The 283,200-nt window shown below is 39.7% G+C and overlaps 11 protein-coding genes and 2 long non-coding RNA genes across 26 annotated transcripts; 3 read left to right on the top strand and 10 right to left on the bottom strand.

The window, feature by feature from the left end:
• Positions 1-2,101: 2,101 nt before the first annotated feature.
• rbp3 (retinol binding protein 3) lies at positions 2,102-6,570 on the bottom strand. Its single transcript, XM_032573489.1, has 4 exons — positions 3,807-6,570; positions 3,354-3,544; positions 2,993-3,135; positions 2,102-2,892 (listed from the first exon to the last, which is right to left on the bottom strand). Exons 1-4 carry the CDS (start codon positions 4,998-5,000, stop codon positions 2,567-2,569), a joined length of 1,854 nt encoding a protein of 617 aa, XP_032429380.1. The 5' UTR covers positions 5,001-6,570; the 3' UTR covers positions 2,102-2,566.
• Positions 6,571-11,892: 5,322 nt separating this feature from the next.
• gdf2 (growth differentiation factor 2) lies at positions 11,893-16,347 on the bottom strand. Its single transcript, XM_032573479.1, has 2 exons — positions 15,085-16,347; positions 11,893-14,101 (listed from the first exon to the last, which is right to left on the bottom strand). Exons 1-2 carry the CDS (start codon positions 15,428-15,430, stop codon positions 13,200-13,202), a joined length of 1,248 nt encoding a protein of 415 aa, XP_032429370.1. The 5' UTR covers positions 15,431-16,347; the 3' UTR covers positions 11,893-13,199.
• A 2,190-nt stretch (positions 16,348-18,537) lies between these two features.
• gdf10b (growth differentiation factor 10b) lies at positions 18,538-25,690 on the bottom strand. The gene is made up of 3 exons (XM_032575026.1): positions 25,306-25,690; positions 20,753-21,642; positions 18,538-20,454 (listed from the first exon to the last, which is right to left on the bottom strand). The coding sequence occupies exons 1-3, from the start codon at positions 25,541-25,543 to the stop codon at positions 20,263-20,265; spliced, it is 1,320 nt and encodes a 439-aa protein (XP_032430917.1). The 5' UTR covers positions 25,544-25,690; the 3' UTR covers positions 18,538-20,262.
• Positions 25,691-67,855: 42,165 nt separating this feature from the next.
• On the bottom strand, positions 67,856-96,308 carry frmpd2 (FERM and PDZ domain containing 2). Its single transcript, XM_032574846.1, has 29 exons — positions 96,045-96,308; positions 90,011-90,146; positions 89,559-89,722; positions 88,635-88,700; positions 88,370-88,549; positions 88,202-88,277; positions 85,068-85,155; positions 83,424-83,580; positions 83,242-83,313; positions 82,983-83,157; positions 82,740-82,875; positions 82,321-82,459; positions 81,364-81,516; positions 81,096-81,281; positions 80,794-81,010; positions 80,527-80,690; positions 79,390-79,732; positions 78,566-78,673; positions 78,206-78,322; positions 76,766-76,947; positions 75,629-75,727; positions 74,918-75,011; positions 74,735-74,820; positions 73,489-73,684; positions 70,509-70,723; positions 69,580-69,646; positions 69,336-69,512; positions 68,284-68,388; positions 67,856-68,010 (listed from the first exon to the last, which is right to left on the bottom strand). Exons 2-27 carry the CDS (start codon positions 90,141-90,143, stop codon positions 69,475-69,477), a joined length of 3,651 nt encoding a protein of 1,216 aa, XP_032430737.1. The 5' UTR covers positions 90,144-90,146; positions 96,045-96,308; the 3' UTR covers positions 67,856-68,010; positions 68,284-68,388; positions 69,336-69,474.
• Positions 96,309-97,841: 1,533 nt separating this feature from the next.
• On the top strand, positions 97,842-122,073 carry mapk8b (mitogen-activated protein kinase 8b). Of its 5 annotated transcripts, XM_032573865.1 has the most exons (13): positions 97,843-98,161; positions 100,441-100,614; positions 107,763-107,943; positions 108,673-108,802; positions 109,471-109,529; positions 111,077-111,215; positions 111,708-111,873; positions 114,780-114,851; positions 116,490-116,672; positions 117,143-117,267; positions 119,730-119,793; positions 120,560-120,637; positions 121,785-122,073. In XM_032573865.1, exons 3-13 carry the CDS (start codon positions 107,822-107,824, stop codon positions 121,964-121,966), a joined length of 1,320 nt encoding a protein of 439 aa, XP_032429756.1. In that variant the 5' UTR covers positions 97,843-98,161; positions 100,441-100,614; positions 107,763-107,821; the 3' UTR covers positions 121,967-122,073. The 5 variants fall into 5 exon arrangements, with proteins under 5 accessions (XP_032429755.1, XP_032429756.1, XP_032429754.1 ...); XM_032573864.1 differs by lacking the exons at positions 100,441-100,614; positions 114,780-114,851 and adding an exon at positions 112,756-112,827 and having other exon boundaries at positions 97,842-98,161; XM_032573863.1 differs by lacking the exon at positions 100,441-100,614.
• A 7,388-nt stretch (positions 122,074-129,461) lies between these two features.
• On the bottom strand, positions 129,462-164,551 carry arhgap22b (Rho GTPase activating protein 22b). 2 transcript variants are annotated; one of them, XM_032574771.1, is made up of 10 exons: positions 164,371-164,551; positions 152,927-153,126; positions 149,791-149,878; positions 139,929-140,057; positions 136,843-137,050; positions 136,610-136,742; positions 136,461-136,534; positions 136,255-136,376; positions 134,843-135,842; positions 129,462-134,224 (listed from the first exon to the last, which is right to left on the bottom strand). In XM_032574771.1, exons 1-10 carry the CDS (start codon positions 164,411-164,413, stop codon positions 134,002-134,004), a joined length of 2,220 nt encoding a protein of 739 aa, XP_032430662.1. In that variant the 5' UTR covers positions 164,414-164,551; the 3' UTR covers positions 129,462-134,001. The 2 variants fall into 2 exon arrangements, with proteins under 2 accessions (XP_032430662.1, XP_032430663.1); XM_032574772.1 differs by lacking the exons at positions 149,791-149,878; positions 152,927-153,126; positions 164,371-164,551 and adding an exon at positions 145,877-146,276.
• Positions 164,552-165,207: 656 nt separating this feature from the next.
• On the bottom strand, positions 165,208-174,144 carry lrrc18b (leucine rich repeat containing 18b). 3 transcript variants are annotated; one of them, XR_004340628.1, is made up of 4 exons: positions 173,818-174,144; positions 173,395-173,653; positions 172,673-173,167; positions 165,208-165,619 (listed from the first exon to the last, which is right to left on the bottom strand). XR_004340628.1 is itself a non-coding variant. In XM_032573388.1 (3 exons), the coding sequence occupies exons 2-3, from the start codon at positions 173,647-173,649 to the stop codon at positions 172,742-172,744; spliced, it is 681 nt and encodes a 226-aa protein (XP_032429279.1). In that variant the 5' UTR covers positions 173,650-173,653; positions 173,818-174,143; the 3' UTR covers positions 165,629-172,741. The 3 variants fall into 3 exon arrangements, 1 of the variants encoding a protein (XP_032429279.1); XR_004340627.1 differs by lacking the exon at positions 165,208-165,619 and adding an exon at positions 165,629-167,718; XM_032573388.1 differs by lacking the exon at positions 165,208-165,619 and having other exon boundaries at positions 165,629-173,167; positions 173,818-174,143.
• A 4,045-nt stretch (positions 174,145-178,189) lies between these two features.
• vstm4b (V-set and transmembrane domain containing 4b) lies at positions 178,190-196,082 on the bottom strand. Its single transcript, XM_032575297.1, has 8 exons — positions 195,854-196,082; positions 193,333-193,740; positions 182,896-182,949; positions 182,603-182,710; positions 182,065-182,098; positions 181,838-181,962; positions 181,394-181,458; positions 178,190-180,911 (listed from the first exon to the last, which is right to left on the bottom strand). Exons 1-8 carry the CDS (start codon positions 195,903-195,905, stop codon positions 180,786-180,788), a joined length of 972 nt encoding a protein of 323 aa, XP_032431188.1. The 5' UTR covers positions 195,906-196,082; the 3' UTR covers positions 178,190-180,785.
• A 4,154-nt stretch (positions 196,083-200,236) lies between these two features.
• LOC116726684 (transmembrane protein 273) lies at positions 200,237-208,660 on the bottom strand. Of its 4 annotated transcripts, none has more exons than XM_032573511.1 (5): positions 208,553-208,660; positions 204,263-204,316; positions 202,442-202,570; positions 202,325-202,350; positions 200,237-200,503 (listed from the first exon to the last, which is right to left on the bottom strand). In XM_032573511.1, exons 1-5 carry the CDS (start codon positions 208,611-208,613, stop codon positions 200,447-200,449), a joined length of 327 nt encoding a protein of 108 aa, XP_032429402.1. In that variant the 5' UTR covers positions 208,614-208,660; the 3' UTR covers positions 200,237-200,446. The 4 variants fall into 4 exon arrangements, with proteins under 4 accessions (XP_032429402.1, XP_032429403.1, XP_032429404.1 ...); XM_032573512.1 differs by having other exon boundaries at positions 202,325-202,371; positions 202,463-202,570; XM_032573513.1 differs by having other exon boundaries at positions 202,463-202,570.
• Positions 208,661-211,255: 2,595 nt separating this feature from the next.
• Positions 211,256-222,055, top strand: LOC116727633 (uncharacterized). The gene is made up of 3 exons (XM_032575165.1): positions 211,256-211,544; positions 211,634-211,735; positions 214,796-222,055. Exon 3 carries the CDS (start codon positions 214,906-214,908, stop codon positions 221,011-221,013), a length of 6,108 nt encoding a protein of 2,035 aa, XP_032431056.1. The 5' UTR covers positions 211,256-211,544; positions 211,634-211,735; positions 214,796-214,905; the 3' UTR covers positions 221,014-222,055.
• A 147-nt stretch (positions 222,056-222,202) lies between these two features.
• On the bottom strand, positions 222,203-226,013 carry LOC116726834 (bone morphogenetic protein 2-B). The gene is given in 5 exon segments (XM_032573709.1): positions 222,203-223,726; positions 223,729-223,936; positions 224,519-224,635; positions 225,273-225,397; positions 225,620-226,013. Coding segments are annotated over 5 exon segments (1,143 nt in total). The 5' UTR covers positions 225,876-226,013; the 3' UTR covers positions 222,203-223,289.
• A 19,666-nt stretch (positions 226,014-245,679) lies between these two features.
• On the top strand, positions 245,680-247,805 carry LOC116726658 (uncharacterized). Of its 4 annotated transcripts, XR_004340639.1 has the most exons (5): positions 245,685-245,775; positions 246,129-246,209; positions 246,390-246,604; positions 246,774-246,841; positions 246,988-247,805. It is a non-coding gene; the product is annotated as an uncharacterized LOC116726658 (long non-coding RNA). The 4 variants fall into 4 exon arrangements; XR_004340637.1 differs by having other exon boundaries at positions 245,684-245,775; positions 246,390-246,841; XR_004340638.1 differs by lacking the exon at positions 246,390-246,604 and having other exon boundaries at positions 245,686-245,775.
• An 8,006-nt stretch (positions 247,806-255,811) lies between these two features.
• On the bottom strand, positions 255,812-256,721 carry LOC116726807 (uncharacterized). Its single transcript, XR_004340672.1, has 3 exons — positions 256,564-256,721; positions 256,220-256,322; positions 255,812-255,858 (listed from the first exon to the last, which is right to left on the bottom strand). It is a non-coding gene; the product is annotated as an uncharacterized LOC116726807 (long non-coding RNA).
• Between the last annotated feature and the right edge of the window lie 26,479 nt (positions 256,722-283,200).

Genomic DNA, 283,200 nt, shown 5'->3' with positions numbered 1-283,200 from the left:
GTGCAATAAGACAACAAGGTAACTTTTCCGCAAGATATAGGAGCTTGTTGTTGGCTAAAAGAATTTTAAGGCAATCAGAAAATTAATGCATGTACATAAATAAATGTTTAATTTTGTCCTGGTAGAAAGTGAAGCTTTGTCCCATTGGTGGGCACTGCCGCTAAATAAAAAGTTAGTTCTCCCAACCCCAAAGCACTTAGACTATTGTACTACACCAACACTGTGTTTAGAGGAAGCTAATGTTAAAGTGCTAAAGAGCTAACGTCAATTAAAATGGTCTTTTCCCTGGTCTTGAAAGACAACAAGCATCAATGTAATTTTGGAATTGCAACTGACATGTTCTATAATGCACTGAGATATTGTGTTTATATTCTGCTTTCTACTCTCCATATTTCATTTTGTTCCTGTAGGTTTCTTGTTTGAAATTCAGTTATTGCAAAAAATAAAAATAATAATAATAAGTGAGGGAAAACATGAGAAGAAGAAACAAAACTTGAATAGAGCACGAATATAAATGTCTAAGTACTTAACAGTCAATAACCAAACCCTCAACACAGACGTCGAACTTTATTCAGTTAAATGTTTACAAAACAGCCAAGTAAATTAGAATTCATCTGGAAAAAATGCATTCAGTGGAAGCTAAGCGCGCTAAATGGTTTCAAAGTTAGCATAATGCTAAGGAAGCTAAGAATGCTAAGTACACTAAATATTTTCAAAGTTAGCAAAGCCCTGAAATGCTGAATAAAACATTGGTTAAACTATTAGCAGGTTAGCTTAAGTGCGCCCAGAACGGCTCTGTTCCAATCTGCAGCTAACAGTATTTTTTTTTTAGGATTTCCTTCTGTTAACCTCTAACCATCTTCAAGCTTTCTTGACCCTGTTATAAAAAGCATCACCATAGCCTGATTCTGCCTCTGCCGTGTCTCATGCCTCGGACAGTGTGTTCAGATCAGAACGCTGAGCTTTGGTTCCATCTGATCAGAGCTCCTTTTACATGTGGCTTTTCATCTGGCGACTCTTCAATACCAGGCAAATGTGTGAAAGAGGCTAAACATTAAGCATTGGCTGTCTCAAATCTTTTCTCCACTTAAATAAAAACAAGACTGAATGGATTTTGTTTGACTCTTCAAGTATTTCATATAGTATTTCTCAATGTTTCGGTCTTTTGTACCTGCTCTCCAACCAGGTGGTAAAATAAATCTAAGACTCAACCTTGACTGTAGCTTAGAACTCCATAAACAGTTTGATTCTGTTGCTAAAACAAGCTACTTTCAGCTCTCCCTGCTTTCTAAAGTACAGACACTCCTGGTAGTGATCTGGAGAAGGCCTGAAATGCCTTGTTAGCTCTTGGCTTGGTTACTGTAATGTTTTATAAGTCACCATCAATCAGTCTGTCATTTTTTATCTGTATTTTTTTCCAATTCTTTTTACCTTCTCTTCTCATGGTTTTATTTTTAACTGGCGCTCATTCTGTTTTATTGTGCCCTGCAATTATTTATTTTGTAAAACGCTTTGCTCAACGTAAGACACTGCTAGAAGGTGATGCATAAATAAAGTTTATTATTTTTAATTGTCATCTCCAATAAACCTGGCATGCATGTTTTGGACTGTAGCTGGGAACTGGTGTATTGGAAGAAATGAAATTTTGTTATCGCCTGATTTATTTTCTGTCGACAGTTAATTTCTTTTTCTTTTTCTTCTGAGAAATATTTGCTTGTAATGGACCTTTAATCTGCTCCTGTTTAAGTCTTCACACAGACAATCTCATGAAGTCGACTTCATATCCAACATCATCGCCACCACAGTCATCAACTCTTTGTCCCTTATTTTACTAATTTATTGTTTACTCTTGAACCCAAGCTTAACGTTGCTTAAACCTATATAAGTTTAATTTTAAGACAAATGTAACATTTTTACTGTAAAGCACCTCCAATTCCTTTTGTGCATTAGTGGTAATGTACAAATGATTTTTTGTGTTTAGTGCCAAGGGGTGCAAGAGTCTAGGAAATGTTTTGGACTCAATTAACTCCAAGTTGCATTTCGAACACGTTTTTTGAAAGGAACCTTTTGTTTCCTCTTCACATTAAATTAAAATGAGGCGCACACTTATGAAGCATTTTTATTGGGTCTCACCCCTGGAATTGATACAACCCAAGTAGGTCCACATGACGTGAAATTTAGGACAAACATCATTCTACAGCCACAGTTACGACTTCACATGTGGAGACATTGGATATTTAAAGTGATTATTTTTCAAACCTGGCATACCAAGCGCACAGCATAGCAAAGGAAAAGCTAATGTTGAAGGCATATTACATCCACTTACTCAGTCACACATGCAGTAAGACTCACGTTTACACAAGAATTACAATAGTTTTTCCACTTCCATTCATTTTGTGGAAGTAGCCGTCATTACCCTACGTACAACCGAACCTCTGCATTGCAAAAAACAACAAGGTTTAAGTGTTTTGAGAATTAGGAACAGCATACTCTGACCTACATTGTTCTCACAAACAAGCCCAGAATTCATTGCCAAGGCGAAACAGAGATCTCAACAGCACGCTGTTTACTGCTGGCCTCCAATATGCTTGTTGAAGATGCCCTTGGCCACCTCAAGGGCAGCGTCAGCCGCGGCGGGGATGTGGGGTGTGACACCCACTCCCTCCCAGGCTGGCCCGGCTGAAGTCTCGGAGTGGACCGTGGGGATGCTGAGGAAGATGTTGCTCTCACCAACAGGAAAGACCTTTGGTGGGTGGGAACCCCCGGCAGTGGTCTCGCCGATAACCATGGCGCGGCCTAGCTTTTTCATGATGTAAACAAACTCCTCCGCGGCACCCGCCGTAGCCTTGCTGGTCAAGATGATGAGGCTTTTCTTGGAGCCATACCTTACACCTGAAAGAGAGGTTGAAATCAAGTTGGATAACTCTTAGTCGACTTCCTTTACTGTAGCAAAGGTCTTTTTTTACAATAATTCTGATTGTCTTTTTATTACCACTAAGTTCGTCCAGAGTTCGCAGCTCAGTTGTGGTTCCAGATGGTCTGTCGTAGAGTTTGTCCAGAAGAATCTCCTTGTCCCCATCGAAGAAGTAAGAGCAGAAACCCGCTATGGCTGTTGTCGATCCACCAAGGTTGTTCCTGCAAATCAAAGAATAAAACAAAAACAGAAAATTTCCAAACCTTTACATTTTTACGCATTCGAGAAAGGCAGGGTCCCACAGAAACTCAGAGAATAAGCTAAGTTCAATTGTCTTTGTTGAGATGCCAAGGATTTATAAGCAAAGATAGCAGTATACATCATTAGCTACTACAGTATTTACACAGGAGCTAAAAGAAAGGCAGAAAAGAAAACCCACCTGAGGTCAATGATCATAGCTTTTGTGTTCACAACTTTGTTCCAGATGTGCTCCACAATAATCTGGGCAATCGGCTTGACTTCTTCAAAGTCTCCAAACATGTCAAATCGGAGATATCCGATGTTGTTTTCGAACACATCAGTGTGGAAGGAGATTTTGATCAGCTCAATGTACATCTCTGGAGAATATTCCTGCAAAACGATCACAGACAGAATTTGCAACACAAAATACATCTCACATTGAAATATTTTTGAACTTACTTTGTGATGCTTCCAGATTGAAGCATCTGAAAGCATTTGTACAACTTAATGTACTTTAATGTAATTTAAAGAAAGTTCTCTTTCAGCCATCTTAAGTTGGAGATTACCCAAATGTTTTTAAACTTATGCTGTCTACCTTAAAAGAACCTTTGACAACATATCAGTCAAACAATGAAAGAAAAAATCTATTTACCAATGGTGGTAGGGCTGGGGTGTTGGTGGTGGTTTTCAGACTCTTGTCGCCGGAAAGGGTCTTGAGGTCAGCTGACAGCTTTGTCTCCAGACATTTTTTACAAACAACTCTACTGAATTCTCCATTTGCCAGAAGCTCTCTCAGCTTCTCTGCAACATCTGCTCCAACACTCTCAAAGGCGTAATTGTTGGCAATCAAGCTGGCTGATTCCTCAATGATGCCTGGAACTTGAGCTTGGAGGTTGATAATCCTGATTGCAGTAGCAAGGGCATCTTCTGCACCGACTTCCACATCTGGGGTCACACCTGTCAGCTCCCAGGTTGAACCTGTAATGGGGTTGATGGACTTTGCGGTAGGCAGCTTAACGTAGAAGTCGGTGTCGCCCACTTTTAATTTATCGACTTTCACTGAGCCCCCAGCGGTCTTCTCACCGACAATGGTGGCTCTCTTCAGGCTCTGGAGGCAATAGGCAACATCTTCAGAGATGCCCTTTGTGTTTTTGCTAGTGAGTACAATCAGAGGCTTGGTCACACTGTATCTGTCTCCCAACAGTGTGGACATAGACATCAGCTTAGTGGTGGTGTTTGAGGGTCGGTCATATATGCTGTCAATGTGAATCACAGGCTCGGCTTCGGTAAGGTAAGAGACTATGTAAGGGATGCCAGAGATGTCCCCGCTACCAGTGTAGCGTAGGTCAAAGATCAGAGCTGAGGTGGGCAAGATTTTATTCCAGACAAGGTCTACAAGCAAAGGACCAACCTTCTCAGCAACCTCCTCCCCAAGGATGTGATCAATTCTCAGGTAGCCAATGTTACCTTCCAGGATGTCTAGCTTGATGGATGTCTGGAGAATAGTAACAAGTTGCTCAGGGGGCAACGGAGGCATCTCCTGGTGAACCGCAGGAATATAGTTTGGCTCATAGGAGACCGTCAGCCGTGGATCGCTCAGTGTGGTTTGGACTCCATTGCTTAGGACGTCGGCCAGTAATTCGCCGTCTGGGATGTCGAGTACTTCAGTGTTGCTTGTGGCTGCTGCAATGTCCTCCTTCATCCCCACCAGCTTCTCTGGTGAGCAGTAGTTGTTCATGACGATTTTTGCCAAGTCTTCAATAAGGCTGGGTGGAAATGAGGCATGCAGAAAAGAAACATTCCCCAAAAGCAGCAAAGATGCCACCAGAAAAAGAGTCTTTGCCATTTTTTTTGTCTGAGAAAGAGTGAGGGTATAGGAAGTGGAAGTTTGAAACTGAACCTCCGTCTCAAGTTTGGTCCTTTGACAAGTGGCACCGGTTTGGCTGTAAGGTTTCTGATAACACCTTTATAAGAGGATTTACTCCGCAATAAACTTCTAATCGCATTATCCCGAGTGTTTGCGGAAGAGAATAACAAACAAGCTATGTATGTGTAGTAACAAGGTGTTGGCAGGGATCTTGGTCTTTGCACAATGTAGTCTGGACAGTTATTTAAAGCTGTCTGTGCCAGGTAATCATTGTTTTATAACAGAAACATCTAGAAGGGTTCTAAGCGTGCCATAAACACTCATTGTTCCTTGGTAAGTCGTTTGAGTGCCAAAATGCAATTTGAAATCGGCTGTAATTTTCACCTATTAATGCGGTGAATGAGTTTTATTGCATGTTTAATTTGAAAGCGGAAGAAGAAAAAAACAACTAAACTTCAGGTATTGCAAAAACAATACCTGTAAGAAACAGGCAGCTAATCTGTGCCGTACTTCTAAATAACTAAAACAATTATTTCAGAAACATAACAATTACTGTTTGATTCATTTTACACATTTATTTGCAGTAAAGTAGTTGAGTTGAGGTGAACAGGAACCACAGGTTTGCTTGGTAAGAGCTCCCTCTTCTGGGCATTAGAGCGCAAAAGAACTCTCCCTGAACAGAAGTAAAAACATTAACTTAACCAAGTTAACTCAGGAAATTACATTTAGCCAGTGAAGCACTGGAGGCCCAACCACAGGCACTAAGAACTAGAGTAATTCACATAACAAAAAGTAGATGAGCAAAAGTAAAAGGGAAAGCCTCCGAAAAACCAGATTAAAATGTCACTCTAACTAAATTATCACTAATATTAATTAGTAAAAAATCTGTCATTAGTAGTTTTACATGTCAAATAAAATCAAACTAATTCATTTATATGTATATATAATACATGATATTTCCCTTTGTGAACCAATGCTTTTTTCTGTAACTGACGATGAAACCACTTTTCTTTTATTCATTTACTTTGGAATAATGTGGAACATTTCAATTTGGCCAAAAGTTGACACAAAGTGATGATTGCCACTGAAAATATAATAAGCATATATGAACTGAAAAACAAACCAATAACTCACATAACCAGACTCCTTAATGTGGATGGGCAAATTTCACATACGAAGATGAAAATTCTTCTAGTTTAACCACAATCTCAATCATAAAAAAATCTTTTCAGAAGGACTCAAAACACAGATGCCATAAACCTCACGATAAGTAACCAAAATTATTATTTTCCTATGGTTTTAAGCCAACTACCTCTTCTTATGTGCTTTATATTGCTGGAATTTAGGCTCTTCTTTTCTTTTTGTGTTCTTTTATTTTACATACACGTCTTCAAGTATGTAATGTCATCTGATAGGACATAATTGTCAATTTACAGTGCTATTGGTCTGTGTTACTTATGCTTTATAACTGAATATTACAATAAAGTTATATAAACAATAGAATCACAAAGTCTATTGATCTGATCTGGTCTCAACATGACCAGATCAGATCAAAGAACAATCAGTTTCCAATATTTGACATTTATGATGCTGCCATAAACAAATGCTTTGAAAACATTATCTGATGACTCACAATAATTCTTGATATGAGGACATAACAATACAGTAGTATTGTTAAGCATCATCCTTTGTCAATTATTTTAGCAATAATCTACAGGAAATGCTTTCAAAATTAAAACTTCTGTCTATGTGTAATAAACGTCTTCTAAAAGTGGATACCTTTTTCATTGCTCTTGCTCTTTCTTCTTGAGCCTTGCTGCTATAATCGTCTGTGCTACTGAAAGAGCTTTAGTAACCTGAGTGGAAACATGTGGCTCCACCCCCCAAAAGCTCCACACTTTCCCAGTTGTAGGACTTAAAATAATCTGGTTGGGAATGGAGGCGTACAGAATACTGTCCCTAATCTGATAGGTCCCACTGGACAAAGACCCGCCGGTTGTCGGCTCCCCAATAACCGTAGCTCGATTAAGGTCACTCATGGTGCGAGCAAATAATTCAGCTGGTGAGCCCGTCATATGACTTATCAGGATGAAAAGGTCCTTTGAGGATCCATATCTTTGACCCCTAATGTGAGAAAATGTCATGACTTTAGTGAAGGTGTTGGTTGCACGGTCATAAATGGTGTAGAGATGTTGTGGTGGTTCAGCATCAAAGAAATACGTGCAGAAGAGGGGAACCGCTGAGGAGTACCCACCGGTGTTGTACCTCATATCAATTATGAGAGCTTCGGTGTTCACTATCTTCTTCCACACTGAATGTAGGAGCTGTGGTCCAACTCCTTTTACCACTTCTATGTCCAGCATCATGTCAAAGCGCAGATAGCCAATGTTACCTGGCAACACCTCAGTTTTAAACAAAGATTCAGCTATGTATCCAAACTCTTCTGGTGAGGGCATCTTCGGGATGTCATGAGGTGACTCAGGTTCAACATCGCAGTGGAAGACGTGAATGCGGTGATCGCCTGAGCTTTCCTGGAGATCCATTGTCAGTTGCGACGCCAAAGATTCAAAGTCAACCACTGGTCGATACAGCCCCTCCCTCCATTTAGTTAACAGCACCTGGCTTACGTTTATTGCTACTTCTTCAATTGCATAGTGTTGCTCCAACAGTTCCCCAACTCCTTCAAGAAGGGTCCTGAGTCCCTTGTGAAACTCCATAACTTCATAAACACGGTCCAAAGCTTCCTCTGCCAGTACAATGGCGTCAGGGACAACACCACCTCCCAGCCAGTATTCCCCATTGTTGTCTATAAAGTTTATAAAAGGGACAGTTATGGCAATGTCTGTCCCTTCTATCTCAAATGTCTTTGAGTGCATGAGGTTGCCAGATGTAATTTCCCCAACGACTGTGCCACAGCTTAAGGACTGTATTAGGTAAGCAAGCTCTTCCCCAGTGCTTGCAGTGTGGTAACTTGTTAGCACATAAACTCCATGTTTGGAGTTGTAAACTGGCCCTGTAGTTTTTGAAAGAGGTTTGTGTTCTGTTGTTGTGTTCTTAATTCGGTCATTTATTGTGAAGAAGTTCTGTTTCTGGGAGCAGTCGCACAGGTAGGACAGTATAAGTGTCAAAGAATTAGAGGATCCACGTGTGTTATATCGTAGATCAATGATCAAGTTATCAGTGTCCTTGAGGAGTTCCCATATCTTTTGAGCCATGAGCTTTTCCAGTTCAGGTACAGCAGAAGTCTCTGCTAACTCATCAAAACGAAGATGCCCAGTATTACCCGGAAGAACTTCCACTTTAAACACTCTGTTAACGTATCCCTTTAATAATTCCGTATTATCTGGTATTGTATAAAGCTCATGGTCCTGTTCTATACCAGCATCATCATCTTGCATGTATCTGATAATTAATCGAGGATCTTCAGACACAGTCTGAAGGTTCTGGTTGAGTCTAACAGCTAAGTCCTTCTCTGATCCAACAGATAATAAGTCTGTTGACTGCAAATGTTGCAGAAGTGTTGAAACTCTGTCACTGAAAGCATATGTATCTCTCATTATGTCCGAGATCATTTGCACAACCTTTGGAATGGCATACCTCAGAGTCAGAAGGGATTTGGCCTTTGAGACAGCTTCCTTTGCCATTACATTGATTGTTGGCGAAACGCCACTCACTTCCCAGCTCTGGCCTGTGATTGGATTAATGGATCTTGCCACTGGAACTGTTATGTAGAAGTCTGACTGAGCAATTCTGATCTTTTGGACTTTTACTGACCCACCAGCTGATCGTTCTCCCACTATAATGGCTCGCTTAAGTTTCTTTAGCGTGTATGCCACAGCCTCAGCAGCCCCCATTGTGCGCCTGCTTGTCAAAATGATTATGTCCTTCTTCTTACCATATCGTTTCCCTGGTATTGATGACATGGTCCACAACTCTTTGGTTGTATTTGAAGGCCTGTCATATATTGTGTCAATATGAATGGGAGGCTCTGGATCTGAAAAATATGAGATTATCACCGGAACCCCAGAAAGTTCTCCACCTGTGTTGTACCTCAGATCAAAGATTAGCGAGGAAGTCTGAGCCACCTTGTTCCAGACGTTGTCCCACAGTTGAGAGCCAGCCTTTGCTACTGTCTCTTGATCAATGATCTGATCTATGCGTAAATAGCCAGTGTTGTTTTCCAGAATATCCACCTTAAAAGAGTTTCTCACCAGCCGCCTCAGTTGATCTTTAGAGAGTGACTGCAGTACTGGCGGCACAACAGGAACAGGATTAGCCTCATATGACACCGTCAGTCGTGGATCACTCAGGGCTCCTTGAACTCCAGCTGTGAGCAAACTTGCGAGGGTCTTCTTGTCTGAAATCTGCAGGATTTCTCCACTGGTGATAACTTGTTGGATGGCTTCCTGCATCCCAAAAAGCTTCTCTGGAAGACAATAGTTCTCCATAAGAATATTGGCAATCTCTAATACGAGAGCTGGCTGGAACGATGAGGTAGAAGGTAGAGCTGATAGAAGCAGTATCCACAACAGGGGTGATGTCCGTTGGTTTGTCATGACTGAAGTCTCACGAGGATAAAAGATCTCAACCGTCCTGTCAAGTGAGCTCTGTTAGTCTGTGTCCAGAGATAAAGTATTTTTTTGTGTGTTTTTTTCCACAAAAACATACAGCATAAGAGGCTTTAGTCTCAAATAAACCCTTGATCGCATTATCTTTTCTGATTCAGTCAGCACGCAAGAGCTGGCAGAATGGAAATTTTGTCTGAGTCATTCTATGGCTGACATAATTACACAATCTCTAAAAAAACGCCACAAAATTTGATTTGGATGGGGGTAAAAAACACCAGCCAACCTGGCATGGCAGCTGATATTAGTACAAGACCTTGATCATGCAACATTTTCAGCTTAGACAAAATGCATCTATGTGGATCTTGTTTTCCAACACCACATGGTGCTCAGTTATTTTAATCGTCTTAACTTTTAAATGCCCTTTACATAATACAAGCCTGTTTGTGCCAACACCTTGGATGCTAATCATGACTCTAAATTTTGTCAAATATTCTTTTGTGTGGACTTGGATTTGGGTTCATCATCTGAACAAGTAAGAGGATATACTGTATACGTTATCAGACTCAAGGGGCTTAACAATAGAGATAAAGCAAGAAGTCCTACATCAAGAAATCAGTGTTCAAGAATAAAAACGAAAAAGGGATGTTCCAATCTGGATGCCACATTTATTTTTTTTTGTCTTTAAAGCAGTTTTAATCTATGCATGGATTATCTAAAGAGGTCACTGCAGCTCAGAGATATTTTTTTTGGCTCTTCTGTCTTGAATCGTTTGTCTGAGATTAGAATTATTTAAGTAGACTTGCATGACCTAAAACACTTGTCTGCCTCTTTATTTTCATAAAAGAGACTAGAAAATTAGCAAAGTGGTGAACCCCAAAACATATTTAACTGCTCTGGTCACTTCACAAGATCCTTGAAGGACATTTAAATCTAACCAAAAATAACCTCCTTACTAATTCATGAGATTTCTTGGAGCCATGTGTGTGAGTTTTTTGTTTTTTTTACATTGATCTTGAGATGCTAAGAGTCTGATCTGAATTTCTTGTCAATATTCTTCAATTATACATAACTATTTTTTTGGTGCAAATTCTGATATTCAAACAAATTTGAAATGATCCATCAATAATTTTTCATTTCTTTAAAATCAGATTTGTTTACACCATAACTGTGGACATGTATTCTTATAGAATATCAATAGGATGCTTAAAACCTTCAGTATGAGAACAGCTTAATGAAGACAGACGGTAGATGTGTTTCCATTACCAATGTGTGCTAAACTTTGTCAATATTCTTCTACTGTCGAAAAAACACAATTTTGCAAATGTGGTGTGTCCGTTAGATAACAAATGCAAATAAAATCACATTTGAATAAGTTAGTTCACACATTAAGTCATTAAAAAACATGTCATGACATCATCCTCCAACTACTTCCTGGTGTCTTCTTCTGGCAACATCCATTTATGTGATGCGGAAAAAAAGTGTTTGTGTAGCAAATTTGCAGAATAAACCAATTTTGATACTGCTCAAAAAACCACCTCAGCGCCAAAACGTTTTATTGAAAAAGAAGAGTTTTTTTTTAAATTGCCATGTTTCCATTATGCAAATGTATTTTTTAAAGGGAAACGCAACTATTGGCATTTTGGGGGTTTTCTCTGGCGCTAAGAATGAGGTAGGAATAAAATGTTGCCTGGACTCCATGCCTCCTTGTATGGGGAGTGTGACTTAAACCACATATTTCGTGAAGCCTGCTTCTGATTGGCCAGTTTGCACCTGGTGATGATTCTTTCCCTCAAAGCTTCTGATTCAGAACTTCGACTGATCGCTTTGTTTCGACGAGTAAAATGGCTTGGTTTGCATCTTACACCCAGTATGAAAATCACATTTCTGTGTGGAGGGCCTCCATGACTTTTAATTTTGATTTCATGGAATGTGTTCTTGGTCTTGGTGCTTTGCAGACATTTAAATGGCGTTGGCCTGGGTTCTGATGCTATTCATAGACTAGATTAATTATGGGACACAAATACAGGATGTCCAAGTGTTTGCACAATCATGTCCCCTTTCCACTTCTGATAAGCCGGTGTCACTGACTTCAAATGTTTACAAATCTAACAGTATGTGCAATAAAAACTGAAACAGAAACATTGGTGAAGGGCCACCCTTTGGAAATGACTCCAAGACAACAGTGGGAAATCCTACAGGAGGTCATAGAAGAACATCCAAAGTACCTCCAGGAAACGAATCATAGTCAAACACGGGGTGGTGTAATTTTTTTAATGTTATTTACATTACCTTTTTTGTTGTTGTTGTAAAAGTCATGACATGTGAAGCAGAAAATGAGGTTGAAGACTCAATACAAATTTAGGGGAATTTTGCAGCAAAACTGTATAATTTTATTGATATAATCGATTAGAGACAAGCATCCATCGTCCATGTATAGCATAACTTATTCAAATACGTGGAAGCTGTTATTTACAGGCTATTGATAAAGTACATATTACTATTAAACACGTTTTTATTTACCAGTTAATGTACAAATTGAGCCATTATGATGCCTAAAAATCAGTTATTCAGTATTTATCCTTTCACTTTATTATTGCTACTATAAGCTTTTACTAGAAGATGGTAAAAAAAAAAAGGATTCTTGTCAGATTTGAACTACAACCTCAGATTAAACCCTACAAATGAGAACATATTCATACCTCTGGAAACTTTTCACATTTTGACACATCAAAGCCACAAACTTTAATGTATTTTGAGATTTTTATGCTATGGACCACCATAAACTACCTATTTAGTAAATGGAGTCCACCTGTGTGTGATTTAATCTCCGTGAAAATCCATTTCTGTTTCTGGCCTCAGTGGTTTGTTAGAGAACAAACGGCATCAAGGACAGGGAGGAAGCTCAGGTTCAAAACTTAAGGGTTAGGTTCCAGATTAAAGTCCTGAACTGTGAACATTGTGACCACTGTTCAATGTAGATATACAATGTTCTACCTAAATCTATGGTCCATGTGTGGGGTAAAAACTTTACACAGAATCCTGGAAAAACATCACCTGCTCAGTGAAACATGGTTACTGGCATAATCATCCTCTGGGGATGATTTTTTTGTCAACAGGCATGAGGACAATATTGTTATACACAATTGACAAGTCTGAGGTACTTCATGCAAAAAGTGTCTGTATTTTGGTTTCCTGCAAGTTGGTGTCATTTCAAATGCCAGAAAAATAATTACTTACCAACAATAATTCTTTATTTGAATTTAACAATAAGGTAATGGCGACGCTGAAAGTGCAATCCCTTAATTAAAGGAGTGTTGAAGACATTACAGTGGAAACCCATCTGTTTGTGGTTCAGTATTTCTGGATATTTTTGTAGAGAAAATCAAAAATATTCAAAAGAAAATGCAGCTTGAGAGGCTGATAAAGCCACATGTCTACTATTTCAATGCTACTTTACATGTTATTGTGTTGATAGAGAATACTTTAACATGCCTCTTAGGGTAAGCACAAGTCAACAGCTGCTTAACCTTTAACCTTTCTGGCATAAACTGTGTTTAAAACACAAAAACAATTCACCTCTTCCACCTGCTTTACCCCGACTCTTTTCCGACTACCTGCAACCGCACTCCGCCACCTTCATTTCCTCATAAAGGTATCTGATAGTGATGCGCCCGTTCTCCTTGTACATGACCGTTATGGGGTCCAGTTTTATGGGCACGCAGCAGGCCATGTTGGCCTTCTTGGGGTCCCTGAGGTTCAGCAGCGTCTGGATGATGGCGTGCCTCGACGGGGTGGACTCGTCCGTCAGCGGGTAGGAACACATCCCACGGCACTCGAAGGCGTCGTACTCCGGGGGCGCCACGATCCAGCTGTTCCAGCCGATGTCTTTGAAGCTGACCCTGAGCGAGGTTCTGCGGCAGTACTCCCCGTCCGCCTTGCGTTTTGTTCGCCGCGGGCGCCGAACGCGGGGGGTCTCGCGCGGCGCCCGACGGCCTCTGTCCCAGTCGGCCCCCGTGTGAAGGAAAGGGTCTTCCTCGCGGAGGGCCATCTCTCTGAGCTCTCTCTTTCTCTCCGTCCTCCTGCTGTTAAAGTCGTCCGAGAAGATTATTAAAGCGGCTGCGGAATCGTCGCCGACAGACGCGCTCATGTTCAGACAGCCCGCTCCCTCCTCTGCTCCGTCGCAGTCCTCCCTGTCCACCGCCACGTCGAGCGCTGTGGCGCCCCGGCCCGACCCAATCCCGCTCCGAATGGCTGCCGTCACATCGAACGTGGCCCATGTGCTCTGCGAGGCCGACACGCCTGCGCTGTCCAGCGGGCGCGAAGGCGAGGTGGAGTTGTCGCCGTTCGCTTCGTAGACTTTGACTGCGGTTTTGAAACTCTGCGACGTGACATTTGACCCGGTATGTGGGAAGAAGAAGAGCTGCAGCTCAGCGGTGATGATCTGCTCGTGGTTCGGGATGCTGACGTTGAACTGCAGCCGGAACCTTGACTTTGGGCCGATTGTCATGACATCTATTAAAGATAACAGGGAAAAAAAGGATCAGTTAGTTTATTTATTTAGCCTGTAGAAAACATACTAAATCACATTGTGCATTTATTTTATTTACCAAACACATTTATTTACGTATTTAGATTTTTTTTTTAATAAAGAAACGCATATAATAAAATGAACAAATTAATCTCTTTTTAAATAGATAAAAATAGTAATAAGCAAGACCCTCTGAAAATATTTATACATTTGTAGGTTGAGCATGATAATAAACTAAGTCAACAAATATGTCAGTTTTTATGTGGAATGTTTTTTTTTTCTTCAATAATTTTATGTCAAATTTTTATTTTATTTGAATTACTAAATGAGTAAATTAAGAAGGAATTGATGCCAAAGTATGAAATCGAATAAACTCTTAAGTAAATATTTACTCTTTTTTTTTTGCGTGTTTACAGCATTCCAAACACAAACATATACGTATTTAATTTTTTCTAAATAACCCATCTTCAGAAATCCAGAAATACTTAATTATTTGTATTAGAAACAAGTAAGTAAATACATATTCATTCAATTTGTATTTATTTTGTGCTCTTTGTATCTTTACCGTCTTAAATTTGTTTTAGGCAAGGCTTCTGACTTTTTTTTTTAGCAAAGTTTATATCTATTGAGATTTGGTTCTAAAACATTTCTTGAATGAAAAACATAAAAAAACACTCCCAGCTCAATCCCGCTCTCCAGTATAACAGCTTGTCAGTTTGCAGCTTCGGTTGCCCCTTCACCTTTCACCCCCACTTATCCTTTTTTAACCTTACTTCTCAATTTACTTTCATTAATTTAACAAACCCCTTCCATGACAGTGTTTTCTCAGAGCAAATAATATTCTCCTAACTGTGTCAAGCAACAAAACCCCCCCAAAAAACAACAACAATGGTGACAATTAACCACATCTCCATTTCTACAGTCTTGTTTGCATCAGAGACGCAGAAGGCATCATCACTGTCGGTACCTTGGACGGCGAAGCTTCGTATGACATCAAACTGAGGGACCGCCGACCGGTTTGAGGAGTACTTGTTGTACAGCTCCACCATGAACTGAGAGGGCGAGATCTTGCGATCCTCCTGTGGAACGTCCGAAAGGTTGAGTTGCCTCAGGAAACCTTCCTTCATGCTTTCCAAAAAGTCCATTTGTGACTCCTTGTCTTCTTTCTCCAACACGTCCTCCGACAGCTCCAAGTAGAGCCTCTCCAGATCTTCGCTTTGGGAGTTGTTACTGAGAGGCTTGCAGGTGCAGGAGGCGATGGAGACCACCAGAGTCGCGTACGTCTGGAGCAGGAAGGTCCCGGATATCTTCATTTTGATAAAAGAGTCTTAGCGGGCGACGACTTTAGCCTCTGAAATGAGAGTTTGCGGTTGGAAAGGTTGAAAACGGCGTTCCCCGGCGCAAGAATGACGGTCTTGTTATCCGCTCCCATGCTCCAAGAGTAAACAGAGGGACTGGCGTCAACCGAAAAAAAAAGTAGCTTGGCCTGCTTATCACCATCATTGATGCCCTTTTAAAGCTCCGTTATCATCTGGAGGCTGTCGGCTAATGAAGACACTGTAAACACTCCACAGCGATAATGAGGGAAGCGCTGGAAAATGTGAGGTTTTTGACAAGCGGACATTTCCACAAAGTGCCTTTTTCCCAGCTTCATATTCACATCAACCAGAGAGGAACAGCTGGAGAAACATGGCACCTCGTAGCAAGTTCCAACTTCTTCTTCTTCTGAAAAGTGTGTTGAAACACAGCAGAGAGATCAGGGATTGAGTGGACGAGAAGATTAAAACAGTTCAGGTTATAAACCGGCACCTTGAGCCTCACAGACCAGAGTCTAAAAATGAAAAGAGTTCGACAGACCAACTAACCAACACACGGCTTTCCAGCTAGACTGACAGGCTGACAGTGAATAAATTAAGGGAAACACACCAATTTTGCTTTTCAATAAAATGTTCTGGTGCTCACACTACGATGAGGTGTTTGGTTTTGTTGGGGGGCCAAATCGTAATTGGTGAATTTAGCAAAACTGCTATGGAAACACTTTTTCCCACGTCACACGGGTCACATGATTTAACAACCAGACGACAGGAAGTAATTGGAGGATCAAGTTTCTTTAAGATCGTGTAGTCTGCGCTGGGCTTTACACTAAGTAAAATGAGGAAGGGAGGAGTCAGTGGAGAGCACCGGAGTTGAGCCTTTTTTCATTCGGTGTCATTAACAGAAAGAGAAAAAGGCCGGAAGAGACGATAATGCCAATAATTAAAATGACGTCGATAGTTTTAATTTATCGTACGATTAATTGATTTACCGTTTATCGCGACAGGCCTATGAACAGCAGTGTTCAAGTCTTGCCACAGATTCTTGATTGGATTTAGGTCTGGTCTTTGATTAGGCCACTGAAAAACATGACTATGCTTTGATCAAAACCATTTACTGTGTGTCTTAGGTCACAGTCCAATAAAAGGCAAACCTACTCCTTGTTCTTTTTTAGCTCTGGGTTTTCTTCCAGGGTTATGGTGCAGTTTCAGTGCCAAAATTAAGACCATAGTGCACCCAGCAGGGACTGCTTCCTTGTCGCAGGGGGTTATATCCATTCCAGAGCTGGCTACTGACCTGATTAATGATAAGGCCGACACCGGTAACTGAGCAGCTGGTGCTGGCAAATGAAAAGGAGACTACTTACTTACATTAGCTTTGAAGCTTTGACTAGCATGCCGAGGCTGGTCACCTTCTAGATTGCCTTGTTCCTCTGCTGGTCATTAGCATGGATAGACTAGCGTTAGCATAGGAGTTGCTGGGGTTAACCTTTGTAAGGCTGGTAACTAGCATGCCTGGTCACCCAGGACTAGTATTTTCTTCCTTAATGACTTATTGCGTGAACGAACTTAATTACATTTCTTATTTACACGCCCCAACTGCAAAATGTTTTGTTTTGTTTTACGTTAGCGTCACATTGACAACGTTTTTGCGCACGTATTTAATGAAAACGCTGCTGTAGAACACGTTCGTTTTAACATCTGATAATAGGAGAAATGTACGCTACGGCTAAAAACCTCATAAAACATGGGCACCCAGAGAAACTGAGAGCTCATTTCAGAGAAGAAACCGAAAGACTCAATTATAATTCATCAGAGCAGAAACATGGGAAAATGGGCAAAAGTTTACGGCGCAGGAGCAGTGCAAAACACTGTTGATCCCAATACACATGTATGATTCAGATTGAATTATTGAAATGATTTATTCATTCTGATCAGATGAGGCTATGACAAAACTGTTTGGCCTACATTTGTTTGACAGGCAAAACTAACTGCACCTCACTTTGAAGACAACAACCTCAGTGTTATCAGCAGGTATGGACTGTTGCACTGTCCGCACATAGGATGGGTTTTGTGAAGGACGCCCTCCCCTCTGAGAGTTAAAGTCTTTTACTCTCGTTGTCACTTAGTACTTGGTTCACGCTGAGCTTTTTAAAAAATGCTCTCAATGGGGCCTTTTCAAGATTTTTGTAAGTTCCCCTCTATGGAGTTATTCATTCGTGAAAGGAGACAACGAAATGCATGGGCACAAGTACAGCAATCACTGCAGGCATGGAGGGAAATTCAAGTGAAAAGAAAAACCATGAGAAATGTGGGTATAGTGTCATATGTCAACACCTCGGTGAAGTCGGCCCCCCTACCTTCTTCAAATCCGACATTATTGGTGTCAGTCAACTCGACTACGTTTGTGCAGCAAACATTTTTTATTTGTGCTGCTTTGGCTTTGAAGATATTAATGAAAGTTTAAAGGTCAACCAGCCTCTCCCCCCCCCCCACACACACTTTCACTAAATTAAAATGACCTTTAATCTTTCATTAATATCTTCAAAGCCAAATCAGCACAAATAAAACTTTTTGCTGCACAAACCAGCACAACCATTTGACACCAATTTTGTCTGATTTGAAGAAGGTGGGGGACCAACTTCACTGAGGCTTCACTGTAGCAAGATTTGATTTTGTCTCCAGTAATTGTTGTGTATTAGGAGATTTTTATTGCAGTGAATATATTTAAATAAATGAACCTACAAATATTCAGATTTTTTTAAAATTTAAAACAGACCCTTGTTTTATGTTTTTAATCTACAATGATTTACAGATTATTTCCATTTAGAATTGAGGCTGCTACACTTCATGAAAAATATTTTGCATTTATTGTTTTTGCATTTGGATGCAAACGAACCACAAAAGATTAAATTTTGTGTTTGCCCGTGGCAAAACGTTTGAACACCCCTGGAGTAATTATTGTGATTATTTATTCCCACACTATGCTGTGCTGTCTCTGTACTAATAAAGATTCACTCAACTCAGCATGCAGGGTGCTTAAAGCTAAACCTGAGTTTGACTTAGTTTTGATTTCTTAGTTAATAATTACCTGACCAACTCGAGTGTTCATAGACAATTCAGTTTAATTCTGGGATGCTAGAGAAGATCCTCAAATATATTAAATAATGACAATAATGGTAAAGGAAGACAGTTATGTATTGGGAAAAGAAGTGATACAGCAAAACACTGAATTTCACACCCTTGATTCCAAAACTAATGAACTATTCAGAGTGGAAGCACATCAAAAGCAATATGCACATTGAAAAAAAATTGCAGGAATTGATGTTCCACAAAATCCAATTAATTTTCCACCTGTAGACTCACATAGCACAAGCTGTTTTATTTATTTTTATTTTGTTCCGTCTATTATATAAAAAGCAATAGTGTGACCGGAGCTTCATGCTTTCTTTCATTGAATGGGTTTCAAGTTGTGTAATTTGGGTTTATGATTTTTTTTTTAAAATATAGTTTTAACAGATCTAAATTAACAAAAATATTTATATTTTCAAAAATCCCTAAAAGATATAGATAGGAATAAACTGCACATGCTTTGTTTCCAGATTCACACTGTAGTTTCATACAGATTTGTTCAAATGAAAAACACAATCCTCACTTAATTCATAATACTGTATTTTAAAAAAAAGATATTAGAATTATTAGCTTTACAGTCATCGATTTTATATAAAGTCAACAGTTACCATTGACTGTATATACAAGTCAACTTTTTCTTCCATAAACTTACCATATAATCTGTTCAAGTATACACACTACTGTAATACAATTTAATTACACTTTATAGTCACATACTTGTGAATACATAAATTGGACATTTTAGTTATTGTTTAAAATCCATTATTATTTTACACATCAGTACCTGTACAAGTTTGTTTATGGGCTACATTTGTAAGGAAATCCAGAACAGCTGCACCAAGTTTTTCATTCCTCAGTTCATCAGCTTGCACAGCAGAGGGCAGCATCACACCGTTTTTCACTCTAGGACTCAGAAGGTGCAACCACACAAACATTAACATGCCATGCTTGAACAGTCAATGGAAGACCAATAAAACCTTTAAATGAAAAACACAGAAACAATGCTATTGGAACTGGTTTTAAGGAGATTATGATGCATTATTCATGATAAAACGTCACCACACCACAGAAATGACAACAGATGGTTAAACGTGACACGAGTTGAACATTCTGCAGTTTCGGTTTCTGATGCTCTCCGCAAGGTTGCAGCTTGTCAGCTTGACTAAAAGTTGAGTTTTTAAAATGAAAGCCAAGAGTGGAAAGCTGCTGAAACCCAGCTCGTCTTCAACCACACACAAATGGCTAACAGCGGAGTTTCCTGCACAGGGTCGTTCCCAAAGAGTCTGAGGTGACCCTACAAAAACCAGGTCCGCTTGAGTTAAGGCCTAAAGTTTGAGCTAAGACAAAATCATTTTGGATATTTTGTCCAAAAAAAGAATCCTCATCAACATCCAGGAAGCCAACAAAAAAGATTTTAACATGTTTTCTTAAGGGAACCGCCTCAGCCTTTCTTTAAGGAATGTATAGAAATAAGTGAAAACAGAATACGTGATAAACATTAGCTTTAAAAACTGTTAATAGAGCAGCATGCTTTACGGCAACGTTCAGTCAGTTCAGAAAACAAACAAGAACAAGTATGAATAAAAAAAGGCCATTTCTCAGTTCTTCCCTCTGACGTGGTTTCCTGCACATTCGGCGTCAACAGTACAGTCTTTTTCTCTGTTTTTCAATCATCACACTTCTTGGAGGAATGGGTGGTCCTATCGACAGCCGCACGTATCCACGGACATTCCTGGGTAGACCTTCAGAACCATGTTTTTATCCGGGTCCAGGAAGAGGACACTGAGGGAATTCATCTTGTCTGGAACGCAACATGGTTCCGGGATTCCTGGGACGATTCCGACAGCTCGGACGATACTCTGGATGGTGGCATGATTAGATGGATGTGCCAACTAAAGAAATCAAGTGTAGAAAAAAAAGCAACAATTAGCACTGAGGACTAACTGAGCAGCACAGAATTCCCAAAATAAGCATCTAAAATACTTTATCACAGCCAGGGGCAAATCAAGGATCTATCTTCTTCCTGAGTTCAGAAACAGGTCAACTCTTAGACTCAACTGGCCTTACAAGAAGTTCTTAAGCCTTAAATGCTTCCTGTTGATATAATCATTGCCACCCTGCCACCCAACAGATAATTGCTAAAATAATAAACCTCTAGAGAGACTTTATCTTAAAGTTCCCATGACTTACTTTAGGTATAGGGAATCCACATGTCCCGGCACAGTAGTAGGCATCAAAAGACTTTGGTGCCAACACCCATTCACTCCAGCCAATGTCAGCGAAGTCCACTCTGAGGTAGCGTCTGGAGCAAACCCTGGGCTCGCTCCACTGTCTCCTTCTCGCCTTTTTCATTGTCCGTTCATCAAAATTTAAAACCTGGGGCTCACTGCTCACCTGCCCGTGCTTTCTCCCATTTGTGACTTCAGCTTTTGCTTTAGCTGGGAAGTACGTGTTTTGCCAGAGTTCATGGTTTTTCAAGGTGCTGAAATGAACCTCTGGGATGTCATTGGTTTCAATCTGGAGATGTAGCTCTCTCCGGATCCTTGAAGCCGAAGTGGAGGCGGCTGCGTCATCCCCGACAGGAAAAGGCCCATACCTCTGAAGTGACAAGGCGACACTGTTTGGCTCGTCTATAGCTTGATCGTCAGCATACACCAGAATGTACGGCTGGTTGGCCGGAGACAGATGCTCATGGCTGAGTGGGCCTCTCTGTTGAATCCTTGCTGCCTGAAACCCCACATCAACCTCCACAGTGATCACAAGCTCATTGACATCCCTAGCCTGTCTCACCACTGTGGTCACATCTCTGGTTTGCCAAGAGCCTTTCTTTAGAGACATGAGACTAATGTTTCCAAGAGGTATTGCAAAACCCGAATTTGAGGAAGATCTATAGAAGAGGAGCCGCGAGGAGGGCAAATGCCGGACTCCAATGGCTAAGTGGCGAGGCTTTCTCAAATGCCATGGCCTCTGATAGTGACGGGGCCGCTTGTTAAGGAAGTGAAAAGAGGCAGAAAGGATGATCTCTGAGTTTTGAATTGAAGACAGATTGAACTGGAGCAACTCTTTGCCGTGTAAAACTCCTGAAAGAAATGAAAAAGCAAATCAGCAGGGTGGAAAGAAAATTCTCATCAACTTGAAAATCGCATGTGACAGCTAGTGTTGGATTGATTACTGGTGTCAAAGTATAAAAGGTAATGCTTTCAAAATTACTACATTTTTCTGTAGTACCATTCATATGGTTTAAATACTTCTTAACGACCTGCCAGAAAAAGTCCCAGACTGACAGCTGTAGTGAGTTAGAGTAAGTGCAAGGGATTGACTCACAAAGCGCTGCTATTCTCCCACCTGTTACTTAGCACTGCCACCCAGCTAGCTAAAAAGACTAATCGACTTTTCCCTTACTTCCAGAAAGAGATATTTGGCACTCTGGAGAAATTCCACCCCACAAAAAAAAAAAAGAGTCATGGTGCATAAAATAAAGGAGCATCCTCCATCCCTCTGAAATCAAGACTAAGAGCACGTGTTTTTAGAGCTGCTTTTCAAGCATAATAAATAGAACATTGACCAACATATTTCCTGTGTGCTGATGATTTTAACGATGGCACTCGACAAGATTCAGTGTCTGTTAATGATATTCACAATTGTTGGATGTATTGTGTGTTTATGATGTTTTTATGTTTTTGTGATGTAAAGCACTTTGAACTGCCGTGTTGCTGAAATGTGCTGTACAAATAAACTTGATTGAGTGATGCAGGTTACATTTTATTATTTAAGCAGCAGCAGGAATAACTGTTACTGTTTAAAAATCTGATAAATATATATATTTTTTGGTTTTTACGTTACTGCTGTAATTGTAATAGTCGTATTTTTTGCTTAAAGCTTATCATAAGGTGAGAATCTAATACGGACCCATAGCTCATGACAGCTGATGCTGCTCTTTCTTAGCTGATTTTTCATTTGAGACAAAGAAACACAATCAAAAATCTCCTTTCACCTCAAACGGATACGCTCTTAAACAGATGCGAAACCTAAAACAAGCGCTTCCTGGAACCTGTTATCTGTTTTATCTCGTCCTTTGTCATCTCTTCTGACAGGTTTGAGGTAAATGAGAAACAGTAACCAGAGAAAAAAACCCCACTCACCACAACATGTTTCTCAACACATCTGAGCGGAGCGGCATGGAAAATATTAAGCGCTGCACGGTTAAGTGCTTGCCTTATGCATGACCAAAAACCTCATCCCTGATAGCTATACTCTTGAAGTTCAGCCTCGTCTCCCGCACTTCCACCACAGTCTGAAAGACAAACATTGGACCAGTCCAGTAGGTCTCTCGCAGGCATATGGAAGTGCTTATTGAAGAAAAAGTTACTCCCGAGGCTTTACTCTTTTTTTTTTTTTTTTTTTTTTTTGGTGTGCAGCCGGTGTCTGGCTGTGATAATAGGCGCTTGTCTAACACCTCGGCTGCTACATCTACTGAGGAGGCAACAGCATTTGACTCTTTAAGTCACTCTGTTCAGTAAATCATAACGCAGTCGGAGCACTGAGGTGAAGACATGTAGCCTGAAGGGAGGCTGGCTACTGCTGTGAGATGGACGGTACATCAACACTCGGTGTTCACGGCCATAAAATACAACAACAAAAAATAAAAAAACACAACTAACCTTTCCACAAAGCATTTTTGATTGAACCTTTAAAGTCTAACTTGACCCTTTAGGTTGATACTTTTATCCTTTAAAAGTGACAGAAATGTGTGATGACAATGTAAAACATGCTTAACGCACCTTTTAATTTAAAAACTAAAGCCCCTTAATTCTCCATCTATGCTATTAAAAGCATAGTTTAGAATAGATGCTTGAAAATATATATTTCACTTATTTCTGGAATCTTTTTAGTGTGTATATAAATGATTTGCAGCTATTTTTTTCCTGGGTGTGATGAATGGTCAGATTCAAAAGACTTTTGTCATTAAACTTCAATCAGTGTACTTTGACGAAATCTTATACCACAAACACAAAGTAGTGCAAAAATTGTGAAGTGGAAGGAAAACAGTGCTTGGTTTTAAAACAGCTTTTACAAATAAAAAACTGGAAAGTGTGAATTTTTATTATTTCCCCCCATAAACCAACACTTTCTGGCACTTTGAGATGACGCGTGTTGTGAATTGGTGCCGCATGAACTAAACTAAATTGGTGCAAATACAGCTGCCAGTCATTTAGGACTACGCCTTTACCTGCTCTGCACATCAGGAGACTGAAACTAAGTCAGGTTGAAAAACGAGTATCCGTAAGCAGCAATTTTAACATTTTGCCACAGATTCTTACTAGGATGTAAATCTAGATTTTGACTAGGCCATTGCAACACATACTCTTGGGCTAAACCACTTCGCTGTTGTATGTTTAGGGTCACTGCCCTGTTGAAAGGCGAACCTCCGCCCCAGTTTCAAGCGTTTTGAAGGATCCACAATATTTTCATGCATTCAGCTCTATCCAACGTCCCCACAGCGAGCTGCCACAGGTGATGTCAGGTCAGGATTTACATGTAGGCCAAAACTATCAAACTTTCTGTGTGGGATTATTGATGGCACTTGACTTAATGTCGTGTTTTGTTTGTTGATTCTATGTTGCATTGTGTTTCTGTGTTTGATATGATGTAAAGCACTTTGAAATGCCTTGCTGCTGAAATGTGCTATACAAATAAAATTTGACTGATTGCAGAGATCTGGACAACTACTACTGGTGCTCTAAGCAAACCTGGTCTTTATAGAATCAATCAGTTTCTCTAAAATTACCATATGCATCTAGTCTGCTTTTATTTAATTTATTTATTTCTTTTTGATTGATGCCTGGTCTGTCAGTCAGTTCAATGCTAATTGTGCTATTTTCCATTTTTCAGATAATAAATTGAAAGTAGTTAGTTTGCACTACCTGCCACTTTTGCCTGTTTTCCCTGTCTAAATATTTTTTTAAATGCATTTTTAGTTACCAAGACTTCGCAATCCATCGTAGCTATTGTTGTTTCTGTTGTTTTGTTTCTTTATTTCTTGATATTGAAAATGTTTGCCAGATCCGCTGTTATACTTGTTGAAAATGGTCTCGAAATGACAATATTAAAAGTTTCTTGCAATAATTTCTGGGACAGTTTATCGTCCAGTAAAATGTGTTCTTGCAGCAGGCCTGTCTGTGAAATGTTCAAAGCTTGGGATATTATTTGCATTAATCTGCTTTACATTTCTCCCTGGTGTGTCTGCCTTGTTTGGTCTTCATGATGCTGGTTTTGCTCTAACGCGGTTTCTATAGCCATCACAGAGCCAATGGATGGATAAATAACACACACACTGACTCTATTTACTAATTAATTGGCTTCTGGAAGCAGTTTGCTGCATTCAATTTAGGAACGTCAGAATAAAGGAGGTTGGCAACTAATGCACACCAGATTTTTATTAGTAAATAAAATGTGAACAATCATTTTCCTATTCCTAACATAGCGTGTTGTGTCATTTTTGTGTTGTTTCTATCACTTAAAACCTCATAAAATACGTTAGTTTGCGTCTGTAAGGTGAGACAGGTTGAACGGGAGTGAATACTTAAGGAAGGCTCTGTAAACAATACATATTGACATCTTCAGTGCTTTGAAGACACAAATGTTGTCTCACAAAATCCAATTAATCCAATTCACAAAATGAACAGAGATAGGTTGGATCAGGAGTTCACCGACAGAAATGAATGCGCGGATCAGCGACTCACTCGGGACAGCTTTGAAGCTCCTCACGGTGTTTCCCGCCGCGTGGCTCCGCGGCTCCTCGCTGTACCTCTCGTGCAGCTTGAACATGTTGACGGAGACCGCGTCCCGGCTCGCGCTCTCCTGAGCAGAGACGCGCTCATCCACCTCCGGCCGCGCGCGGGCAACTTGACGCGCGAGGTGAGCCCCGCCGGGCGCGAGGATCACCAACAAACTCCAGATGTGAAAAAGCCAAGTCGCCATAAGTGACAATCTGAGGGATGAATGCAGTTGAAGTAAGGAGAGCGAAGCACGGAAGCCGCGTGTTTTCAGCCAGACGTCCAGTCGGTTTTACAGATAATAAAGCCCTCCGCGGCTGTCTCTGCTGTGGGAGGAGAGCCTGGCCCCGGAACCGGCCGGGCCCGGCCCAGGCGCGTGCATGAGGCGATGCTGCTGGATGACAGGCGGTGACGTCTCCTGAGCGCACAACCAACAAGAACCAGGCACCCCATCAGGTAAACTAATGCAAAGTTTAGAGCTCCCAGTGGGCTCCTGTCATTAGCTGCTTTTCATTAACCATAGCAATGCGCAAACTGAAATTACGAAAATTATTTAGCTTAATGGAAACACGTCAATTATGATAAACCCCACTTTTTTTCGACAGAGTGAAGGTGGTTTGTCCACCACATTGAAAGAAATGTACTTAGCAAAACAGCAACGGAAACACTTTTTCCCCCGCGTCACACAAGTCACGTGATCAACAACTAGACGTTACTACCGGCGAAAACAACAAAGAAGATGAGTGCCAGCTCGCCGCGGCAGATTTCTGAATATAATTTATGTAACATTTACATAAATTGCCATGATTTTTCATACTGCATGAACGGGCTTATTTACGTGTAACTCCAGTTTCAGTTCTTATTTAATGGAAGAACCGCAACTGCCAAATTGTGTTTTTTTTTGACATTAGCAGAATAGAGTCAAAAAAATTTGCGCACACTTACCATGGTAACACAGCTATTGACCACTTTGGTTGGACATAATTATTGTCCATCTTCACTTAATAGTCATTGCTATTTGACTCTTATTTTTGAAATGTGACACAACATTGAGGAAAGTGTTAGCCTGATAAAACCTTGTGCTATTTGCTTTGTACTAAAGGTCTGGACTCATGGCTATTGAGAAACGATCTCTTACACAGTAACAGGTTTGCTGCTGCTGCATCATTTAATTCCATTACCAAATCTTAATATATAAAAGTATTACAGGTTACATATTCATGAAAGCCAAATAGTTTTCGTAGCTTTAAAGGGAAACTTTTCTCTACTGTGATTGAAGTCTCTTACTGGTAAACTGAGATGAATTCGACTTTTTTTTTCTGCTTAAAAGAGAGAGCAAACAAGCCAAAACTAACTGGAGAAACGTCTCTGTCCTGTCAGTTTCCACAAGGATATTTTACACTACATCAATTTTAATTTTTCCTAAAAGTTTACAACTGGGTATTGGATTTCATCACGACAACGTTGACTCCATGTCATTTTACACTTTCCGCTTAGCTAGCCGCAGTTTATGTAACTTCTAAGAGTTGTAAAAATATGAGATCTTTGCATGTAGTTTCATTGCTGGTTCCAGACTTCAGAATCAGTCCAGTTTATGAGCAAAGCTTCAGCTGGAGGAGAAAAGACGATGGACGCAACCTGGAAACGTGTTCTTAGCTTACAGTGGGTCAGATCAACATGATTTTTTTCTGAGTAGAAAACCAACAACAGGTTTGGACAAAACTTGTTCAGGTATTATTTAGACTTACCTTATATACATTTCTCATTCTAATAGCTGGATTCTTTATTTTTACAATAAGACATTACACTGCTCTCATTTAAAACTGTGCCCTCTACCTGAAAATGAGGTTGTTTCTCAAAGAATATCTCTGCATCCTCACAAAACTGTTTCTGCTGTAATGTTTCCTGACAAATAGTCCTCCATTGTTTCCAAACGTTCCTTCTCGTATGGATTTAGCTTCCTGAAACTATCGGTGTAAATGTTTTGAGTGCACTTTTTCGTTGGGGGGAGGGGAAATATACCTTTTACTTTTTAAGTTGATGGAGGAACTTTTGATTTGTAAACTTATCAGTTTTTGTGGCAATCTAGAGCGTAAATGTGGGAAGACACAACGGCTAATATGACCTGAGGGTTTCAAAATGGCACAGCCATTAGCTAAATGTCTCTATGGGAAAGGTAAGAGAATATTCTGTTCGAGAAAAGACGTGAGCTAGCATGCTAGCGCGGACATGGCAGCAAGAAAATAGCCTCGTCCTTAAGCAGTTCAAAATAAGTGGAACTGACAAATATTAAAACCCAACTTTATCTCGCCAAGTTATGAAGCTCTAACCAGAAAACTGCAGCAAATGTTTTTCATGTGAGCTCATGCTACTGTAAATTAAAAAAAGAGGAATTTATTTAAAGCTTTTACGCATCGTTACTGTGGATTTTAATAAATATCAAAGATGCTGTGTTAAGACATTGTTAGCCATTTTTTTTATTTTTTAAATTTGCAGCAGAAAAGCAACAGGTCGACTTGCGGTTTCTGATGCAGCACAACGGTTTCCCTGTGACAGATGTGGCAGCATGTTACTGCCAGCGCAGGTCGGACGGCCATTAAAATACCTCCTACTGCTCCAGAGGGGGGGATCACAAGGCGCTCTTTGACACCACTGTGTCCCACATCAGAGATAAAGGACTGAGTTGAGACCGGTGTCCCCCCCGACCACTATTTGGTGAAAAGAACGACTTGTCATGCCGTTGCAGCAAAAAGAGCGCGATAGCATCGGTCTCCTCCCAAGGAGTAATCAGAAGCTGTTATCACTCAGCGTCTAATTGATTTTAATGGGACAGGAAAAACAAATGTTGTTCTTGTGAGTTTCCTTTTGATGCCTGTTTCCCCCTCGCCCTCTTTGTGGCCTACAAGAAAATCGACGAGGAGTCAGGGAGGCTTTGTTGTGCCAAAAATAACTATCAATCAGGGGTTGTTTTTTTTTTTTTTCTTGCGTAGCAGAAAACAACAAAAGGCATTAATCATTAGATCAACCACTTTAAACACAAACCAAAGTCCTGTGGTCATGTGAGCAAAGAGTCCTTCCTGCTGGAAGCTAATCTGACAGTAGGGCGAGGCTGGATTACCAATCAGCCCCCCAGGATTTGGCGCTTTGAACATCGCTTGATGTTATTAAGGTGCCGAGAAACGTCTGACAGAGGAGGTCAACGAAGATGAATGCAGGGGGGACAAAGTGCAGAGCTCTGATATCGGAGAGCGTGCTTCACATCCAGTCTGTGGTTTTCTCTAATCACGTCCCGATCTTAACTCTTAACCTGGCAGCTTTCCTGGAGCTAAACGAGCCCAAAAGGACAAAAACGTCTCAGTCCACCTCTGGTAGAAGAAGTCAAATCTCACACGGAACACGTTGTGTTCCTGTTTTGCAGTGTAAACCACTTCAACAAATCCATGAACACAACTACAAATGTAAAAACACAGCAACATATTCAAAAACACGATACTCAATTACAAATTAGAGGGGCTGTACTATGTGTTTCCAGCCACACATGATCATTTTATAGCAAAATCAAGTAACTATGTCATCTTAATTTGTTAACAAAAATTGCTGTATTTCAAATATGTCTTAAAAGAAATTTGAACTTGTAATTTAACACCTTGAAATTGGGCCTCTGTCTCTTTAAAAACTCCTACTCTTTCTGAAGCTCCTCCTTCAGGAAGTCATCACAGCATGGCTCCTCTGTTTACCCTGCACTTCACTGAGAAGTAGCTCCTATAATGAACTCAGCTGATGTGCAGTTCCACCAGGTGTTTGCTAATTGCTGCTGGCTAGTCTGCAGGAGTAAAGTGGGGGGATTAATGGGGCAATGCTGCTCTGTGAGGCGGAAGTTTGGAAACAGTTCTGAGGAGGAGCTTTATCTCACTGGCGGAGCTACGTCCGTCCAAGCGTTCTGCACAGCTGAACAGTTGCTCAATAAAATATAATACTGTCACTTTAAGAAAACACAACATTAACAAAACAGAAGACTTAGGTCCCAGTGGGAAATGTGAGACATCACTGATTGGATGACACCGTTTTTCACTTTAGAACCGGAAATCATTCTGGCATTCACACTCTCATTGTTTAGACAGGCGAGAAGACAGTCACTGCTCTACATGTTGCCCAAACTGTGAAAAAGAACAAACCTGAACTTCTTAGAGTTTCCCAACTCAGAAATATTCCTTCACAGCGGTAGCTACGCTTCCCTCACCGCTAACATTCATATTTTCGACAAACGAGCTAAAGCCAGAATAATTTCTGGCTCTAAGGCCAAAAGTGGTATCATCCAATCAGTGAAGTCTTAGGTTTCCCACTGAGACATACCGCTTCTGCCTCGTTAGTGTCATTTTGTATTCTTAATTTGCAATTGTGCTTTGTGTTTAGTAATTTGTTGACGTGGTTTGAACTTCAGGGAAACCAAACTATTTAGATGTGTTGCAGAAGCTCTTTTTTTTTTTTTTGGTAAAATTTGTTGTTAATGTTCAGCATTAACGGCAGCTAAAAGGAACCGGACTCTGTGTCAGCTGTCACTGAGCCGGCGGCGCTTCACTGTGGTGATCAGCCACCACATCAGGGGTAATTTAACCCCTCTGGAGTATTTGTGAGACCCTCCCTACTCTACCCTTCCCTGTACGCCACCAAACGCTGTCAGACCCCTCCAGGTTTCGCCTGGCGTAGTGGCTGAAGTAAACCACAGCTATTTAGAAACCATTTAAAAGGCATTTAGATGGACGTGGCTGATCATTTCTAGGATTGAAGATTGTTACATCCAGTGAGCATAAATTCGAAATGACCATAAAGCCGCCTCATTACCGGGAATTTGCTTCCAGAGATCAGAAGACCGTGTCCGGACTGTCTGTCCCACACCTCGTCTCTTCAGCTCATTTATCCGTGCGTTATTATCAAATGCCTGCAGAACCGCGGCTCCATAATGATGCTGTTTATTTTTTACTTTTTATACGCAGACGTATTTTACGAATCAGCAATGTTGCTGCAGGACATGCTAGTGTTTTTTAAACAAAATTATTAAAAAAGACATGTATAAAGTGCAAGCATTTTCATATTTCTGATCGGATTTTATGATAAACCAACACAAAGCTGTACCTGGTTATAAAGTGGAAGGAAAGTTATGCATGGTCTTCCTTTCTTTTTTTGTTTGTTTTTAAAGAAATATATAAAAATTGTGACTTGCACTTCATTCCACTGTCGTTACTGAACTACTTCGGGTTGTTTTAATCAATTCTCTGATTTTTATTTTTTAATCATCAAAACTGTTTTGTAGAACAAATAAAGCAGATCCCCCTGCATTAATCTAGTATGTCGGAAGCTATAGAGTGTGTTACTTCTTGACCTGCAGTCGTCTTCCAAACGGAATTTTGCTTAATAAATTAAGCATAATTTTAGTTTTCTAATCTCTGAAACAATCACAGTAACTGGTTTTTATTGATCGCCCACTGACAAAGAAAGAAAGCATCAGACTGATAATTATGCTCCTGTCCTCAGTAACACATAAACACTAATTTATCATTTTACACTTGGATGACATCATCGATGAGTCACCTCTCTGCTACCTCCTCTGCTGCAGGGAGAAATTAAAATGTAGCTCCCCAAAACTGTTCTCATTCATAGAATATTTGCCCGGGGTCTTCGTGGGGACATGGGGAGCAGGAGAGAAGAGCCGACCGTGTTTTTTTTGGCATCAGACCCCATCTTTCACCCCCATCACCCCCAACCCCACACCCCTGTTTTCCCTCTTTTGACTTGTTTTCATACTTCTGGCTTCAGCTGAATGACCATTCATGCTCACTGATGCTGGATGTGGATGTGTGTATTCGAGTGTGCGACTGCCTCAGGCTTCTTCTCATTCTCTTCTGCCAAGGTCTCGCTTTCTCTCTCACACACGCATGCACACACACACACAAACACGCACTCTCAAGCAAATACAATATGAACTTTCTCGATTTTGGATGGTATGCCTGTGCCACTTTAGCTTAAAATGGCACATTCCATGTTTTCCAGTAACATGGTATCATTTCATAGCACAATCAATGGACCATTTTATAAAAATGCTATATGTATCAAACATGATTTAAAAACAATTTGACTTCATAATTTAACGCCTAAAAATTGGGCCTCTGTCTCTTTAAGAAACTCCTGCTTTTTTAAAACTCCGCCTTCAGGAAGTCATCACAACAAGGCTCCTCTATTAACCCTTTAACAAAGTTTTTTTTCCCAGAGTTTCACTGAGAAGTAGCAGATGTGCAGTTCCACCAGGTGTTTGCTAATTGCTACTGGCTAGTCTGAAGGAGCTGAGTGGGAGAATGGGAGGGGAGAGGCTCTGTGAGCTTGGAAACTGCACCCCTTCTCTGCCAGTCTCCCACTCAGCTCCTTCAGACTAGCCAGCAGCAATTAGCAAACACCTGGTGAATCAGAAGAGCTCATTATAGGAGCTGCTTCTCAGAACAACGCCGGTAAGAATGTTGTGAAAGGTTTAATAGAGGAGCCATGTTGTGAAGAGCAGGACTTTCTTAAAGAGACAGACGCTCAATTTCAAAGTTGTAAAATTACCAAGTCATATTTCATATATGCAGCATTTTTATAGCCACTGAAGGTAACATAGCTACTTAATTGTGCTATAAAATGATACTTTGTGGCTGGAAATACATAATACTGTCCCTTTAGACACAACTAGCTGATGGAGAAGTCCTCAATTAAAGCATATTTCTCTGAATGCCCTCACAGGTTCTTCGACGCATGGTTGATTTCTTTTTTTCCCCACATCTTGGTGGCACACTACAGCATTACCCTCTGCCAAAGAAGTGTCAGATCCACACATGACAACCTGCTCATTAATCATCCAACTGCAGACAACAAGGCCGATGACTAACCCACCGCAACGAGTTGTTCTCCGCTATGCGTTGGCCGCTCTCTTGAGATCCAACTGGCATGTGTGGAGCAGAAAACCGCAAGATCCCCAGCAGAACCACACGCAGCACCCCTCCCAGTACAACCCATGTGGCCGACAGCAGACGGGGCCAGCAATCAGCGTGATGGATTTTAGTCGTGACGCGCCCTTCCTCAAGCGAGCCAATTAGGGAAACACTTTTGTAGAGTTGAGTTTCCATTCTCTGACAAAGTGAAGTTCTTGTCGGGTCTGACGCCGTATGACACTGAGGCCGATGTTGTTCACCTAGACCAAGAAGATGACCGTAAGGTGTATGTATCAGGGATAAACAGGTGCAAAAAAGGAACTTACAACAGGAATCTGGAGAGAATTGGTCTCACTACGATTATGACTCAAGTCTTTTCAGTGGGGCACAAACCTTAGAGTCACTGTATACTTACTGTCAGGCTGAAAAGCTGTCTGAATGTCTCCCATGTCAACAAAGTTTATTAGTAAATGATGTTCAGAAAAGAGTATAAAATCATGTGTGAGGTACTATGCATGCTAACATGTGAAGGGAACGTAGAAGCATTAGTTTCCCTAACACACAAACGTGTTTCTGGACTCTGGAACAAGTCAAAAAAGAACAAACGAGATCCAAACTTGAGATGATTATGTGAAGTTCAAGAGCATCGGTCCATCAGCTTTTTGTACTTACAAGCTCCCACATTACTGCAGTCACATTCTCTGAACAGGTACAGCAAATGTTGATGTTTCAGAAGAAATGTATACACTTTTGTTGGGCTGGACTTTGTATTGTAAAGAAAAGCTCCCTTTTAACGTAGAAAGACCCCCGTGTTGTTTATTTCTGTGATGGGTTTGGGAAAAGGGAGCGCTGCCTTCGATCCGCCATACATCACTTCAAGTACCAACCTACAGGAAGAGGCCATTTTCCCATCAGCTGTCTGTCAGGGAGCCCATTACTTTCCACATTAATGGACCAAAAGGACTGACGACTGGCAGCAGCCCCTCCTCCCCCTCTTTACTTTATTAATCTTTCTTTGTAAGCTTTTTTTTTTTCTTCTTCCCCCTCTCGCTCTCGTCTTTCGGCGTTTTCGCTCGGTTGTCCGTGAGTCGCTTGTCATGTCACAGCGATGCACTCTGGACCCTGCTGGGGTCGCCTGCAGTGTGATTTAGCCTCCGGTTGCTTTTCGTGCAGAGTGATACTCGGTATGTCAGCGCCTCTGTCAGTTGCGCGGGAGTGGGACACAGTGAGTTATGCAGGGAAGCTCGGAACTTTTTATTCTCTTTTCATGCGAGAGAAAGGAATTAAGTCGGCGCATTACTGACTGCGGTTTTTCTGGCCAGGCACGATGTTGTCTTTGGCCGCCGCACTTAAAGTCTGTTGAAACAGGCCCTTTTTCTCATGCCTATAAATGGACTTCTTTCATAAATCCATGAGGGGATGCTTGCTCTTTTGAAAGGGGTTTAGGAGGATCCTTCACCCTACACAGTCACAGATTTGTGGTCCGCGTTCACACACTCCATCATGTTAGCGCTAATACGTTATGGCGGGCTCACTGCGTATGAATTGTCATGGTCTTTAAGAAAATGACCTGGCAAACAACTGGAGTGGCGATGAAAGGGGTTAGTGAATTGTTTCCTGTCTCTGAAATCAGAAGGAAGGCGGCAGCAGGCGCCCAGAGGAGAGATGAGATGGAATTATGGAGACTAGAGGAGTGATGGAAGGAGACACAAGGCAATGCTATCTGTCATAGCAGAGAAAGCATGCTATGTCTGCAATACCAGTCACAGATAAATGGAGTGAATTCCCTTTCTTGTTTCTGTGTCGGCATTAACAGTTCTACTGTGACAAAGTGTTTGCCCCATTCCTGATTTTCTTTTTTTTTTGTGCATGTTTGTCACATTATAGTGTTTCTGTACATCAAACCAACATGAATATTAATCAAGCATAACACAAGCAAAAAATATCGTTTTTAAATGAGGGTGTTTATTATTAAGAAAGAGACAAAATCGAAACCTACGTGACCCTGTGCGAGAAAAAAATGTGCCAGTGGCAACATTCAGTTGTTGATCATGTGACTTGTGTGATGCAAATAAACTGTTTCCATTGCAGTTTAACGACTTAAACCAATTTTGATACGGCCAACAAAAAAAAAAAAACCCACCTCACCTTGTGCCAAAACTTTTTATTAAAAAACAAGTCTCATTTTCATAATTGACATTTCCATCAAGCGAATTTATTTTTGAAATGTCAAATTGTGATAAAAATTGTCAAATTGCCCATCGACCATCTATGGTCAACGGATGTTGCCAGTGACGTAAACCAAGATGTCGACAGGAAGTAGTAGGAGGATGATTTTATGGAAATGCCGCAATTGCAAACTTTTGTTTTTTATTTTTCACATCAGCTGAAAATCGACAATGTTTTGCTCACATTTTTAATGGAGACTAAACTTTAGAAAGTCTTTTTTCCTCCGACGCTGATTCTAATGAACTCATAGCTTTGCTTCTGACCGAATGTTAAGGGAAACAGAATGAAAACACACACAAACACCCACACACCCACGCACACACACACACATAGCCCTGTCACTGAGCCAGCTCTGACTCCAGTTAAGCCAATTTCTGCTTCCAAACTCAATTGTTTCCGTAATCACAATCTTCCACCGCACGCTTTTGCTACACTCTCTATCGGGTTGCCGTTCGCGGCCACTTGACCCGGTCCTGAACCTGCTGACTTCCTCTCCTCTAAATGCAGTGTGACCGGATTCCAAAAACCTGAGTGCTGTGTTTATCAAACCCCCGGTGAACTCCACATCTGTCTGTTTTCTCTCTCTCTCGACCTCCACTTTAATTGTCTCTCCCGTTTCCTCTCGCTCCGTCTGTTTGTCTGTGTGTCAGGTGTGTTTAAGTAGAAGGTTAGTCGGTTACTTTCTGTCAAGAGCTTCTAATTATGACATAAAAAAGTAAAAGATATTTGGGTTGTTATGCCATTTCATGATAATAAGCATACATCATGACACTGCCTGTGAGTTAAAAAATAAAAAACAATTTAGTAGGGCTGTAATAAGGGCTTATAATATAAAAATGCCATCGTATTTCACGTCAATAAGAAGTCTGTCTCCTCAAAGTGTCATTAGCACTGAACTGGGCACTCCTTACAAAAAGGAGGCGTTGACAGACTATCAGAATACAAATGATTTGCAAATGCAGTGCAGTGAATGGTTAACCGTTAGCATTGTTAACATTAGGATCTACAGTACTTTGGAGTTTCCTTATACTGTTAAATTAAGGATGAATTTTAAGTTTATTCTAAAATATTGCAAATAAGTTTTTTTCTTGTGAGTTTTCCATGATGTTTTTTCTTGTAAGCTGAATTTATCAGAATGTCCTCGAGCTTTAATATTCAAGCGTATTCCTCACACTATGATATTTAGTTGACTGACTTCACAAAAATACATTTTAGACCTTTAGAAAAAAGGTAACATATTTTTGGAGAAGCAACACAATATCCATAGTACAAAGAGCAAACTCACCTATTAAAATAATGAATATTGGTATGGGTTGAAAATTAATTCCAATTGATCTTAAACAGTCCATCCATGCTGGAAAACCCTCCAGTGAGGCAAAATTGGAATATTCTGCAGAATCAAAATATGTTCAAATTAGCATTAAAAAAATTCACCGCACATTATGACAAGCAGTAGATGGCATGTAGAGAGGCACTCTGGGTTTTTGGGGGCAACAACTTTTCCCTCAATAGATGAAATCCTATGAACTTTACATTTTGTATTACAGATATTATGGCTAAAGGACACTAGTGGGGAAAACCCGAGGACTGAGGCAAAACCCTTCACCAGATTTTCAAAAACCCAACATCAGAGAGAGCAGGTCAGTAGCCGCATTTCCATTGACAATATAATTGCACAATTTGACATTTCAGAAATAAATTTGCTTAATGGAAACACAGCAATTTCGAAAAAACTCATTTTTGCCGCCAGGATGAAGTTGTTTTTTTGGCCGTACCAAAATTGGTTTGCAATGGAGACACTTTTTCTCACATCACACGAGTCACATGGTCAACAGCCGGATGTTGCCATCACGAAGAGTCTTTACTTCTGTGGTAGCTGCTCCGCCGACCCCCTGAGACCGACTCATTGAACCCCTAGGGTTTGATAGAACCCAGGTTAAGAACCAGTGAGTTAGAGGATGATGGGATAGCATGTTCTTTGATGACTTAATCACGTGAACCAACATATTCACATGTGATTTTAACGGTGTTTCTTATTTAATGGAAACGCTGCAAGTGCGACACTTTTTTTCCTGACATTTGCAGAATATCAACACAATTTTGCACACATTTGTAACGGTGCAAATGTGTAAAGCTTCTGCATGGTGGATTGTGAAGAGTAATGGAACAGGTAAGAGGACTGATTGGGATTTGCCAACAAGATTGATTTCAGGAATGGGTGCCAGTTCAAAAAAAGAAAAAAAGAATCTGGTTAATGAGTTTTAATGAAGGAGAATAAAATTATAGTAGAGAAAGAAAAGGCAATCCAGAATCAGTGGAGGGGAAACGGGAGGGGGAGGCAGAGAAGAAGACAGATGCAGGCAAAGACAGAAAACGACAGACGTCCTGCTCTACCTCAGCTCGTCAGCGAGGGGTTCATGAGTGATAGCAGCCAAAGGCAAAGGATCGGCTCATTGCTGCTACTGCTGCCCGCCCCTCTGCTTTATTTAACCATCAAGTTTTTTTGCATGGAAAAATAACAAGGCACACAGCCAAGCAGCGCAACAGCCGAAAGAAAAGCAAGAAAGGAAAAGAAAATCCGAGCTTTGTCAGACAAAAGGCTTCTGTTGTTTCTAAATCAATGTTAATTTTTAAGTTGGCGGACCCCTGCCTCGAGGAAGGTTGTGGTGAAGAAACGAAAATGAGTCAGGCAATTTCTTCTTCTTTTTTTTTTTTTTTAACAATCCCCATCTGAGGTCTGAGGTTGTTTTTTATGCAAACCTTGTGGTAAAGTTTTGGATTTCACCTCAACCCTTAAGCTCCCCTCCAAATAATAAGGACTTTTGGGCCCATGGGAAATGAGCATAGTGATAGCAATGAATCAGAGCACAAACCTCAACCAGGGACTTAACCCTTTTTCAGTCCCCTTTGTCCTGCATTTGTCCTCTTGTTAATTGGCTTCGCTGCGTTGTAAAAAGTGACGAAACCAGTGAATCTCACAAGTGCAATTGTTGAGTAAAAGGCAGGATTTGTTCAGTGACAGAACATTAAACCTAATGGCTCCCTGTGGCTTTCACAGCAGCAAGAATAACAGAAGATTGGGTTGAAGAAGACACGAGTAATGAAAGTAAATTATGAAATGTAAAGCATACTGTGTATATAAAGTATGCCTTACATACATGTGGCTTTGTATTTTTTTTTTCATGTTAATATTTCATGTCATCAGAACTTCCACCTAAACAGTTGGAGGGATTTGAACATCTCCTGTGATCCTAGGGAGGATGTTTTTCTGAGTTTTGTCTCCCGATGGGGTTCTTAAGGGCCAGTTAGTCTTATGGAACAAGTCAGATTAAAGATAAATCACAAAACTTGATGAAGGATGACCATAGCAAAGTACATACCTTTTCCAGACCAGGGCATTCTCCTGGAGCCAGGCCTGGGAGTGAAATTAGCCAGAAAGCACCTGGTGGTGGAGCTAGGGGCCAGGTAACAGGAATCCAAACCCACAACCCAACCTTGTCCACCGAGTGGAACCACTACCTGCAGGAAGGAACACTGATATTGACCACCTTTGCTCTGAAACATCACATTTCAAGCCAAGGCAATTTCAAATTGTGGCTTGAAACTGCAAGAGGAAAGGTTCCAGAAAGAGATGAGAAAACCAAAAGAAATGCATGATATAGAGATACTGAAGGATCACTGGTGGGCAAAACCCAATGGCTGAGGCATAACCCTTCATCGGATCTTCAAAAACCCAACATCAGAGAGAGCCTGTCAGTAGCTGCATTTCCGTAGGCAGTATAATGCAAATAAATTTGCTTACTGGAAACAAGTCAATTTTGAACAAAATCTAGTTTTTGATGAAAACTTTGGGCGATAAGAATGATGCGTTTTTTTTCCCCATCATATCAAAATTAGTTTATTTTGCAAAACTTTCAATAGAAGCACTTTTTTTCCCCGCATCACACGAGTCATGTGATCAACAACCGGATGTTACCACTGGCACAAACCATGAAGAAAACAACAGCATCTCAGACTTTGTTTTTCTCCGTCTGTCCTGCCATATTAAATTGAAAAATTATTTTGTTTTTTTTAGACGGGTGGCGATTTGAAGACATTCACTGTAAAATTACAAGGAGGAGGAAAATGTTTTTTAATGACTAATTGCCTGAACAAAGTTAATCACGTGTGATTTTAATTGCTTTTCTTAGTCAATAGAAACGCCACAATTGTGAAATTGTGTTTTGTTTTTTACATTAGTAGAATATTGACAAAGTTTTGTGCACATTTGTAATGGATTCTGTGTTTGAACATGAGGGCACTAAAGTTCACCCACCTCTGAAGGAAACTGATATAGGTCAAGTTAAGTCATGACCCAGGGACAAGAACTTGATTGGTGGGTTGTGAACGACCAATGGGGCCATTAATACGGGTTTGACTGTCATCTAAAAGGTCTTAAATACCTTGTAACGTGACGTATGAATACTCTATCAAAGACAGAAACCACAGGAGCACCACAGGGGACTGTACTCTCACCATTCATTTTCACTCTGTACACTTCAGACTTCCAGCACAAGTTTGACTCCTGTCATCTATGGAAATACTCAGATGACTGCAGTTCCCAGGGGTAACATTGATCCTCTTCACAGAAAACCAGAGTGTCTTCAGTCTTCAGGCTTCTTCAAAATTGCTGTAACACTAATGGTAACAGGAGGTCTTTCCTGCCTACATCCATCACCATCTACCATACCCCTTTAATTAAATGAGTAACAACAGCGTTTAATTTCCCTTTGGGATCAGTGAAATATTTTTGAACTGAATTTGTGTGAATATTCTATCAAAGACCGAAACCAGCAACAACTGATGGTGTTTTGGCTTCCTGATGTTCTGTCCCATTTCTGGGGGGAACATTTGACCTCCTTCCTCACATGACTTGAAAAGAATGCCGACCCTCAAAGTCTTGGGTTCGGGGAAACAGGTTTCAGGCTGAGCGATGACAGGTAGAATGGATTCAAGCTCATCTTGTTGTTTTCTGTTGACAGGCCGCTCTCATATCACTGCCAGCATGAATAAAACCTTTGCAGCTTGCACTTAGTCATGCCGTTAAATTCTGTGAAAAAGGAAAAGAACGTATGAAAGATAAACAGACACTGTGCTGTGAACAAGTATTTGCCCTCTTGCGGATTGGTTTTTACGTTTTTGTCAAGTGTTTAAAAATCTAAGATGAAACTGTCAGGTAGTGGGATTTGGATTTAAAAGACCCGCCCACCTGTTCTCTGCTCAGACAGTTTTGCTTTCGTGTCATGAGTTCCGATGATCTGTGATCGTCAGCCTTACTTCACCTTGGGCACAAAGAGTTCCGTCTCCCATTTCTCTATGCCATCACGCTTATATCCCAGGTGTATTTGTAACACTGATTCCTTTACAAGAAAGAAGCCATAAAAAGAGCTACAGCACTGCAAGTGACATGTGCATCAGTTAAGGACAGTGTTGATGATCCAGGAACAAGAAAGACCAGAACAATCATCTTGATGATCCCTGAGACATTAGGGAAAATATTCTGTGTATCTTTGGGGGAAAATGTGACCTTTTTGTGAGTTATATGTCTCGTAACATCTGATCTAAAGCTAGGAAAATATACTCAGTTAAGCATGGGAGTGGTTTAACTCGGTATAAGCCACTATACTGTCTTATACCGAGTAAAGCAACAATGACTCTTGTCTGTAGGTCACTGTTATGACCTAGTGACCAAAAAGGTCGTAACAGAAGAAATCTGTCTAGAGGCAAATACTTTTTCACAACACATCAGTCAGAGCAAATGTTTCTGCCAACAAAGGAAACAGATACAACTCTGTACAATGTTTCCATCCACAGAGATCCAGGAAGAGAGGGATAAAAGACAGCTTCAAAGATATAGATGGCAAATATTAAAACTACGTTCTTCTCAACAACGACCAGCTGAAAACACTTTTCGAATATTCTCTCAGCTGCAAAATTGAACGATTCCATCCGTTGCGGACATTGAAAACCAATGTTTCAGAAAAACCGGGAGACTTCGCTGCTTTGCGTTCGTCTTGCTCGGACTGAGCCCATTAGAGAAGCAACCGGGTTGGATGGTCAGAGTCCATCCAGATCAGAAACAGGTGGAGAGCTCTCTCTCTGTTTTATAGCTTCTGGACATTGAGATAAATCCGACTTTAACTGTGAATGACAAAGACAGAGCACTGACTTCATGCGCCTGCGCTAAGCGGCCGGTAGTTTCATGTGCGAGCCATCGATCTCCACCTACAGAGCCAGTGCGTACATGAAAGCCAGGTCTGGACTTGATGGGAGGTGGGGGGAAGTTGAGCGCGAGGCAGCCAATTTGTCATCATTTGGGTGACAACTTGTGTGACTGACACGCTGCCTCAATGACCTCTCTGTGTGCTTTGAACCGATAACCAAACTGGATGTGTGTAACTGCATGCGAGAAGAGGGAGGGAAGGAGGCTGGGGGGTTTGAGAAAAATGACAACCAGGAGGGAACAGGAGACGTTAAAGAGAAAAGCAGGGGGCTCCGGGTTCAGTGATACCGTCTCTAGCTTTTCCAGATCTCCACGACATGAATTCTTCTCAGGACTTCGATATTTCGAAGGATCCGGGTTGATTGCCATGTCACAGACTCACTTTAACGGTTGCGGTTACTTTTGACGGATAAAGATAGAAAAGTGAGATAATTTTGAGTTCAAAAACCAGATTTAGTCTGCGTCCTTCAGCTGAACAATGTTTCAGTACCTTTCCAGAGTTGTCAGGCCTTAATCTCTGGAGGCTGAACAGTTTGATTGATTAATTCCGGGATATATCAGATCTGGAAGCAGCCCTGTGGCTGTTTGACCCAACCTGAAATAATAGTAACTTTGTTAAGAAGGCAGAACGTTTTCAATTATGCTTAAGTAACGTAATGCCAAGGCCAAAAAAATAAAAAATCTTTTATTTGCTGTTATTTAAAACACAGTTTAGAGTTTAAAGTGTGTTTGCATAGAGTGCATTGTGAATTGTAATAAATGACTGTGCCTTGATTTAAACCTTTCCACTGTAGCTTTGGCTGTATGTTTAAATATTACATCTGAAACATTTTCAAAACAACAGAAGTCAACCTGGAGCAGATTTATGGCTGTTAAAATAAATGTTCAATGATTAAGAGATACAGTAACTGTTAATGAATACCCAAAGACTAAGAGATTATTATTAACTGTTCTCTGTCAATAGCTAACTTCTCATCAGAGCGAACAGAAGTCACATGCAGAGTCCCTCAAGGTTCAATCCTGGGTCCCCTTCTATTATTTCACATATATACATGGAGGTGTCATGAGGTGGTGTGTTGAGGTGGTGAGGCAGACGCAGCGGACCCAGGTATGATGAAAATGTTGATTTAATGTCGAAAACACAGTCCAAAACAACAGGCAGCTCGCACAGAGACACACCGACGACGAATAGACTAGACATAGACGAGGACCCGACGAGGAACAAGGAACACAGGTGGAGTTAAATACATGGGAGGGTAATCACAGAACGAGACACACCTGGGAACAATCAAGGGGAGGACAGGACAACGAAGAGACTCAAGGACACAAAAAACTCTAAATGAACACAGAAAACACAGATCCTGACAGGAGGAGCGCCATTCAGCTTCTCTGCACCACAAATCTGAAATAAACTCCCAGAAAACTGAAAAACAGCCAAAACATTGAGTTCCATTAAATCTAGACTAAAACCCTCCACATGTTAAGAGTCGCTTTTAATCTCTAAACATGGAGATTAGAGATTAAATCTCTATGTATATTAATTAAGTGGAATATATTTATTATGCTCCACTTAATTAATAAGTGGAACAATGATCAATTCTAGACTTCAACCCAATAGTTGATAATAATGATACTTGAAGGTTTCATGATGATGATGAAGACGATTTTGATTATGTCATTTGAGAAAATGCAATGTTTTAAAATTTTATTTTTTTTACTCTTTTGCTGTTTTATGTTCTCAACATAATTTATTGTGTTACGTTTTTATCATGTCATTCACTTCGAACTGCCTCGTTGTTAATATGTGCTATAGAAATAAACCCGACTTAACTGACCCTCAACGTCCTGAAACGTGACTTGGACTTGTAAGGATGACTTGTGAACTTCTCTGAGATCCAAACACATCCTTCACATTTCTGTTGCAGCACAATCCTTTTCACGGAATGAAAATGTGCGACATTTTAGGTCATGTAACTGAGTCGGATGTTACACGAATGTGTACTTGGAGACAAGTTGCGACTTGTAAAATGTTCAAACCTTTTTCCATCGGAAATCTGAAGGAGTTTGAACTCGGTGTTACAGAATATCTCGGATAAAAGTGACACCTGGTGCAGCTGGCAGGTGAACCAAGTGGTAGGAAAGAACCGCAGCTTGTGTGATGGCAGAAGCAAAATGTCAAGAACTGTGTTAAACATTTTCTTCTTCAGTCTTTGTTTGACAACTTTATTCTAGAAAAAGTACTGTCATCAAAGTGCTTAATCACTTGGATGTGTTTGATACTCATGTACATCTATTTTCAACAAATTCAGGACATGGTACGGAAACGATTAGCTGACATAACAAGACATGTAACGCAGGGATCCTTCCGGAAAAGACTCTGACAATTCTTTGTATATGAAGACGATTGCAGTTTATAATTTAGTTTAAGGAACTTCAGTCCAGCTTCTTTGAGTTTGTAACATCGTGTTATTGGTTTCTGATTTCAGGTCTTGTCTACAGCTATTTTTTTTACTGCCAGCGATTAAATAAACCGAGTACTGAGGCCCCGCGATTTTACTCACGTTGTAATATTTCTGCACCATCAGCAGAAATATCAGAAGGAAATCAGAAGAAAATAAAACCTACTGCTCGTGTTGCTGAGAAAAGCGTTTGCTGTGGGCGGAGAAAACAAATCTGATCTTGATTATGAGCCATAACGAGTTCTGTGGGTTCTTTTTTTTTATTATTATTATTATTATTTTACAAGCAATTGGTAGCTGCCTGGGGAGCCAGCCAGGTACACAGGGAGGCTGGGAGGCACGCATTGTGAAGACTGAAAAATTCCGTGTCCGGGAATGGTTTTTGGCTTAAAGCATGGAATGGAAGATTAGCCCCCCAGAGAGACGGCTTAAAAAAATCCAACCTCTCTTATGGGGTTGGCTTTAGAACCACTGCTGAGGCAAACAAGATGTAAGAAAAAAAAGCTTCTTTCTTTGGAGTTCAAACTGTTTGTTCCCCCCCTGTAGATGAATAAATAGAGACAAAATATAAACAAGAACCATGACGGTGGCTGCGCTTCTCTTGACTTTAGGTAGCTTCACAGGTTGCTGGATGTTGCTTCAGACTAAGGAGAAGAAGAAGAAAACTGGTGGCAAAGGTCACGTTTGGGTTTGTTGTGTTTGTGACCACAGCAAGATGCACTTTTTCAGACTTCTGTTTTGTTAATTCACATTTTTGTCACTTTGTAATTGCAAACTTCGATATATTTTACGTGTTGGGTCAGCAGAAAGCAGATCATTATTGAGAAGTGGAATGTAAATTATATAGAATTTTTTTCCAAATTAAAAAAAAAAAAAAATCAATATTAAAAGTCTGGTGAGCAATTGTACTCAGAAGTATCAAAGGAGTATGAAGAGAGCGGGGAGGAAACTGGTTCAAGTGGAAAAGTAGAGGAGATGAGTGGACTGGCGTTGGGGAAAAACCAAGCCAGTGCAAGAGAAAGGAGAAAGCAGATTCTAATGAAGGGAGAACAGAAAGTGAGGAAGAGAATAAAAGAGAAGCTATCCCAAATATTGTGATATGGTTTGAAGGTGAGAAACTAATTCCCTTGAAACTTACAGAAATCATATGTGTTCGTAAGGGTTATGTTAGAGTTCTTAGAGATGGAAATTTGCTGATTTGGTGCAGTAGTGATGAACAGATTGCAAAAGCAACTAATTTGATCATGTAAAGGTGAGTAAAGTTGCAAAGGTAGGAGACAGGTCTGGCCTCAAGGCAGGAATGGAGATGAAGGAGCTTGTTTTGAACTTACAGGTATGAGATAAAACAGTCCAAAGTGCTAAAAAATTGATCATGGGCTGAGAAAAAGGACTCTGAATCTGTGTTGATTGAGTCTGCAAGCAAGAAGATCCCTGAAGAGTTGTTTTTATATTATTATTTGTAAAGTAAATTATTATTGTATATTGGTATGTATAAGGGAATACATACCAAAAACCATGAGATGTTGCAGGTGTCAGAAATTAGGATGTTTAGCAAAAGATTGAAAAGAGATAAAGAAGTGCGCAAGGTGTGTTGGTGATCCCGAGTATGGTAAGTGTGGACAGGGAGTACAGCCACAGTGTTGTAACTGTGGAGGAAATCCCAGTGTGGCCTATTGGGGATGTGACGTTATGAAAAGAGAGACTGTTGTGCAGCAGACAAACATTAAGAAGAAATTTTCTTATGCTGCGATACAGGAAATTAGAGAAACAGGAACGAAGCGAAAAGAGCATGCTGCAGTCATTAATGCCACTTCTAATGTTACATCCAAAACCAAGAGGATACAAATAAATTAGGCAGAAGTACAATATCTTTATATTTTAGGACTTAAGAGGGAAGAAATAAGAGATATTCTTAACGTGAAGGCAAAGCAGGAACCATGCATTGAGAGATAGTACGTTTTTCTTCTCCGTCATGTAGTCCACATGACGGACAACATTACAACCAGTTGGTGGCGGTAATGCTCATATGCTTGTTAGCCAAACGCTAACAAAACAGAAGAAGAGGAAGTAAAAACTAGTTGCTATGGCGCCGGTTACCACTCGTTACGGCCTTGAAGTAATTGTGTAACGCCGTCTGGCTCCCGCTGCGTGGCCCAACTCGCTGGTGGTGTCACAGGAACATTTACGAGGCTTTCTGTCTGCAGCCCGGCAGAGTGGAGCCACCGAGCCGCCCAACTTTCTCCAGGTGACGTTTCAACACAAAGTTAAAGTCTAACTGAGTTCGCAGTGAAGGAAATGTCTGCCAGACAATGTCTGCCGGAAGGTGACGGACTGTCGCTGTTTAATTTATCCATTAATCGCTTGGCGACAATGACTCAGTCAAGCCTGATTTGAGAGAGCGTTAGCATATTTTCCTTGTTAGCTTTGCTAACAACAAACACGAGAGCAGTTTGAATAGATTAAATATGAAAAATGTTAAGGGTTTGCTGTTTGAGGGGTTGGCATTTCAAAGACGTCATTAGATAGAAAATAACATTAAAACAACAAAGCTTGTGTATGAAAAAGAGGCATCACTTTGATGTAAACTGTGCACTTTTGGTTAAAACATGTTCAGGGAAGTTACTCGCTGTGGGTAGAGTAGCTAGAAATTTAGAGTAGCGATACTTAATGATATTACTGAAGTAAAAGTAAAAAAAAATACGGTGCAGTAAAACTTCTTAATTTTTTTTTTTTTACGTTACTCAAAGCTAGCTTTTTTCAAAAAGGAAATCACTGCTCCTCAAATCTTTTCCGTTTTAACAGTAATTGCACCAATTTTGAAATATCAAAGACATTTTTAACCAGCATATGAATATTGTTTGCAAAGAATTATGTATTATTACAGCAAATCGGTGGGCTGGTGAAACATATCCCGCTCAAAGTTGACAGCAGAGAGATGGTAGTTTGTTCAGCATCCCGTAAACATCGTGGGGCAGCTATTAACACCGCACATGAACAATACAATTCTGAGGCAGGAAACACAGAAAAGTGCTTTTCTACATATTTTCTTGAGGTCCCATGCTGAACAGAGGTTCTTTGTGAGCAGACAGAAACATTCTCCCTCTGTGATCACAGCAGGATGCAAGCTTCATACAACACAAACACACACACACCCACTCCCCCCCCCCCCCCCCCCCCTCCCCACCCACACACACACGCACACACACACAGCAGCTCTACAAACCTATAGAGTAGCATTATGGTAGTTCCCCCTCCTATGTATGTATTATAGGGATGAAGGAGGAGGAGGGCGGTGGAAGACCAAATTCCAATACAAACTTAATGCGGGATGTCTTACACACAGTACTATGACTGATGCCAGGAGCGCTGGGAGAGGGGAATGTGATGGGGTGTGTGTGTGTGTGTGTGTGTGTGTGTCATCGTTCTGTGTGGTGAGCAAAACACCACAGGAGGATTTGAACAAAACACTTAGCTAATCTCCTCCACTCATGATTTTCCCAAGACTTAAAAAGTCATATTTCGACACACAGTGGACGCAACATACATTTTTCGGATTTGTTCAACATATGTACAACATAATGCCTTATTTACTTTTCTATGTTTTTTTTAACCATTGTCTACACAGAAAAAAAAGCAACCATTGTGCTCTGTTTTTGACCATTGCTCCCATGGAAACGACATGTGGACCTTATCTAACAAACATTTTGTATAGTACATTTTTGGTGAGGCTGCATGCGCTCTGAGATTTTTGGATTGATGTCGAGTTCTAAATTGCACATTTCCCCTTGTATTCTGCTGTGTGTTGAGCATGAACAAAAACATCATGAGAGACATTTAAAAAAAATGTTCCAAGTCTGACTGACAAGATCCAGACTCTCTCCCTATTTTGCTTCTAAAGTGTGCTGGAAAAAAACAAAATTAGTTGCTATCACCAACTGAGTGCAATGTTCACAGCTCATTTCTTCCAAATGCCAATCAAGTCTCCAGTAGGGCTGGGCGAATTGGCTTCAAAATAAACTCTCAGATGTTTTCATACTTGATTTTAATCCATTTTATTTCTTGCTCTTTTTTTTCTAAAAGAGAAATTACAAATGACAGAAAATATTTTCAAAAAAGTCGGTTTTATCATCCCTTCTGGAAGTTGCAACAGGGCTATGCTTTTTTGTGAGCTATCTTATGAGAATATAATCTTAATATTAGCAGAATAAAGATGCATTTTTACCAGAAGGACGTATTAAAATTTATAAGAAAAAAAGTTTTTTTTTTAATGAGAAAAAAGCTTCTCCAGTTTTTTGATTTATTAAAGAGTGTCAACTACAGGTGGGCATTTATTGTATTATCATTTATCACATAAGAATTTAGATTTATCTTTGTCATGATTGCTTTCAGGTTTTGCTGGTGAATCTATCAATTTTGCTATTTTCTCCACTGTTCCATGAAATGTCAGTAAATTTAAAAATATGATTAAATTTAGTTACTGTGTGGCTTAGTGATATAAATCACACTTTATTTAAGCAAGTGCCGGCTTGCTGAAGCGTATTTCAAGTACAATGTTTGTCAAGGATAATATTTGTTTGTGGGGCTATGAATGCTGTGATAAAAAAATCATAATTTTTATTGTTATCACTAGTTCATATCGCATCAACAATTTTGGTAACTACTAGGAATGCACAATATTATTGGCATGGTAATGGCATCAGCCAATATTAGCTGTAAAATTTAATATCGGACATCGACCATTCTGTCAAAAATAATTCACTGATATAAAAGGAGTTGTTCTTATATGACAAACCACTGACAATGATGCCTGCAGCACAGCACAATGTCATAAACTGTTAAGTATTGGCCAAATGAGTTGTAGTAGATCGGCATATCGGATATCTACCAAAAACCCAATATTGTGCATCCCTAATGCTCGTCTAAAGTAAAGAAATAGGTCTTTTCTTGGGCTACTAGCGCAGAACAAGTCTAATGTGGGCAAAAGGCATCATTTGATGTTATTGTCACTGCATGTGTAGCAAAGATCCCACAAGGCATCAGACTTGTGGGATCAGTTTCATCTGCAGTGAAGCCTCCTTTCCCGTCATCTTCTGACCAGGACTTGACGAGTTTCTGCTTTCCCCTCGGGCCTCAGCTGCCTCTGCAGCACTCAAGATGCGTTTGTTGTTTCTCGAGCTAGTTAGCGCGGAAATGTGATAGACGGGATTCAAAGACATGAAAGCATGGTGGGACTTTTCCCTGGAAAATACTAGAAGATCTCACCACAACGTGTGTACGTACATTATGGGGAATGAACCAAGCTCTGAGGCTATGAATTATCAATGACGTCTTGAGAAAATCGTCCATCTCAACTAAACACTGGACACCTGTTATTTTATGATAAACATTTAGAACTGTCTGACAAAACTAGACGTTTGTTCATTTAGTCGTTTCCCTTTGGTTTTTCCATCTTCTCATAAAGTGATCAATCTTTATGAAAATGTATGGAGAAGACAGCTGTGGGTGAATAAAAAACTATTTGAAGACCTTTCTGCAGTTAATTTCCATTATAAAGTCGAAGCTTTTTTTTTTAAAAGAAGAATAGGCAAAATGTTCAGTCTTTAATCGAGGAAAGCTGGTGGAGACATACCTGAAAATTCTTGCAGCTTTATTGCAGCTGAAGGTGATTGTACAAAGTGTTGACTCAGGCTTTGTGTACATGAGACCACTGTCTAGTGTGTTTTCTAAAGCTGATTGGGCAAAGTTCCACATCTTAATGGCACCACATCACTGTTTAGAATCCGTTGTAGTTGTCATACCACACCACTATGTGGTGCTGTGATTTTAGCTTGCCGTTGCAATTTTTCTTTATTCAGTATGTGGATTAAATGCAAAGTGAGCCTGGTTTTCAGGTATGTAACATATATATGCATATATATATATATAATATTCTGTATCAAAAGATGCGTTAACCTTAAAAGGTTAAGTAGCACACACACACTGCAAAAACACCAAATCTAAGTATTTTTGTTTAGTTTTTGGTTCAAATATCTATACATTTACAATAAGACAAAACTAACGTACAAATAACTTTTCAGCAAGACATACAAGCTTGTTTTAAGTCAAAAATTCCTCAATATTGATGAAAAAGTACTTGCTCCATTGGCAGATTGTTTCACTTATAAGATGAGGAAAATGTCTTGTAAGAGAAATAATCTGCCAATGAAACTAGTACTTTTTCATCAACATTAAGAATTATTCACTTAAAACTAGCTCTTACATCTGGTCTTATTTCCAGTCCACTAAGACGTGCACTAGAAACTAGACCAAAAATACTTGGCAAGATTTGGTGTTTTTGCAGTGCAGTACAATACTACTGCCATTTTTTTCCACTCTTATCTGCCATGCATGCTTAGGACAATTCCTGTGCGCTCCACACCTGCGGAGTACCTCACATGTCCGCAGGGAGTGTTTCTGAAAAGTTCCACTCTGGGACCTGGTTTCAGAAAGTGCTGGTGTGAGAGACTCCAATCATTGCAGACCTGTAAACAAGTCACTTGATGACAACAATCATTTTATAGTTTCACTAAAAAAAACGCTCTGTGTAAATAAGGCTAATGTGATGTGATGCATTTTAGAGAAACACTACACTACACATAAAGAACATATAAGTTTGGTTGTAATGTGAAAATGTAAAAAGTTCAAGGGAAACGGAGATGTTTTTTCGTCCTATGGTCTTTATTGTCAGTATTTAGGCAGGAAACAGAAGAGGGAACAAACATACATCAAAGGTTTCATGGTCAGAATGAGACTGTATGTATTGTCTCTTGAGGAAGACTACACAAATTACCCACAACACTGTTTTAATATTGATAATGATGACAGACGTAGATGCCATGCACTTAAGATATTGTCATAATCATCAAAGAAAGTTTTCTCCTTCATGGTTGTCCGTCGATAACTCTCAAAACTTCTGACTACTTCTGACTGTGTTACTATTTGGACTCTGTCCTGCCTGCGCCTTCGCTGTGATGTCATGTCAGTTAGACCAACCACACGTTCATGGTTGCGGTGGTCCTCTGCCTCTGTGTGACGAGGTCCATCGCCCTACGCAGAGCATGTGGAGGACATCCAGGCCTAATCTGATTCCTCACCTATTAAAATGACACACATCACCAGGTCAAAGCGAGGCGAAATCCCCACAAATAGCTGTAAAGTCCCATCACAGACCCACACACTCGGTCTCAAACACACACACACTCACACACAAACAGTAAAGACAGTGATGAATTGCACTGGAAAAATCCCCTTCTGTAAGGATTCTTCAATGGTTAAAACCTGCAAAGCTCTTCAGGGCAGATCCTCCCGGCACTCAAAGGCAGCTTGCTGTCCTCCACTAAAGGGAATTAGGCTGAATGAAAGCACTGGAAAGTCATTCAAACACTTTATTAAGATCTCAAGTCATAAAGCCACTGGAAAGCCATTGGATCCGAGGCCGCTTGGGCGCCGTCTGCTCTGGACACCAATCAAACTCTTGATGCGTAGCGTACATCTGGGATACCACTTGAGCACTGTCTCCTAGACTGGGCCGTATTTGAGAAGCACTTCTCAGAGGAGAGGTGAGTTGAATCGGGAGTTCCTTGTAAGGCCACCCTGTTCAATCCAACCAACGGCTAAAACAGCTGAAACCTGAAAACCTTTCCACGAGACTGTACGAACCAAAAGGGGACATAAAAAAATACTGAGAAATGTAACCCCAGAGTCCCACCATAGGGGCACTGACTGCTTTGCTTCTGACCGTCACCAGATACAGTCGTAAAGCCTTGGCTATTATGTTGTGTAGCTTCAGGCGCATCGGCTAAGCCAACTTAAAGAGCTTCTCTAAGTCAATCTGAAGAACAGAGAACGTAAAAGTGCAGCTGCATGACTAATAAGGGTGTTGTAATAAATCTGTTGTACATGTGGAGACGATGCGCAATATTGGTTTCATGAGAACGAGACGAGAAAAATTTTAGCAATATTTCTTGGGGAGGAGGGAATCTAAGAATCCCATTTTTTTTCTTGGCTTTAAGGTTTTATACATTTAAATTTGGGATTTGATGAATAAAGGTTGTATGTGAAAGTGTAATTATGACAATCAAGCATCGCAATGACTGACTTTGACATCATTGTGGAGGAATTTTGGGCCCACTCTTGTTTCCAGACTTGTAGCAGGGTTTAGAGGCATTCTTTGCTGCAAAACTTTAATTTCACTTTATTTCAAGCAAGTTAAGGTAGGAAAGCACTTTCTAGGTTTGTCTACCTGAATGATGCCAGAGATATTGCTAGAACTCATAAAAGCTTATTTTCCAGCATATTTATTAAAACTGTCACCATGTCGTGACAGTATAAGACAGATAATCTGAAAAGATCGCTGTCCTCCACTTCCTCCCTGAGGTCATATTGGCGCCTGAAGAAATGCACCACTCCTGACCATAAACAACCAATCATCAGTCAGGAGGAGGATCTTAGTGCTGTCAGTCAACCTCTTGTACTCACTTCTAATGGCAGAGAAACAATTTACCTTTACAGAAAAACCATAAGCTAGCATGACCATCATTAGTGGTCATGCTAGCTTGCCTTAGCATTCACAATAGGCTTTGCTAGCTGTAGCAGCACAGAACAAGGAGAGGATGATTAGCAGTGCTAAGACCCGCCTCCTGGCTCTGATTGGTTATTTCTAGAAAGCACTTTTTCCCCCCACAGATTCTGTCTCATACCATATTGTCACCAGAGAGTGAAAGTTTCAACAAATATGTAAAAAAAAAATTCTTTTCATAAAAGTTGCATACTAGTGAATCCATTCAGACTCTGAGATGCTTCTTTAACTTTAGATCCAAATGGGACAAATTCCAATATAAATCTTAGTTTCTGTCTGGAAGTTGTCAGTCCTCACCAACTTTCAGCAGCATGCTCGACCGTCTACATACTCAAGTTTGTTTGATTTCGGTTATCTGGGATCATACTGTCTAGATAAAAAACAAAAAAACCCAGAACTTTTTCTGCACCTTCGCAGCCATAAATATGAATTTTCAGAGGCATTGGAGTGATCTGAACCCACTTGTATCTTCATGGCCGCTGTAGTTGTTGTCACTGTCTTTCCTGACCCCCGGAGGCCGGCTGGCCGAGACGAAGGGGAAGGAGGGCTCTGTCCGTCTTCTATGCTTTGGGTCCATTTAAAGCTGATTATAGGGAGCTGGCCGAGCCATAAAGCCTCCCTTCATGAGCGATCATGCAGACGAACCGCACGTCCCACTGTCAATATGATGGCTGTTGCCGGGCCGGTCCAGCACGGTTCGCTGGAATGCGGGGCTGTATAATCAGAGGACAAACGCCATATTTTGTGTGGTTTGTTTTTACGGCCCGGTAGGGGGTAGGAATGTAAATGCGAGTGAAAAACATAACCCAGTGTGTGTCTTTTTTAGATAGGATTATGTAGCACTCGCATAAACAAGCATCTTAAGTTCTCGTCCCCTTTTGTTTGTATTCTTACCTATGTGTTCAATCATGCATGTTTTGTGGCATGTCAGAGCGATACGAAGCATGCGTTTAAGCAAATATTCTCAATAATTTATGTACAAATTCATTTATTTTTTTTCTCCAGAAAGTCACTTTTATACATAACAATATATATGTAGGGGTGAGTGTGTGTGTAAGGGCCACCCATGGAGACTGCGGTGTCTCAGAGTCACACAGCTTGAATCAGCAGCGAGACAAACCGTATCTGAACCCTGCTGAGTTTCCCTGTAACTAACCGGTTAATGGTCCTTCCTTGAAAACACAAATGCACGAGCGCACAGTAGCAGCCATTGTCCACGTCTGCCTTCGTGCATCTTTGCCGTTTCACACGCAGCTGTCCCGGGTCCGGCAGAACGTTAAAAAAAGAATAATCGTACATAACCCTGGAGGTTTGAGGGAGCGAGGGGGGATTCGCTGAGAGAAACCCCCCCGGCATAGCTGGGCCTGAGTCAGAACAGCAGCGCGTACCACCCACGTGATTTCACTTGTAACTTTTTAAAGACTTTCCTAACTGCATCATTACTGTGTTTCTGGTGGAACGGAGGAACGCTGTTTAAGGGCTCTATTTTTCCAACCATATAAACTTGACATTATATGTTAATGTTGCTCTTAATTTTCTCTGCCATTCTGTTTTGCTGAAGACTTGAACTGTTATTCCACATGTGAGTGCTTTAAAGGTGCAGTGCCATATTAAATTGACTTTTGTGAGTTTTACATTGCGTTACAGGGGTCTCAAACTCCAGTCCTCGAGGGCCGCAGTCCTACAGTTTTTAGATGTGCCACAAGTACAAAACACTGGAATGAAATGACTTAATTACCTCCTCCTTGTGTAGATCAGTTCTCCCAGCCTTGCTAATGACCTAATTATTCTGTTCAGGTGGTGCAGCAGAGACACATCTAAAAGTTGCAGGACTGCGGCCCTCGAGGACTGGAGTTTGAGACCCCTGCGTTAGAATGTTATGCCCTTTTCAAAAACATACATGGAGTGTTTCTTTGATTCTTTCATGAAAAAATTCCTTTAATCTCCATGGCAACCATTCAGCTTGTTCAAAACACCTGGTTGGACCTAGCCCCAACCAGGTTGGGCGAAGCTCCTCCTCACATGAATAAATTGGCGTAAACCTTATCCATCTTCTCACCTGTAAGCTGGAGATGTATTGTTAAGAATCCACTAGTCTTTCCCTAGTTGTGTTTCCATTTACAATAAAATTGCGCAAATTGAAATTCCGAAAATAAATTTGCTTCATGGAAACGCAGCATTTTTTGAAAAAACGTACGTTTTTCGATAAAATGTTTTTTGCGCGACAATGAGGCGGTTTTTCAGCTGAATCGAAACACTTTCTGACATCACACAAGTTGTGATCAACAGCTGGATGTGACTACTGGCAAAAACGACAATGGGCTTGTTTTTGCCATCATCATCTTCATCTATGAAGATGACAGGAAGTAAAAGGAGGATGATGAATTATTTTTTTGACCGCCAGCTGCATTTTTTGGACAATGCAGCTGGCTTCACTGCACATGTTGAATCCAATGTGTTGAATCCATAACTCTTCCATAAAATTACTGACTACAATTTCCCCAAAACGCTGCATAAGCAGCCACTCCCAAGTAATTATTGCTAGATGATGAGCGTTAGCACCATGGCAGACTTATGAGTATATCTCATATAACTGTTTACATCTGTTGTTGGCATGATTTTAATGGCTTGGTGCATGAACGAACTTATTCATGTGTGATTTTTAATTTAATTTCCGCATTTGTCTTTTTTTCAATACTGGCACAAAATAGACAAAGATTTGCGCACATTTGTAATGGAAACACATCTTCTGATAAAAAGACAGTTTCATCTTTATTTTTGAGATGTATAGGTTATATTTGTCAACACAAAGTCCTGTTTTTGTTGGTTTTTTTATTTTTCTTCACATTTTCAGACATCTTCTCTGTTAAGACGTGAGGAAAAACCTGACTCTTAATTACTGGAAGGGGAATTAAACAAGAAGCTGTGGGTTGCTTTGGGAATTCTAACCTTTAATGAGGCACATCTGTCTTGAGCAAAATGTTGACGACCGTTTCAGCTGAAATTTGTGCTAAGCAAATAATGAGCGCTGAAGATTTGCACTGGACTAAACCTGTACTCGGGGGGTCTGCAAACACCAAATATGAGCAGGGCTTTTCAGGCCGGCCGTGCGGTTCTGTGCCAGGCGCTTATGAATGATGCAGGACAAATAAACGTATGACACAGTCCAGAGCGCTTTTTCCCCTACCCACATTTAAAAGCCCTGGCTGTGGTTCATCCAGGTACCCTGGCTGTGCTTCTGTTAATTAGAAAATCTCTTGCACACCAGTTTTTTACTGTAAAGCAGCACTTTGTTCTGATTAATGACTGAATGAAAATGGGCTTAATGCAGAACGGCTCCATCTTGTTGCAGCAGAGCCCCAGAGATGACCCTTTTTCATTGGAATTGGCCTGATTCTATGCGAGTGAGGTTTTCACTTAAACGTCTTTGATGGAAATGATCCATTTCTGTCGGGCTTCGTGTGGGGAAAAAAAGCCCCAGCATTCTCAGTAAATCATAGAAAAGTATGTCCAGTCAATCAGTTCAAACCGATTAACAGGAATGCTCCTGTCCACATCCCACTGGACCTCACTAACTGTGTTGATGCGCATCAGAGCTTTAGATGAAAACACATGAAATCCAGCCAGAGACGCAAGAATCTTGGGTTAGTACCGAGAAGACGACACCCCAGAAAGTTAGGATTGTGTTGTTCTGTAACTTTCTGAACGACCGAGAAAAGAAGGACTCTGTTTTGTTTTTCTTCCACTCAGTGTTGTGAGTGATTAGACTAAGACTGAACTTCTTAGCGTAAAACAAAGGATGGAAAAGTGGAAAGCCATTTCATCTTTACTATTAGGTATGGTGGAAATTCTATATTCTGTGGGCCTATTTTATTTTTAAAAGGAAAACATAAAAATGCATGTTCTTATGAAATTTTTGACATAGTAAGAGGATATTAATACAACTCTGACATCTAATAGTAAGTACTGTCTTGCTAATGCTATTTAAGAAGACTAGCTGGAATCTAGAATTATCAATAATTGTGCTAGAGTTGATTTTGTTAAACAATATATATATATTTCCAATTATCCTATCAATTCCAGCTGAATTTGGACTCACACCAAGTATGTTTATGTACTCTGGTGTCTCAAATGATTCATAGGAAAATTTGTTAAAATTACACAACTGCATATTTTGGTATCGACCCGATGCTAAGTAAACACACGGTCAGTATCATCCATATCGATACTGATACTTTTTGTAATATAGGTTTGATATATCATCAAACCTCTAACTCTTGTGTTTTCTTTTTACCCCTCCAGGGGGTCTTTTGTGGGCTCTAGTGTCCCTTATATGAAAGTAGGCTGACAGGAAAGGGGGAAGGAGAGGGGGGAAGACATGCGGCAAATATTATAGGATCCGGGAGTCAAACCCGCAGCGGCCGCGTCAAGGACTCAAGGCCTCCAAACATGGGTCGCGCTAACCCCTACGCCACGGCAAATTTAAACAATACATACATTAATGGAAAAAAGAAAAAAAATCAGACGTATGACAGTAGCAGTTAAAATGATGTTTTCCCTGATTTAACGGTGCATAACATTACTTCTGAGCTTAAGCTACTTAAAACAAACAAGCTCCTCAAAAATGGTAACTTTATGAACTTTCATGGAAACAACTGTGTGTGTTTTCCCCAGACGCTTTGGAGAGGTTGTTTTGCATGACCAGACCAAAGCAGACGTATTAGCAACCATTCCCATGTTTAAATCATTTAAGAGTTTGGATCCCTTCGTGCAGCTCTGGATTTGATCCACTTTTAGCACCGTGGCTCTAAGCCTTATTGTAAAGTCTCCACTATTAATGGATCCAAGCTCTTTTTATCTACATATTTAGCACATAATAAAACAAACCTTATTGTCCTATTTCATTACACATCAGCTCCTGATACCATTAAATGTTTTTGTTGAAATCCAGTTCAGAGTTTTTCTCAGTAACATGTTGTGTAATAGGTCCAACTAGCAGCTAAGTCGTTAACAAATCTGTGTGATGAAATCCGTAAAAATATTTAGAAAATCATCAGCACATGTACAACTTGAGAGAAAGGCCAACTCAAACGAGGCGGCTGTTGATGTTGTTTCAGTATTTGAAAGCTTGGCCAACACGGACTGAACGGCTTCGCTCGCTTCATCCGCTGCCATTGCTAAAACTACAAGCAGGCTACAATTCTAAAGCAGTTCTTGTTCACAACTTCTGCTGTTCGCTGATTGACCTGGTCGGAATTCAAACCAGCGAGAATCACAAGTCGATGGGGGAAAAAAAGACCAGACTGCGCTGTAAGCGAGATTTGAATCGAGTGGAATAGCGAAGGAAGGCAATGGCCAGGCTAGCAATGTATGAGTTCTTGGACAAAAACACAGAGTCCTGTTTTACCCAAAAAACTTTTTAACCATTTATCAATCATCATATGCTGCCAACGGTTTTTCATTTCGTGACATTTGCATGCATTGTTGTCAGAGGGCAAAGCCATTTTTCTGTCTTTTCAACACAATATTCATCAGGTTTATGCTTTTGATCTACTTCAAGGATTTAGAGTGGGGGGGAAAATGCAGGCATTTATGAAAAGTGTCATGGTGGAGACAAAGATCTACCCCCTGTCTGTTCTGATTTGACATTGGAAACAGCCTCTGAGGGTTCTAAGTGACTGAAATTATAGTGAGCATATAACAAGTTGGAAAATGGCTCGCATACAGTCAAATTGATTCGAGACACCTGGAAGGGGGGGCAAAAACATAATACCCATCACGTCGAGGAAAAGATGGTACATTTTACGCTGTGAAACATCATCCTCCACCAGCTGGGTGTCCTGATTCGTACAGCTTTGGCACGGAGACGCAGTCCGGCTAGGAGCTACGGTTCACTCATCAGATGTGGAATACGGGATCTTCCTTGGTGACATAATGGAGTTCATGTTACAGTGAGGTAATAGCAGATGGGCCAGTCAGTATCACACATAAGCACACACTGTGCCGTGCTGTAATAGTCGCACACCAGCGCACCCTAACACACAAATCATGTCCCCAACCACAAACTGCTGGTGTTCTCTGTGTTTGATCGCAAATGTGACAGATGCTGAGTGCCTCACACCACTGCTGTAACCTTGATTTGTGCTCTAACTGAGGGAGGTTACATTTAACGACCGCTGCTGACGTACAGATCACTTTATTGGCTGAGCTGTGCTTTGGCCGACAAACCAGAGCCACGGAACCAGAGGCTCTATTCATTTTAACTGCATTTAAAAATGATCTTCAGCATCACATTCAACATACATTTTTAGACTTGCCCGGACCAAATTGAAATGAAAACACTTTTGTCTTCAGTTTATCCGTAACGGTGACGCACCTTACGCGTTTTAAGACTCGCAGCTTGTAAAATTTAACTGCTCATGTAGGTGTGTGTTACCTGGACGGACACATTTCCACCACAGATGGTTCTACTGTATTTAGCAAAAGTGTTTGTTTTTGAAAGATAGTGAGCTCTGTCAAAATTCAGTTTTCAGTGGAATTTCTTTACAATTTCAGACATGGTTAATCGTAAAGAAAAATTTGAACGCAGGATATTGGATTTTGTTGCGTTGAGTATAGAGCTTTCACACCCAGCTGTTGATCACGCCATACTTTTTCTTTTCTTTTTATTGACTTAACTGGTTGCCATTTCGGAATCAGACAGCTGCAGTAGTTATATTATTCAATGTATTTCTAATTCCAAAAACTGTTTCTGTAAATGACATTACTATCTGATATCTTTAACGTGACAATAAAGTTAAGTTTTTGCTTTTTTTTTTGTAAAGCTTTATTGCCTTTTTAAATTCTAATTTGCACCTGAATTGGAAGCGGCCTAAGCACGAAGCCCTGTGGGATTCCATGACTAATGTTTTAGTCATGGAAAAGTTATTGCTACAACATTTTCACTTGCATATATTCCGTAACAGGGGTCCATGTGTGTTGTAGATATGAAGTGTTTAAGTTGTGGTGCTTATACAGCCTAGCATAGCTATGGAGATATTTAGCTTTAGCTTTATTAACTTTACTAAATGCCTGTGCTACTAAAGATGTGTAGCAGATGGGGACATGCAGCTCAAGTCCACATTGTATCAACCTGTACATGCTATACACCGTCTCATCTAGAGCAGAATGTGGCTGGGGGAAAAAAAATATGTAATTCCAGAAATAATCTGGCGACATACAGTATTAGATAGGCAGAGGAGCTGGACTTTTAAACTGGGAGGAATCTGACTTTTATGAGATGTGATGGACAGATACAAGGCTGCGATTTATTGTTCTGGCGTAGTCTGCTCGCCCGCTGGGAAACGTCAAGTAGGAAAAGAGAAGCAGAGACAGAAAACGCAAAGCATAAAGGGTGAAGAGGAAGAAAGAAAGGGTATGAGTGTCCAAAAGGGAAATAAATTGGGGAAAACTGAAGGAAGGAGGGCTTTGGGGTTTGTTGAATTCTTTTCATTCACTACCATTAAGTTCATGTCAGAGGAAAAGCAAAGAGCAGCGCTCACATTCCACTGCAGAGAGTTGCTTCTCCAGCTTGAGCAGAGAAACCACCAACATCTTATTACACGCTATGCTCTTGAGCGTTGGACAATGACTCTAATAGAGGCTGAAAGTTCTATTATAGTTCCAGTTTGTGGGTGCAAATTATTGCGTCCCAGTCCACATGGGTTTGAATAACACCAAAACTCCAATGAATGTGGACACCCATGCATTTAAAGAGCCAATTAGATTTTCAGTTTTATACATGTTAGCTCTGAAAGCTTGACTGGCTCTGGTTAAACAACAGTTGGGGTTCAGTTTGTTGATGAAACCACACTATCTTGGTTTGCAGGCTTCAAACGGTTCTACTAATGACTGAAAAATTAATTAAACTTAAGAAAATCGAATTAACATGTCAATACGAGGGACATATAGGATATGTTTGTCACTGTACAACAAAAAAAATAAGGACAATGCTGTTAAAATTGAAACCATAAAGATAAAAAATAAACCTGTAGCAAAGACTGTTCATCCATCTGAGGATAGATGATATTCCGCTGAGGTTCCAGATTTAGATCAACATACCTCTAAGTAATGGCCAGCTAAGTAAGGTTGGTGGCATCAACTAACTCGCTCACTCATTGGTTGCCTAGCAAGAGCCTGTTGAGTAACTTGCGCAGCAGCAGTTTCAGGTTTTGCCAGCGTTTGTTAGCTTCTGCTATTTTTTTTTTTTTTTTTACTTGTTCAGTAGTTTTATATTAGCTTCAAATTTTCTATGCACTTAGTGGTTTAAAGTTAGCAGAGTTAAGATTCTTGCTTATTAGCAAATTAGTTGAACTTTTTGGTTATCTGTGCCCACCACTGGCAAAAGGTGATGCCAACTTTAGTACATACCTGTACTCTCTATTACAACCATGGTGGCGATTTTGAAAAATGTCCACAAGAAAAAGGAGACACAAACTCAAAAAAATATGTATGATTTATATAATACAAAAATCGATGATTTGACTCCAAACACATTCATCTAAATAATGATTTTTGTGCAAAAATGCATTTTCTATGACAACCATGGTGGCCATCTTGAAAGCTCAAAACATTATCAGTAAATATGATTTCTATTGGTCCTTTTGGCACCAAAAGTAGTTTATGTGATTAAAAATTTGGCAGATTTAGTGTAAATCTTCCGTGACAACCAATTTGGTGCCCATCTTGAAAAATGGGCACCATCTTGAATTTTTCTGCGTCTAACGTTTGTTTTTGTTTTTTTTTTTCCAAAAAGCAAGCTTCTGGGAAAATCTTTGTCCAGTTAGGTTATTGTATCTGCATGTGAAAGAGTTTGAGAGTTTGCTGAATTATCTGCTGCACTGTATCAGCTGCGTTTTGAATTTTAGAATTCAAAACACAGCTGATCTTGGTTTAATAACTCTTTATATATCTGCTCATCCAACATGCCTTTTCCCTACCAGTAAAACTCAGAGCTGTGAGTCTTAAACAACCCATGGGAGTTTTCTGGCTGTGGGGTGGGGTGGTGGGCTTGTAAAGCTTTATCGGGACAGATGCGGTCTCGCTGCGTTTCACGGAGGCTGACGTTAACTGTGTCGGGCGTGGTGGAGGGTCTGGGGTCAGCTTGTTTATCCTGGCCTCCAAGGTGATTGGGGACCTTCAAATACAGAAGGAGATGAGTCTCCAGCTGCAGCTGGGTGGGCTTTACACTATCCAAGAGAGTTGCACTACTTGGATTTAGACGTGTTTGTTCGTTCTGCTAATGCTCATACCACCCACCTGAGAGAGCAAATGTTGACTTCGCAAACTTCTATCTCTCCTTAACCCTTCCACATAGGATGTAATGCCCACATGCACCATCAAACACATCATTTACTAAACCTTCGCTTCACTTGAGAGCACCTATTTGTTATCATTCTCACACAGATAGAAATCTGAAGCTCTGGTTTCTACATGAAGCTTAATTACCCACAGAAGCATCGTGTCGTTTAGAGCTTAGTGAACTTTCTTGAATGAGTTTGTCCCGTATGTGGGGTAATCGCAGCTCATAAAATATACCGCGTTCTCCTGTAAAACAACATAAATCAGTCTCTCTTTCTCACGCATTTAATTTAAACCACTCTCAAAACGGACCTATTTTTCCTCAATGTCTATCAAAATTATCCTGGTAGAAACCAGCCCCTTGTTCTACGCTTTGCATCATCCAGAGGGTCTGGAAACCTTGGCTATGGAGAAACAATTGCTTTCTGGAGGCATGGACGCTATTGAATTTTTAAATTGTACCCAACCTTTGCCTGTGATATTTGAAGAGACAAAGCTTACCAAAAATGGCCTGCAATGTAAACAACCATCCTCCACTGCGACGAGAGAAGCACCGATCCGAACGAGATGGATATTAATGTTGATTCAATATTTGGGAGCGTGTCGGATGCTTCCTGTGGTGCCATTGCTAAAACTACAGTCAGACTACAATTCCAAAACCAAGCTGAAAATGAACGTCATACCGGAGGAAATCCAGCTCAATGGGAGAAATCCCAGACGGAGCAATGAAGGGAGATGAGAATCAAGCGGAACTGTATAGGAAGGCAATTGACAGGCTATCAAAATCCAAAGGGTTTAAAGGCAAACTGTTTACAAAACAGTTTGCCTTTAAACTGTTTTGTAAAGCATGGATGATGATGTCATGAATTTTGAAAGCCCCATTAATTCACATCTAAATTGATTGGAAGCAACACCTCAAACACACTGCTTCCTTTTGTTACACGTATTTCAAAAAAGAAATGTGCAAGGGTATCAGGTAGAATATTGAGAATCCCCATTCATCTGGTTCATGCTGGGGCAGAATTTGTAGATGCCTTAAAGTTCTGCGCTCAGGTTTCCATCAAAGAATGTCAAAAAAGAAGCCACCACTACTCCAAATGGGGGTTTAGGAAGCACATACCTGAAACATGAGAATACTTGAGACATTCTCTAAAAACACTTATGACTGCCTATTTTAATCGTTCAAACACAAAATATATCTTAATATGCATTATGTACTACGACAGAAGCTATCTTTATTATATCTATATACTCTTAGAGCTACAGCCAATCAGCACAAAGGAAACTGAATGGCATTCCTGGATTGCAACTAATAATTTTGATATTGTTACCTTCCTAAATCATCGTTTTTCAATAGGAAGGGTTTATATAAATATTTACTTACTTTATGTTTTTCTTTGCCAAAATGACTTTTGGCAAAAATGACTTGCGGCATTATTTTAGGAAAGTAACGATATGCTGTGTTTTTTAAAAAAATCATCAAATATCCAAGTTTTAGTTAAATAATTCAGTGTCATTATTGACAGAAAAATCTCTAAATACTGAACGGCGACTTGGCGGGGGCTCGCTCTACTCTTGTAGCTAATTACTTTTATAATCCATATATTCAACTTTTACTTAAGCAACAATAAAACAGTATATTTATATAGAATAGAATATGATGTTTTTTTTAAAAATAATTTCCCTTTTCATTATAAGGCTTTCCAATAGTTGTTGGTTAATGTTGCTTCCAGACACTATCTGGTACTTTTTAACTCATTCATTGGATGAAATATATTTGTATTTTGCATGATTTATTGCATTATTGAGACATGACACTAAGCAAATAAACCTCGCCTGAGTAGATATGTTTTTTGGGGGTTTTTTCAGATGTTCTGGAGCGGACTGAATTAAACGACAGCTGTAGCAGCGGATTAAATTGGTAGTGTTTATTTATACGAAATCTAAGCCTATTTTGTGTTAATTTCCACTTCCTTTTATCGAGAACAGTGGCCGATGCCTGTGAAAGAAAGTCGTGGTTTTTGGCAATAACAGGCCCCCGTCTCCCCTTATGGAAGCCTCATTAAGGCATCTGGAAAACCAGGTTAATTTGTCACACAATACCTCATCCTTCTGGTGTTTTTGTCACTGTAGTGGGACTTAGGGAATATTAAAGCCCAATCACTCTTCTCTGCTCACGGCTATTACGGATCCTGACTTTAGACCGTACACAACGTCAGGCCCTGAACTTACCTCAGCTGCAGCCTCTTTCCTTTCGCCTGTTTGATCTTCTGCACAGCTGGTTTTCTTCTGAGCAAAGGTGTTGAGTGAGAGCTGAGACGTCTGGTTTATGGCATCAGACGGAACCAGTAATACTGAGCGGTCACGCGGGTCCGTCCCAGAACAGCTCATCGGACCGGGCAAGGCACAACGATCTGGCTGGATAATTATTTTTGCTTCTTTTGTCCGAGAGGGTTAAAAAAATGTTTGTTTTAAGAGAAAATCGCATCCTTCCTGCTAAGGCCGCAACTGTTGATCTTATTCTGACGATTAATTGGGGGGGAAATTAGCACATTCTGCTGATTTTTCATGTAACCACTTGAGTCTTATTTGTACAATATTTGGAACACTTTAGAAGATTCAAATAAATAAAGAATTCAACTCCTTTTTAAAATAAGAAAATAACGCGATAACGCAGCATTCTTTTAGTGAATTTGGACCGCGTGAAACTGAAGCTAAAACTATGCCATGTGAAGAGTTTTGACCCAAACACATTTACAGTCAGAGGTTGATTTTCTTTTATCCTTATTGCAAAATGTATATCTATTTTGTACAGTTTTGGCTTAATTACTGCTCTGAATGTGTTGGTTTTTTTCTCCAAATGGCATTTTTGCGGACTATTCTCCAGTTAATGATTAATCGATGACTAAATTAGTAGATTAATCATGATTAAATTCATTATTGAATTATTAGTCCTAGTTCGTACTCCTAAAACTTAAAAAAAAGATCTGAGAAAGTCTTGTAAAATAACAATAATAATAATACACAGTCCTTCACCGATCGATCTGTTTCGATCGGTGAAGGATGGCGTGACCCGGGGGCCTGGCTGGAGCAGAACCACTGGTTTAGATTAAAGTCAGGACGGCCCAGTCAAAGTTCAGATCGAAATCTAATTGAGAATCTATGGCAAGATGGGAAGATTGATGTTCACAGCTGCTTTCCATTTATGACTGAGCCTGAGCTGTTTGGTAAAGAAGAATGAGTGAAACACTCAACCTGTGATGTGAGTCTAACCTTAACAGAAACTAGTTCTTACCTCGTTTCAATCAGGTTATGAATTGATTCATGTTCATAGTTTACCATCCAAATACTCTAATCTGTTAATAGCTCTAACTGGATCTAGTTCTTGCTCATGTATCGTAATTATATCTGAAATAAGGTTTAATAGATGGCAGGCCGTGGCGTTAATCAGATGGATTGTGGTCTGGCATCCGTTTTATTCTCAAACTGTATTTTATGGTGGCCAAACTTCCAAAACATCTGCTCTCATTCACATATTTACTAACAAGCATCAATTTAGGCAACATTTTTCAATTTCCTTAGATTATGCAGGATTTGCCAGGAATTTTTGCCATGTGAACTGCTATTCCACAGACAAAACCTCTTCAGTAACAGTGAAAAATGGCAACAAAAAAAACTAAAAGTTATCTGTAATAAAATAAGTACAGTTTGGACACAGAACTCAGACCACAACCCAGAACAGGTTAAAGCTGCAGTATGTGACTTTTATTTAAAAAAGAAAAAAATGCTTTCATTTGTGTTAAAACTGTCAACATGTTGTGATAGTATGTCATGAGACAGATACTCTATGAAAAAAATCATTTGACGAAATGCTCTGCTTCCGGTCAAGAACAACCAATCAGAGCTAGGAGGAGGAACTTAGCGCTGTCAATCATTCTCATGTATACAGTCCTAAAATGTTGCTCAAGCTACCGTTACAGAAAAAACATTTGTCTGCTGTCATCAGTGGCCATTCTAACTAGCCTTAGCATTCACAACAAGCTATGCTAACTGCAGTATAACAGAAAGCAAGGGGAGAAAGTGGGAGGGAAATGAGCAACGCTACACAGAGGGGGACTGACGGCGTTAAGACCCGCCTCCTAGTTCTGATTGGTTGTTTCTTGATAGCAGAAAGCAGAGGAGTTTAAGTTGGTATCAGACAGGTAATCTGTCTCATGACCTAGGCCATAGTGACAGTTTCAACAAATATTGTAAAAAAAAAAAAAAAAAGGTGTTTTTTATAAAAGTTACTTACTGCAGCTTTAAATAAGTTATATTGACAGCAATTTGATATTTGACTTCTTCTCCATTGTCAAGTCTTACTTTAGCCAGTTGATGTCTGATTCGGTTCTAGCCAAGTTGGGTGTGTCTCCAGCAGCAGGTCGAACGTCGTTCAGTTAAAAAAAAAGCTTCTACCAGTTCCTGCACAACACTCTTTTCAGATTGCGACTTGTAAAAACATTTAAAAAAGCACGCATCCTCTTCGTTCCGCTCAATCACACTCTACTTTGGGTTGTTCCGTTGCATTGCCGCCAAATAAAACCCATTAAGGTTTGTGGTCGCAACGTGCCTCTATCTAACAAAGCAAAAAGCACAGAGCATCTAGAAATCAGGAAGCTCGTCTTTCTCCGGGCAGCGTAGAATAATATTTGAACACCGTGTGTCTTTTCCTCTCAGTTTCGCCACATGATGGATTGGATTCCTGTCGTTAAAATGAATAAACCTTTCACGATTCTTTCTGCCTCGCGGACGGTGACAACCGCAGCCCCGTCAGGTTGTTTTGCTTTCCTGAAAGCGTTGTAGATGTATGATGAGGATTTCCGTTGACAGAGCTGTTGAATTTCTCCCCTGTGCGCCAGCCGGCGTCCGCATGCCCCCCCTCAGGCAACCTCCCACACTGAGCTGTGAACTGAGTAACTCTAATTTCCTTTGATTCTGTCATTTTCCCTCTAAGTGTGCGTATTCAGTCCTTCGCCTTCTATTCGTCTACTTGACACATTGAACTTTTATTCCCTTTACTTTCCAGTCTAAGCCTAATCTTGGGCTTTTTCTTTTAGCAACTTCAAAAAAGCGGTTCAACGTTCAATAGTTGCTGTAAAATGAGCAATTATCACAGTTTCGCTCCATAAATATTGACCAATTTTGGTTGTTTTTACTTGGAATTAATGGAAGAAGAAAAAAAACTGAGGAGTTACTCTTCCAGTTTTATAGAGCTCTAGGACTTTTTCCAAGCTTTGTTTTAAGTCAATGCATACCGCTGCTGGGTGATGGATTTGAAGCTCTTTTTAAAAAAAACAACACTAGCACAATCAGTTTAATTGGGGAAATAGGAGGATGAGAGGGAACTTCAAAGTGGGAGGAAATCTGCCCTACTCATGCAACCCCTCGCTCTCCCTGGAAAGGGTGGCAGTGGAAAATGTGATCCTGAACAATGTCTTCCATTATAGGTAGAGGTCTTTGAGGTCCGCCGAACCATTAGCATGTCCACTCCTCTAGGTGTTGGTAGTTTGGAGGTCTGCGATATGTGACCTGGCAGCAGGAGCTAAGATGGTTAGCAGATATAGTGTGCAACAGTCCAGGAACGGGATACTCGTTTTCTCTGATATCCTGTATTGCAGTCGAGCCCACCCAACCTGAGGTCAAGTCAAGACCAACTCTAGAGTGTATCCAGACAAGACCAAGACCTTTTGGGGCTGAGACCAAGTCGATACCAAGACCAGTTTTAACACTAACATTACGTGACATTATCTATTGTTCGCTAAGCTGGGTGGCAAACAGCTGACAGGAAACGGAAATCAGTGCCAATAATCATACAATACACTATATGCCATACACAGTTAGCTAGCTTACTATGTGTAGCTAATATTGACTATATCTTTTTGTGTGACGGCCAGGTAAAGAATTTTGGTCACGAGGCAGACTGCTAACATTACCGAGCTTTGCTAACTTACACATAGCTCAACTTTCTTTGTGCTTCCTTTCTAAGTGACACTTTGTCTCTGAAAGCGAATCATTGCAGGATTTACAAATACTTATGTTATCTTAATTGCAATTGTTAGTGTGTGGGTTATCATTAGCGTGTTGATTTATGTTGACTTGCTCCCTCACTTTGGAAAAATAAGACATTTCTACTTAAACACTTTGAAATAAATAAATTCAGACACACTACATCAATTGCCAAAAGTTGGCTTGCAGAGGTCCGGACACTCTGTTCACCGTTGTGATTTGCCTCCAGAACAAAGAGCTCAGTGCTTTGGAGTGCATCTTCCTTCCTGAAGATGACTATGGGAACTCACAAACGCGCGCACACATACAGGGACACACACGTTCAAACAGCCTCGTGCCGACTCCGCTGGCATAATTAGAAACATTTGGGATCATTTGCAAAAAAACACAAGCTCTGATGGGATCCAGATGCACAGTTGGATTTCACAGAATATACAGGAACCCTTATTTACAAGGGGCCGTTGCTGGCTTCTCACCCAGGGAGATGTGTGTCTGCATGCGTGTGTGTGTCTGTGTGTGCGTGTGTGTGTGTGTGTATGTTTGCTGCCTATGTTTGTTCACATACTCAGTGGGTGCTTTAGATTGGATCATCCATAGTCTGTTCAGACTCAGTTCAGTAGCTTTTATTTTTATTTGGTTACATAATGTAAGCCCAATAAAGCAATGTTTTAAACAATGTTTTGTTCTCGTCACTTCAGTTTTCTTCTTCTATTGGTGGAAACTTCTGTGTTGAACTTCTTCTTCTTTCAGTCATGATGTTTCCTGAAGGAGACATCCATCGATGAATTCATTGTTTGAAATCAGTCACGTTTTGGTAAATGCTGCCATCTAGTGGACTTTACAAGCTTGGAGTATTTGCCTTTTTTCTTTTTCAAAAACGGCTCTTTTTTTTCCAGATTTGCTCATTATGAGGTAGATTTCCCTACATTGTTTATAAGATCTATATTAGCAGTACTGCAGAAAGGTAGAAGCTAGAACCAATGGATTCTAAGGTGCTGTTGACCACATCATATTAACCAAAAACCTACTACCTACCTGGGATCAGGTTCCTCTATCCTCAGACACACTGTGAGGTTCTAGGTTGTATTGGCACCTGGCAGAAAACTCTCTGACTCAGTTTTCTGTCCTCTGCTATTCTCACTGTGCAAAGAAAACAGAGGAAGGAACCAAAGCATACGTTACTCTTAGAAAGGAATAGAGAAAGAGGGCAAGTTAAACCACATTTTTAAAATTTACTTGCTGAAATAATAGAGATGTACAGATTATACCACAGATTTGGTAAGATTGGACCTTCTGATACTGACTTGATCTGATTCTGATTCTTCTTTAACTATTAAAATATCAAAATATTGTTGGAAATGTTTCTAGCCTTTCTGCCATAAATTACTAATATTAAGACCAAAGACCAGGTCATACTGTGTGTTGCGTAGAATGATTTATGTGGAACAGCGGTTTTACTGATGTAGTGTCATTTTTTTTTTAACTCATTATTGGGTCTTCCAGGGCTTTGACTGTAAAAAGCAGTGTTTGTATATTCCATAGGGAATTTAGATCCTCGTATGAACACAAGGGATTTAATCCTGCTTCTTCCATGACAGACAGAAGGTGAAAGGTTAAAATGCTGAAACAGAGAAGCGTTGCAGTATTTGACCACCCTTCTTGTGATCTGGCAAGATCTCGCGCTCTCCAGCAGCCTGAACTGAGCCACAAACATGTCTCAACACATGTTAGAAAATAGTTTTCTTTTGAACAGCTTCCTGTGCTTCCTTGGATTTCTCCTAATACCTTGACAATACCAACAAGAGGAAACGACGAATCTCTTTGCTGCAGACACAACTTCCACAAGAAGCAAGAATGTTTCTTGTCATTCCTTTGATTTGGAGTAAAGCACTTTGGATTTCCTTTTCTATGAACGATGGCATACAGATAAACCTGGCTCAGTAGTGTTTAGGTATGGTGCATTCACTGAGCAGAAAAAAAACACAAGATTAGAGTTTTTTTCTGGTCGGATTGCGAATGATTCTGGTATCTAGATGAGTACTCAGTGCATTTTCTGAACGTAGCTGTTTATCAGAAACAATGCTGACCTTTTCACAGTGCCAACAGCATTCTGCTAACAGGTCAGAACAACTGCAAGCCTTCAGTATCCATCACCACCTCCTGCATCATCTGAAAGCATGATGTTGCTTCAAAACGCCAGTGCTAGTGAAAAGCTCAAAAGGTGGATCAGGTGCCGCTGAAATGGTCCATGGAAGGGAGAATCCCTGCAGAAACAGAGGAGTTAGGGAAGTTGACGGGTGGATCTTTTTCAAGATGAGTGGATGTTTGTACCTGGCGACGGCCGACAGAGAGTTAGCCTCACTTCAGCTGGGGAATTCTTGAACAGCTTTAGCACTTTCTGCACCAAGAGATGAACAGTGGTTTACACAGATATCAGGGTTCACTGAGGCCCATTCATGAAGGGATATTTCAGAACTTTTGAAGTTAAGTACAATTGAACAGCGATAAGAAGCAACTGTAGTTTCTGCTGCAGATAACTCTCTTGCTGTCTTCATTTAGCTTAAACCTGAATGACTTGGTCGTTCCGGCTCATTATGTAATAGAAAGGTAAGCTTGTGTAAAAATATATATATATAAAAAAAACATTCACTTAAACCATTTAAAGTAATTATGAGTTTCATAATTTATGTGTATTAATGTAGTAGTAAAACTAAAAGGACATTGACATGATTAACCCTACACACAAGGGGCCAGGGAAAGAAAGAATACAAAAACTAAATTCTAACCCACAAAAGCATGAGAAATCTTAAAACTAATTAGTTAAATATGAAAAACAAAGAGTGACAAATCTCAAAACAAACCCCCAAAGATTATGAAAGTTCCTGTTTCACACAGAAAGATCATTGGTGGCGCATCACCTCTGACCTTCATTTCCTCTTTAAATAGTTGCCATTTTTAAACATTTCCACGACATATAAATGTGACGACCAGTTAATTGTTAATGAAAGTGAATTTGTGTAAATCGCGATGACAGCTTTGAGACTTTGAGTTGTTTTAAAACAGGACAAACTTGATGACTCTGGCCTGCTTCAAACTAGATGTTAGCTTCAGCATCCAGGTCCAGCTAACCTGGATTAGCACTAAGCGAAGACACCGACACAGCCACCGCATCAAATAAATACCTAAAAGTATCTAGTTAACAACTATTTACAGTCATGACAACAGTAACAAACAATTTAAAAACCCAATTTTACACATACTGGATAGGACAGCTCCTTCAGCGACTGGCCGTTGATAGCCAGCAGGACATCGCCCTCCTGAATTCTGCCGCTTTGCTCCGCAGGCTGGCCAGGGAAGAGCTGCTTTACCCGGACCAGGCTGCTGAAGGCCTTGGTGGGTGGGTCCAGCTCACACATCAGGAAGCTAAATCCCAGACCATTGACGTCTTTGGTCAGAGTCACCTCCTTAACATTTTCTTGGGGTTTTGGAGGAGGAGGCAGGACAGTGAAGCAATAGTGATAAGGTCAAAGGTCGTGTCGAGGTTGGATAGAAGAAACAGATGTGGGAAAGAAAGGACAAATGAAACCCAAACAGTAGCTGCTACTCCATTACAAATGTGAATGCAAATGTGATACTTTTTTTTTTTTTTTTTTTTTTGGATATTCTGCTAATGTCAGAAAAACACAGTGTCGTAGTTGTGGTATTAACACTGAAGAAGAAATCTCATTGAAGTCACAACGAGTAAGCTTGTTTGCGTAATAAGTCAAATAAAAACATGGCGGCGATGGATGTAAACATGCACTCATCATCTGTCAGCCAATCAGAGGAGACGTTGGCGTCTTAGTGAGGCGTTGGAGCGTCAAGCCCCGCCTACTTGGGAGCGGCTACGTATGCGGCGTTTTGACTTAAGAAAATTGTAGTCGGCCATTTTACAGAAGAGCTATGGATTCAACAGTTTTGAACGACAAACTAAACTTCTGATGAACTGTGCGATGCTGCGAGAGCTCCGATGCATTTCTAATGCAACTGATATTATCCCAGTAAAGGCTGAGATGATATTTACCTTGATGGATGGAACTCATTTAAATGCTAAGTAAGACATAACATTTCCATATCTTTGCTCCTGCCACTGCTAATGGAATATTATATCATCTTCTTTATTGCAGCAACATATATCCTAAGGCTCTGTCCACACTAACAGACACTTTGCTTTCGTTGCATTTTCTGTATCATTTACAGTTTGATAGTGAGTCGTAATTTCATAGCTCAGTGTTCACAACAGAAAATATATAAAGCAATATGATAATTCAACATTGAGAGTGAAATACATTTCACACCTTCTGGATACAGCTGAAATTAGAGCCATCTGTGGGCAGTTTCTGGATATTACAGATGTATGACGGACGTCTTGTTGACTGACTAGTAAACAAATGTTGCTGTATGAAAAAACTCAAATACTAACAGTCACACTTTCCAATAAATATATATAGGAACTGCTATGATATTAAATAAATCAGCAATTTCTGTGGTAATTAGAATTGGGTTCTAGGGCTGGGCAATAACTCAATAACAATGCATATCACAATAAAGGCATGATAAATATCAATAGATAGTACAGTATGTCCAATATAATGTTCAATCATTTCACCGAACTCCAATCCAGGAATGCACAGCATTCTGGGAGATGTAGGCAGAAGAAAGGCTTTAGCAGCTCAACCTTTCATGGCCAGCTAAGCTAGGTTGGTGGCATCAACTAAATCACTCGCTCGTTGGTTACCTAGCAACAACCTATTGCGTGACATGGTTTAGGTTTCATCACCGTACCTCATAATTGCTTAAAAAAAAAAAAAAAACAACTGCATGGAGTGGACGGAGAAAATGAGTGAAACATCTTGAGATTAAACTGGGTAAAGCAGGAAAGGTTACATATCAGTTGGCAGTATTTCAGATATTAAAACAATCAATAACTATAGATATCGACTGATATCAAACACTTGTATTGTGATATGTTTTCCAGCATATCGTCCAGCCCTAGGCTCTAATTACCATAGCATCAATACTGTTTTATGGACCACTATGAGGCATATGTAATGTCTTCATTGGATTTTTTTTCCAGTTTCCGTGTTTTCAGTTGTACTTTTTGTGCCGCTGTAGGCTGTTTAGTAGCCAATGCTCATTTGTCAGAAAATCAATTTTTAGGTTTGAAAAATATGTTTCTCTTGCTCCAAAATCCTCAAAAAGTTGTTATTCCTAATCTCAGTTGTTAATATTCAGAAATAAGCTGTCCTCTGTTGATCTTTCCTATCGTCTAGATTTTCAAAACTTCGTTTAGATTTTGCTTCAAAATCTAGACGAGGTTTTAACAGAGAAAAGATTTTAATAGTGCATCCGTAGACTTTTGTTTATCAAGAGACTTCAAGCGCTTCTGCAATATTGGTTTTTCACATGAAACCACAACACTGGAGGCATTTTTAATGACCTGACTAAGCTTCAAGCTAGAAAAGTTACTGATTGATAAAAATGTGGAAAATGAGGAACACCTGTTTTGGGCAAATCTTTAGCCCAGCACCACTTCAGCCATGCTGAAAACGTCTTTTCCTGAAAGTTGAAATAATTTTAGCTCCTTAATTTTAGTTAATTTAAGATTTGAAGCTTTCCTGGCATCACACATTGGATGTCACTCAGTTACTCGGCCTGTAATGGAAAGTCTAATCCACCTGTGTACTTTGAAAGAAGTCAGTATAGGAAGATAGGTGGAGTGGTCAAAGATTAAGGGAAGTCTGGATGAGGTCAGGGTCAATACAGCAGTGTAAACATTCACAGGCAGCCAAAACCTTTCTACCACCTGAGACAGTTATAAACACAGAGCCTCAGATTTCCTCCTCTGCTGGTTGCTCTCCTCCATTTTGATGTGGAGGACAATATATAAAATGTCACACTTGTACTTATTTAACTGGAACTATCTCTAATGAGGAAGTCCGCTGTAAACTTTGCAGTGGGAGCTTAAGAGTTTGTGAACATGAAGGTCTTAGTCATCTGAAACAACAGAAAGAAGAGAGGTCCAAAATTCCTCCTCAACAGTGTCAGAGAACAAGTATTTTAGGTTATTGCTTCTAAATGTGGTTCCGTTACATTTTACAATCAGTGTACTGCACGTTATGGAACATTTGTAATGACTTCCAACTTTTTAGTGTTGTGCAATTCAGTCCACTGGTCCTAACCTGCGTTGAAATGTCCTACCATCAGTGACGAAGCTGTAGTCTCTGGAACGGTCAGACCTCGTGCTTGTGGGAGAGCTGAGGGATGACGAACTGTTGAGTCTCAGATGGCTGGTGGTTTGACGAACTCTTTGATTGGACACCGGACTGTCTGCATCAGCAATCACAGAAACCTTAGGCAGGTTGACTGACTCCCGTCTCACAACAAAGTAGACCACCTAGATGATAGAAGAGCAGAGCAGTTAATAGCCCTCACAAGACACATTTGAACATGTCATATGAAGATTTCTGCAACCAAATCTATGTCTGTTTTTGCTAAATGAGGCCTAGTATTCTAAGCATATTTGGCCACTTTTGTAAAAACTGCCTTAGAAAAGACAGTCATGACTTTGAAGCATTTTGTAGGGAGTACAAAATGGACAGCTGTCCAGTCCCACTGTGAACAAAGAGCTGTGTCTGTATTCTCAACACAATCTTAAGCATGTTCCTGGGGCATGTTGGACTCCACCAGGAGGGGCTTCAAGTCCCTGAAATTTATGATCAGTTTCTCAAGGTGCAGTCCTGGAGAGGAGGATGTCTAGTTTGGAAACCTCAAGGTCTCGTAATTTCTTTTCGTGGATTTAGTGGTTGTCTTGGCTTCCTCAGGCCAGGACCTACATTCAGTAGGTACTACTACAGCAGTTTTCAGTCAGGTCTGAACTGGCCAATGTTCAGAATTGGTTCCTTCAAATCTGAAGCTATGGTTCTTGACTGCCAAAACATGAACTTTTCTTTCTGGGTTTGGGTCAGCGATTGCCTCAAGTGGAGAGCATGTTGGTGTCTTGTTAGTGAGTGATGGTGGAAGCAGGGGAAGATAGATGGATTGGATCTCCATTTGCTGTAATGCAGGCGTTGGTTGCATAGCTATTTGTGGTAAAGAAAAACTGAGCCAAAAATCTCCCATACTCATTATCCTCATTACCAGATTTTGGATAAGTGGAAGACGATGGATGTATTGGTGGGCCCATCAGAAGAATTGCAGATTTTTGGAGTGCAGTTCAAAACCATGCTATTCCCATCCATTATACATATCAGTTAAGTTCACAAACCATGACCAGATCATGATTATTACATTGCAGACGGTATCAGATTCACTAGACTTCATATTACTGGGACTTGTCCCAACTGAAATGTGTTCTGCAACCATTCCCAAAATTAGCTTTTGAGACGCCAAAACTTCCAATTGTCATCTGCATATACAAGTTGTTTGCTCTCGTGCTGTGCTTTACCTCCCCGGTTTTACCCAGACACTCCACGGCCTGCTGGTAGGTGAAGCCATGAAAGTTAATCCCATCAACCTCCAAAATTCTATCACCTGTAAAGTAAAAAAAAAAAAAAGTGAAAAATAAAGACAGAAAAACAGTCAGACTGATCAGACTTTACACATTGATACGTTTGAAACAGAAGTGTACCTGTGTGTAAACGTCCGTCTCTCTCTGCTGCCCCTCCGGGAACGAGGCTCTTGATGTAGATTCCCCCGTTTTGAATGTTAGTGTTTGCTGCACCCTAATTAGTCAAGAAGAGGATTTCCTTATTTACATTCATGATATGCTGAGTTATTTTATTTATTTAGCACCTTCTAAGAGCAACTGTATTTACTTAAAGTGGTTCCCACAATTTACCACATAGACTTGGACTAAAAACATTCTTGTATATCATGACCAACCAAAAGAGTCACTATTTTCATGCTAATCAGTTATAAGATGAACTTGTGTTTTGTCATACATGTTTCTTTTTCTTGCTTGGTTACAGTTGTATTTTAGATTCACTCAACCACAGTCATTAGGGTTTATACAGAAACTTTCTAAATTTGTAATATTTAGTTTGATATATCTTATGACTAAGATATAATAATGTCCTTAGAATCTGACATGCTGTATTTTGGTGGTGTAAAGTTCTGTGTCATGCTCTGGCTCAGTTTTGCTGAGGTTATCAGTGTGGATGAGCCAACTCTTGGCATCCCCATCTAATCCTGTCAGACCTCAGATGTTAATCAGCTTAAGTGGAAGAGTCTTTGTGGCCCACTGCTTCAGATCAGGTGCTACAGTTGACCGTTCACTGCCAGCATTGAAAGCACATTCATCAGAATGACAGGTTTTCGAAAGTAAAGCCGGAACACTCACAGAGATGCTGATGCCCAGATTTCCAGAGATCTTCCTGAGCTCCACAGAGATCTCCTCTGACCCCACACAGTTCAGAGATGGAGGTATAGGGCAGCCGTCCTGAGGCAAATAAAACACAAGGACCTTGTTATTACATGGTGTATTAGTCCATGTAGTAAACAATAAGAATATCCCAACAGGAGAAAAGATCAAGATTTAAGCCAAAAGATTTGAAGGGAACACAGAAGCTACAATAAGAAAATACAGTTTTTCAAAAATACACACAAAAAAAACACACCTTAAGGAGTTGACTGAATATGAATACCAATGACATCATGGAAAGGAAAAACTAAGTGTAGCTTGAGTTTGAGTGTTGTCAGTGTCCTCGAAAAAATCATTTGATATCTACCAGATGAACCATGATGAGCAATGCGTCATTCATTTGGAGTGAGATTTTCAGCTGCTTCCATCCACTGCCACTGTGTTTCTCCCAAAGGCTTAAGTAATGCCAGCTGTCTGGAGAAATAGAACTGCTGATACCCATTCTAATTGTAGCAACAATGCTGGTCAGAACTGGACTAAATACAAAACAGGTAGATTAGGCTTGTCATCATTTTATAAATCTTCACTTTATATAATATTATACTTTTGTATTTTATGGTTTAAGTAGCCATTGTGTTATGTGCTGATAACATTTATGCAGGTATTAAACGTCCTCTTCATTAATCCCAAATATGTAAATTAAAAATGGCTTTTAGTGGGGCGTGCTGTGGTGGCGCTAGCACGCCCCACGTTTGGAGGCCTTAGTCCTCGACGCGGACGTCGCGGGTTCGACTCCCGGTCCCGACGACCTTTGCCGCATGTCTTCCCCCCTCTCCTCATCCTCCTTCCTGTCTGCCTACTGTGGAAAAAATACGAGCCACTAGCACCGCAAAAACTCTTCGGAGAAAAAAAAAAAAGGTTTTTAGTGGTCTGATGTAATGTTCCAACTTAAATTGTTTTCATTAGCTCTACGTGGAAAATCATAACAGGAAAAAAGCTTGAAAACATCAGTCTTTGTAATTAATTTATATTATAAGTTTCACTGAGCTATTATATATTATTATATAATATATTATGAATTACTGAATTAATTTAAGTCCTTTAAAATGGCTCTACCTGGGTACTGAGGGCTCGAACGTCTCGTGGGACGTGCAGCCTGTTGGAGGCCTTTGGTGTCATCATGACGGAGACGATCTCATCCAGGCTATCGTCTCCTGAACGTCCGTCTGTGATCAGCGTAGTCTGGGACCCATATTTTCTCAACACAGGAGAGCGAACGCTGGTGGGACTTAGTGGGACTGTGGAGAAAAAAACCCAACAAAACTTCATTCTCTGCTTTTCTTTTCAGAGTTACTCATCTGAATCCATGAAATGATTTTGTGGAAAGGGATATTTTCAGACAAAATTGCTTTGACCTTCCTCTGTTCTTTCAAAATGCAAATGCGCAAGCTACCCGAAGTAAACACGCCAGCTGAAGCCTAACCGGTCTGTTTCTTTATATGTTCACTATCTTTATATTCAAAAATTCTGACATTTAATTCAAAGAAAAACGGCAGAATTCTGACTTTAATTTAAGAATTTTTTTTAGTGGCACTGGTCCTTTTCCATGCTTGCATAAAAAAAAAAATAAAAAATAAAAAATCTAAAATATATAAATCAAGTTAGGACATAAATTTTTGGAGATATACCTTAGCTGTATTAATTTTGTGAAATATGTTTTTGAATGTTGCTGTGTGTGTTTGTTTTAAGGCAGACAGCTCAGTGTGTGGCAAACATGCTAACTGAAACCTCTTAGCTTTTTAAAATTCGATCTTTGAATTTATTTCAGTTTTAAAGAAAACAATTTTTTTTCCAAAGATATTTTCTAACGTGTGATTTCAAATTTCAAATCAAGTTAGCATGTATGTTTTCTCAGTTATATTGTATATTTTTAAGAAAAATTTCTGGACATGACTGTGACTGTAAACATGATAACTTCACAACGGATCAAGCTAGCAAGTTGTCTGTTAAAGATGCTACCTAGTACTTATTCTGCCAGTTAATCTAGAGAAATTGTACTGAAATAATAATAATAGCTGTATTTTTTTTCTACAATATCTTTGAATTTGTGACTCAATTTAACATGTAGGTTTTTTTAAGTATATAGAAAAGCATTTTTAACTGCCTGTGTTTACGCTAACAAACAAGCTAGCAAGGCACCTGTTCAACATGTCGACACCTAATCTGCTACTAAATTAGTGCTGAAAAACTGTTCTGAATAGATTTTTCATCCAGATAGGTTAGATAAATATCCTTTTTTTTCCAAGATATTTTTATTTTATTTTGTCTCCAGAAATAGAAACCCTGTCAGTTATAGGGTGTAGCCTTAGTGCTAACACAAACCCCCACAATTAAAATGACTAAAGATGAAAGGGCATTTCTATCCAAACAGTAAAGGATAGAAATGAAACAAATATTTCTATAATTCTAGCAACCATTTTACATCGTGTTAAAATATGTGCATTTGTGGAGTATGACTACTCGTGCTCTACTATTGATATAGAGCACATGAAGCACCTTTAGGCTGAGAGACGATGAGCTGCACTTCCTCAGGGCTGCCCTCCATGACCTCTCCTGCCTCGCTAAAAGTGACGCCCTCCAGGCTGACGTGGTTCAGGGATATCAGGCGACCCCCTGAAGGCAAAGGTCAAACATTAAAGGGTGACCCCACCAGAGCATGTGGAACACAATCTGTCCTTCTGAGCACATGACTTGATACATACTGCCCACAGTCATTCATCAAAGGTGTAGAAGAATTCAATAAGTAAGATTTAAACATTAGAGCAAGGTGTAAACTAATTTTTAAAAATCTAGATGATACATTTTTAAGTATCATTTAATGTAAAATGAATATGTTTTAGTATTATAGGCATGTACCTGGTCTGATGCGTCCGTCCTTGTCTGCAGGTCCTCCAGGCACAATGGAGGCGATAAAAATGCCCAAGTCATAGCGGCCTATTGTGTCCTCTCCAACTATAACTATACCTGTGTAAGTACAAGTTACAGTTTAAATAAACTGAATAAAATGAGACTTTTACCGTTGTTTTGTGCTCAGTGTCAAATTGGACCAAACATTTCCTGTTTCAGGTCAGTTAAGATTACCAAAAGTGAAATGCGAGAAAAATTAGATTTTGATAACAGGCTTTTTATTATGGAGTGAAAAGTGCCAAATTACACTAGATAACTACCTTATGTTATAACTATTTTAATGTGTCATAATTTTTTTTAGACTGGAAATAAATACAGCAATATTAAATATAGAAAGTAAATGTATTGACTTCATTTTAAAAACTACATATTAGTATTTTATGTATAGTAAATTATTCCTGTGCTGGAGCGCACCATGAATGAATTTAAACCATCAACTTCACCCATCAAACTCAGTGGGCGGGACTAGGACTGCTTCTGTTGACATGTTGCAGCGTGACATCACAAGACCCCGCCCCCCAGCTTCCTGCTGGAGGGCAAAAAGCTGCTCGCCAACAATAACTACCACTGGTTTAACCTGGCAAGTTGTCAACTTTCCACACTAAATTTTAAATGTATTTGTAATATAGAGAATGAAAAAGGGACACAGTGTTTTGCTAATAATTGTCAACACTCCAACAGCTAACATTCACATTCTAACCCTAGGAAAACATTTAGCAATAACTAGGAGTTACACATTCTGGGTTATATGCAGTGCAGAGTGATATCCTTACCCAAGCCTAGTTTTGGGTCTTTCTTCAGTGAAACACAGATGACTTCCCTCTCCGAAGGAGTGCCCAGTTTAGGCGGCGTTTCTGTTGGACGAGTGATACGACCAACCATTAGCCAAAAGGAGAAATCGCTCTGAATGAGTGAGGAGACACGAAATTCTCTTGAAGGGGAAACTACTGGCTGACTAGAGCAGAAGCACACAAGCACATGTAGTTGGGCTGTAAGTGTGAAGACGCTGTGCCTCGGGCTGCTGGGGATCCGGAATGGGCCTCCGACCCGCTCCTCTGGGAACAGGATGGAGAGCGTAAACCTGTGCTGCTGCGCTGGCTGCTGGAGCAGGTGCTGCTGAAGGAACACACGAAGGAGAAAGATGAGAAATGAATTTACATAAAATAGTTTAGACTTTGTGCATAGGGGAAGTAATGTTTTCAAGAGGGAAAAAAAGCAAGTACATTTCATGGTTTTCTGTGGAAAAGCATTTATACATTGGAAGTTTTACACATCTTGTCAGGTTTTAGCTTAACTTCAATGTCTTTCATTAGCATTTTATGAGGTAAAACAAACTAATGGATAACAGTAAAGTGAAAGAAAAGGATGTATACAGACTCGACGTATTTTTGAATACATTTTTTTTAAAGTTAACAGGAAATTTGAAAATATCACTAGATAACTGTGTTATTGGAGAACATGATTAACAATACCTAAACATCAACTATAAGTCTTAAAATAGGCAAATACAAAGAATACAGTTAAAATAAATATACATTTTTTGCACTTCCGTTGTTTCATCCTAATTAAAGTGTCCAAAACTCATTGATCTTTTATCTGTAACTTATTTCATTTGCTGAAGTTGTCAGCATGTAACAGGTAAACACAGGCAGTTACGGAGTTCTGGTGAATAAACATAGTACTGAGTTTACTATGTTGCCATTATGCTTCCAACCATTTCACCAAAGAGACTCTTTAACCTGTCTTTGCTATCACTGTTAGTGATGTATTAAACAAACTATAATAAGTAAACAAACAACGCTTAGCCTGGAGGTGATACATGTAAAGCCTGGTGGCCCGCCAGACTTATAATACACTCAGGGAAACCCTGATTAGTACAAAAGGTAAAAAAAATACCTGTGATGTTTCACACGGGCCTCGATTCTGGCTGCGACGTCGTCACACAGCTTGATCAGCGACTCTTCCTGTGGCGTGGTCAGGCCGCTGTCGTCCTGGGGCGTCTCGGAACACGAAATGGACTTGAGCTGGCTGCTCTGAGCGCGGCACACAGCTGCGTACTTCACAATGTTGTCCTCTGGACAAAGATGCAGAGGTTATGCTTGCCATCCTCTACAGCATGCAAGAGTAGTGGCTGAAGCGCAGAGCTGCGATGGAATGTAGTCCCTTCTGCTAAATACGTGCAATGAAACTACAAAGGAAGTCCGGCAGCGGACGTCTACGCCGCCAAACCTTACCTGAGACCAGGCTGTGGCTTAGCTGCCGGGAGCTCATCTCATTGTTAAACTTGTGCTGGGCAGAACAGAGGTTACACAAGTACTTGGCTATCCTGGACCTCTCTGTGATAAAGTTGTATTTCTTCCGGCTGCCCCGGCACTCGATTATAAATTTTCTCTTCTGCAGATTCATAAAAGATGCGCGTTTTAGACCACGAACAGAAACACGTTACAATGTCACGTGGCACTGTGGAGGACTCTCTCACGCTAGAGGAGATGGTAGCCGTCTCCCTCCAGAAGAAATTCTGAGCGGTGGACCGGCAGCCATCTTTAACCTCGTAGACGATGACACCTTTGGCACAAACTCCGAGAACAATCTCTCCGTCCGAAGGCCTTTTCTCCCGTATCACACGGTGGAACAAGACGCCGTATTCAGGCAACTGCTGACAAATCTGCAGGATTAAGAACAGAACAGCCGTCACTTTTAGAAGAGGTCGATGGAGCATTGTGAGTTTCTAAGTACTTTGCTACTACCTTCAGAAATTCAAGCTCTGATTCATCTGTGAGCATTTGGGCATTATTGGCATGAAGTCTCAGCAGCTCTGCCTGAACGTAAGGCAAGGCACGTTTCTCCATCACACTCTTGGAGACGTACTGGTCAGGTCGGTAGTAGTTTCTACCGTACACCTAAACAGAGTAGAGTACAGGTTTTCACAACATATTACATTTCATTGTGTATAATACACAATGAATACTACACAATGCTACACAAAGCATATTTATATAATGAAAATGCAACTTTTAATAGAGAATTCTAATGGGATAGTCTGGTGAGAGATGTAGCAGGGGCTAATGCAACCCCCTACAAGATGCCACCCTGGGTAGTTGCCCATGTCAGCCATATCATAAACTGCCACTGATGGGAATGTCATTGGCTTGGACTATATACATCAGAATATAATTGCCACCTTACAAATGTCTTCTGTTTGTTTCACTTAAATGCTTTAAATCAAGGGTTTTCAAAGTGGGGGTTGTGCCTTTCCTACAGAGTTCTTCAAGTGAAGCATGAGATAAGGAAACAACAAAACTACAAAGACCAACTGCAAACATTTAACCGTCTTCACCAAGCTTATGCCATAGACAAAAAGAATAGATTTTTAGAATCTAAAGCTATGGTAAAGCTAGGTTTATAGTTGACGCATTGAACTAGGCTTGAGGATATTGGCGCCAACCCTTTATGACAAAAATAAGAAAAACTGTAGATGTTAGCTTCTACGGTAGTGCTAAAACGGTTTCCACTGTGCCTGTTAATGCAAATTAAGGTATATTTGATGTTTGAACCAATAAAATAGACTTATAGGAATTTTTAGAAGGGGTCTCATTCACAGATATTAGCTATTCGTGGGAAGGCCAGGTGCGTAATCTCTACAATTACTGGGCGGTCCACTGGTTACTGGGCAGAATGTATTCTCATTCTTTTAAATGTACAACCTCAGGCATGCAGTCTCCATACTCTGTCTGCAAGGCCAGACCTCCCAGATACAGAGCAGTCTCCTCATGGCAGGACAGTCTGTCTTCTAAAAGGTCCCTCCTTAGCTGGAGGTAGAACTGGTGACGGGTCTGTTTGTGCCTAAGAGAGGAAACCGGGGACATTAAGTTACTCGGGTCAGTTGGGAAACTCTTACTTTCTCTAATGGTAACTTCGGATCTGTTCCAGCAACAAATCAACTGGAGCTCTAGGTCTAGCACGCATAATTAGAATCTTTGACGTATTTCCTAATCACGAGAGAAAGTTTCTTCTACTAGTGAATCTATTAAGACTTCTCAAAGGAAACTGTTTTAGTAAACCAGTAAGCTGGAGCACTTGCCATCAAGTGTCCACCCTCACCAATAAAAAAAGAATATCTTACAAAAGAAGAGAAATGTTGTTCACGAAGAATTTGATCCTGAAGAAAAGGACAAAAGTTGTTGTAGGCACTTTCTTCCAGCTATCTGGAGCCACTTTGGAAATCTTGGTGTCATTATCAACGAAGAAAAACTCATTATCTGACCACAGAATAGAGACAAGATCAAAGACATTTGGTAAGTGGCTTGACATAGAAAGACCCATTCAACAGGTAGTCACGGCAAACCAATCGCTACAATTATTTTACCATCTATATATGCAAGGCCAAAATAGAAGTGTTCCACCAGGTTTGCATGAGCCACGATCATGTCAAACACATCCCCTCCTCTGGTTTTCACTTCACACTTGACCAGGATGCTTTGACCATTTGGCATCACCACACTGAGCTCTCTATGGGTGGCTGGAGATTTCCCTTTCTTTGTCTGTGGAAAGGGGGAAGAGGAATAAACTTGACATCCAAAAAAAGCAAAGATGCTTGAAAGCAGTTTTGGAGAGCATGAACTTACCAGGATGGATCCAGGTAGTTCCAAAACGACAAGGGGTTCCTCTAAAACTCTGAGAAACTCAGGCCCCATGTCCTACAACCCAGAAAGGAAGGGAGAGGAATCTCTAACAGGACATAATAGATGCCATTTAAATGAGAATTCAGTTTATTTTTGATACCATAGAGCATGAAATGCTGCCTCACTTTCATTTTCTTATCGTTCAAACTCATTGCGGACTCGAACTGCGGGAGGGATCTTGCACTGGTAGTTCGATTGCCATCCATGTATGGGCTGCAGGGGGTACGGTTCAAATGCTGCCAGCTGGGGTAACTTTCTCTGAGCCGACCTCCCGAGGGAATCCTGGGGGAAGAGAATTTTGTAGTCTCAGTTGGATAGGAGACATCTGTCACTTACGAGATAATGGCTTGGAACTAAATATAGCCATGAATTTAGCAATACCTTGGAGAGTTTGTGTTGTATACACTCATTGAATATTGTATTTGGTACACCTTGTTAGGTTGGACCCCCTTTTGCATTCAAAGCTACTTTAAGTCTTTGTGGCATAGGTACAAGGTGTCAGAGTCGGACACATTCTTCAAAGACTTTGGATCACATTATGATCCAAAGTTTGCATGATGCTAGCATTAGTCAGATGCTAGCAGCTGACAAATGCAGATTTGTGGTGCTAATCTCTCATTCCCCCATGCCCCAAATGTGTTTAGTTAAACTGAGGCAAATTCACTGTGGATTACAGTGAACACATTGGCTACTTTTGTGCCTCTGGTAAGGCACAGTCCCACCAGTGGATGGAAGTGTTTGTTGTTAGATCTTATTTGAAATATGTGTTTCCATCTTCTGTTTAGCGCATTAACTCTTTTTCAGAAAAGCCCAAAACCACCTCCAGCAAGAATAAACCCTTTTTTCTTGCAAGACTGAGAAGTTATTTAGAATTTTTGCTATTTCCATTAACCATTTCTAACGCGATTCTTCAAAATGCACATAAAAAAATCGTCAGTGGAAACACAGTTGATGTCAAACCAGTTTTATATGGTCAGAGCTCACATAGACTGTGACATCCAATGACGTTCAGTGGATACTAAGAGGCCCAACGTGTACCGAGAAAATATCCCACACACCAGTATACCACCAAGAAACAGTGATACAAGGATCCATGCTTGTCTTAGCTAGAATTGTGACTCATCAAACCAGGCAATGATGTTGTTTGACGTGACAAAATTATTGCCAACAATCTTCAGTTCCCTGAAGGTTGTTGTCTTTTCAAGGAACTGAAGAGACGACAATCTCTTCAGTTCCTTGTTGTTAGCTCACACCCAGTGTGGATTTTTACTGTTACCGTCTTCTTCAAGATTTGACTTGATTCGCAGTTAAAACCAGAAGTTTACAAACACCAAATAAAAAGACATACATTCTTTTTTTCCTCACTACCTGAACCTGAAGGTAAATCATACCAAACTTCTCTTGTTTTAGTCCAGTTAGAATTATTAAAATGATTAACAGATTTATTTATTCAGTTTATGTAGTCCTGTTATCTCAAGCCAGCCTTTCCATTCAAATCTGACCTCTGACACCAGTAGAAAAGCTACTTCTAATAATCACGACTGATCTGTTTGGTACCAACAACAATGTTCAAAGCTGTTCTCTACCATGTCTGGATTCCTAATGCATCCTGATTGCCACGTAGTTGGAATATCTACCAGGTGTATCTAATAAAACCAGCTATACATTACCATACTCAATATTATTTAGATTAATAAATGAAAACAAGATTCTATTGACTGCAAAGGAACCAAGATTTGCAAGGATTTACTCCTCTGCTTACTTCTTACCCTGTAGTATCAGCTGGATACGATGTTCCTGAAAAGGTTCTGTGGATCTTCTTTTTTAGGGTCCATGTCGAGTTACTGAAAGAACCTCCTGAAACACACATTAGGTAAGATTAGATTAATAATTGCTTTGGCAGTATTGTACCTTAAACATTAGATTCTGGTACTGTGTCTGTTCTAAATAAGCTTAATAATTGCATATTTTGAAAAATAGACTTATTAGCTTCCTAGCTAATAAATTAATAGTAAAATTAACACCCCCAAACTGTAAAGGTCAAGGTAAGGTGCCCCGTATACCATTAATTTAGACACTTTTACATGTATTTCTTGTGAAACCAACATGTTTCCACCGCAACTCACTACTGTTGATGTGAGAAGAGGCCATATTGAAACGTGAAGTTAGTAACTAGGGGTTTTGACTTGCACTGTCTCACTTCTGTTTTGCAGAATTGCTGGACATTATTTATCATATTATTTCCCAACGAACAGTCAATGTGTTCCGGATTTTGGAGTAAACACTTGTGTTTCAAATCATGGTGCAGGAAGCCCTCCTGACCGTTTTTAAGTTTTTAAATGTCGCTACCGTCTATGTGCTGGACCTCCAACAGTTCCAGTAAGCCAGCTTAAAGACGCGGTACAGAGGGAAACGGCTCGCCACAGCTTTTCAGCTTATGCACTAATTAAAGAAATTAGATGGGACATTCTGAGGCACTTTTAACTTGCTTAGCTTACTGAGCTGTTTTCCCTCAAAATTGTATGTAAAGGTTGGAAGTATCCCCCCTGCAAGGTGACTCTTCTGTGTTTAACTTGCTCTTGCAAAGACTTGGGTTAGCAGTTTTTCTATTAGCCTTACTATTTGATATTTGCTTTGAAAAGATAGACCGTAAAAATCAAAAGACCATGCTACCATGCTACTCGCTAGCACCTTTTTCAAAAGACAAATATACTTAAAACAATGCATGTCATGGCCCTTAAATAAGTACCTCAGACTGAACGGATAAAGCTGACGCTAAAGCTAAAAATGTTAAACGAGAGTGACACACTGGGAGGTATTCCACTCTCGTTTAACATTTTTAGCTTTAACGTTAGCCGTTAAGTCTGAGGCACTTAGTTCTTCTTAAAGGCGGGGTCGGGTTTAACTTTGCCATTCTTAACACTAATCCACACTTACTACTACTGTTTTGTTTTGCTCTTTACAGACACCAACTTTCGCAATTCTGTTTTTCTTTGTCTTCCACTTTACAGAAGTCACTGAAGATTTTCTTTATTTTTGTCCAAAGATATCAGTCATTTTTAAAACCAGCACAATATACATATAAAAAGATTATGTGTAATTTAAGCAAAATTGACAGCAACTGTAGTTTCAAGAAACTCAACATAAAAATGGACCTCATCCATTTTTAATGCAAATGTTACAGATTTTTGATTTGCCTAAAATACAATAACAGCATTCATTTAGTGGACGATCATTTGCAAATGCATCTGTAACTAAAACATTACTTCTAACATCAAAATGTGAAAAGCTCAGCCCTTGAGTTCTGGAATATATTAAATGCAAATTGTATAATTTTTTTTGTACAGTTTTGGCTTAAAAATGTTTTTTGGGGGTCTGTAAATTCCAGTTAACGCTAATCGATAACACTAGTTAATGATTATTTCAATAATCGATTCATCACGATTAATCGTTTTAGCCTTACCCGCAAGGATTTAAAGGCATTCTGGTTCCATATTCATAAATCACATGTACGAAACATGATTTTCTCCTGTTTGTACTCTGTCTCTCTTTGAGTTGCCAGATAGCAACACTTAAACTCCAGGTGATGATTCCAGGTGGATCAGAGTTCAACTGATCAGTCCAGAGTTCAGATGAGCTTTCACACTTTCCCAAGCAAAGTGGATTATTGGAGGAAACGGACTCTGGTCCGTTTAAATCGGATCAAACAGCTCTGCGGTGGAAGTGCACCAGTAATAATTATCTGTCTCCATCAAGGAAATACTGCTTTTATTTATTTAATCTTTTATTTAATCAGATGCTTTGGATTTTTTATTTTTTTTAGGGTTTCCACCCAGATTTTTACAAACATTATTTTGCTGTACTATGCATCTTTGATTTTTAGCAATAAACTACAATGTCTTTTGTTTTTGTACAATTACTGGTGTCTATCTGCAGCTGCGTTTCCATTAACCGCAAAATTGCGCAAATTGACATTATGAAAATAAATTTGCTTAATGAAGACACAACAATTTTGAGAAATTTTTGCTCTAGCACAAAGTGGTTTTTCAGTCGTATCGAAACACGTTTTTCACATCACACTAGTCACATGATCAACAGCCACATGTTACTCCTGGTGAAAACAACGAAAAAGACGACAGGAACTAGAAGGAGGATGATGGGATTTTTTCCCCCGACATTGCAGATGATGAGCGATAGCACCATGGCTGAATTATGAATATATCTCATATAACTGTTTACATCCGTCACTGTCATGATTTTTAATGACTTATCTCGAGAACAAGGTCATTCACATGTAATTTTAATTTCATTTCTTCAGCAGCTGCATTTCCATTGACCATATAATTGAGCAATTTGACATTTCCAATATAAATTTGCTTACTGTAAACACAGCAATTTTTAAAAACCGTTTTTTTTTAATAAAAAGTTTAGACATTAGTATGAAGTCTTTTTTTAGCTGTATCAAAATTGGTTACATTTGGAAAACAACTGAAAAGTTGTTTGTTTTTCCCAACAACCGCATGTTGCCACTGTCGGAAACCATGAAGAAAATGACAGGAAGTAGTTGGAGGATCATCGCACTGCATGTTTTTAATTACTTATCACGTGAACGAGCTTATTCATCAGTAATTTTCATTTAATGGAAACATATTTGCAAAATTGTGTTTTTTCGACATTAGCAGAATACACTCAAAGACTGACGCACATTTGTAATGGAAACGCAGCTTGTATGAAACTGGTTGTTGAGACCTGGAACTTGTCATGGAAAAGCTTACTGTGGACATATTTAGTACTTTGCTTGTATTAATCACTGTGTCTCTTAGCAAGAAAGCCAATAAGCACACTCCTGAAAAAGTCAAACGATGTCAAACTTCAGCTCAAACAAATGGAATCAGTTTCTTACTGTGTAATCTATCCCTGACCATCTGACTGCGGTCTGTTAGCTGGGATCCGTTTTCGGTCATGGCCACGTGGTCGGCCTGTAGAGACAGCACGTTCCGGCTCGATTAAGCAAGCAGAGGACTGGTTTTACAGAAGAAAAAAAAATAAAGAAGAAAATGCAGCCACTCACTGAGTTTCTGTAGACGTCCTCTACCAGCTGCCTGATGAGGCGCTCTGGGGATGGCAGCATGGAGGACTTGTGATGGAACTCGCAGGTCTCCAGCACCGTCAGCAGGTCGGTCCTCCTCACCGCCATGTCCTCACACATGCTCAGCAGCAAACCCTCCAGCTCTGTGCTTATCTGGACTGGCTGAGGAGAGGCCAGCAAAACCCAAAACGGCTTAGAGAATGGAAGACAGCGACCGGGATGAGAAGAAAAGACGTGAGGAACATACCTGATTCTGAGGTAGGTGATAATCGGCGCACCAGTAAAGAGTCATTCCCAGTGAGTATACTACCACCTGAGGGTCATGCACACAATACTGTTTTAGACATTTTATTCTAAAATAGGTACTAGTTTTTTTATTTTTTTCACAAAAGTTGTGCTGTGGGGAATTATCTCAGACATTAATGGCAATAAAAACTGGGGAGTGAACTTCAGAGCTTGGCAGAGGAGCAACGAGAGGCTAAAAAGCTGAAGCTAAAATCCACAAAGCTAACCAGAGTACAAAAGCACATTATTTTATTTTATTTGACTGAGCTATCTGCCACAGAGCACAACAGAGTTGTAAATTTGTCTGTAGAACAAAATAATTAAGTAAAGAATGTTTAAAATATAAAAATTACTGCTGTACAGAGTGCTGTTATAGTTAGCGAACAGTGCTAACTGTGCTAATTGCTAATAGAACATGTTGAAAACAGCTTAGAACATCCCATAGTTGAGTATTCTGAACTTTTGGGGAGTTCTTTAGATCTCTTATATACACATATGGGTATTACATCCCTCATGAATAATTAATAACTGTTCAAAGCAAAAAAGAACCATAACATTTCAAACTTAGCTAAGAAGGAGGTTTCGAGTTTATTCTTGAACATTCAGTCTGTGTATCATTTTAGCAGCTCACTAGCAATAATGTACATATAGACATAAAAGGATTCTTCTTAGGGGTAATTATGTAGTTATTTTATTTTTTTACGTCTCATCATGTACTGTTGAGGTATTCAGGCATACCATAGCTTGGTGCTAACATGTACCAGGTTACCCAGGTCTTCACCCAGGTTAATAACCAACATGAACTTTGGTAAAAAAAAAATTGTTTTTTGGTTGTTTTTTTTTTTTCATTTTTGTAAGCAGAAGAAAGCTTTTCCAGCTCTCAGACCTTTTCAGCAGCAGCCCTGGTGGAAGGAGTGAGACCCTGCTGGACCTCGGGAGCTGTGTAAGAAGCCACGTCTTCACTTCGTGCGCAGCTCTTGAAGGCCAGGCTCCCATTGGCTGACAGTAGCATTGAGCCAGGGCTCAACACAGTACACATATTACCTGGACCTAAACACAGCAGACCACAAACCCTTTACCAAGACATTTTTACAAATTGTAAACCAACAAACAGTGGATCAATTTTGGGACATTTTAAATTGGTTCTGAATCGCATAAATGAGAATTGTGAGAAAAAGAAATTTACGTGCCTCAAATTATTTTGGGCACAAACGTACGTCACATGTTCATCTATTGCGTTGTTTCAACCTTTTTCTATGAGTCTGCAGATTCTGACAAACTGTATGTTTAAGAAGGCACAGTTCTTGTACGTTTAAGTTCGTACTTAGACGTGGTCACCTTTTTTGGAGATGTCCAGTAAGGCATCAGCGGTGGCCAGCAGCAGACACCAGACTTCGTCCTCTTCCAGGGGTGAACCCCGGGCCTCTAGCACCTCCGTCAGGGTCACAAATGTGCCCATCCTGCTACACATGGGCTGCACATGCAAAAATGACACAAGGCTGTGAATTAAATGGTCTGGACCGTTTGCATTGAGCACAAACATACTGGTACATTTGCAGTTTTAATAAGGTACCCTACACATTTTGTTCACTGATAAGCCTACGGTTTAGTAGGATTTAAGGAGAGAAAGGCTGGAATAAATCCAACACCAATTCAACACTTAATTCTGCTCTTCTTTTCCCTGAAATAGAAACAGATATTTACCGATGACCTTGTATTGTGTGCGAGAAATGCTGGATGAGGAGACGTTAGAGGATTAGTGATCAACGTAACTAGATTAATCAATAGAAACAGCAAGAGGCTAACAGTTTTCAAAGATTAAGAAAATAAACCCTGAAGGAATCGTCCTGCTGTACATGCACGGCTACATTAATCTGTTGTACCAGCACCCACTCAGTCTGCTCTATACTTTGGGGCACTAAGGATAACTTAATTACATCTAGTACATCCCTAAAATACCTACAATTTAGCTTCTTATGCTATCCGTGTCCAAAGTCTGCCTTTAGATTTTTCAGCTTGAGATGAAAAATCTACTTTATATAGCACTTTTCAAATCAAGTGCTTGGCTTAGAAAGCATGCAATTTGAAACATTAAAGTGTAACTAGCCCCAAATCATTTTTTTTGCTAATAAACTGAAGTTATTTAGGGTATTCCTTTGAAAATGTTGCCATTTTTTCTTGCCTCCGCCCACTTCCATGGAATTTTTTGTAGCAAGTAGGGCCACAAAGAGATACATTCAAAGTATAACAAGCTGATTGAGATCCAACTTTATCAAAAGTATCAACGTTTTCCGTTTGAAAATGTTACAGAAAGGTAAACCCATGATTAGAAGTAGCAAATACTCTAAAAGGTTTGAAGAGGGGGTAGAGGGGTTAATAAATTCAGTGAGCTAAGCTGGGTCGGTTTGAGCTTTACTTTTACAGACTAACCCACCACCTTACTCTCATCAGATGAATTTTCCACACTGCTTTCTGATGCTGCCAAAAACTTCAATACACACCTTGGGTCAGTATTTTCTCACCTGATCCTGATGTCTGAATGGCTTGAAGGTTAGTTTACTTAAACCTCAGAACCCAGCTGTCATGCAAAGGAAGACTTCGTGTTGGATAGCTGGCTCGTCTCTACCACTGATGCACAAAGGCAAAAATAAATAAAACTAGAACTTTAAATATTAGATAACGAGCTACACAAAAAGTTGAGGTATATAAAAACTTTGTCTCTCCATCTAGCTGAACATCATTCTCTGCCATCATTCTCTTCTTTAGCCAGCTTGGTTCAGAGATACTCGATGTTCAGTCCCATTAGATAGCTCTGAAGAAAATAAGAGTTCACAACATTTCAAATCTCTTTTGCTCGCATGACAGAGAAGAATCTGTTTGAAAACAGGAACAAGATAAGCTAAAGGTGTCACTGAGTGGAGGTTGATGTAAAGCAGTCATTACATTACACAAAAGACCTTTTTTTTTGTTTCTAATGATTCTCCCATATTTTATCCGAAGCCAAACAGAGGACACTAACACAAGACACACCCTAACCCTACGCCATCATGTATGCCATCATGTAGGCCATCATAGGACATTCATATTCACACACCTTTTAAACATACTGTAGGTCAGACCACCTGGGGACACACGTCCTGTTTCAGTGTACGTCACACCGGCGTCCCCACTCCATCCCTCCATTCTCAGTTTTACTTTAACAAAATAGTCAAGGAGAAAGAAAGCCTTGATTGTAAGTCGTCCTTTCTCCATGGACGACTTTGCAATTTCCATCCAGGAGTTTTTAGCTATTTGAGAATCATTGTCGTACAAATGTACGCAGTTCCTCACCAGGTCTGATAAGTGCTCCTCAAAGTATTCATGCAGATGCAAAAATCCGATAATCGAAGTGGACTAGCTGAAGAGAACCAAGTGCATTTCTGCATAAAACACGGCAACAAACTTCTGACCATTCACACACCACATCCAACAAAGCTCTGCGCAAAATGATTCCACCTGAGCCTGGTGGTGAGAAACGGGAGGAGGACGCCAAACTCCTGGCGCATTGTTTTATCGAGCTACGTCAATGAGAGCAGATTTCCATGCTTCGGATGGGACTGCCTTAAACCATGCTAAATTCCGAACTAGCAGTGTATGATCACTCCCTTTCAAAAGGCTTATTTAACATGTACTAATATGCATTCAAACAAACAAATTACTGTCAAACATTTAACGATATCAAAACTAAGATTATTTTAGCTCAATTTAACATTGTACAGGTCTTTTGCCCCAGTGCGGGTCAGGGTCTTTCTGTCCTGATCATGTCTTAAGCTGCATCAGAGATGTGAAGGTTCACTGCAACTGATGTTTTACTTAATTCTGTCCCTTGAGGAAAACTAAAGACCTTTTCCTCAAGGGAAATGCTTTCAGCAAAGTAAATGTAAAGTAGATATATTGTTGCTGTCTTAGTATTGTCACTATTACACTGGGTGAAGATCCTGCTACACTATTCAAATTTCGGCAATCTATTTGACTGAGGCCAGATGTTAGCGGAATTGAAAAACCTCCTTGGGTTTTAAAGCTAGACACTGCAGCACCAGTATCATTAGTCAAATATTTGCTTCCAAGTATAACAATCCATCTACATATGCTTATGATCAGACCATGCTACAGGCAAAGACTTGGCCTGACTCTTTCACATGGTGTCAAGCTGTAGCAAGTTATTAGCAGATCACGCCCCATGAGCACGGCCCAACTGCCTTTATGAAGTGTTGGGTCACGGAGTCTCATTTTTCAAGCCATGTTGGTGTGCCTGGAAACATGTCATGGATACGTTGCCACCATACTGCCTCACACTCCACCAAACCCCTGTTGGTCTGACGGCACCGTAACAAATGACCTTGCAACATAACCCTTTGTGCATGCGGAAAAGCCTGGGGAGATTTTTACATGGCAACCCCACGTAATGAGAAGCCTGCAGTGTTCTGAACACACTGCTGAAGATTACACAATGACCTTGCAAATGTCCTCCATGTTTTGTCTCTTTTCTTCATCATAGTGTGAAAGCAAAGAGGCCTGTTACCGATTCTGCAATCTGAAACCATCAATAAACAGCCTTGGTGGCTTTTCTTTTTGGCAAAACTATGCTGAACAGAGTTACAGTAGTTCTGCTTGACTGTACAGCAGACTTTGTGCAAACATTTTTGGAGGTTGCAAACGTAGAAGTGGTTCTAATACCGGGCACTTTTCATGCATTTATCATTCAATATTTGTCAATTCAGCCAAGTGACTTAATAGAAGGATGCCGACACACTGGTTTCTTAATGTTTGATGCAAGTAATGTGCCAAAACAAGGCTGTGCACAAAGCACTTAGTACTGATCTGATTTTTTTCTGCAATTAAACATTTTTGGATTCCTTGAAAAGTGTGAATATTTCAAATAATTTGCCAATAAGACTCCTGGAAGATTTCTGTCAGGCATGAGAGACTGCAATCTCATGAACATCCATCTAGCTTCTGTACTTGTATGTGCTTAATCATCCCATGGTTGTGAACTAGAGTGTATTTTTAGTGGTTAATGGGCAAGATGTGGGGTATACCTTGTGCTGATTGCCATTCTACCACAAAGTAAGCCAGAGACGAAAGGGGAAGACAACGGTGCAATACCAGAAACTTGAGGGTGATGGGATGTTCTCCTGGAGAAAGAATCCATGGCAGTACATTACAACTCAACAAAGAGAGACTGCCTCAGTTCAAACCCAGAACCTTGTTCTTGCAAGCCAGCAGTTTTGTCCAATTCAAATTTTGGGCATGAAAACACCTAATAGGGAAATATATATATTTATATATATATTTTTTCCATTTTTTTTCTCCGAAGAGCTTTTTGCGGCGCTAGTGGCTCATATTTTTTCTACAGTAGGCAGACAGGAAGGAGGGTGAGGAGAGGAGGGGGGAAGACATGCGGTAAAGGTTGTCGAACCCGCGACATCCGCGTCGAGGACTAAGGCCTCCAAACGTGGGGCGTGCTAACCCCCTGCGCCACCACAGCACGCCCCAGGGAAATATTTTTCATGATACTGTTGGAGCCTGTTAGAGTTCTTCAAGTAACTAGAATCATTTCTGTGGAGGGTTGACCGGTACCTTGCGGAGACATGCTGGTTGTTACTTCTATTTGTCATAAACAAATACAATGAGCCTCAAGAATTACACAAATCTAACATCCGCAATTTTTGAAATGACAAACTTTGAGAAGTTTGTCATTTCAAAATCTTTTGAATACAGTAATTGCATATCTTCTTTTTTGTGTGGTTCTTCCATATCAAAACGTATTCTAAATGTCACAAAGCTCACCATGATGCTTACCCTTTTTGGACTTGGCTGTGAGATGTTTAAGGCCATTACAGACTTACAGAAAAGGAGGTTCGCTTATGAATGCAGCCAGGATCTCCGTAGGAAAACAGACAGTTCGGGGTTGATGCTTTTCAAATATTTCAAAGACCTCCAAGGTAAAGTCCAAGATGACAAGATGTGTGGACATTATGAATGCGAAAGCTACGGGTCTCTAGTTCAAGGTCATGGTGTCTGGACCATTTACAGCTGTCCACACACAACTCTCTCTGTCGTTTTTCTCACAAACCTCTAATGCGGATCGGACGTTTGTTGCAAATTTAAACTTCAATCATTTGCTTGATAGTTAATGAAGCATCTTAGTCCTTTTCTTAGCAGGTTGTCTTGTTGTTTTAAAGTCTTTAACTTACTTTATTGTGCTATAACTGGATGTACTGTCTTAGCTGTTGCTGCTGACTTGGCTGCCAGTCGACAGAACACTGCTTCACATGCTTTTAATTCTCTGACTTTGGCAGTTTGACAGCTGGCCAAGAAACTCCAGCTCTGTTGATCAGGTTATGGGCACTATAATTCAAATAAGATCAACCAAACTATCTGATGATTTGAAGTCACATCAAAAAAAAAAAAAAAGCATCGTGGTTAAGTCTAGAATATTTTATCTGGAGTTGGAAGACATTTTTGGGTGGCTTCTTTAAGCCATGAATCTCACAATACGCAGATGATGCCATGATAGGATAAAATTATCTATGGGAAGCAAAACTTCTGTACCTCTTTTTGCTCTGGATTTCAGTTGTTGACCTTGTCAGATAAGGCAGTGTGAATAGCAACAGAACCCTAGCAGAGTTCCCAGACCTGGTGGATAAATGTGCTATAAAGGAAACTGCTCTTGTGTGAGAGTTCAACAGCTGTTTCAGGTGACTTTTGATTAAGACATATGGGACACATCCAAACACATCTGTTTGGAGAGGTAGGCAAATAGAGAAGGTCAAAATCAAATGCCTAACATTAAATAGATCGGTTGTGTTTTTATGACTAAATAACCTGGCATTAGTACACAAACAATACCGAAGAGTCTTGGAAATCTTTTGAGCTATTTCCGTGACCAGAGGATAAACAAACATCGCTCTCCAAGAACTTTCTGTATCACTGCTTAAAGTGTCAGCATGACATTTTCAGGTGTGTTTCCAGTTCTATAAAACATCTCACATTGAGGTTTTGTGGTGATCCAGTAAAAATAAAAAAAAACAATCATTGCTTTTGTCTGAGCAACTGGTTTCACCATATGAAGGATTTTGAGCAAAACCATGTGATGCCTAGCTAAATGGCTCTTGTATAACTGACTTGTTACACCATCTACCATAAAGGAGAAGGACAGGAACCTGGTTGATTACCCACATATATAAATATAAATATATTCACAGCTCTCTGTAGCCACATTACACAGTCATCACTTGCTTTAAGACATCTTTCTTTCCACATGTGCTGTGTTGAGAAACATTCCACTGAAAACCCATTTGACCAGCTTTCTACAAGTTATGCAGCTTACCTTATTTCATCAGGTACCTGAGAAGATTGTCTCTAAGTTCCTCCAAACATCCACCACTCTGAACTCTAATCCTTCCTCCTCTTATACACCCCCCCACTGCCATTTCGCCCACCTCTCCGTCGTCCCGGCGCTCATGTCTGTCATGACAGCTCGTCCCTCTATTCCCATCGGCATAGGATGGTCACAATCATGTCCCCCCGGGGGGAAGAACTAATCAGCCCCATAACTTTGCTCCCTCTGGACTTGTGTCTAATGACGACGTGTTCTGCCTTTTCTGGAGTTTTCAACTATTTTTAGCCGAAGGGGAACTTACTGTAAGAACTTAATTGGATTTGCAGGGCAAGCCGAAGACAGATGGGGCAGCAAAGGGCCAATCCACTGTAGGGAGGACTGTGTTAATCTGGTGTTTTAACTACAACTGATAAGTTAATTGCCCCGCTTTCTGACAGAATCTATAAACACAGGCATGAATGTTTGCCATTTCTGCCCATCTAAATAAATCACTGAGGTTTATTGTTTTCTACCAGAGCCAGTGATGAAAAAGGTGTTACAGGGGCAGTATTACGTGCTTTCCAGGCATATAGTGCCATTTTAAGCAAAATCAAGTAACTGTTAACTTCATTTGTCAAAAAATGCTTTGTATATCAAATATGACTTAGAGGAAAGTTTACTCTGTAATTGAATGCCTTGAAATAGGGCCTCTGTCTCTTTAAAAACTCCTGCTCTTTCTGAAACTCCATCTTTAGGACGTCATCACAACATGGCTCCTCTATTGACCCTTTAACAACATTTCTACCAGCATTGCACCAAGAAATATCTCGTATGATGAGCTCAGCAGCAGCAGTTCCACCAGGTGTTTACTAGTTGCTGCTGACTAATCTGTTGGAACTTTGTCTCTTTATCGCTTCCAAAGCCAATTTTGACATGCGATGCAGATTTGAACCAATGATTTTTGGTGAAATGTAAAAATTATTTACATTTTATCTCATAAATATATAAAAATTTCTATATTACGCCAACTGTACTTGTAGCTAACACCATAATGCTAACACTTGGTGTCATTGTTGGCAAAGAGACTAACCATCTGACCCTACACCTAAATACCAAAGTCACTGTTGGCTAAATCGCTCCACATCATGATGCCACCACCACCAGGAGTTTGCAGACACTCTTCATGGATCCCATAAGCAGTCGTACGCCACCTGCAGTGCACACTTTGTAAGTCTCCATGTAATTGTGGGATGGGGTTTGTTTCACAATTATCTCAAGGCTTACATTATCTGGTTACATATGCCTTTTTTTAAACCACACTTTCCCCTTCCACTCAACTTTCCATTATTATGATTGGAAGCAGCACTCTGTGAACAGCAAGGGTCTTTAACAATCCCGTTTTGTGGCTTGCCCTTCTTTTTTGAAGGTGTCACTAATTGGAGAACTGTAAGGTTAGCAGTCTTCCACTGTGCTTGAGAGCCATACATAATAATAATGAATTAAAAACCCGTTTTCTTTCTGGTTTTTCATAATTTTCTGAGAAGTGGAATTCTGAATTTTCATGAGCCGGAAACCTCAATCATCAAAGTGGAACAGAAATATCACCCCGTGTGAATGAGTTTTAAAATATAATTATTAGTAAAAATCAACTTCTTCATGATGACTTCTTGTATTTTTGCTAATATGTTTAGAATACTATAATGTCTATTGGCTAAATAAATGTGTTTACTGTATAAGCAAGCGTAAATAACACGTCGCGCGCGACGTCATTTTGAAACGTTGCAAAACAGTTTCTTCCGGGCCGCTCTTGAACGTCCCCCGGCTCTCATTGTGCAGCCGAGGAAACATCGGAAGGTTTCGACGACGTCGGTATGAAATGGCAGAAAGTGCTTGTGTCGCGGAAGCACCGAGATTAGGCTACGTAGGAGCTGCACATGTTTACTGTGGCGACCCCGGCCTGCTGAACTGAGAGCTAACGGGAGAGTGCTACTGTTGGGGGTGGGGGGGACGTGGATTAAAGACCACCAGGATTTCCTGCCTAAAAAAAACCCGTCCAGCTCGCGTCTGAGGGAGGCAGCAGGCGGCGGCGGCTGCAGGTCGACACTGCTGGAATTAACCGGAGAGGGGTGAGCTCTGCGTTTAGGTTTGTTTGTTGTTTTTTTTTCTACCTGTTTTCCCCGTGTTATTGTCAGCCGTGGGGGAGAGGGATGGGCCGAAAGGAGTTGCTCTAAATTAGTGTAGCGTTTAGGAAGAGCAGCACAGCAGGCAGGACAGGTCTGGCCTAAAGGCGAGAAGGCGGCCAGACAGAGTGACTGCTGAGAAGCTCTCTACAGTTACATATTTATGACGGTGCTGCGCACACTTTAGCACGAGCTCGGGCCGTAAATAAACCCCGGATCCTGTTTTTACTCATAAAACTATCACAATGTTGAGCTATAACGGTGACCTCCACTCAGTGCTCATATAAACCCAGAATACCAGCTTCCATGTAAACACTAAGCACCAGTTGTTGCCTTTGAATACACCCTGCTTCCAGCAGCTAGCATCAAGTTGACTGCCTCAACTTTGAATGTGACTTAGCTCAGTTGCTACCTTAAAAGACGACACCTTTTGTAATAGGTAACACTGTAAGGACATGTTTGTGGAAGCTAGCGTAAAAGGGAGCGTGTAGTCAAGTGTTTGCCTTTTTCTGACTCAGGGCTATGTTTTTGTATGTTATTTTGTAATACGTCAATGCAGCACCGGTTCATAAGTTTATGCTTCCCTAAACACAATTTGATGTGGCGGCCCAATTCCTGTTTCGATTATTTCATGAATAAATGGCTCATACATAATGTTTCTGTTAAGGGCTAGCATGAAACTGATTGAATGTAAAGCAAAAATAACACACTGTCGTTTAAATATACTAAGATATTGATCAGAATGACTGATTTCATAAATAGACTTGGGTGCGCACATTTGCCAAATTCATTAGTAGTTTTAAAATGCTGACTATGTTGAATATTATACCCGGTTTTTGATATGGGCAGTTGCCCAGGGCGGCATTTGCAAGCAAGGTACTCACTACAAGGTAAAAAGACTATAGACTGTCAGTTGTACTGTCATTTGCTTTTATCCATATGCTATTGGTGAGACATTTTCAATTGAGTTAACTACAGTGTCTGTAATCAGTCAAAATTATTCACATTTTAACATAAAAAAAATAGCATTTTTGCTGCTAAATTATTGAGTAAGTAGACATATGAGCTCCACAACAAAAATATTGATCGTTTTTAATCTGTTATTTAGGTTACTCAACTATATCAGATTAGTGCAACGTGCTATTATACCAATAGCATTGAGATGCTATTTTAAGGTTGAAGGAGTTGGCCTTCGATTAAGGAAGGGACCCATTTGGTGCCGTCCTTTACCTTTAACTCCTTTAACTAAATGAAACCTGGAGATGTAGGTATTATTAATTTAGTGCTGTGCTCCACAGCAAAGAGAAAATAACAGAAAAGTAATTGAAGAGGAACTCAAAACCACTTTTTCCTCGCTCTCTGTGTCGGATATGTTACACACGCACTTGTTGCCACAGCAACTGACAACAGCGCCGCTATATGTTTCAAGATTCAACACCAAAGAACCCTCAAACATTTCCCCACACAAAGAACAGAACATTAAGTCTGTTACAGTATTATGTTTTTAGGTTTGATGTTTATTTTGCGATTATTAATAAGTAATCGCTGTGGTAGACCAGCTACTGCTACTGTTAGCTAATCTAACACGGTGGTGCTTGATTATCTAATTTAAACTCCTGATCTACTCATAATCTGCCAGAGTTGGTGTGTGGGTTGCCGTTTTATTTTATTTTTTACTGAATCGAAACGCACAGAATCCTGCAGCTCATCTACAAGTTAAAGTTGTCAAAGTCAAGCTAGCAAAACTCACCTACTTTCCTCTCCCTATTTCTTTTTAATTAGAACTTTTTCCGGACTTCATTCTGTAGTCGTCATAGAGTTGACGATTAGTAGCAAAGCACTGCATCCCTTTTTCTTTTCTATATCACGCATACATTTGAGATTTAACATGTTATGTTAATAACTTGACAGCTAACACCAATGCTAGTCATCGTCAGCGAGCAACATTTTACCGTCCGGCATGGAGCTGGGGAGCGTGACGTCACGCTTCAACTTGCTTCAAAACGTGACACAACACAACATCAACTATTAAACTGTTTTCAGTAGTTTGTTTGCTCCTGACCGTTCACCACTCGCTTCCGGTCTTCTCCGTCGACGTCCTTCAAAGGACGCGTCGCCCGAATTCGGTCGGACACACCCCATCTTCAGTGTCATTATTAATGACAGTGATCATAGCTGAAGCAAGCTGAGGTAGGTTTCAGCTTGCGTGTTGTCTGTGTTTCCAGTGAATGCATCTTGTTCCACTATTGATCTGAGACGCCTGTGTGGTGATGTTTTTGGCTCCATGTACTGCACACTGCTGCAGGGGAATGCACCAAGAAACCTGACTCCAGCACCAAAAAGTGAAAGGTGTCCAGAGTCTCGGCAGGCACTCATCTCTACGTAAAGACGTGTACCAAGTAGGTGGTTGAATGTGCCGTTTGTCCTTTGATCTGGTTGCAAAGATCCGAATACTGTTGAACACACATTGCATGTCTCAGTTTGGTCAACAGTCACGTAGAATCATGGTCGGGTCTGTCTCTGTCCGGTGTCGGCGCCTCCTGTTCTGCCATCGCTGTGCAAACAGGTTTGAAGCTCCCGTCTCGTGTTTCTGTGCAAATAAGACATAAGGTGGTAAAACAAAGTTCATCCTCAATCCAAGAGCTGGGTATAATATCAGGCTTAACTACAATTAAATACTTTTACTTCAATTTCTTTTTTCAGTATGTAAAATTGATTAACATTAGGTCTAGGGATGTAACTGACAGTTATTTTAGTAATCGTTTATTCCATCGATTATTCTGACAAATGAAGAAAATTGAAAAAGTCTGCAGATTTTTCTTTTAACCACTGCAGCCTTTTTATACAATATTAGAAAAACGTTAAAAGATGCAAATAAACAAGTATTTAAATTTCTTTTTCTATTTTTTGATTTAAGAAAGTAAGCATTTATTGCATAAAATACAATAACACAAAATTCCTTTAGTGAACATTTGCTCATTTGTATCAAAGAATGAATCTGCAGCTAAAAAAATACTTCTAACCTCAATATGTGATGTTAGATTAAGCTCAGGCCTTATGAAGTGTATGACTGATCTGGTGATTAATTTTTGGATTAACAGATTAATATTTGAATAACAAAAGGTTCTTAATAGGAGTTTATTAACAGAATTTGAGCCAAATGAAGCTAACACTGTAGCCCTTGAGGAGTTCTGGACACCACATATTTAGCGTTTTTTTTTTCTCTCTTAAATGCAAAATGTATAAATTTTTGTACATTTTTGGCTTAATTACCACTTTGAGTATGTTTTTTCAGCAAAATGGCTTTTTTATTTTTTAGTCTGTATACTCCAGTTAATGATTATTCGATTACTGAATTAGTTGACAATCTTTTCAATAATTGATTCATCACAATTAATCCGATTCATCGTTTCAGCCCTGATTCGATCCTAAGAAGTGATCAGCTAAAGGACCAAGGCGGGGTCATGTAGAGGAATGATCCTCATGAATGGAACATATCTGTGGTGTTGGACCAGACTTATGTTGTCATGGTTTTTCATCTTTAATGTGGGGTTTATTGATCTTTTACTGTCAGCAGTTGGGTCAAGGTGTGAGTTAACTATTGCTTTTGATACTCTGAGTAATATTTATATGCTATATGTTTTTGGTGCAGACCTCTGACCCCTCCCTCTGGGTTGCGTTTGGATATATCAAACCTCTCAGGTGCATATTATTGTCTTTATGCGAACAGGAAGCGCGCACCTGATGACTTAAACACAGTTATAGTCGACACAAACTGGATCTGGATGTTCAGGGAGAGCTTGATCATGGCCGAAAGAGTCTGTTCACAAAAGCATACTTTCTGCGGGGAGTAAATATATACACTCTTAATGTCGGCTCTATTTGCTTTGGCATTTTCATGTCAGAAGTGATTCAGCTTCTGTGACAAATTAAGCTGACAGTTTTTGCTGCTTGTTAAAAAAAAAAAAAAAAGGCTAAATGTGACATGAAGGGGTGTTGAGTTACTGTATATTATGTGGGGAAACTAACACGCTGTGGCAGAAACATCTCAAAGGTTAAAGATGGCGACCGTACCAGAATAATTAACAGTCCCTTAAATGGCCACACATAGTAGCCGTGGCTAAACGTTGAGATTCAAAGTGTGTTTTAATTGATTTTCTCAGATTGGGGACAGATGCACTGATTGGAATTGACTTCTGATTATTCTTTCTGCAACTGACGAGATTCAAAATGATTCTTGTAGCATCTCTGTACATTGCACCAAGTTACAGTCGACTTTGCATTTTCAACATATGCAATCAATCGATAAAGATTGCTAGGCTGCCATATTTGGTGGCACATGACTTTTTAATTTTTTTTATTGGGACGGGTGGCTGGGTGAACCCAATTTGTTTCCCGCCCGCACCCCCCGTTTGATTTACACAATAAAAGTGACACAATGATAACAAATGCCAATTTAAAACAGGAGTGGACAAAATGTAAAAATGAAATATTGAAAATAAATCAATGTTTGATTTAAGGGTAGCAGTAAATAAAAACATAAATATAGAGAAAATGATTAAATGAAATGTTGCAATAAATGAAAATATTGCATCAAATATATACTGAATATAACTTTTTTTTTAAAATAATTGAAAACTGATAAAAGCTATATGATTGGGGAAGAAATTAAAATAGAATACTGATGTTACATTAATACTGTCAGAAATTATAGAGAAATATTACCTTATGTCACATTATATAATCAATAAGTCCATGAATGTCGGCCAAATGTATCAGTTGACCTCTAATTCAAACTGTTTGGCAGTAATCTATCCATCCGGGACGGACTTTTACTTTTATTTATTCCCACAACTAATATAGATTTTATAAACCAATATGCCACATAGCTGGGTGAGATCACAAGGATGGAAACAAAGTAATACATAATTTAAACCAAACCACTCTGACAGCAGCTGAAAAATCTCATAAGGCAGGTTGGTAACCGGCAGTTATTTGGGAAAAGGGCGAGTTACTTTTTCACCTAGGTCAAGTTGGTATGGAAAGATTTGTGTTTCTTTAATTAATTAAATCATCCTTTGATTGTATTTAGTCAGAATGTCTTTTTCTAATTTCAGTAGTAGCTAAAAAGGTGGTTGCACTAAACCTAAAGCACTACACCAAAGGTGTTTTACAGACGTTGATGCTAAAGCGCTAAAGAGCTAACTTCATTTCGAATTACATCTGCTTCAGGACCCCAACCTGACGCAATGAAACACAGTGATCTCCACACCCTTGATCCCAATACATGCGCTCTACACACACTGCTAAAACATTGACGATCCAAAAAAATCCCCTGTGAAGTGTCCTCACTCTAAACCCAGCACTTACAAATAAATCAGTTGTATTTCTTTCCCCTTAAGAGAGCAAAAGCAACAGGATATCAGGCCTGCTGTAGCTCTGATACAGAGAAAATGTGTGGAAGGTGTCCCTGATAAGAATGGATAAGGACTGTTTCTACAGCTGTTGCTTTCTTATCCGTGTTTACTCTTGTGTACGTCGTTTTTTTTGTTTTGTTTTAAACTAAACAGCCCCCTGTTAGCCTCATTCTGTAGGGGAAGATGACTGTGTTTTGGCTCTTTAGTGATGTGAACACATTTTCCGTCTCTGTGTGCCCCAGGACGGTTTTGCTTAGATGCACTTCTGATCTGAGATGAGGTGAATATGGCAGGAGGGAAGGGGGAATACGACGCAGACGAAGCCAAGCAGAAAGCATCGCGCGTCTCTCGGAGGAAAGGAGCAGGCAGAAGTTGTTCAGAACTCTTGCTCCTCATGTGTCACACCACACAAATTCACTGGGTTTCACTGGGATTTTATACCAGTGATCAACACACAGCAGTGGATAGTTGCTAATCGGAGGAACCACGGTTCATATTGTTCTAGGAAAAAAAAGATGCAAAGAGTTTTTGTTGATTTAAGAATTACGATAAAGACTGATCACTCAATGATCCTCAACAGACATTTGCTAGTCAGTTGAGGGTTATACATCTGGAGACTGACATGTTTGTCCATTCGTCTTTGCAAAATCATTTCAGGTCTGTGAGATTACATACAAAATGTCTGTGTACAGAATTTTTGAGCATCAATTCTCAGTTGAATTAACACGCCAGCCTTGTGACTTTTGCTGAGGGTAACTGATTTTATTTAAGGATAGCCCTGTAGTCATCCTTCTTTCAGTCAAATCTGCCAATCATTTCTGTTCCTACTTAAGAAAAGCATCGCTGTAGCTGCCATGTTGGAAGGTGGGGATTGTCATGCGAATTTTAAAGGGGCAGTGTTATGTTAAATTCATTTTGTTGAGCTGTATATCATGTTATAATGCGGTTCCTTCATCAAACAGATACCCAGAGTGTTGCCTTGATTCTTTCATGCATTTTTGAGAAATCCTTTAATCTCCCAGGGCAACCATTCAGCGGTCCAAAACGCCTGGATGGACCTTTCAGTGTCTAGCGATTTTTAGAGTCACGATTTGATTGAGAAACAATTTTCTATTCAAGCGTTCTACAGATTCTGTTGAAATTATGTGACTGACAAGAGGAAAAGACATTTATTTAAAACAATTCAATAAAGTTCTATACTGTATCAAATTTCATAAGTACAATTAAACAAAAATTTGGTTTGTGAATAAAATTCTGTAATTTAAATTATCAGTATTATGTGAGTTTAGCTGCATGCCTTTGTCTTAAATAAAAAAAATATCAAAGAATTCATCAAAATACATACAGTGGACAGACTTCTAGGGCGGATGAGTGGGCGCATAATGTGATATGTATTATACTAGCAATTTAAACACTTTAAAATCCATTTTTCAGCATTTTCAGCCTGCTGGTAGAGGCACTGGGGTAATCCACCAGCGGTCCACCATGTTTTGTTTTCAAAAATGTTAAATGTTACAAAAATCTACATAGCAGGGACCATAATTTGGAAATAATAGAATGTGACTCGAATGGGCTGCTGCAGGAGCGTTCAATGCATTAACTATAAACGTGGCTAAATTCATCTTTGATCTTATCCATCATCCATGTCACTGGTACTGATGTATAAAAAAAACCCCATTTAAAATAAACAATGCTTAGCCTGGTGGGGAGCAAGTGAAGCCTGGGGGCCCGCCAGGCTTATAATACACTGGGGCAAACTCTGATTCAGAATTCCCAGGATTAGGATTTGTGATTCTCTGCAGAATCAGTTATTTTTTTTACCTGTATTTTCCAGACCATGTGTTGCAATGTAGTCAATCTTTTCAACGTCAATTGACTGACTTTTAATCAGACTGCTACTTTTGTGTCGCTCGCTTCCTGCCTTTGCTGCTCCCGGGACTGGCTCGGGTTCGGATAAACCGGACCAACTAAAGAACCGGAGTTACCTATGAATAGAGGGGTGGGAGAAGAGGAAAAGACTTTTAGGTTTACTAATGGGAAAAGGGAATGGGCGGGGTAAGATGGCAGTATTCAGACAAGTCTCTGCAAAGCCTATATCTTCTCAGTTCAGTGCTCCAAATCCCACTAATGGTTTGTCATGCTCATACCCAGCATGAAACCCTGCTTCCTGCTTCCTGTCTCCCTCTGCCTGGGTCACTGCTCCATAACCCCAACATTTAGATTTCATGTAGACTACATGCACAGCTCATCCAATGCGTTCCAGAGGCGCAGTAATCTCTGGAATTGATGCCGTTTTGGATTGTATGCATGGCCAGGTTGATTTTCTGCCATCTGAATCAGAGCTTTTGCTGGTGAGTGTAGACTTTATTTGAGCCTTGTAGAAGGAGGCTTGCATTTGCACGTTTAAGATTGATCATTTATGACAACAATTCTCTTTAAAGAGTTGGTTTCATCCACATCGGAAGAAATCCATTTCAATATAACTGCAGCTGCACCGATTGTTTTCCATTGTGTCTTGAGTTCTGATGTGATGTTCTGTCCTGCTGATTTGGTTCAATTTGACCTGTAGGGATGCACCAATTAAAAATTTGGGCTGATAGCGAAGTCTGATACTGATAGCGCTGTTACACCCAATAACCGTAATTCACCTACGTAGACTATTCCCTTAGGCAAAAGACACCATAAAAAATAACCAGGAATCAACGAGATGTAAATAAACGTCAGTTGTTACATCTCCAGTTTTACTTATCGGACCGATACTGACATGTTAAACTATCAACATCTGTTGTTTTCTCTCTAAAAGCTAAAACTGACAACGCGTAGATTTTTTTTTATCAACAAGTCATATCAAAACAGAGAGTACCCTGCTTATATGAGCTTAGCATTTAGCATAAACTGAAAACAGTTACTGCATTTCCATTAGAAATGTGCGCAAACTTTGTCAATATTCCACTACTGTCAGAAAAACACAATTTTGCAATGGCAGTTTTTCCATTAAATAAGAAATGCAATTAAAATCACACATGAATAAGTTTGTCTGTGTGATAATTCATTAAAAACCATGCCACACCATCATGCTCCTGCCACTTCCTGTGTCTTCTTCATATTTTCTGCCAGTGGTAACATCGGACTATTCATGTGACTCGTGTGATGTGAATAAAATGTTACCATTACAGTTTTGTGAACTGGATGAATTGTGATGCCACCTCATCAGACTTAACCAAGTAATGTGAAAACTTGATTTTGTTTAAATCCTAAGGATCTTTAAAAAAAAATCTCGAGTTAAGTCCAACTTACAGAAACCCGGTGTTAAAGATGCTTTTGCTTTGTGAGGTACTGTCAGACCTGCATTCCTGTCATTCTGCTGAACCGGTGCCGGAACCCGGGTGGTAGAACTGGTTCTGTGTATAGTTTGTGGTTTTCCATTTTTCCTTCTGTTCACCGCCAACAAACTCTAGAAAACACTGAGTGGAATTTCACGGGTAGAGTTAACAACAACAAAAGAAAAGCTCAATAATCAACCAAGAAATCTGCAATAAATGGATCTATACGATCTCTGTGACGTGTTTCTATGTTTCATGGTGCGTTTACTGACAGTCACATGATGCTGACTTTGCAAAAGATGAGAAGCAAACTCTGTATCCGCTACTTAAGGCCAGTCAGTAGATGGATGAGAATTAAAGTTTCTTTTTTTATTAATATTTTCTCATCTTTGAATCATCTACAGTACAGACCAAAAGTTTGGACACACCTTCTCATTGAATTCAATGAGAAGGTGTGTCCAAACTTTTGGCCTGTACTGTATGTTCAGATCAATACTTTAGTTTTATGGTCAAATAAAATATGAATGAATAATAATATTTTCACTCTCTGAACTTTAAGGTGCGGCGGATTTTACATCAAAATAAGATGATGCGACCGGTATAAACACTGACACATTTTTTGAAAGTATAATTTTAACATTTCAACATTAAGAAAACTGTTACAAGTACATTATTTATTTGTTGGTCTTAAATATTAAAATAAAAATATTTAAGACCAGAAAAAATGTTCACCTCTAACAAAGTTTTTATCTTTATTTTATGTAATTTTTTTATTGTACTTAAGCGTATGCTCTGTCTCCACTGCAGATCTTGAGAGGCCTGCCCTTCTTGGATGCCCAGGCTCAGAGTTCTACCAAGGTTTCATCATGAACCGGAACAAGCGTGAAAAGGAGTATTACAGCATAGACGTGGGCGATTCAACTTTTACAGTCCTGAAGCGCTACCAGAACCTCAGACCTATTGGATCCGGAGCACAGGGGATTGTCTGGTGAGTCTGGGGACAAAAAAAAACTGCCGTTTGATGATATTTCAGCGTTTTTAACAAATATTAGCTCTTAAGTTCTACCTTTTGCTCCTGTGAATTGAATATTTACTGTTGTTTGTTATGGATACATAAACAGCACGCAAGCTGCAAAGAAGTGCTAATGTGACTCCATGCTGGCCGTCGCCTCGTTCCTTCCTACTTAATGTTCGTTTTGAGAGCAAATGAGAGAACTATTAGACATTATAGATGTTGGTCAGTTCTTTTATATTTACGCTATGCTCTACTTTTTACACAAAACTTTCAGCTGAACATTTTGGTGAAGTTTTGCAAATGGTAATGGAAAAAAAAAAAAAATCATAACTAGCAACAGATTTTTTCCTATCGTGACGCCATTTTCTATATACATAGGAGGGGTGTCTTCAGCATCCAGCTAAAAATGTGAGGGAAGACGTGTTTTTGATGAGTGCACCGAAAAATAGGCCAGTTGATTTTCTTCATTTTGGAAAATCATATTTTGTCACTTTTCAGACAAAAAACAAAAAAACAAATTAAATATCTAAACACAGGAGGAAGAAAGGGAAAAAATGTTCCTTTGTTGCTGGGGTTTTCTTCATTCTTTTGCAAAATAAATCAAAACAAATGTAAGAAATAACTGAAAAACTGTAGATTAAAATTTTCCCAGATGCATCATTGCTAACTGCGTCTTTTTCTCTTTTATTTCTGTCTCCTCAGTTCAGCGTATGACCACAACTTGGAGAGGAACGTTGCCATCAAGAAGCTGAGCCGGCCCTTCCAGAACCAAACCCACGCCAAGCGGGCCTACAGGGAGCTGGTGCTCATGAAATGTGTCAACCACAAGAACGTAAGAGCTCCGCTTTTACCGTTCTAATCTTCCCCTATGTTTGGCTTTAGCCATCACACAATTAAAGCTGAATTTAAACAAACAAATATATGTTTGAGCCAGCACAGCATCCAGAGTGACAAACAAGTCAGAATCAGCAGAGAGGACGAGATGTTCAGACGGAGCGAAGCTGACCCTGAGGGAATCTCTGGAAAATGTTAGCTGTCACTGCGCATCCCTCTAATTGGGCTGTATCTGTCTTCATTACAAAAACATCATCTACTGATATGCTTCCATATTCAGAGAGACAGAGAGTAAACGAGGAAGCTGCCGGCTCACCAGTATTCCCATTATACATGAATCCACAGCCACTGGTTTCCCCTTCTGCTGTTTACAAGATATTGTTAAAAAAAAAAAAGGAATCAGACTTTGGTTTCCAGCTTTACGTGAAATAAAAGGAACAGAACATGTATGTTTATGAAGAGCCATATTTCTGATGTAAATGTTGGTACTGCACTGAAGCCTGTTCAGTTTCACAGTGTTCACCGCTGTCTCTGTGATGGCTGCTTTTAACAAATAGCTCTCTGAAGGTTAAAATCTAAACGGCTTGTGTCCTGAATGTGTGGGGTCTGCAGAGATTATCACAAGTCCTGCATTTTGACGTTTTTTTTTCTGTTGTATTTCCCCAGATCATCGGCCTGTTAAACGTTTTCACGCCTCAGAAGACACTGGAGGAGTTCCAAGATGTGTGAGTGTTGATGCTTCTCTGGTTGTGAAGTTTTAAGTTATTGGTTGGACTCAGGGCTGCAACTAACCATTATTTTAGCTGTCGATTATTTGCTCAATTGTTCAGAAGATTAGTCGATAAATCGGATAAAACATTTTGGCACGTTCTGCAGATTTTTCATCTTAAATGTTATTAGAAATACATTGACAGATGCAAACAAGACAATTCAGTTCCTTCTTTTGAATAAGAGAATTAAGCATTTTATTGCCTAACAAAACATTTCTTTAGTGGATTGGAATCAGGTGACGGTAAATCTATGCCATGTGAGGAGTTTTGAGTAAAACATATTAACACAGGTGTGTGTTGTTTTTTTTTCATCTTAAATGCAAAATGTTTATGTATTTTTGTACAGTTTTGGCTAAATTACTGCTCTGAGTCAGTTTATTGAGCAAATAGCCTTATTTTTGAGTTTGTATGTCATTAATCAATTACTGTTATTGACTGGATGGCTATTTCAATAACTGATTAATCACAATTAATACGTTTAACACAATTAATCTTTTCAGCCCTACATTGTATAATAATGGAATCTCCCTCCAGATTTCAAGGCAACACGTAGCATTAACAAAGTTTTGATAAAGATAACGGACTGAACCAGAGTCCAGTTTAGAGCGCAGGCAAACCTGAAAATGATGTTCATTTTTTACTGATTCTCTGGTAGTTGTGGATGTTTGGTCTATGATTGTTGTAAAATATTCTGACATAACTCATATGAAATGGATTTAAGGACAGCAGTTCTTCTCTTTAGCTCAAAGTGGAAGTCTTTGTTTTATGGGAACTGGTTGCGGTCACATTTCCTTTCAGTCTGGAGTGTTTTATCGATGACATATTAGAATGTAATTGTCATAGTAATTGAAGGAATTGGCATTAGAATGGTTGCCAAAAAAAAATAATAATAATAATTTTCCTGCTTTGAAGTTTAAAGTGTTTAAACTGGGTTTGCCTCAACAAAAATGTGCCTGTAGTAAGTTTTTAAATTTCCAAAAAATGGAGTATATCTCAGTATTACATTTCAGTAGGTCACATCAGATTACATAAATTGCAAATGATTATTGTTTTATGAAGTATGATGAGCGCTCCCATGATTAATGCAACAAGAAGAAAGTGCGTGTGTGTGTGTAATAGAGAGGGTACGGCTGTGTGTTTCTATGCGGCTCCGTCTGCCTGATTGGAGCTAAAAAGGAAAGTGGACAAATCACTGCCGGAGGGCTTCCAGACTCAGTCAGCGATAGAGGATGGACGCTCCGTTTGGTTTGTTGTTTGTTCACGTGAACACAGGAGCCCTGACTGCATGTTGTTGGAAATTTGTGAAAACGTGGATGGAGCTGGCATTTGTTCTCCATTTTTAGACGACGGTATTTCCAGCTGCAGAGTGGGCCTGGGCTGCAGAGCGGCATCAACGCAGGACTAGTTCATGTAGTACAGCCTGGTTTAGGCCAACATGGGAAGGTTGTGCCGCAGTGCCTCCTTTGTGAGGAGCCGTGGTAACAGGAGTTGTTTCTCTGCAGGTATCTAGTGATGGAGCTGATGGACGCCAACCTGTGTCAAGTGATTCAGATGGAGCTGGACCACGAGAGGCTGTCCTACCTGCTCTACCAGATGCTGTGTGGGATTAAACACCTCCATGCTGCAGGCATCATACACAGGGTGGGTCCTGCTGACACACCATCTGTTGGGCAGCCGTCGCTGTCCGTTTACTATATGTCGCCATCCATCATTATTTATCACTATGCATCTGCATTCATCGTTATCTGTTGCTGTTCTTCACTATCCATTGCTACCTGTTGATATCCACCGCTATCTGTCTCTACCTGTTACCTTGCGTCGCTAATGTGCGCTATTTTTCCGATATGTTTATTATCCATCTAGCCGTCTGTCCGTTTTTTAAAATGCTTTTTTTTTGCACATTCTGTATTGAAAACTTGACCTCATTATTAATTAAACTTTTTGATTAATAATTTAAAAATGTTAATTTTCTGTAATTTTCAGTCTGAAAATGTACTCGTTTCTGTAATAAACATGTAGGAACTCTCAAGTGACTCAAACCGAAGCAGAATATTTGATTTCCTGTAATGAACCAAAATCCATCAGCTCGATCCGTTTTTAATGGTCTGTTATGTTTTTGTGTTTTCGGTGCAGGACCTGAAGCCCAGCAACATTGTAGTAAAGTCTGACTGCACACTGAAGATCCTGGACTTTGGCCTGGCCAGGACCGCTGCCACCGGCCTCCTCATGACGCCCTACGTAGTGACCCGTTACTACCGTGCCCCCGAGGTCATCCTGGGCATGGGTTACCAGGCCAACGGTGAGTGATGGAGAAGGCGGGGAATGGCCGATCAGGGACTGCCGTCTGGGCCGCTGCATGTCCCTAATCCCCCCCCTACCTCTCCCTCCTGCTGAGGTGTTTCAGCAGCACTTCCCAAACACACACACACACGCCCACACACACAGATTCGGTAAAGGTTACACTCAGAGGGGAAGTTGGCATGTGGGGCATCCTTGCTTTGTGGGGTGAACTTCCTTTGTGAAGACTCCGGTGGTGGCAGCAGTGCTTCAGCATGTGTTTGATGTTTTATTAAAAAGTTTCTGGTTTTGAGCTTAATAAGGCCTGGCTAAAAGCTGCTAGTATGAAAAACAGGCTCCTGTGCATGACTCGGCAGTTTCTCCTTCCGACCTGGATAGAGATCACAAACACAACCTTCTAGTTGTGTTTGTGTTTGTTAGACCAACACAAAGTGGAGGAAAAGGATTCATGGTTTTCAAAATCGTTAACAAATAGAAATCGGAAAAACTGTGACCTGGATACAAAAAGTTGAAGTGACATGAATACTTATCTTTTTTGCCAGGCAGAAACTACTCTGCTAAAATCAGAGCCAGAATTAGTTTGCAGTGTTTATCTGTGAGGCAAGTGTAACAGTCTGGCAGGAATGACAGGTTTCCATTTTCTCCTCCTAATCAAAATGGCGTCTTCCTGAAAGCACCATATCTGTGATAATCCACAGATATGGTAGCCAGTGAGCAGTGCATAATAATAACCAGTAGGTGAGTTTTTGGTGATTACAGATTGATAATCTTGCAGCATTTTGAGGTGTTGAACAGCAAAACGCTGGCCCTAATTCTTCCTGCTGACCTGTTGCATCTGTGGCTCCCCTTCTTTTCTCCCTCCTTCAACGCTGCGCTCATGTAGTGGATATATGGGCTGTGGGCTGCATTATGGCAGAAATGGTTCGCCACAAAATCCTTTTTCCTGGAAGGGATTGTATCCTTGAGCTGCTTGACAGAACATTTGCACCAAGTCTTTCATGTTAACTTTTTCTCCTGTCAAATGCAACTATTAAAATTCCATTTCTTTGAATTTTTACCCCGTCCCTCTGGCGCTGTGACTTGCTTCCACCCACCTGCTGTCTCTACGGATACACAGACGACTCTATCCGCTCGAGCAGCAACATTGTCGCTAGCGGCGCCGTGACTGTCACATGAAAGACCCAAGCAGAATTTTAATAGTTTGCTTTTCAAAAGAGGAGAAGTCAAAATACCATAAATTAGCCTTATTTATCCTCCTGCTGCTGTTGTTATCTATAGCTCCATCAGTAAAGCGATGTCTCTTTTTTTTTGGTTATGTTTGCATGAAATTAAATTGTAAATATCTACAGAGGGGTGCAGTGAACATATAGAAGCTGCATTGATGCACAGCAACAAGAGTCAGCGTCTCACATTTAAGGGATTGTTCAACATCAAAACAATCCCTTAAATTTGACTTCTTAAAAAGGAGTCAAATTCAGCAACACAAATTTGGGTGCATCGATAAATCAGCAATAATAATAAAGGGCTTCGGCTAGGGATGCACTGATTGCAGTTTGCTGGCTGACAGACTTTTTTTTTTTTCTTTAATGCGAGATTTTTGTGTGCTAAATATAGAGACAAACTTGCTAAGTCAGATATGACTGACTACGTTCACACAGCAGGTTTTGATGCACAATTCCGATTTTTAACGTAGATTAAGATCAGCCGATGCTAGCATGTGAAACCGATCTTATCCACCATCGCAATGGTCTGAAAATAGGCCACTGTCCCCTTTCACTGTGCTGTGACAGGGGACAGTCACTTCTACATGTATGCGTTTAGCAATAAGCTAGGTTCACACAGCTGAGAAACGTGGCCCAGATCTGTATTTTTTCCCCACATACACATATATTGCCGACTTTTTCACAGCAGTCTTTTCACACACACACCCCATATCTGGTATTAATTCAGAGACGTATCCAACATTTATTACTGCAAAGCGTCTGCCATCTGAACGGTCATGTTGCATTTTATCCGACTTTTACGTCGTTGACGTGAAACAACGTGAGTTGTAATTCTGCACCAGAAGACGTAAACAGTGGCTGCAAATTATAGTTATGAACCATAAAAGACGTTTGCAGAAGTGCATCACATCATAGTCCCACCGCTCTTAGTCCCGACTACGCATCTAGAGAAGAAGCTGTAGTCGACGCTCCACAAATGGTCATTGCTATTAGTTATTCTTCATTTTTAATATCTTCCTTTATGCTGTTGAGCTTGTGACGATGCTGTTGGCTGATATTGCTGAATAAACTTAAAAAATGACCCATAGTCGGATGTATCCATTATTTCCAGAAGCAATGCGCTGCTGTGTGGCATCTATGGGGTCGCTTTAGGTTTCTAAACTATTCACAAAAAAGTGACTGCTGTCGCATTTAATGAGTAGTCTGAATGACCACTCCGAAAAAAAAAAAAAGGAGCAGATTTCAGCTATTAAAAAAATCCTAATTGGGCATCAAGATTTGCTGTGTGAACGTAGCTACAGTCACCCACACTGTTGCCAATTTAACAACTTTGTCGATATATTTAGCGACTTCTCAGACAAGAAAGATCTTTGGCATCTGCAAATCTTTTTTTTTTTTTTTTTAAATCAGTGATCGGTCAGAGAACTACAATCGGTGTCCCTCTAACAAGAACCCCCTTTAAAACATGCTATTACTCTGTTTCAGTAGATAAAGCTTTGTGGGACCCTGACCTCTACCAGAATGCACTGAACCGCATGAAATCATTCCGTTGTCACGCCACCTCATGTCCATCATGAGTTTTACTTCAGACCCCCCCCCCCCCCCCATTTTGTTTTTATTGTTGTCCTGTTTGCTTTTTTTTTGGTTTGCATGCTAATTTGGTGGTTGTCATTTCATTTTTCAGTTGATGTCTGGTCTGTTGGATGCATCATGGCTGAAATGGTCCGAGGTAGTGTGTTGTTTCCAGGCACTGATCGTATCCTTAAGTTAAACCTCCATCCAGCTGCTCCCCCGCCCCCCCACCCCCACCTCACTGTAATCTGAATACTCAGTCTCTGTGTTTGTCTGACATCTTTGCACACAAAACTAGACCTTCAAGTTTTCTCTTCATTAAATGAGCGATAAAGTTCAGCAACTTTCAATGCTGTGTTGAAGTTGGAGAGACGTCTCCTCCTGTTCGGAAAGCCAACATTTTGAGGTGCTTCAGCATCATTTTCCAACGTGAAAATTCAAAAATAGTCCATTTTATTTTTTCAATAAACTAATTTTATGAACTCAAAGAAAGATATCCAGGTTTAAAGAAACTTTTCAGCATCGGCTGATTTTCTGCTATGACATTCTTGCCATAAAAATTGCTCACATGCTCTTCTTCTTATCCTGCTCATGCTCATCCTTCTTATAAGAGGATGTAACCAAACTTAAAAGTGTTAGCTGGCTCAAAGTCACAGTGGATTTTAAAAGTTCACCGCCTCCTCCCCCTCATGACAGGTTTTTGTCATGTTGAAAAAAGAAATTTGGCCACAATGATTTCAGAACTTTTTCAACCTTTATTGTGACGTAAAAGCTGGACAATTCAGTGGGAAATAAACCGAAATATTCTGCAACAAACTAACTAAATAAATAAATGACTGAATAAGTGTGCACACGCTCCTATAACTGGAATTAACCAAGGGGGGAGGGTGAGACAAGCAGCGCCACATGGAGGGTGATTCACAGCGCTAAGACTCGCCTCCTGGCTCTGATTGGTTGTTTCTTATTAGCATTGAAAACAACCAATCCAGTGCTAAACACTATGACATAATAATAATGAGATTATTATCTAATTATACTGTTGCAACATAATGACAGTTTCAACAAATATGTAAAAAAAATATATATATATATATTTTTTTTAAATTAAAGTTGCATACTGCAGCTTTAAGGATGCACACATTTATGCAAACACATTAATTTAGGCCTTTTATTTTGTAGGTTGAAAAAGTTAACAAATGACATTTACCATTTGTGTTGAGACTTTTCATATTTTTAGGCTAATACACTGCTAATTCTTCAAGTTATGTTCATATGCGATTCATAAAACAAACTAAGTATAAGAAAAAAATATATTGATTTGGAAAAATAATCACTTTGAGAGCTTTAATGTATTATTTTTTGACCACCAAAAAGCCAACTGTTGTAATGAAATATTAAGTGACAGGCAGCATGTTCCTAATTTTCTTATCTCGAGTCAGCTTTATACATACGATCCTGTCCTTTGTGTTTATTGTAAAGGTGGAACAAAGATGTCAACAAGCATTTAGTTGTGTTGTGTGTTCCATCTGTATTTATGTGGTGTGTTTTTTTTCTCTTTACAAAGAAAACCAAATTCTTATATTTCAGCCTCTGGGTTAGTTAAAGGTGAGCAACTCAAACTTCAGCTAACATGTAAAACGGTTAGTAGCGGTCATTAGAATTCCTTCCACTGTAAAGAAGCCAGTGTTGGTAAGTAGAGGCTCTCAGTGAGGCTGACTGGAAAACATGTCTTCAGAAAAATGTGTTTTCCTCTTCTTCTATGACCATGATTGGAACGTTTGCACATCCATCCCTGTAGTTTTCTTAATATCATTCACACAAGACATTGACCAGTGGAACAAGGTGATCGAGCAGCTGGGGACGCCGTCTCAGGAGTTCCTCATGAAGCTCAACCAGTCGGTGAGGACCTACGTGGAGAACCGGCCGCGTTACGCCGGCTACAGCTTTGAGAAGCTCTTCCCCGATGTCCTGTTCCCTGCTGACTCTGAACACAACAAGTTGAAAGGTGAGCGCCAGTTCGTCTTCCTTTGGTTCCCAATCTGTTAAAAAAGCTGGTGTGAAGGTTTACATGAACTTACAAAAATATTTTCGGGTGTTTTTCTTTTTGTAAGACATTTCTGACCTGTCAGGTAAGGGTAACTAGTTTAAAAATGGCTGCTACACCTATAAACTACTTGATCGAGCAGAGATTGGAATCTAACCTAGGGGAACTTTAAACTACATTGCAACTGTTTAATTCCAGCTACTTAAAAACTCTTGTACTCCTTCATAATTTTCTGAAATAAGCCTTTTCCCTTTTTTGCTCATTTTTTTGGAGCCGTTTCTTATTTGTCAGCGATCACTCCCTACTTCGTCTCCCACCACCTCCGACATCCGGTTCCAACTGGAACTTCCAAACGACAAACCCACTCAGCTGGAACGGATTAGATATTTAACCTGATTTATTTCTTTTTTTCTTTTTCTCGTTCCTCTCAGCGAGCCAAGCCAGGGACCTTCTATCCAAAATGCTGGTAATAGACGCTTCCAAGCGGATCTCTGTGGACGAGGCTCTCCAGCACCCTTACATTAATGTGTGGTACGATCCGACTGAAGTGGAGGCAGTAAGTACTTCAGCTCAAACCAAAGATATGTTAGAAGCAACGAGTCACGATGGACTTATCTCTCAAAGCCACAGAACCCACCGTATTTGTGCTTAGTTAGAAAATATATCAATAGCAAGTCATAGCAATCGTCATATTTAAATCTTTGGGATAATTAGATGCAACTCTCAATACGTACTTTAAAAGTATTGCTGGGGAAGTTCTTTCTGTAGTTTCCTATATTAATCATACTTAAAACTTAAAAAGTCTTAAAATGTCTGAAGTTGATTAATAAAAAGGTAAGTTGGCCTTAAATATGTAAATCACAAATCTTACATTTTGCGATGGCAGGGCTGTTGATGTCTATGTAAATCAATCCATTTTTTTTGTCGAGTTGAACGCAGACAACTTTATTGTGTCCATGTTACTCGAGGCAGTTGAGGCTAACGGTAACTAGCTAGCTTGCCTTTTTTGCGTCTGTCATAGTTCATATTTAGCTGGACGGTGTTCATTTTCTTTGCCATTGTATCACTTTTGTTGCCAGTCCATATGATGCTACATTTATTAAGACTATAGAAAACCATATGCAGTGTGACAAGCATAAAACTACTGCCAAGAGCCACAAACAAACCCCAGAAATGTCAGGTTTGCTTCTTTGGTGGCTAATACAGAATAGAAAGCCACACATGCAGCTATGATAACAAGTAAAGGAACAAATTTAAAGGAACGGTACCTTTCAGCCTGTAATATAACCACTATGTTACAACTTAATTTAATTCATAATGGTCTTAAATTTACCCTGGTGAAGCCTATAGAAACCCTGTAGACTTAAGTTCTACAGTTTTGACTAGAAATAGACATTTGTGCTGCAAAGTTCAGCCTTTGAATTCAGTGATAAACACGAGAACTTTCTTCAGAAACACAATGACTCATCCGACACATCATGATTTATGGCTGTAATCAGGCAGATTGGCATATGGAGCAAATGGCTGCTTTCATTTGTCTCCTCTGTGTCACGAACGCTGAACATTTAGATTTGACAAGAGCATTTCTACACACTGTGGTGCCTCATTATCACATCAGCTCTCAGGCCGTCTCTGGATGGAGAAGACGGGTCGTTTCTGGTCTGTACAAACAAACTTTAACTTGTGGGTGAGAGGTAACCGGGTTGGATGAACGTGTGAATCCATTAAGGCAAAAAAAAAAAGAAAAAAGATCAACAATGTGTACAAAGCATAAAATGAAAACTGAGACCTACTTGTTTTGAATACATAATATTGTAGGTTTTTTGTTTTACCCTAAATATTTACAGTCCTCTGGAAATTTATTCACACCCCCTTGACCTTTTCTATGTTTTAATCACATTGTTTAAGTAAACAATGTGACTCAGCATAAAGTTGGTGGTGAGGACCAAAAATGCAACATTTATTGCGTTTTCAGTCGGTGCAGTTCACTTTCAACGCAATTTCCTCCTTCACGAAATGTAATCAAAACTGGATTGTCAGATTTTAGTGGCTGCAGGATTTCTCTACAACATCATTTTTGAACCAAACCTGTTGGAAAAATTTGTTCACTTCCTCACCTGTGGGGGCTCTGCACAAACAACTACTGAAGGAAACAACACACAAACCTCTGAAGAAGACACAAAACGCAACTGCCTTCTTCACAAAAGGGAAACAAAGTAAGAGTGCCGTCAGATTTCAGTGGTTGTAGGATTTCTCTTTTGTCTTTGATAAAAGACCACGATCTATTTCTTCTGCTAGCTCTAGACACTTGCATTTGTTTTGGTTGTATTTACCCAGAATGCCCTGTGCTGTAGTCAGCTTCTTGCTTTTGAAGCGGTCTCTGTTTTGCCTAAAATCCTACGACTGGGCTCAGTTGACGTGAACTCTGGTACAGTTTGAATTCATATGTGAACACCATGTAGACCAGAGACCGCTCCAAAAGCAGGAAGTTGAGTATTGTGCAGGGCATCCTGGGTAAATACAACAAAACAAATGCACAAGTGTAGGGCTAACAAGAGAAATGACAGGTGAGGAGGTAAAGTGTTTGATTCAAAAATATCACAAATGTTGCAACTTTGGTCTCCAGTCAAACAGAGTCTACCAAGATACTGTCCGGTGTGAAAACACCCTAAGGAAACCATCAGCGACGAAGATGTTGAACACTTTAAAGCAAAGTTAGGGTCATAACACAATATCCAAAGTTTTGGACATTTCATCCACCCAATCCAATATTATAAAATAGAAACATCCACAAACCAGGAAAATTCAAGGTGTGGATTAGGATTAGATGTAACCACATGATGCGCACACTGCAGACATCCAGGCTATCTGCCTCCAGTGATTGTTCCTTCACTCTGAAATACACGGTCATTTAACAATGAGTGTTTCTGCTTCCCGTTGCTCGTTGTTGAGGAGAAACATTCAACAGGCAGACTAAAGCGTCCGACCGTGTGTCTGTGTCTCTACTTTGTTTTAAAGCCGCCGCCCGCCATCACAGACAAGCAGCTGGACGAGCGGGAGCACACAGTGGAGGAGTGGAAAGGTAAAGGAGAAGCTCTCGTCTTTTTTTCATGAACAGCCGACACTTCACGTCGTATAACCCAGAAATCATACATTTCCTAATGCATCTTCTGAATAATTTTAGACTAAACCAACCTGGAGAATGCTGTCGTGGCACATTTAGTAAATATCAATTTACACTCTCAGTACTCTGCACCAATATGACTGTCATTTATTTAATAAATGCCCCTGGTGGCTGCGTGGTGGATAGTTACTGTTGCCTAGCAGCAAGAAGGTCAATAGTTTGAATCCGGGTGTGGGGTTTTTCTGCTTAGACAACAGATTGATGGACGCTCCTCACTAGACTACAAATTTTCCCACTTTTTATATTTCATTTTGTATCATGTGGAAAAATCTGTGGAAAAAAAAAGAATTTTAAAAGTGTTGTAGATTTATCAAGCAGATTCAAACAGCTTAGAATATAAAAACAGTCGCATGCAATATATTTTTTTATCTACTTCTGTACTAGTTTTGTCTTGTTTTTCTCAGCATTGTGTGTTTTCAAAATGTTCCTTAAAAATGTCACACCTGTCGTTTTACAAACAGATTATCCTTTTTTTTTCCTACAGTAAATCCTTAAAAGTTTATTTTCAAAGTAACCAAAGTCTTTGCATAACCGCGATGCACGAAGAGACTACATTTAGATCACCAAACTGTGTGACTGTTTCCTTTCTCCCGCTGTTACATTTTGAGCTGAATGAACCAAACAGAAGCTGAATGCAGAAGCGTGTTTTGTTCAATTTGTGCAGAGTTGATATATAAAGAAGTGCTGGACTGGGAGGAAAGGACGAAGAATGGTGTCATCAGGGGACAGCCTGCATCTATAGGTTGGTGGAATGTTATTGTGTTTGAGCAACGTTGCATTTTCTTTTTTTATTCAAACCTTTATGCCTATAATCTTTCACTTCCATATATACTCCTGCAATCAACATCCCATATACATCAAGATTGAGCAGTGTACAAATATCCATGTTCCTGACTTTTGTTGCTAACCTCTCAACCAGCTCAACCACTTTTTATGTCTGGAAAGTACTGCACCTTATCTAAGGCTTTTAATGTAATTAAGCCTGTTGGGTGAAGAGTGTGTTAGGATAAAGCTTTGCTTTGAGCATCACAGTTTCCTTGGTTTGATAGTAACTCATGTGGAACTGATTACTAGTTGACTATCTAATGAGAAATTCCTGATTTAATTTTAATATTAAACTATTAAATAGTTTAATATTTGTTTAAACTACTAAATATTTAATAACAGTCCATAACCAAAAGTCCAAGATTGTTAAGGTGGCCTAGAAGAGTCAACAAAGTGCAAAAGCTGAAATGCAAGTTGTGCTAAAACTGAAGTTTTGCTAAACTTTCTAGCATAACTTGTTGCTTTTGCATTCTGTTGACCACTCTGGGCCACCGTAGAGTCTGCATTTATTAACTTTCATCTGTAAGAAAACTACTGTCACCTAAGATATTTACCATAAAACAATCAGCATTTTATCGTTAGTTGTGTTTTGTATTGACTGTAACTATTTATTGCATCTAATGTCACATAATGGGGACATATAGTTCATTTAATCATTAATTAGCCTTTTATTTGACAAATCTTTAAATCCTGACCATTAGAAATCAGATGAAACATAATTGGGAATCTGTTTTAATGAATGATTATTAGAATTAATGGTGTACCAATAAATCGGCCTGCTGACTATTATAATATTTAGCAACTTTTCAATCTAAAAAAATCGGCAGCTCATTGGGTAGTTTAAAGATCATTGATTGGCCAGAAAACGTCAATCGGTGAAGCCATAATTAGATTTAGTTAGATCTGTTTATTTAGCTATTTAACTCTTAATATAAAATGCCACCTTCATAGATTTATTCTTTTCCACAGAAACTTCATACCTGCAGTATCTGCAGCCTCAGGTTTGCTCACAGCCCCCCCGACCCCCTCTGACCTCTGACCTTTTCCTGCTCCTCATAGTACAGGTGCAGCAGTGAGCAGCAGCCCTCAGCAGCAGCACCAGCACCATCCCTCCACGTCCTCGTCCTCCGACCCCACCCTGACCGACACGGACAGCAGCCTGGAGACGGCCCCCGGCCCCGCGGGCCCCCCAGGCTCCGCAGGCCCCGCTGCCAAGGCCGGCGGCCCCGTGGGCTGCTGCAGATGACTATCACACCTCCCCTCACCCACAGTACCCTCCTCCCCTCTGTGCTCGTCTCCAGTAGTTTAGCGTATTAGTCAGATAGCTGTTTAAGTAAAATGTCTGAAACAACAGATCTTCATCCTGTTTTCCTTTTTCAAATAATCATTCATAGTCTTTTGTTTCGGTTTTAAAATATAATTTTTTTCAGTCTATAATTTATTGTTTTTTTAGAAAATGGTTATTGTGTTTTTATTTGACAGTAAGATTTCTAAAATGATCTATTTTTCTTTTTTGAAAGATCTTTCGACAGTTGATATATTTTTTTCTCACTGCTTTTTACAACTCGCCATATAATCGTAGATCACGTTTGTACAGATTCGACGGTAGCTGTCAGTTTCGTCTTCAATACAGACATTCGGTGAGCCTTTGAAACCTTATTTAATTTCCAGACTCTTCTTTGATCTTCCCTTATTTGATTTAGTCTAAAACATTAGGAATCTTGATTTTTTTTTTTTGGCTGCATGTGACATATCCATTTATTTGAAACTAATTTTGATTTCTTTGTAAAAAAAAAAAAAAAAGAAAAGAAAAGAAAGGTTGCTCACGATGAGTCACTACTACTTCCTACATTGTAAAGTTTCACTTTTTATGAATGCTTTATAATTTTCATATTTTTCACTTCCTATTTGGAGAAAAACCCCCAAAACTCTGAGATTTGGTTGAGACTCCTTTTGTCATATTTCGCCTAGAAGAGGGAAGATGTGGGTTCGGTTTATTTTGAAGTGCTTTGAAAGTTCCTGGTTTGTCCGAGCGAGCGGCGTGGACCCGATTGGGTGGGAAAGTTCTGTGGAAGGATTCGTCGTTGTGATTTGAGAGTTTCTTTAAAAACGTAAAGTGCTGTGAGGTTTGTGACGTCGGTGGTGAAACTAGAATGTGCTTCAGTAAAGTAGGGAAAGCAGGTGAACATGCATCTGTCGTCAAAAAGGTTATTTTATTAATTCATTAAAAAAATGAAAACTACTACTGTATAGATCAACTATACACAATACTTAAATTCTGTTTGTTTTGATGATTATGGTGAAAAGCTAATGAGAACTCGCTTCACAGATCATTTAAATATTACATGAAACTATTAAACACTTAACAGAAATGTTGACATTCTGAAAAGTATATCCACACATAAGCGCTCAATTCTTGTTCAGAGCTGTCTTCGTGTGAATTGCTGCATTAATGCGGCGTGGCATGGAGGTGACTCTGGTTGTTGCCGCTTTAGCAAACCACGAAGAAGAAGACGGGTGGTAGTTGAGGACGATGACTCAGCATTTTTTTTAATGACGTAAACAAACTTCTTCACGTGTGATTTTATTTGTCTTATGCAATTTTGCAATTGCGAAATTGTGCTTTTTCGACATTAGCGGAATACTGACAAAGTGTTGCACACGTCTCTTATGGAAACTCATTAGTAGATGGTAGCGGTGTTTCCATTAACCATGTAGTCGCACAATTTGACATAATCGGAGTCAAATTCGCTACATGAAAACGCCAAATTTGAAAAAATTTGTTTTCTGATAAAAAGTTTCAGCACTAGCATGAAGTTATTTGAGCATATCAAAAGTTGTTTATTTTGCAATATTGCATTTCTTATGTAATGGAAACGTCGCAATTGCAAAATTCTGTCTTTTTGACTTTAGCAGAATATTGGCAAAGTTTTGCGTACATCTGTCATGGAAAAGCATCTACTGACTGACTTTCCTATGGTTGTGTAGGGCATAATTTAGGCATAACCAAAACATTTCTGTATTTAACATCTTTTTTCTATGCAATATTTAATTTTTTTTCTAACTGAATTTTTGGGTTTTTAATAGCTGCGAGCCATAATCATCAAATTTAATAGCCGTAAATGCAGAAAATAAATTTCTAACTGTCACGAATCTTGACAATACAAAAGTCCAACTTTTTGAATTGAGTTGTCGAAGTAGATGAACGTTTCAGTGATATTCCGATTGGTTGATGTGCATCTGTTTGAAGTCATGTGATTCTGTTGCGTGGAGCGGTGGGGAAATGCAGCGACTGCATGTGAAATTGAAAATGAGAAAAGGAGTTTTTTTTTTTTTTCTTTCTTTTTATTTTTTTGTGCATGTGTGTCGGCCAAACAAACAAACTCAACCTATTCTTAACGAATGCAATAAACGTCTTTTGAGTGTGTTCTGATTCTGGAAAGGTAAAGTGCCTGTCGTTCGTCCTTCATTCCTGCGTTTCGCCGGAAGGGTGTGTGTTCGTTATGCGTAACAACAGTGGTGTCTGTGTCAAAACAGTACTGTGTGGTGGGGTTGTGGTTCTCACAAAATGTCTATTTTTTTACTTGTTTTGAGTTTGGGCCCTGGAAACCGGAGAGCGTCGTCTTGCAGGTCTAAAAGAAGAAAAGCGTCGTAACGTGGAAGAAACTGAGGAGCTTTAGCAAGTGTTTAAGTCATTTCAGAGGTCTTTCATCAAAGTGAGAAGAAGTCTCTGTTTCACAGCGACCAGAACATATGTTAAAAACACATCTTTTAGGATTTCCTTTTTGGTTGTTATTGTCAGATGTTTGAGTTGAAAGAGAGATTTTCTTAACGTTCTAAGTTAATGTATATTACTGGATTAAGCATTTTAAGTTCCGTATCCCGACTATTACGGTCGAGTTCCTGCGGCGAAATCGGCTGCTTGCATAAGGAAAGCAAGAGATTAGCTTGTTGACGAGCCGCCAAATGATATTATTGTTTTCACACTGTAGTAGTGCGAGCTGTAGCGAGCTGTTGCCATCGGTTTTGGCGTCTCGTCATCTGGGAAACGTCACGGTAAACACAGACGGAACCGTCTGCTCCAGTTTCTGTTCTGAGTTAGTCCCGACCGGTGACCATATCTGTGTCAGAAAGGCTGGCAGACTTACAGCTGAACTTACTAAATCGGGTTGCATCATTAAAACTTGACACACACTCTATCGTAAACACACCAGATAATTAAGGTCTGTGAAGTCATTATCTGTTTTTTTTTAAAAAACACTAATGCTAATTAGTTTTAAATGCCTTGATGGATTCTATAACTTATTATATGTGACTTTTTTTTATTTAAACATTTGAATATGTTTTGAGAAACTTAGTTTACGAACCATCATTTGTAACGTTTTTATAAAGAGGGAAGGGAAAATACAAGCTAGCTTCTTTATTCCACTGCTCATACTTTCACTGAAATTCACACGAGTTGGCTTATTTTATATTATCATTAGCCAAAGCGAGCATTTGTTTGAGGTTAGTAGCGCATGAGCAAATGCAAAGAACACAAAAAGGCAACAGAAAACTAAGGTGAAAAACTGACTAACAGCTTAGCGGTTCTTATTTATCATGGATTAGGTTTGTTCAAACGATAGCTCAGTGAAATAATTTTTGCTTCCACGTGATTCTGTCGGCGGGTAAAATAAAAGCGAGAATAACTTTATTATTTACTAATTTGATAGCAAATTTTATGAATGAATAAAACAAATAAGGACAACCGATAAATATCAGCTAGAAACGAAGCATGCTAGAAAACGGTTAGCAGTTACCAGCTATACATATTGGTGTTAATGTCAAAAACTAATGGCATTTTATCTCTAGCTTCATTATGTAATTAGGTAATAGGAAAGGAACAAATACCTTAACAAAGTTACCTCATCAACTAGCCACAAAACTTTTCTTTTTTTTCTTTCATATTTAGTTATATTGACAAATTACTTACCATATTTTGGATAACTGATTATAGGCAATGATTCTATTTTTTGGTGACAAACGTTAAAACAAATTAGATTAGCGGTTACTAACTAAACGTATTGATGTTAATGTCAACAATTAATCCCATTTAATATTTTGTTATGTCATTAAGTAGCAAGTTAGCTTCTCCGCTAGTTCCAAAACTCCTGGAAGGTTAGGAGCAAAGCGAGGTATAATTCTGTACTAGTTTCTACACTGACAGATGATTTATTTTCTTTATTATTTAGATGAAGCAATGATTGATCTTTTTTGGTAACAAAAACAAACAGGATTAGCAATTACCATTTATTTATGCTAATGTTTGTAACATCAGTGCTTACTGTACCACTGTGTTTTTTAGTCAAATAAATTTGCTTGTCAGCTAGCTTTGAAACACTTAATTTTTGGAAATAATTAAGTATTTTTGACAAATATACTTAATTGCATTAAGTATATTAATAGTTAATATGACAAATATTAGCTTTATGAGTTAGCCACATTAGTTACACAAACAGTACATTAGCAGTTAGACATTGTTTTTAGTTTATTTGAATGTAACACATTTAACAGTTAATTATACTGCTATATATGCATGCATATAACAAGTTCTATTCTACGTTTCAACAAAATGTAGTTAAAAGTCAAACACTGGCTATTGTGAAAGATTGTGTAGCTGTTAATGTAACAAGAAGCTGTAAGGTGCGGAGATCGTTCGTTGCAAATTTTCTTTTCTTTTTGTTTTCCTGAACCATAATAGAAAAACCAAAAAGCATATTCTTGAGTAGCGCAGGCGTTGGAAAAAATAACGTTTTAGCATTGCCACTCATATTTGAACGTGACTTATTAGCAAGCAAGCGCTAGTGTACGAAGGAACAGTTAACATATTGGGCCTATTATTGCTTTTTGTAGCGAGTTTATTTGGTGCAACCCGTTTTAAAAGAATATCAGAATGATTGAAAAGTAACTTTGATGCCCTTGCAGCCAAATCCATCAAATATAAAACTCAGTGCAACAGTTGCTGTAGTTTACAGTGACAAAGTATAAGCTTCCAGTAAAAGAAAAAAAAATCAATTTAATAGGGAAGCAAACAGTGGCAAACAATATCCAGTACTGATATTAGCAAAGAGGGGGGAAAAAAAGCAGATCAGGAAAAGATTTATTGTCAGAAGTGCTCTTAATAATTTTTTTGCCCAACATTGGGGGGCATCAATTTGAGTCATACACATATCCATGCTATCTGTTTTTCCACATTGTTGTTTTTCTAGTAGTATTACTTCATCTCTCTAAGCAAATCTACTCTGATTTAAGTCGACTTTGATGAACTACCTCACGCTGAATTTCTGTCAGTTCTTGGTAATATTTTGTCACCTGCAGAATGAGCTTTCAAAGGTGTGTGAATAACAGATTCCATTATTTATTTATTTGAAAGTGTACTATTTGTCAGTTTCAAGCAGACTTCTAGTTTTGTACATTATGTATACTTCACCCAGAAGTAAAAGAATTATTGTATTGTTTTCTTTTTTTTTTTTACTAAATGTGCAATACCTTCAGCAAACTGTGCTAGTTGTATGTATAGGTTTAGCATTTGTTAGCATTCTCCTGAAGGTAAAGAAAATGTTTGGTACTGTCAATTCATGTTTTCTTTCTTTTTCTTTTTTTTTTTTTTTTTTTACAAATAAGATTGATTTTTATTTGTGACTTGTTTTATAGTTATAATGTTACGTAATCTGTCACACCCACCCAAAAACACTGTCTGGGTTTGATGCAGAGACTGATGTTTCATCGAATAACCCTGGTCTGATAGAATGTTTTTGATGTGGGCTGTATTAGTATAAGATGCACAAAAAAAAGTGAGTAAATACCTACAAGAAATCGTTATGTTATACTATGGTGCTGGTTTGTAATGTTTGCCAGTGAATCCAGCCATGCTACTAGTTTTAAGAATTCCTGGATCTGTGCGTCCCAACCGCAACCAATGGAAAAAAAAAAAAAAGTGCACTAAAAGAAAACATGCACTGGGATCCTGTGATGCCACCTCTGATAAATGGAAAGAACATCTACTGCAAATAAAGAAATACACTTTGATTTGTGACTGCATGTCTTTTTACTGTAAAAGCAGAAGTTAATTTTATTATTTCTTTTTTTTAGCTAGCACTTTTCAATGTTCCATCCATCCATTTTCTGTTCACCCTTTGTCCCTAATGGGGTCGGGAGGGTTGCTGGTGCCTATCTCCAGCTACGTTCTGGGCGAGAGGCGGGGTTCACCCTGGACAGGTCGCCAGTCTGTCGCAGGGCAACACAGAGACATACAGGACAAACAACCATTCACACACACTCACACCTAGGGAGAATTTAGAGAGACCAATTAACCTGACAGTCATGTTTTTGGACTGTGGGAGGAAGCCGAGTACCCGGAGAGAGCCCATGCATGCACAGGGAGAACATGCAAACTCCGTGCAGAAAGACCCCGGGCCGGGAATCGAACCCAGGACCTTCTTGCTGCAAGGCAACAGTGCGACCAGCTGCGTCACTGTGCAGCCCTCTTTCCAATGCTATTTTCATAATTGACGGTACCATAATTATTAGCGTCTCTTAACAACTTCCAAAAAAATGTATGCAGCTGAAACGCTTTTGATTTGTGTGCACTTTACTTTTTTAGGTACATCAACAAACCTTGAGTTAATTATCACTGACTTTCTGTGTCCCGAAAGGGTAAATATTACATACAAATATACTTTTCTCGTTTACCGTTGAAATTAAGAAAGTCGAGAGAAAATAGCATTCAGTTATTCCAGAGGAGTGTGGATCTTCATTAGCAGCAAAAATAATTGCTTAAACTTACCCTGGTCTGCAGTCAACCAAACCACTTTCAACCCTCGCGCAGTCCAGTGGACCCCGCGCGAGCTTCGTACTCTGTGCGCTGGGTCGCGCTAACGTCGCGTGCGCTTTCGGAACATGACTGGCTGATCCCTACAGTCCGGCCGACCTCGCCATCTGCCGCGCTCCGACTCCGGAAGGGTTAAGTGGGACGACGACTACTAAGACTGAATAGAAGCCATGTTTACCTCCATAACAAGGTAAGGGAAACGTCAAGTCCTCATAAGGGCTAGTAAATGCTATCTGTTGTTGGGAGACATGCTACGAAAAAAGAACTCTCTCTCTCTCTCTCTCTGGTACGGAGACTTAAACTGTTTTGGTCACACACAAGTAATACCACCAGCTCTCTAATGTCTATATTGCCGTTCTTTCCAGCATCACCATGTTAGCATTCGACATGGTTGTGTACACAGTTTGATCACCAGATAAACAAGGCTACCACAGGTTTTGAGGTCTACCACCTGTCAAGTTGGATACTTAAAATTGAGAATGGACCTGATGGCATGAACTACTTCTTCGTGGTCAGTCTGGGTAATTATTTTCTGACCACTTTCCATATCTTGAAACATGGGAAAACAAAGCAAAAATAAATCAAAAATGTAATGCAGCCCATCCAGATACAGCAAAGCACTTTGAATCGCATGCCTTTGATCTCAGTACACGCCCACTATTCAGATTGTGTTGGATTTGTTTGACAAAATCACATGCATTTCCACTTGTAACACTCATTTTCAATTCGATGGGAAGACAGGAAACTGTGATAGCAGCTTGACGTTGTAAACACTTTGCATCAAAGAAGCACTTTCCAATTGTTTTACTAAATTATTGTTATTCCAATCACCTGGACTATGAGCAGATTAACTTGTTTTCCATCTCACACGTTCAGGTTCACCTTTGTCTTGTGTGACAGTTGTCTTTATTTCTCAGACACGGCCATTCATTACAACAATGTGAATCTATAATAAATAAGCACCATCGATGTTGAGAAGAATCTTACTTACATACAAGTACCTGCCATTGCTTTTTCACCATCACAGTCTAAACTTTGTGAAGGAGGTGAGGAGCTCAAAAACTGTACAATCCTGGAAAATAACGATGCTTTTTTGATCCTTGTGTCACAAAAATCACAGTGTCCAATCGAAATTCAATTTTTCAGTGAACTGTAATAGTCGGTTTATAAAGGGTCAGACTAAAACTGCAAAGAAAACTCTTACATGATGAGCCAAACCGTCTGTGTTAGACCCACTTTGTAAAGGTACGGCTGGACCCAAATGCATCGGTTGACTACAAGAAAAAGTCTTACATTTCTGTCACATTGCTGGTTTCAATCCAAAACTCATTCACTGTATTGATACATTCTTGATTCAAAACTTCCAATCACTTTACAATTTACAAACCTTACAGATTGATTCTTATTCATTCATTTATCTGTCAGTTTCAAGGTGTAAATATTTAATTAGCAAACTACATTTTTTAGTTTGCAAACTAAATATGTAGCTTCAAGCTGAATATTTAATTAGCAAACTAAATATTTAGCTTACAAATTAAATGTCTAGCTCCAACCAAAGTATTTAGTTATCATTGGCTAACTGAATATTTAGCATTTGCAAACTAAATATTTAGTTATCTAGCTCCAAACTAAATTTTTAGATAATAATAAAAAAACAGCAATCTAAATAGTTAGCCTCAATCTAAATAGCAAGCTAAATATTTAGTCTACAAACTAACTAGTTAGCTTAAAGCTATTTAGTTTGGAGCTAAATCTTTAATTAGCATTAGCAAATTAAGAATTTAGTTCAAATCTAAAAATTTTGTTTGTGCCAACCAATATGTGGTTTGTAAACCACATATTTAGCTAATTAAATATTTTGTTTGAAACTGTGACACTTATGACTGAGTGAATAACTTGATGCAAATGTGACTAAAAAATGAGCCCCCATGTTTTTCTTATGACAGACTAAATAACCCAAATTATTGCCGCTAATTTTTGATATATAACTCATTCACTATATTGATACATTCTAGATGCAAAACTTCCAATCACTTTACAATTTACAAACAGGAATTGGCACCATTAAATGATTCAGTAGCCTCAGGCATTGGTTCCATACTACAACAAAGCAAAACAGAGGAAAAGAAAAGGAGCAGCCACCATGTGGGTGAATATTAGCACCACATCTTAGGACAAGCAAGCAACATTTCGTTTCTTTTTTGTTTTTTTTCATGTTCAAAAACACTTCCCTGAAGGCACAGCCAGGAAACTCCATTGTTTCTCTGAGGGCAGTGTTCAGCTTCATGTGCCAAAATCAACATGGCTTCCAGGCAGTCCATTCTGATCTCCTGTGAGTGAATCGCTGATGAGGCAGTCCAGCTTTGGTATTTACTGTGTCCAACAGGGCAATGGAAAAGTATTCCCTCCTCCCCTTACAGATTTCGCCTTCTGTTTTGATTTTTTACACCTAAATGTTTCAGGTCAAAGAGAACCATAGTGATGGAGGCAGGTTTTCCACTGATGATCTCTTGTGAGGGGAAAAAAATGATCCAACCCAAACAAGCCTTATGAGAAAAAAATGTCTTCCCATTAAGTTATGAATTACAATAAACTACATTATTTGGAAGTTTAAATTCAGTTTCAGTTGCCTGGCCTGTCAAATCAAGAATCTTACACACAATTTGTCGACCAACACGAAGTAGGCTAGTAGATCTCAAAAAGCAACATATTATCTAAAAAAGTTAAAAACATACAGTGGTTTAAAATGTCTTTTCAGTAGCGTTTGGACTTTACTCGCGAAAACCTTTATCCGCAAATGACTCCCAAAGCGCATTGACAGCCTGCCCACAATGCCCATTTCTGAAAGGATAAATAGGGTTTCCCCCAGAAAACTTGCTAAGCCCATTGGTAGTGGAGCTAGGGAAATCTACCAGCGGCCCACCGTGTTTTTGCGTTAAAATTTTTTAAAAGTTACAAAAATTTGGAGGTGCATGAGCATGCACCTGCCAACGGGCAGGTGTGGTGATGGTGCAATTTATGCACAACCCCCTTACGCCCAATTCAACTCATCTACTATAAACCTCACTTAATCCGTCTTTACGGTCACTGTTAATGGTGTATAAAAAACCCTACTTAAAATAAACAATCTTAGGCTGGTGGGGATGCAAGTAAAGCCTGGTGGCCCACCAGGCTTATAATTCACTGGAGGTTGTTTTGGACAGTATTTCCCCCTTAATGCATGGAATCATTTTTTCTTTGTCAGATGTGAAATATAATTAGATACATTTAAGCGGAACAGAAAAGTAAAAACAGAACAAATCTTTAAGGGAGCTAAGTGATTAGTCACTGGCTCCATATGATAGATTAAATAATAAATGCTTGAGGAATTGTAAACGTAACCCTTGATACCTGACAGACATTAACAATGTGAGGGCCCAACAGAAGAGCCAGGATTTGCCATCGAATGGATTCAGAAACCGTGTAGATGGTGACGAACAAGAGGCACTGGAAGGGCCTGAGGACAACTATGGGACTGAGGCAGCTGTGGCAGAAGTCCAGTCCAGATGTGTTTAGGTTTTACTTAGGAAATTGAAAGTCTAGTTTATTGATACCTGCTTTTGTTAATACAATATACAAACTTAACATTGTTTGTAGTACAAATATGGAAAATAGAAAGACCTCTGCTAAAGTTGTTATTGTACATAGCCCAGTTAGCCATGTTTATTTAAAGGTAAATTGCTTATCTTGTATTCAGATAATTTTATTTGACCAGGTATGAAGACACACTAACCACTGATTAGTTCATTTTTCCAAAACAAACAACAAAGCAAATGATCAACTGACCTTGCAATGTACACAATAGCTAAACCCAGTTAGCTGGGTAATCCAGGCGAAGCCCAAACCACTTTTTCTAATCAAATAAATAGTCTGAACAGTTTGTGTTTTAGAAGTACAGATTTCACCATATATTACTGAGTATTTGAGGCCTTTTTCAAGATATATGTGGCTAGCTCTTTCTTGGTCTGATGTTATGCTAACAAGTAGCAAGCTGGCAGCACTTTATGATACAAATATTGGTCAAAGTATTACTTAACCTAAGGCCATAGTTCTCAAACTAAGGTACTAAGGTACAATCCTTTAGGACTCCCGTCACAAGAATTTTAGCAAAATTTAGCAATAAATATTTGCAAGGTAGATAGGGACATATAGTCTCTGATTCAGACCCTTTTCCTTCATCAGAAAATTTTCAAAATAGAAGTGCAGTGGATAAATTTTTTTTATAATCCCTGTCAGAAGTAAGGTGAAAGTGAAGCAATAACGAGGTCTGCTGACTTTTGATGAATTTTTTTGCCCCTGAAGTTGAAACTTGAATCTATGATTTAGATAAAACTCAGCCTAACCAGTTCCAAATTAAGAACCAGCGAGATTTGGTAAATTCTGTATTCAAGGCTAACGTCTGTTAGCTTTACCAGCCAATAACAATGTATATTTATCTGTTTTGTGCATTCAAACACTGTATCATCAGGTTCCCTTAAAAGATGTTGTACAGGAGTGTATTTATGATGATTTAATGGCACGAATTATCATAAATTCCCATAAACAGTCTTTTTTCTTTTATCTACCAATTTCACATGGAAGGCAGCCATGTAGGATTTCTAAATTGGGGCTGGGGAGAAAAAAACTACGTTTCTCACTGGGAATTCTGACTTGGAGACCTTTAGAGAAACTGAAAAACTCCATATTTTGTTGTGACAGTTTTAAAATAACTGCCAAAACCATGAAAACATAAATAATGTCCAGATAAATAAATAATATATCTGGACAAAATGGTGTTTTCCCCAAAAACGTGGTATTTACTGAGATGGTAACAGTTATAAAAAGTTTGAGAATCACAGAATCAAGCAAAAGGTAAAAAGCAGATTTGATCGAATCTCAAACTATTGTTTCTGTAAATATAAATAAATAATAAATGGTTCCTACAACTCTACAGTGTTAGTACAAGACCGATGGAAAGTAGTGGTTGAAGAAGCGCTCTCCAGTACAAAGCTTTGGGGAAGTTATGTTACCATGTTTCAGTCACAAAACAGGCACCTGAGATGTTGATGACGCTGCCTTCATTAGAAACATGAAACCTCAGTGAATGGGGAATGCTAACTGTAGGAGCTCCATCTTCATGTTCAGTTTCAAGCATGCCACAGAGTCAACCCTCCTATGGACAGTCTCACAGAACAGTGATGACATTTACGTCCTTCAGCATTTCTTTTCATCAATTTCAAGCTTGTTAGAAATGTGCAACAGTATGCTTCCTTTCATTCTTTTACTGATAGTTATTTTCTTAAAGAAGCGTCTTGCTGCTTCGAGCCGAGAGACGTCAGTTGATGGCTACAGCGCTGTTTCTGCTAATGCTAAAACAGGAAATCCATGTTGAGTCAAATGTCGCTTGTCCTTGAGCCCAGGGCCAGATTGCCCAGCGTGGAGAAGAAATCCTCCATCTCCTTCTCCAGGAGACGGTTACGATTCTCGGCGTCTTCCCTCGCCCGCTCAGAGTTCCGCAGCTTGATCTCCAGCATGCGCTGCTTCTTCTTCTCTTGCTCCATCTCTTGTTCTAAACGCTCCACCTGGGCACACAGCGCTGTGCTGGACTCTTCCAATCTGAAGGGGCGCAGCACAGGACAGACAAAGTTCAGGGGTGATCGTACGAGATGATGTATCTATTCTGTATCTGTATTTGTAAGCTGACTATATAGCTTGCTAATTAAATATCTCATTTGAGACTGTGACATATCTGACTGAATGACTAAAATTTTTTTCCCTTATGACAGACCAAGTTATTACAGTTGATTTTTGACTGTTTAACTTTACAAAGTCTTTGCAATCTACACCTCCACAGTTATGGCTGCTTGTGTGATTGTTGTTCCTGTTGCCTAGGTGCTAAGGTGGACGGTCATCTCTTGGTAGGTTTGCAGTTTTGCCAAACTCTTTCCATTTACAAATTATGACTTGAACAGTGGTCAAAGGATATTATTTTACAACTTAACCTTGTTTTAAACCTCTCCACAGCATTGTCCCTCACCTGTGGGCTGTGTTCTTTAATTTTCATAATGCTGGTTGTTTTCTAATGTTCTCTAATAAACCTCTGAAGCCAGAAACAGAACAGCTGGATTCATAAATAATACGGCGTTATACAACAGTTATACATACTGATAAAACCAGTAAGAAAATAGTATTTTTACTCTCCATTGTTAAAAAGATACTGTTGTCTCTACTTACTTCTGAATCCTGGTCTCATATGTTGTCCTCTGTTTCCTCAACTCCTCCTTCAGTTCCTCCACCAGAGTATTCAGGGTCAGGGTAGTCCCATCTCCGTCTTCTGTCATAATAATGGACGGCACCCCTGCCACCATGGGTACGTTTTCGCTTTCGCCGAATGCCGCGCTGCTGCTGCAAAGCTCCATGGCCTCGCATCCATCCAAGTCCACGCCCTGCTCCATCATCCTCCCCACTTCCTTTTCCCTCTCAGTCTCCCTCTGACTCTCTGTCCACTCCGTCCTCTCATCGCTATCCGCTCCACCTCCAAAGTTCTGATGTGTCTGAGGTTCTCCGCTGGAGTCTGGAATGGAGATATCGCAAGAGGAGCTCGACCACGGTGTGCTGGAGACACTGGGAACGCTCCCTGTGCTGGAGGAAGACGTGACGTTGTCATAAGTGGACAGTCTCTGGGACGACCCGGTAGAGTCACGATCTCTGGCGGATCGCTCCCCTGAAGAAGTGCGGCGGTGTCCTCTCAAGGAGGACAGACCATTCATGAGCCAGTTACCTCCGCCACCGGAAGGAGTACTTGTATCTGCCACTGTGGCACCTGTGGTAGCTTGCTTAGCCTGTGGCTGGGAACGGGGAGTTGAAGAACTTTTGAAAGAGTATTTCCAGGAAGGCATGGTCTTGGCTTGTTTACTTGGACTGACAACGGGCTCTCCTTTCCCCGTTGAAGGTGCGATTTTTGGTCCAGGGTTTGGGTTAGGGGTGATGGCCGCAGACAGTTTGGCGTCCAGAGATGAGGCACTGCTGTGGAGTTCTTGTTCAGTGTTGGAACCTGGACCGCTCTGTAGATCCTCCTCAGATATCCACGCTCCCAGGCTGCGGTGTTGGAGCTGATGCCCCTGGGCAGGTAACTCCATTAGGGGCAAAGCAGGTCCTTCGTGCTCCCTCCCTGAGTATAATCGCTGGTGTTCCCTAATGAGGACTGTCATTAGGTGCTGGACCAGAGAAGTTCCTAGACAATGTGCATGCAAAAGGTTATTGTGATTATGCGAAAGACTAACACAAAGTAGTATGGAGTTTTCATGTTTTTCACAATTAAAATTCTTTAAAGCATGGCTCGCATTTCTGTTCAACCCCTTTAACTCTAAAACCCTTAAATAAAACTCAGTGGAATTGCATTCAGAAAGTTTCCAGTTGAGTCTCCCTCAGTGTAATTGAGTTTCAATGCAAATTCAGCTGATCTGTGAAGACCTAGAAACCATTAATGAAATAAAAGCTTGATAAAGACCAAAGAAGACCAGCAGTGAAACCATTCACTATGCAATTATGCACTACATTGTGTTGGTGTTCAAGCATCACAGAATGTAAAGAGGTTTATGGGGTATGAAAACATTTGCGAGCCGTCGTGTATTTGGTATTCATGCCTTCCATGAGAATAACTGGGTCCTCCATCTTGGTTCGAAGGATATTTGGTCCAAATACTGTGGCCAGGTTCTGAACGCTCATCTTGTTCTCGTTGCAGTGGGACTGAACCTCATCAAGAAACCTGAAAAAACAAAACATTCCCAAAGTTAGACTAAAAGAAACACAAATTGTTTGCTGAGGTTGCGTTGAAAGGAAGAGGACTCACTTGCATATGTACTTGAGGAGATTGTAGTTAGGCAGAGGTAGAGTGTTAACTTGTTTCCCAAGCTCCTGGATCCCCTGGTTTAAAACAAAATATATTAGTTGTTGTGAAAGTGATGGCACCAAAACTCCTTACAACTAAACAGTGCAAACCTCCTCCTCGTCTTTGGCCAAAAGCTGTGCACAGGTTAGAAAGTCCTCATATTTGGAGAAAGGAATGACTGGTTCAGGCAGTTCTCTCAGGTACAACTTCAGCAAGGATGCCACGGTGTGGACGTCTGTGTTACTGTCAGTCAGTACATGTAAAAAGAAAGAATTATCAGAACTGTAAAAGTCACGGACACTAGATATTGGATTTCATCAACCTCCTAACCTCTACCCCTTACCTGTCAAACAAAGGCTTGTCTCCGCAGTCAAAGGCCTCTTGAAGATCTTTGACCAGATTGGCCTGTCCAGGCATCCGAAAGAGACCCTCCTCGTCCAGGCCCCTCTCTCTGATGAAGTCCACACACTGCTCTACCAACAGTGGTGCCAGCCGGGGTCCAAACTTCCTCTCAAACTGTACTGTGTCCTCCAGACGTTGGCCAAAAATTCCTGAAGATAAACATTTGAAACAGAAAGTCTGATTGCAAGAAATTATTCGAGGCTTTGCAGTGTGGAGGGAGGTTTTGTAAACCTAACAGCCTTTTAAATATTAGTTGATGTGGTTTGGAACAGGATTACTAGGATTACTGTGTCACTATAGGTAACTGGAACTATAGTCATAAGACATGTACAGTGATCAGTACACAGTCCTCCAGTATTTTGCTATTGTTTTTGTGATTTTTTTTAGCAGTCAAAATGACTGATTTTGTGGTGGTTCTTTAGAAATATTTGAGATTCTGGACTATAATTTGACATCAAGTATGGATGAGGCAGAAGTGTGGTATTAGTAAGACATACTGTCACCTGCAGGTCGGAGTGAGCAGTGACTTAAACCCAATCTTTTTGACAATTTTTGCGGAAAATTTGCAGTAAACTCACAATTATGCATTGTCACGGAAAAATGTGGGAATCTGCTTATTTTGCGTGAATTTTCCTTATCGGAGAATGATGAAAAACTGGTGGGACTGGTTACAGTAGACGGCGATTCAAAAGGTCTTTTCTTGAATGTGGACCAAGGGGATCCACTCTGGTGGGTGGCCACAACCCTAACCTGCAAATAGCTGAAATCCGTGAACACTTGACACCCCACCAAATGCTTATATCTAATTATACATTAATACGCACAGTGTGAAACCGTCTTATCTATGTATTCCCTTATTTCTGCTCTTGGGAGTACAGTCAGTCAGTAACACATACACCACATGCACCAGCCAATAGCGTGTCCAGACAGAACTCTTGTCTAGCTATTTCACCTTCCCATCCTCAGTGGATGTTTTTGTGCCATTATTTTCAAATTATATATACAGTATGTATATATATATGTTTTGCTATATTTGATAGTGTAATATTTAAACATTTAAATATTGTAATATAGAATAATATTTAAACAATAAATAGTGGTAGCATTGTGAATTTATCTCTCAAACATATTTGAAAGTCTAAATGCATATATATGATTTTTGTGCATATGAGTGTAATGCATCCTATCTATCTGTCTGTCTGTCTACACATATGCATAATAATCATTATGATCGTAATGTCCTATTTATGTTGCTTATTTCTAGATATAATAGTTCATGGTGAAATTAAAATAGATAAATGCTTGATCATAATGCAATAACAATATGAAAGCGATTTTAAAATGATACATTAAGACAAAATGTTGTTAGAATAAATGTTGTTAGATCAATACAATTCATCCCCAACTTTAGTCCTTACTAACTTAATAATTAGTTAAGCACTATTTATTTAACTTAAGACTTAATAAAAACATAAATATACTTAGTTTAAACCAGCTATTCTGGCAGCGCAGGTGTATTGAATTAGCAACTAATTACTGTGTGACTGGCTGCAGCAGTCACAGCTGGCTGACAGCTCGCAGTAATCGTGGTACTTCACCATGCAGGAGCTGCACGGCAGCAGAGAGCGTCTTTCATACATCCCAAAGCCGCATTTCACTGCGTTAATCCATCCCGTGTTTGGCATTTCACTCTGGGGAAACAGGGGATTAATCCTTCATTTCCAAACTCCAGAACCGAATCAAGTAAGCTGAGGCAAACTAGGCGACTGCAGCACAGCAGAAGAACACGAGGAGGTCAATGCGTTGTTAGCCTCAGCTCCGAGAGCTGGCGACAGGTCTATTCTGGACTGTGAACCGAGACGAGACACACACACACACACACACACACACACACCCACCCACACGCACACCCCCACACGCACACACACACACACACACACACACACACGCCCACACACCTCTCCAGGACCCGTGAATCTGAGATGGCGGCTGGAAACATAACCGAGCCACATACAGAACCGAGTTTATTATCTCCATTGATGTAATTGTTGCTAATTTCCTCACACTGTCACAGTTTAGGGTTATGTTTCTTTTTCCTTCTAAGATTTGAGCTAACTGGCTCAAGCAAGACGTTGCTAAGCTAATGCTACAAAGCTGGCTAATATGGTTACCTTTTTTAAAATATATTTCTACCGTAGTTTTACCCGTTGTTAAATGCTTCTTTTCAGTTTTATACTCTAAGCAATACAGTGGATATACAAAAAAAAAGTTTGAAAGTAGTTTAATAATGTACAAGTTAAAGAAGCGTCTGCTTGAGACAGAATGACAAATATAACAAGTCTGCCAGTGATGTCATCCACGATATTATTGGTAAGTTACTCCAAATTTATGCCCCTATTAATATAGTTCCTGTGGTAACATAAGACACTGGTGTTCAGCTGCGCGTTGGTCCTCTATACAGTCAGACATGTCTGGATATGTTTCTATCCTCTTAAGTTAACTAATTTGGGATGTGAAGCTAATTATTAACATCAGACTAGTTGGTTCCTGCATCAAACCAACCAGCATTCAAACCAAAACCAGTCACACACCAACAAGTTCCCCTCAGCTGATGGCGGAAACAAAATAGAAGCTCCCTGTGATCTAATTTAGTCTATATTGGAACTTTCCTGGAATAGATAGACTGGATCATGTTTGTGAAGATGTTGCTGGCTAGGAACTGGACAGAGCGGCTATATCATCTAACTTGACACAGATAAGCTAAAGGTCAGGAATGATGTTGGCATTTCCAACATCAGGTATGATGTTGGCATTAAAATCTTGTTTCAAATGCATTTTGTAGATTTTTGGAGCCCGTGTGGCCGACAGGAAATCAACATTTTCCCCACTTTTGGAGGTCCGTCTTCAGACTTTATAAGCATTGTTTTTTTTTAACATCTCTGTGATTCTGATTCTGAATGTTGGTCTTCATCTTCCCTACATAAACCATATCTTTTCCATGTGTTTTTGGTTGAAGCGTGAGTTTACCTCCGCCAAATGGCGCCCAGATGACCCGCCGTATGGCCTTGACCCAGTCGTCCATGTCGGTCTGCGAGCTTGCCATGAGCAGGAAGGATTCATGGCTAATCGGGGCACGGTCCTTCTCTCCCGTTCCACCTGGCGAGGGACAAAGACGAGGAGTTGAGAGAGGAGTACAGGTGACTGAACATGCGAGACACGTATGACATAGTAACGGGAATGAAACGGTGTGGGAAGTTTAAACTAAAGCATCTCGAATTAGTTTGAAAGGAAGTTAATACGTCAAATAAGCTATGATCTGCAGAATAAGACGTGGAGAAAAAGGCCTTATTATTATAGACAATGTCTACTGTTTATTGGCAGTGTGTTCACATGAGAAATGCTGACCTTCATGTAAAGATGTGGGCTAGCTGCCGGCATCAGAGTATAGCAAAGTTGAACTCCTTACTGCCTGAATGCACAGTACCGTGATGTGAAAGTCTTTACCCTGCTTCCTGATTACCTTTTCTTATTTTGTATTTTTGACACACTGCAGTGTTTCAAATCATCAAACCAATTTTAGTCAGATGTCACAAGTAAACTCAAAATGCAGTATTTAAATGAAGATGATTATGAAGGCAGAAAAATAAAAAATTACATGGTTCTGTGAGGAAAAAGTAATTGACCTCTAAACCACTAATCTTGGAGGAATTGTTCTAATTCAGCCACAATCTATCCACCTCTGGTTATGTGTTATTGTTATACAATCAAATAATTTTTACACTATTTTTATTACTTTTGGAGTTATGCAAAATTCTCTCAAACCATCTGTTTTCTAAAGGTGAACAAAGATGCATTACATCCGTCTCGCCACTAGATGGCTCCATCAGTTCTGCTCAAAGTGCTTGACCTAATCCTGAGCAGCTTGTTTTAGCTAAAATATCAGCACATAAACACACTGATACACTGCATATAAAGACACTAAATTTGGGGAGGAAAAAAGAAACATAATTAAGATTGCTATAAAGGTAATACTGCTAAATAAGAAATTCTATGAAAAGAAAAAATCAGAATGAAGCAAGAAATAAAAAAATAACTTTTAAAAATCTTTTTAGCACGCACTTGAGTAATTTGGAGAATGTCTCTGTTTTCTTGTTTGGAGCCATTAGTGTCGGGCGGTGGTGTTGCCACAGTCATTGTTGTCACAGTCATTTAACCAAATTTAAACAGCAGTTCAATGGAAGCTGAGGGCCATTGTCACCCAGCTTTTTAAAGTCACACTCTCATGATGAGCAGGGCGGCACCGTATGACCGTACCAACCAGGAGAACAGGAATATAATCTAGCTTCATTCAGGAACACAAGGTTTACAAATTATCAACACGGAAATCAAATGAATGATTCAATCTGCCCGAGCAAACTCAAAGTTATCAAAAAAGACGAGGAGTCTGAATGCATCTCATCCTGTATCTCCAGTGACACACACTTGTGAGGTTTTCCTCTTTTACTGGAATGCTGTAAGGATACACAACATCCATGACATTTCACATGTTTTCCCCAAAGCTTTCTGGACCATCGAGATGTGTTTTTGTTTTGCCAAACGGGAGATGGGCTTTGTGCTCGTATTGGTCAGCAACAGCAGAGTAGTGAACAACAAAACGAAAGCAAAGATGTTCAGTGTGAACAGTATCTAAACTGCCAGGGGACTAAACAGTGAATTGGGAATGAAATAATTTCTTCTAACAATTAATAAGAAATCAAGTCAAGGAATACAAGTACTTCCCCAAAAAAGTCTCTTACGTATTTGTCACTCATTTCAGAAAGCTTAGCTTATATTTTGTAAATATTCATTTCACAAAGTGAAACCATTTAGTCTTGTAATTTTGATGACTATGGCTTGCATATTAAGGAGACCCCAAATTCAGTGTCTTGGAAAAACATATAAATAAAAAGGATGTATATTCATGCACTCTGTTCTTGGCTGAAGCTACTTTTGCTGCAATTACTGCGTCAATGTGACGTGGCAGGGAGATCAGCCTGTGGCACTGCACAGCTGTAATGGAAACCCTGTTTGATGCTGCCTTCAGTTCTCTACCTTGTTGGGTCTGGTGTCTCTCATATTCCTCTTAACAACCCACAGATTTTCTATGGGGTTAAAGGTCAGGGCTGTTTGTTGGCCAATCAAGAACAGGAACACCGTGGTCTTATAAGCAGCTTTTGGCAGTGTGGGCAGGTGCCAAGTCCTGCTGGACGGCATGTTGGGAGAGGAGAGCATGAAGTATTCTTCTAACATGTCCTAGTAGATGGCTGTGGAGTTCACACTGAAGTTTAGATGTAGTTGGAAATATCAGAAAAGATTAAATTATGTCTGCAAATGGAAGGATGAAAAGTGAAATAATAAAGGTACAGAACTGTACCTTGTGGAATGACACGGATTACGGAGAATGACTTGTTGTGATGGAAAATTTTATCGGGAAGATAAGAGCCAGAGATGCCCACCAGTACTTTTAACCTGCTCAGTGAATTTGAACATTTGAGCAGCAGTAGGGTGTATGTGTGTTTTGGTGAATAGGGAACCACAGCTGTAGATGTAGATCTATCCATAGCTTGGTCCACCAGACCTGGTGCTACTTTCACCTGTGGTGGTGCTGCACCAACAACTACTGACGGAAGGGAGACAAAAACCTCTGAAGAAGACACTGAGCGCAACTTCCTTCTTTACAAAATCTAAACAAAAATGGAGTGGTGTCGGATTTTAGAGGTTGTAGGCTTTCTCTTTTGTCTTTGGCAAAAGACCGCATGCCTTTTCTCTTGTGTATTTGCCTTGGTTGTATTTACCCAGAATGCCCTACACTAGTGTTTCTCAATGGGGGCGTTCAGAGGACGGTAGGGGGCGCTGCGATTTCTTTGGGGGGTTTTTCCGCGAAGGTTAACTTTACCCCTTATAAGCACAACAATAGCCATTTAGACTTTGAGCTACTTGCTAAAAACTGAGGTGTGCAACTGTGGTAGCTCTTCTTCTCTTCAGTGTTTCTGTTAGCTTCTTGGCGCAGCTCTGTGTTCCTGCTACTGGTAGCTTCACAGCTACCAGTAGCAGGTAGCAGTTCAGTGTTACACCGGCTAACGGCCTTCCTGTGATTCACTTCTCTGGTGTCTGGTTTTCAAATATCTTATGTCCTATTGAGGGTTTTTATACATGTGGTTTGGCAGTGATGTAGTTGTGTCAAAGCAGCAACTTGTATTGAAAAGTGTTTTAATGTTCATCTGGATGATGCACGCTTCCATGGAAGGACAACGGAATATCGCTCTTATAAACATGTAATGACTAAAATCACGATACCCTCACTGTGTATCCCTCAGAAAAATAAACCCATTTAATTAAGAAAAAAATCCTCCCATGAGTGGAAGGCATTATTATGCCAAAATAGGCATTTTTTGGCATGATTATTTAGTGCGCTCACGATAGAGTGCATTCATTTTATAGAGTTGACATCGGTGCTGTAAGTGGTCTGGTATGCAACGGCTGAGCCAGCACTTCGAAATCTCACTTATCAGTTTACTGGGATTTTTTCCGTCGTTGTAACAGGTATGTCAGTCTGCCTTTCCCCATCAATTTGCTCCCCGACAGCTCTGCACCGTTTAAAAAAAAAAAAGACGCACACGTTGAGCAAAACTCAGAAACAGAAACAAACTGGATGTGAATCAGGATATGAAAACAGAGAGTCTGATCCTGATTCACGCTGAACAGTGAAAAATCAAGAGCTTAAATGAGGGCAGGTCAGATGATGAGGCAGCACAGCAGGTGAATGGCATGATGAGGGAAGATGGTATGTCAATGTAAAGGGGAAGCAAACTAATAAAAAGAGGGAAACTAAAGAGGACATGGCAAACAAAGAAAAGATCAAACTAATCAAAGGAAACTAAGTGGAAATGTACAAAGAACAAAATGCAAGAACAAACTAAGAAACTAAATACAAAGGAATAAACCTATATGGCAAGGCCTTTTGAGCAATAATTAATACAGGATACTATATGGCAAGAACAAACGGACACTACTTTCAGATAAAAGATAATATTGTTGAAGTGCTTGGTTTTGTTGAGACCATATCTAGTTCTAAGAATAAATGTATTTTACAGACCATAACAGTAAGAAACTTATCACTTGTGCTTTTAATTAGATTTTATTTTTATAGATTTATTTCTTCAGTATTATTTTTCATGTCTGTGTTAATGTCATGATGCTAAGTGACTCCATGACACTTTCAATTTGACACATTGGGATTTGATTAAGTATCAGCTTTGTTTTTTGTAATTTCTGTACAGTAAAACTATTAATCTATAAATCAATAGACAGTTTTATTGAAATTATCATCCATGGTTCTGTCCCATTTGTATGACATTAAAAGGACCTAGAACTTTTGTTCTTAAAGCTCTGGTTTACACAGTAAATGACATGTGGATTAAATTTTATGGATGATACACTGATGTCCCATTCTCCTGAAGGCAGCACAGAGCTGCACCACCAGAAACGGGCAGAAACACTGAAGAGAAGAAAAGTTCTGATTAATACAGTTGCAATTTTACTGTTGCAGAGCATAGTAAGTTTGCAAATTGTTCAAAGCTGGAACTGTTGTACATTTTCCATCTGCTCATTTTATGCAAGATTTAACAAAGAACATCAGAAAATGGCACAGAACAAGAATTTTTTTCCACTCTGATTGGCTGCTGATAGGCGTACCAATTTAAAATTGAATGTCGGGGCGTGCCGTGGTGGCGTAGCGGTTAGAGCGACCCGTATTTGGAGGCCTTGAGTCCTCGACGCGGCCGTCGCTGGTTCGACTCCCGGACCCGACGACATTTGCCGCATGTCTTCCCCCCTCTCCTTCCCCGTTTCCTGTCAGCCTACTGTCACATAAGGGACACTAGAGCCCACAAAAGACCCCCTGGAGGGGTAAAAAAAAAAAAAATTGAATGTCTATTGCATTTTTCTTAGACACCTTTAAAAATGATGATACATTTTTGATGATAAATGCAGAAACAATGAAAATTAAGACAGCAACAACAATGATAGTAATATTAATCATGAAATAATATTCGGTGCAAGTAGCCTGCATCTTCTTTGATGTGGGCGGTAAGGCACCTGGATGATAGATAGGGGGCGCTGGCCCATAAAAGGTTGAGAACCACTGCCCTATGCTATAGCCTGCTTCCTGCTTTCCTAGTCCGCTTCTTACTTTTAGACTAGTATTCGCCCTGCTTGGCATCCACATGCATTCATACTTCACCAGAGTTTACGTCAACCGAATTGAGATGTAGGTTTGTAGGCAGAACAGAGTTCACTCCTTTTGGTCCTCTTCAGAGTTTGTGCTTTTACACCTCCCCAAGTGAACCAGACTTTCTAAGCAAACAAACTAGAGTTCAATTAAAGCAGATTAAGCAGGGTTGATGTGAATGCACCCTTAATGTCATAACATCTTCTTGCCTAAGAAGATGTACATATACTTCCTTTTTGTGGTATATTGGTTGGACCATTCCTTGCATGTAGAAAGAAACTTTTGAGTTAAGTCACCAAATGGAAGTTAGGGTTGAGGGTTCTGTCTTTTGGAGGAACTGACTGACTTGGACCAGGTCCTGAGGGACCTGAGTGAAATATGTAAGCTATGTATGCTAAAGTACAAAAAAAAGCTCAAACTTTTATTGCCACAGTTTTTTCTTTCTTTCCACAAAAGATGCCTGAGAGAAAGCTATTGCCATCGTAAGCGGCACATTTCACTCATGTACATTATGCTTAAGTCTTCCTCAAATGTTTAAATCCCAGAAGTAAAATGAGCCCCAAATGACTGCCTAACTCAAAACACAAAAACAGTTTGTTCCGATTCTGCTGTAAATCTTAGCCTCTAGCAGTCTCAAAGCCACTCGGCTCTCCACTTCACTGTCTGCCACACTTGTAAAAACTCTCCAGCATCTGTTTCCTGTTACCTTGGAGATGTTGTTTTTTCAGTCTGTCCGGCTTGCAGCAGACCGGCCCCATGTCTCAGGCTGCAGTGGGGAGAGGCTTGGGCCTAGGGCTCCGGCATGAAGAGGCAGCTCCTCCAACAACACAGGCTCCTTCTGGAAGCCGATCGGCACGCAGGTAGGTGTGCCGGTGGCCAGAACCTCCCGCTGAGGCATACTCAACTCTGGTAGAAACTGAAACCGTCAGACGAGCCCTGCTTCCTACACCTCAGTCTTTTCATGCTCTCTTTTCTTCCGTTGCTCTCTCACTCAGCAGTGCCGGCAGCAGGTCTGTACTCTCAGCCCCCCTGGGGAGAGGCAAATCCCCGAGGAGGGGTGGAACAAGTTTCTCTCTCTGTCTCTTTAGAGTGTCTGTGAGGAGTAACTGGGAGATGGGCTGTCCTCTAAGCTTTGTCAGACAAACTCATACCCACTCACACACAGGGAAAACCTATAAAGCCAGTCAAGCTCCATGAACACAGGCAACTCTGAAAGTGTTTCTCAAGTCCAACTGGATCTAATCTTTGGAAACAATGAAAGCATTTATCATACAATAGCTTGGTCATTGCTTTCTTGTGCAGTTCCATTCTATTCTCATCTCCCTTTGGTGCTCCATCTGGGCTTTCTTCCATTGACCTGGATTTCTCCAGCAGAATTTCAACCTGACCAATCAGCAACGTTGTCAATGAGGACGTAGATTTTCTGCGGCGTTTTAGAAATGTAGTCTTCCTGTAGTTTGGCAATGTAGGTTAAAGAAGCCATCCGGTTGGCCACGTCTCCAAATATTGAATTAACATCCATCTCGTTTGACTTGGCACTTCTCTCTTCACAGTGGAGGTTGGTTGTTTACAGTGCAGGCAATTTCCGGTAAGCTTCAAAGCATTGAACTGGAGCATTACCTACAAAACTTTTCTAGTTTTGACCCAAACGTTAGTGATTGGGTAAAATTTTAAACTTCAGCACAGTCCACACCTACAGCAAGCAATCGGTTCTCCAAAGCCAAGAGCCCAAAAGCTGAACTGCGGCACATTCCATTTCCAGAATCAGAAAGAAATTTTAAAATGTCAGAGTAAGCATAGAACATAGAACATAGAGCTGCTTTTTACCAGGCTAATCATACAACACGTCAATTGAAGAACTTTGTGGAAAACCTCGGCTACTCGGCAAATAAAACCAACACTGCATACCACCTGAATGGATAGCATATTGGTGCAGTATACCAATAAATACCTAATAGTAAATTGCATTGCTGCATTAGCACTATTGCAGTAGCTTATTGTGCTAATTCTAGCACTACTTTAAATGGACCCAGTCATTTTCCAATTGTTGCTAATTTCTTTTACACAAAAATGATAGAAAAAGCTATTCCCTCTTATGTCTATTGCAAGTCTTATGGCTGGTGAGCTAGCACTGACTTTTAAATTTAAGATACCAATTGGATAAACTGCAAGTGATGATTAAAAGGTGCAAGTTGCTGGAATTTTTTTTTTACTAGGAAGGCTTCAAGAAACTGTTAGATTCCTATTTAAAAGTTGATCAGGCTTTATCAGTTTACCCCCAAATCAATACTTTTTCCAATCAGAGAACTTGCCGCACTAAGCATTACCATTTGACAGTAACAAAAACACTCCTTGGTGATGCAGTTATTGATTCAGGGCTCACCATTTCCAGAATCTGAGAGGAATTTTAAAATGTCTGAGTAAGCCAGGCATGGGAGGATTGATTTAAAAGGTAACCGTTTTGTGTCTTGTAACAACATGTCTACAGTTCAAGCAGGTTGCAATTGAGAGCAACGCCTCAGTGGAACACAAGATAACTAAACGAAGTGCAGCCAATATGCTCTGTTATATCCGTTTGTGCTTTCAATGTGTTTATCCCACATTCTGGATTTGAAAATGTGGCTTTTATTGTTTTGACAAATTTGATTGATCATTGAATGCATTAAAATACACAGTTTAAAATCATAAGAGTGTTGATGACAAACACTAGATTGCCATGAACATATGCCAGTGATGGTTCTTTTCAGACAAGAAGTTAAACCATATTAATCTAATTTGGTAGCTTCCAAGGTTAAATGTAAATCTCAGAATCAGTTGTAAATGTTTTTTGCCATTTCTCGGTATTTACATTTTACAACTCAGCTGAAGCCAACTGTGGATAATGGACAACTGCAGTTAAACTTATGATACGCAACCGTTTGTTGGTGTCAATCACCCTATTCGTCACTTTTGACCAAAATCCTAAAGAAAACATGCAAATTTCCTTTATTTCACCATAACTGCTGAACACCATGTGCAGTCTAAAGCTTCAAGCCTCTTCCTTTCACACAGCAGTAAGTGAGTAAAGCCTTACTGACTGTCATTCTCAGAGGCTTAGATTGAATAAAGAGTGAATATGGTAACCTAAGTTTCTTCCCTGTGGATCCATAAAAATCTTAAAAACACTTGCGATAACTTCCACCAGTGATAGTCCACGTATCTTTTCAAAATGCTTCCCCCCCCAATCATGTCTTGCTTCCTCCCCCTTTCTCTTTCCACTCGACAACTTCCCTCCTCAGCTGTCTGAATTTTTGGTCAAACTCCCTGCTCTTCTCCGGGTCCAGCTGTGCAGACCTGTCAGTTTGAAGCTCGTGGGGGGAATCACACCCTCCTGTAATATTGACTGGTTAGGAAGAAATACACAGACACTCGCAAACCTGTCAACTATTCTAAACACAAGAAGAGACCAACAAACAAATGCTGAAGGGAAGCATCAGGAATATATAGTTATTGTCTGCGATGAGCCTTGATCTTTATATTTGGATTACAACACTTGTTAACCTCCAATTTAATAATGAAATATACAGTGGTACGGTTAGTATCACTGTTGCCTTGCAGTAAGAATGTCATGGTTTTGAATCCATGACATTCTTACATGGAGTTTGCGTGTTCTCAACCAAGAATCTCCAATCGCCGGGTCCTGTGGTGGCGGAAGGGTAAACCACAACCCACTTATGGAGGGCTTAGTCCTCATGGCTGCTACAGGTTTGAGTCCTGACCTAATGACCTTTGCTGCACGTCTTTCCTCTTCTCTCGTTGCCCATGGTCCGGTCAATTCACTATCAAAATAAAGGCCAATAGAGCCAAAACAACTAAAAAAAAAAAAAAAAAACTCTTTGCATTCACGCATATCTTGAATGCCTGTAAATCTGACACACAAGCAATATCCACAAACAGTGACGTCTATCTTTCAGTCCTATATACAGTATATATATATATATATATATATATATATATATGTATCTTTGGCATTGTGCTACGAGTCTTTCATTGCCAGTGATCCTGATGTACTATAAAAAGTGAAACTGTGAGAAACCTTGGACACAGTTGGGTGTTCCAAAACAATAATGATCTCAGATACACAACAAAACTGATTTTGGAGTCCAGAGAAAAATCCAAAGGTCTATAATTTCTGAAGAATTGTCAAAACTCCTGCCCAGTTTATAGTAGGAACTACAATAATTCTGGATAGTAAAGCTTTTTGCTGGTCTGAAGACGCGTACAAGCAATGGTCAAGGGTTCTCTGTCAGTTGGTGTGTGAAGCATGACCGCTCTCCTACGCCTCTGAAATCTAAAGTCTCACAGCAGCTAAAAGAGGTGGAGGGTGAGGTGCTTTTTTTTTCAAGCTAGACAATCTTCTGCCACCTTGAAATTGACTGTCACTTTGTCAGTCCCTGTGGTAAATGATTCAAGAGTGTGAGAAGAGAGGAAAGTGGCTAGAGAAATGGCGCCCTCTGCTGGATGAATATTTGGATATTAGGAGTGAGCATGGAAAATGTGGAGTCGAATGGCGTTTTGTGAGACTGGTGCATTAAATCAAAGAGGACAAAGATGAGTAAGAAGGAAGGTATCGGTTCTCACCTGGTACGATCTCAAAGAGGTGCCTGCCTGGCTCGTCTGGGTTGGCCGTGAGCTCATTGACCTGACATCCCTGTAGGGGTATAAAGCCCTGAGACACACAGGGAAATTCAGTTAAATAACTGTGCCAAAGTGAAGTACATCTTTACTTTGTGCCACTTGTTTATTTCTATCCTTGTGTTTTTTTTGTTTTTTTAAAAATAATTTTATTTAATCATCCATCAACAACAGGTCATTGACCACAGGAGCAAAGCAAACATGGCATTTTTTTTTGTTCCATCCCCTGTTTCTTCCCATCCATCCATACCTAGCTGCAAACAGTAGAAACAACAAAATAAAGAAAAATATAAAAGGGTAAAAAAAAAAGAAAGACACACGATAAAAACAACAATTATACAGCTGAGAAAACCCCCCCAAAAAACAAAACACAAGTATGAAAAACCAAAAGACCAAGACAGAACTCAAAAACGTGGAGTGGACAGCCTGTAAACAAGCGTCCACACAACCATGCATCCCTTGTGTTTTAACCTGCATTCATTTTGGACTTTTCCAACATGTGTAGATCTACGTTCTTTAGAAAAATATTTCCTCCTCTGCTTTCTCTTTCTTCTCCTTTTCTTATGTAACACCTCTTAAGCTTAGCCACTTCTGTGATTGAACCAGAACCAACACAGATTATCAGAATACATTATCCAGATCAATATCCATTTAGCCTCCAAGACGCAGGGGCCAAGAAAGCTGCAAAAAGATGCCAGCCTCTGCAGGTCACTCCCCCCCCCCCCCCCCCCCCCATTAATCTCTTCACTGGCACCCTCCATCAAACGGTGTGCAGAGTCTGCCAAAACCGCTTCAGCCAGAAGGGCTGGGCTGTCGCCAGCATTAGTTGCTATGGAAACAAATGGAAGGGGCGGAAGGGGGGCTCTGGATTGATGGGGCTCAGGGGCATGGCAGGATGAATATCCCACGGGAGCTGTGTGCTCAGAATAACACGGGTAGTAGCTGGCTGAAGATGAATGGGTAGAGGAATAAAGGCAACTCGTAACTTGAGAACACAAATCAAACAGTTGATTGTGCTGACTGATGGGAGACTCATTTTAGCCAATGCTTTTGAAATTGTGTGTAAGTGTGCAAGCTCATGAGAAGCTGCAGCCCGGTTAAGCGTGGTGAGTTCATAAATCTGTGTTTTTCCTAGAAGCATACCAGGGGGGAAGAAATACTTCCTCAAACAGTTCAGCTATGCATTGTTATGAACACATGTTTTAGCATCCCAACAGTCATTTCTGTGCAAGTATCCATGATCAAACATGCTTATCCCTAGAGGGGTTGTGAGGGATGCTGATGTCCATCACAGGGCAACACAGAGACGATAATGCACACACTCACACCTAAGGAGAAATTAGAGAGATCAGTCAACCTGAAAGTCATGTTTTTGGACTGTGGGAGAAAGCCAGAGTACCCAGGGAGAACCCACGCATGCACATGGAGAACATGAAAACTCCATGCAGAAAGACCCCGGGCCGGGATTCGAGCCCAGGACCTTCTTGCTGTAAGGCAACAGTGCTAAATAAGATAAGACGACTACAAGACGATCGTGATGATCTTGACATCTGAACATATTGTTAAAAACATTTAGCAATAAAGAGAGGCCATAAAAGCTTCTCTGGCCTCATCACTTTAAAATAATCTTGTATCTGAGGGTGGGCTGTGTTTTGTGTTCACTAATGGCAGTTCCCATCATCCATTGTCTGATAACCAGAGTCCATTTGCCCTGTAGTGGATTTATCTCTGCATGATGAAAGGGAGGAGAAAACCTGTCTAGATCCCCCCTCAGTATTGGCTTTCCTGATGCCAATTATCACATCCTTTTATCTCTTTAGGGGGTAGTCTTGTTCGGTTTCCGAGATTAGTCTTCTCACCCCCACAAAGACACAACCAACTCCACTCTAGCCTTTGGATTCCCAATCGATTAGAAGAGGAGGGGGTGTAAAAAGGGTAGACTGACAGTCAGATATTAGGTTTTTAGGGGGAGGTGATTGTGTGTGTGTGTGTGTGTGTGTGTAAGGTTGCAGCTAAATCCATTGGGAGTTTCAAATCAATTCAGGGTGAATGAGTATTGGCAAGATCTGATTGAAGAACGGACTGTCAAGGCCTTCAGTCACTGAGTGGGTGGGAGGATGATAATGGGCACTAAAGGGTAGGACTGCTTTAAATGAACAGTAGTCATGCAGAGTGAAGATCAGGATCGATATGTGTTCAGAGTTTGGCAAGATTGTATAAGGTGATTATCACATGCATTTAAAGGAATGCGTGCGTTCTTCTGGATTACATGATCGTCAAATCGCGTGTGTTCCATTCTCTCACTCTCTCACTGGGAAAATATGAGTCAGCATCTGGGCGCAATAGTAAAGAAATTCCCACTGGAAGGATTTTCACTGTAGTAGTAAAGCTTTTTGCTTACAGAATGTCCTTATTTCAATGTTTGGGATAAATTCCTTGGAGATTCTTGTCTGTGGTGACCGGATGGCAACATGAAACTGCTGCAGTTTTACTGGCTACACACCCATGATGCACATCAAACGTTTCACTACATCCCAAAGATGATTCATTGGATTGAGATCTATTGAGGTGTGTGTTACACTGACAGAATGATGGGTGGCCCCGGACCATTTGCTGTATGTCTTCCCTTCTCTCTCTGCCCTTCCTACTGTCCAGCTACTGTTGAATAAAGACCGCTGGTGCAATAAAAAAAAATCTCAGCTATTGATACCAACCTTCTTACAGTTAGCTCACTTGGGTATTGGTGGTGGTGGTAATTTTTCCTCTAGTCACTTTGGTACTTTGGCATCTCATTCAAAATACTTTGAAGTGTTGGAACGGTATGACAGAATTTTGACTGTTTTTAAAACTGTAACCTTTGAAATGCTTGACAATCGTCATACAGAGAACCCTACAATAGTGTAAAGTTTAACATGGAATGCTTTTGTGAAACAAAATACTTCATCTTTAACCATCACTTGTATACTTTCAAATGACGTTTTGTTTTTCCACGTTAATCCATGAGCATGTTTGTGTAATATACCAAGTGTATACAGGTTGTGAGTTTTATTGACCTAAGCCCCTGATATGTCTGAAACATTACCTGTGGTTTGGTTTCTTCTTCATCTTTGTAGAAGTAGAGCTGATCTGAGCGCAGCACAAACCAGCGTAGCTGCCAGTTCTTCATGATGCTGCGTTGCTTTTTCAGCCATCCGGCCTTCAGCGCCCCCTCCTGGAGGCTGGGGGAGGCTGGCCTGCACGGGCCTCGCGACACCTCGCCCATCACCATGCTCTTCGACCTGGCTGCAAACAAGCAAAAGCCACACATACGAGTTGTTTTCATATAAAGACATAGGGCAGATTTGTTATTCCTTCAGTTTATTGCCTCGCATATTTTCTGCTTCCAAACACGGCAAATTGGATTTTATCTCCCCGTTCTGTAAACTTTATACACACTTGCTCTGCAGTTCCTCAGACATGACCACTTACAACCGTCTGCCCCAGGCTGCTAGTTCTCCTGTCTGAACGAGGATTGGGACTGCAGACATAAATACTGTAACAACAGAGCAGACACAACAGAGAAGAGAAGAAATGTACACACAGCCGTTCCACACAGCCTCAGGTGACGGGAATGCCCCACTTCAATTTCAGAGGTCCTTGGAAGAGATTGTTTTGCTCTACACCCCGGCAGAGCAGCAGATAATAGGACCACATGGGACTGGCTGACTGATTTTGAGCAAACGTGTGAAACCTGAGCTCAGGCCAGGACGGGTTTAAAAGGCAGAGCAGCTATTGAGCTGTGACGCTGCTCAGATTGATCTCTGTTAAATAGTAGATTAATATGGTTTAAAAATGTCACTTTTTAAAAAGACACTTATATATAGCTGCAATTAGGCCTGCAGCTATAGGCTAATCATCAGAATAATTGATTACAAAAATAATTGAGTAATCAGATAAAAAAAAATTAGCACTTCAGATTTTTCATTTAGTCACAAGTCTTTTGTATGCAATATTTTTAAAGGCATTAAAATATGCAAATAAACAGTTCAATTAATGAATAAATAAGCAAATAAACATTGTAGTGCTTAAAATACAAAAAATGAACACTTTATCATTTGTAGAAAAGGATGAATCTAAAGCTTAAAAACAAAATCCTAACACTACCAGCGACGGTGAACATCAACACGGACTTAAAGGATGCTGGGGACAAAAGAAGCTCCTGCTCCAAAACAAACACTTTGAATCATAAATAAGGCCTGTAGACGATCGAAATGCCTTCTGGAAAATCCACTTGTCAAACATGCTGGTGGAGCTTCATGCTGTTTTGCAACCAGAGTGACCATTTGAATTGTTGTATTGTCCTGTTGGGCGTTACAGTTATACCCAAAACCTTGTTGATTCCAACATCAGTGTTTGGATGAGGAAAAAAAATCTTCAGTAACTCAACATTTTGCATCAAATTCTTGTTTTTAGCATTAGTAGCAGATCAAAGATATTGAATGATTTATTAGAACTTCTACAGCTCAATTGTGCAGAAAGCCTCCCTGGTGGTCCACTCTCAAACCACGCGCGCACACGCACACACACACACACACACACACACACCCCCACACGCCTGCACACGCACACTCTTGGACGTGATCAATTTTCAGATGTCGCTAAAGCAACGGGTGGAAGAATAGGAAGAAAAAAAAATCAATATTTATCCTTTTTAATGACTCTCCTTCCGACCTCCAACATATGTTTAAACCTCAACAGGCATGACTTGTCAGTTTAGAGCTAATCAGAGGGCCGACTCAAAAGGTTGTTGGTGTGATAAGCTGGTGCATTTGCAACACTGGAATTATTTACGGAATAATTAAACAGCTTAAACTGGACTCAGAAATATAATAGACAAAATAATAGAACGGTCTTAGCACTGGTAACCAAAGTAGTGTCAGTTTTCTATTTAAATTAAGCTAAATGCAGTCTAGTAGTAATCTTTGCCCACTGTTAAATAATCAATTGTTACTATGGCAACCTCTAGTGAGGCAGTGATGATTAATGTACTGGAGGAAGCTACCGGATACCTTCTCTTTATAATGGGACTGTAATCTCTGTAATATTTAGTCTCTCATTTTACATCTGATATTCTAATTGTAAGGCCAGTATTATTATAGTTAGCTTTCCCCAATGGAATAGCATTGTGTTATTTCTTAGGAACCTAGAAGACCTAAATACTTTCTCAGACCCTTACAGAAATATTCTTTTTTTTCACTTGTGAATGTTTTTTTTTTTTTTGGCAAATTAAAGGGATTGGCACAAAAGTAAATGTAAAACAGCAACACGGGTCAGGGATGCCGCTCTTAGCAGCACAGCTTCGAGTGGGTTAGAAAGTCGTCTCAGTGAATTGGAATTAGCTTTGGGACTGTTTGATGTTGCTTGTGTCTAATATTTGTGGATGTACCAGAAACACACAAATACAAGGGTTCTGCCCAGAACCTTTGTACGTTTAAAAAAAAAGGAAAAAAAAAAGTGATTAATTGCCTTACAATTTTTAACTCATGTAAATTAATGTAATTAATAAAAACTAATCCAATACAGTCCCACCCATGATTTGAGTATTTTAAAAATATTTGATTTTCAGTAACTCAAGTCAATAAGTGTGGTATAGATTAATTACACACATACACACGCATGCGCACGCCTACACACCAAATGCCCGTCACACTTATGGTTTCAGATTATTTGAATAAAGTGGAAAACCACGAATCCTTTTGCTTCAATTTTACAATTATTCATTATACAATTATTTGTGTTGATCTATCACAAAGTCCTGTTAAGGTAAAAACATTTTTTGTCCTGCTAGAAATGGGTCTGGACACCTGCACTGGGTGTGAATACAACACTCAGTAAATTAACAATTCTTAATATCTTAATTGATATAATGCTTGAAAAATTGAGACAGGGACATGTCATGTCATTTAATAAATCAATAGGAATTTTGTTTAACACTTAAATAAAATTGGCAACAAAGAGAAGCACAAGTCTTGCGTCCTCTTTGCTGAAACGAATAAATAAAACTTAACAGTCCCCCCAAAACTGTGTAAGTTTGTGGAGAAAAAGTTCAAATGAATGCTGTCCCCTTACCAAGGAGTTTCCCCTATAATTCCAGCCTTACCGACATCTTTATTCTTCCCTCTCTGCATTGTCACGCTCCGTTTCTCCTACTTGAAATTTAATTACTTTCCCTTCCTATGCTCAGCCACTCGGGTCCCTTCAAAGCCCCCTTAAGAGCCCATCAACTTCTCTAGCAGCACCATTTTTAAGCATTCCTTGCCAAACATATTAGCTCTTGGATTATAGGCAAACTCTCATTGGCCAACTGTTTTTAAATATGCAAATAAATAAATGTTGCGTTTTTATGAGAACAGTGTCACTTATAAGCATAATAAAGCAGGTTTCATTCTTTGCTGTTGCTAATTTACATTTAAATTGGTTTTGTCTTTCCACGGCGGCTCATAGTACAGTAGACAGCACAAGTCCCTGTATAGTAGTGTTTATGAAATGATTCCCCGTTGCCTCGGCTCTTCATAATTGCATTCCAAGTCAGATGGAGGAGCATTTCACTCCAATAAAAACAAATAATCAGCCAAGACATAAAAAATATACCAAAGCATACCTGAGCAACTTGATTGTTACCAAGACAATGGAGCTGAACTGCATGAACATAATGTGGGGTCCATACTTATTGGCAGCTCCGATAAAGTTAAAAGAAAACTTTAAATTAAATGAATCTTTTACCAGATGAGTTGAATCTCACTTTAAAAAACTTTTAGGCACCTTGTTGCTGTTCTGTTTCCAAAATGTCTCATTTGCCAATCGTCCAGAGTTCTAGGTCCTCTCTAAAGCATGCTGCTAATTAGTGTCCAAAAGTCTTGTGTAGGATTTAGATCAGAGGAGTGAGAAGACTTTTCTTTTCCTCTGGTGAACCATTCCTGTGTTTTGGACCATTTTCTTGCCAAAAGACCCAGTGATGGTTTTTAACTTTTCTGGTTGAATGTTGCTGGAAAGCCTAAGCTTATGTTGCTGTCATACTGTTTCCTGTTTTGGCTTGTATCTATTATGGGCCTTAATGGTGGGAATTGGAGGGAATTTGGTGGAATACAGTCCTCACATCTTTGAAGTATGTGTGATGCTTTTGAATCACTTTACTCTGAATAGTGCATGTGTACTGGGATAAAGGTCGTGCAATTCAATGTTTTACAGCACCGGACAGAGCATGTTACCATGACTTAGCAGAATTTTTAAACAATTTTTTTTTTTTTTTAATTTAAGTCAAGTCTAATCAAGTCCAAATTCTTCGTAACTCAAAATCTAATCCAAATCTGAAACTTGAGACACCATCTTTATTTTCTGATGCCCATTTGCTGCAAAAGTATTTTTTTCATATACTTTTTTGTTATCTAGATACATCTGTTGCTCAAAGGCTCTTCTTTTAAATGCCTAAACAAATATCTATAGTTCTTAGCTTACATTACTGTCCTGCTGCCGGAACCTTAAAATTAGCAAATGGATCTTTAGGACAGTTTTCTTATCAAAACCATTTCATTAGCATGTTTGAATACATGGTCCACACATGCTGAGACATAGTAAAACAAGCACTATTAAACTTTCAGCCATATTCCCTTACTATGACTGCTACCTTTCCCACCCCAATCAGCCCATCCATTTATCTCTCCTTCATTGTTTCATCTCGCCTCACCCTCCCAGGATCCACACAAAATACCTCCTTTGTTCAACACGTGAGCCGCGCGGATCATAGCCCGAGTGGAACATACTGGATGATTCACCCCTGAGTCACAACAACTGATTCGTAATTCTGCATGTTTGTGTGTGCCAAGCCTGGCTGCCCACTGCACAAATTTGGACCTTCTATGCAGAGTGATTCAGACCTTCCTCGGGTTTTGGGTGGAACTGCTCTGTGGTTACTTCTGCAACAATGAACTACAACTCTGAAAGGGAGGCGCTTTTATTGTAAGACCAGCTTTTGGGCACAATCACTGCAATTCTTTGAAACATGTCCTCAACAGAAAATTAAGGATGGGTCGAGTCAGACAAAGGCTCTGCTTCATCCCGGACTGTTTGCAGATGTACTTTCTCTAGGCCTAGATTTGCCCTCCCAGGAGTAATTTATGCATATGTGCAATGATTTTTTTTCAGGGTTTGTAATTTTAGGTAGGGAGCGCAACATCCAGGAATAACAGATGAACTCTTCCAAAATAGTGTGTGAAGACCAACAGAGGCAAAAACTCCACTAAAATCCTGAAGGTGTGATCTGATGTTTCGCATAAAGATGTTGCAGCAGCAGATCCTTTAAGTCCAATGAAAGAGGGTAGATTAATGCCCCCAGTTTTGCTCTGCATCGCACAGTAATCTGCTCAGAGGCTGACAGTTTTCACATCAGACTGTTTTGTGTGCCACACCGAGCTGATGAGGTTGAGAGTAGGCACAGTCACAAGGACTGCAACAAGACTGCTGCGCTAAGAGGCTGCGGTTGTCTTGGTGAAGAAGAAACGGTGCAACCAGCTCATAAAACTTACTAGTACTATTCTGATTATGGAAAATGAAGAAATTTGTCAAGAAATTTAGGCAGTCGGTACTCAACCGTCGGCTGAAGGTGTGCGCGGAATCTGTAAGGCACAGTACACTTGAGTTTGTGGGGGTCTTAAAAATCACACATTTCATAACTGCACTGGCAGACTACATCATTGGTCAAATAAACTAAAGCTAGCTGAATAACAAAGGCCTTGGCCTGTCACAATGAGCAAAAAATCAATTAATTGCATGATAAATTACAACGAGCTTAATAATTGTCTTAATAATTTCTACCAAAAGCTGGATGATAAAAGTCTTCAGTCTGGTGCTTTGGTCTCGACTACCCCCTTTATTTTGAAGGACAATATTTGTTTAGAGACTTCATAATTCATTATATTGTTTCTATTTTATTCAGTTTTTGATATTTAAAATGTCTTCCAGTTCCAGTATTAAGTGTTCATTACAATTTAAAGTTTACTGATCTTTGAGCGTGTGTTCTTGCATTATTATGCTATTACATCATATAACTTGAAACATTAACTCAAAACAGCCTTTGTCATTTATCCAGCCCATCCTTGCATGGGTTGTGCTTGACCTCTGCGCTCCCACAGCATCAACACATGACATTTTTAATGGCTCGTTTTCCCACAAATGCATTTCTCAAATCTAAAACTGATTTTGGGTCAGTTTAAGTTGCAAGATGGGCAGCCATGGACTGGACTTGCTTGTCCAGTACCTACCACAAATGTTTGATTGATTTTGATCAACACTTCATTGTTGTACTGTTCAAACCATTTCTGATTCACTTACTGTGTGGTAAAAATCCCTTTCTAATCAAGAGACCATAGATTCAGGGAAGATCACTCACCTAACTGGCGTCCTGCTATGCAGCTCCGTATAGGACAAACTGATGCTGTATTCTGTCATCTATTCATCAGAACCAGCAAAGACTTTTTCCGAAGTTTGAACTACAGCAGGTAGTCTGTTGGACTGAACTGCAAAAGCCAGCTTTCACAATCCTCATGCTTCCATGATTAGTTTGGATTTTATTGCCCTCAGTTCATTGAGTTTCTAGTTCTTCATGCTCCTAGCTTCATTCCAGTCTCTCCTTGTGTTTTCTCTCTTGTTCCTCTTCAGCACCCAATGTGTCTTTACAGATCATCTGTACTTACCTACCTGCCACCTGTCATTTATTCCTTTTGCTTGAGGTTTCTCTCCGCAACACATCATGACGCACACAACAATCCTGGCCCCCGTGACCCAGTCGTCGGTTCATGGACAGCTTTTAAAACAAATATTTGTTGTAAACAAATATTTTAGTAATCGAGTAATCTATCGATTATTTTTGCGATTAATTGAGTAATCGGATAAAAAAAAGATAAAACAAAACATTGGTAAATCTTTTTTTTTCTCCGAAGAGTTTTTGCGGCGCTAGTGGCTCGTATTTTTTCCACAGTAGGCAGACAGGAAGGAGGGTGAAGAGAGGGGGGAAGACATGCGGCAAAGGTCGTCGGGACCGGGAGTTGAACCCGCGACGTCCGCGTCGAGGACTAAGGCCTCCAAACGTGGGGCGTGCTAACCCCCTGCGCCACCACAGCACACCCCAACATTGGTAAATCTAACATAACAGCAGTATTATTATTGGATATCAACATCAGTCCAATTTTTCACATTTGAGCTTCCCTAACATAACATAACTTTTCTGTAGTTTAGAAAATTAACCTGTAACAATAATAGCTCACTTTCTAAGTTGACTTGAAAAAAAGTGATACAAGAATCTGAAGTTATTCAATTTAATAAAGAAGCAGGCTCACAAATATGCTAATGAAGAAATGTCTATACTCCAGCTTTACGTTTCTGTATTCATCTTCAGTCAATTTAATAGTTGAACTCTCACCTTGCCCAGACATTTTAGCGACGGGATTTAACACTTTTGTTCGTCACAGACAGAAACACATCTACCAGCCGCCATGATGAGCTCCGCCACCCATTTGTTGAGACCGGGATGATATGAAATAAATTTTCCGGTTCATCCGTAAAGCTACACTTACGTTAATCATCTAATGCGCAGCCGCCCGCAGTGTTCAGTCTATCGGCTCACCTGTATAAATACACCTGCAGCGCTGCACCCCGCTGTTCGCTCTGAACCAGCAGCTCCAGGAGGAGAAAAGCTGCCGTACTCCAGGCATCGCTCCCGTCATTTTAAAGATGCTTATTGGTCCCCCGAAAAATGACAAAAACCCGGACATTATCATCAATCAATAAAATCCTCCCAGGCCGAACTTGAAAACTGGATGTTATGATGCTAACACTTAGCTTTCGTCAACAACTCAGGTGAAAGTGAGAGCTCCGCGCAACGCAAGTAATAACCTGGCCATAACACGGTGCATTAAATAATAAAACATAAATTAACGAAGCTTCGAGACAGATAAATTTTCTCAAAGAATTTTAGTAATCGAGGTACTCGAATCACTCGAGGAATCGTTTCAGCCCTAATTCTAACCACTGCAGATAAGTTGCAGTTTTGTAGATTTCTTGACCCAGTCATCCAGCTTTCAGAATTTGCTCAATGTTTGTGAAAACCTGTCTGACGATCATGTTTTAATGTAGTCTTCCTCTCACAATTCAAAAACACGACTGTTGCACGACTGAGCATTTTAAGTCACATGCAGTACCAGATTCACCAAGACAAGATTAGAGCATTTCTCCATGTTTAATTTATTACGGACAGTTTGAGATTCTATATTAGTTCTCTTCTTTAATAATTATTTTAATTCTCAATTGTTCAATCAGTTTCTGAACTTGCAGCCACGGAGCAACTGGACTCATTTGTGGCACATGAGAATCTGTTGCCATGTGCACAAATGGTCGTCCACATGCTTGCAACAAAGCCCAAATGTTATGACATCTGATGCAACATTCCTGCATGCTTTAGGTCTCTACAGTGCCACCTCATACATCATGGAGTTGTATATTTATCACCAGCAGTAAATGGCTTCTATGCACACCAGAGAGCAGAATCCCCATTAGTAACTTAAAGTGGGTTCTCTACAAAGGCTACAGAAAATGACACAGAAAGCTGCATTGCACATATGGACGCGCGCACACCCATCCCCACACACACACACACACAGCTGTTCATACTGGCATGGTGGAGGAATTTAATTTGGCTAATCTAGTTGTTGTTCGGTGATTTATGGCTTGGGGAAACCGGCGGAGAGAGTTACAGGTGCATCAGAGTGGAACATCCAGCTATCTCATACTGACTAATGCATGTGTTATGTGTGGGTGGGTGTGTGTGTGTGTTTCTCTTTGCGTGTGGCATCAATCCTTGACTTTCTGGAGGTGTGGCAGTTGACATACATGCCTGTTATTTGAAACCTGCAGTGAAGTGGAACAGATCTGCAGCAACGAGTGCGTGCATTAAATCATCCCCCACATTATCTGTGGGTTTGTTTTTTTTAAAATCCACATTCTTCCTTACAGTACCCAGATCTGTCAGTTTTCAGTCACATGCCTGGGAATAAACAGAAAGTCAGCATGGTGCTGCACTGTAACACTTTGATCATAAAACCATGGAAACGTAGATCAAAAACGCAGCGTGAGGGAGAAGCAGCTGATATGTGGGCAATTACAGCTGCTGCTTCATTCCTGGTGCCAGCCACTGCACCACGAAACCCATTACAGCTTCAAAATGTTGACATTTGAAGAGATTACTGAAGCCACAGCAGTGGGATTTTTTTTCTCTCCACTCTAGGATAGAGCTGTTGATTAAAAACAAACCTCTATGGACCATTTGTCTCAAACTATTCTCAGATCTTTACAATGTTTCTAAAAAAAAAAGGGATTCTGAAGTGATTTTGACACAAGCCGTAGCTAGTTGTTTTCTACCTTTGCTTACATAAAAATATTTTTTTCCTTTAAACCTTTTATTTTAGCTTTAAATAAACACTAAAGGCTAAGAAAGAATAAGATAATTGCACCAATTTATACAAACGGTATCTAGCAAGCCAGCTAAAAGTTAACTAATTAGCCAGTTAGCAAACCAGAAAAGCTGTCTGGGAAGCTAGATGGCTAATTATATTGATGTTTGACCCAAGAATTCATAATAAAACATAATATAGTTAAATTATTAGTCTAATCTACCACAAATAGAATAGAAGTTCTGTTTAATGGTAGTGCCATTGTTCTTTAATATAGTAAACATAACAATAGCCAGCACAGTCTGCGCAGGCCATGTTAAGCCATATTACTGGATTTTGTACAGCTAACCTAAAAATGAACATTGGCAGTTTTTTTTTAAAGCAAAAATTAGTATTCACTTATTTAGAACTTTAGCTTTAAATATATTTTCACCCAACTGAGCAGTTTCTTTTTCTTGATGGATATCTCAAAAAGATAACATTGTAAAAGGAGTATGAATTTTGAATATATTTACACGTTATTTTAAAAAAAAAATGTTGCTGATGTTTGATCAACCAAAGAGGAAACATTACTTCACTTATTGATCAACCTCCACTGGCTGGCAGAACCAGAAGAATGGTTTTAACTTTCTACTAAATCACTACACTGCTTTGCAAAATCCCATTTTATTTCTGCAAAAAGATTCAATTTTCATATTTTCTTCCCTCATTAGAACCACTTTACATTTAGACAACCAAAAAGACTGCCAGTCAAACCTAGACTAAAATATTCTGCTGTAAGTACTACAGACTCTTTGAAGCTCCGGTTATGATTTGTGATACTGATACTGATTTTATATCTAAAATCTCTGGTACTCTTGGGAGTTCAGTATTGTGTCATTAGCTGGATATGTTGTTGTGTCTTTAATACACAGCTCCACAATCAGAATAAAAATGATTTAAAGCCAGCACTCAGAGTTTAAAGAGGTGAAACGAGCCCATCCAACCTTCTAGGTGATAAATATTCCACCATCTTCCCCCTAACGTCAATATCAGATAATCACACGGTTACGCTTACATCTTTTCCTTGACGTTTTTGACGTGACGTCGTAAGCGGTTCAATTACTTACCAGCACGCGCTCTGTGGTTAGCGCTCTGAACTGCTCTGACCTTTGCCTCAGCAGGCGTTACTCCCCGCTACGTCTGTCACACACTCGCTTTTTCATGCGCCTCGTGCGGCAAATGTGGCGTTGTCGGCGCACGGGCTGCAGTTCACGGGAGCGACGCGGTAGATGCTTCTCAGGCAGAATCGCGTCGACTTATTATCCGTTTGCTTTTGCTACGTTAGAAATAAAGCAAGGACATAATGAAGTCATTGTACTTCAGATAAAAAGAGAGTGAATTCTTGCGGATTGTTATTTAAACACATGGTAAACCATTTACCACAATTGTTAACCAACTTATTTTAGTTTTATGTAATTGAGCCATGTCTAAAATCACTTTGTGCATTTATGCAAATATGATTCAATCCACTTTGTCACCAATTTTACACCAGTACAGCAGACGGTTTGATCATCACGCTCCCATTCGTGACGAGGACCTATTCATTTCAACTTAATCTGATCAAGCTGTATAATTGTCGTCATGGAGATTAGTGCCAAGAGGGGAAGGAAGACTTGCATCCACATGCTTTATTAATAAATCCATCGCCAGGGACACACACACGCGCGTGTTTTGATGTGTGACGGCAAACTCGTGGCGCTGATGGAACCAGAGATGCTGCTCTCTCCCTGTAAAACACACACACACGCACACACACGCCAGCAGCAGCATCCAGCTGGAGTAAAATGCAAATCAGGAGGTTTCCTGCGTGGGCAGGAGAAAATGTGACGACTGAAAGTGTTTCTGCAGGCACAGTTTCATCTTAATTTAAACTGTTTTCACGAAACGCGCAAAAGTTGCATGAAAATCTGTGCGTCTCTGACTCGCTTGAGCCAACTGAGCGCAGAGCAGACAGTGATGCTGCAGCTCCCAGGAAACGCACAACGTGAAGGGAAAAGCGACCTACCTCTCCTGGTCTGTCTGATCTTTGGGCTCAGCATGGTTGTCATCGCTCTCCCCTAGGCATATTCCCGTACATCCACACCCACACACAACACACACACCCCACCCCTGCCTTGCCTCTCTCCTCTTCTTCTTCTCCTCTTCTGACCTTCTGCAGTGCGGCCGGCTGCTAGGGGGTTGGGTGAACCGCGGCGAGGGGAGGAGAATGGAAAGAAAACGGGGGCGGTGAGGGAAGGAAGGAGGAGGAACTACAGTTATTTTTTCCTTTTTTTTATTTTTTCTGCCCACACCCAGTGGTCCTCCGCCCCTCCCTGTTACATTATTCATAGCTTTACATCCCCGCCTGTGGGAAGTGAGGAAGGGTCCACCACCGACAAAATGTGCACACATGCAAAGGTGTCTCTAGTTCTTTTCTTTCTTTTTCTACTCATCTGCCAGGTGTCTCCTCCCTTCCTCTCTGTCTACCTCTGACCCCAAAATCCATCCTCATCTTTAACCTCGGTTTTGTTTTAGCCGGGGAACCTTCGTTTCAGGACGAGAGCAGACGTCGGCTTAGACAATATGTCGTAATTAGAGCCTCCCGGCGTTCCTATGGGATGTCTCTGAACAACTGGGAGGGCAGAGGGAAAAAAATGGTCCCCTCCAGCAGCTTCCTGTCACCTTGAGCTGCAGCAGCCGGTAATTAACTGAAGAAACTGTGAGGAAGGGCTGAGCTTAGAAAGAAGAGGAGCGTAGAGAAATCAATAATTTCACCAACTTTGATGCGCTAACTTTTAGTTGATAAGTAGTTATTTGGTAAAACGCTTACCATATAGAGCAAATAAACACAAATTACGTGTTCTGGAGTCTATATATTTTAATATTTACAGACAACCAATACAAAAATATCTTTAATACAGAATTGGTATAATTTGGCTGACAGTCATGAGGAAGAGTCCTTATGAATTGCATCAATCAAACACTTGGACGTGTTATGGATAAAGAAGCTGGACGTTTGCTGAATGCTGCATTCAAACCTACAGTTGGGAAGTTGAGTGGAAGGCAAAAATGCAGTAAGTTTTTTTTCCAAGTAACTTGATAATGACAGCCTTGAGAGATCTGGGAACCAAAGCATATTTATGAGTTTGTGGAAGATTTACGAGGCGTGAGCCGCAGCAGGAGTCGAGAGTTTCAAGAGCCGCCAGATAGACGGATATCCATGATGTGGAGAACGACTGTCACATTCTTGGTGCTAAGCTGGAATAAGGGGCATACTGAAAATGGAAAAATGGAAAGTACTTTTAGTTGGAATGGTAGAATAGTGAAGCAGTTTCAAAAAGCAGACAAATATAAAAGCTGTTGTCATGGCGATATGACAGACATCAGAAATGAGGAACAGGGGTATTGAACTGTGATTGTTTTTCCATGCTATCTTTGCCAGTATCGCCATGTCTTCTACTTAAGTCTAGCTAATTTGTCTTTGGACGTAGCATGCGCAGGTTGGGTTCATAGACCGCGGTATTTATAAATGTTGGAACTAGCTAGCTTACAAACCGACCAGAACTTCTACCCATGAAGTGTTTGTTGATTTGATCAAATCTTCCTAAATTCACAGTACATGTACACCACTAAATCATGAAAGGCATTTCCCCTTAGGCCAGAGCAGACTTAAAAGTGTAAAAAAGTCTAGATGCTTACAAGTTTTTTTTCGTATATAGTAGGCTACATGATGGCAGGGCCTTGTCTCAGTGCTAACCAACAAAAAAGATCTTTAATACAGAATTGGTACACTGACACACACCTTCTCTATAATGCAATATTTGATTACATCTTACTAAACTTACTTGCATATGAAGTATATGAACATTTCTCTTGCCTTTAAAAAAAAGAAAAAAAAAAGCAGTCGCTGCAAATCTGCAAAGACATCAATGGATGCCAGTCCTCATGATTGAAGCTGCTTCCCATCGCCGTCTTCATCAAAAGATTTACAATAAAAAGTTTGGTTTACATCCTTGTCTGATTGTGCAGCCGACCAGTCATCACCCTACGACCATTTTTACCATGAAATCAACTCACAAATGATCTACCATCAGAGAGAAGTACAGGAGTGTTAATATTGCATATATAATTGGACCAAGACAGCTGCCTTGCAGCACTCCATGTGTTACAGTTTGCTGTCTGAATGGCAGCCATTATCACAGACCAGTTATCTACTGAGATAGCTTTTGATGATTGGTAATTCAGATTATGATCAGTGTAATCTCACCAGTCCTGAAACACAGAATAATTAGTTTGGTAGGGCAATCTGAAAATTTTATCTAAAGTAGCTTTTGCTTTATTTGGACATAAAATTGAGCAAAAATGTTGCATCTGTAATGGCAATTCCTTCAATTTTTTAAAAATCTCTTATGTATAAACAAAAAAATATATATATATATATTTTGAGACAAGTTTAGTTTTTGACATCAGCCACAAATTAATATTTGCTTGAGAATCACCTTTGTAGCTTATTTCTGTTTGCTCTAAGGGCAATTTGATTGGATTTGGCCACGGTATCATGTGTAAAATGTTCCTTTCTTTGCTTGTTAGGAGGCTAATCTGTGAAATTGTTCCACTCTCTGCCGTCTTCTCGAAGGAAACCCTGAAGCCTGCCGTTTGCCGCTGCTCTTGTCGCAGCTGCTTGGCCCTCCTCCGGCGTACAAAGGATAATGGCCTTAGTTTCACTGCAATCGAATCAGAGCTGGCCTCGCGTAAGCCACAGCTGCTCTTATTACAGAGTAAAGAGGGAGAAAGACCCAGAGGGGGAGCGTGTGCCCACACTTTACATCCAACCATCTACACACACAGCAAAGATAACAAGCTGGCAAAACGAAGCAGACCCAGTCCAAAGCTAAATGGAGTCAAACTAACAGACGGGGTCTCACAAGATGCAACAATAGAAACTAGAAGCTACAACGAAACATCTCTAAACGAACGATTTTAATTAAAAAGCCATTAAAGGCGGTGTTTGGTATAAAACTGAGACTGGGTTACAGGCTGGGTGTGGTTCAGGGTCTGTCTCTTCAAATTGATCAGGTGTTATCAGACCCTGGATTGGCGGACAATGAAAGCAAGCAGAGGGAAGAGGACATTGTAAAACCCAAATAGCAAAAGCCAGCCCACAACCAGAAATTCTGTTTTTCTTTAGCCATAACCACATGGCTTTTTATAGACGAGCTTGTCTCAAAGTCGGGTCTTTTCTCTGCAGCTCCGAGTGATGGGAAGGGTTGGACGCAGGGTGGAGGTTTTCTGTTTTACTCTTGGGGTTCTTCCAGCCGTCTTGTGTACGTCGAGTTTTGTTTTAGTTGACGAACCGTCGTACCATTGAGAGTTGCTGTATTTAGGCAAGGGAAGGTCAGTTGAATAGCAGCACAGGAAAATGATCAACAAAGGTAAAGAAAATTTGAGTGCATTGAAACCAGATATTTACATACGCCAAATAGACACTTAGGCCTTTTTATCAACCTTTTCTAACCTCAATGCTTCAAAAAACAAACAAACGCATAAACAAAACATTGATGGAAATAGGAAGCTATTGACTTTGTTGACCTCAACCCACTTTGCCATTAACTGAGAAATCCAGTCTTCTTCTGTGAGTCACTGTTTGGCTTCATTAAATCTTCTCGTTACCTGTTACATAGTTCCAATAATCACACATTTCACCAAAGTAAATCTCAGGCCTCAACTACTTTCATCCAGGAGACCGGCGGCCATCTTTAAGTTCAGTAGTTTCTGAACTTAAACTTGTACTTTCTCTACTCCACAAATAACATTGCACTTGCAATTGTATAGAACATCATCTTCATGATTACAGAAACCGACTGAGATTCACTCACTTTGTTTTTTCATTTGTTTGCATTTTGATTACTTTAGATCTCACCATATTCAGTTAATTTCTTTGAACCTTTTATTGTTACAATGATGTTTTCATTCCTTTATGTTTACCTATGCATTTTAGTGTATTCTCATTAGTTTCAGGCCTTTCCTTTTTGGTGTTTGGATCCTTTTATATCCTTCAGTATTCTGCTAATGTTGACAAAACACAATTTCACAGTTCCAGTGTTTCCATTAAATAAGGAACACTATTAAGATGACATGCAACTAATTTTGTTCGCATAATAACTCATGTCATGTGTAACTTGATGCGCCATGATCCTCCAACTACTTCTTTTCATTGTCTTCTTTGTGGCTTGCCCCACTGGTGACATCCGGTTGTTCATGTGACTAGTGTGATGTGAAAAGAGTGTTTCCATTGCAGTTTTGCAAAATAAACCAATTTCAGTACGGCTGCAAAACCACCACATCCTAGTGCCAAAACATTTTATAGAAAAACAATTTTTTTGTGAAATTGGCATGTTCCCATTAAGCAAATGTATTTTCAAAATGTTAATAGCAAAATTGCGCAATTACATGGTCATTAGAAACGCAGCTAATGAGTACAGTATCAATGGGTTGGCTAGGGCGGTCATAATATCTTCAGTAGTTACCAGGAGATCAAATTGCTGGTCCTCAAGTCAACAATTGCTTGTTTTTGGCTCCATGGTTTGCAACATTGATGTTTTAAAGAGTAACCAAGATGTGTACTTGTGGAATGAGGCTAGCTAGCATAGCTCTGCCTGTCTCGTATGTCTATAATTGTGTTCCTCTGTCACCTGATGTCTAAGGTCACATAATCAAGACGGATGTCGCTCAGAATGCTAATAAGAGCCTTGGAATCCGCAATGTTTGGAAAACCCTTTAAAATATTGATACTGACCATGATTAATATTTCATAGTGGTGCTGGAGGGCTGTTCCAAAACACACACTGCAGGGTGGCTGCTGAAGGTGTGACTGTTGACTTAGCATTACTTATTGATCATTTCTGACCAAATGCATTAAAACTGATTTCAGACAGGCTGCTGGGATCTTAAATAAACTTGGTGTTTTATCTAGAAGCACATTTTTCAATGTTTTGGAGGTAAATATCTTTATAGCATGTTGATTTGAGACATTCTTTAATCCAAAACACATTTTTACTTCATTCTGTTTGCACTTTAGCATTTTGCTAACTTTGAAAACATTTAGCACAGTTAGCTTCACCTAAGTTTGTTTTTTCAAACAAATTCAAAGTTGATAATATACTTGGTGTTTTTGTGAACTTTAACATTAATAAATTTCAACATGTATGTTGACGTTTTGGTTATCACCCCTTAAGAATTTTTGAAGTATTTGGATGTTTATATTCATGCTCTTATTTTGAAGTTTGTGAAGACTGTTTACGCAGCAGTTCCTTTCCTCTCCTCGGACATATACTGTTGCAACGCATTTTGTCTCCTGGTGGATATTAAGATGTTTGAATTTAGCACATTAGCATTAGCTTCTGCTAAATCCCATGTTGGTTTAGCACTTTAGCTTTAGTATGATGTTTATGATAGTACAGCTAACCTTGTAGCTATCGGTGTGCATCACTGGCAGCTGAGAATTTTGCCACTGGATAACTTCAGTTAGGATATAACTTAATATGATTTTGTATTTCATGCTGATCAGCTTGATCTCATCTCACATCTTTAATTAGATTAAAGAAAGTGCAGATAGGAGAGAAGTAGGATTGCTTGAAGACTTTCAGGTGTTTCCCCAGTGGCCGCCTCCCTCGTGTGCTGCCTGTCTGGTTCTCTGACCCTGGTGCTGCCCTCCATTACCTTCCCCCTGTTCTCTGTCACTGACAATTAACAAAAGGACCATGGCTTCATCCACCAATGACTCTTTGAGGAGCAGACAGGATAGCAGCCGTCCATCTGCGGTTAGTCCTCTGTGTCATCTCAAATGAATGTTGAGTCTTCGCAACTATCTCTTTTTCATGATATCTTTCTTTACCTTCAGATTTGTGAAAATGTACTTTCCACCAACAGGCTGTTTTTCATTTTTTGTTACTCCATAAATATTATAGAAAATAATAACCTGAGTAAATTACAAATGTTGTTTTCAAGCGACAAATTCATTTAAGTAAAAACCCTGTCCAAAGTTACCTAGCCCTATGTGAAAATGTATTTTTTTATGATTTAATTTAACAGATTACATTATTCTACTATGTAGAATAAAAAAAATACATGAACAGAACCCATCTGACATGATGAAGTTGGCTAAAAAAGGTTTCAAATCATCTAAAGAAATGTAAGAACAAAGGAGAAACAAAGTCATGGACATTTATCAGTTGATGGTTACAAAGCCATTTTGTGAGAAACACAGTGGGGGGAAAAAGAATCAATAAGTACTAAATATAAGTACTGATTTTTCCCAGCGGACAGTTGGCCAACCAGAATTACTCCAAGAACACAGCACACCAGAGAACCAAGAATAACATTTAAGATGTCCTGCAGTTTTTAGATGTGCCACAGTACAAACCACTGGAATGAAATGGCTTAATGACCTCCTCCTAGTGTAGATCAGTTCTCCCAGCCTTGCTAATGACCTAATTATTCTATTCAGGTGGTGCAGCAGAGGCACATCTAAAAGTTGCAGGACAGCGACCCTCGAGGACTGGAGTTTGACATCCCTGCTCTACACCTAAAGTCTTTAATTCAGTTTGATTGAGATGCTATTCAGTCTCAGGACTCCTCCAATGTGGCCCAATTTAAAACAATTCTGCAAAAAAGTGAGGAAGATATTCCTCCATAGCGATGCAAATAATGTATCGTCATTTAAAGCAAATAACTGATTGCTACATTTGCTACGAACTGCTTGAGAAATGCACAAGGAAATGTTTGACTTTTTGAGCGCAGAAAATGTACTTTTCCTTGAAAATTTCTGAAATTAATCTAAAAAGTTCTTTTGGCAGAAATGTACTCCTCCCTTCCCCCCTCCCCCTATCTACATTGACACAAATAGGCCATCGGACTATCCACATTGATCCAAAGTGAGAAATGAACAAAAGACAAAAAGTGAAACTTGTGTTTCCTTTCAAACTGTAGAGTCAAAACAACATTGCTACCTCAATTGTTCCAAGAACCCAAAAGAAATCAGAGAACTAAAGACCCCTTCACTGTGATTGGATCTTTCTAATCTAATAAGGCAGTAGTAACCAAAAGCGGCTGCAGTCAGCCTTTGCTGCCCTCTAGCGGATTACAACTGTCAAAACACGCAGTGCTGCTTTTTAAATGTCAAATATTTGATTAAAAATATTACAGAAAACCTATTTAAAAAAAATACTTTTATTCAAAAAAAAAAGTTAAGCTTGTATATCTAGATTCATTAAACATACAGTGATGCATTCATTTCTTTAAGTCTTTGGAGCCTTAGGAAATGTTCTGTAATTCTCAGATGTGAGGTTTTGAGCGTTATGACCCAAACAGTTGAGCCTCCATGAACTCGGTGAGCCACTGGTGTTTGGAAAGTTTTACAGAACAATGTCCGAATTCAAAAGTATATTATTGATCCCAAAGACAAATTAAATATTTTTGTAACTCATTTAATCAACAATTAAAGTTAGATGATGATGGCAGTAGGCAGAAAAAGAAAAATCTCCTGTAGCAGTCTGTAGTACAAGAAATTCGAAGAGGCCTCCGACTGAACACTGTTTTTCACTGACGGTCTCTTAAAGAGGATAATCAGGGTTGCACATAATTTTCTTGACATTATAGAAAACAGTGTCATACAAAGACGACCTAAGTAAATTGCAAAGGTTTTCAAGTGATTAATTGGAGAAAGATGTGTCCAAAGTAATCTGGCCCAAGTTAAAAACAGAATTTTACCTGCAGATTACTGCCACAGATGTTGAATGCAGAAAATGCACCATAAAGTTAATCTAAAGAAATGTAAGAACAGATTGGTCATATGATGGTGATACTGATGCAGTGGGGGATTGTGGGAAGTTTAACTGAAGCAGAGAAAAAAGTGCTGAAGTGTTTTTTTTTTTGTTTGTTTTCTTTTCTTTTCTTTTTTCTCCCAAGGTGTTGAAAAGGTATTAACATATATTTGTCAGTAAATATTGAATTTTGGATACCTATCGGCCCAAATTTTCACATCAGTTCATCCTTACATTTAATCCAGCTTAAATGTTGGTATATAATATTACTATTTAAACAAAAATCCATCAATTTTCAATTAAATATTCTTCCAATATTTGATTATATTTGAAAATCATTTTTATTCGTGTTCGCATAAAAACCAAATAGTTTATTGTTAAATTGGTGTCTATTAATTCATATTAGATGTGCTGTAACAAAAACCCAAAGCAACTCTCACCCAACCAGCATTACATGCATCCACCATAAAAAAAAAAAGATCAAGGATAAATGATGCTCTCACTGACCTCATTGTGAGTTGCGCGAATGCATTTTAAGTCAACAAACTCCTTCCCCACCACCACCCCGTCCGGCCGCTAGGTGTCGTAGCCGTCCATGGAGTCCAGCTTCTCCCTTTCGATTTGAAAACTTTCCAGACAATTCCTACACAGAAGGCTCTCCTTGACCACGCGAAAACGGTCCGCTTTCAACGACTTCTTGACTCCGGCCACCTCCGGGTACTTGATGGGGTTCCCTTCCAGGTTGACCTTCTCCAGCTTCTTCAGCTTGACGGTGCAGCTGGGCACCGCGGTGAGCTGGTTGTAGGACAGGCCGAGGTAGCGCAGCTCCTTCAGGTTGCCGATGGAGGTGGGCAGGGTTGTCAGCAGGTTGAGTCCCAGGTTCAGGATGTGGAGGTTGCTCAGCTTGCCGATCTCGGTGGGGAGGCTCGTCAGACGGTTGTTGCACAGGTTCAAGACGGTCAGAGTCGTGAGGTTTTTGATGTTTTGAGGGATCTCCTCCAGCTGCGATCAGAGAAGCAACGACAGTCATGGTCACGCGGTGGAGCTGCCGCTTCCTAACCCGATGAGTCATAATCTGGAAATTGAGTAACTACGACGGCGTGGAAGGAGTACATTTCTGCCAAAAAACTCCAGAAATTTTGAGATTAAGCTCATACATTTTCTAGAAGAAAAAAAGAAACTTTCTCAGCTCTGAAAGTCAAAGATTTGCTAGAAATGCTCATACTCACATAGTTGCTGTGCAGATCAAACACCGCGGTGCTGTCGAAGTGATCTATGAAAGGTGGCAACTTCTTCAGCAGGTTCCTGCTCAGATTCAGTTCACTGACGTCCGTCACCTTCTGGACACAAGCGGGCACCGTGGTGAGGCCTTTGTAGCTGAGGTCCAGCCTCCGTCTGCCATCCGCTGTCAAGTCCACGCATTTCTGAACTGCTCTCAGAGTAAGCGGCCTGTGCTTCTTACCCCCTTTCTTCTTCTTGGCCATATTGCTGCAGAACACGCAGTTAGCAGTCAGAAACAACGGACTGTTTAAATATGATCTTTAGGCTTCATCTCGGTCCTCGGATACATTTCGTTTAGTTCCATGACGACGCAGTTAAAAACAAAACCCAGCAAGGAGCTTTAGTTTAAAACAACAAATCTGGTCACTTACCAGGATTAATGAGGCTGGATCTTTGGACTGACAGCATCACAGACCATGGAAGAATTGTTCTGGTTAAAAACGTCCACCAGAAAGATTCTGAATACAAGCTGTTAGAGCTTCAACACATTTCTCATTTGGCCTCAGAGGCCGTTTGTTTTTATCCGTTCCCTAGCAACTTTAGTTTTATGTGGACGGATTTTACAGCCCTGACTGTCCAACTTGTGCAGTGGAACAGGTTGTCCTTTGGGGAACTAAACTTATTATTATTTTTTTAAATTACATAATCTGTTTCCATGACAACAGAATAATAACAACTCTATTTTAAAAGCAAACCTCCGCACTGTTATCTACAGCCTGAAGACAGCAGAAAGGATGAACGAGTTTTATTGATGATTCCACTTAAAAATATTATGTAAAAACCAAACTTCAGTGACTTTTCATGAAAACCTTTTCATTATTATTCAAACCAAAACTAATTTCAATCAAAACAAAAATCATTTTTGATCAAAATGTTTAGAATTCTAATGAATTTTGTAATGGAAAAAGTGAAAAAACGGCTCTGACATAACACAGATGCACACTGTATTTATCTAGTGAGCACAAATGACCAGCGAGATGGAACATTTCTTCAAAGCTTATGAAGTGCAACAGAATATCCAGCTTCTAAAAAGCATTCGACACAATGAGGTGTGAAATGATTTCTGTTGACTTGCTTTAAAAAATAACATCTTTGTGCCAGCAGGGGGCGGTGTCAGCTTGAAAATAAACTCCATCAAAGAAGCTGCAGAAAAACATACATAGTTCTGAGATAAACAAAATAGTAAAATGGAAAAAAAAAAGGCTGTCCAAGCAATAAATTGGAACTATGATAGTATTTCTAATAGAAAAAGCACAAGCACAGCTGGCAGTCGCACAGTGGAAAAAATAAACTATAAAAAACCACATTATTAGTGAGGATAAACAGAATACTAACTTCTGCTCTGTAGATGACGTCAGAATATGACCACATAGGATCGTCGCACATCCAACCTGGATGACTCATGCCAAGTTTGGTGCCACTTGGCTGTTGGATGTGAAAGTTACATGCAGTTTAGGGGGCTTGGCCACACCCCCTAAACATGCTCAAAAACCTAAGATTTTTATAACTTTTAATCACCGGTCCCTTAGGGTTTGTTCTACAACAATAACATTTTATTCTTATGTTATGAACAAAACTCCTAAAAATGTTTGCGTGATGTCTTTGGTTTGGAATTTTAGCGTTTCCAGCATCTTGCTGTTGCCCAGTTGAACCACAAGGTATTTATACACCTCCAACTAGGGGTGCACCAACCGGCCCATAGTTACATGTGATGTAAGGTCTAAAAATCAACCGCTGTCCTCTTCTGCTCTCCCATGAGAGAGGTCTGACTGAATGACTGGTCCACCAGGTCATGTTATAGAATTACTAGTCACCCCACTGTTGCCAACTCGGCAACATTCTTGCTATATTTAGCAACATTTCAGGCAAAAAAAACCTGGTATTAGCCAAAATGGGATCAGCAGGTCAGGCTTTTTAAAGATTGGTAATCGGCGATTGACCAGAAAACTGCAGTCGGTGTGCCCCTTCCTCCAACCCCTCCGCTTCTTCTCCTGTGATGAAAGTAGTGTTTGACCCCATTTTTTATTTATTTATTTTTTTTAGTTACAGTCGTCTCTTTTGCTTTGTTCACATTCAAAATAAGATTATTGGCTGATGACGCCGATGGACTGGTCCTTTTCAAGCAGAGTGGGGAAGTGTTGTGGAGTCAGTATGTCTGATGCAGACAGACCTCTGCTGCAGAAATGCTGAAACTGGACCAGAAAGTACTTCAACTGGTTTCGTTTAATGGCGTGAACACTTCAGATTGTAGCTTTTTAATTTTTATACCCCCCCAACCGTTTCCTTTCCCGTTGAATTATGCAGAATAAATGTCTCATTAAAGGCAAGAAATTATTTACTGTAGCCTTTTCTTACGCCACAAAAAGCCACCATTTTAACAGCACTGTGTACACTTTGGACAGACACTACTCTTCCTTCTTTATTATTCTTCAAACCTTCTAATTGAAAACTAGAGAAGCAGAGATAAGTGACAGACTGTAGGACATGTTTGGGAAAGCTGGCACCGCGGGGGCAGAGCCAGTCCTGTGTTTGTTTAAAGGATTTCCTTTCCTCTAAACTGTGTGGCTGCTGTGTTGCCTTTGTTTTAGCGCGACAAAATCAAAGAGCTCCTTTTGGTTTTGTATATTTTTTCTTCACGTTTCACCCAGACAAGCCCATCGTAGACTGGACGTAATGTTTGCCTGAGCTCTGAGAAAGCTTTTCTAAATGATTGTTGGGTTGGAGTTTTAAGTGCTGAGAGGTTGAAGCAATGCGAAACGTAGAGTCAGAATTAGAAATGGAGTTGAGGAAAACCATTTCTTATTTTTATTTGCTTAATGGGACAAAAAAAAAAATCTGTAAATTAAATTTCAGTTCCTTACATGCTGGATGGTCAGGGAGAAGAATTAAATTCTTGAGCTTCTTTGCTTTTTCTTCCGTCCATAAAAGACAACAAAGACAAGGCAGAAGAAAACTCCTCAGTAGCTGCTTTTCCATTATAAATGTGGCAAAACTTAGTGAATATTCGATTAATGTTGAAAAAACACAATTTCACAATTGTGAAATAGCATTTCTTATTTCCGTTAAATAAGAAATACAATTAAAATCACACATGAATAAGCTTGTTTTTGCAATATGTCATTAAAAGTCATGCCTGGCCACCATCCTCCTACCACTTCCTGTTATCTTCTTCTTCTGCTCCGCCTGTAGTAATATCTGGTTGTTGATCACATGACTCGTGTGGCGCAGAAAAAGTTTCATTTGCTGTTTTGTGAAATACACAAGTTTTGATACAGCCAGACCTAATCAAAAACGTTTGATGGAAAAACACGGCAATTTTCTTTTAAAATTGCCGTGTTTAAATTAAGCAAACTTATTTTCATAACTCCAGTTTGTGCAATTGTATGATCAATGGAAACGCAGCTCAACTTTGTCTGATAATTAGATTCGTTTGATGATCTGACACATTTAAGTAGCGGTAACAAAAGAAATTCACAACAATGTTTTCTCTCTTATGGCGTAGAAAGGAGTGCTTTCTCACAGCATTGTATGTTCTTTACTGTCACGGAGATGAAAATATCTACAGTATTTCTCCTTTTCTTCTTCTTAACTGGGATCTTGGCAAAACAAGCACAGCTCTGCAAATTTCTAGGCCAACTGACTCGGTGTGTATTTTTAAACTGACCGGACTTGGAGGACAATGAAAAATTTTTGTGAACTCGTGTAGCCGGCACGGTCAGCTGGCTGCTTTGTCTTGTAGTTGGAAGCAGATTGGGTTTGGAGGGATTGGTGGGTACTCAGACAGGAATCAGGAGGAAGAGACTCAGCCAAGACTGGCCGACTGCTGGTCGGGGATCCGGTGATCGCGCTCCTCCGTCCTGTGATCTTCTCCTCCCAAGGCCTTTCATTTGATTTTTGTTTTAGCTTCCAAGCCGGCGTAGCTATGGATTATCGTGACCACACAGGAACCGTTGGACATAGACGAAGTGTTTACTACGCGCTGTATTTTTATGGACCGGAAGGAGGACGTACACAAGACGCCCAGCCTCTTCAGATTTAACAATAGGTTGTGTCTTTCCTCTGACATCATTTGTATATCTTTAGGGGCTGCATGTTTTAATCCCCAGACAGGATTGACCTTCACCTCCAGGTTCTGACATATTAATCATCTGTCAGATTAATATATTTAGATATTGTTCTGGTCAGTCAGTAATTGAGTAGCATTTTTACCAAGTACTACTTTAGTCTTGAGTAATTTCTTGAATGGATATTTGTTACCTTTACTCCAGTAAAAATATGTTAAAGTAGTGCTTCTCTTACTTAATCTCTTTCTAGTTTTTGCCATATTTCTTTAAGGTCTGTTATTTTTTAGTTTGTTGTTGTGTTCCCCTTCCTGAATATTAATTTTCTTTGTTTTCCTGTCACAATCTACCATTTTTACTTAAAGCTGAAGTACGTAACTGTTATAAAAATATGTTTTACATATTAAAACTGAGCCACAGTTTTGTGGTGACAGAACAATACGAGAGATAATCTGTGAAAAGACTGAGCTCCTGATTGCCGTCTGAAGAAATCAAAAATTGTATCCCTTTTATGTTTTAGCAATATTTGGAGCTGATTTATTTTGTATTACGTGATGCTGACTACTTTTTGTCTGGAAATAAGATATTTCTCCCTGAAATTGGGAGACATTTTATCTTCACCAACCAACATCAGCATACGTGAAACTATGAAAAAATAACCCCAAACACTTCTCCTACAAAGTTTTTCACCTTTATCGTCTATTTATTTCACTTCTTTATACACGTTGGTCCAAAAAAAAAAAAAAAAAAAAAAGGCACAAGCCTAAATGCAGGAATGTGGACCAGTGCCAAGGTCAGTGGAGGGCAGAGAGCGAAAAGCGAGAAGTGGCACAGAGGCACAGTTCACACACATGGTTCTGGTTAGTAGACGCCCATTATGGACAATGTGGTTTGGAAGGAACTTTACTTTTCACAGTCTGAAGGCATTTTTAAGACACTTCTACTATCCACCAAAATGTCACTTATTTTATACAGAGAGAATACAAACATCGGGAAAAACACTCGACAACAAGCGTTTTTCCTACAAACACCCAGAGAACAGTGCGTCCTATTTGTTATGCACAGTCATGCAACTCTGCTTTCTTAATTTTATTAACCGATGTTTTTGACATCACGGTCTTTAGTTAGCCAGTACCGTCTGTTCAGTGGCTTTATATGAAGTTAAACTGGTAAACAGTCATGCGTTGGTTCAGTTCACGTTTGATGACAGGAAATGAGGCGAAACTTCCCTTTTGAGATAAACTCTTTTAAGAGCCTCAGTATGCAGGCAGCAGTCGTCCAGCTGTATGGATAAGCCCAGGGAAGATGGTGAAAGTCTTGAGGGAAGGGAAGGATCGGGTGCCTTTGCGTCTGGGCTTCAAGTTCACCGTTTAAAAATGGTTCCCCTTTTGTTTTTCTCATTCTTGAGTCCAAAAGATCGCTGAGTGGAAAAGAGAGGGGATCCAATTGTTTTCACCCACACACAGTGATGGAAAGTGGAAAAACGAGAGTTGCACAGATTTGTAGGACGTGTTGTGGCTTCTTGTTCTCGATCAGCAAACATCCCCCCCTCCCCATCCCTCCCTCCACCGAGATTCAAATTAAGCAGACATTTATGCCAAACAGTGCATTCAAAATTCATGTGCATTACCTCAACAATCAGGTGTGCTTTTTCTTGTATCCATTTCAGGGTTCCTGTAACCCCAGTCCTGTCTCTCATGAGTGTATAAATGTGTGTGTGCCGTGAACAGTCCGTTGAGTTGACATTGGCGCCAGATGAAAGTGCCTGCATGGTCTCGCATACTTGCCAGTGGGGGGATGCGGGGAGCTAATTACTGGTTTGTATCAACTCTGTGGTCATAATAAATTGCTGCAGGACAAACGGAAACAGACTGAACCCAGATGCTTTGAAGGGGAATATTGCTGTGGACACATTAGAAGGAAATGATGTTTGAGAATGGATTAGTTCACAGTCATGATGACATATGTCAGTAATTTTGTCACTCATTCAGAAATGTTTACTTCATCCACTAGATGCATTTCCATTACAAACATGCACAAAACGTTGTCAATATTCCTGTATTGTAAAAAAAAAAAAAAGTTCTGCAATTGTTTCTGTTATGCAATTAAAGTCACATGTTGTTCATCAACAAACATGCCGCACCATCGTCCTCCCACTACTTCCTGCTATCTTCTTCTTGGTTTGTGCCAGTGGCAACATCCAGTTGTTGATCATGTGATTTTTGTGTGATTAAAATAAAAAATGCTTCCATTGCTGTTTTCCGAAATGAAAACATTTCAATATGGCCAAAAAGACCCCCACCTCAACTCACTCCTTTTGATGCCTCACCCTGGATGGTGGCACTCTTCGCACCATCTCCAAGGGCAAACCTGGTCCAATCGATCGTTTCCTTGCCCCGTATCTTATGACTGTTGGTAAGAGCCGGAACATTGATTGCCACTAGATCATGAACTTATTTTTCTTCAGCACAGGAAATTAGCGTAACCACATACAAGACTCCAATCCTTCAGAACAAGACGGCAAAATACTTGGGACTCCTCTACTTGAAGCATGGACGGAGTAATCCCTTTCCTTGTTGAGAACAGTGGTCTCAAACTCAGAGGAACTGACTCTCATCTGAAACATCCAAGGAATTGTCAGCTTGACACGGTGGAGGGGTTTTGGTAATCCAGTGAGCATTCTTGTCAAAGGCCTTATCTTCTCATGGACTGGGTCTGAGTAAGATCAGTTCATTGGTTTTGATGAATCTCAGACCACAACCATAGATGAGGCTCCCATATGTTAAGGAGACTGGTTCACCTTAGTCCAGGTAGTGGAGACCAGGTGGTTGATGCGAGGGAACACGGCCTGGGCCTATTGATTGTTGGATGTTTAATCTGGATTAATGCCAGCTAATTTTATTGTAGCTTTTCAGAAACCTCTCCAAAGTGTTTCCTTACGCAGATTCCAGTAAATTTAAAGTTCATTAAGCTTAAGTCGTCTACCATGTTAGTTTGGGGTACACCGGACTTAACCACATGTCATACAAATACTCCAATATAAAACAAACGAAAGAAAGCAAAAAAAAAAGTCACATTGTATGTTGCTATCATATGAAGAAGGTATACAAAATATCTACAAAACCACATGTAGAAGTTTGTCGCATCAAAAAAAAAAAAAACATTTATCTCCACCGCAAACCATCTTTACAAAACAGCACAAAAACAGAGCATAAATAGACAACAGTTTTTATACAAGGCACAGTTTTTTTAGTTTTTTTAGTGGTTTGTGTTCCGTCTCAAAGCTGCTGCTCCTCAAACAGTATCTGAGCGTACACAGTCCCGCTCCGAGATGCTTTCGTCTCTGGGATCGGCTTCACCAGATCCAGCTCCGCATACGTCAGATTCTCCTCCACTATCCTGGGCTGGGGACGAGATGGCGGTGAGGCAAGGGCGGAGGAAAACATAATGACGGAGGAGAGGGGAGTCAGCGGTGGGATGAAGCATGACAGGAAGAAAAAAAATCCATTATAAAAAAACTTAATTAGGCTAATTAAAGGGCTAAAGATGGTGTAGATTTACTAAGTTCGTAACTTTTTTGGGTTGGGTAAATGTGAACATGCTTGCTGCAGCTGCCACCAACCAGGAGTTCTGGGTTTAAAAGCACTTTAAAACATATATAATCAAAAAACCTCATCATCACACGTTTTATGGAAAATTCTCACATTCATCTTCCACACCTTAAACTCCTTGTTGGTCTCTTTTCATAGCATGTGGACTGTGTGTGACTGAATGTTTTACACATGGATTGAACATATAAAGCTCCCCTCCAAACATGTTGGATATACAACCTAGGTTAAAAAGAATACTTAAAAACAAGATTATGAACTGAAAGCAAAAAACTCACCAGAACTACTTTCCTTGGTTGAGGTTTTAATAGTTTGGGTTTGCGAGTTTTGTCTTCGATGGGGGCTGCAAGGACAAAATACAGATGAGTTCTGTGGAAAGCTGAATGTTCTGCTGTTGAAAACAACAGTGGTGGGCACACTCCCGCTAATTCACTGCTGCGCTAACAGCGACGCTAATGTTTTGTTTTGCACACTTGGCTTCCTCTAACTTTTTCAGGGTTAAATTTTGCTTCGCTTGACTGTTTTTGTAAACTCTGTTACGATAACATTTGACACCTAGCTAATTTTTCATTTAGCGCTTAGCATTTTTGCTAACTTTAAAAAACACTCAACGGCTTCCCCTATAATTTTCCGAGCTAAATTCTGATGTACTTCTGTGTGGAGGGCGATATATTCTTCCAGACTTGTTTCTGTTCTTGTAAAAGCACCAAGTTTGCGTTCACCTTTAGCTGGTATCTCTGGCGGTTTCTCCTCCTGGTAGTCTCTGCTCCTCTTCTTTCTGTATCTCCTCTCCTTCTTAGGAAGAGCAGGAGAAACACTGACTACGCTGGTGACCGTCTCTCCTGAGCTGAAGTGAAACCAGATTTAAACAGTGGAGTTTTAGTGTGTTTGGTTTGTTTTTAAACGGAAATGAATAATAATAAAAAAGAAAAGACTCAAGGAATCCTACCTGTTCTGAGGGCTTTTAACCAAGTGGTACTGATCTGTGAAAATATAACAGATTTAGTTTTAGCATCAGCAGGACGACAGGAAGAGAACTGGATAAATGTTATTGCCTTATTAAAAGTACCAACAACAATGTATTTCATTAAAAATTTATCTTATCGACCCGCACAAATTAAGATGTAGAAGGAAAAGCATACATGTTTTTTTTAATTTAGGTTTTTAACGAAGAAATGTATAAAGGTATGTCTAGAGGTGGAAATTTATCCTTTGCAGAATGCTTCAAGCTCGGTCATGTGGGACGGAGAGCATCTGCAAATATTCACTTTAGAGGTTATGAAGGACGCAGGTGGAACGTCTTTATTAACTGGGTGAATTCTGAAGATAATTTTTTGCACTGCATTTTATCTAAGAGTATTGAAGTCAAAGGGGCTGAAAACATTTGGAAACCATGGATCCTTTTCCTTCCATTTTACGATATCTTATGTTGGTGATCACACTACATAACCCAGAAAATATGAAATAAAAAAAAAAGTGTTGCTGACCTTTTAGCCTCTGCTTCCTTTGTATGAATTGGCAGGTTATGGTCACAGTGAACATGCACATGCACAGCAGACCCACAGAGCAGATCAGCACTGCACACAAGTACACATCTGAAACACACACACACACGTACATTGGTTCAAAAAAACATCATGTTCGTTAACTACAGGCAGAACAAAGCAAAAAACAAAAATAATGCTGAGTTATTCTAAACTGCTCCTTCAGACTGGGATATTTTCGCCTGCTCATGTTCGCCACAGACGTGGACACATCTGCTAAAAATACTACAACTCACCTTCAAACAAACTCCACAGGCTTTCTTTGGTCTCGGTGGTCGGTAGAACATGCACTGCACAGAAAGAGAGGGCAGAGAAAAGAAACACGTGAGGTCTGTAGTCATCACTGTGGCTTTTTTCTCTCTCTTTTTTTTTTTTGCAGCTTGATTACACATAGCCTTGTGCTTTAAATAGAGCTAACTGTAGGAAGACATGGAGCCAAAGCTGACCTCTTCCCTTGTGTGAAAGCATCTAAATGTTTCACATTCATGTTTGATTTCACTTTTCAGATTTCCCCCATCATGTCTGGATACGAGCATAAAAAATTGTACGCTTGCCTGTGAGGTTGCATGTTTTTCACATTTCCCTTTGGCCGCTTGAATTCTGCCATTAGGATGCCATTTTTCCAAGATGGCTGCCATTTCTGAACTTTTGGAATCATTTATTTGAGTAAAATGTTACCCATTTAAAGACTTGGGTGATCTTTATTTCATATTTTTGACTAAAGTTGTATGAACTGAATGACTATAAAGTAATATGTAGAAAAAGCAGAGCCTAAAGCTGAAACTGAAGACTTTGCTGTTAGTGAGTCTCACAACAGTCGACAACTGGAAGGAAATGAAGATGTGTGACAGACTGTGACCGTTGTCTTAATGGTTAGCCAAAAAAATTGGCTTCTGCCAATTGTTTTGTGCTTAGCAGTTTAGCATTAGTGTCCGGTAATTTCTAAATGGATTTATGGATTTATTTAGCTTCTGGTCATTTTAAATGGATTCAACAGTTTAGCACTAGCTTCTGCTATTTTATTTTTTTTCGTGTTTAGCACTAGCAACACTAAGATTCTTGTTTAGCGAATTAGCGGTTAGCGAACCTACCTGCGCTGGTTTTGCGCCGCCTACTGTCTACTGGCAATACATGCTACGTATTTTAGTACAAACATATTCTCCATGACATCCATGGTGGCCACCTTGAAAGATATTAAAACTATCAGTAAATGAGAATTCTATTTTTATTTTATGATGTGGATAAAAAATTTTTTCTACTTTAAGTTCAATACATATGTTTCTATCATTAACCACTCATTTTCAGCTCGTGGACACACCCATTCGTTCAATTTGGCAAAATACAGGAAGCATTTTTTTCAGAAAGAGTGACCCATATCCAGCCCTAGACAAAAATAGTAAACAATCCAACCAGAAAAATGAGAAAACTTTTAAGAACACATTTGTGTGAATTGGTATATTTTCAGATCGGACTATTCAGATACCAGAATTGTTACATTCAGTGGTACTGTATGATGAGAGATCCCAATTCTTCAACAGTAGGTATGTTTATTTCATTAAAATATATGTATATTTTTTTCTTTGATTTTAGGTAAAACAGATTTAATATAAGTTTACTTCAGCATTTTTGAGAAAAACGTTGAAACCGGTGGACTTCGAGTACGTTCAGCTTTGGACCCATTTGGTTTAAGGCTTAAATTACTATAGCCATGAGACGGGAAACGAGAAATCAAAATTTGAAACTCAGCTACAACATTATCCTTAGTTCTATATCGCAAATTCAGACTTTGAATATCATCTTCAAATTCAACTCATAAATCTGCAAAAGGAAACAACATACAATCCGATGTTTGAATGTTTGTTCCACAAGAATGTCTTTCTCCTCTGTCAAACTGGCTGGCTATTATTATTGAATCTGCTAATTTCAAGTCACTCCAAGTCTTATTTACACCCTGAACATTTCAAATAAAAAGCCACTGGTGATTCTCTCATTCCCAATGTTTCACATGCTCAAAGTGAAGTCCCCCCACTTCACACACACACACACACACCCGCACACCCACCCCCACACACACACACGAACACACGCTCACCCACCCACACACACCCACACACGCCCACACGCAAACCCACACCCCCCCCCACACACACACACACTCGCTCATTTCTCCACCCCATCGAACCACAGGAGTCTTAACATGGCGGTACTGTTGTCGAGCCAGTGGCAGGAAGCTTGTGAAGTGACACCCACTAGCACATCTCGAAATACCCACAACCACCAGCAGCTGACGACGGGCTGGCTCGCCATCTCGCCTACTGGAGACTTTCTCACAGGCCAGCTGGCAGACTAACAAACCAAACCTCGTGGCCGACACGTTACCAAGACGGCACGGCATCAGGAGGAGGACATGAGCAGGAAAAGTCCGTCTGGAGAAATATTAATGTCCTTTTCACAAGTGACATTAATGAAAGCTCACATTATCCTCCCAATCCATATGGATTTCTTTTGTTTTTGCTTTTGTTTTTTTTTGTGGTACATTTACATGTTTCAGATCATCAACAAAATTGCAATATTAAAGATAACCTCATTACATTTAAAAAAAAATTCATTTCATTATATTAAAGAAAACCACTTCCTATTTTATAGAGCCTCTCGAGAATATCTGAAGTCCATTTATTTTATGAATTTTATCAGTAATTGAAACACATTATGTAGATTAATTACACACAGAGATGGATATTTGAAAACCTTTAACTATGACGAGTTTCTCATTAGTTAATAAAAACATGTTTAAAATTTAGACCCATAGAAAATCTGTTTTTAAAAACAGAAATGTGGGCTTAATGAAATGTTAATACCTGCTTAAAGGTACTACCTGCTACTTAAAGTACTTCTAATCTGACAAACAAAACTCATCTGTGTCGTCATATTCTAATTTATTGAAGACGACCGTACTAAATTTCCCAGTTCGGTTTTAACGCTGTTATAGGTCGGTGTGTTTACAACATGTTTTGATTCTTTTACAATTTTCAATGGTAAGCAAAGTATTTTTCAAATTTTTAGAACTAGTTTGAACATACCATGTTTTGGAGCATCAAAGAGTGGCTTGCAAAGGACTGACTCTAGATTTTGTTTGAACTGGATAAAATGCTATTAAAAAAAAAGTGTCCATAAGCGATTATCCTTTAAAGAATTGAAAACAAAGACTGTCGTAATACAGTCATTCACACGCTGATGGGGGTGAGGTACGTTGTAGCCGCAGCTGTCCTGGGCCAGACTGTCAGACTCTCTGACCACCAGCTGCAGGCAGGGCGGGTTACCCAAGAACACAATGGCTAAGATAGACGGAGCGGGGATTTGAACTGAAAGCCCACCAGTTACAGGACAAACTCCTGCCTCCCGAGCCACCGTCGCCCTTATTTGATATAGAATTTTTGACAATACGAAATGTTGTCACTTTGAAGTCGTTTTAGTACACCCAATGTTTGAGTTTTTCCTGGACTCACAGTGAAAGTCCAGCTGTTGGGAACTTCCCTCTCTCCTGAGAGGGAATCCTGCCCACATGTCTGCAGCTGTGTAGCATTTAAGCTAGCTAAAAGCCGTAGCAGGATTTGGACATCAGCTAACACCAGTGGTGTTAACATTAGGCTTCAAATTGTTTCAGGTAAGTAATTCAGTTAAGTGTTAAAAAAAATGGTGACAGGGAAGATTCTTTCTTTCTCCATTGTCACAGTAACTGAAAAGGAAAAAATAACTTTAAGTAGCAGAGTTTATTTATAGTTGGGAATAAACCCAGTTCGTTTTGGTGTTTAATAGCTCTTAGTTCTACACATAAACATTAAGACAATGTAACAGTTGAGTACACGTGCCTGTAAAACCAAGTGGGCTATTATGAAAATTTCCCACACATATTCGTTCCCATAAACCTTTAGTAGTGAGCACACTATTATGTTTCTCTCACTGATTATTTTCTCCTAAATAGCAGCTAAGCTGGTAGAAATATACATCATTCCTTCATAGCAAGTTATCACCAAACTAAATCAGGTTTACGTTTTTGCCAGTGGTTCTCCGTGACTGCAGTCAGCGCAGCTGCAGTGCGTGTCAGAGTAATGGCCGACCTCCTGAATCTGCAGGGCTTGTGTGCCATGAAACTGTTTTCCCCCTCATCTTGAAACATATCTTTTTTTCAACAAATGGCTGACAAAGCCAAAAGGCCACAGCGGAGGGATTCTTTCACGTTCTGTTTGAATACAAAAGCCAGAGTTGTGTTCAGCTGCACTCTGTGTTTTAGACTTGTGGCTCCTTTCTGTGCGCCAACACAGCCAGTAAACATCGGCACGCAGACATGAACAGGACTGCATAATGAACCTCTGTGATGGAATCGTCACTGCTCCGATCCGCTGTACTATTGATGACTGTAAATGAATGAGAAGACAAACTGTTAACAAAGCCTTTACTACTCCATCCACTTACTTCCTGTTGTCAGTTTTGATGCATGTCTTGCATATTTATTGCTTTCCCTTCTAATTTGCGTTTTAAGATGCAAGGAAAATTTGGACCCTTGAAACTTTTTACAGGTCTGATGAGCGTTTTAGGTAGTTTCACTTGTGGGGTTTTTCCTCAGAGTTTTGGGAACTTTTACCGCTATGGGATTTCAGAGCATACATAACTTGACATATGTAACATATATATTTCATAACAGTTTTCCACTGAGGCCGAGGTCTTTCTTGAAGCCTGGTGTTATCCTGTGTGATTTATTCCTCTGTGTTTTGGGGGCTCATGTTGCTATCAAGCAAGTGTAAAAACTTTTCTTCATTATTTTGAATTTTGCCATTTCCATCAACCTTTTCTAATGGGATACTTCAAAATGCCCATTGAAAAAAATGTTGATGGAAATACAACATATAAAAACTGCTTTTGTAGGGGTTACATAAAGCTACCTGAAAGGCTTGAAAACATGTGGACTATACTTTAAAGTAGCATCAAAACCAACCAGTTTAAATAACTTCTGTTAAAAGTACTAAGCAAACCAGTCGAAATTGTGGCAGAAACTTGTAGGTGGCTAACAGAAGTGCTGTCAACACTCACCAAAACATTAGTGGGAGCGTACATCTATAATTTAATGAAAAGTTTCTAGGTTTATTCCTGTGTTACTAGGACAAAATGGTTGTTCCACTCTCAAACACTCAAAAACATTTTTAAAAGTTCAGAATTAATAAGACATTCATGATTCTGATACTGTATCTAAAACCATAATTGTTCAAAAGAGCAGAGAAACTTGTAAAGAAATCTCTAATATCTGTTACTTATCCCACGTGGATAAGTAACAGATGTAGATGAAGGCTATTATTGAGGCCTTGAACTTCCCAGCAAACCTCCTGACCTCTTGATGAGCTGTTTATTATCGTAGTGAGCTATGTTGCTGGGAGTTCGGTGAATGTGCCTGATTGTAAAAACACCTGGCCACTTAATGTTCTCCCACCATAAGAATCCAATTAGTTTGATGTCACACACATGTATGCACGTCTAATCTCCAGTATTCTTGTGAGAGTCATCTAAAGCATGAGCTATGTTGCTGGGGGTTAAAAGCCCCAGGGGAGCTTTTAAACTGCTGAATGTCTAGCTGAGTTATATCACTGCTTTCAGTGCTTTGCATAAATAATGGGAGGAAATGTTCACCCCTGTTGTACCACAGAGGAAAAATAGATCTTTCAAATGTTGGTTTGCCAAAGTCACTGTAAGTCATCGTTTTACGATAAAGGGTTTTTTAATATTAGATTATATGCGGATGACATTGCACTTCAAAATGAACTCTGTGTGAAATCAGAATAGTATGTAATATGGACTAGCGCAACCTTACCCCAACAAAACACTGGCTCTGATCCTAAAAGCCCTAGCTATCAGTTTGGTGGTACTGAACTCTGGTGTGGCTTGAATGCATTTGTGAACAGCTAGCAAGCAGGAGACTGCTCCAAAAGCAGGAAGTGGACTGTGGCACAGGGCATTCTGGGTAAAAGCAACCAAAACAAACGTGAGACCATCGCTAGCGGCAGAAATGGCTCGTGTTTTTTTTTTTTTTTACCAAAGATAAAAGAGAAATCCTACAACCGTTAAAATCTGACACCACTTCGTTTTTGTTTGTTTTGTGAAGAAGGAAGTTGCGCTCAGTGTCTTCTTCAGAGGTTTTCGTGTCATTTATTTCAGTGGATCTTGATGCAGCGCCACCACATGGAGGGTGTGAACAGGTTCCTCAAACAGTTTGATTTGTTTGACACAGTGCAGTGTGAAAGCGAACCGCTTCATCTGAAAATGTAACAAATGTTGCAATTTTGGACTCCAATTGAGCCAACCAGACTATCAGGTGTGAAAATAACCTGTTAGATTGGACAAACCTCTGGAAAGAATACAATTTGCTAAAAGCGTAAACTCAACCAAAGAGCTCGCACTGTTTCTACTGGCCTTGCTGAAAAATCTCTCAACATGAACAAGAAGGGGCTCAAAGTGGAGAGTGGAAATGAAGCCCACCAAATCTCCCTCCCATTTATCTGTAAGACTCCCAAAGAATGTGCAGCTCAGCGGTTTTCTAAAGGCTGTGGTTGTGTTTTCACATGACATCTACGTACGGTACTCAGCTTGGACCGGCCCACGGAGAACACAGCCTGTTCGATTTGTTTCCTATTGACACACATTGTGCTAATGGCGCTCGTGTCTAAATTGTTGGGGTCATGAAAATATGGTGGAGTAAGCATTTTTATTATTACTCAAACCAAAATAGAGCAGTGCTTCCTTGGACTGAAATAACTTCCCACTTCCTTAACCACAGTGTGTCAGGACCCACACATAAGGCAGCTCGCCTCCGGACTGTTAAAATCAAGCTTTACCTTTTTCCCTACACCTATCTCTGTTCGCTTTTTGCATTTTGAATTTTCCTTTTATACTCCACTTTGAGAAACTCCACATTAAGGCCAATGGCTACAGCTCTTAGGGGTAATGAGCATCTGCTGTGATCCATAGCCGCCTCAGCTGAATATAACAGCTAAGATGTTCTGACTACATCGATTAAACATGTAGAGAAACTGGTAGCGGTTGAGAATAAAACACTGGTAGATGTAAAGATTTGGGATGTTTGAGATTTTAGGTTGTGAGGCATAACCCTCCATAGCAGGGGTCTCAAACTTGCGGCCCGTGGGCCAACTGCGGCCCTCGGGACGATAGTTTGTGGCCCCCGCCTTAATATGAAAGTTTAATGTTAGTGCGGCCCGCAAGTTTGATATAATTGGCACTTTTCAGTGTTGTGTGCGGAGCTGAACGAACTTACCAATCATGGTGGAGTATATTGCTCTCGGGGGCGGGACATCGACCGGGCCTATTTGCATTTTCTATTTGTCATTATTTGCATGCGGTACATGCGCAATTTCCGCGGCCGCTCCCGCTTCACGTGCTTCAGCATCCAGTCTAGACCCGGAAGTTGCTGATCAGTGTAACGTAATTAAGGTTAGGCGCTGTAACGCTTGGGTTGTGTTTAAGGGAGGAGAGGAGGCGGCAGATTCGTCAGGACGGTCAAAAACTCACAACCACACTGGTACTGGGAATTCCACAGTGTTGTCCTTTAATAAATACGCTCTTCACCAACCTTACAAAGCCCGGTTGAACGGCTGCTATATTATCAGACATGAAAATTGAGCAGCGTCCAAACAACCCGTAACATTACTAAAAAGTTAGGGAGCTAACATGTCCATCTAGCACGTTTCTCCCACGCTCTCTACAGAGAAGCCGTGGCGCATACTTCTGACATCATTAGCAATACTAGAGTATCTTAAAGAGACACTACACAATTACGGCTGTTACAGCGCCTGACTGCGGCCAAATATGGTAATAGGCAATCAGAAAGGTTCGGCTGAGGAGACGGTGTGTGTGAATGCGGCCCAGCCTCACCCAGACTCTATCTCCAGCGGCCCCCGGGTAAATTGAGTTTGAGACCCCTGCTCCATAGTGACTCAATCTCTTCAGTAACCTCAGTAGCTATAGAAAGCTTATTGAAATAGAAGTTTGCTTTGAAAAAGTCCTGCTCAGCAATAAATGTGTGTATGTCGTAGTTTTGCGAAACACGTCTTTCCACACGGCAGAAAAACCACGTCATCCTAGCGCAAAACATTTTAGCGAAAAATGTGAGATTTTTCTAAATTTCCATTAAACTGTTTTATTTTGATAAATTCAAATCGCACAATTGTTTGGTTAATGGAAGTGCATATATGCTCAAGTAAAAATACATCTTACAACTTCACTTGGTTACAGGGACACTAATCCTCGCGGTTTGTTTTATGTGTTAGATTTGTTTTATCACGAAGGAATATGATTTCAACATCAGAGAGAAACCGCAGCAAAAAAGTGTATATTTAGAGTCAAGTAGTGTTGCATAAAATAGAGTCAATGGCCCTCAAATATAAACGCCAGACTGTTGAAGAACTGCATTTTAAAAATGAGTAGTTTTCTGTAAAACAGCAGTTGGAGTTTTCAGCTTTTCTGAAACCACCAAAGGTTTTGTTTAAACAACATAAAATCACAGGTACGTGTCAGTAGCTTGGAATGTGGCTTTAGAAAATAAAGCATGACTACACAATTACAGAGTAAAAAGAGGGATAGAGCATAATCTGAGGACCATTAGTCACATGTTTGAGGTGTGCCATGAGAACAACCTAGTTAATGCAGAGGCGGCACAAAAAGAAAATAAGTTATAGCTCAGTTTATTGCTTCAGGCCAAACATTACACATTGGAGCAGAATGCAGGAGACCAAATTACTAGTATTACACACCTTTGGAACATTGTTGTTCTGTTTTGTTTCAAAGACAGAACTGTGTCTGTCAAAGTCTGCTTTTTGTCTTCACCAGCATTTTATTAGTTAAAATGGTATCAAATTAACCATTTTAATCAGCAACTGAGCTGACTAAAAATATTGATATAGTTTTTCTGGTTAATTTTTTTTTTGTCTTTTTTATAAGGCCTATTTAGAGTACTAGGGCCATACTAAGAAAAATAAACGTATGAGAATCAAGTCATAATATTATAATTTCCTAAGCAGCTATAGATTAGTTGGACCCAACCAACAACAGGGAGTGATGGGACGAGAGCAGCAGTACATGGGGAGATATTTTTAATTACTTGTTTTTGTCAGAATTAAAAGTTCAGCAAAAACGTCTGAATTATAAAGACTACTGGAATTGAATGGCATAAATATTTGGTTGGCTTTGAGTGTTTTGTTTTAAGCAAGTGAAGCAAACCTACATGTTTGTTCTTGCACTTAAAAAAAGAAACATTTCTGGTCCAGTCACACCATTGGCAGTCATTTAGCAGCAGGAATAAAAGCACATGAAATCTTTTAAAAGTGTCTCTGGAATGAAAAGAGATGTACAGCTGTGTATCATAATCAAGAATGAAAATAGACAATATGCAGCTGGATGATGCCTACCAAGGGTAAACATGCCTAAAGAAAAGAGGAGAGGTCCAAGAGCGAAACCCTGAGGTACTCCAGGGTCCGTCTTGGTTTAGGACAAGAGATTGCTAACAACCACACTATGAAATCTGTCGTACAACTGGATGTAAAACCTTAAGATCATACCAGAAATGCCAACCCAGTGTTGCTCTCAGTAATGCTATCACTGTGCTGTGGTTTGCTGTAAAACTGAACTGGAATCTTAAAATGAGATCAATCCTTTTTAAAGACATAGAAATGAATGAAACCCTGTATATAGGTCTATAGTTATCAAAGGGTCCAGAGAAGTTTCTTTCAAAAGCAGCTGCAAGCACAGTTTGAAAGGAACAGAAAGACGAATTAATTACAGCTGGACCTGTGCAAACTGACGGAGCTAAAGCGTATTTTAAAACTCTTGTAAGGCAAATGTTGATAATACAGAAAACTCCTCGATTTAATTACCTCACTTAGAGTTTTCAGGAAAAAGGATTGGAAAAAGTCAAAGTAAACAGCTTCACTCGGAGGCTCTACATCACAAGTGACACATGATAAAACTTCGGAGTGAGCGAATAGCTTCGATGGAAACACAAAGCATAAGGTTGAGGTGTAACTTGCAAAGGGACATTGGTCCAAATGTTAGAGAAAGTTATTCTGGGTTGTCTAAAGACCCAGAACAAATTCAAACAAGTGAACCAGTTTCTTACTTTTGAAGCTCAGTGGGGATAAAAGACTGACTCAAACGCATCGTTAAAAGTGCAGAAGAATAACTTTTTACATTTTCTGCATCATCTTAGGGCGAGAGGCCATGCCATCCATCCCACTGTGTTAAAGTCTCTCCTGCCAGTTCTTGGCAGTGAAAAACCTCAGACACTTTGCTCGTTTTCCAGGATCAGCCGCAGCTTGGTGATGTGCAGGATTCCTTTTATCTCCTGGCCTGCTCCTAACTGATGACATTTCCCCTTCCCAAATGAAAAGCAGAATCGTGCTTTTTCCTCTCTGGAATCACGGCTACACAAGTTACATCACCTACTTGTGGTCAGAAACTGCAGCTTCTGAAGACGCAAAAGTTGGTTTGTGAAACAAATGGCTATTAAATTTGTGAGTTCTATCTGCCACTCTTCAGGGATGTGAGACATTTGATACAGAACCATATGATTCCAATTAATTCCCAATGCAAGGAAAAGAAAAATCAAGGCCCCTTACCTCTAAGCTCAGTAGCGGCAGTATAGTTGGTCGAGGCCTTCCAGCGGTCCTGGTGCTTCTTGAACTCCTGCACCCGGCACATGTAGAGTCCTCTGTCTTCCTCGGACACCTTCTGGACGAGCAGCTCGAAGATCTTCCCCTGCTTCACCACCGTCAACTTGAACTTTGGCCAGGGGAAACTCTTGGTGTAGTTCCCATAGAAACGAGCTTTCCGCATGTTGACCCGGGCGATCAGGAGTTCGTCCTCGGGTCGATCCGCGCTTGCCGGCAAAAAGGTCCATTTGACGACGGGTAGGGCTGTGTTTCGCCGTCTCTGGGAGACGACGCAGGTGAGTGTGATGTTCTGACCCTCCTGGGCAACCGTGAAGGGCGATGGAATGATGGTGGCGTTGATAGCCAAGCAGAAATCTGAGGACGAAGTTACATCTGAGTTACATCTGAGTATATTTGGTGTCAACTTCTGCCCTAGTCTCAAGACTTTTCATGCCTTTGACTGGTCTTATACCAGGATTTTCTTGCATTTAGCTCCATGATCTCTATCCAGTTTCCTTGCCCCTGCTGAAACAAAAAAATTGTCCCATCATTCGTCCATCACTATGTCCCTCCATAGGGATGGCGTCCTAGGTGAAATGCAGTTTTAAGCTGCGTTCACAGAGAAAGCAAATTTGACCCACATCAAAAATATTTTGATGTGGGTCAAACGTTTTTGCACATTCTTTGCCCATGTCCAAAGTTATAATCATTAACAGAAGTCTGAATGGTCCAATTCTGATTTTTCCCCTATAAGAAATTCCAATATATGCCTCTTCAGTATATGTTGCTAAATTGAATACGTATGCGATTGTTTTCGAAGCGTCTGCAGTCTGAACGGTCATGTCGCATTTTGTCCGACTTCTACATCATTGACATGACATGACATTATAATTCTAAACCAAATCCAGACATAAACAATGGATGAAAGTAATAATCATATAAATCATATCATATAATCAAATAAAAGAAGTCTGTGATCAAAGTGAATCACATCACAATCCCACCACTCTTTACTCCGACTACACATCCAATCAGACTTCGCTACAAAAGTTGCAGTCAATGCTCCATGAAACGCTGTTATTAGTTGTGCTTTCTTTTTATTAGCTTCCTTAGTCTTGTTATTTTGTGACAATCCTGTTGGCTCCCATTTCTGGATAAACTTTAAAACAATCCATAAATGGCTCCTTCCAGTATTACTTCCATAAACAGTGCTCTGCTGTGACATCTACGTTTTTCTTCCGTGAATGCAGGTCACTTTGGGATCTATAAATTGTTCACAAAGAAGTTTGATTGCACTCGTATTCAATTAGCAGCATGAATGACCACGCAAAATGATACAATTTCAGGAAAAAATTGGAAATGAGCATCAAGATTTTCTGTGTGAACGTAGCCTTAGTTTGGCCACAGATTTGTGCAGACTGTGGCAAAGCGTGAAAGTGAACACTCGCGAAACATCTCCATGCAATCCAACTGAGGGTTAAGCTATTTTCCAAAGGAAAACAGGCAGGAATTTAACTCTCTAGATGTACCTAGTTGGTAGAGATATATATGGAAAGATTTGCAGTTTCATAACCTCCAAATATTTTCAGGTACCATCAATAATTTACTGTCCACTTCCCAATTTTGTGCTGTTTTGTCTTTATCAGATTAAATAAAACCCCAAAATGGACACATCAGCAAATCTGGTTCCAGGACCAGATGGAACGTCGCCTTCCCTTTTCCCTTTGACGATGGCGTTATTTTTGGTACTCATGACGACAAACAGTTAGTCTTAGACAATGAGGAACAACACTTGCTATTGCGTGTTGAATGGGAATATTTACAATACGCATGCTTGTGCTGATGTAAGCAGTTCCACAAACCACACTGGGTTACAAAAGTCAGTTAGGGGGCCGTCGCGTAGTATAAGGGTAGAGCAGGTGCCCCATAGACACAGGCTCTTAGTCCTCAATGAAGCCATTTGGGGTTCAATTCCCAACTTCAGGGTTGGGAACCTTTGCTGCATGTTTTCCTTCTACTGTTTCTGCCTTTTCCCTGTCTAAATACTGCAAATAAAGGCCATTAGTACCACCCTAGCACCCCAACACCCTAACCAGAAAGAGGATAGGAGTAATCCTAGCCACATTAGGGAGTAATCTTAACCTTACTGCTTTAAAACTAAGTCAGAAAACAATCGGTGCCTATCAGAATAACAGATGCAACCACAGAGAAATATCTTTGCTGTTTCACTTAAACCCTGAAGCTGTTTTAAATTAATGAGAAAAGAAAATCTTTTTAAACAGTCCAACAACATGAATCTTTACTCTAGAATTCATTCTCATTTTCTGAATACGGGTCCAGTAGTCATCCCCAATTATTGGCCAAAATCCAACTCTGCATCATCTCTGATTCTCTGTTTTCCTCAGTTAGTCTAAAAACCTTCACCATGTTAACTCCAGCAGAAGTTGAGGGGGAAAAAAACCCAACATTCCAAAACCAATATTCCTACCTCCAAACAATGCTCGGGTTAGCAGAGCAAAGACCAGAGAGGAGATCTTCATTTTCCACAACTGCAGCCTCCATAAACTCCAAGTTAAATGCGTGTCAAGAAAATTGTCCGCAGGTTTCCTCCTCCTTCTCTTCTTCTTTTTCTCTCTTTTTTTTTTCTTCCCTTCGACTGGGAGGTGAAATATGAAACACTGGACGCTCTGTTTCCACTCAGAAACTCCTTCCTTCCCTCCCACTCTCCTCCCAGACAGTAAAAGCACATTTGTCTGTTTCGCGCACGCGGAGCAGACAAAAACAGACGTGCTGGCGTGTGTGAGAACACACACACACGCACCCCCACACGCACACACACACATGCGGGCAAGCTTTAGTTCTAGTCAGAGAAGTGGGAAATGTAGCTTCCTGAGCAGGAAAGGAGAGCAGGGAGGTGGCGTGTGTGTGTGTGTGTGTTTTTGAGATCGTCTGTGAGCATATTACACTTCCAGCTGTGCAGGACGGCGGGCGCAGACCTCAGTCAGAGCTGTTATTTTGGAACACACAGGCGGGAGCACGCCGGCTGGTTTTGTGTGCTAAAATATCACATATTTGACCCAATTAGTCAAATTTTTATTAAACTCAAACCCAATGTCAGGACAACACAAAAAAAAATAGTAGTTGGATCAAACCAAATTCATGTTAGAGTTGTCCAGTCAAAGTCCAAATCCACACCCAACCCTGAATATGTACCAACACGATGCTCACACATGCTTTTGCTCAACTAGCTAAGCCTTTTAACTTTCGTTTGTGAAGTTAGTCAAAAATTAGCACCAATAATTTGGGTTATTGAGCCTGTCATAAAAACGTGGGAGTTCATTTTCCATAGTCATATTTTCACCATGTTAGTAATTTCAGACTGAATGTTAGCTAGCTAAATACTTAGATCTGAGCTAAATATTTAGTTAGCAAGCTCTCAGCTAAATATTATTTGATGACCTAAATATTTGGCTTCAAAGTAAATATTTCACCTGAAGCTAAATATTTAACTGGAAGTGAGCAATCAGAATAAAAACTTACATATAAGCTAAAGTCCTATTGGTGGCAGTCACCTGTTGCTATAGATCCATTGATAAAGATCTGTGATGACTCATCCTGTGTTTCACGCTGAAATGTTTTACATGTCAAGAAGAAAAAACGATTGAGAGGTGACGTGAGCAACAACTGAAGCATGTCAGAAATGCCAATTGGAGTTAATATGAACATTCGCAAGAGCTAGCTTTTATTTTGGGAGTGCACTTCCAGTTAGCGTGATTTAAATTAGCATATTAACTAAATACTTAGCTTGCTGTCTAAATATTTATTTTGAAGCTAGATGTTTAGTCTGTAAACTGAATATTTAGCTCAGTACTAAATATTTCGAAGGTAAACATTTAGCTTGCTAACTAAATATTTAGTTTGAACCTGTTTGAAACATTGTGAAAATATGACATTTCCCCCCCTTTCTTTCCCTCTTAATCTACTTTTTCACTCTCTATGCCGGATCTCTGAATGGCCTGTATGTGTCTCCATCTTTCTCCCATCATGTCTCCAGTTACAAGATCCCACAGTGAATCATTGTTTACAGCCCTGTCAGTTTTTGGGACTCTTTGTGGGCTTTTATCGACCCTCAGAAAGCAGAACGTTGGAGACCAGGGTGGCTGTGGACATGAAGATAAAGGCGACAGTCTGTAGACGCCTCTTAATTGTTCCTAGTCTGGCAACAGTTGAACAAACAGATATGTTTCCCTGACAAAGAAGAGACCACTTTCCCAAAGACCCCATCTTTTTGGGAGTCGGTGCAAAATGTTGGAAATTATTTGCCTAATTAGGGCTTGAACCACAACGTCAAGATGATTTCTGATGCATTTTCCTGAATGGATTCTAGCTATCCATTCAGGCTGATGGCTAGAATGGAGAGAAGTTGCCTCTTTACCTGTTGCCAAGGGTAACTGAGTAAAACACTAAGGCTTATTGACTCTCAGTCATTTTTTTCTGTTCATAGACAAAATTTCTAATTGGTTCCATGTAAAAAAAAACAAAAAACGTAGAGATGGTGGCCTTTCAAGTTGTTCAAAGTGTCTATCAAGCCATCCATCCGTCCTACTAGCGAGATAGCTAGATAGTGCTAGCTAGTTATCTAACTAGCTAGATAACTAACTAGCTAGTTAGGCATTTTCTCTATTTTAATATTTTAGACACTGAATAATGGTGCATGCAAGTATGATTTATTTTTTATTAATTTCTGTCCTGATCTATGATCAGGTGAATTCTGTTTTTATTCAGAATTCACCACCTATGAAAGTTCCCTCTTCACCATATGCAAAGGCAACTTATAGCCCCTGTTTAGACATGATTCATTGGGGGAAGTCAATCAAATCAGCAGTCTTGCGTCAGAGCAAGAGCTGGCTTAGAAGGTAAAAAGGATAATGAGAAAGGGATCTTTGTCTTTGATTTGTCACTTTGGGTTGTTGTCATGCCTTGTCAGGTGCGCCGTATAGGGGGGAAAAAGTTATGACAATTCCAAGGGCCCCTGACCAACAGGGGGGCCTCCACTATTTATTTATTTTTTGTTCATAGGAATTCAGAAAACGGGGACCTGTCAATTACAAAATTAATTATATAGTGTTTCCTGAATTTGTTTATAGCAGTAAAAATTAAATGTTAGCACTTGGAGAGCAAAATGCACACATTTGCCCTGAACCCCCCTGGGTCTGCATGAAATGGTTCGTTCCTGCTTGACAGTGACGGTGTTCAGCAGCAGACAGTAGAAGACAAGACAAGTGGCAGTATTCTATGCTGCCTAGAAAAATAATAAAGTTGGGTTTTTAAAAAAATAGAGACAGAGAGAGAAAAAAACAAGTGTCAATTTGTAACCCAGTTTTTCTCCGAGGTGGTTAGACTGTGAGATTATTAACCATTCAGCATAGTTAGCTTAGCTACAGACTGTTTGCCTTCATTTCACTAGCATTTAATGAGTTAAGGAAATAAATTACCAAGATATTCATATATTGAACTTGTCCCTGAACCTTTTACCACTTAACAACAGGTGAGTCAGTCAGCGAAATTAAAGCTGCAGTATGTAACTTTTCAGAAATTTTATTTTTTTTTTTACATATTTGTTAAAACTGCCATTATATTGTGACAGTACGGCATGAAAGATAATCTGTGAAAAATCTATTTTCATGTGCCTTCTCCCAGTACTATCTAGAAACAACCAATCAGAGACAGGAGAGTTTTAGTGCTGTCAATCACAATCTCATGTGGTGCTGCTCTGCAAGATTCCTGGCAGCGCCCCTGTGCCCCGTGTATCATACTCATGCCTTGGTGTTGAGGTTCTTTCTTATAATCTTAGATTCTTATATTAGTGAAAGTATTTTGATTTAGTTTGTTTGTGTCCTGCTTTTTCACCCAGGTACTGATCACCTCTTCATCAGATTCTTCCATTGTCTTCCATGCCATTCCCATTGCTTTGCTGTTTCCTGTCGAATGTTTTCCAGCTCCTCTTGTGTCTGTGTTACTGTTCAAGGAGGCTCCTTTTTCCCCATCTGCGTTTGGGTCCAATTCCCCAACCGTTGGCGCTAATTTGAAGGTGCTGCGGACGCTTGCTCAACCTATAGCAGGTGTTGAAGTGTTGAGTTGCCCAGACGGCTTCAGCAAACAGAGGTACACTAGAAGAATAAGAGGCTCGGAGTTTGTTGAAAATATAGCTGCTTTGCTAACTCTGACTTCACTTAACATGTGGCTAAAGAGGGTGATGTTTTCTTCAGTTTTCATGAGGAGGAAAAAGCTGAACGTCAGCCAGTGTGTAGAAAACGGCTGAAATCATCCTTTTAAACCCGTCTCCATCTGCTAGTTATTACTCCCTGTTTGCGTATACGATGTCTGGGTTATTGGAGAAGATTTCTCTGATTCTCCTGCATGTGTTTCCATTGTGGGAGAGATGCTGTCAGAAAGCTCGCAGAGGTCTCATAATGTTAATATCCACCATATGCAGTGGAGGTAAAACGGCACCGAAACACAGCAGGCCCAATCTGAGCAGCGTTGACGCGCAGGTTTGACTGAATACATGCTTTAAAGATGCAAAATCCTCAAATGAGTCTGCTCATCCACTTTCTACTCCCACTTACCCTTCCAGGAGTCAGAATGAGTTCATTTATAAAACTGTATATGCAGTAAGTTAACACACAGTGGAAAATGACTGATGAAACCTTTATATTTCACCTTTATATTTTGAGCGCTCTGGTGATCCCGATGTCAGGGCATTTTGAAGGTGGGTGCTGCCATCTGGTGGACATGTTTAAAACTGCCGCCTGAGTAGAGCGCTTTTCCTTAGTAAAATACTTTCTAAAAAATATCAAAACACACATGGTACATGTCGAAAAATATTTTATTTACAAAGTTTGCGAGACAAGAAAAAACCAATCAGACATGCATCAGCAGCTCCACAGTGATGCCTTTCAGGAGGTAGAAAAGGTGGGACCGTTCAGCGCCGCAGCACAAGAAGCAACATGGAGCCGCGTGTGTGTCACTCCTCACCCAGACGCCGCCCTGCACTCTGCCTGACCTTTAGCACCGCTTGTCACTCGATACCGCTGCCAGCTGATTGGCTGCGCTGATTCAAAATAATAGATTGCGGCTGTGGTGAAGAGTAATAAGAAGAGGGAAAAAAAAGATGATTGGAGATAGTTTATTGCTACAGCATATGCTAATTGACTGTGTCAGAAAAATATTCACACCTGGTAAACTTTGTCACATTTTGTCGATCTACAACTCCATTTTTCAGTGTGTTTTGTTGGGATTTTATTTGACAGAGCGACCCAAAGCGGTGAATAATACGGATGTGGAAGGGAAAGGATTCAGAAATTTCTGGATTATTTTCTGGATAAAAACCTGAAAAGCATGCTGAGCATTTGCTTTCAGCCCTCCACACTTTGCAGAACCACATTTCACTGCGTTTGTAGCTGCAGGTTTAATGCGGTCTGTTTCTACCAGCTCTGCACATCTAGACGCTAACCATGGCTGATGCCTATCTGCAAATATGCTCAAGTTCAGTCAGATTGGAAAGAGAGCAACTTTAGGCCTGGACTTTAACTGGGCCAATCTAGCACATTTTGTAGCTCTGGCTGTGTGTTGGCTGGCTGTTCCTCCACCCTAGTCTTAGATTTTTTTGCTGCCTCTAAACATTGTGGCTTTTTTTTTTTATTTTTTATTTTTAGCTTTGTCTAACCTCCCAACAGTTTTCCTGTACCTAGAGAAAAGCTTACCCCACATCCAGAGCTGCCATGAAATCTCTTGGCTGGTTCTGTTATTGCTCTTTCCATTGTGTGTGCGGATAAGTCTAAAATATCATTATCAACTAAAATATAATATGTTATTGATATTTCATGTTTCCTTACCACATTGGTAAGGTCGATCTGAAACTGATGGATAGTTTCAGATTCCATCTTGAAATTTTGTCTTGCAGTTTCTCAGGTCCATCTCGAAAAAGATTTTGTTTTAATTTGCTCTCAAATGCAAATTTTTCCACACTTATTTAGGAAAAATGCACACATTCATGTTAATAGTAGGCTTGTCACAATAACAAACTTTGCTGGAGGGTTAGGGCCCCAGAAGTTAATGTAATAAATGATAATATTGTTGTTTTGAGACCATGTCCAGGTAATATAATGATAATGGCACAGTAATCCAAGAACACACTCTCAAAGATCAGTAAACTTTAAATTTGAATAAACATTTAACACTGGAACTGGACGACATTTTAAATATCCAAAATAACAGAGACAACAAATAACATGAATTATGAAGTGCAAAATTGTCCTTCAATAAAGGGGGTGGAGACCAAAAGACCAGAATGAAGAGTTTTGTCATCCAGGTTTGGTAGAAAGAGAGAAAAGAGAAAAATGGCAAATCATGCAACTGGAAATTATTCAACTTGTTTTAATTTATCATGCAATTAATTGATTTATTGCAACAGGCTTAGTTAATGTGTTAAAATATTTAGCAGACACTTATGAGCTTTATCCAAATTCTGTCTCAGGTTTGAACAAAATAAAGAGACTAGAAGAAAAAGATCTGAAGGTCAGAAGTTTGATGTATAGAAAACTTTAATAAAAAGTATCGGCGATATGGCCCATATCACATTGGTATCAGATTGATACCAAAATATGCAAAAATCGCACGCCTGTACTTTCCACTTTTATTTAAAGCTTGCTTTATAACCTGACCCTGCTTCCAACTTCCTCCCTGACCCGCCTGCTGGGTTCCTTGGTCTTCATGTTGCTTTTTGTTCTCTATTGTTCTCCAACAAACCTCTGAAGCCTTTACTAAAGGAATTCTCCTGGTAATTCATTTGCATTAGATTTTATTTAGTGGCGTCAGAGTTTCTGCCCTGTTTCATGTTGGTCCGTCACATAAAATCGCAATAAAACACATTGAAATTTGTGACACAAGAGCTTACCTCTGAAGGTCTCCTCACGCTCGTGTCTAAAGAGGAAAACGGTTTTACTTCATGAAAAAAAACAACAACAACAAAGTTTACAATGCATCTAATACTTGGGAGGACGAATGTGTTCACCTGCCAGGTGTATCTGTTCACCTGGGAAGTTGATCTCCGCTTGTTTCCTGATCATGCAGATCTTGGACAGAATAAACAGGGCGGACAGGAAGAGGCCGATCCCACCTCCGATCAAAACGTACTTGAAGTCTGGAAACAAAACAAGCGGCAGTGAACATGAGGGCCTCCCTCTTCCCCCCCGTGACCAAGCAGAAAGCCAGCTTGTCGAACGCCTAGCAAGCGTGAATGAAGGAGACACGTTTGATTTCACAACATGTTTACTCGTCGGTCTGATTCACGGTGTCACGCTGCCCGCCTTGCAATGCAAGTTGCGTCACAAGTGTTTGCAATCCGAATCCGGTATATCAGGGAATCTTTCAGGGCCAGGAGGTCACAGCAGGTCAGAGTCGAAGCCGGATGACCAAGTAGAAGCATTAAAACTGGGACGGGTGGAGTGATGAAGATAATGGTCATGTCAAGATTAGTCTATCTGTCCTGCAGGTTTTGGATGTTTCACTGCAAAAAACACAAAACCTCACCAAGAAATGGTTTCAAATCAGTAGATTATTTAACTAATAAGACATTTTTTCCAGATTAAAAGTGAAATAATCTGCCATTAACAAGTACTTTTTTCCAGCAATATTAAGGAATTATTGGCCTAAAACAAACTCATATCTTGCTTAAAAGTTACTTGTAAGTAAAGTTTTTCTAATTTCAAGTATACTAACATGTCTGTACTGAAAACTTAACCAAATATACTTAGTAAAATTTTGTGTTTTTGCAGATATTTTTACTAAATTTTACTTGCTCCAACACCTGTAAGGGCGGTGAACAAATGTTTTGGCCTCTTTGATAAAGAAGCTGAAAAAGAAGTATAATCTCTTTTTGAAGAACTTTGAAAAATGCATCTTTTAGTTTGAGTCCATCCATTTTAGTGGGGGAAATATCTTAGGTAGCAGTTTTCAATTCAGTTCAAAAATGCTTTAATTCTCCCAGAGGGGAAGTAGATGTTGTGGTAACCTATATCACCTTAGTTTCTTCAAGGAGTGATTGTGGATAGTGAGGCATCTGAGTGTAGAGTGAAGTATGGCCGTCTAATGACTGTCATGAGATGCTAACAGCTCAATTTTCAGGCAGCAGAGATGATACTCCTGGACGGCTCCATCCAGGACATGTTACTGCTTTCTGGCTGTTTGGTCAGAAACCTGTTCAGACAGACGTTGGAGTAGACGTCGATAGAAGTCGACAGACCATTGTGGTCGATGGAAGATATTGTTCCATGAAGCCTCCCTTTCTACTCTGGGATTTGGGGTCGTAGTTCAGGCACTATTTGAGCTTTTGGAATGATGACCAGCTGCTCCCAGTCGTAAAGACAATACTTTGTGATTGGAGCACACAGTATCTCTCTAGATCTTCCAGAGTCATGGTGCCTCTCCTGTTCTCTGTTCTCTTCAGCTCAGCCAACTGGTTTCTCTGTAAGATTTAGGTCTGTTAATCTGGAGATGGTTTGGTTTTCTGTCTGCTGAACTATTTCTATGTTGTTTTTGCTACAGATGACCACCAGATGTCTGTTTCATAAAACTCTGGTTGTATTTTCAAAGAGTCGCTTAGTCTTAGAAGATTCAATATCCTACAGGCCTCTTCATCTCAAGTCCTCCACCGTACTCAAAAGTGGTGCTTTTAGTGGGTGTGCACTAAATAACTACATTACCATCAGGTTTTTTTTGCCTCATATATAAATAAACAATTTCTACTAAAAATTGTTTTAAAATAAAAGTATATTTTAATACTACGTGCTGTTCAGCTCTAGCCAAGGAGTTAGCTCATTCTCTGTTGACCCACCTAGCTTGTCGTCAGACTCTCCTCCATCTCCCTTTACGTTCACCAGCAGACAATCTGAAAAACAGAGATTTTACTTTATCATCTTCAGCGCACAGATGGTGTTGTGCTGAAACAGGAAGACTGTAAACCCACAGCTGTTTCTGTCGCTGCGATCAGATAAGGCCGAGTTCTATTGTGACACTTGTTATTGCCACCTGCCTGCGTGGGGTGCGTTGATGCACAAGCAGCACTTTGAAAATAACATTTCTGGGTCAAACATTTGCAGCCGTAGATTTTTTAAAAAATTTTTTATTTTAGTCAGGCGTATTCTGAACACTGATCAGCCTGTCTTTCGTTTAGAGTTTCACTATTTCCTGTTTTTTTAACAATCACAACATCTACTGTCTTCTCTTTATTCTGCTGAGACGGAACCAGAGCGCTGCTTCCATGCTGCCATGTTGTCTGTGGTTAGAGAGGTAAACCTCTGACTTCTGGCTCCTACCTCAAACACAGTACCTACAGACACATGTGTAGATTACACCTAAAAACGAAATTCAGACCTTAACCAGCAACTTCCACACAACTAAGAAAGATATAGACACAACATGCTTATTATGGATCTGATTAAACGAATTTGAAACAATATTTCATTGTGTGAAATGGGGTAGCCAGTATTTCTTAAGTGGGCCCATGGCACCCGCTGTTCCCCTTTTGGGGGCACCACTGGTAATACAAAAAGCCTACTGCATGAAATGTTTCTAGATTCAATAGTCAGTCCTTCCAGTTTTTTGTGATTTCATGGTTGAAATCAACAGATTTCCACATTTTCTTTGATTATTTTTTTGTGCTAATGCGTAATTGTAAACTTATTGCAAATTTTCCTTAAATTGTCAAAAACATTGGGTTTAAATGACTGCTACCTCCTAGTATTTGGCAGTATTACTTACTTCTACAACTTTGCTGCCTCATTCTTACTGAATATCAAATTAGAATCGAGTAACAAAAGGAAAAACTCCAACACAAACTTTGCATGGTGCCCCAAATAACCAAAAATTGCTGACTTTGGTGAATAAAATTCTGCTTGGGTTGTTTTTTGTGTGTGTTTTGTTTTTACAAATCTTGAGTGAGCTCTTGTCGGCTGTCATTGCTAGTTAATCTAGCTGAGGACACCGAGGGCAGAGGAGGAAAACTCAAATTTATGGCACCCATCAGCCGAGCACTCGGTCTCCCAGCTGTTGGCTCTGGAGCCAAAATAGGTGGAGTGGTGCTGTGGGAACTGCGCTGCTAAAACGGTGCAGAAACGCTCAGTAAGGAGATCTCTCACAGCCCGAACCTCGCCACGCTTCTTACTCTGAACCTTTGCTGTATGAGTCGTTACTGTACGGAAGGTACGTAAAATCTGAACCACATGAAAGTGGGCGGCAGTAACGTGTTCCTATTTATATAAAAAAATAAAAATCAGTTCAGTCACCTCAGCTCGACATGCTGAGTGCCTGCAGAGTGTCGGATAAAGTTTCCAGTGGCCAGGATGTGACCTCTTACATAACGGGTCGTGTCTAACGGGGACGCCAAGCAGTCAAACACATTTACTCCCAATGCTTTTGTACTGACCCCTTACATTAAATCGTTAATTCACTCAATGTTACAAGACACACCAATATCTGATTTCTCAACAGTAGAATAGAAAAAAAACAATTTAATACTAGTTACAGTGTCTGCTGAGCTAGTTGTGTCTTTCAGATGTCTAGTAAACAGCATATAATTGGTAATTAACGCTTTGGGCTGTTCTAATGCATGCTGTGAAGTATTGTTCAGTTTATTTTCTAATTATTTATTTTCATGAGCCATGGAATTCAATAAAAAAAAAAGAATCACGCTGCGGGCCGGGTGCGTTTGTGCGACGGATTTATGGGCGTACCAGAAACGAGCCAATACAAAGGTCCCGACCCGGAGCCTTTATTTAAAAATCAAAAATAAGCTATTACCCCTGTGAATTGTTTTTTGACATGTTAAAGGGTATGGAATAAATTAATCAAAATTAAAGCGTTAAAATCTCTGTCCTAATTTTCACCCATATTTTATTGCATTCACTAAAATATTGGTTTAGAAAGCTTTTCTTCCTTAATAAATGTAATCAATTGAGAACTGCTTTTTGGATTTACTGAGGTTATTTCTGTCTGATTTTACAATTGGTGTGATGATCTGAAACATTTAAGTGTCGAACTCCTCCCCCCCAAAAACAGGAAATCTTAAATGGGGTAAATATTTTTCACTGAGATGGAAAGTACGATGTAAAAACGAAAGAAAAGCTGAACACAAAATAGTGGCGGCAAGCACAATGAACATAATGTGGCGTTCATCACCCAACATTCAATACTGTCGTCATTTTGTGATCGGACCCAAATGAAAGCGGAACAGGCATCTATTGGTGAAGTAAAGTTCTTTTAATAATAATTATGAACTTATAACTAGGCTCACCGGGATCAGGCAGTACAAGATCAAACCAGCAAACAAGGAGAACGGTGGGACTGAACAGAAGAATCCAGCAGAGTGTGACCGAAAGTGAGGAGCTTGATCACTTGACAAACAACTGGTGGCAAATTAGAAACAGGGTGCAGCTGTGAGGGGAGACCAGGCAAGCAGGCTGAGGGAAATATAAAACTTTAAATGAGCTGGGTAGGAAATGAACAATAATCAAGAAAAATACAATAAAGGAAGAGAAGGAATAAATAGTACAAGGAATAACTAAATATGCAGGAAGTAAGGCAAAAACAAGGAAATAACCAAAAATTGAAACCTGGAAGCAAACCAAAGTACTCAAACAACCCACATTGTTGTGTATTTTACAGATATTTTATCCTTCAAAGTCTTTCATTATCTTAAATGTTGTTTCTCCACACTTGGTTGAAATAATCTTTTGATTTGGCTGCATCACATGTTTGAAGCAGAAGCCGCTAACTGGCTTTGGTTAAAAACGAATCTAGACAACATCTAAGTTAATCATAAACACCTAGCCTGAAACAGGGTAGAGCTGGGCTGATAAAGTTAAAGTCATTTGAACAAAATGGTGGTGATCAAAACAGTATGAACTTACATAGTTGTAATTCATTACGACATGTTAACCAAACTACAGAAGGTTATTTTTTGTCCATCAAAATTAAATACTTGTTTAATAGATTTAAAAAAACCTGAGCTAAGATGGCTGCTGTTTTCCTAACCTCCATAGCTATCAAACAAACATTAGCTTCGCTGGGTTTTGTTTCAGAACCATGTCAGAAACTTCACCCTCTGTAGCATCAGTTGCTAACTCGTGACGAAGCAAGTGAAATTATTTTTAAGTGGGATAAAGATGAAAAGCGACTTATTACTGCTTAGCTATCATAGTAATAGTTTACAATCATCTTTAAATTTAACCAATATGTTTCCTCTTGGCTAGGCCACTGTTTGGAGCGGCCCAGGCGGAGCCATGACTTGAGTCTGGTTGAAAGCCTGTGATGGGAGACGGGAGAAGTACTAGTGTGTTGACGAGGAGGCCTTCCAACCACAAGGACTTGGAGTTTATCACCAATGTAAGTCTTTTAAAAACCTGTTGAAGATTAGTAACTATTGAGAAGGGTATAAATGCTTTTTGACTTGTCTATTTTTAAACATACAGAAACACTTGAGGAACTTCGTAAAAAAAAAATGTCTATGAATAAAAATTTCTAGAATTGTAACATGAAAATAAAAAGACTTCTGGTATTGATAATTTACCAGAAAAATACAACGAACCTTAGTGTGTGACTGATGCACCAACCTACATTTTACCCTAGGAATATAACCACGTTTATTCTAGTATTGTGTAAAATATATCAAATAAAACTATTAAGTTCTCAGTCCTTCTTCTGGCAACCAACAATATGCTAATGCTAACCAGAGACTGTAGTCCACCTAGCACATTTTATTTCGGTGGTATTTCCTTTCTGCCTCGGAGTGCAGACCTTAATAAAGTTTGCCATTACATCAGTGTCAAAGAGGAGTTCCTCCTTTTCAGTTTAAGCGTTTTTAGTGTGTATCTTAGCTGGTCGTTACAAGGTCCTAAAATAATTCAAATCCAATCTGTTGCAAAAAGACATAATCTGTAATCCAAGGTTCTAACTCAGCCGTGTCTTTGTGACCTCTCAAAGTTACTTTTAGACTCTTGACAAGACTCTTGACTTGTCAACAGCAAGTTGTCACCCTCACTCTCCAATTTGTGGTTTTGTTTCCGTTGTGTTCTAAAAGTGATGCAGCTTTTTCACCAGAGGAAAACGAGGCGTTCGTTATACTCACCAGTAATCAGGAAAGCTTTGATTACGGCTGGCATGCACCCAGGGAACTGATCTGTCCTCATCTCCGGGTGTTTCTGCTGCGCTTACTGACTTCTCAAAGGGCTCTGACACTTTCTTACAAAAGACTCGCAGCTTCCTGTGTTTTGTGGTTTCAAAGCTTTGCTGATTAAATGATTACATCCTAAACTCTGCGCTCAGCGTACAATATTTTCTTCACTTCTTCAGCATGTGGACTGATGTGGGTTTTAACCACAGTGCTTCTACAAAATATTTGTCCATTTTAAGCTTTCTCTGTTTTTGACCTTTTTTCACTAAAATGTTTCAGTTTGTCCAACAATTATTAAAATCAACCACTACAAAAACAATTTCATGATTGCACAGGTACTGCAGTAAACTATTGGTATGGAAATGAAACACAACTTTCAAAAAAATCTTAATCAGCTAAATCATCATTTAGTGATTTCTTTTTCACATGTAGAGCCAGTTTAGTTTCATTTGGGATTTTTTTTTTTCTGTTAATAACTGAAGTCATCAGTGGTAAACTGCATATTGTATTTACTCTTTATCTTTGTCTAATATCAAAATTGGGTTGAAACATTAGACTAGCAAAACAAAACATAAAAATTATTTTAGGGGACAAACACTTTTCCCAGCACTACAGTATATAAAAATATAAAATAAATAAAATGTCATCTTTTAATTTTTTTCTTTCAAACACCATCAAAACATACGGTTTAGATTAGTGTTAGGACTCAATTTCACATTTTTAGTCAATTAAGTTATCAGACAGATATGTGAAAAAAATTTAGCTACTTTACCTTCACCCAGTGCTCTCTTTAGTAATGAGAAACAACCAATCAGAGCAGGAGGCGGGTCTTAGAGCTGTCAGTCTCAATCTCGTGTGGCGCTGCTCATCCTCCCTCCCCCGCAACTTCCCGCAACGGCGAGTTGTTTCTCCACCATTAGCACATTTAGCAGCACATACATGTGGTTGATTGGCAGCGCTAAGACCCTCCTCCTAGCTCTGATTGGCTGTTTTTGGTCTGGAGCTGTGCATTTTTGCAGATGCAGCCCAAGGTGAGAGAACGATCTTTTCACAGATTATCTGCCTCATAGCAAACTGTCACAATATGGAGACAGTTTTAATAGATATGCAAAAAAACATATTGTATTAATGTTTTTTTTTTAAACATATCTATAAAAGTTGCATCCTGCAGCTTTAAATCTCATTTTCAAAAGCGTATTTTAATCTGATAAAGGAGCCTTGATCTTTGCTAATTGCCTCGTCAGCCTTGGTTAGTTTCAATTATTGCAAACTTCAGACACAGCAATATAAATAACTTCCTTTACACCTGCTGAAAACCAGCATCGAACACAGAAGATAGCATCTGTGCTACATCCCTAAGGACCTCATTCACAAGGTTCACACGGTTTCACTTCTAGGCTGACCTACTTCTTCACACTTTGACTTCACAGAACATCATCGTCTATTTAGTCCATGACAAAGAGGGGAAGTCCGTTGTCCAGTTTATGGCATATCAAAAACACACACACACACACACCCCCCCACACCCCCCTACACACACACACCCACACACACACAGCGCCCTGCAAAAGTATTTACACCTTTTTGATGCGTTTTATTGGGATTTTATCTGACATAGCGTATAATTGTGAAGGGAAAATAATCTAGCTTGGTTTTCTATATTTTGTGCAAATGACTCATGCATTCGTATTCACCATTTTTTATACAGCATATCTATCAGCTGGAGACAGAATGTTTTTACCCAAGCTTGGATGAAGTGTTTAAGGTCAGACTATCAGTTGGATTTTCAGTCTGGACTTTGACTGGGTCACTCTAATACATGATTGTGTTTCGATCCAAACCTCCTCCTCCACGTTCATAAATACCATAAAATGCATTATTTACTAATCTATGTTTTGATAGTTTTTATGGGTACACAGTGGTTTTTCATAGACGTTTTTACAGGAAGCATGAGTTTGTGAAACTGCTGTGATAATAATGCGCAGTCATCATTACAAGGACAGATGCGTTAAAAATGTTACTTTCGTTTTTGGCTTTTGGGAAAAACCTGAAGACCATTTTCTGTATCATTTTACCGAGGTTGAAGCAACAGTGGTAGTGTTTGGACATTAATAATGTAGGAAAGATGGGAAAAACAACTTTATTGCCATTAATAAACAGATAGCTGTTAATAGCTTGCATGGAGCCACACAGTAGAGCTTGGAGAAATAAAAACATCTCTACTTTTGGAATGCGCAGAGATGATCCGTCACATAAATCACATGTATTATCCTTCCACGAGGCACAATAAGTCAACACAACACCCCTCCTAAGTTTCAGCATAATCACACAGCAACAACAGCTGCATCAATCCTAAAACTAGACTATCTGGTCACACATTTCCACATCACGGCCTTGTAAACAGAGCTTGAGCAACAAGAATGAGTCCAGCCCTGCCTTGGCCATGCCAGTCAGCAGACGTCTGCACCCAACAAACCTAATCTGGACTTTTGTGAGGCAATGTGCAACATCAAACACTCGTTTCCCTGAGTGACTCAGGCAATAGAAGTTGGCAGCTAAATATAAGTCAGTGTTATAACCAGCTAGGTTCACCCTCCAGCCACTATATATTGTCCAAACTAGTCATTCCCTCCTCTTCTATGACAAGCCTTGTTTTCAAAGGTACCAGACAGTAAAGAGAATATCGATTCAAGAACCAATCAGATCTGAATGCTTGGTTACAAAAATAACCAATGACAGTGTCCATTTCATGGTGGCTGGCCCGTCTTGCCCTGCCACTCGACACCTACTGGTTATTCCAATGAGAGGCATCAAGCCGGGTCCTGTGTTGCTGCTCAGTTTGGCCACGCTGACTTGTGCGTCTATTTTGGTACCTTGTGAGCTCGCACAGAGCAGGCCGGCCACACCAGCGCATTTGAACATGGATCCAGGGGCTTGACTCACTGAGGTGAGTTTTCTTTGTCCTAGATCTCAAACGCGTAACTATGGAAAAAAATGTTAGTGACGAGGAATTACTAACTGGAGTATTGGCTACAGGTGCCACTCTGGATTGCTGGACTTAACTCTGGGGATTTGTCCTTAACCATACGTTAGTGTGGGGAGACCTCTTGCTGTGAGCATGACACACCCATCACCAAGGTAAGGAAGAACTCAAATTAAATGATTTAAAATGTGATAAATGGCACACACTGAACATTTCATAGTGTTTTGGCTAAACGCTCATATGTTTTCTTACTATTAAACCACTAAACAGACATGTTGTCTTATTCATTCCACCCATAATGTAATATCTACAATGAAAAAGAATATCTACTCTTTATAGTTTGAGTCTTTTTACAGTACAGTTAGTATGGCTATCTCAGTTTGTGAGTATAAATACACAAGCAGATGCTGGGAAAGTACCGTGGCTGCTAACTGATATCTAGTTATGAGAGGTAGAAGATTGCTGGCATTGAAGATGTCCTAGAAAGCCAAATATTCAGTAAGTCTGGCCTTACATACAGTGAATACATACAGTGAAGTCAATAAGGTCTTGAGACTTTTACCTGGTGAATTGAACTGTCTGGATATCCTGAAAAAGACATTAGTAATAGTTTTCTTAACTGAGTTTGTAGAAATGTGTAGAAATCCCCAGAGAGGTGGAAAGCTAACTGCTAGCAAAATGGACAATATGCTTGAGCAATTAAAACTAATTTTAGTGATTAAAACTAAGTTAAAAATGTTCATGGGATGCAATTCCATTTTACTGAAATTAAATTACTACAATCTAATAAGAGAATGTTAAATTGTTTACTGTTTTCTCAGGGCAAAAATCTTCAGAGACATGACGAGCTAACTGCTAGCTTAATTGACGCTGTTTGATCTAATTTTAGCAATAAAAACAACTCGCATTATATGTTTATCTCCATGGGGTACAATGTATATTATTGAGCAATAAATCACTAAAATTTAAAAAGAAACCGTTTAGTCTGCGTCGGCTTTCTCAGGTAAACAACTTCAGAGCAGTGGAAAGTTGACTGGTAGTTAAATGGAAGCTCAAATTGAAAATGCTTATCTCTATTGGGCACAATGCTATATTATTGAATACAATGCAATGCTACACATAGAATCTGTCTTGGCGCTATTGCAGAAGCTAACATTTACAGTCTTTCCTTATTTTTGCTCCAGAGTAGCAGAGCTAAGGAAAATAAATGACTCCCAAAACGCCAGCCAATTGGCATGTCAAATAGCATTACGCCCAGGTATATTAGCTTCCCAAGATGCATTTCCTCCCAAAACTCTGGGATATGTTCTTAGACAAAATATTAGGTGCATTTCCCATGAGTAAATTAGTCACATACCACTGAAAAATCAGCGGATATTCCGCAAATAGGCAGTTTAGTATTAACAACTACAAATTAACAAAAGGCTTTTGTTAAGTTTGCTGCTTTTTTTTCTCAGCTAAACAACTGCAGAGTGTTTGAAGGCTAACCACTAGTCAAAGTCATTCCCTGGATAAGCTAACTTGAGTCATTTCAAACAACTTAACTAAAAATGTTTAAATCCATCACTTGCAGGACTATTATAATGGATATGAAATGTAAACCTTCACAGGAGACTGTTGTTAAGGTTATTCAAGGTTTTTTTTTTTCATTTCATGTAACTATAATTCTGTTAGTTTGGATTGCTGGATGTATCTAACTGTGGTTTAGCGTTGATTGCTTCCAAACAATATTGGTGCCTGGTGAAGCACAACAACTAAATAGGGGCTTTTGCTTGGCTTTTTGTAAGACTAACTGCTGTCCGACACTTTGATGTTGTTGAAATAGTTTAACAGTGTAGACATTTAAATAATGCTAACATAAAAATGTACCTTCAGGGTATAAACCTTTAAGGTTTTTCCATTTCAATTTCTAAAATCAACTAGTCTGTTTTTAGTCTGCCTTCCACCATTCGTTCAGCTGAAAAAGGTACAACAAATAAGAGTTGAATGGCAGAGCTAAAAGCACTTTTTGTTAAGATTTTCAAAGGCTAAATTTATGAAAAAAACCCCAAACAAAAGCATTTGTTAGTTTCCCAGCGACTCAATGATTTATCTACTTTTCTACAAACTAACTGCCCCCCAAAAAACACATCTTCATACATTAGGTTAGGGAACAACTTAACAGAAGTTCACTTTGAATAAATCTGAGCATGTCCGTAAAGTTGTTTACAAAGGAAAATATATGATTTGTCTTGATCACCCACTTTTCATCAGGCCATTCATCAAAGTGAATGTGAACATGTCTAGACTCGATAATGCTTTTGCTTTCTTCTGTTTCGTTATATTTCAAACAGCAAGATTCACTATTCATTTGGTCAAAGTCATTTTCTTTGAAGAGATGCTTGCATGAGTGGTTGAAGCCTTAGGTTTTATGTGAGTGGCAGGCTCTCAGGTCAGGAGGTATAAATGGGTTACTGAACTATTCTGAGAACTCAGGGTAGCTAGAGCGAGATACAGTAGAACAGCTGTTGCTGAGTTACACTGAGATTTGTAATTGATTGTGTCTCATTTCCTGTGCCACATGCTATATCTCAACTGCTGGAAATTTTAATAGCTTTGCATTTGTTTGCAATAGTCCAGATGTTAGCGTCTGGACTATTGCACCTTCCTGATAAAAAGAATTGTACACATGGGATGCAGTTGTATTTTTTTTAAATGATATGGACCAAGTTCATTTATTTATTTTTTAAAATTCTACCTGTAAATGGAGCAAAACTATATTTCTTTGAGTGAAACAGCAGTGCAGTTGGTGCTAACAGCTTGAAGCACACATTGCTTAAAATAGTCAAGTGCATGCTCTGAAGTGTTTGTCTGCATAGCTCCAGCTTGGTCCAAGCCACCACATGTTGTGTACATAAAGGTTATTAGTGCAACAGCGGATTAAGTCCCTTTAGATTCATTCAAAATATTAAGATCAGGCATAGCATTATGACCAGTGATTGACTGCAGGCTCACGGATGCATGTGGGAAGCAAAAATGTGTGTGTTAATGTGGATATATTTGCAAAAACACATGCACAATGCATTGCAGTCTGATGGAGCATAGCCACAGATTAGTCAATACTGGTCATAATGTAATGCTTGATTGGTTCATTACATGAGTTTTTCGAGGTTCTAACTGCTTACCCTGTAATATGCATTGCCTTACTGACGTTGCTTATTGTGGATTCTTTGTAGGTGAAGGACAGATCCCAAGAGTGAGCTGAGGGGAAAGACCCACTGCGCTGCAGCAGCAACACAGGACACAAGTCTAGCGATGAAAAAATAGCAAGAAACTTGCTGACACCATGAGTTGCGTGGAAAAGCGACACATAAACCACCGGATGGGAAGCATGCTACACCATCGCTTCCCCAACGGCTTCACAGACTTGTTTATGGACGAGACGGATCGAGAGGTCAGCACCCTGACCGACAGGGCCTTCCGTAGTCTCTGCGTCGGGGACGATGCAGTGTACAACGACGAATTTCTGTATGGATACTCGCCGTACAGCTGCCTCAAGCCTTTAGCAGGGGAGCCCTTTAAAAAGAACCCACATAAGGAATCTAAAAAAGCAGGACAACACAAACAGGATAAAGACGATGCTCAGCCCTGCAAACAGCAGCAGCAGCAACATGATGACATATCCCACATGTCATCCTTCCTCAAGGTGCTAAGCGTCGCAGAGGAAAGGAATGGAGGTATGACGGACTCTAATGGTGAATCGTGGGATAAATCGGCACTTCGCAGCATAGAAAGAGAGCTTTCAGAATTTTCTTCTGACTATCACACTAGTCTCACCAATAGACATTACAAGAACAATAAGTCTGGTTGTGGTTCTTCTAATAAAAAATGCAAGGATGTCAATCTTCCATCTGGGAATCTGACGAAGATTAAAAATGCTAAATCCACAGCAAAGCTTAGAAAACTGAACATAAAAAACTTTTTCCTTCACAGCGAGTTTAGTCCTTTCCAAACATGGACAGATCTGAACCGGTACCCCTTTGGCCAAGACAACACAGTCACCGATATTCTCTGTGCTGACAATGTTCCTAAGTGGTACGACTTGCCCTTTTACAAGGAGCTGACTGAGGCACATACATCAGAGATCCTGCATACGGAGGAGGTACAGTCGTGCCAGAAAGTAAGAGTTGAGCCGTCCACTGCCAAAGTTCCTGACCCCAGCCCTGCCCCTCCCCCACCAAAAGTCCTGCCAAAGCCTGCGGCCCCTCTGGCTGAAAAGAGGTGCTCCTCAGATGGAGGGGATAAGACTGCTGCTCCATGGAGACGCAATGGCCCCAGGGCAAAAAGTGTGATCCCAGCAAATCAACTTCGAAAACCACCTCAAGAAAGTAATTCAAAACCGATGGATGAAAATATTTTGGTGGTCAAAAAGGACGCAGAATCTGTGGAAGTGAAGGCAATTCAGGAAGTAAGCTCTTCAGCCTCTACACCATTTAGCATCTGTCAACTGATGACTCCCGTCATTCCCTCCAGACAGCCAACAGAAACTTCAGAAATCCTCCAGGCAGTTCTCTCACCCTCTGTCCTTGACCTTCTGAGCAGGCCTCACTCCGAGGCCAAAGTGACTCCTGAACCTCCGGTCAAACGAGAAACCTACAAATCGCTTGCATCGAGCATCCTCTTCAACTTGAAAGACAACAGGAAGAGGGTGAAGAGTCGATACAGCCCACATAAATTCAAAACTCTGGAGCTTTCTGAAGGTGGCATCCAGTCGCCACCCTCAGATAATGCGAATCATCCTCCTTCTGAGGGCAGTGGCTCTGGCTTAAGTACACCGGCCAAAGATGGGCAGACAATTAGCGGCCCTGTTTTGGAACATATTATATCCCCATCGAATGTTGAATTTACAGGGCATTGCAATGACAAGCCTTTACCAGATGACTATTTGTTGGCAAATTTACTGCAGACTAAATGTGATGCTGACAATAGCAATCTTGGAGAGGAGAACTCCATTTCATCATTTATAAAGAAGAATAAGAGTCCAATGGCAAAAAAGCAAAACTATCCATCCCTGAATTTGTACAAGAAAACCAATCCTGTTGACAGTGATCTGAAATATCTGCAAGTACCCCCAAGCAACAACACTTTGACTAACACTGATTTAATGACTAATGCAAAAAACAGAGAGCTTTCTCCAAATGCACTGCCAACAAACACAGGGCTTTCACCAAGTACTTTAAATGTCATCAAAGATTATTCACCCATAATTTCACCCCACATACTGGAGAGAGGGGGGCTGTCATCAGGGGAGAAAACACAGCCAAATGTCCCAGAGAAAACTGAATGGCCAGTGAAAGATACAAAGGACTTTGCAGTTCATCTGGCTTCACAGGAAGACGACACAGGTGGCCAAACCATTAGTACAACAAATGTAATCAGAGCCGCAAAGGAAGCAATTAATGCAGCCAAAAATAAAGCTCGATCAGCAAGTCATTCAGACAGCAACAGCAAGCAGATACCAGACGCAGATGTAATGAGGCAGAAGGAAAGGGATCAGAGAGTTTCTAAAGAGCCCTTTGAAAGCAGGAGGGATAGTTTGGTAACAGAAAACAACTATGGGTTATTGCTAAATGAACCATCTGATACAACACTGGTTAGCACAAATAGCAATATTAGCAAAGAGCCTCCACCAGTACCAAAAAGAACTTTTGCTAAATCAGATCTGCAGCTCTGCTTGTCTCCTGACAAGCAGCGGAGACGTTATGCTGACAAAGCCTCTAATAGTGATTTGGTAGATGCAAAACCAGATTTACTAAATAAAGAACATGAACCTGTCCATAAACAAGGCAAACCTAAGCATGTCTTCTCATCCAGACAGAACAATTTTATCAAACATCAGAGATACACATTGACAGATGATGAGCAGGCAAAGGAATGCAAGGAAAGCAACTTGAACGTGAATGCAAAAATGGAGGCGGATGTCGAAGTAAAGTCAGTAGGAGACATAAGAGACAGCGAGCATATTTTTAACGATTTGCAGGCTTTGAAAGAGCTGGAAAGAGCACGACTTGGTGATCGCGTGCTTGAGAATGCGAAGAACAAACAGGAGGTTTTTAACATTGACAAGGAGGCAAAGGTTAAAAACAACTTGATCTCCAGGGAGCTTCGTAACATTAAGAGAGGTATGCTATCGATGAGAGGAAACACGTCGGCTAAGAAAAAAATATTTGCAGAGAAGGAGCAGAGCAAGCAGGAGGTCTTCACAAAGGTAGACAGTAATGTCATTGTGAACAAAGTACTTCTAAATGATAATTATGACAAAGCTAAAATGGCACTTGAGGAGATTATCTCAGAGCGGGAGAGAAGGAATAAATTTACAGAGCAGGAGGCAGTTTTAGCATCTGAAAACAACATTCTAGATGAAGGTTGTGAAACATGGTTACAGGATGGTAAAGCTTATAAAGACTGTATGACTAGACCAAGAGAAGAAAAGAATAACAACACTTCTCCACTTCAGGAGAAAAACCGAAAACAAAGATTAGGTGATTTAAGAGTAACAAGCCAATCTAGACCTGCTGAGACCTTCGGATTGGGAAGTAGGGAAGCTCTACTGGACAAAGCAGGAAATGAGCAAAATCTATGCCTAAAAGTTAAAGATAAAAATGTTGGGGGAAAGTTAGTTGATAATCATGCTCATAATCGCGATGTCAGTTTACCAGAAACAGCAGGGCAGGTGTGTAAAGACAGTAAGGAATACTTGATAAATGAAAGGAAAGACACAGGTGTAGATGCTCCTCCTGTTCCACCAAGGAGCAAAAAAGGAGTTAGTAGAGGAGATGGGAGCGCAACAAGTGACAAAGATCTGGTGGGTTGCTATGGTAAAAATGAAAATTTTGAAAGGAGTGAAGACCAATCATGTGACATCAGGACAGGCCCTAAAATATATGTAAGCGCAGATACTGAGGAAGCTCTACCTAGTCAGAGAGAAACCTCTTTAAGAGAGAGGGAGGATGAGGTAAAAAACATTGCAGCAATGGCATTTACATATGGGTTAGTTAAAAATTCAGTGATTAACACTAGTCCAAAAAGAGAAGTCACACCTGGAAGTCATGCTAACACTCAGGAGTCCTGCAAGGTGAAACAGAAAGCCCCCTTGAAACCAGACTATTTAATTAAACAAGGTGATGATCTGATCAAGAACTTCAAACCTAATGAACATTTCAAAATAACTAGTGAGGATATAACTATAGATGCAGAAGAACTTGGTGAAATCCCCAGAAATATTGTATCACCTTTGCTGCCGATAAAAGGTGTCAGTGTTGCACAGAGCCCACCTGATCAAGCGAGCTTGTCCTCCATATCCTCCTACTTCTCTGTGGAAAGTACACTGCACAGAACCACAGAGACCGAGTCAAATGTCTTCCACTCTCTAGAGAACTCACCAGCTGAGGTGGAGGAGGTGATTGAACTGGGACAACCTGTTTCACGAAGCAATTCAAATGGAGGTGGGGTGGGGTACTGTTGCTTAAGCGATCACGAAAGCGAGCTGGAAGGCATGAATAAACGGTTGAAGTCCACACAAAACCAACCAGACCTACAGCATACGGATAGCATGGATAAAAACATTGTCATCACAGATGAAAGACTTGTCAATGAAGAAAGCAATTCAACTACATCATCTTCCAGTACTTTTTCTCCAATTTTGGGAATCCCGGCCTTGTTCAAAGTCAAAGACAACAGTTTTAATAGTAAGACAAAGAAACCTGTACTACCCTGGTCACCAAGAGGTAGTAACAATGTATCAGACAAAATAGACAAAGAGTTAAATCGGACAAGGGAAAACCCTGAGCTCTCACTGGTAAATGACACTTCTACCAACAATATCATCATAACTCCACCTGAAGTCTTTAAACCTATAGAGATTTCAGCAAGCAAATCACCACAGTTCTTGACAGTGTCCTCAAATATCCAAAATGAAAGCCCCAAGACATCCCAAGTTGGGAATTCTCTACTAGTCCCACAGGAGGAAGAACGGTTTTTCAGGGTGACCCCATCATCTGAAGATATTGAGAGTTTACCAACTAGTTCTGCTGACCCAACTGATGATGCAGTGACAAATGCTAAACTTCTTGAAGAAAGTGAAATGACAAAGGACATCAGTGAGCAATCAGAATTCATTTCCAGTGGTAATGACAATCAAACTGGACTGACCAAACCTCCAGCAGTCTTACCAAAATCTGAAAAAGCAGTTCAAAAAGCCATTAAACTAACAAACAGAAGGATGAAGAAGGAAGAGTCCCAGAAATCATCACAAAAGTCATCTCAAAGCAGCGGCAAACACAGAGCTGAAAAGGTGAGGAGTGATAAGTCGGAGCACAAAAGCAGTGGCAATACTAAAACTGGCAGGAGTAGTGAGAAAAAGCACAAAGATGGCAGTCGTCATAATTCAAATAACCACAGCAATGACCGCAATCCCCAGCATGAATCCCACAATGAGAACCACAGTCAAAACAAAGTAGAAACAAACAGGACTCGGAGGCAGAGTCGGGATTCAGTGGAAGGCAACAGCCAAAGAACTGATGAACGACCCAATCCAGCATCGGAGAGACAAGGTCGGAGCACCAGCAGACATCCTCGAGAGAAGCCAGAACATAGAGATTACAGCAGTGACAGCGTCATCAGTAATGTGCCGGTGTACAAAGCTCATATCGGTGAGAGGCCCATGTCAGACAGACCTTTCAATCGTTCACAGAGCACTGACAGGTACCTGGGCGGTAAAGTAGAGCGTAGGCTTAGTGCTGATATCCCAGCCACTGAAAAGCTTGAACCCAGGACTCAGCGCATTGAGAAATCCATCATGCATGAGCTTCAACAGAGAGGCAGAGCCGCCGATAAGCAGAGCAGAGGGGTTCCCCTGAGGAGAAGTCAAAGTATTGATGCATACAGCACTGAGATTCCGCCTCTCTCCCGCCAGTCAAGCCAAACCAGCCAGTTTTCTCGTCAGTCTAGTATGGAACACGCTATTCTCACTCAGTCCATCCCTATGACCCAACGAAAGCTCCTTCAGGATCCAAACTCAGGGCAGTACTTCTTTGTTGACCTGCCAGTACAAGTCAAGACGAAAACCTTCTTTGATCCCAGCACAGGAAGCTATGTACAGCTGCCAGTTCAGCCACCAGATGGTGGTGTTCCTCAAGCCCCCCACGTAGAGGTCCTGACTTCGCCACTGGTCGTTTACCACAGCTTCGTGCCAGTTCCTCTGTCCCCCATGGCTCCGAAAGCCAAAATCCAAGCAACGGTTGTGGAACCAAACGGGTTAGAGCAGAGGCACCAGGAAAGGGGAAGGAAAATGCATATTAAAGAAGGACATCCATACCTAGAGTCAGGCTATGGTCAACAGGAACTGATGTTAGGGGAGTTCTTGGGGACAGAAGAGCTGGACTGTCCCTGCTGATGTGCCTGGTGTTTCACTTCATTGTGGTATTTGTTGCATTCTAGGAGGTGTTCTTGTTATGTTCTGTCATGGTTTAACCTTTTGCAACTGATCTTAACTTCTTTTACTTTAGGTTTCCTACAGTTTCCAGATGCTTTCTCCCCAAAATTTTTTTTATTTCGGTAGTAATTTGCTTAAAAACACCACAAAAATTAGCCTTAAAATGCCAAGCACACCACCAATGCAGTGTGACAATGCCAGTTATTCACCCATGAATGTTCTTGGAGCATTCATGGAGGAGTAAATGCTAATGGTATGAACTTTTTATGCTCGTGTCTTTTTTTTTTTCTTTGACTTTGGTTGACCTTGAATTTTTGCTAATGCAGAGAAGAACGTGTCCTAGCCTCTGCAGCATCTGCATAGAGGAGTGAGTCTGAGTCAACTACATATTTAGAAGAAATATACATTTTTGGATTGCTCATTTCTGTTTGGGGATGTAAAAATATAAACTCATGTTGAAATGAGCAGCATCTGATAAGAAAATACCGACACATTGATGTAAATATATTGCCATTTAAACAGCAAAGACATGCTTCAAGGTGAGATGTTTATATTTTGTAAATGCTGAAAGTTTGTAATACACTACAGAAGTAGTAATAAATCGTCACTTATTTTCAGGTACAGTGGGTTTTGTTTTCTTACGTGGTAATTTTGTTGCCTTTCTATTTCCACCTGATAAGTTGAAACCCTTTACCATTAAACTTACTTGAATCCATTCAACACTTAAAATAGCAATACAAAATTTTCATACTGCTGATTTTGACTGGTAACATCCACACAAAACCCATTTTGAAGACATTTTGCGTGTGTTTAATTAGCCATCCGCTGAATGTGTTTCAAACTTTACAAATTCTACTTATTGTTGGAATTTGCATTCACGGATTGTTTTTCAGATGTGCAGCAGTTTTTTTTTTGCATTTGCATTTTTCTCAGCTAGAGTCGAGCAGAGCTGTCTTGTGTCTGTGATCCATTCCAATGAAATAAACAACTGTTTTCAACAGAGTTCAGCTGGACTCTTTATTTCACTACAAATACTTTATTCTCTTTATCATCAGAAATTAACTGAAGGCAATGGCAAATGTTTTTGGTTTTCAAGTTTCAATTATGAGGAAAATCAACAATTTTGCTTCTTTTTCTTAGGCTTTTATTACTCTTTTTTTGCAATAGCATCAGTTAAATTTTGAAAATTTTCACTGTACAAGTGCTATATTTTTGACATGGAGACTTTGCTTATGTACAGGTGTTCAAGGTAGGACTCTACAATGCCACCTACTGTCCACAACGTGTAAAGACTCCAACTCTCCTGGAAATATACAACTAAATACAAAACCCGACACTAAGCTAAAACTACATGGTAACCAACGTCTTTCCATGCAACATCAAATAAGATCTGTAACAACTAAAAGGGTGCACCATAAGTCAGTTTTGATCACTGATTTTATTTTTTTTAAACTTAAAATGAACAAAAATACAAAAGGAAACAAACAGCCACTTCTTTAAAGTTATGCTGACAGGGAAATAAATCTATAAACAATGTTTAAGTGCATAATCTGATAAACATGAAGCTATTGCTGAACATTTCTTCATACGTCTGTCCTACTCCTGTCCAACATGGACAGGAGCAGACCTGTCCATGTTGTGCTGTAGGTGTTCGTGGCGAAAGATGGATTAAACATTATAATACAAAATATCTAAAAATTTGGTAAAAAAATAGTGACAAATATCATCCAATATCGATGTTGGTACAGATGTATGTTGCATCCTTACAATTTTGCGTCGGTCGGTCAGATAAAATCTCAATAAATTACCATAATGTTTGTGGCTGTTCTTGGTGTTTTATTGCAGCAGCAAAGCAAAGCTGGTGGACGCTTCCTTTGCTCTTTTTCTTTACAGAGACTTTTCTATTTTGCACTTGCTAAGTTAGTTTGAGGAATATACATTAATTTGCTGGTTTTGTTTTTATTTCTTTTTTTTTCTTCATCCGCCCTGTAGCTTTCTGAGGCCCCTCTGGGGCCCCCTGGCGACTCCAACTTTGAAAAACGTTGGTTTAACAAACCATTCTGAGTACAGTAGTTTCATCCACCCTAAAGCGGTTTGCCCAGTTTTCCACAACACCAGAGAATGTTTGGGTTAATAGTTAAGGAATCTTTTATTTCTTAAAATAAATCAATATTTAAACAACATGTTCTAACCAGCTCTAGTCATCAGTTCTAATCATGTCTCAGAGCCGAACCGGGTCAGTGACAGCCACAGCTTAGCGCCACCATGTCGTCATACTGCTTCAGAACCACGTTCTCCTCATCGTCAAAGTACAGCAAGCTGATGGACTGCAGTCTGTCGGGCACGCAGCAGGGGGCGCCCACGTCCTCCCCGGGCAGCTTGAGCGCGTGCATGATGGAGCGCACCGTGGCGTGGTTGGTGGCCCTCAGGCCCACGCCCAGTGGGAACGGGCAGGAGCCCTTGCAGTGGTAGGCGTTGTAGCCACGCGGAGAGATGATCCAACCCGACCAGCCGATCTCGTCGAAGTCCACGAAGAGGGGGACGCGCCGGCAGGACTGGGGGCGACCGCGGAGAGGGAAGTCTGAGGACGCTCGTCTCCTCCTGCTGAGGTGGTCCAGAGACTCAGAGGCTGCCGCTGTGGGAGGATGGAGACCGTTGGCGTGGCAACGGAGGTAAAAGGTCTCGGGCTGTTGCCCCATATCGACTTACCCAGGTATGACCGGTTCGCTTCAGTCCTCCCGTCGTCTGAGAAAACGACCAGGTAGGCATTCGTGTCTGTCAACTGGAGCTGCTTGGGTTCAGAGTTCATCCAGTCACTGGAGGGGAACGTCGTCACCACCACGATGCCGTTGTTCTCCTGACTCTTCTGGATCCATTTAGACACCTGACATTCACCAAAACAAGATTGGACTAAGTGAAGCTGAATGGCTACAATAAATCATTTCGTCATGACAATGCAGCCTTGAAGCTGTGAAGTAAAGACGCACCGGTCCACTTTTTTCACTTCCGATTCCGATATCGGAGGTTTGATATCGTCCAATGCCGATCCGAGACAGGAAAACTGTACTGCACAGACTTGTGGGGTTTTTTTTAAATGTAATGTACTGAATAACAAATATATTTGATAACTCTGCACCAGTACTGCACACTTAAATACACCAGTAGCCTCAGAAGCTACTGTAGGTCAAACATGTAAAAACACAACAACCTTCATTTGCTCGGTTAGGGGTATAAGAGCCAATATAAAATAAATGATAAAGAAACTGAAAATGACAAAAACAATAGGTTGACTGTTGATTAAAAATAAACTGTGACAAACCTAACTCCAAAAGGTGCACTTAGAAATTCTAATTTGATTTGTCCTGTTGGATCGGACACATCGTCACCGATACCCGATCCAGAATTTTTATCATTGTCGATATTAATATCTGACCGGTGAATCTCTACTGTGAACATTTTCTGTTACCAGCTGAGTGACATTGAAAACCTCCCATCCCTGTGTGTAGAGGGGCACCAGCCTGGACGTGATGAGGTTTCCTCTCTGGGGTTTCAGTCTGCTGTCCGGAGCCTCGTATACGTCCACCTGGATGAGAAAACGCAGCTATGTTGGCTGAAGAAAAACCTATATCAACGCATTTTTCGGGGCTACTTTGGCATAAATTACTGCATTCGGTCAGGTGTTCAGGAAGCCCTTGTTGCTATGACGGTAGAGGTGCGGTAAAAAAATCTATTCTATTAATAATTGCAATTCCTAGACCTAGAAATTCTGAATCGATTCAAATGTCTTTGCTGATGCTTCTTTTTCTTGTCTCACCTTTTCCTGTCATTTAACTTTCCATGTGCAGCTATATTCAAACTATTAGTCCCGATGAGATTTGTCAGATTAAGTTTGTTTTGAAAGTAAACTTTAAGCAGGTATTAAACATAATTTTCTTAAAGCCCATATGACTTTTTAAAGTCTTTTTAATTGCCTTGGTGTAATATTCTAATTTTAAATGTCATGTTTTCATTACCTGTAAGCAAAAAACAAAACAAAAATAAAAAATAAAAATTGCTCAGTGGCTGTAAATCATGATCACCAGAAACATTATTTCACTGCACTGTGACAGAGTATCAAAAGTTGACTTTTTATATCAAATGTGTTGCATATTAAATACAAGTTTGAAGTATATTCTGCAAATTTAGCCATATCAAATAAAGGCGACTTATTTAAGAAGCACCTTATAGAAATGAGGCCCGTAGAACTTGTGTTTCTTTCGGAACCAGCGGAATTCGGCTTTGATCATTTTCTCCTCTCTGCCCAGAGAGGACAAGTTGAAAAAGTGGATCCTCTGCCCGGTGTGTCCTGCGCGCCACAGAATCCAGAAGAAACGTGATTAGCTTCATTTGCTCAAGAAAAACAAGTCAAATAGACGAAGGTCCGTGCGTAATTGTTCCTTTTTTACGCACCGACATCTGTGCCTTTCGATGCAAAAATCTTCCTTATAAATAAACAAATGCATCATCTTTTTTTTTTCTGTAAATTTATGAAATACAATAAAGTCGTAATAAATGTGTTTCCGCTCACCTTTATCCTGAAAACTGCGCACCGTGTTCCCCTCCAGAATCTCCTTCTGGCTTCTGTGCGCCCCGTCGGCCACGGACACGGCGTTGAACAGATCCAGCATGAACTGCGGCGCCTTCTTGTGCGGAGAAAACGCAGGAGCCCGGGGGAAATCCTTCAGCTCGAAGGGCGCCTCATCCGGAGCCCCGCCGGGGACGCAGCTCAGGTGGAGGGCGGCGAGGAGGAGGCAGAGGGAGAGGCGCAGAGCTCCGGCTGGCATTGTCACGCAGAGTGGACTGAGACTCTGCACCTGTGCCGCGGGGAGGACGGGTGATGAGGTGAGGGGGAGAGGGTCAGGGTGGGGGGGACAGGCTGCCCCTGTATTCAGCTCACAGCGCAGCGGAGGGGGGTGATTGGGTCCTGATTGATGACGGAAGAGGAAAGACAAAGAGAAGGTGAAAACGAGCCGAGTGTCGACTAAGATGAAAAATTAATAAATAGACAAATGACCAATTTCCCGTTGATCTCTGTAGTTTGACCTTTTCAACCAGTTCCTACACTATGAAACTCAATTTTGGAGGGAATTAAATATTAGCGATTATTTAGACTTAATTCATGCTTATTTGTTTGAGTAACTGCAACTAAACACAAAATATTCCTAATTTGTCTGCCATGTGCAGTTTGGTTTACCAAACCAAAATGAATTTTGAAACAATTCAATATAATTGATCTAAATTATTTTTCTTCATTTATAGTGCGAAGGCTTAGTCTCTTGGTGTTCACACTGCAAAAACACATTTTACAGGGCATTAAATATGCAATGATAAACTATAATCAAGCCTATTTGTTTGTACATTAATGTTCAGTCATAAATATATTTCCTTAATATGTATCCTGTTTGTGGGCTGGGTTAGGTCAATATAATTCCAGATAATCAAAATTGTTTAAATCAGGCGCATTATGTAAACATATTGCTGAACAATTAAGTTTTTCACTTATTTTTATGTAGTTTGGAGTCTTGTTCATTGAATTTGTATATTGTTAAAATGATTTTGGAAGATATTGAATATTAAACTTAAGCAATTTGGTGTTAAAATGCAGCCTTCAACAAAGTTAGAATTCTAGCAATGTTAGCTAGCAAATCCTACGTAAACATTTAGATTAGGATTTAATTATAGCTGTTCAGTTAGCTGTTGGATGTTTGTACATGTTATGAATGTTTTTATGAATCAATATGTCAACATGTGGCTGAGAAAGATTCTGTGAAGAAGAATGAAAGCCTGTGTCTAGCTTTAGCTAGCTAGCAACAGAGCTAATGCTAATGGCAAAGTTAGCTAACAAGCTGAGCTTCATAACCCCGAAGTTTTGGTTTTTTTTGCTATTGAATGTTGTTAGGAAAATATTTTTTATTTATCTCTATTAGAAAAGATTTTATAAGTTTATTACCATTTTGGGAAAATGTTATGATTTAATTACAAACCGGTTTCTGTTTTTGTGGTTTCTTTTTATTGAATCGAGTACGAATCAGAACATTTCATGAAATGTTTTCATTTCATGTTGCTGAAGAACAGTTGATATGAAAGATGTTTTATCAATTAAACATAAACAGACTGCACTTGCCTAGATTAAAACTTTGCCAAAGTTTAAGGTAGCATAGAGAACAATAAGAAATTTTCCATAAAATTATTAGAAATTAACAAATTTTGTTTAGAACCTACACTTTAAAAATGTTAATATATCTTATATGTCTTATTTGGTAATTATTCAGTTTTTTCCCTGAAATACTATATATTTTGCAAACAGTGTAGAACTCTTGTCAGATTTAAAGACTGTCCATGTCCTGCAGACTTTCAGTCCACATTAGAACAAATTATTCAGATTAGGCGTTACTACTTTAATGTGATGCATAAACTTGTCGCGTTGTGATGTTTTGTTGCCGTTCCTCCTCTTCATGTGTTTCTCCGGCCAGTTTCCTGTTATCAGCATCAGGCCAGTCGCAAGAGAGCAAACGAACGGCGGAGCAGTGACGCACATGAGGCGCGTTTTCAAAAGCCACCTGTTAATGCTCACTTTTCCACAAAACCCAAGCCATGGTCAACATGGTCACCCCTCCTCCCACATCCCCCCCCTGTTACTATTTGAACAGGGACTTATCAGAATGACGTGTTTATTCCCTCCCCCTGTTAAGTCGATTCCCAGATCATCTCTGATCAATCAGCGCAAACAAAAGGGATCAAATTCCCAAGATCGTCAGGCTGATCAATCTTCAAATCCACGATGATCCCCTCATTTAGGGGCCATTACTCATGTCTGAGGTCCCTTTCCTTTATCGCCTCAGAAGCAAGCGCATGTCAGATAGCTGAGCTGCAGGATAGATTATGGTCATAAACTCTGCAAACAAGGCGGCGGCCCACAGGAGGCCAGGTGATGATTGGATTTGTCTGGAACGAAAGCCGTTTTTATGCAGCATAAGATTCTTTTTGTTGCGGAAATTAGAGGTTGTAACAGCATGCAAAGACCTAAATGATGGAACTTTTGTAGGATTACTGCGAGTTAAAACAACAAATGTTGATGCATCTTATTAAGAGCTTATGGACCGAATGGTTTTAGGATTGCATCCAAAACAGCACGTTTAGTGGAACTGTAATCACCCTGAACGCACCGTGAGACATGGTGTTGGAAGTATCATGTTATAGGGATGTTGAGATTTTTTTCCCCCCACCTTAAAAATACATTATCAGCCACAATGGACGGGTTCTGATCATACTGTTATGATAAAACGGCTTAGTCAAAGTCCAGACATAAATCCTATTCGGAACATGTGACATTCGTGGATGCTGTGCAGTCTGAGTGAACCGGGCTGCTTTCCTTTCCTTCCAAAGTTTGTAGAACTTTGTGTTTGTAAAATTGCAAAACGGGAATAAGTGGATAAACACTTTTTATGTGAAATATGAAACAACTCAGAGCAGCAATAAGGATTAACTCACCCTGATGTCGCTCTGGTACACATTGGAGTGCTGTGTACATGTGGAATCAAATGAAGAGATTTATAAGTTATTTTAAAAATTACTTAATGAATGTTGTATTTGAAAAGTTTTTCTTTTTAAACTGAGGAACTTGAACGCAGCCTAAGTTCTTTTTGATACTGAACAGCTGCTGCATTTAGGACAAAAATCCTGTTGCCTGCTGAGCGCCTGGTGATGTCGTATCATCACACACACATAACTGCATGTGGGTGTTCTTATATGGAGACAAATAGTTGATTTGTCAAGGAACAAAAAGTACATCCGATAAAAATGGCACACTTCTCCGTTCTTTCTAAGAGAGAAAACGTGAAATATTCGTGGTGTATCAGATACTTATTTTCCCCACTATAACAAAGGAAGGAGTGATAGAAGGAATTTCACTTTGTTTTTACACTGAAAAAAAGAGAATGAAGCTCCATCTTAAACAAATCAAGTTTGTTGTATGTACATGTAATCAAATTAAGTTTGTCCAACTTAACCCTAACATGACCATTTAATAAACTTAATTTGATTATTTGCAACAAATTAACTTTTTTTTTTTTTTTTTTTTAAGTTGAATCACCTGTTTTCTTTTCTTCCGGTGTAAAAGCTAAAGGGAGAGCTCCCATTAAATGTAGAGGAAATAATCAAGACTTTTTTTTGGGCTCAGCATGATCTTTAAATATGATTTATGTAAGTAAACAAACGTTGTGACTGTTTTGTAAATTGATAAACATAAACACTTTTGAGTAACGTCAGAATTTAAAAAAAAAATGAAGAGCAAAACTATGGGAGACAAAAGCTTAGGTAAGACACCACACTTCACAAAGACTGAGCCTTTTCTCACAACTTTATATCAATCAATCAAATTTTATTTGCATAGCACCTTTCAGGAACAAGGCATTTCAAAATGCTTTACATCATAAAAACACACACAAAAAACAAAGTTATAGAACACACATTACATTTTGCACAACAGATTATTGATGTTTCATGATGAGGTTTCAAAAGCGACTCTAACGGAGTTATATTCCATGTAAACGTGAACAAAACAGTGTAGATTCAATCCAGTTTCACAGAGAAATCTATTTCAGAAAGTTCAGCTGAGTTATGAATCAGAGAGATGGTGGAGCTGCATAAACTTTTCTAGGTTTCTCGGTGTGTGTGTTCGACATGTGAATGAAGATCAACTTGAAACTGGATAAGTTCTAATAAAATTCATCCTCAGATGTATTATATTCTCTACATAACCTGAAAAATATTTAGTGTTAAGTATCTCTTTACACTTCTTTAGGCGTACAATTTGACATTGATGTTCTTGCCTTATTTGTAGATATTTTTCCTTTGCCGCCACTAGAGGACTGCAGTTCTACCTCTTTGCCACCAGGTGGAGCCATTTACTTAGGTATTAACACAAACCAAAATGTTTATTTTCTTTGAATAACTGATTCCGTCTGCAGCTTGTTATATTATGTCATTAATATGAACACTTTAGCAGTAGAGAATACATATTTGCAAGGATTTTCAAATTGGATTCTGAGCCCCTGAATGCATTGCAGAAAGTTTCTCTTTACTCTGACGAATATAAAGGTGCAAACCTCATCTTGTAATACAAGAAATGTGCTGATAAGTACAAGTCAGACATCGGAGTAGATCACATTACCGTCTGTGTGCTCTTGTCTCCACTTTCACCCATGGCCGCCTGGCTCCACATCTGACGGCGGTGCCCATGTGTTAATGACTTCACCTCGTGTTAAACACCTCCCCAGATGTAATTAGACGCACATGGAAGGCATTCGCTGCAAACGCTGGAAGCTCCTGCGACTCTGCCCCGGTGAATAATGAAGAGGTTTACAGGCATGTCCAAAGTGGAAACACATGACTCTGAAGTCCGTCACAATTCAGCGCGATTTCTTTTCTCCTAGCTTACCTACTGCCTCCAACCACCAGCTAGAGGGGTGATCTGATTGTCTTTGTGTCTAAAATGTTCTACTTAGCTTGTATTTTCCGTCTTCCATTGATCTGAAGATAATGGAACTAATTAAATAAATATACGCTCTTAATGTTCTAACCATGTTTCCAACTATACTGAGTCCCATGTAGTTATGGGCAGGTTATTGGTATCAAGGCGTGTCAAGGTTTCGGTCATTTTAATGATTTACCACATAATATTCTGGGGTTTCCAGACTTTTACCTGATGCTAAGAAGCAGAAAGCAACAATATTGCACATAAAGACAGACTGTGGAAGAACCACAGTGCTGGTTCTGTTGGACCTCAGCGCAGCATCTGACACTGATGACCATGACATATTGTTGAAGCGACTAGAGAACTGGGTTGGACTCTTCGGTCTGGTACTCAAATCTTACCTAAAGAACAAGAACTTTGTTGTCTCAATAGGTAACTACTCATCAGAACAGACGCAGATATAAACACATGGATGAATTTCTCTAGATCTTGCTGGGACTTTAGTCCTTTAATCCTGGAAATGCTCTTCAGGTGACAGGAGGCCGACTTTGTAACTGTGTTTATGTGACTCTGAAGGTTCAGGACTGAGTCCATCATTACACCCAGATATCAGACCTGATTATTAATTACTATCTGTAATAATTGAAGCTCTGCACTGACTCTAGCTGTACGAGGTTACAAAACATTTTAATTTTAAGGCACAAAAATTACTTGCCTTACTTAATATAAAGTAAAAAGAATTGATGGATGCAGCAGTTTCAGTGAAACTGAAACTGTATTAGTGGTGAAGTTCACAATATCAAAACCAAAAGTAACAACATGAATAATAATACACATTCCAGGCTATTTTACTCTGTTGGAGTGGATTAACCTCACTTGTTGTTGCTAAGTTACTGGAAACTAGTTGATCCAGAACAGCTGGGTTGTGAAGCTGGACAGTCCGTCATGGATGACATGTTTAGACCTTTACTCTTTCATTTTTAATCCAAGGTGGAGTTAATCTACAAAGACAAGGATATTTTTAAAACAAGAATTAGGTATATTGTGAACTTCACCACTAATACAGTTTCAGTTTCACTGAAACTGCTGTATCCATCTTTTTTTTTCTTTTATCGCCCCGCAAGGGGTCTTTTTGTGGGCTCTAGTGTCCCTTTTTTTTCAAAGTAGGCTGACAGGAAAGGGGGAAGGAGAAGGGGGAAGACATGCGGTAAACGTTGTCGGGTCCGGGAGTCGAACCTGCGACAGCCGCGTCGAGGCTACGTTTTGCCTGAATGTGGGTCGCGCTAACCCCTCCGCCACCACGGCATGGCCCTCCATCATTTTTTTTACTTTATATTAAGTAAGGTAAGTAATTTTTGTGCCTTAAAATTAAGTTTTGTAACCTCGTACAGCTAGAGTCAGTTTAAAATAAACATAGATTTACACCATGTTGTCAGAAAGGAGCTGATTACTGATGCATTAATCAGTGATCCATGAGTTAGTCCATTTATTAGTTTGAGCTAATAAATGGACTGTCCAAAATCATTGTATTTTTACAAGACATCTACATCTAGCCAGTACTCATCTAGAATTTCTTTTGACAGGTTTATTTTGTACAAAACTTTAATACAGGAAGAACATAGCCACACCCATAAGCATTAATAAATGAAAACCAAACCTATCATTGAGTCTGTACTGGTCAGACCAGCATGATGAATCCCATTAGTTCCAAAACTGCAGCAGATGGTTATTAATAGATAGAGAAGAACATTAGCAATAAATTCTGCAAAAACAAACATTTCAACTAACCACCTTATAGATATATCATCACAACATATTTGCTTATTCTATATGTTTACATTTGAGACACGGCAGAACCAGGAGCAAGTCGCCAGAGCAGAAACGGAGAAAAAAAAACCATATATATTTTTTAAAAAATAGTGATTTTTATTTACTTTTTGTTAGAATATTTTTGAAAAAACTAACAAACAAGTCATGAAGCAACCACTCCATGCTTTAAATAGCAGTTTTGGATACTTTACAATGGTATGTTTGATGTCAGCTTTACAAAGTAAATGTGAGCTGTTTGAACCTCTGGTGCTCCCCAGTGTTTATTGGGGACAGATAAAATTGGTTTGTTAAAGACAGATAAAAATTTCTTATTTTGTGATGTTGGTGGAATTAAAAGGATTTGAACACATTTGTAATGGAAACGCAGCTACTGTTACATCTATACTCTGAACAAGAATGTTTATTTAACATACCAGCTACTTCCTTTTTAAAGACATGTCATCTTTTCATTTGAAGAGGCTGAAATTGCTGTGGCACTTATGACTCGGCATGGATAATTAAATCTTTCCTTTAGTTTCAATAGTTCAACTTAAATCAAGCTGTCTTGAGGCGTTTCTTGCTCCAGTGTCGACATCATTGTTCAAATTCTCGGAGGAGATTCCTCGGTTCAGAGAGCGCCTCGTAGGTTCTCTCACTCTGTCGGACTAACTGTGCAGAGAGGAATTCAGCTCGCTCATGATCAGCCTGTTCATCCGTTGGCTGCAGAAGCTGGACAAACCCGTCAATTTCTGAGAGCGTTTTATCTGCTTGAGGTCCAGCTGCTGTTCTCAGTGCAGCCGAAGTCTCATCGATCTCCTCCAGCACCTTCTTTATCGCAATCAGAGTATTCTCCTGTAGTTCAGTGATGTTCTTGAATTCTCCGCATAGCCCGTTGACTGCTTAGCTTAAAAAATGGTGAAGAAATTAAGATAAATTTGTTGTCTCCTGCATTTCAGTGTGATTCAAATGAGTTCTCTAATTAAATTTTCCATCCCAGCAACACAGAGAGTATCCACTGATCTGTATTCTTAGCATTGCAGCTAATGAGCTAACCCAGAGGTGGTGTTGTAATAGCAAGCTGTTAGAAGCCTTTTGGTGTTTTCAGTTCTGAATAGGAAAATGAAAGAAATCATACTTTGTTTAAAAACGGTCACATTTAGGCTGCAGCAGGTCATTTATTCCAGCAGCATACATCCCAGTCTCCTCAGCTTCTATGTATCATAGATCCACACACACAGACTGTACATACGATGAGGCAAAGCAGCCAGAAGAACATTTCTCTCCGGGAAAAGGCCGGTAACCACACCCACTGAAAACCGTACGCTGAACTAGTTTTTCTCCATCCCTTTCATCATGTGAACGGATGAAAGGTTGAGGATATTCACTATGTTATTAAAATAAAATAAGACTGCCCTCGGACTTCTTTTTTTCCTGTGATGCTGAGTTGACGACTGTTAGTGGTCTGTATCCACTTTATTCCTGGGAGGTTTACTGGGGAAACGATTATGGGTCTTACTTCCGGCGCCCACCGGAAGGAGCTGTATTTCATTGTGATTTGTAGGGTTTTTTGCTAATCTATATTCATGATAGACGTTACATCTCTCTTTTCGGTTGTAATGCAATATTTAGTTAAACCTGTTCACGGACACACAGCCTGCTATCAGAGAGCTGCTCAGTACAGAGGATCATAATTGTGAGTTTAATCACGGGGAGCAACAGGAACGCGATCATTAAGTTTTGTAATGGAATGACTGTGAATTAGCGGCGCTGCTAGCAGCTCGTTTCTCTGAAGAACTGACAGTAATAAAGAGAAAAGCAGAGAAGCTGCTCAGAGATCTGAGCTGCAGGTTTGTGCTGACAGTATAAAACACCAACATTAGTTTGGTGTGATGTGAATTTTATTTTTTGTTTGTATTTAAAAAATAGTAAAGTTTATGATTTGAGTCTTTATCGTTATGATTGGGCCAGCAAAATGTATTTATAAGACAAAATAAAATATCAGCAAAGCAAAGAAAGAAAAGCAAAGATTCTTACTTTTGGGTAATATTTTAATCAAACCTTTAATTTTTATTGAACACCAAAACAAATGAACATAATCCTTTTGACAAATGTAAAAAACAGAAAGGAAAGAGAACCAAACTCAGCAACCAAATGATGTCCTCAGTGCAGGTCGGCATTCAAAAGATGCCAACCTGATGGGTTGATTTGTTAACTTCTCTTAGTATTTGCCCTGTTTTTGAAAGTACAATATTTTAACCAGGTTTTTACCACATACAGATATTTTTTTGTAATTGTTGGCATTTTAAAATATGCTCCAAAGGATGTTTTCACTTTTAGTTCCAATAGATCTTGAGGAAAAAAAGCGCATCAAAACCATCCAGAACAGACAAGACCTGAAGGGGTTTTTAAATCGGGGTCAGTTATTGGTGACCAAATCAATGCTGAGAGTCGTGGAAACTCACAAGCTACTCAGAGTTGACTAAATTGTTTGTTCTCCCCATGCTCCTGCAGCCGCATGGTGCGCGCACCTGACCTACAGGTACGTGGCGCAGCCACATCAAAGCCGTCTCCTCCTGAATCAGCCATTTTGTGCCCGTCCTTCTGCTTCATGACCTTTTTCAGCTGGGTTGTCATTTACCCATTTAATAATTTAATTTTACTTAGGTAAAGGGTTGAGACTTTACACACAAATGGTATGTGTGTGAGCGCACACAATGCACTCCTGGCATTAAAGGCTACGTTGGTGCCACCCACCAACAAACCACATAATCCATTGAATAGTCTCAGTGTTAATGTGCAAAGTCTTCAAGGTCATTCCTCATTTTAGTGAGTTCCTCACAGGTTTTCTCACTCTGTCTGGCTAACTGTGAGTAGAAAAGTTTAGCTCTGTCATGTTCAGCCAGTTCATCCATTTGCTGCATAAGGTGAAAATAGCCGTCAATTTCTGAAAGAGTTTTATCTGCTTGAGGTCCAGCTGCTGTTCTCAATGCAGTTGATCGTTCATTGATCTCCTCCAGCACATTCTTTGAGAGTCCCTTCACACTAATGCTGTCACGAATACTTTCAAATACTTTTCATTTAGCAGGGTTTGGCAGTCCAGTGGCACGTCAGTAAAATGTGTCCCCACCCGGAAAAATAATCCAACCTGTTCTACCTTTTAGAGCTCATTGTTTTTTATTTGTAAAGGTCATTACTAATGATACTGCTGGGAGGGAGGCTTTCTGGTTGTCTCTAAATGAAAGTAATCTCACCTTCTGATTTGTCTCTCTAAGCAGGTCCATACATTGACAAGTAGAATTATTCTGAATTATAATTATTCCAATTGTCCTTTCTAATTCTGCTGGATTCCAATCCTCCTTTTCTTTTTACAGTATCTTGCAGAACTGAGACCCAATTCATACCTCCCAGTCTGCTCTAGTGTCCACCTGACCACAAACTTGGTGTGGCATGAACTACATTATTCATATTTGACCACTAGGGACTTTCTCTAGATCTCTGCATGCAACACTATATTTTTGTTGCAGTGCTGTCTCTGCACACAGGCAGAAAAAAAATCTAACTCCTATTCAAAGGGATATAGAAAAAGTCATTAGATTTAAAAAATATATAATTTTTCTTTTTATTAAATACAGCGAAAATATCTGTGCTTTCCAAGCATGCATCATTTATCTCTCAGGAGAAGGATGCATAAAGTGCATTGATATCCTGTTGAAAAGTTGCCTTATATTTCAGTAGAAGCTGAAACTATATTAGTTGTAAAGTTAATATTGAAACTATAAGCAACATCAGATTGTTTGGGAGTAGTAATAATTTGCCGTGTCTTGACTACAGTAGCCTCAGTTGTTATTAACATGGACTGGCTTCGTCTGGCTAAGGAACTGAAACTGGTCGATCCAGAAAAGCGGCAAAGTTCCTTTTGGTCCTACATCCATCCGTCATGGGATGACATTCTGAAATCTTGACTCATTTATTTGAATCCTTCATAATGGAGTGATCATACAATAAACAAGGACAGTAATATTTTTAAAAGAAGAATTGGGTGCTAAGTTTTAATTTAGTGCAGATTTTCTCTCCCCACACAGTTAAAATTATTCTCATGTATCATGAGGCACAAAAACCAGGAAGAAACCGTCCTAACCCTACTCTTTTTTTACTCAGCTGGAAACCACACCCACTGAAAACCTGTTCTCATTAAACTTTACTACCTACCTTGTAGGATCTGCAACTTGGTGTTTCTGCAAGTGTTACAATAAATATAATCCTTACCTGATGCACAAATCAGAAGTGCTGCAAATGTACGTTGTGAAAGTGAGAGACATTTTAGGTTAGTAAAATAGCATAATTTCAGGTGTATCTCCCTGAAAGGTGTAACAGACAGGAATGTTTTGACAAAGATTTTATCTCTACAGAGGCATAATTGCATTGCAAAAATGAAAAGTGAAACCAGCATTTAGTCAGTGCATGTCGGACTGAGCAAGGGCTTTATAATTCAAAACACATTTTTGCCTTCAATACTAAATAACATTTGTCTAGAGGGCTGTTTCACAATTTTGACCTTTTATCTTTACAATGTTAAAAAATACAATTTTCAATTTTAAATGATCCATATGGACTATGTTACAGTTTGATTGTGTTTCTGAAGACCACTGTTCTAAGTTTCACAGAAAGGCCTTTAATAGACCATTGCATGTGTTGAGATTAGACAAATGGCTGATAAAGAAACAAACTTGTAATCAAGTCAAGTCATATTAGTTATAGCATACTTTACATGCTTTACTGATAAATTTCAACTTAAAGTGAGCATATCTTTTAAATGTTTCATTTTCACATGTAAATCATTCAGTAATGGTCTATATAAAGTAGAACTACAATGCTTTGATCTGAATTTCTCATTATTGAAGCTCCACAGACATTGTTTACATCTGTTCTGAGGCGCGTATTAGAGCAACTCGTTTTGACGTGTGTGTGTAACACACCCTAGAACCGAACATTTTGACTTGTCTACTTGCAACTTTGGAATAACTGAGCCTGGACTACAAAATTACTGCCAGAAAAAAATGACAAATTCACAAAACTGATTAACTGGAAGACATGACCGTGTTTAGTAGTCATGTCTTCGCAAATGTGGCGACTTCATAGGCAATGGAAAAAACCAAACCGACAGAAAAATATAACCCAAAAACAATACAAGGATATTTATTCAGTGGATGTATTCAAAGAATACATCCACATGATTTTGGAAGTCAGGCAAAATTGACCCAGTTTGGTTCAATTTTGAATCTGTGAGAAGAGAAAAATGCAAGAACACTTCAACAATAGCTTCAACCATTACATTCAGTCAAAACCATTATCTTAAACATGTCTCTCTCAGTTTTAAACCTGAATAAATCTGCTATTTCTAACTTTGTTCATTTATTCTTGTGCCTTCTCACAAGTCTCAGCCTGATTAGAAATCCATAATGTATCCTGATGACATTTTGGTGAAAGGTGAGCTGAAAATACGAGGCTTAAAAAAAAGATGGCTAAGATAACTTATGAAAAAATTCCAAAATTTGAAAAATCAAGACAGAAAAAGACAAAGAAAAGCAAAGGAGCCAAGTCTCTGTAAGCCCCATCACCATTCCTGAGACAGGCAGATTATAGTAATACTCCTTGGAGCCATTAGGACGCCTAAAGGATATCCTCCTGATGTGAACATGAGCGTGTGTTCTGGGGAGATCCAAGAGGCGTCACTGCACCAAAAACCACTGAATGAAACATGGACACAATTTTCTTCTTCACAAAATGGAAACAAAAATGGAGTGAGGTCAGATTTTAGTGGTTGTGAGATTTCTCTTTTGTCTTTGGTAAAACATGACATCCTTTTCTCCCTCTAACACTGAACTCATATGTTTGTTTTGGTTGTGTTTACCCAGAATTCCTTGTGCTTTAGTCTGCTTCCTGCTTTTGGAGTGGTCTTCGCTTCACTTGGCCTTTATTTATGCAGTCAAATCAGGTCAGATCCCCGTCAACTTAAACAAGACTTTGTAGGTTTGTAGGCGGACCAGAGTTTCCTTTTTATGGTCGGAGTTCGATTACGCGTTCAGACCTCAACAAATCAACCAAATTTTCTAGACAAACAAACTAGAGTTTAATTAAAGCGAACTAAACAGGACTGGTGTGAATGTATCTTTAGAGATGACTATTATTTCTTTCACTTGTTGAGTTTGTTTTACCTCTCACTGAGGTAAATCAGTTCCTCCTCAGACAGACAGCAAATGGACATGAAGACGGTGGTTCGATTAGTCAGCGTCACCATCAACAGAACAGTAGAGGAAGTTGATTTTGTCCACTGTTGGCCTCTGGGATCCTTTAACAGCATTGATCCTGAGCAGATCTTAGCTCTCTGTTCTCCCATCTTGCTCATCCGAAAGCTGACTTCGATCTTCCATCAGGGAAACATTTATTCTTGGCTTGAGTTGCACAGACAGAGGTTTTGCCAGTGGCTCCAAAGCAGGTAATTTTTGTAAACTAAAAGATGCTGGCTTTTCTTTCTGCTGACCAGAGTGGGATCCTTTCTGATTCCACTCATTCTCTTCGTGGTCTGTTGGCATCTGGCAGGAGATTCCACAGCATCCACCAAAGAGCTGCTGAACTCACAAATAGTTACCTCTCACAGGCTATCAGATTTCTCAACACCAATAATCCCCCCACTAAGAACGTTCGAAAATGCTAACACTCGGCCATACAGTATTACATTCTTATGCCCCTTTTCCGCCGGATCTACTTTAGCAGTCCGGCTCGGCTGGAAAACGACTCATTCCTCACTGCTCCATTGAGCTGCCACTGAATATTGAAATCCGATACAAAGAAAAGCCGGCATCTTTTAGTTCACGGCTTGTTTGTACCTTCCATCACTTCCGTGTTGTAGCTAGTTTCAAACGTTGTGCCTTAGTTTTTCTTCTCTCTTTGCTGCTCCTTCTGTCCACGCCCACAGCCAATCAGTGAACAGAAGCGAAGCTTGCGTCACCCACCAGGCAGGGCCAGCCCCGAAAAAAAGCCGGTGGAAAAGGGGCATAAGATGGTGTAGCGGAGGAAACAGACCAAGTGGGGGGGCAAAATGGGATATTTACAGCACCTTCGTTCAGCACACTCAGAAAGTCATCGACCAGCCATGTACCGCTACGATGACTTCCGCCATCCGTTTGTTGAGACCGGGATATATGAAATTTATTGTGCGATTCGTCCGTAAAGCTACACTTACACTATAACCATCAACTACTCAGCTGCCCGCCATGTTCAGTCTATCTGCTCACCTGTATATATACATGCAGCGCTCTTCTTGCTGTTCGCTTTCAACCAGCAGCTCCCGGAGGAGAAAAGCTGCCGTACTCCAGTCCTTTTAAGGATGTCTATTGGACCCAAAACGATGAAAACCCGGACAATATCATCAATCAATAAAATCCTCCCAGGCTGAACTTGAAAATTGGACGTTATGCCGCTAACACTTAGGATTCGTCAACAACTCAGAGGCGGAAATGAGAGTGCTGCGTAGCAAATAATGTTCCGTCTGGAACACAGTGCGCTAAACAATAAAACATAAATTAACGAAGCTTTGAGGCAGGTACATTTTCCTCGAGGAATTTTAATAATCGAGGCACTCGAATCATTCGAGGAATCGTTTCACCCCTAAAACCCAAGTCCTTCTGTCCACACATGTATACATCATATATAGCATCACGTTAAATCTCTATAGTTAATAACTTTTGTTAAAATTTGCAACAATACTGAACACTTTTATAAATCTCTGAAGTAAAATCAGCCATGAAATTTGATAGAAAAAAATGTTAACAGAGAAAAGTTTGGATCAGAAGCTGCTTTGTGAACTTTAGGGTGTGTTGTCAGCTATATAGGCTCTAACCTGTAATGTGTTAGTAGTTTATGCTCTACTACCACCACTAAGTGACAGTATGATGACCTCACATGTGAAGACCAGATCCCATGTAGAGCAAAATTTAGTATTGTGGACTAGACAACCTAAAATGTGAAGTACATGTATGTGAATGCCAAGTTCTAGGAAGATAACCATTTTATTTTATTAAGAAAATGTAAAACCTTGTTGTTGTTTTTTTTGTTTTAAATTAGATATATAACTGGTATTCTCTAAAATGTAAAAATAAAATTCTATATGGTGTAGTGTTATGCCGAGTCAAGGATGTCACCGGTATTGCGTTTGAACGTCTTTAATAATGAACATAACACTAGCACATTCTCGGGCTGCTGAACAGTGTGTTGTCTGCTTTTAACACATCTCTCCTGTATATATATCACTTCCTTGTTCTACGTCACTTCCTTGTTCTACTCCAACGTGACCTTACACATAAAATAGTTCCATTACATTACATCACCCTTTCTTTGAGTCTTTTAAGACAAAGCAACAAATCAACAGTGGGTTTTCTGTTTGTGTGTTTTTCTTCTTTTTTTTTTTGTTATTAGCCTTAGCTGAAATAAAATATTCAACTCAATCCCAACAGGACCTTCTCAGAATAAACTTCACAATCATGCCCATAAATGCATAGGTCAAAATAGCTGAATAACCTCTTCAGTTGGTGTAGTCAGCGTATCTTTTAGGTAATTTAACAACCCTGCCACTAGAAGTTGTACGAACTGGAGTCTCAGGTAAGCTAAGATTAACCGGGTCTGGAGAGTCACACCCTGGTTCTACAGGTGGAAAAGATGGGTGTAGCTCATTTTCACTCTGAACCTGTGGCAGTCCATCTGTTGTAGGAGTAGGTGGGTTACTGAGGATGGGTCTCAGGTGTCGGCGGTTCCTCCTCAAGACCCCTGACTCTGTCTGGACAAGGTATGATCGAGGTGAATCACACTTTTGTAGAACAGTAGCTGGTTCTGTCCATCCCTTTTTATTGTCCAGTTTCACTAAAACACGGTGTCCTGGTTGGAGTTCTGGTAGTGGTTTGGCATCATGTCTGCTGTTGTAGTTCCGCACATAGTTTTCTTTTGTCTGCACATCAGTTGATCTGACGAGCTGTAGATCCGGCCATGCAGGCTGCAACTTCATTTCCAACATCGGTATCGTGGTTCTGATCTGTCTACCCAGCATAAGCTGAGCTGGGCTCACGCCAGTTGCTTGAATGGGAGTTGATCTGTAAGTCATCAGGGCCAAAAACGGGTCAGTCTGTCTCAGAATCCTTTTAGCTGTCTGGACTGCCCTCTCGGCCTCACCGTTTGCCTGTGGGTAGTGAGGACTTGTGGTAATGTGCTTGATGTCATAGTCCTTCACAAACTGTTCAAAGATTCTTCCTGAGAATTGAGGACCATTGTCGGTAACCAGTTCATTTGGGCAACCCCATCTTGCACAAATGTTTTTCAGGTTAGCAACTGTGGACTCACTTGACATGTTTTTGAGGTGGGCTAACTCAATATAACGGGAGAAGTAGTCAACTACAACTAAGTAGTTCAGTTTATTAAGCTCACAAATGTCTGCAGCTATCCTCTCCCATGGTCGACTAGGCAGTGTGGTAGTAAGCAATGGTTCTCTCCGCTGAGTGGGTTTTGACTCTTGGCAGTGTGCACAAGCAGTAACCATTTGTCTTATCTCACTGCTTAATCCTGGCCACCAAACACTACATTTGGCTCTCGCTCTGCATTTCACAATGCCTTGATGTCCATCGTGAATGCGCTGCAGAATCTCAGGCCTTAGCAGTTGTGGTATAACAATTCTGTCGTTATACAGTAGCAGGCCTTTTGACATGGTAATAGAATGTCTGTTAGCATAATATGGCTTCACCCCTTCCGGCACTTTATTTGAGTGTTTTGGCCAACCTGCCTGCAAAAAGACTTGCACTGCTTGAAGGGTCACATCCTGCTGTGTGTGTTGTTTGATTAAATCCAGCTTGGTAGGAGAAATAGGCCAAAAGCGTTGTGTTGCGTCTTCATATGCTTCCATCTCCTCCAGCAGTTCTGCTATGTCATGAGACATGGACGCCTGTGGGTGGCGTGAAAGGGTATCTGCTACTAAAAGTTCTTTCCCTGGAACATACACAGCTGTGGGGTTGTACCGCATCATTCTCAGCAAAAGTCTCTGACATCTAAGCGGCACAGAATGAAGATCCTTGCTGTTTATGAGAGGTATCAGTGGCTTGTGGTCGCTCTGTAGGGTAAAAGAGTTCAGTCCATAAAGGTATCTGCTGAATTTCTCACATGCCCAGACTGCTGCAAGACATTCCTTTTCAATTTGTGCATATCGTTGCTCTGCATCGGTGAGTGTTCTGGAACAAAAACTCACTGGTTTCAACTGTCCATTATGGTCTTGAAGTAAAACCCCCCCTAAACCGTAACTGCTAGCGTCAGCACTGACAACAGTCGGTTTGGTTACGTCATAGAATGCGAGGACTGGTGACTTTGTGACAAGTTCCTTCACTTTACTGAATGCTTCTTCTTGAGCGGTGTCCCAAGTCCAAGTCACATCACTTTTAAGCAGATCATTGAGAGGTTTTGTGACCTCAGAAAGATTTGGTAGGAATCTGCCCAAGTAGTGAATCATTCCAAGAATCCTCCTCAGATCGGAAACATTCTTTGGTGGTTCAAGTTCTGTGATTGCATTGACTTTGGCTTTATCTGGCCTTATGCCATGTTCATCGATACAGTGTCCCAGATAATGGAGTTGTTTCTGACGTAGGACGCATTTCTCATGGTTTAACCTTAACCCTGCTTCCTTAAGTGTGTCCAATGTTTTTTTTAGTCTCACTTCATGTTGCTCTGGAGTGTCTGCATAAATGAGTATGTCGTCCATGTAGGTCGCTACTCCTTCTTGTCCCCCCAAGAGTTCCGTCATCTCACGCTGAAAGATTTCTGGGGCACTGGTAATACCAAATGGTAGCCTGTTGAAGTAGTATCTACCAAATGGGGTTATAAAGGTTGTTAATTTGGCACTCTCTGGATCAAGTGGTATCTGCCAAAATCCGCTTGCAGCATCCAACAGTGAAAACACTTTGGCACCTGCCAGTTTAGGCAAGATGTCATCCACCGTTGGTAGGACATACTTTTCCCTTTTGACTGCTTTATTGAGCTCTTTCAAATCGACGCAGATTCTAATTTGTTCTTTGTTTTTCTTTGGCACGGGCACCATTGGAGCACACCACTCTGTTGGATCTGAGATTGGTTGAATCACTCCACCGCTTACCATACGATCCAACTCTTTCTTCACTTTTGGTAACATGGGAACTGACACTCTCCTTGCTGTTGTCACACTATAGGGAGCGGCACCCTCTCTTAGAGTGATCTTAACAGGTTTGATTTTCAGCCTTCCTATTTCATCAGGACAGGATTCAATGATTTGTGCTGGAGCTCTTATTTCCTCCATGCGTTTTATCAGGCCCATGGCAACTGCAACATTGCGACTCAGGAGGTGGCTGCATTGGGGTCCTTTAATCACATTGACCTTAAATCTGAATCTTTTGCCTTTCCTCATTGTGGTGGCTATAAAATAACCCGTACAATTCAGTTTGCCTCCAGGGCTGTCTAGTTTGTTTGTCGGTTTTCTTAGTTTTGGCTTAAAGGCAAGCTTTTCAAATGTCTCAGATGGTATAACACTAGTATCAGCCCCTGAGTCAATTTTGAAGACGATGTGAGAACCTTGTATTGGCAGGTTTACAGTCCAAGCTTTTGACGAATCTTCTACGTCTGTGACTCCTCCCAGAAAATATGTCGCATTTCTTTCAATGTTCCTTTCAGGTGCAGTAACTTCACTGACCACACGGGAGCGACACACGACCGCAAAATGACCCAGCTTTTTACAGCTTCTGCACTCGGCATTCCTAGCTGGACAATTATCATTCTTTGCATGTACTCGACCACATCTTGTGCACTTGCGACCTTTATTAACATTTTGATAGTGTTTTGGTTTGACTCCTCCTGTGTTCTGTGCTTTGTTTTCGCTGTGTGTCCGCCTCTCTCGGTGTTGTTGGCGCTTGTAAGCCACTTCACTCAGGTTAGCACAAGCATTAGCTCCTTGCTCGCTTACGTGCTGTTTTACTTGCTCTGACTGTCTCACGAGCTCTACCGCTTTACTGAGGGTTAAGTCAGGCATCATTTGCAGCTTCTCAGACATTTCTTTGTCAAGTATTCCTATGACCAATCTGTCTCGGATATTTTCTTCTTTAACGCGGCCAAAATCACAGGTGTCTGCTAATTCATGGAGAGTTCTTATGTATTCCTCCGCGGTCTCCCCCGACCTCTGAGCGCGCTGATGAAAACGAGCTCTTTCGTGTATCGTGCTCACTTTGGGGACGAAGTAGTTGTCTAGTTTGTTTAAAACTATGCCATACTCCTCTTCGTCTTCCCCTTCTTCGAATGTGAACGTCTTGAACACTTGTTCCGCTTCCTTCCCGAGAGAATAAAGCAACGTACAGACCAGGACCTCGCCGTCTTCTAGGTTTAGCTTTGTGGCTACCCGGTAGCGCTGAAATCGCTGCCGCCACTCAGGCCACTGCTCCGGCCGTGAAAAATCGAAGGCTTCTGGAGGTGGGAACTTTGCCATCTTCCGACGTCTTCTGACACCATGTAGTGTTATGCCGAGTCAAGGATGTCACCGGTATTGCGTTTGAACGTCTTTAATAATGAACATAACACTAGCACATTCTCGGGCTGCTGAACAGTGTGTTGTCTGCTTTTAACACATCTCTCCTGTATATATATCACTTCCTTGTTCTACGTCACTTCCTTGTTCTACTCCAACGTGACCTTACACATAAAATAGTTCCATTACATTACATATGGTAACGCTTTTTATGCAATATTTTTTAAAATGTCTTCTAGCTTGAGATATAGAATTGTGTTTTATTCCAAAACACACAAATATTTGTGGACTTATAACTTTTTAAGAAAATAAAACAAAAGTCAAGTCTTGTAGCTCTAAACAAATTTAAAAAGTCTTAAAAACTGTTTTAAATTGTGAAGGTGCCTTTAACTTGGTCCAGTCCAACCAATACTGACTCACTGTTACTTTCACTTTTGTTTTTATCAATGTAAATACAGCTGGCTTTATGTTTCTACTGGATTTTTGGCAGATAGTGAATAAACTTTATTCTTAACATTTCTTTCTCATGCTTTCATAGAAATAAACTAAACTGAAATGATAACACTCCTCAGAACATCAGTTTTAGAGTATGTTTACTGTAACTCTACCAGGAACTGTTAAATTAATAATAATAAGCTCATGACATTCCATCTCATAAACAAATGAGATGGAAATGTTTTCATTGGGTGTGGTTTTGCACAGACATGATCTTCCTGTTTGCTGTCTCTGACAGTATAAAACAAAGTGGCTGTGTGAGTGAGATACACAAAACCTTTGGTGCCAGAGATACCTGTGTTTACAGTATAAAAGTGCTTCCTCACAGGTAAGTCTACACTGCTTTTATATTTATTTTTGGGTATAGTTTGTATTGAAGTGTTTATTATGTTATTGTACAGATAATGACAACGTAGTTTTTATGCCTTTTTTGAAAGGTCAAATAGTCAATCTAAAGTCAGCACACAGCTTCAATTTTTACAGCCAGAAAATGAAGGTCCAGCCTGAGAGCTTTTTCAAGTTTCTTTACCTTATTATGCCACTGCTACGTAATATTTTTCTGTCTGGTTGTGCTGACTTCATCATTATGTTTTGTTATGTATTTGGTGAGTAAATTGTAAGTTAAACTGTGGACCCTTACTGACACCTAGTGGACATTGTTTACATATTTAATTGGGTCAGTCAAGCAGAACTCGTCCAGCTGTACGGTTGGTGTCTTCGTCTGTCCTTCAGACACGTTTGTTCCTTGGACACTATTTGTCTGTAAGTTCATTTTATTAATCGTTATTCCAGCATTGTGTAATATTTTGTAGAAAAGTTTTACGTTTCCCAACCAATATTTAAAGCTACGTCGTTAGCTAATTGGAGAGAATTGGGAGTCACGCGTTTGCCTAGTTGTTTTCTGTGTCTGTAGCTGATGTATACTTTTGTGTTTTGTTACAGTTTTACAAAACAATAATAAAATAAAGGAAAAGAAAAACAAACCAGCAAAGAGTTGCAAAATAAAACAAGAAAACTATCAAGGACTGGATTATTTTCAACTCAAGTGTTAGCTAGCTGTCTAGCTTTGTAAGAGCAACACACCGTGAGGGCAGCATACTGGTGTTTCATGGGTTCTTCATGTCAAGCACATTGAATTGCCTTGTTGCTGAAATGTGGTATGCAAATAAACTTGACTTGCCATTTATTTAAACCACTTTCAAATGTATTATGTTTGAGGAGTAATATTTATTGCATGTCAGAATCATCTAAGAGTAGTCATTCAAATTTATATTAAATTAGGAAATTCCCTCATCTTTCCACTCTAATCATTTCTGTCTTCTACAGCTGAACTAACAAACCTTTATCTCTGAACTCTACACTAAGAAAGAACTGGCTGAGGAAATTTAGTGGAGGTACACTGTTTTTTTCTTCTTAAAATTTGAATATATAGAATACATTATAGGGCATGATGGAGTCGCTTTTAAAATTTCAGACTTGTACAAAAAACTCTCTATGCTGCTAAATGTGACAACTGAAGAAACATTTTCTGATTCCTAAGGATGCTTCGATATCAATATGAATCCAGACAACTAACTGTGGAAATGAACAACAACCCAGGAAGAAGAGAAAATGGCAACATACACATTGACAACATACACGTTGACAACATACACGTTGACAACAGACACGATGGCAACAGACATGATGGCAATGGAGGACAAGGCTTTTGGCCAAGATCAGAAACATTTCTTGGCATTATTGGGGTTATTGCAGTTGTAGGTTTAACTTTGCTAAAATTGAGGACAATGTTTTAGTATCTGTACTTCCAGCTGTTCTGACATCAAATACTTTTTCAGCTCTATATGAAGCAAACTTAGAGATGTTACTGATGTGATAATTGCACCGTTGTTTATGCCACTTACAATATCAGTGTAGTGAAGGAATAGCAGTGACCTCTTATGACTTATTCTAATCATGTTATGACTTATTCCTTCACTTTTTATTATTCACTTCTCTTTTAACAATATAAATAGGTTTGTTCTGTTTTCATTGGATTATCTTTTAGCTTTGTATTCATAATCTGAGAATAATTGTGCAGGGTGAACAGAACTTTTCTTTTGAAGGTCCAGCAGTGGAAGAATCATGGAGTGCACTATCCACCTAATACGGAGAGAATCGTTGGAGTACTGGAGAATGTTGTTTTGTTGTATTCAGAAATCTCACCCCAGTCTAATGATAAGACATTATCATTAGATAATTTAGCTGAATTTTGTTTATTCAGCCAAATGTCTTTGATGTTAGAAGGGGAGGAACTTTGCGCCACCATATACACTGTAAATCTTGTAAATAAATGAGAAAATCTGCATTTTGCAAGTACTGTTGTGTGATTTCTCCTTCTGTAGAGATATTTCATGAAACAGTCAAGGGATCAAAGGTTATTATCAGACAATCAGTTTGTCTGATAAAAATTATCTGGTGATATACCAGCTCTTTATTTTTAATATTACAATCACAGCATGCTAAATGTAACTAACTTTATTATTCTTCTGTAAGACCTTAAAAAGTCTTTTTCATGCTTGCAGGTCAGATTAGAATAATCCCAAATTATTTTATTAGTCATCTTCACTAGATCTAAAAAAATTCTGTTGCTCTTAATAATATTGCAGTTTTCTGAAGAATGCCTCACTTGCATGCAGAAATAGGAATTTATTTATCTGAAAACACCACAGTAATTCACAATGTGGTTTTTTCACAAAGCCACATATTTAAATCTATATAAACACGTGACTTCTTGTGAGACTGACGAAAGTGAAAGTGTTGAACGTATCATGTGTCCCAAAGAAATAAATATGTAATAAACAAAAACAGACGTTCCAATTTTTATTTTTTTTCTTAAGAATTTATTCTTGTTTCTTTTCTAGTTACTAGTTAACATTATTCTTTCCATCAATCTAAGTACCAGACCTATCGAAACACAGTGTCAGATCTATAACCTGACATTCTCACTGGACAAAAATAAGAACACAGGGAGACGGTTAAATTTCTTACAATTGAACGGAGAACTCTGCCCAGGGACATCTCCTTATCTCTGTCTCCGGACCAGTTCTAACGTGCTCCTTTGCAATTGCATATTTATTACATTGAGGCATGGTTTAAGTTACAAATCATTTGCATAGAAGGTGGGGCAAACAGAAAACACAGCTGTCAACACACAAGTCTCTTCTTAAACCATGGTGCCATCCTGCATTTCCAGTTCATGCAGTGCAGAATTTGAAATTCTGTTAAGCTGGTGCTACAAGTCTGCAGTAGCTGTCAATCTAGAAGAAGTGACTTTAGATGATAGATGGAAGCTGAATCATTTATGAATAAAATCTGTTTCCATGGTAGCAGCTTTCCTCATCAGGTCTCTGCATTTCTGTCAACTGCATACGTTGGTGCACTTTACGCCGTTTCCAAGCTCAGAAAATTACGGCGCAGAGATGGGAGTGAAGCGGAGCAGGCTGCTGCTGCTGCTGCTGCTGCTGTGCTAATAAAAAAATGGAAGGAAATATTATGTCAGAGTTTGCGTAGCAGGTTCTGGTGCCTCTAAGGGGAAAAGCAAACCGGTTCTGATCACATTAACACAATCAATGCTGTGTGCATCACGGTGATTCGCAGAGTGGCAGGTTCATGGATTTTTTAGGAACAACATGCTTCCTCAAGGGAAACGCAGCGAATGGCCCCAAACAGCAGATTTCCACTCCTTTTCTCTCCTAGACAAGCTACGTCCTAAAGAGGGCGTTCCCTTGTGATGTAATTTCCTTTAGCATTAATTGTGTGTATGCGAGCATGGAAGCAGCTAAAATAGACAGAGGAAAACAGAATCATTTACCCATAACAAGTGGCAGGTGAGGATGGGGGACTGGGTATACTAATCCTGTGATCACTGTCCTGTGATGTAACACTGACTTCACAGACATTTAAAAAGTAAAAAAAAAAAAAACCTTATGAAAGTGAATCTCTTGGGCCTCACCTTTACACTGCCAGATAGGACACATAAAAAATTAAAAGAGAACAGACAACAAAAATAGAAAAATAAAGTAAAAAATAATAAAGAAAACATTTTGTCACTTAAGTATTAGTCCTCAACTTTTTTTTACAATCAGGTACATTAAAAAACTACTGCTGTTGTTTTTAAAATCAGTTACTGATAAAAAGTGACTCTTGCTGGATTGTGGAGATCTTCAGTACCTGGTTGCTTCTTCACAATGTGTTGGAATGTTTCACTGTCTACCTCTTAAACTTGGAAACTTGCCTTGTGACCTGTGATTTGACAGGCCTAGTACTTCGATTAATGGAAAGACGACCTTTGATCTCACTGTTTTTTATTGCCTTTTACTGTTTTTATTGTTTTTTATTGCCCAAACAGTTTCTGACAGCAGCAATAAGGTGCAACTATTCCCTACTGCATGATCAACCATGTATATCCAAGTATCAACAACCCCAGCTTCACCAGCTTACTGTACTGCACAGACAATATTGTGTGTAAATACTGGCCCACAAAACAGGAAGAATTGTCCTCCTCAAACACAGACTGGCAGCCACTCCCACTGGAAAAGAGGTCAAAGCCAATTAAGAAATAGAAAATCAGTTTGTTAACTTTACCACATGAAGACCTTTGACTCTTCACCAATAAGAAATAAAATTAGTTAAGCTGAAACTATGGTTCAAAAACCATTGAACATTTCAGAGTGAACCACTTTGCTCTTTTACTTATTGCAAAGTAATGATGAGAAGTTCAGGATTTTTCATAGGGCCAACTCTTTTTGATCCCAAACAGCTCTGAATTAATTATAATCTGTAGCCTCATATTTAAGCTAGCTTGGCAAATACGTATGAATGTTTCATATATTTCATGAGAAGCTAGCTATACTTGCCTTATTCCATGTATGTGTTCTGTTATAAAAGCAAAGATTCTTACTTTTGGGTAATATTTTAATCAAACTTTTAATTTTTATTGAACACCAAAACAAATGAACATAACCCTTGTGACAAATGTAAAAAACAGAAACAGAAATGAGAGAGAACTAAACTCAGTAAACAAATTATGTCCTTAGTGCAGGTCGGCATTTAAATATCAAACCTGATGGGTTGATTTGTTAACTCCTCTTAGTCAGTATTTGCCCTGTTTTTGAAAAGACTAGAGTAAAGTACAATACTTTAACTGCAGTCATCATCTGTCGGCCATGACACCAGATGTCGGCGTCTTATTGAGGCGTTGGCGCAACAATCTGCCTATACGTGGGAGTGGCTATGTATGTGTTTTCGGGAAATTGTAGTCTGCGATTTTACTGAAGAGCGTTGGATTCAACTTATTGGGATTTATGAACTGTGTGATGCTGTGAGAGCTCTGATGGAGCCAGCTGCAGGTTGAAAAAACCCCCCAAAAACAATCATCCTACTGCTACTTTTTGTTGTTTTCTTCGTGGTTTTGTTTCTGCCCAAAACCTCTAAGACCAACTGTGTTGTGATTATAGCAACCCGACTTTTAATGATTTTGTTCAGTAGTAAGAAATTGGCTCTGTTGCTGTGTTAAGTGGAACCAGTTTCATCTCGTTATACTAGACAGGAAAATAGTTCATCTAAAACAGCTGAATTATAGAGATGGACAGTTCCTGTTGGAATCCTACTTACATGGATGAAACAATACCTTTAGGCCTTAACTGATTTATTCGAACCATCCTTACTCTTCGGTGGAGTATATTAACACTTTTAAATTTTTTAAAACAAGAATAATTTATGAAAGTTTACATGGAAGTAGATTTCCTACTACCCATTAATGGGAAAATTATATATTCACCCCAATTAACAATTAGCAAGTTGCACCTTGATGTGATGCCTTTTGGAGACATCAGAAGGTTTCTGCCAACATTTCTTTTTTAATCAGTGTTCAGTCTGAACACAAAATGTTCAGACATATTTTGTCTGAACACTAACCTACTACTACCTCCCATCCAGAGGTAGCTCCTTATTTTTAAACCAGTTTGATTCAAATTTGAATCTGTGGGAAAAGAAAAACCCAAACCCCTTTACAAATAACCAAAACCATTACAGTTACCAAAATTACATACATAAAAGTAAAAAAACAAAAAGGATGGCTAAGACAACTAATGAAAAAAAGGCAAAATTTGAAAAATCAGGACAGAAAAAGACAAAGAAAAGCAAAGGAGCCAAGTCTCTGTAAGCCCCATCACCATTCCTTAGACAGGCAGATTATAGTAATACTCCGTGGAGCCATTAGGACGCCTAAAGGATATCCTCCTGATGTGAACATGAGCGTGTGTTCTGGGGAGATCCAAGAGATTTGCCATTCTGAAAAGAAAGAGCTGACTTTTCCCTCTGTCCACGTTCTGCACTACGACTAAGAACAACTTCTGTATGTAGCAGAGAGCCGCGGTGACGTGTCATCAGAGAGGAACTAGCTTAAAAAGGCATAAAGGGCGTAAAAACCCCCACTAAAAGTTAAGAGGTAACATAAGTACTATAGTTAATATCAGAGTGTTTGTGTGAATTGCTGCTATATACAATCAGATACAGGATAAGCAGGCTGAGAAAACCAGCATGTGTGTGGAAGACTTCCTCAACTGATTTATGTAGCACCAAAATGAGCAACAAGTGAAAATACATATAAACAAGCAGGTCCAATTCAATAACAATGTTCAACGTAATTTAAATTTAATGTAATTTGAACAGCCCTGCGACAGACTGGCAACCTGTCCAGGGTGTACCCCGCCTCTTGCCTGTTAGCTGGAGATAGGCACCAGCAACTCCTTACCCCACTAGGGACAAGGGTGTTAGAAAGTGTATGGATGGATGTAATTTGAGCAAAAATGTCCAAGATTTCAAAAGCAACCAAAGTTGCAACATTTGTTACATTTTCACTTTCTCACTGCATCGTCAAACAGTCCAAAGCTTCTGAAAAACCTGTTCGCCTCCTAGCCTGTGGTAGCACTGAACCAAAAACTACAGAATAAGACAACACAAAAACCTCTGTAGAAAACATGTGCACAATTTCCTTCTTCACAAAATGAAAGCAAAAATGTAGTGGGGTCAGATTTTAGCGGTTGTAGGGTTTCTCCTTTGTCCTTGGTATAAGATCATGATCCATTTTTTCCCTTTAACGCTAGACTCGCGTGTTTGTATTTGGTTGTGTTTACCCAAAATTCCCTGCGCTTTACTCTGCTTCCTGCTTTTGGAGCGGGTCTTCACTCCATTTGGTATTTATATATGCATTAAAACCAATATACAAACGAACTAGAGTCTCCCTTAAGCAAGGTTTGTAGGAGACCAGAGTTTTCTTTTTATGGTCAGAGTTCGATTAAACGTTCAGACCTCTACAAGTGAACCAAACATTAGACAAATGAACTAGAGTTTGATTAAACAGGACCAAACAGGGCTGGTGTGAATGCTTCTGTAGAGATGACTATTATTTCTTTCACTTGTTGAGTTTGTCTTACCTCTCACTGAGGTAAATCAGTTCCTCCTCAGACAGACAGCAAATGGACATAGAATAGAATAGAATAGAAGTACTTTATTCATCCCAGCAGGGAAATTACTTCGCAGTTACAGCATAGAGACAAGACAAGACAAGAGACAAGACACAATAACAACGTCTGGGTGTTGAGTCTGGAGTTTGGCTGTGGCAGAGCTGATGACGTCACAGGCCACCGCTGCATCAGCTGATGGGGGAATGTAAACAGCGATCAAAATGGCGGACGTAAACTCCCTCGGTAAATAGCACGGCCGCATTCCCACAGCCAGAAGTTCAATGTCCGGGCTACAAATCTGTTCCTTCACGTTAACATGACCGGGATTACACCACCTCTCACTCACAAAAAGTACAATCCCGCCGCCCCTCTTCAAGTACACCTCGCTGCAGCAAACAGAATGGGGCGGGGTCGGACAACTGTCAGTCTCATACCTTATATGGAAATGGTGGGGACGGACCACTGTCCGTCTCATACCTTATATGGAAATTGGACTATTTCATTCCGGAAATGAAGGGGGCGCTAGTGACACTATTTCCTGTACCGATCGTGTTATAATAATTATACTAATAATAACGTATTTTATTTGACAACGCCTTTTAAAACACCCAAGAACACTTTCAACATTAAAAATACAAATTAAATAGTAAAAAAATGGCTACAAAACGTGATATGTCACGTGGTATGTCTGTCACGTGGTAAGTCACTTTTTTATTTCCAAATCTTTATTAAACCTTTATTTAAAATTATATTAGTAACAAACAATCTAGAATAAGCAACAATAAGGAAACATTATGGAGATGTATTTATCTATCCTTACACCCAATCTATCTCAAACAAAAGTAATAAAACATGAATCAAATCAATATTTTGGAGACAAATGTACATTACATTAAGAGCACATTTATCCATCCATTAATTATCATGAATTATCCCTATAGTGGGGTCATGAGGGCTGCTGACCCTGGACAGATGGCCTGTCCGTCGCAGATTAAGAAAACAGATATAAACAAATGAAGTTCAAATAATATATTTTGATGTTGTGAATGGTACTCTTAAAATAAATAAGTTAAAATCTAAAATATAATAGCCTCTGGCTTATTAAATAAGAACTAGATGGAAAAGAGGTTTGGTCGGTAAAACATTTAGTCAACAATTTTGGCCAACTTAGTACGTCCATTCACAGCGCACTTTTGTTGTTTATTTGCCAAATATTTTTCTTATTATTCACATTGTGAATATAATTTACAAACAAACCAAAGGACTTTTGAACTTCTAACAAGTGAAGTTCAGAAAACTAGAATATTTTTGGTAGCAGGTGACCTGGCTCAGCTATTATCATTGTTTACCATAATGTCTCATTGGAAACTTTTGCTATAAGGACGCCAGTTCAACCAGTAAACTGATTGGTGTCCCACTATTCCATTTATAAATTCCATATCAATTCTATCAATTGCAATCGATTCATAAAATAAAGCCCTTAAATATCCAATTGTTGCAAAACCCAAAGAGATTAATTAAAACTTTAAATGTAGCTTCAATCTGGAAAGACTCACACAGAGAGAAAGTTTTAGAAAGTTTATTTGACAAGAAATAATCTTTGGGGCTCAGACCCCGGCAGTAGACACTGCGCTGGTAACTGCCAGAGAGAATGATCTTTTTTCTATATGAAAACCTTTTTGAATAAAGTCACTGGTTACATAAATTAAACCAGTGTGTAAATTCTAACTATAACTGTCTTCATCTCAGCTGCTCAGCCAATCACCTGATCATGTGTCTCCATCCCAGCCTAACGGCGCCGGGCTCATCTCCTCCACCCTTCATAAAGTCCGGCTTGATGTGTGCAACTGCTCCTCATCTGAGCTATCATCACCTCCACCCCGACTACACCTTCGCTCTGCTCGTTTAATCTTGTTTGTAACCGAACAATATGTTTCTGTATGTGCTTGCTTTATTACAAAAAAACCCCAAGTTGATTCTGACTGTTAAAACATAAACAACTTAGCTGTATGTCAGGTTTGTAAAAAAATTTGTATTGATTCCAGTCATTGTTCAAAATGTATAGGAAACATTGTATTTACACATATAAAATATTGCAAGTTATTAGCTTTGCTTGCATTTAAAATTTTTAAAACAAGGTTATCCTATTGTTAAACAACGCTGTTACAATATATTTACAACTACTTTATTGGTTCTACTCTCTCCAACAAATTACAGCCACAATGTAACTTTGTGTGGAAACGGCACCATTTCTGTGAAAACTAAATAATGTAAATCAACTGAGCTACAACAAAAGGAACATTCAAAAATGTAAATAATATTGAAAGAACACATTATTAAAAAGGATGACTGCACAAGTCAAAAGGCAAATATTCTTTAGCAGAAATGATTTAAAATGGCATGTCACAAAAAAACGAACAATGTGTGACAACTGAAATGTGTGAAAGACTGAGGAAAGCAACTAATATTCTCCTTGCATTCAGTATTGACAGTCAGTGCAGTGTCTAGGTCGGCCATCACAGTAGTAACCAGGGTACTCTCCTCGTCTTCCATCGCCGGTGAAGCCCACAGTCTTTATATTACCGGTGGCAGGAAGAACACGTTACAACCGCAAAAGGAATCCGGTTTTCTGCCTTGAATGTTTTTGAAAATTTTCCCCAGTTGATCTCACCTGTTAATGAAAAATCGATTTCATGTAGTTGAAATCTAATTTCACATGTTTCAGATGAAAAAAGTCAAAGGTCCTTACCATCCAGCCAAGCAAAGTGAGTCTTCTTCCTGAAAACTGGCTCAGACTCAACGGCTTCAAAGCACCTGCAGGTCAATGCCAAGGTGAGGTAAGCTGAGTCTCCCTGTGCTAGCGCCACCTCCTGGAGAACAGCTTCAAGAACATTCAGAGGCATCTGAAAAAAACAAAAAAACAAACAAAATAAAAAATCACATTGCACATTATGATCAGTAAAACAGTAGTTAATAATAACCATTTCACCAAATATTTTGTTACTCTTACTTGTGTAGTTTATTGCAGTTACTTACTAAAACTATATTGAAGTAGTGCTACTCATCATTAGAGTATCACATCTGGGTACTACACCCAACTATAATAGCTGCTGTTAGTTTATAAAATATATTAGACTTTCCAGAAATTTAACATTGGTGTACAAAACATATTTAAAAAAGATCAACCTTTAAAAATAAAAGAGAAACACTAGAAAACTGGTATGTAAAAAATATTTTATATTTTTCAAGTGTAGTTATACATACCGTTATGTTGAACCATAGCAGTTTGTGCTAAATGGTTCTGTAGCTTGTATTAGCAAAGGGAACAGCAATATTTATCGTTCATGTTGCAAATAGATACGTGGATCTGTATAATGAAAATAAAAAACAGTTTGAGCATAAAATACATTTCTCAATTATACATGTTATCTACTTTTCTATTTTTATCTAATGGTGCCCAGCGGGATAATAATTAGCTATGCTACATGCTAAAATTAGCCTTCCCCTGTATGAATTACGAATTTCACTAGTTCTTAATTATATTTTCAACCTAATCTAGAAAAGCGTATTGATTTACTATGTGAAAAAATTTAAGAAGGTAAAAATACCTTTTGTTGACTTTGTGAGTTTTGCATTGTTGATCGTGTGCCGAACACCAGAGGAAGAACCTCTCAAACTTCTTTCTTTCTTCTTCTGTTCCTCTTAACTCCGCGTCTTAAGGTATTTATACTAGTGATTATGAAAATAGCGCCCCCTTCATTTCCGGAATGCAATAGTCCCATTTCCAAATAAGGTATGGGACTGACGGAAAGGTCCGTCCCCGCCCCTTTCTGTTTGCTGCAGCGAGGTCCTTCTCCCCCTCTTCTTCCGACTCTTGGAAAAGTCCCTGTCCCCGCGCACCAAGGAAAATCCAGGAACCTCCACGCTGTATTCCGGAATAAGCGAGTGCAGCCAGGTTTCCATGAAGCAGAAGATACTGCACTCCCAGTACTCCTTCTGGGTCCTAACCAGCGCCGTGAGTTCGTCTGTCCTATTTCCCAAAGACCTCACCGCTGGCCTGCGCCGTCTCTTCTTCTACCTCCGTTTAACTCCAGACCCGCAGCCCCGTCGTCTCCTCCGTAACTCCTCCGGAACCACAGGCCCGTCTCTGGGCAGTAGCAGAGGCCCACACAGCGCAATCAGCCGTTCACGCGAGCAAACAATGCCGCTACTCCGCTCGGCAAGGTTCTCCGCAACCAAGAGTAGAAAAAGTAGCAGAAGAACGTGGAGAACATCGACAGAACCACATCCAGCCATTGTGGAAAGCCCAACTGATGATGGGTTCTTCAAGCACGGATCCTTAATCGGTTACAACAAATATACACAGACCAACACACACGACGGGAGCTGCGTCTGCAGGCAGCCAGCTGCGCCGGCGCCATCTTGAAAAAAAAAAAAAATGAAGACGGTGGTTGGATTAGTCAGCGTCACCATCAACAGAACAGTAGAGGAAGTTGATTTTGTCCACTGTTGGCCTCTGGGATCCTTTAACAGCATTGATCCTGAGCAGATCTTAGCTCTCTGTTCTCCCATCTTGCTCATCCGAAAGCTGACTTCGATCTTCCATCAGGAAAACATTTATTCTTGGTTTGAGTTGCACAGACAGAGCAAGTGGCTCCAAAGCAGGTACATTTTTTTTTATGACTTATATACTTATATATTACTTCTTTGACGTACTTCATCTGGTGAGCCGCTGAGTTTTAGATGACATTACTAATTGCTAAAACGTGTTTGTTTACGTTCTTGCTCCTTGTTGGTGGCAGAGACCTCCTGGTGACATTCACCCGTTCTTCATTACGCCGTTACCACGGACTACGGTCTGGGTTTTTAGTGCACGTGTGTGAATATTTGTGTTGTAAGAGTGTGTTCATATTGTGTAAGTGTGTGTATATTGTGTCGTTCTGCTCAGGTTGGTGTGTGATTGTTTGAGAGATAAAGCTGGAGTTCTTTGTTTTCTATTTAGTTTATGTTTTGTCTGCTTTTGATTTTTTCCGAACTTGCAGGTCCGTCTTTGTGGGACAGGTGGCGCTCACATTCACTTCTGCCTCGTTTTGCCGAATTACTGCCTCGGTTTTTCCGTCAACATCGACCAATATCGTTTAAATTGGCAGCAGACGTACGGAAGCTTAGCCGGACTGTCGATATGTGAAGTGGCGTCGCCAGCAGTTTTATGTTAGAACAAGTCATAAGAAGATAAAATTCTGAACTCTCATCCAGAGGGAAGTGACTCATATTCACCAACAAGGTTTTCACATTTGAAGAATGTTCACTGCTGTGCCGGACAACGGGCTCAATAACAGAAAAAAAATGAAAAGTTCTAGTCATACAAAATTTTAGGAAAATTATATCACAGTAATAATTTATAAACAGCAGTAATAATTTACAAATTTCTTCTATTTTGCCAAAGTCTAATAGGATAAATTCATCCTATGACTCCATGGGGAAAAAGTAATTGCATTGTTAATTCATGATTATCTGATTTTTATCCGCAGATATAATTAAGAAGCTAAACAAACTTAAGGTTGTTTAACTCTTTGACTCTTTTAGCTCAACTCTAAAAGAGTCAAAAAACACAGGAAAACGATTCATTGGCGTCTCTGAGCTTGGAAAGGATTAGTAAGACATCACAGCGAACCTAAACGAGAGCCACACTCCACACCTGGAGAAACCACGCGGCTGCTGTGATCCTGCCAGGAGAGCCCGATCGGCCAAAATTACTTCAAGATTCAACCTGGAGGTCACCAAGCAACCCAGAAATAAAACATCTAAAACACTGCAGGTGTTGCTTCCCTCGGTTAAGGTCAGAATTTGTGATTCAACAATAAGAAACAGACTGGGGAGAAAGAAAAATGGCCGTGATGGGAGAGTTCAGGGATTAAAATCACTGCTGACCAAAAAAATGAACATAAAGGCCCATCACACATTTACCCAAAACACACAACTTGAAGATTCCCTACACTTTAGGGCCCAGGTGTCAAACTCCAGGCCTCGTAGGCCGCTGTCCTTCAGTTTTTAGATGTGCCACAGGTACAAAACACTGGAATGAAATGACTTAATGACCTCCTTCTCCAGAGCCTTAATGACCTAATTATTCTGTTCAGGTGGTGCAGCAGAGGCACATCTAAAAGTTGCAGGACTGCAACTTTTTTTTTCTGTCTAAATATTTTTGGAAGTACATATTTAGCTAAACTAAATATTTCATGTGAAGCTAAATGCTTTCTAACTAAGCCTGTCACAATAAGCAGTTGATTAAATTGCATGATAAAATAAATTGATCATTTCCATTCTGATTTTTGAAGAGGAATTTTGTTTCCTAATCCATTTTATGTATTGTTTTTGGTTGTGTATACGTTTTTATTTCCATTTTCATTAGTGTGGTTTTATTTTGGACATTTAAAATATCTTCCAGTTCCAGTGTTAAGTCTCCATTACAAAAGTAAAGTTTATTTTTCTTTGAGACAGTAAACTTTTATTATTACGCCAACATCAAAATATTACTTGAAAATCATCTCAAAGCAACAATAATTATATCGCAATAATTACTGGGGTAATTTATTATCCAGCAGAATTTATTAAAGTCCCATTCATAACTAAATATGAAATTTGAAAGCTAAATATTTTTGTTTCTAAACAAAATATTTAGTTTGGAACTCCAACATTTACAAATGTATGAAAAACATGGTGAAAATATGACTGGAAAATGAACAAACATTTTTATGTTTACTAAATAAAATAAAATATGGCTCTTAGTTTTTTTACTGTATAAGTTCACAAATGGCACCCCATAACTCCTAAAGACAACTTGTGACATTTTTTTTCCAAAGGATGCTAACCCTAAAAGTAACTTTGGAACAAAGTCCCGTTTTGAATGAAGTTTAATTCCCCCCAAAACGGAGCTAAATGGGAATCGACGTGTTTACAGTACATTCAGAGGGAGTGAAAATTCCTGCTTTTCTGTTTCTCACTTTTCAATATCCTGTGGCTCCTGCTGCTCCGCTGATGCAGATCGAGGCCGACTGGCCAAATAGACTGAGGTAGCCCAGTTGTTGTAGCTCTGGCTCCATGCAGCTCCAGGGAGTCAGGCATGTCTACCAGCAAACTGGGAGAGTTTGTTTGTTAATGCCACATGCGCTTTACCCGGCGCTTTTCTGAACATGTACGGCTGAATATTAAATACAGGTATTTGAGTGGGTTCGGGGCGGGTGTTTGCGTGTATCGGGTTTCCGGATGAAGTGAGGGTTTATGCTATTTAAATTGGCTCATACATCACGCTACCAGGCTGTTATTACTGAGGCCTGCTATCTGAGCCACACATCTTTAGCTCTTTTTTTTTTTTCCCCCCAGTGTGTTCCTTTATTTGCGTAAACTGGAAAACTAGAAAAATGTCCATCACAAATGGTGCGAGGAAATACTGGAACATTGCCTATCTGTTATTATTCCTATTTTCCGTTGCGCAGAAACACAATATCAAAGGGAACACGGAGAAATTAAGGCTCCTGCAAATGACCAAACCCAGAATGGAATTAATTCCCCTGCTGCATTTTTGTCCCCTAATATAACCTGTAATAGAGATTGAGTAAAATGTCATGTTAGTGTTGCACACCACTTACAGACCTGCCTAAGCAACACAATGTGGACAGTGTGTCATCGTAGTTTTTTCTCGTGAAGAACCAGAAGGTCATTTCTACGGGAGCGTTTAACTGCCGGAGCTTGGAAATAAATTCAGGAGCAGAATCTTAAGACGAGGAAACGTTCTCGTTAAAACAAGACTTTAAAAAGTCGTAATGAGATTTGTATGTCATGAAACCAAAATATCCTTCTATTGAATCAGAAAGGTCATAGCAGTAAAACTTATTTTTAGATGGCCAAACGGGGTGAGAAAATGTCCGACTGAGCCCGTTTGACTTTTTACGATGTCGCAATCTGTCAGAGGAGCCTATTTTTATCTCTAATTAAGACAAGATATAAAATTAATCAAGTAGTGCACCTTATTATAACGCTAAAGTTCTTTGCTATAACAAATATAAAACTAGTCTTGTTTTAACAAAGAAAGTCTAGTTCAAACTAGTTTTGTATAACATGAGAGTTCAATGTTATACCTAGATATAAAATGAGTCTCATTTTAATGAGGTTCTCATTTTGTGCATCTTGCTGTATCGTGAACATTTCTTTCTATAAGATAAAACGTCTCGTTTTAACAAGTTTTGCATTTTGTTATATTATTAAATCTTTTTCTTGCAGTAAAAGTCATCTTGTTTTAAAGAGAAACATTCTTGTTTCATCAAGTTCAACTTGTCTCGCTAAAATGAGACAAGTTTTGTATTCGTCATAGCAAGAACCCAACGTTACAGCGAGATGCTGTTAAAATGAGAACGTTAAAACTAGGCTCCAAACACTGACATTCCTCCTCCTCACCTTGTTTGGTTATCTAAAAATACGTTTTACTACTATGACCTTTCTTTTTCAATAGAGGGATATTTGGTATAATGAGCTACAAATCTCATGATGACTTTTCAAAGTCTTGTTTTAACGAGAACGTTTTCTCGTCTTAACAAGATTCTGCTCCTGAATTTATTTCTGGGCTCCCGCAGAAATGTTTTAACAACAAACTTTCTCCTCTTAACAAGTTTTGCATTTCGATATAGCGTGAAATGTTTCTTGCTGCAGCGAGATATAAAACTCGTCTCATTTCAACAGGAAACATTTTCATTTTAACAAGCTTTGCGTCTGGTTAGCACAGATTCTGCTCCTGGATTTCTTTTCAAGTTCTGGCAGCTGAAGGCTTTTGTCAAAAAAGTATCTCTTGCTGACCCTGGAGACAATAATGAGGGGAGCTGACTTTGATAAAAATAAATTGTGGAGAGAAAAAAAAAGTACCATTGGAAAAGCTGGTTTTGGTAACAAAATGGTCTAAAATATTTCTCAATAGGGGTTCAACTTAGCAGCACTTTTGGATTTAACCAAAAGGTAATAAAAGTGAAAGGAAAGGTGCTTCACTGCTGAAGGACTTTGAGGAGGGAATTCTCTAACAACACTATCTTCTCCAACTTTATTAGTGGATTAACAGAGCAGATGGTCCTAAACACGTCAATGGAGTCCACCAGGTGGGAGCAATTTGCACCTATTTTACATCTTTGGTTGAGGCTACTGGTAACTCACTGCTACGCCTGCTAGCTAGCTAACATTTTTTTTATCATGGGTAAGTGCAAATTTATTGCCAGTTGGCGCGACAAAGTTTGTGTATTTCTGTAGAGATTCAGATCCTTCCAAAGTCCTGTATTTGTCTTTGTGAAGTCTGCAGAAACCCTGGACAAAGGTTTAAAGCTATATTTATTTAAAGCTATAGTTATGTCATTTAAGTTGTAAAAAGTTGTACTTCTTTATGGGCAAAAAAAAAAAGTTTGAAGAGAAGCTGATATAAAATCCCTCGAAAAGTTGTTTCTAAACTTAAATTGAGAACAAATGAATCAGAACAAAAGAAGAATGTGTGATTTTCTTTGAGCATTTTGGAAATGTTTGTTAAGTTTAATCTTTAGGTCTAAGAGTGCGACAAATCCTGCCAGTCGTTAGGCTCGTTTTAAAACTGGGAATAAATAGTGTTAGGGAAGATGAAGTCAAAAATGCATATAGAGAAATCACATTTCTGCTGTACAAACTAAAATGTATCTGAGTGTGTTGTTAAAGATGGAGAGTTCTGAAGTTTGGGGGCTGAAAATACATTAATCTGTGACTAATAACACATACAGTCCAGTGCTGCGTATCACTGAGCCCTGATGATAAACAGCGAGCCGAGATCATGGAACAGCTCGGAGTCGAGGCGGCCAACTTTCAAATTGTTCTTAAGCTAAATCCTGCCACACCATAATGCTCTTTGTATGCATAAAAATACATAAAGGCGGATAGAGAAACTCTAGCTTCTAGACTTGCGGTCGAGCCTCCCTACTTTCTTACCGATTGGTCCAGCTTTGGGATTTGATTTGGGGAACACGATCCGGGCCTGTTGCTCTTGTCGGCTCATGGACTCCGTCCAGCACATACATCCATTTGTCATCATCGCCCTCCTCTTCTTTCTCCATTGTGGTACTGAGTTTTTAATGGGGCTCTGGTGGGCCATTTATGAGCCAGATCCTCTGCATCTTATCCCCATAGCTCCCTTCTTCCATCAGCCATGGGTTCGCTCTTCCGAACTGTCTCTAATTTGAAAAAAAGGAGACTCCCGTACCCCGACATCGTCGTCTGATATTAATACGGCACTGGACAGAAGAGCAGTGGTGTACTTGATCAACTTACACATGTGAAATATCTTAAGTGCCAGAGCGTAAAGCAGACGTTAGATGAAGTGCATCAGTTTAAATGTTTAAATCCCTCTGATCCAATCTGCCTGAATCCCAAGCCAAAGCTCTTTAGCTCTCGCCTCTCGCTTTTCACGCAGATTGTGGTTTTGGTTGCAAATTCTCCATGAACAATCACAGGCGGGCCCTCGTTTCTAAATAATTGCTTGGAGCTTGAAGATATTTTGGTGTTTGTGCGGGTTTTTACTCGCAACTGAAAGGATCTATAAAGTGTTTATATAAAGTGTGAGAGGGGCCGAGAAAGCCAGAACGCCGAGAGAGGAGCTTAAATTTCAACCCAAACGACTGTTTGAGTTTGCTGATAACGTTTTGGTTTAACTGTAATTTTGTTATAATTAATGAGCAGAAAACCTATTGCCTATGCCAGCCTTCATTTGTCGGAAAAAATAAGAAAAAAAGACATACACACACACACACATGCTGGCTTTAAAACTGCTACTGCTACATCATTTCTCAAATGAGATAATTATTCTCTGAGAATATTTATCACCATTTAGATCTGCAGAGCAGAACGTTTTAAAGACCGATGGTGGCCAAATACTTTTGGCAGGAAAGCAAATGTTTCGTTGTTTGTTATTACGGGAGGAAAAGCAAGAACGCTTACTATGAAATGAATTTTTACTTCACTTTGGAATGGAAGAAATCAGAGTGTTTTGGGTTTCAAGACCCGATATCCCCATTTAAAAACAGCATCAGCCTGCGTTGCGTCGGTATTTGTTGTGTTTTTGTGCTGCGTAGAACCCAAACGCAGACAGGAGATTATGGAGTATTTTATACAAAACAAGAAAATAAAAAGAAGAATTGTAGGTGGGTGAAAACAGTGAGGAAGAACATTTTTGTTAAAACGGACCCAAAATGATGTTTAAAGCCACTTTTAACAATCTGATCTGTTTTCTAATGTGGCTTCCATCCCACACTCAACTGTACAAATACGTCCACATACATAAATCTTATATTACTAAATTTGGGAGACCTTTCTCACATTTAGTATTCTTAAACTTTTATTCCTACATTTTCCGTATTTTATTTTCATTTACTGTATACAGTATCAGCCTGTTTCAGTATTTGTTGTGTTTTTGTGTAGTGTAAAACAGGAGCAGTGGAAAGTTTACATAAAGCTTTTGTCTACATTTCACTTTTTTTAAATTTCCCATTTAATTTCCAGTCTCATTATTTTATTGATACGTTTTTACATTGATAAAACAGTTAAGGAAACAAGAAATGTAGGGTAACCCTAATTCTGTTTCAAGCAGTAAGTATTAATTTGTTTACCTACGTTCAATAAATAAGTTGTAAAAGTTTATGTTTCTTGGATGCAATATTTGGCACATTAATTATTTAATCAAGCCATTTCTTTATTTCTATATTCATTGCCAATTTTGGCAGGATCAGTCCTCCATATTCACCTCAGTTGCTGGGCTGTGAAGGCTGTCTTCACTAGCTGAGTTTTCATTGACCGGTTGATTTGTGCGATTTGACATTTTGAACACAAATGCGCTTTATGGAATGTAGCTTTTTGATTTTAAAAAAAAGTTTTGGCGCTATGGTGAGGCGGTTCTGAGGCTGATATTAGTTTATTTAGAAAACCTCAATGGAACCACTTTTTGTTCCCGCATCACACGAGTCACATGACCAACAACCGGATGATGTCACTGGCGCGAACCACAAAGAAGACAACAGGAAGTAGCTGTAGGATCTTGAAGCCACATGTTTTTGTATTGATTTATCGTGTGAACAAACTTAATCGCGTGTGATTTCAGTTGTGTTTCTTTATGAATAGAAACGCTGAAATTGCATTTTTTGAGACTGTCATTTTATGTCATAATTATTTGTCAAATAGAATCACAGTAGTACAGAGGGAGCACTCATCTCCTCAACCTCTGAACGAGATGCTGGATCTTAAACCAGAGTGTCAGGAACGCACTAATGTAATGATGTTTCTTTTGGCACTTTTAGCCAATCAAAAACAAGCAGAGCGCAGGTCCTGTGATCGTCCAGCCAACCTGCAAAGTTAAAGAAAAACAGAACTGGGACATGATTTGGGCAAATCCCGGCACTTTGGACCTTCTGAAATGGATCAAATGCTGTTAGAGGGGGATGGCTTCTTCCTTAGATTGAAACTTATACAGTTTGTCTTTCTTTCCGAAATTTCAGAACGAAAAACAACATCGGCTGATTAGATGTGACGGACTTCTTTTTTTTTTATTCGAATGTCTAATCAACACTGATTCCATCAACGTTGAATAGGGTTAAAGATTTCACTACTGGATATGATCATATAAAATAAACATTTAATCTCAACTTTAATTTTCAACATTCCTTTTTGTCAGCTGCATGGTTCTCGTCTTTTAATGGTTACCATAGCAATAAGGTCTGATGCATTTAGGATTTTTGCCTAAAAAAGACTTTCATCTAAAACTCGCAATACCTTTTGCAATAAAGTATCTTTGGCATTGTTCATCAATTGAAACCTGGCTAATGGATGTTATTTTCAAAAGCTACTTTTTATCTAACAAAATGCTTCAAGTTGCCAAACTTGATTGCATTCAGAACATCTTTACCACAATCAATGTGTGATTGTTACTTTTCAATCAGACATTGAGAACTATCAATGAGCCTCTACTCATTATTTGTTACTTCTCGATATCTGACTTACAAAGCAAATTGTGGTAATGATGTACTGGATGCAATCAAGTTCGGGACGTTGTAGCATTTTGCTCTTTATTTATTTATTTTGCACAAAACAGTTAAAAACCAGTCTGGGTTTGTGTTGTTTTTCTGTTTTGGTTTTTCAAAAATGACGTACTGTCTCTAGTTATCTAACTGCTTCAGACATTTGGGCAACTACATAACGTTTTAATAAATGCTTCATGTGATTGTAGAAAAGTTTGTGCTGACAGTTCAGTGCTGGAAACTCTGAGCTGGGCAGCCCTGTGGTTTAAACCTTTTGGTTGCCGATTCTCAGTGGATTCAGTCTTAGAAGCTGATTGAGTCTTAATACGCAGCTCTTGGCTTTATCCAGATCACTGCTGACCTTCACAGTGTTGGCTGCCATGTAAGTCCAAACCCCCCCACCCTGTTGGGAGCATGATGTAAAGTACGATATTACGAATAAGGGAAGCATTGAAAGAGGTAATTTTGTGTTTCGAGTTCTCAACGGTACATCAAAAAAAATTTTAGTAAGAAAATGCTGTATTTTTGATGCTAATGGTGGACTTAATATCTGATGGTAGATGTTTTGGCTCAAAGATGGTGGACGTTGAACAAAACGACCCGACCTTACCGTTCCCCAGAAAAGAGGTTGCACATTTGCTATAGTAATGGATACCGTCGTATATAGATCAACTTTAAAACTTAGATCAGCAATGGGACCTGGCAGTAATGTCACATTATCATAACACAATAAAGAAAGCTAATAGAAAGAAAGCACAACTGATTGCGATGCCCTTCTGCGGAGCATCGAATGCAACTTCTGTACAGAAGTCTGACTGGATGCGTAGTCGGACCCAAAAGTGGTGGGATTGTGATGATTTTCAGCGACACAGACTTACACAGAATCATGACGCACGTCTCACGTCAATGACGTAAAAGTCGGAAAAAATGTGACATGACCGTTCTGGCTACAAAGGCTTTGAAAACAATCAGATGCATCTCCAATCAAAGTGTCACAGGTTGGATTTTTGCTTTGGGGGAAAGACTGCAATAGGGCCGTTCAGACTGTGATGAAAGAGTCAGATTTAGGTCGCAAAGTACAGCAATACGATTTGAAGACTTGGGAATAATTAATTATGGTCAGGTTAAATTCATGCTTTTGAAAATTTTAAAGATGCATTTATATGCCACTGTATAAGCAGCTAGGTTGGGAATCTATTTTTGGATGCAATATTTGGTACATTAATTGCTTTATCAAAACCATTTTTTTTATTTATTTATACATTTACTACCAATTTTGGCAGGATCAGACCTCCATAGAATAAGATGAGCATAAAAACAATGTCCGGACCAGTCATACCTGGACTAATTCTTCATAACCTGTTTTTTTTTGTTGTTGTTGTTGTTCTGAAAATCAAAACAAACTCTTTCCAAAAGTTATTGACAGAATCTTGTCTCTCTTTTTCCTTTAACCAAATATTCAAATATTTTGACTTAAATTCTAACTTCAAGTGTGCAAACCCATACACACCCAGCACACCCTAAACATGCAATATATGCATGAATTATGTAAAACAACAGAACTGAAAGTGAGTGTACTTCTTCTTTATACCATTCCTGTATAAGATGTCGGTATCAGGACATTCCCAGTCCGAACCAACAGCGCTGACGGCTGCATATTAACCTTATGGATCTGCATCTTTGTCATCACATGCAGCTTTGGTTTAATCGCCCAGTAAAATCACAACAGTAGCTGTTAGAAAAGTGCTGATTTTTTTTTTTTAAATATATATCCAGTGTGGTGTTGATGAAAAACCCTATCAACTCCTCTTTGGTTTGTTGATTTTTGTAATTTTTTTTGTTTTTAAGTATTGCAAAGAAGCAGCTTCCGATCCTTTGGGTTTATTTTTCTGGGAATCTAATATTTCGGAACCAGAAAGAGAAAAGAATATCCACATATCCATCGGTATGTAGATGATAGCTAATATAAAATATTTCCCCCAGCCACCAATAAGTCCTTTTCTCCCCCCGTCCATTTGTCTGTCTCCTGTGCGGTGGACGAGCGAGGCAGGGAGCTGATGTATGAAACGAGCGTCGTGGGCCGAGAGTCTGTGATCTGTTCGGGAGTCCAGCTGGCTCACTGCGGCGCGGCGCGCTCAGATAATGCCTTTTCCATCCCAGAGATCGCACGTGAATGCCTTCTCTCTCCGCATCAAAAATAAATCTTAACGTCAGCGCCGGTGCCTTGCGAAAATATGAATACACTTTCAACATTTTGTCACATTGTAATCTTAATCCTCTGTGGGTTTTTTTAGGATTTGTACGTGTGATGGACCAAAGAAATATACATTTTAATAGTGTGGGATGCTTTTGTAGAGCAACAAACTACATTCAACACTGATCAGTAGACCCATTTAATAAATTAGAACATTACTGACAAATTCATTTATTTTGGTAGAACACATTATTTGGCTTATATTTTAAGGTTCTTGTATCGTTTCTGATGCTGTTCTAATTGAGTTTTTATGTCAAGCACTTAAAAAGGTGCTGTACAAATAAAGTACACTTATTAGTTACACAGGTTTCAGTGACAGTTTTCTGCTTACAGTTAGTTAAATATTTACATTTAAGATTAGAATATTACATCAAACCAATAATAATGATAATAAAACATTTGTAAGGCAGAAATGCAGGTTTTACAAAAAGTTATTTTCAAAAAGTACTTTTAATCCGACAAACAAGGCTCATGGGAAAAAATAGTCAAATCTGAGTATGACAGTAATTCAGCTAATGTTAAAACACGGTGGTGGCTGCATCATGCTGTGGGACTACATATCTTTTGAAGGCATGCGGATGCTGGGTGGAGAAATAAGACACCTGGTGGCGCTAGGGCACGCACCCTTTTCCCTCTGGACAAAAAAATATTGCCCTTCTGAAATTTGTTATTTTTTACAATGTAGAGTGTGTGTAATAAATCTCACACAAAGTGCCTTTTTTTTTATACTTAAGCACTTGTCCCCCAAAATTAGCATTGTTGGGAATCTGCATGTGGCTAAATCCGGGCAACAATGGATTAAAAGCTAAAAGCTGTTTGGTCTATTAGATAATGAACAACTGAGTTATATCAAGAAATATTAATACTTGTGTACATGTTATGAAGACCACAAATGGACAAAAAAATAGTGACAGTAATCACAAACAGTACTGTTACGGCAGAAAAACACAAATAATCAAGCGGTGAGGTCTAATATATGCAAATGTTCTATATCACCTTTATCAGTCGGTGGTCATTTCAAACATTCTCTCAAAATGAAGCAATTACTTTGATTGTTTCCACCTTAAATCTGATTTGCGGTCACAGGAAATGAGGTTATGCCGCGGCACATGGCCTCCTAATTTAACACAGCATGATCCGCGCGGTCAAATGGAAGAGACAAAACAGATGCACCTCCTTTCCTCCCCACACGCAGTACCACGTTGGACCTCATGAGGGCAGTAAAGCACCACGCTGCGGCCGGGCAACAGGAGAAGCGCCTTCAGCACGTCTTTTACGGGAACAAGCAGATAATTAGAAGCAGTAAATGATAAAAAACCAGAGCATTAACACCATGTGCTCTCTATCTCTGTTCTTTACAACCTTTGCCCAGGCTTGAGCAACGACTGTTGTGCTTCTTCGTCATGTTCTAGGAAAACATGGCTCCAGAGAGACATGAGCTCAGCTGCTTCAGAAAGTGCTTCAGCTTCTTACCTCAGTCAACATTTAAGCTAGCAAAACTCACAGAATGCTCAACAGTTTTCCTAACTTGGGATTAAGTAGCTAAAAAAGCTCTGAAGGAAAGGTGACGTGAAAGTCAGCCAGTAGCAACGAGATAAGATAATCTGGCGTGCTCACTCTTCACACACACATTAGCACGTTAAATTGAGTTCAAAGCAGTTTTTCTATTCTTTTTTTTCCACATTTTATCCTGTTTTAACAGTAAACATTAATGTATGTGACAGGATACCACGAAGTAGTGCGTATATATGACATTGAATGAAAGTTATATTAATCTCTGTACTGCATTCGCATCCAGCAGCCCGAGGTCATTACTTTGTAGAATGACACTTTTCTGCATGTCCCATCTCCAAGCTGTTTGGAATATTTCTCAGCCAGCGTTTCACATCTAGACACTGAAATTCTTTGCACATTCTTTGCAAAATAGGTCATGCTAATTCAGATTGGGTCTCAGTGCCTGGTTTTACATGTTTCACAGAGGGGCTGGTATGTTCAGGAGGATGTTGGGATGCAATGTTAGTTTTCCTCCATACACACAAAGGCAGTTTGCAATGGAGGCCAAAAAGTTCAGTTTGTTCTGAGCGGGAGACTTTGTTCCTGTGCATTCGTACGTACTGTGTCCCCCGCATGATTTCTGATCCCTAAAGGCCAGATTTGTGGAGTACATGACCAACATTGCAGATGATTAACTATCCAGAGTTCTGTGAGAAGCTTGGAATATATTGTTTTATAAGCAGACTTTCTATGAAACGTCTCAGGAACTTTCTCTGGAATCCTCATGATGCTGTTTGTTTCTCAAACGCAGTGGTTCCCAAACTTTTCCCTGTAGTTCCCCAAACAGCATTAGCTACTGGTCATCAACATTTAGAATGTTTTTTTTCCTAACTTTTATTCACTGCTTAGTAATTATTACATTCATCTAACATAAATATTGCCTCATACCTTCTGATTTTAGTTGGCCGTGAGTTCTTAAGGTTCCTTCTGTCTAGGTTTCTACATAAAACTTCTCCAGTTAGTGGTCACTGTGTTAGCCTGAGGAGCAAAGCAGCTTGACAAATTTTGCAATCAGAAAGATGAACATCATAAACTTATATTTAATAATATTGATTTAAAAAAAACAATTATATTCTATGATAAAATAGAAAAGTTTAAAATGTGTATTTAAAAATGTATTTATTTTATTTTTCTCATCTTTCCTCCAACTTTCTGTGGCGCCCCCTGGTGGCACCCACTTTGAAAAACACTGCTCTGATGCCTTTACAGAACAGGTTCAAATGGAGATCCAATTACATTCATGCCTCGATTTACTAATCAGGTCACTTCTGAGACCAATACAGTATATTGCAGTTGATTTTATTAAAAGGTTCAGTGTAAAGGCGACTGGAAACCAGTGCGTACCACATTAATTAGTTATGCACTACTCTGTGTTGCGTTATCACATAAAATTCCTATAAAATGGCGTGCTGTGGTGGCGTAGTGGTTAGCGCGACCCATGTTTGGAGGCTTTAAGTCCTTGACGTGGCCGTCGCAGGTTCGACTCCCGGACCCGACGACATTTGCCGCCTGTCTTCCCCCCTCTGCATCCCCCTTTCCTGTCAGCCTACTTTCATATAAGGGACACTAGAGCCCACAAAAGACCCCCTGGAGGGGTAAAAAATAAAAAAAATCCCTATAAAACATGTTGTAGTTAAGTGTGAAAAAGCTAAATGAAAACCTTTGCAAGACATTATATTTGTTGAGGAGAAATTCAGCCGCAACATTATCCTGTATCAGTAAAAAAGCGAGCTAGAATGTTACAGGAGAAAAAAAGTCGCAGTCTGCTCTACATGTAGAAAACAGATGTGGGACACTCAATAAAAAGCTTCATATCAGGATGAAATAAATTTAGCATATTCTGAGTTTTTTCCTCTTAGAAGGTTGAGAAAAGGTTCTGCTTGTCGTCACCTTGGGTTACATCTCCAGGTAAAAATCTTCAGATAAGAACTTAATGACTTTGATTTATACCTATATATTTGCCTAACTATAATTCTTTACAAAAGCAGATAACTTATAAATATATGATGGTACATACTGTGATATGCTAGCCGATCTCTCAGTCCCTGGCCAATGTCGGGATCTTCTGTCGGTGTCTGCGGATGACCTCAGGGATTATCAGCGGCCAGAACTCACTGCTTCTTAATGATGTCATCATTAAGTCTCTGCGGGAATGTTGAGGCTGGCTGAGGGCTGATAAAGGACCTTTAGCTAAACACTAGAATCATGTTGTTAGTCCTCAAATTGGCAACACAAACAAGATTACTGTCTTTGGAGGAAGTCGGTTGACTGAAACTTTGGCTGTCGTGTTGCAAGCTGTTCCAGCAGTCTGGGTTTCTGTGGGTGGGAAGACAACAAGGGGCAGAAATAGAAGCTAAAAGGGGAAAAAAACATGTCTGAGGAAAGAGAGGCATGCAACATGTGATACTATAGGAATGGAAGTAGAATAAATACAAATTCTACCAATTAACATGTAAAGTATATCACCCAATTCCAACCACAAGTGCAACAATAGTCTATTGCCCAAATATCTGTATGTATAATTCAGTTGTTGCAACATTTCAAGCAGAAACTCAAAGGATCTCAGCCAGGGCTATTGTTGCACATTTGAGGGCAGAGACCATGTGCAAAGTGATGCACCAGACGTTGCGTCAGGGTCTTAATCATGATTCTTTATTTTCCTTATTTTAATAGCAATGGTAACCCCATTAGCTTAGCATTTCAAACACCGACAAAACCTATTCACCTGTTGTACAAAAATTGTATAATAATAAGAAAGTATTCATTGTATTATGAAACTCTGCCAGGCTAGCTATTTTTTACAGCATGCCAGGCTAAACTATTGGCAACATTCTTGTTTTATCAAGAGCTATGTATATCGTAGATTAGTTGACTACATCATACCATATACGGTCCTATAACTACGATGCCAACTATTTCAAAAACCTAAAGCTAAATTAAAGGACAGCTAGCAATTTTTGGCTAGCATGTTTCTGGGGGTGGGAGGAGTTTATTGCCTAAAAGTAGATTTTTGACCTGAGCCTGTAAATATTCATGTAAAAGGGAATCGTGGATATAATCGTGGTAGTAGCCAACAGTACTACCTCCAGCTGGTAATGAAGGAAATTGTAGAATTCCAAGATTGAGATCAAATTCTTAACATTCCCAAAAAATGGGAAAGTAAGCAGAGCTGCACGGTGGCGCTCAGTCGGTACCACAGTTCCCCTGCAGGAAGAAGGATTTGGATTTTGTTTAAAACATTTAAGTTTATTTTTCATGAAGTATTTGTATTGTGGATGGCAGCCTATGTCTAGTTAACGTAAAGTGGGAAACCCCTGGATAAGCTACGGTTTGGCTGAGTCAGCATGCGATCTCTGATGACTGACAGACCAGCACCTTCCCCACCCAACCCCCACACGTCCAGCCCCTCTAACCTCTAACCTCCCCAGGTGAGTGTGGATAGAGAAGAGCAGCTGACATCAGCAATGCAGCTTTTGGAAGACGTCTCTAATTAGTCCTGAGCTCCCCTGTCATCACTTGCGTTTGTCAAACCTCAAACATCTGACTCACACAGAGCCTAACAGGGGACTCCCGTCTTACACAAGTGAGCTAGTAAACAAAAAAAAATGTCACAGAATACGTTTGGGAAACAGAAGAAGACAAACTCCAGAGACACTATGAGGAAAAAAAACATGGAATCAAAACTCTGCAAGCAGAATATGTTCCAAAAACACCCAAACCACACAATGAGTATCCCAGGACTACAAAGCTGGGATGGCTTGCAGAAATCCCGCTTTTCTCCTAAAAAGTTCAATTTTTGCTTTAAAGGACGATTTAAGTCTTCAGAACTTCAGGTTTTTTATGTTGCTTTTGGAACACTCACTTCTTCTTTGCTGAATGGCTTTTCAGCTCATCAGTGACACACTTATTTATTTCAATCTATCACAAATTCTGCATTTTTACCAAATCCCAGCTCTCCTGACAATCTCCTGAGGTCTTCCTGTTCTTTTTGTAAACAGAGGCCAAAGTGAGACAATTCGCATCACTTTGAATTTAAGTCAATTACACACATAATTACATATTCTCTGTTACAAATATTTTATTATTCTATCTTCTTTTCAAAGTAGGTGTTACGAAATGAAATAAAATCTTTATTTCCAACAAGTAAAATATCAGAGAAAAGAGAAAATAATTAAGAAAACAAAAAGCAAAATAATAATAATCAAATATAAACATACAAAATCCAGTTCAAAAAGTAGTAGGACGACAAAGTTTATTAAATCTTACCCATCCAAATATGTCCCACGTAAAACATATATACACACAAAAAAATTTTTACTCCATATTTTCCCAAATTATAATATGTGTACAATTAATAAAATCATGTTATTGATATTACCCACACTTCCTTAAATTGACTCCATTGTCAAAAATCTGTTATTTTCATCAGTTGTGCCCTTGTTTTTTGTTGTTGTTGTTGTTATTTTTTTGTTGTTGTTTTTAACCACCTGAAAAATTCCAAGGTTGCATTTGAAAAATACATAACCCAATTTCACCGTCATGGGCTAGACTATTTAAAACCTGCAATAAAGCCATGAGAAAAGATGTTCTGAAAATGTATTCCAACAAACTCCATTTCTTCAGCTGAGTTTCGAGAGCATGCCTTTTAAGTAGAACCTCTCAGCTAATACCTAACTGAAACCCCATCAAACACCAACTTCGCCCACTTGCTTTTCTCCCTGTCTCAGCTCCTTGGCACGTCTACTGCATCCGTCCCAACTGGGACTGCAAAAACAGCATTAGCATAATACGTGGGAGGGGGATTTTTTTAAAAAAAACCATTACTCAGAATCAGATAGCACCCAGTTAGCCGTGACATAATGCTGTTTGTAATGGCTCGGCACCGAGCGCTGTACAGATGTCATGTCCGTCTATGTGGGATATGTGCATGTCTGGCTGCAGAGCATGAAGACAGAGGGTGTGGATTATGGAGACGCTGGGACACTGCTGGTCATAGTGTGGTGGTAGTTAGGCCATTTTAGCCAAAACGTTTGAGTAAGGAGTTAACTGTGGAAGACTGAAATAAGGTTGGGGGAATACCAGACTTTATTCTGTTTTCTATTGCTAATGTCAGAAAAGCCATGCAAAAGTTGGCGAAATACATCGTCTATCCCTCCATTCGTCACTCATTCCTCCTTCAATCACCTGTCCATCTATTCATCCATCAATCCATCTGTGAATCCAACTTTACTTCACGAATCCATCCATCCGTTGGGCAAAGTGTCTGTTGGTCAGTTATCCATTTGTCAACCTATAGATCCATCCATCTCTAGTAATCTGTCAGTCATCTGTTCAGTCCTTTTACCACTCCCTTTATTAGTCGATCCATCTGCCAGTCCACCATCCCTTCATCAGTCCAACTGTCCATCCGTTAATCTCCTCTTCATCAGTTTGCCCGTTAGTTGTTTGTTCACCAATCCATCCATCTATCCAGCCATCTATCAATCAACCCTTTAATCAATCAAACTGTCTGTCGGTAAGTCAAGCTATCCATAAATCCTCCCATTTGCCAATCAGTCCGTCAATCCAACCGTCTGCCTGTCAATACATCTGCCAATCATCATTCCTTTAAATCTATTTATCACTTTGTACATCAGTCCATCCAAGTGTTCACAAATCCAGCCATTCGTCGCCCTGCCTATTTATTCCTCTTTAGAATTTGATGTTCTATCAGACCACAGATCTCATAGAACCATACATCATGGTTTTATGTTTAATCCCTGATCTGTGGAAATGCCTCAAATTCACAGCGAACAACAAATTGTTAAAGTTCCACTCACTTTTTAAAGTTAATGGAATTAACATTCAAAAAATTCTCTTTCGAACTTTAGAGTATTGTAAAGTAAGAAATTTCAGGGGTGTGGCACGGTATAGTGGGTAGAGCGGGCGCCGGGTATACAGAGGCCGAAGTCCTATAGTCGCGGTTGTCCTGGATTTGATTCCGGACTTCAATACCCTTGCGGCATGTTTCCCCCCTTCTCTCTGTCCCCTTTCCTGTCTATCTACTGTCAGAAAACGGAGAAAAGGCCACTGGCACAAGCCAAAAGAACAGTGTATAAATCATCTTTGAATACCCTTCCTTACCTTTGTTACCTTCCTTTCCTGATGTTTACCTTCCCGCACTGGTCCAGCTTCATGCAGGCCAGCTGAAACCTGGGCAGCCTAGGCATTCGATAGCATCATTGAAGTTACGGATCAAGCACTGGTCTGGGCTGCTTACGTAAAGCCATAACAAGGTCCACTTAGACCAACAGAACAGACCAAATTCTCCAAAGTCATTTTCTATTTATGTGTAATTAGACTAAATTTCTTGACATGCCCTAATGGGTTTATGGGTTTGAGTCAAATTTCTAAATTTCCACATGCTTGGTGTAGCTCAGTAGGACAGATACAGCTAGAGTACCAGCATAAAAGAGTCATGTTTCCATTTAAAACTTATGTATTGAAAATTAGGAGATAGCCTGGGTGGATATAGACCATAGATGGATGGCTGGATATTGAAAATTTAAGAGCAACTACAAAAGGCATTATGTAAAATTAATACAGCCAATGGGTCAATGCCTAAAGTGAATCAAAAATCACCACTATGTCTGACATTACTGCCTAAACATGTTTTCTCTGGACGGAGAGAGAGCGAGCAATCTGCAGCTAGAGTAAATGTAGCATAACTGCCTAGAAGAATAGCTATGGAAGTTCATCTCGACTGCAATGGACACAGGGAAAGCTTACCACATCTGGACCCAAGCCCACATGCTCCATGAATAATATTAAAATGAACAACAGTGCGAGTGAGTGTCAATTTCCTTCCCCATATTTTCTAGCACTAGCATAGACACGTTAAATACACAGAGTACAAAGAACAGAATCTGTCTAAATGCATGCGATGTGTGAGTATTGCGTTAAGACTAACCCAAATGAGGACCTCTTACTGGGAACTTGTCTCAGGCTCTGGCTACTGCAGGTTAATGCAGGTCACAATTGGCTGCGTGTTGGACCAAGCAGTTCCAGATGGATGTCAAAAGGACGGCTCTCATTTTAACAGCTTTAGTCAACACAGCGGCAGGAGTAATGGAAACGGGGCGAGTGGGAGTAACGGAAAACTCCGGCTTGGAATCTGTTTAAATTGAATTTTGTCACCTTAAAACGACAACCTTTTACGTATTTTATTTGTGTTTTATGGGGTAGGCCAAAACACGTGATAAAGATGCAAAGTTTTATACATCTAAAGACTGCTGAAATATTTTGGCAAAACAACCTCAGCTTAGTCAGATTTGATAGAGAACATCTGTGAATATCAAGTTGAAGTTTTACTACAGATTCTCAGTTGGACATACAGTATATCTAGACTGGGCCTTTCTAACAGCTGATTATTCCTGGATGTAACCATTCCAGTATTGATCCTTTGCGCGTGAGGTCACGTTCTTCAGACAGCGGCCAGCTATGTGCGCCTTTACTCCAGTAAAGCTCGTCAATAGTGGTTAACAGTTGGTACCTTAAGCCATTTAAAAATGGTCACTGTGAAAATGGTCATAAGGTGCTGCAGGGTCGGCTGCACAAACGGACCAGTCAGTAACATTAGTAAGATGCGTTTAATCATTAGTTACCATTAAGAAAATGCCTCACCACCATGTACAAGAAAACTAATAAGGATCTCGGTTTTTGTACACTTAGGTCTGCTCTGGTGCGAGGGGAAACGCAATGTATGTGGTGTAAATTCAGGAAAAGTTGTCGATTTAATCAAATCAACAAACACATCAGCAGGGAGAAGGTTTGGATCGGTTTCTAAGCTAGCTCGTTCAAACTTTTCTAAAAACCGCAGTCTATGAGCTACTTCTACTGACAAATTAGCTCGACTTAAACAAGAAGTGTAGAGGCCATGGCTATGTTAGCAAAAGCAACTTGGGAAAACAATCACGGTTCCGTTCAATAGGCCCATCGCTCATTTCCGACATCTGTCGTGGCGCCTCCACATGATTACATGTGTTGTTACAACACTATTGATCCTTTGTTACAAAGGATCAATAGCTCAGTCTTTGGGTTGCAGACGTCCTGGAAGGTGAATCTCCACCATTCCCTCAAACCTTTTCCAGGGTTGCTCTGTTTTTAGCTCCATCAATTTTTCCATCAACTCAAATAACTTTGCCTGTCTAAAAATGTGTACCCACAATTATGCATGGAGTTTGCAGTAACGTGATTCTTTCTCATTGATGTGGATATTTAATTTTTTACCTTTTCTGCATGTCTGTTGTGCCTCCATTATGGCTTTGTGGCAAATGACATGACTTTCTTTCAACAATTCCATGAGTGCATGGGCCATGGTTTATAATGGGCCAGTCTTGGGGCTGTTTCCTCATTTTTGCGTGTACCAAAGATTTAAAAGATTGGGATTTCTCAAAGCTGCTAAATCTTCAATTATACCAATACTTTCAATTGCATTATAATGAGACAGACGCTGTGTTTTTACAGAGAAAAGGGAAACGCAAGAAAATACTTTAGATATTAATTTAATCTTAAACTGGTTTAAATCTTTCACTTTGCCGTTTCTCTTCCTTTAACACTCAGTCTTATTCAGTGGACTTCAACTGGGGAAATTCCCCTTTCTTTGTGAAACTATGACAGCAATGAATTGTGCTGTACAGGATAATCAACGAGTTCTAGAGTGCAGCCTAACCTGTAATTGGAAGGGAAATTAGTAATAGGCAGCAATTTGGGAATGCATACAGCCGAACCTTTGACAGTGGTCGGTTCATTCATACATTTTTCTTACAGTCAGTGAGCTACAGGGGGAAAAGAAACTGGCCAGGATGTGGGACGTAACAGCTCCCATTCATTATAGTGGAGCAGGTATTTGCATTGCAGTTATTGTGCGTATTGTGATGTTCATTTGAAACCTAATCCAGCATGACTGCACACAGATCGCAGCGCTATCCCTTTCACTTCCCAATAAGTTACGTAAATCATGTTCAGTAACAACGCAGCGTTCCAGAACAGAGCAGCTGTTGCATCAAACGTTGTACTCTGACGCTCACAATGTTGAAGCCATTTCGTCTCCTGAGAGCCGACTGCCCAGAACTGAGACAGTTTCTGCACATTCTGAGTCTCCCAACACGATCTTTGCAACACCGTGCTGCTGAATCACAAACATCTGCCACAGTCAGCACACAACCAGGTCATCCACTGGTGTTAACCCAACTGGCTGCTACCCAAGCGCCTGCTACTGCTGCAGAACCTTCTGGTTAGCTGGAGAAAGAGGCAAGTTGCACCAGCACAGAATATGATGGCATTAATGCCAAAAATTGGTAGAAATAACCTTTATTGCCTTTATTCAACTCTTCAACAAGGTTTAGAGGTTTCTATGCATAATTAGTGTGTGAGAAAGTTGTCCTGTCTACTTTTAAAAGGGTGGTATCATGTAAAATTAACTTTTTTGAGTTTTACATTGTCTTATAATGTTATTTCCTCATCAAAAACATACTTGTTTTGCCTTGATTTTGTTCATGCATGTTTGGTTGCCATGGGAGATTCAAGGATTTCTCATTCAGCTGTGTAAATCGCCTAGCCCCACCTTTGAGGATGAAGCTCTCCCCCGGACCTACAGTTTAAAAGCTTCTGCCTCTCAGAGCAGCCCTCCCTCCGCAACTTCCCCACTCAGCTCCTTCAAACTAGTCAGCAGCAATTAGCAAACACCCGGTTGAACTGCATCAGTTCAGCTCATTATACTGAACATTGAACATTGAACATTGAACGTCTCAATGGTACGTTACATTGAGACGTACCAGCTACGTCTCAATGTAACGCTGGTAAAAACATTACTAGAGGGTTAGTAGAGGACCCCATGTTGTGATGACTTCCTGTAGGCGGAGTTTCAGAAAAAGCAGGAGTTTCTTAAAGAGACAGAGGCCTAATATTAAGGAGTTAACTTACAAAGTCAAATTTCTCTTACGTATCCTTCGTTATCCTACTGTATGCTTAGACGACATACTGACCATTTATCCTCACTCTGATACATTCTCCTACTACTCTCCAATATTATAACGCTTGACCTTGTTTCAATTATTTCAGTCCTTTTTCTGTTTTTTTTTTTAGATAATTGTCCCTCATGGAGGGATTTAAATTTTCTGGTTTATTCAGCTTTTGTTTTTGATCGACAAGCTTTGTGCTTTTAACCTCCATTGGTTGTAACTAAATATTAAATGTTGGTGCGTTGTTTTTGTTGTAACTTGCTATATATTTAATTCGTCATTGGAACATGAATAAAGATCTGAATCTGAAGTTGTGCATACGGTGTAGCCCCGGACGTCTGGTGGCCAAAATAAATTTTAAAAAGTTGATGTGGCATTTGTTCTCACAATAAAAGCACAATATTTCTCACAATATTTAACTATGTTAGCAGTCAAGGTATTTTATTTTTGTGTTAAGACTCGTCAAAGTTAACTTTGCATTACAAAGATGGAAAAATCTTGAGCTAGCTACAGTTAGCTGCAGAGACATCAAGAGATACCTACAAATTCAATTGCATTCTTTGAGCTCGTTTTTTTTTTACTGTTGCTTTACTTTCGTTTGTACTTCATTTCTGGAGTTTGTTTGGATATTTTTCCTTTAATTGTAGGGAGTTACAAGGAGTAGATGAGATGGAAGGAAGTAAATTACATTTCAATATGAAAAATAACCCTGTCGAACAGTCTATGAGAGTCTGTGGGGGAGTTCTCCTCTGAGAGCAAGACTGAAGCAAAAGATCATACGAGGACAGAGAGAAGACTGAGTGCAGAGGCAGCTGATGCAACTTCATCTTTGTTTTGTAAAGCCTTAAGTCAGAGAATTGTCTGCAGCTGTTTTCAGTTAAAAATTGATAGGTACCATAGGACATTTAGTCTATTACAAAGTCTGAGCAAATAAGCCCACAAGACAATAATACTTGCTGTCCAGCTCCAGATATGGGCAAAAAACCCAAAACAGCCTCACAAAATTCAAACCCTTCTTGGATTGTTGCAAAATGAAGAACGGCTGAATTTGGTAAACACCACATTCATTCAGACATGTAGCTACTGCACATGTATGCAGGTGAGCAAAACGAGATAGAAATGCCCTATAATTTTTATTTCTTCATACTAGGAAGGCTAAATGAATGAACCTTTTTTTTTTTTTTTGACCTTTTGAGTTTTCAACATGTCTCATGGATTTGGAGCTATTGGCAGCCTTTGGAAGGACCCGATGACCTTGAGTTTCCAGAGATGGCAACGACACAAGTTGAACTTAAATCACAAAAATAAGACATCAAAGGCTTGACTTTAACTCTTGGGCTGAGACTGGAGTAACAATTAATAGCCATCGATGTTGGCTAATACATCACTGGTTAATAATTGAATATCCCAGCAGATATTCAGGCCTACAACAATAAAGTCCGTCTGGATATCAAACCATCCATCCATCTGTCTGTCTGTCCGTCCGGACGGTTTGATAGCAAGTGTGAAATCAAACCAATGTGTATTAGGTTTGATATCGATACATATTTTGGACTTTGGAGAGTAATAAAGTAGAGTATACATACAAGTTTACAGCTATGTTCAGTAAATTTGAATATTATCAAAAAGTGAATTTATTTCAGTAACTCGGTTCACTAAATCAAACACATTATATAGATTAGTGACACACAGGCTGATGTTTTAGAGCCTTTATTTCTGTTAACTCTTAAGATTTTCTGCTTCCAGCTGAAGAAAACATTTACTGTAAGATTAGAATAATATCTGCCTAAAGATCATTTTCCATAGGTACATTTAATCTGACAAGTTTCATTAGAATGCATATTCCAATTTATTTAATTTATATGTAATATGTATATGTGTGGATTTGTGTTTGATTCACTGTTTTCTTCCTCACTTCATACGAGTTCATAGGAGTTCTCGAAATGTTCTCCATTGTAACGAAGTTTCTGCTACGACCAAAAATCAGTGTGCTTAAGCAACCTGTTGTTTCGTTTGTTCATGACCTCTACATGTTCACAATCTAAATGATTGATCCGAAAGGTGTTGCAAAAAGCCAGTGGCACAAATACCACAGTTTGAGAACCATGGTGCTAAAACGTTCAAACCATCCATCAGGACCTCTTACTAAAGGAATCTGGGTCTTCCAGAGGTGCTAACTTGTAACTTCAACCAAATACATACAAAAGTTAAATTGGAGAATTTACAGTTTTCTCTAACAGTCCCTTAGAAAAACTTTTTAGGAATTTAACTTCTTTCTGTTATTTTTTTGCTGTGGCAGCGCGATCTTGTTAGGGAGATGTTCATTTTCCAAGCCGACTATGTCTCCAAAAAAGTGCCAGGGTTGCCAATCATTCCGCACGAATTCTGAGGGAAACAGAAAAACTTTACCTACCACAACCAGAGAACTTTTTAAGGAGGCTTCTTTTCCCAAAGGCCAAGTAGAGTTTGCCCCTCTTACACAAGGTTTTCTTGTCTGCTGTCAGGCTGGTGGTTTGGTTGAAAGGTTGACGGGAGGAGAATGTGAGCGCGTCTCTTCTCTGAAAAGCACTTCAAACTTCAGAATTGACATTCGGCTCATTATTTGAAACTGGTAAGAAATAAACAAAGTAAAAACATGAGCCGAGTTAAGATCCCGTGGAAACGAAAACGTGCGGTTCTCTGTTTATGTGCCCTGTGACTCTAAAATTCATGATCTCCAGAGATCCATAATCTCTAATGAGTCTTCACAGTGATGTAAATTAGAGTTCTTGGTGAACAAAAAGAAACAATCCACTCCAACCCTGAAGCACTGTGGCTGCATGGATCTAATTAATTTGATGCATAAGCATTGGATTAGCATTTCCCTAAAGCTGAATCTGGTTTGGAGTTTTGTTTGTCTCTAGCAAAAAAAAAACAAAAAACCCACAAACAAGAGTTTGGCAGAGTATGTGCTTGTCCTTAAGGGAGGTGTGTGTCTGTGTGTGTCCCTGTAAACGCCCCAGTTACTTAAAACTCAGTGTTGTAGAAGAACCATGACGGGACCCTCGGAGAAGTGCAAGTCTCTGAGGAACTGACTTGGCTGTTATCCAACGCACTTCTAGAACGCCGCCGGGGCCTGATAGATGAGTGAGCAGGAACACAGAGCCTGTGTTCTGGTGGCTAACAAGGAAACTCAACGGAGAAAAACAACGTTGAACCCAAGCTGCTCTCACATCGTTTCCTATCCTACCGTCTAGAAGTGTTGGAAAAACGTCTTAATAAAGAAGAAATCAAGCATAATTGATTGAACATCAAGTTCTGTCAAGCTTTTGAACTTTGTGTTGCTTTCAACCTGGGCTACTGCTTTTGTGTAATGTGTGTGTAGTGGAATAA

The sequence above is a fragment of the Xiphophorus hellerii genome, chromosome 10 (genome assembly GCF_003331165.1).
Source record: "Xiphophorus hellerii strain 12219 chromosome 10, Xiphophorus_hellerii-4.1, whole genome shotgun sequence".
Taxonomy (NCBI): domain Eukaryota; kingdom Metazoa; phylum Chordata; class Actinopteri; order Cyprinodontiformes; family Poeciliidae; genus Xiphophorus; species Xiphophorus hellerii.
The sequence above is the reverse complement of the archived record's forward strand: the minus strand, read 5'-3'. Positions and strand labels throughout refer to the sequence as shown.

What these genes read in the sequence shown, in the direction of transcription:
- vstm4b (XM_032575297.1), bottom strand. Translation starts at nt 195,905, where the DNA reads ATGAAGATCTCCTCTCTGGTCTTTGCTCTGCTAACCCGAGCATTGTTT. An exon ending in AAGGAAGCAGAGGCTAAAAG is followed by an intron (nt 182,099 to 182,602) that starts GTCAGCAACACT and finishes ATATTTTCACAG; the next exon opens with ATCAGTACCACTTGGTTAAA. An exon ending in AACCAAGGAAAGTAGTTCTG is followed by an intron (nt 180,912 to 181,393) that starts GTGAGTTTTTTG and finishes TCTCGTCCCCAG; the next exon opens with CCCAGGATAGTGGAGGAGAA.
- arhgap22b (XM_032574771.1), bottom strand. Translation starts at nt 164,413, where the DNA reads ATGACAACCATGCTGAGCCCAAAGATCAGACAGACCAGGAGAG. An exon ending in AAGAAGAAACCAAACCACAG is followed by an intron (nt 149,879 to 152,926) that starts GTAATGTTTCAG and finishes TGTGTGTCTCAG; the next exon opens with GGCTTTATACCCCTACAGGG. An exon ending in CCTCTTTGAGATCGTACCAG is followed by an intron (nt 140,058 to 149,790) that starts GTGAGAACCGAT and finishes GTCCCTCGCCAG; the next exon opens with GTGGAACGGGAGAGAAGGAC.
- gdf10b (XM_032575026.1), bottom strand. Translation starts at nt 25,543, where the DNA reads ATGGCGACTTGGCTTTTTCACATCTGGAGTTTGTTGGTGATCCTCGCG. An exon ending in GAGCTTCAAAGCTGTCCCGA is followed by an intron (nt 21,643 to 25,305) that starts GTGAGTCGCTGA and finishes CATTTCTTTCAG; the next exon opens with GAGTTTTACACGGCAAAGAG. An exon ending in GTGGATTCCCTATACCTAAA is followed by an intron (nt 20,455 to 20,752) that starts GTAAGTCATGGG and finishes TGATTTCTTTAG; the next exon opens with TTGGCACATCCATCTAATCA.
- LOC116726684 (XM_032573510.1), bottom strand. Translation starts at nt 208,613, where the DNA reads ATGAGGACAGATCAGTTCCCTGGGTGCATGCCAGCCGTAATCAAAGCT. An exon ending in AGAGTCTGACGACAAGCTAG is followed by an intron (nt 202,571 to 204,262) that starts GTGGGTCAACAG and finishes TTTTGTTTCCAG; the next exon opens with ACTTCAAGTACGTTTTGATC. An exon ending in TGAACAGATACACCTGGCAG is followed by an intron (nt 200,504 to 202,441) that starts GTGAACACATTC and finishes TCTTCACCACAG; the next exon opens with CCGCAATCTATTATTTTGAA.
- rbp3 (XM_032573489.1), bottom strand. Translation starts at nt 5,000, where the DNA reads ATGGCAAAGACTCTTTTTCTGGTGGCATCTTTGCTGCTTTTGGGGAAT. An exon ending in GCTATGATCATTGACCTCAG is followed by an intron (nt 3,136 to 3,353) that starts GTGGGTTTTCTT and finishes TTTGATTTGCAG; the next exon opens with GAACAACCTTGGTGGATCGA. An exon ending in AACTCTGGACGAACTTAGTG is followed by an intron (nt 2,893 to 2,992) that starts GTAATAAAAAGA and finishes CCTCTCTTTCAG; the next exon opens with GTGTAAGGTATGGCTCCAAG.
- frmpd2 (XM_032574846.1), bottom strand. Translation starts at nt 90,143, where the DNA reads ATGTGTAGCAGGATGGGCACATTTGTGACCCTGACGGAGGTGCTAGAG. An exon ending in CAGAGCTTGAATTTCTGAAG is followed by an intron (nt 81,282 to 81,363) that starts GTAGTAGCAAAG and finishes TTAATCCTGCAG; the next exon opens with ATTTGTCAGCAGTTGCCTGA. An exon ending in TGAAGGAGCTGTCCTATCCA is followed by an intron (nt 69,647 to 70,508) that starts GTATGTGTAAAA and finishes CTCTTGGTGCAG; the next exon opens with AAAGTGCTAAAGCTGTTCAA.
- mapk8b (XM_032573864.1), top strand. Translation starts at nt 107,822, where the DNA reads ATGAACCGGAACAAGCGTGAAAAGGAGTATTACAGCATAGACGTGGGC. An exon ending in GGAGCACAGGGGATTGTCTG is followed by an intron (nt 107,944 to 108,672) that starts GTGAGTCTGGGG and finishes CTGTCTCCTCAG; the next exon opens with TTCAGCGTATGACCACAACT. An exon ending in CATGGGTTACCAGGCCAACG is followed by an intron (nt 111,874 to 112,755) that starts GTGAGTGATGGA and finishes GCGCTCATGTAG; the next exon opens with TGGATATATGGGCTGTGGGC.
- lrrc18b (XM_032573388.1), bottom strand. Translation starts at nt 173,649, where the DNA reads ATGGCCAAGAAGAAGAAAGGGGGTAAGAAGCACAGGCCGCTTACTCTG. An exon ending in TTGATCTGCACAGCAACTAT is followed by an intron (nt 173,168 to 173,394) that starts GTGAGTATGAGC and finishes CTCTGATCGCAG; the next exon opens with CTGGAGGAGATCCCTCAAAA.
- gdf2 (XM_032573479.1), bottom strand. Translation starts at nt 15,430, where the DNA reads ATGAAGATATCCGGGACCTTCCTGCTCCAGACGTACGCGACTCTGGTG. An exon ending in ACGAAGCTTCGCCGTCCAAG is followed by an intron (nt 14,102 to 15,084) that starts GTACCGACAGTG and finishes TATCTTTAATAG; the next exon opens with ATGTCATGACAATCGGCCCA.
- LOC116727633 (XM_032575165.1), top strand. Translation starts at nt 214,906, where the DNA reads ATGAGTTGCGTGGAAAAGCGACACATAAACCACCGGATGGGAAGCATG.